Source organism: Ambystoma mexicanum, chromosome 1q (assembly GCF_040938575.1).
Source record: "Ambystoma mexicanum isolate Mex_15411 chromosome 1q, UKY_AmexF1_1, whole genome shotgun sequence".
Classification (NCBI taxonomy): Eukaryota; Metazoa; Chordata; class Amphibia; order Caudata; family Ambystomatidae; genus Ambystoma; species Ambystoma mexicanum.
The window spans coordinates 1,538,170,824-1,538,459,181 of NC_090922.1; the positions used below are offsets into that span (position 1 = coordinate 1,538,170,824).

The 288,358-nt window shown below is 53.5% G+C and overlaps 1 protein-coding gene across 2 annotated transcripts; it reads left to right on the plus strand.

The window, feature by feature from the left end:
- The first annotated feature begins 18,069 nt into the window (after positions 1–18,069).
- LOC138551204 (zinc finger protein 268-like) lies at positions 18,070–137,492 on the plus strand. 2 transcript variants are annotated; one of them, XM_069642468.1, is made up of 3 exons: positions 18,070–18,272; positions 29,850–29,927; positions 132,732–137,492. In XM_069642468.1, exon 3 carries the CDS (start codon positions 133,302–133,304, stop codon positions 135,465–135,467), a length of 2,166 nt encoding a protein of 721 aa, XP_069498569.1. In that variant the 5' UTR covers positions 18,070–18,272; positions 29,850–29,927; positions 132,732–133,301; the 3' UTR covers positions 135,468–137,492. The 2 variants fall into 2 exon arrangements, with proteins under 2 accessions (XP_069498569.1, XP_069498570.1); XM_069642469.1 differs by having other exon boundaries at positions 18,083–18,286.
- Positions 137,493–288,358: the final 150,866 nt, after the last annotated feature.

Below are 288,358 nucleotides of genomic sequence, written 5' to 3' on the forward strand. Positions count from 1 at the left end.
CCCTGGGTGATGATCAGTGATGGTCTTCAACTTGAAATAGCAGAAGGTACGTTCTTGGATGGGATGCCGGCAGGAAAGTAGCATACGATAAGAGTGGAATGGAGTGGAATGGAGAGCCTAGAGAGGAAACCGGGGGCAAGCCTCAGAGACAGACCGCGAAACACTGCAGCAAGAGGGGGAAAGCTGGAGGAAAAATGAAGGGAAAAAGAAATAAGCTCCCTGTGAAAACCTGGCCAGAGCCTGCAAGTCCCAGGAGGGAGGACACAAGAAAGACAGGAGGAAGGGCGCCAGCGGAAGAGAAGAGGAGCCGGCGCCGAGAAACAGCTCAAGGCAGCACACAAAGGGAGAAAACTTACGAGCGCTCCAACCCGAAAGCCTGACGCAAGTAGGTTGCAACGCGCAGACTTCCGGGTTGGAGCGGCTAAAAAGCGGTCCCTCCCGGCGGCCGGCCGAAAGACTAGACCGCAACTGCGCGTTGCATGGGGACGTGGTGGAACGGCTAATGGCCGCTCCAACGCCATCGGCTCCATGCACGCCAGTCGCGGCGGTGTGTGACACTACCCGACAATTGCGCTCAGCAGATCAAACTCTGCTTCATATACACCACACCAGGTATATGAGCAAAGGGGACCGCAGATTCGGCGTCTACGGTCCAAGAGAAAAGAAATAAACTACCCAGAGAAATCTGTGAGATTATAACCTTTCCGGCATTCCGGAAGGCCGTGAAGCCCTATCTGTTTTGTTAGAACTCTCCTAGTCCTTAACTGGTGTATTTCCATCTCATATGATTACGTGGATTAAGACATGGGGCTCATTACGAGAATGGAGGTAGCCATGCCACTTTCCTGGAATGGGGAAATACCGGGCCATTCCGACCTTGGAGGGCCCAGTATTCCCCCATTCCAGGAACCCGGACCCAGTACATCCCGATTCCCATTTGAGCCCCCATAGGGCTCAATGGGAATAGGGAGTATGCTAACCACGGGCCCGTTAATGACGGGCCTGTTGTAAGCATCCTGGTCTGCTAGTGGGTCCCACTAAGGACGCCTGGTTTTACCAGACGTCCTTAGCGGGACTCACGAGCAGACCTTGTAATGAGGCGGTAGAGGGTTAACAGCGCCGGCAGCTCTACCAGCGCCGTTAACCTGATCCGACTCTGCAGGTTGCGGATAGGACCCCTTCAGGAATTCCTGGACGCTTGGTGGATCCAGGTGTCTGGAAGCTTTTCAGACAAGATTGTTCTCGACGAGGAGTTCCATCGAGCGTTAAGGTGATGGGGCGTGTGCTCCAGCATTGCCGGAGCACGTATTTCCAGAGCCCCCATACCAAGAGACAGTCACCACAGACGCGTCCCTGGAGGGCTGGAGACCCCACATCGGACGTCTCCACGCCAGAGGCCTGTGGCTACCATAGGAGAGGGCTCTCCACATCAAAGTCCTGGAGCTGCGGGCAGTGTTCTGGGTCCTCAAGTCTTTCCTTCTGTCACTCAAGGGCAAGGTGGTGAGGGTCTTCACGCACAATACCACCATGATGTTGTACATCAGGAAGCAAGGAGGTACCAGATACCCGGCGCTCTCCAGAGAGGCGCAGGACTTGTGGCACTGGGCCGTCAGCCAAGAGATGTTCCTCATTCCTTTTCACCTGGCTGGAGTCAAGAACACCATCACCGACTCCCTCAGCAGGGAGCTCCGCTCTTGCCACGAGTGGGAACTTCAACATGATCAAGTGAACAGCCTCTTCCTCAAATGAGGCAGACCCCAGATCGATCTGTTTGCGACAGCGATGAATTCCAAATGCCAGAGATTCACCAGAAGGTTCCACCAGCCGAGGAGCATGGGGGACGCGTTTTCCTTTGTGTGGGAAGGCCTGTTCTGCCAGCATTCCCCTTCCCCATTGCTTCTCCTGCAGCGAGTCATCAATCAACTCAAACGGTGGCGATGCAAGATGATCCTCAACGCCCCTGTGTGGCCGAGTCAGATTTGGTAGCCGGATCTTCTCAGCCTGTCAGTGTTACCCCAGGTCAAGCTGCCGGTGGTTAGGATCTGCTTGCCAGAGAAGCAAGCGCAATTCTACATCACGAAACAGGATCGCTGAACCTGAAGGCTTGGCTCCTGCAGCCTTAGGGTTTGGAGTGTATGAGCTGCCGGCAGACAGCAGGGAGGTCCTTACCAGGGCCAGAGCGTTGTCGACTCTTCATTGCTACGGGCACAAGTGCAAACATTTTGCAACGTGGTGCCGGACGCAGAAGACCAACCCTCTGAATATCTCAGCTCCGCAGATTCTTCCGTAGTTGTACTTGGTCAAGGCAGGGCAGACGCACGCCTCTATCAAGGTGCTTCTGGCGGCTATCTCCCGCTACACTAGGTCTCCAGGACGGTCTTCTCTTTGGTCCCACCGTCTAGTCAAGGAGTTCCTCAAATGACTGTTTCGATCATTACCGTCGGTGAAGGCCCCTACCCCGGCATGTGAACTCAACGTGATGCTGACGAGGATCATAGGAGCTCCCTTCAAGCATATGCATCAGGCCCCTCTCAAGTTCCTTTCGTGGAAGACAGCTTTTCTCATGGCTATCACCTCTGCCAGGAGGGTAGGTGAGATTCAGGTCCTTTCCTGCGAACAGCCTTAGCTGACTTTTCACAACACAACGGTGGTGCTGCGGATACACCCCTCCTTCATGCCAAAGGTTCTGTCAGAATTCCACCTCAACAAGCCTTTGGTGTTGCCTGCGTTTTTTCCAAAACCTTTGTCACCGGCTGAAAGGACTTTGCACTGGCTGGATGTAGCTTGTGCGCTGAAGTTCTATGTGGCACGCACAAAGTGTTTCCGGAAGACATCTCAACCATTCATGAACTTTGGTCCTGTGAACCATGGGAAGGCCTTGTCCAAGGCTTCCATCTCCAGGTGTCTCTCCGGCTGCATCACACACTGTCACTGGTTGTCAAACCAACCGCTGCCTGGCCGTCCGAGAGCCCATTCTACCAGAGCGATCAATGCAACGACAGCGTTCCTGTCTGGTGTGCCCCTGCTGGACATCTGCAGGGCTGCTACATGGAGTTCCACGCACACCTTCACAAGATTCTACTGCGTCCACAGGGATTCCAGAGAGGAGTCCAGGGTTGGCCAAGCAGTGCTACGCAACCTGTTCGCTTGAAGGTGAGCCTGTTCTGGAGGGAAGAGTATTTGCTTCTGTTGAGCCTTGCCACCTCCTGTGGTTGTGTAATGTTGTACTGCTATGTATTCTTTATTCATGAGCATGTAAATCCATGCCAGACCCCATGCTGGAGAAGGAACAAGTTGCTTACCTGCAACTATTGTTCTCCAGCATGGGTCTGGCATAGATTCACATGCAAATCCTCCCTCCTGCCCCTCTGTGGCTCTTCTTGGTCATACTGCCACTTTATGGGCTATTAAATCTGAAGATGGCTGCCAGAGGAGGGGCTTAGGGAGAAGGGCAGTCATTGGCTGGGGGCCGTATTATCCAGAGCTCAGTGATTGGTTTATCGGAGAAAGACAGTTTGTAAGTGAAAGTGAAACTGTTTTTTCTTTTTGATTCCCGGCCTGATGACGGGGAACATTCATGAGCATGTGAATCCATGCCAGAACCATTCTGGAGAACAATAGTTCCAGGTAAGTGACTTGTTCCTTCTGATTCTGTTTGTATCAGAGGTACTCATTGCTACCCATGTACTCTCAGATCATGCAGCAGTTGAGTGTACACTTTCAGTTGATAGGTTGTTCCCCGTTAGCAGGTCCCCATGAAAGCTGCACAACCCGGCCCTCTCAGATTTGGTGTTGAAAGGACTCCATAACTAAGGCAATAACTGATTTCTTTAGGGAAAATAGCACTGATACCGTTCCGACTGCCAAGGTATGCGACCCTATGAAGGCAGTGATTAGATGGGAACTGATTGCTCACACGACTGCTTGCACTTATAGGAATAGAACCCTAAGGTAGGCACTTTAGGGGGAGATGCGCGCTTCAGAAATGGTTCATAAGCATTTAAATTCTGTCATGGCCAGGAAGGGCCTACGGGTAGCGCAAAATAAACTAGAAGCACACTTGGCAGGACATACGGCCAAATCGATTATTCGTGCTAAGCAATCTTATTATGCCATGGGTAATATGGTGAATACATTTCTGGTTCATAAATTGAAGGTCATACATACAACGAATACTATAGCAGTGCTGGTAGACTCGGACATAAATATTCAGTACAGGGAATCGGCGAAAAGGAAGGTTTCTGAATGATATTTACTCACAGAATCTGCAGCAGGCCCGCCCCCCCCCCCCATCTCTGCGACTTACGCCAGACTACCAAATCAGGCTCTCGTCTACTGGTCAGGAGACCTTAGACACTCCCGTAACCACGGAAGAGGTGGCAATAGCAATAGTTTCTCTTAAACACAGGACCCCTAGTCCGGATAGTTTCTCAGCATCGTTTATACGATTTTTCAACCACAACTACTCAAACCTTTGACTAACTTATTCAACTTGTTCCCGGAATTTAGGGAGGGTTACTCCTTCAATGGAGTCAACTACAATTTTAATACTTAAGCTGGGGAATCCCACACATGATTGTCACCCGTACAGGCCAATTTCTTTGAACCTGGATGCCAAGTTGTACTCTAAGCACTGGCGTAACAGGGGCCCCCGCAGCCCCCGCGGGGCGGGGGGCCTGCGGTGTGGGGGGCCCCACCAGCACATGGCTGGGAGGGGGCCCCAGTTAAAAAAAAAAAAAAAATAATAATAATTATTTTTTCTAAAAAAATAATGTTTCTTTTGAAATTCACTCTGCATTCATAAAGAACATTTCTGTAACAGAAATAATTTCTTTATGAAGGCAGAGTGACTACAAAAAGAAACTTTCTTTTTGAAGTCTGAGGGCCCCGTACCCCATGACATGGAAGACCCTAGGCTGGAGGCCTCCATGTCATGGGGTGGGGGGGGGCTATGCCTTCAAAAAGAAATTGCTTGTTTTTGAAGCCACTCAGCCATCATAAAGAAATTATTTTGATTATGGTTCGGTCCTTAACTGAAATAATTTCTTAATGAAGTTATAGTGACTTAAAAAAGAAACAATGGGGCTCATTCTGACCATGCCGGTCCGGAAACAACGGTGCTGGTAAGCTTACAGGCACTGTTGTTTCCGGACCGGCATATTACGGGTCTGCCTGGTGGGGCTGCCGTGCCCGACAGGTCTGACCCTGCCAGGCACAGCAGCCACGGTATGCAGATCTGTCACGGAAGCACCGGCGCCGTTAACAATGGTGCAGGTGCTTCTGTGTCCCCATTCCCGTGGAGTCTGGGGTTTAACGAAATTACCGGCACCTGATTTCCCAGCCGCCGAACTTGAAATAGCACGGTGGCACTGGGAAGTCAGGCCATAGTAATTTTTTATGGGTCCGGCGGCAACCCGCCGGTAGCACCGGCACGGTTACCGCTGGACCGGTAATGAGCCCCAATTTCTTTTTGAAGTAATAGGGCCCCCCCTCAACTCCATGAGGTGTGCGTGTATGAGTCTATGGTGAAAGGGTGCACACTCAAATGAATAGCTGGCTGCCTGTGTGTGTATGGTGAAAGGGTGCACACTTAATGTATGGGTGGCTGTGTAGGTGTGCCTGCATGGTGAAAGGGTGCACACTTAAATGTGGGGATGACTGGGTGTGTATAAGGTGAATGGTGTGTGTGCTTGTGTACAGGGGCACAACAAAACCTTCATTTCGGGGGGGCTAACCCTTCAAATGTTGGGAGAGGCGCTAACTTCACATGCGGTGGGGAGGGGGAAACTTATTTGTGTGGGCACATCCAAATTATTTACGCATTTTAATGAGACTATTCTAGTGCAGATTCAATGTTACAAGCAGTTAACTCTCTCCTATAAGTCTCCTGTTCCCTCTCTACCCTTCCAATCACTCCCCTGGCATGCAAGTACTAAACCTACATCACGATTTCAATTGCCTAAACAATGTGGCATTTGAATGCAGGTACTAACAGTGCAATGCTTTACGTTGGTAATTGCTGGGTTCTTGTTAACAGCAAAAACCAGGTGCCGTTTAAAATCTGTGTCCTGTTCGGTCTGGCAACTGCTCTAAAGGTTAGCCAAGTTGAGTCAATATAGCCCAAAATGTCGGGGGGGTAGTGCTGAAGCCCAGTCAACTCAATGGTGTTGCGCTACTACTTGTGTTTAATGCCTTGCTTACTCCTAGCCCTATTCTTCCTCGTCCCAGTACTTATATATGAGGCAGTACGTGTGTTTGAGGCACTCTTCCTCATACACAAGTACTGGGAAGAGGTAGAGGTACATGGAGGTAATGCCTGATCTAGCTACCTGTAATCTTCATCACTCCTAGTCCCACTGTTCCTCATCCCAGTACTTACCTATGAGACAAGGAGCCTCATACGTAAACTCTGGGACAAGGAAGAGGGACGCAGAGGTAATTCTGGGCCAAGGAGCTGACTGTGGAGGTTGGGGTAGTGGGTGGGAGGGAGAGTGGATGTGTGGGGGGGCAGGATTGTGTGATAAATCATAATGGTTGTCCATGTCCAGGCTAAGCAGGCATGATATGTGGAATTAGTGGCTAGAGAGGCATTTTGATGCAGCCAGTCTAGTCATTGCTCAGTTTGGTATGACTTTCTTTTAACTGGACATTTCTGATAAAGTAGTCCTGCTAACTTTAATTACTTGGCTAGATTGGCATTTGGGTGCTGCTAGTCTAGCCATTTCTTACTGCGGCATTGTATATTTTTCTGGGCATCTGTGATAAAATGATATGATGTGATTCAAGTCATTTATAACGCGCCTGTACACAAGTGTACACAAGGGAGGGATGATAGAGGGAGGACAAGACAAACGATCTCACTAGGCCTTGTGTCATTGCGAGAACGAGAAGTGGAAGGGAAAAGGGAGCAGGGAAGTGCAAGTGAGAGGGGAGGGGAAAACAGGGCAGCAATGCTCTCAGTAAGTGCAGCCAGGGCAGAGCAGCTATCGGTTGTGCAAGGAGAACAATGGACTGCAGGGTTACAGTTACAGCCCCTAAGTGCATGGTAGGCCCGGAGGCAGTGCAAGGGTGACCAATCAAGAAAGAGCCTGGACTCAGAGAGACTCTGAGGGTAGCCAAGCAGCCAGTCAGTACAGCAGACAGGTAGGTCAGGTAGGTCAGCAGGGGGGGAGAGAGAGCGAAAGCAGCAGAGAAGAGGAAAGCTTTTAGCTGCTTCCGAAACTTCAGGTTGTCCGCCTCAAGTTTGAGAGGGGCAGGGAGGCCATTCCAGTTGGAGGCACCAGCAGAGGAGAGAGGTCTACCCCCACTCTCTGCCTGGAGAAGTGTCTAAGCCTTAGAGAGTTGGAGGTAGCTGAGTGAAGGGTTAGAGAAAGAAGGTATTTTGGAAGAGAGCATTGGATTTAGTGTGGGCACTGGCCCCAGAAAGCCTTGTGGGCAATGCAAAGGTTCTTGAACTTGATCCTTGCAGCCAGTGAAGAGATTTCAGGGCTGGAGAAATACAATCCCAGGGCTTGAGGCCAAGGCTAAGTCTTGCAGTCCTGTTCTGGATTATTTGCAGATGACGGAGACTAGAGGAAGACAGATTGAGAAAGTGGCTGTTGGAGTAGTCCAGCCTAGAGACAGTGAGCTTCTGGTGGAGAGTGAGAAAGGGAAGAGTCCCTTTGAGGAGGAGCAGCTTGTAGTGGGACTTCTTGGTTATGTCCGAGATGTTAGGAGAGAAAGAGAGTGTGGCGTTGAAGATGACAGCAAGGTTTTTTGCCTCACAGGAAGGCAAAGGAAGAGGGCCCAAGGTGGTTTGCTATAGTGAGAGAGGAAACGCAGTGGCAAGGGTCCCAATGAGAAGGATCTCTGTCTTACTGGCATTAAGGCAGAGATCGTTGGAGGTGCACCAATCCTGAATCGTGGATAGACAGTCAGGAATGAGCAAGAGAGGAGAGGAGGATGAGGGGAGCCTGAAGGAAAGCTGAGTCATCCGCACAACAATGAAAGTTAGAGGAGAAGGTAGAGATCAGGGAGGCCAAAGTGGCCAAGTAGAGGTTGAAAAACCAGCGTGAGAGGATAGAGCCCTGGGGAATGCCACAGGTAGAGAGAGGTGGCGGAGAGAATGGGACCACGATCGACCTGGGAGCGGAGTGGCGGTCCAAGTGGAAGTAGGTCAGTCACTCTAGGGTTTGATCTGGATGCCCAGGTTCTCACAGAGTCGATTGATCAGGATGGCGATGTTGACCCTGTCGAAAGCAGAGGAAAGATGAAGGATGAGAATAGAAGGAATGCTGGAATCAGGAATCAAGGTTAGAGAGCAGCACGGGTGTTAAGGAGAGCATTTTCCATGCCTCTGGCAGCTCTGAAGCCAGACTGATGGTCATGGAGACAACCAACAGATTCAGTGTGGAGAGTAAGCTGGGAGATGGCAAGCTTTTCCAAGAGTTTGCTCAGGAAAGGTGGAGATCGAGCGATAGTTTTCCGGGCAGGTAGGATCAGCAGACTGCTTCTTGAGGAGTGGGTGCACAAGGGAGTGCTCAAAGGGAGAGGGGAACATTGCAGTGGCAAAAGAGTCATTACAGAAATCTGCCAAGGCTGGAGCGAGGGTGTCAATATGGGCTTTGATGGTTCTGGAGGAGCAGCGGAGCACCTGTTTGGACAACACTTTCATAGATCGGACTTGTCTAGAAACCTCGTCAGGTGTTGTCAGAGAGAAAGAGGAAAAAGGAGGAGGAGAGAAGAGATGGCCAAAATGGGCTGAGAGAGGAAGAGGACATAGAGGACAGGATGTCCTGAGATTTAGGAGAGAAATGAGAGGCCAGAGCTGTACAGAGGGCATGGGAGGGAACAGAAGAGGTATAGACCACAACAGGATTGACCAGTTCCTTGCAGATTTTAAAGAGTTTGGCCATGTTGTTCGAGGCCATGGAGACACATGCTTTATTGTGTGCTCTCTTCTTGATGAGTGTTATTGCTTTGACTGGCATTTTGCTGAAAACAGTCTAGGTATGTCTAAATGTGGCCTTGCATTCTGTACTATAATGTTATTACGTGTTTACACTGGTCTACATTGTGCAGCCAGATGGAAGCATTAATGTTCCTGTGCACTGTTGGTGACTTGCATGTATTGGATTGTGTTACCCTACAAAACAATTGCAAACACTCTTTATCTCAGAAAGTGTGCTGTATATTGCATTAAAACACATATTTATATCTTTTTCCCAGTGCAGTGTGCGGCATACCCCTTCAGCAGCACGTTCATGCGTATTGTGCAAGCGTGACAGTCTAGGCCGGCCCAGAGTGTGGCGCAACCCGTGATTTGTTGCCGAGTTGAGGGGCCCCCTCAGCATGGCTCGCAGGGGGGCCCCCACATTTTGTGTTACGCCACTGATTCTAAGGTGTTGGCCTTGAGGTTGGGGACGGTTCTACCCCAACTGATAAATCCGGATCAGGCTGGGTTTATTCCAAAGCGAAGCACACAAGACAACATCAGATGAGTCTTGGATATCCTTGACCTAGCCAGGAGGGGATAGTCTTGCCCTGGGAGTACTCACACTGGATGCTACTAAAGCATTTGACAGCGCACTGGCCCTACCTTTGTGAGGTTCTGCTTGCTTTTGGATTTGGCCCGTTAGCTTACTACCATTGACCTTTTACTCAAATAAGGGTTAATTGCCCCTGTCCCTATCGCTCATGGAACTAAGCAGGGTTGTCCACTGTCTCCTTTGATTTTTGCTCTTGTAATGAAGCCATTTGCGCAAAGGATCAGAGACAACTCGGAGATCACAGGGACTGAGGTAGCTTGGGTGCAACACAAAATGCCTCTTTATGCCGATGATGTCCTGCTCATGTTAACTAATATATCAACCTCCCTTGAGGCTGTCATGTCTGAATTAAGATGATTTGAACTGGCTTCTCTGTCAATTAATAGAAATCCTTGCCATAAGTGTGCAATTGCCCAAGCAAGTCATTGCCGCTGCGAGATCCACCTGTCGAATTCCGTGGACATCTGACACTGTTGAGTACCTGAGGGTGAGGATTCCTGTTTCCCCGCAGGATGTATATTGGGTCAACTTCCCAGGGTTGCTTAAGGATCTTGCTGAAGATCTTAAATGTTGGAGTAAGCAGGAAATATCACTGATGGGACAAATTGCTGCAGTAAAAATGAATCTTTTACCCAGATTCTTGTATCTTTGTCAAGCCTTGCTAGTTAAGATACCCAACCTTGAAGTACGTATGCTGAAGCGTAGCGTCCTACAATTTATCTGGGTGGGCAAAAAGCCTAGAGTTCCAAAAGCTGAGGTTTTAAGCGATGCCCGGAGGGGAGCAATGGCGGCTCTTGGACCTTCTCAGGTATTATGTGGCTGCTCGGGTTACGCACATTTTGGCTTGGAGGTCCCCTCCCAGATGGGTATCTCTTGAGCAAGCCAACTCCTCCTGCCGGTTATCTTTCTTACCCTTTATCGACAATACTAAACTCCCCGATCTGACACACACTTGAGCTCGACAAAGATCTTGCTGTATTACTGGCACGTGGCTTTTATGAAGAAGTGGGTGAATCGGGTTTCAGACCGTGCTCTCCAGTCTTTGGTAATGCAGAATTCTCCCCAGGATTCTTAGGGAATAGTTTTTCAAATTGGCATAATGGGGGTCTGCATAGCTTGCATCAGCTGTACCAGGAGGGCTCTCCTGTCTCGTGTCTGAATGTAAGGCTCAATTCTCACTAACCGAAGGCGAACGATTTAGATAAGGTCATATTCGGCACTGGATTTCACAACTGTGAGGAGCCAGGTGACCCGCGAAGGTGAGAGTATCGGAATGTACCCAACAGTATGGCATAGATGGGGGTAGAATCTCGTGCTTTTATAAACTTTTGGGAGGCAACTTGCTAACCGTCAGATCCTCCTACATTGCCATTTGGAAAGTGTATGTGGGACCTCCTGTCGAGGATTTATGGGAAGAGATCTGGGCTAGAATCCACGCCTCCTCTAGATGTGTAACCAATCGAGAATGTATGTATAAACTTTGCTACAGATGGTACCGGCCTCTGCTAACTTTACATAAAATGATTGCTGCTTTGAATTCGGCTTGCTGGAGGGGGTGCGGCCTCGGGAAGCTACTTTCATATGTCGTGGTACTGTCATGTGATCCACACTTTTTGGGTTGCTGTACTGTCTCACATTAAGGAGAGAACTGCAGTGGTCTTTCCCCTGACTCCACTAGTTGGCCTATCGCGTCGCTCAGTGGAAGATGTGTACCCTAAATCGGGTTGCAGAGCACAATTGGCGACACACCAATTTTTAGCAACTAAAATATCAATAGCACGATCGTGGAAGGCTCCTATGGGGCCAGTATTGGCACAATGGTGGATGGAGGTATGGGACATCTCTGTTGACGAAAATATTACAGCACGTGTAAAACAATGCGCTGGCTTGGTATCTAGATTTCTGTCTCCCATTTGTTGACTGTTACCAGAATTTTCCCTCCCTAACTTTTAAACCGTCTCTACTTTCAAACTATTCCCTGATGTGATGTCCTTGGTGTGGTACTTTGTTATTTTAACAGGGTTATGCATTTTCGCATTAGCGCCTCTGTGGTGGGATGGCTTGTTGGACCCGGGAATGTTGTGCATTATGCATTCAGCCATATTTTACTGTCTATGTATGTCTTGTTTGAATAAAAGGTTTGGGAAAAAAGTTATAGAATTTTTATTTCAACTTAACAGATACTTCATTGTTCTGATATTGTGAAATGTGTAGGCTAATGGAGCTGCAACAAGAATGCTGTGTGACTTGACTAGTTTATATTTGTGTATGATTTTGTATTATCTGGGGAGATGGTTTATATTTATGGCCTGTACTGTTTGTCTAATTGTGCATAGGAGACTTTTAAATATTCATGTTCGTGTGCAAGGTTTGTTGGAAACCAAAGCACAAATAGAAAAATAAATAAAAAAGAATGCTAATCCATGCACTGGGAGAAATTGTTAACCCTGAGGTGCAGGCCCGTTTCTTGGCCCGGTCGAGGCGGGCAGCTGCCCGGGGCACAACCGCCAGGGGAGTTCGCAATTACCCCGCTACCCTGGAGTCTCTGGAGGGGATAAAATTCCCCAGTTTGTGGGGCGGCACATTGCCGTGGGGAAGGTTCTGTGGGTCAGGTACTGGCGCTGCCCCTTCCGACTGTAATGTCACAAGCACTACGTAACATTACAGAAGTCAGAGGCTTCCTCTGACCACTTTTGCGCCACTTGGGGTGGGGGCATAAGCACAACAATTAAAAACACTGCAGCTAAAACCAGCCCCTCCCATCACAATGCAGGCAGGAAACTGCTAATGGTGGGCCATTAGTCACTGAATGGTTTCGTGCTGACATTGTGTTGGGAGGGGAGGTAGTGTGGGGCGTGGGCGTGCACTGTAGGCAGCTTTGCCTCTCCCAAAATAATAGTTTAAAGCGGCGCTATTTCTTTCATGCTGCTTCTTTTCCAAACTTGATATCAATTCCACTTTAAACCACTTCCATGGCACTGGTGATGAGTTACTTCATTATGCTGATAATAGTTTTGATCAGTGTTGCTGAGTAAATATTCTTTAAGCCATGACCTGGTTCATTTATTTATTTATGCAATGTTTGTCGGGTACATGGACACAGATTATTTATTTATGCAATGTTTGTCGGATACCGGTATCCGACAAACATTGCATAAATAAATAGGTACCCGACAAACATTGCATGAATAAATAAATAATCCGGTTCCATGTCTCCTTATAACAAGTCAACAGTCAGACTTTACTGTATCAAAGCATACACTTGATTCCCATTGAAAGAATTTTAAAGTGATTGTTTATTGTGTTCGGGTGTCTCCTTGTCATTGCCCTTTTGGCTTAGGTTGCCTCCAAACCCCCTTCAGCATCTTGTGTTCTTTGTTGGTTGCATATACTGCATCCTGTGCCATATTCATGTTCTCTTGGTGTGCCCAGTCCTCATTATCTGCAGCCTAAGTGGGACTAGAGCATACAATTGTCTTGGTCACCAATGAGAATGTGGCCCACTGTTGCAAATGGCAATTCATTCCTTGTGTAACGGACTGTTTGACTTTGGGTAGGAGTCCCTTAATGGTGTAGTTTGGGAGTGGGGTGGGGTGGGGTGCGGTGGGGCTGGCGCGCGGGGTGCGGTGGGGCTGGCACGGGGTGCGGTGGGGCTGGCGCACGGGTTGCGGTGGGGCTGGCGCACAGGTTGCGTTGGGGTTGGCGCACGGGATGGGATGTGGGGGGGTGTATTCCTAGTGTTTCGCTCTGGGCACCAAATGGATTAGAAACTGCCCTGCTGAAGTGCGTTATAATGGTTTTCAAACAGGCAACATAACTGTGGAAACCATGATGACCATTCTCCGTGATAAAGAGAGTGGAATTAACATGCAAGGAGGATTCATGACAAGTGGGAATATGGCATTAATCCTGCCACAAGACTGCAGCCTACCTTGTGTTTACTTATTTACAGGCACGCCTGATGCAGACAGGTGTGAAACCATTGTTCGCTAAACACTCCTTTTGCTTGGTATAATATTTCTTTACATTAATGTTTTGGCTATAGAACAGTGATAAAACACACACGTTATGAAATAGTTAAGTTGACATTCATCACACAATGTTGTCCATGCACGAAGCCCCCTAAACAGACCACCTTGAGTTAAGCATTTCCATAAAACATTCAGGTGCTTCGTTTCAGCAATATGGTGATTAGCCCTCTCTTAATATGACATTCTTCCGTGTTGATGTGTCTACGTACATGGGGGAGTAAACAATGTTACGTTGGTGTCACGAAACAGAAAAGTCAAAATGTTTTTCATTTATGTGATTTTTATTATTTTTTGATCCCAGCAATTAAACCACTGTACAGGGCTTTTGTAATCCTCGGTAGCCTTTCAAATACTGTGCTTTCGTTATGTGTCGGTGCAGAAGGGTCCCTCCTTTGTTCCTGCTCAGTCCCGTGTGTGCCTCGAGCTCCTGTATTCCCCCCACAGCCCCGCAGTGTAGAGATTGGTTCTACTCCATGCGACTTAATTTCTTCAAACCCCCTCTTTCGCAGTCTCCCCTTCCTCTCTCCACGGCCGCTCAGTGTTGCCAGGTCAGAAGGAAAGAATAAGCTGAATGTTCCTTCAAAACAAGCCCAAAACAAGCTGACTCCCAACCAAATAAGCTGCAAAAACAAGTGCATCTCTAAAATAAGGTGGAAAGGTCTCAGAAGTTGAAAAATAACTATAATGCAAAGAATACATACAGAGAGCTCAAACATATGTTAACAAAAAGCATTTATTAAAATTGTTATTTTCAAACAATTGGTGTCTATTTTCATTTTTTGTATGTGTGCGACTTATAAAAGCAACATTATTGGCTTTTTGGATCCTTGGCTGCTCTGGTCCTTGATTCGTTGCTCACCTCTGGTCCTTGGCTCCATTGCAGGTACCTGCCAAGTAGCCCCATGTACTTCATGACACTGAGCCAGTCCAGGCATTTCCTATTAAATGCTAGGACTGGTATTTTACTTCTTCCCATTATAAGTATGGACCTAGAAAGACCAGTATGCAAAGTGAAAATCCAGGACTAGCTCATGGTGATAAGTGTGACATGCCCCCCCTCCCACTGTCGTCCTTCTGGTATTGGTAAACCTGGTTGATTGCTCTCCTCTGGTCCTTGGTTCATATAGTCCATCACCCCTCTGGTCATTGGCTCCCTTATGACTTGCTCCTCTAGTAAATCACTAGCCCACCCATTGACTGTTCATTGCCATGCTAATCCTCAACCCTGTTCTTGCCGCTCCCCACACAAAAAACCTTGTCATGGGAACTCTTTCAGCTCTCTTTAATCAAGCCTTAACATTAAACTTTGCACTCAATGCTGACTTAATTTGAGCTGTAAATGCTACTGGTGTAATAGAAATGTCTTAACCTGGTCTGCGTTCAGCCAATCAAGTTAAAAGCACTGTGTGTGTCCTTCAGTGAAGTCATGTTAACAGTTTTTGGCTTTTGCAAACGTATCAGGCATTTGCCAGGCACTGCTATTAGATGCCCTGGTACTTGCACCATTTTGCACCTGATGCCGTTCATACAACTAAAGACAGCAGTGCCTACCAAGGGCCTTTCCCATGCCTACACAAAACCCTAAACTATTGTCATTGTCTATGCTTGTTTCCATCATGACTAAACTACATGTTGCTATAAATACCATGTGCTTACCTCTTGGCTAGGTAATGCGTCTTCAAAGGGTCTCATGTTGAAAGAGCCCATCAATGCAAAAGAAAGGAGTACTTGCAGGTCGTTAAGGGGCTGCAGACAGCCCCGTCCAGGAGGCTGCATGGGGCTTCACATCAGGAAGGCAATCAGCCCGAGCCTCACAGCGTGTGCATAACTGCTTAGGCAGGACGGCATGTTCGCCTTTCATATTCATTTTTCTTTTTTGTAAATGGGGCCAAGTCAGCCAGACTGGCAAACAAGTGGAACAATAAGCACACAATTAAGGAAAAACGTGGACAAAAACCGCGACAAGCAACCTGCTAATATTATAAGCGACTTTGGGCAAAAACAAGCCCAAAGTCACTTATAATAAGCGGACATGGCAACACTGCGGCTGCTACAAAAGAAGAACATATGAGCAGTGTTGCCAGGTCGGAAAGAAAAAATAAGCTGAATGCCCTTCCAAAAGAAGCCCAAAACAAGCTGCCTCCCATCAAAAGAAGCTGAAAAAACAAGCGCACACCTAAAATGCTGTAGAAAGGTCTCAAAAGTAAGAAACTTAACACAAAAGCATAAACATACATAGAGAGAATACAGCAATAGTGTTAAGTTGTGTTAAATAGAAACAGCACAGGTTACACAATATAATGTACACCACCAGAAGGCAGGTGTCCAAACTGAACATCCCTAGTACCCTAGCTCACCACAGATGCACAAACTCAATCCTCCACACTCCTCAAACACCAGTCCGGCCTGCACTACAATCAAACAATTTACGTTAACGCAAATTGAAACACTTGTGTATAGGCGCGTTACAAATGCCGTATCATATCATATTAAATTGTCTACTGCTCCAGACAGCTCACTAAATGAATACAGAGAGTCCCGTCTTCTCATATCTGCAGTCATAAAACAGTGCTACAAAGCAACCTTGCCTGCTCCTAAATTAGCCCCATACCACGCCTCCTGTAGATCCTGAAATTCCAAGAAACCGTGACAGTGATAGACTTTATGCTATACAAGACATAGCATAACAGGGCATAGCAAAGATTCACCCATTTCCTGCTGTGGCAGTACTCTGGAAGGCTCATTTGTGACTGGCACAAAAAGGGGGGGAAATTAATGTTAGCTTTGCTCAGGCCAGTGCTGTTTACTAGAAGGGTTTATTTGCCCAGGATCACACAGTTTAAACAGTGAAGCTGGAATGTTAACCCACTGTACAGTTTGGGCAATACAACACATATATTTCATGCTGAACCTTGTAAAAAATCATTACATTTTGTATTTCAAGGCCCAAATTAGAATTGCCATACAGAGCAGAGCCCTAAAAGTTTCCATTACCATTTGCGGGAAAGCCATCCAGTCCTGTTTTTGATTGGAATTCTGGGACTTGTAGTTTTCCTAAATTACATGTGGGGGAAAACGGTCAAATAGCAGAATCCTGGACTGGATGGCTCTCTCATGCATGGGATGGTAACTGAGCGCTCTGATAATTATATTTGCAATCTACCAAAGCAACCATGTAATATATCAATTCCGAGAAATAAAATGCTCAGTCAAAAGATTTTTGGTTCAGCTTTATTTTTTGCTGAATTAATGGAAAACTGGAAGTATGACAATGCGAAGTAATGCATGTCGGAACTACATTTTCTTTTTCCACTACTGTGTTATAATGGTTGTCAGAAACTTCTTGCTGGCTATTGTGAAAAATGCAGAACAATCCTTTTTCATGGCTTCCTTTCATAAGAGGCTTTCTGTTCTGCATATTTTCGGGCATTTGGCATTGATGGGGCACTGAGGTAACGATCCGTGAGGGGCCTTTCAGATGCGAATGCCCCATCAGTGCCAAATGCCTAAGCATGCGTTAAAGGAGAGAGAAGCCCTCGAGGAAGACAAAGGTGTAATTGCAGGCCATTAAGGACAATACGCTGCTCCAGGGGGGTTATTACTGAACCCGCTTCACATTCCCGTGCAGGACGCGATGTGGAGCTGCGACGTGTAATGGGTTTGGCTGCCTTGCAAACAAGCCCAATTACACGCGCACATCTGCTCAAACAAGCGGACAGAAACCACGACAAGCGACCTTCAAATATTATAAGCGACTTTAGGCAAAAAGAAGCCCAAAGTCGCTTATAATAAGCGCACCTGGCAACACTGCATATGAGAACTGCTTAAATGATAGACACGGGCACTTTAGGACACGGGTGGAGCTACGCAGATCACTGGCCAATCCCAGGAACAGAGATGTTGGAGGGCGGGCTGTAGGCGGGCTATGACATTAGCTTTTCTTTTCGTGCTGCATGTATGGCTGGAGCCATCAAGTGGGCGTGACTCCGAAGATTTCCGAACACTGCCTCCCACAATCTACCATGGGAGGCAGGATAGCATACAACACCGGCGGTAACCAGGCGGTTTTACCGCCGCGGTTACCGCCGGACTCGTAATGAGGCCCAATGTTATGACCCTGGCTGCCTCTTGATAGGGGTTTCTTCTCTGTGCATTTGGGGCGTGCCTCTGCCTCGTACGTTGACGCCTCTTCTCTGCGCATGCCTGTTTGAAAGGTCTCTTCTCCGTGCATTTATGTCACACAATCCTCCTTGGTAAGCGTCTCTTCTTTGCGCAAGTCTTTCTTTCACTCTTGCGGTTTTGCGATGTGTGGCTGTCTCGTTTTCAGTGCGCATGCTCACTGGAAGGTGTCACGGCAATGCGCATGCCCCTCTGATTCGTCTCTTGGCACAGCGCATGCTCCTGTGACATGTCTCTCGGTAATACGCATGCTCCTCCGATGTACTCGGGCAGCGCGCATGCTCGTGGAACCGCAACTCGGCACTGCGCATGCTCCTACGACTTACTCGGGCACTGCGCATGCGTCCTCTTCAGCAGCGGAGCGCGACTGTGCCCAGGGCCCCACTTTAGCGCTGCGAGGTTTTGTATCATAGCTGAGCGCTTGTTGTCTCCCTGCAAGACTCTTTTACTCATCCCCGTGCAAAGCAACGCCTTGACCTGGAAAGTACAGCACAAAGGCTGAAGCAGGACGGTAGCAGAGCTTGCTGAAGCTGAGGTGCGGGCGGCGGGGTGAGAGGGGCCTCTTTTTAGGGTGCAGATGGAATTGGCTCCGCATTTCCTTTATACACTTTAAGTGGTTCGTCCTGTCTCCTGTGCATGTGGGGGTGGTGAAGGGGGAGAAGAGCATACCTGCCTACATTTGAAAATCAAAAACCCTGAGATGTATGCCTCGCCCACAGCCACACTAGGCTCCGCCCACATGCCCCGCCCACCTGCCAAAAAGGTACACACAGTTGTTGTAGCTGCCATTAGAATGTCAACAGAAACTAAAACAACTGCATTGTATGCAACCAGTATTCAAATAAAAAAAATATTTAAATTAATGCACTCCAATAAAAAAAAAGTGTAAGGATTATTTTGAGGTTTTCGGAGATTATCTTTCAGGAGTTGTGAGAAGAGCTCAGGGCCTGAAACTTTGCTGACATGAATTGGCCTTTCAATGGGTCATAGAGGGCAGTGGGTGAAAGCTAACAGCAAGTATGGGCTCAAGTTGCACTGCATATAACAGCGGCAATAGCAACAAACTTATTAAAAGCTTTAAACTAAGCATGGCTTTCAGGTGTTTCCAAAGACTGGGCAGGCAAGCAGAGCATAGTGTTATTTTGTCTGGTGTCACCTTCAATGAAGGCTTAGAGGCTCCTGGCTGGGGCTGGCTCACATGACACACACGCTGCCAACAACAGCAGATCATCAGCCGAAGCCACGGCCGACTCCGAGGGAGAGGGGCTGGGTGATCGATGGGTCGCACATGCACAAACACACGCAGCCCGCAACGAGTCCACAGCAAGAGACTCACTCAGCAATTCGGCAAAAAATGACATTATACCGGCGTGGATGTCAGGCTGGCAACTAGCTGCAGGTGGTGGGTTTTCTCCCCCATGAAAAGCCCAGTGGCCTCTTGCTCTCCCTGCCCCTTACTGCATTTCCTCCCCTTGTACCTCTTCCTGCAAGTGGTGTCAATGCTCTTCTTGCACACCCTGCCCATGCCAGTATGTGCCTGTGCCCTGCATGCTCTTGCCCTCCGTGCCCCTTTCAGCATTTCCTCTCCTTGTACCTCTTCATGGAGGTTGTGCACATGCTCTACCTGCCCTCCCTGTCTATGCCCCTTGTGCCCTGTGTGCTTGTGCCCTGCACGCCTGTGTGCAGAGCCGGGCGTAGGGGAGGGCGGGCCGGACTACCGTCCGGGGTGCTATTAGCCCCCACCACACCAGCACGGGGGAGTCTTTCAAGGGCTCCCCCGAGCTTGCGTAGTAGGAGAAGGCGAGGCAGGCGGGCTTTTTCAAATAAATGCGCCCGCAGCGGCGGGCGCATTTAATGCCGATAGGGTGCTGTTGTCAGCACCCTATTATTATTAAATATGCCCCTTCGCCGAGGGCACTTTCAATAACAAAAGGTGCTATTAGCGCCCACCACGCCAGCGCGGGGGAGTCTTTCAAGGGCTCCCCCGAGCTGGCGTAGTGGCAGAAGGCATGGCAGGTGCCTCATTGTTATTAAGTGCGCCCCTGGCGGCGGATCACATTTAATAACTATACAGTGCTGATGCACCCTATTCAGATCATTATGTCCTCGCGTAGCGAGGAGGTTGGAAAAAAATAAAAAGTAGCACATCCTGGCACCGCCCCCCTCTGCCTGGCCCCTTGTTGACCAGGGGTGTGCGGGGAGCAAGGGGGTGCGCCAATTCGCCCAGGGCGCTGCTGCCCCTAGGGCCGGCCCTGCCTGTGTGTGCCTGTGCTGTTCCTGCTCTTGCCCTCCCTGTCCCTTTATGCATTTCCTCTCCTCATATCTCCACCTGGAAGTTGTGCCTTTGCTCCTCCTGCCCTCCATTTACATGCCTTCTGTGCCCTGCATGCCGGTGCCTGTCCCGTTCCCCTGTGTGGCTGTGCCGTTCCTGTTCGTGCCCTCCCTATCCCTTTCTGCATTTCTTCTCCTCGTACCTCTTCCTGGAATGGTGTCCATGTGCTGCAGATCCCTGTTCTGGGTCCTGGTCTGTGGCTCACTGGACTAATGTATCCACTAGCGGGCTCTTTGACCTCATGGTCCGCATTCAATTCCATGTAGGTCCACTCGGCCTTGGTTCTTCTGAGATTGACAGAATGAGTACCACTGAGTTGTGTAACAATTAATGTCTGTTATCTGTCCACAGCGCCAAGATAACAGAGTGGCAATGAAAGTCCACTGTACAAATACACCTATTGTATTATCTTAATATCTTCCTCTGTGCCTTCATCTTGGACGCAGTTGGCAATGTGCTCTGTTGGACCCAAACAACGTAGCCCTACCTGCAAGGTTTAGCCATTTATGTATTTTTAATTTTTATTGGCGGATCAACCTTCCATTTATTCTGCTCCTCTTTTCATCATGAAGAATCCACTGCAAGGTTGAAACATTACTCTAATACCGGAGGCCTGGTGTCGGGTAAAAACCTGGCAAGTTAGGGCTGCGTGGTGTCAGGTGAAGGAGTTCCTTTGCACTGTATGACAAGAGTTTGGGGCTTGTGGGAGACAAGAGAGTAGACCTCTGGAGGAAATGAGCTAATCCCTGCCTCAACCAATGGCTGACAGATGGGGGAAATGCGTTACCCAGCCTTGATGGACTCTTCCCTCGACGGGCAAGTCCCATCAGGCCACCAAGCCTGAGCCTGTTAGAGTAAGGCGTGCTAAAAAACATACAGAGGAAGGTGAAACGGGACACTGCAGTACTTAAATTCTAAGCTGCATTTCCACTGCACCATAAGAGGTTGCCTCCCAAAGACTAAGCTAGTTATGGCAAATTTGGAGTTTCTCTACCAACACTTTTCCTCATCAAATCGTTCTGGCTGATGATAAAGCACTTTTTGAACACAAACTACATTGGACATTCATCTCGTCTTTTTTGTCTGATCGTAATTAGTCATTGTATAGACAGTACTCTGAAATATACTGAGTCTAGCAGCGCAATATATCTAGTGGAGCTGAACCTTGGTGGGTTTTTGTTGTGACTTTTCCTCATCTCACAACTCTCAGATTTTTGTTTTGTTCTTTATGGGGTAAAATCTATCTATTTGGCTGAGTGAGAGAGAGCGATTATTCTATGGTGTTGGTGTTTTAAATACAAAGGTACAAACACTCAATTAATCAAATGACCTTTTGATTGATATTTAGCCAATGCAGTGCACGAAAGCCAGGAGAGAAGTGATCATATTTCATAATCCCAAGCAGAAGCCCAACATTCGCTGAAATCTAGACGTGTTTGAGGATAGTGCAGGGTCGTGGCTTTATGATTGAAGGCTCAGAGCATCAAAGGACATTAATCAAAGTGTCCTTTCAAAAGTATTCGCCCTGTACCTAGATCTGTCCATGGAAATCGTGTCATCCCACCATCGGCACAATTGCGTGGACCGTGAGATCACAGGACAGCTGTACCCGTACTATTACTAAATTTAAAAAATCCATGTGTAGTGGCTCAGTGTGGCACAGGTCATGCAGAGTGACTTGACAAGGACGGGGATGTGCAAGTTTTAGAAACTGTCAAAAAAGAGAAGCCCCCAACTAAGAGCTGGCACTTAAAGCACTGCTCTCTGCGCTGCCCCTCCCCCACTGATACCCCGTGGCGCACCTGCTCCTTCTCCATAGGTACTGCTTCCTTCATTGCCTCCCAGATCTATCCCAGTCCCATGTCCACGTGTACAGTAACAACTTCCCAAATACGTGTGATGCTAGCACACCCAGTCACCTTCCCGCCCGGCCCTTCATTTGCTGCCACCAGTATATAGATACCTGCCCCATTCCATTCAGTGGATGCTGCTTCCAGTCATGTGTGATGCTAGCACTCCCCCTTTACCCCCACCCTTTATATGCTGCCACCAGTATATGCATACATGCACCATTCCATTCAATGCAAGCTGCTTCCCAGTCAAGTGTGATGCTAGCAATCCCCCTTCTCCTCCCCACCCCACCCTTCATTTGCTTCCCCCAATATATACATACACGCCCCAGAGGGTGCTAGAGGGCCAACCAAGATGGCCGCATCTTAGAGAGCTCCTGCATGGCCTATTATTAATCCTGCATCATCCTCTATAATTCAGAATTCTGTCGCCTTGACCATAGTTACATCCCTGCTGGCCGGACGTTTCCACACTGTCCTGCGAAGTTTGGGGCCAAACCGGTGATCCGGTGACCCTAAACGCAGTCACCCGAGCCTGGCGCCCAAGGTAATGGAGTGGGCCCTCCAGACTCCGGGGCAGAGGGTGACGGCCCATGCATGAGCGGGGGTCGGGCGAAGGAGAGCCACCTACCCCCACCACATCTCTAAGAGGCGGTGCCATGCTGATCATCCGCGGACAAGGGCTGGAGTGAGACCTCCCCCTCCCCCCATGGCAGCGGCCCCGCGACACGGCATCCACGGCCGCGACTGGAGCAGATAACTGTACGCCACGGCCCGAGTGTGGGGCCTCGAGAGGACCGAGCACGCTCCCGATTGCCCGAACGGAGGGGGCGTTAAGCAGAGCGCGGGTCCGCGCCTCCTCCCAGCTTCCCCCTACTCTCACTGCCGGCCCCGGTGTCTCCCTCCCGCTGCGCAGGACGGGAGTGCCAGGCTGGGAGGCGTGACCCAGAAGCTTGAGACGGCGCCCCACCCCCGAGCAGTGGCGGCCCTGCATAACACCGGAGAGACAGGCGGAGACCAGCGGAGGGTGCCCAGCAGCCAACCACTCTTCACACGTACACCGCACGCCGGGGGGCGAACTAACCAAACCTCTAGCGGTCCTGCTCATGCCCCCTCTTACGCACTCAGGCAGCATCTGATCCCAAGCCGCGCATCTCGACAAACCAGCGCAGCTTCCTCTAGAACTCATCATCCAGATAGAGGAGCTGTGTAACAGGTCTTCTCCCCTCGGCAGGGCAGGGTGGAGAAACGTCCACTGCTGACCTGCACTACCTGAAGAAGTGTACTCTATGCAAATACCGCCAGGTGGGCAACACCTTTCCTCTGCCACCCACTGCTGGACCCCCAGGCCCTCCTGTGAACTGCAAAATTAACGTACCGCACCAGAGCCGTGAGCCATTTCCTTGTTCCTCGCCCCCAGGGAGACGCATTGGTATCACCAATACTCTCCGCATAACATGCACCGCGCCCCATCACAGGGGGACAACTGGCACCTTGAAACTGCGCACAACGCAGGGATGCCCCCAACAGCGCGATTACAATGGGGAAGATGGACAAGTCGCAGAGAAAGTTAACCTTCAACACCGGAACAGTCCCCAAAAACCCCAGACTCCAAAAGGAGCCAGGGACCCCAACTGGCAGCGTGCACCAAATGGATGAGGGAGTCGCCTCTACTGACATTAAGGGACTCCTGCTGGACCTGAAAGCAGGCATAAGGAGTCTGAACAACAAGATGGATGGCCTCTCCTCTAAAGTAGATCTCCTTCAACACCGAATGGACACTCACACTGAGTGTCTCAACGAGGTTGAACAACGCGTGTCCAATCTGGACGATGGCACAGTGACCCTTGTGGCACGAGTCACCCAACTTGAGACCCAAATGAATGCAGCCACCACCAAGTGTGAAGCTTTAGAGGGTCGCTCCCGAAGGAATATTAGAATTATCTGGGTGAGGGATCACCAGCCCGAAGCGAAGATGGAAGACTTTGTCGAAGCGCTATGCACCACCCTCTACGGTCGGGAATCCCTCTCTCACCTATTTGTAGTGGAAAGAGCACACAGGATTCCATCCTCCAAACCCATCCCAGGTGCCCCCTCCAGGCCAATAATTGCAAAATTACTCAATTATAAAGACCGTGATACATCCTCCGATTAGCCAGGGAGAGGGGCGAGCTCCACCACGACGGAGACAGAATACGCTTTTATCCAGACTTCTCCCCGGCAGTCCAGTCTCAGAGGAGATCCTTCACCTCCACCAGGCAAAGGCTCAAAGACAACCAAATCACATTCTCAATGCTCTTCCCGCCACGTCTCAGAATCCAACAATGGGGAAAAATACATTTTTTCCAGACGCCAGAAGAGGCAAACGCATTCTTAGATCGGGCGGGATGTCCCGGGCTAAACATCAACCAGGCACGAGCACAGAGAGAAAGAATCCACAGAAACCCAACATAACTAACACAAGGTCATCAGCACTAAACCCTACGTACAAAACACAGCAACTTTACCGAAATAAACACAGGAGTTATGCACTCCGAGGCTGTGCAACCTGGGAAGCCCCTAGTACGCCTTGCACAGCAAAGTTAAGTCAACTGTTCATTGTTAATGGGTGGGAAATCAGGGGACGGACCTGCGCCGTTGCGGTTCATACCCCGACCAAAGGAGCAAACGGGTGAGTTGGGGGTTGCCCATGTAAGGAAGGAAGTTGGAGAATGGGGTTGAGAATGCGCCCCCAGACCGCCGGCCCCCACACCCCCCAAGCCACCACGCAGTGTGTACCCCCTCTTCCGCACACTCTGGAGACCACCAGCAATCAGATGTAAGCGCTGCCTGCGGTGCCTGGAGACCCCTCGAGTCAGATTCGACAACATCAGCATAAACCTGCACGCCAAACAAGCAATTCAAAGTCACCACATAGAACATTAGAGGGGGCAATCGCCCTTCTAAAACAAGGAAGATCCTTCAATACCTGAAGAGGCATGAAGTGGATGTGGCCATGATCCAAGAAACGCACCTCCTCCCTGAAAAAGAACGTCAATGGCCCCAAAACTGGGGCTGTCCTAGATATTTCTCCTCGTACTCAGCCTATGCCAGAGGTGTAGCGATCCTGATCAGTCGGAGGATTGGCTTTCAGCTGATAAACTCCGAGAAAGACACAGAAGGCAGATCTCTCTTGGTGAAAGGGATAGTAGAAGGCAAAGAAATCACCTTGGTCAACTACTACGGCCCCAATATAGATGGTGCAAACAACTTTGACTGGGTGCTCGCACATCTCTCAGTACAAGGCGCAGAGACGAGCGTCTGGGGAGGCAATCTGAACACTGCCCTAGACCCCGCGAAAGACAGGTTACGGAACACAACACTGCCGATCTCCAAAGCCAGCCTCCAGGTACAGGAAATATGCAAAGCATACGATCTAGTGGATGCATGGAGGCACAGTAACTGGGAGCAGCGTGACTACACGTTCCACTCAGCAGTGCACAACACCAGCTCTCGAATAGACTACCTGTTCATTTCTGCTAGAGGTCCGTTCCATTGGGGGCCCTGTCAAATCCTACCTAAAACTTTCTCCGATCACTCCCCGGTAACTCTCATCTGCAACCCAGGCGCCTACAAATCTCGCTTTCTGCATTGGCGCTTTAAACCAGGATCACTGAAAGACCAAATGTTCCCTTCAGAATTACGCAACAAAATCTTTACATTCTTGGAAACCAACATGGGCACGGTGGCTTCGATGAGCACGATTTGGGAAACGCTAAAATGTTTCATTAGAGGTGTTTGCCTGGCTAAGGAGAGCGGCATCCTTAAACTGATTCGACGGGAACTAACCTCCAGTGAGGAAAGATTAAAACTCCTCGAACTCAAATGTTCCACCACAAATGACTCGCGCTCCCAGGCTGCTCTTAACGAAGAACTGCAGATGTTCAGAGCCATAGCGGAACGTGAATTAAAATTCCTAGGCCGAAACAGACAGGTCCGTCAATACGGCGAAGGCCAAAAACCAGGAGCCCTTCTGGCAAAACTAGTAAATGCCAACCGGAAGCCTACGACGGTCTAAAGGATACACTCCAGACAAAGCACGATCATGCACACAGACAAGGAAATAGCAGATGCATTCCAATCCTTCTACCAAGTCCTTTACACATCAAAATACAACTCAGACACTGATGCCCTACGTAGGTACCTTGAAGACACTTAACCCTATTGGGTAGAGAGAGAGCTGCGAGAACCCCTCAACTAACCCATCACGTCAGAAGAGATAAGTGAAGCCATCAAAACCCTCCCAAACACCAAATCCACAGGGTCCGATGGCCTAACGGGGGAATTTTACAAAGCTTTTGCAAATACCCTAGCTCCCCTTCTTGCCGATGTGTACTGCGAGGCGCTAGAATCCAGTTCCCTCCCACAGTCGTCTTGTGAGGCCAATATAATTCTACTACATAAGACCAGCAAACCCCCAGAAGAATGTGCGTCATATAGACCCATTTCTCTACTCAATCTCGATAACAAGATACTGGCGAAAATACTTACAAAGAGGTTACTACCATTGATGCCCGGTCTCGTGCTCGCAGACCAGGCCGGCTTTGTGCCCGGTCGCAATACGACATTCGGCATCAGAAGGCTGTTTGGATTTATCGAGGCTCTGGACCCCACTCATCAAGCCGTCGCAGTTCTACTCAATGCCGAAAAGGCTTTCGATTCGGTAGAGTGGCCCTTCCTATTTGCAGTACTCACCCGGATGGGCCTAGGTGCCCCCTTCATTAAACCTATATCCTTATTATACAACAACCCCCAAGCTACCATTCTAGTGGGATCAGTGAGATCGGTCCCCATCAAACCACAACGGGGTACTAGGCAAGGGTGCCCGCTATCAGCGTTAATATTCGCATTAATAATGGAACCTCTGGCGTCGTCCCTGCGATCCCGTCAACTCCACCGGGGGCTTAACATAGGTCCACACAGTTTGATCATATCCCTATGTGCGGACGATGTAGTGCTATTAATTCGAGAACCTGTTGAAAACCTGAACCCAGTGATGAGGGAAGTAGTCAAATTTGGGGCAATTTCTTGCCTAAAAATTAACCACACTAAATCAATCATATTCCCGCTCACTCCTGCCACCAGACCATTCACTGATGACTATCACTTTGCATGGGAGACCTCACGGGTACGCTATCTAGGGATAGTGATGTCACTAAACTACCACAAAGTATTCCGTGACTACTACGAGGCAGTAGTAAAAACACAACAGGAGAAAGTAAACCGTTGGAAATCTATCCCGCTAACCCTGTGGGGAAGAGCTGCACTAGTCAAAATGGTGGTCTTACCGAAACTGCTGTACCTTCTTTCCAAAATCCCCATTTCAATCCCACAACCCTTTCTGAAGAAAATTAAAAGTCTAGTCCTACAGCTGCTATGGGCGGGTAAACCAGCCAGAGTCGCTTACTCAACGCTGACACTCCCGGTATGAAGCGGGGGATTAGCTCTCCCTGACTTGGAAAGATATTTATGGGCGGTGCAGGCGCAGTTCCTCAGCTACTGGTACGCCACACACTTCGTCAGGCCGTACAAATAGAGCGTGCCCTTGCGACTCTCAACTTACTGAGCAGTCGTCATTAGTCATCTCCCAGTACCCAACAATACCATGAATGTTGTCCTCGCAACCTATGGGATCTGGAAGAGACTCTCCCAAAAATACAATGTTCCGGTGAGGTACCCGCCCCTCCTCCCGATCAAATTCATACCAGGGGTCCCTCTGACCTCCGAAAAGGTCTTTCATCAATGGGTAGAAAAGCTGCAGATAAACACTCTGGGAGACCTGTTCAATGAGGCAGTTTTTATAATACCTCAACAAGCAACGAAGAGAGGGGGCATCACCTCCCTAGACAAGTTTCTCTACTTCAGAACCAGATACACCCTCCAGGCACTCTTCCCCACCTTCATGCGACAACCCTCAACTTGGCAGCTATTGCATAATGTGATCCAAGCGCAAGGCGAGGGCAGATTGGTCTCAACCATCTACAGATCCATCTTAACAGTCACAGTGCCCATCAACACACGCACGAAAACAAGATGGGAGAACTCCCTTCAGTTAGTAATACCAGAGGAGGAATGGACATTTATATTTCAACACACTTCTTACACCAGATGTACTTCACCCCTGCCATAAAGAGTAAACAACAACCAGATTTGCCAGCAAAATGTGAGAGGTGTGGAAACTTAACAGCCAACTTTGTCCACCTCGCATGGGACTGCCCCAAGCTGACACCTTTCTGGACCCAGCTCCTTCAGATCACATCAACAATAATAGGAGAGGAGGCACAACCCGTCCCGACAGTGGCACTGCTGGGGATGACGAAACAACACTCATCAGCAGTGAGGAAACTGGCGGAGGTGCTGCTGACCCTAGCCCGCAGGAGAGTCGCCATAGCCTGGGGTCGAGGACCAGTCCCGATGGTAGCAAACTGGCATAAAGACATTCTCTACTGCCAAGACGTAGAGTCAGATTTCATCAAGACATTGCCTCAACACGCATGCCCCCCGATATCTGGGGCCCACTCGTGACATTCCTAATCAACGAAGCAGACGAGGACACATCATCCTCAACAGGAGAACACAACACCCAAAACAGAGACACTTAACTTGCCCAAACACGAGAACCAGCATACTTACTGATTCGCGCAGAAGAGGAAACAAACTATCACAAACTTCAGCAGGCTGGATGGAGGGGGGGAGAGTGGGGGGTGTGGGTCCTTTGACGGGTTGGCGCATGGGTAACACGCCCTAGTGTGGGTGTGACAGTTATGAAACAGTTTTAAAATTCTAAAATAAAGTTTAAAAAAAAAATACATACACGCCCCATTCAATGCAGTGGATGCTGCTTCCCAGGCATGTGTGATGCTAGCACTCCCCCTTCAGCCCCACACCCTTCATTTGCTGCCCCAGTATATACATACCTGCCCCATTCTATTCAGTGGATGCTGCTTCCCAGTCATGTGTGATGCTAGCACTCCCCCTCCCCCGCCTTTCATTTGCTGCCCCCAGTATATACATGCCCCATTCCATTCATTGGATGCTGCTTCCCAGCCATGTGTGATGCTAGCACTCGCCCTTCATTTGCTGCCCCCAGTATATACATACATGCCCCATTCCATTCATTGGATGCTGCTTCCCAGTCATGTGTGATGCTAGCACTCCCCACCAGTATATACATACATGCCCCATTCCATTCATTGGATGCTGCTTCCCAGTCATGTGTGATGCTAGCACTCCCCCTTCAGCCCCCACCAGTATATGCATACATGCACCATTCCATTCAATGCAAGCTGCTTCCCAGTCAAGTGTGATGCTAGCACTCCCCGCCCTTCATTTGCTGCCCCCAGTATATACATACACGCCCCATTCCATGCAGTGGATGCTGCTTCCCAGCCATGTCTGATGCTAGCACTCCCCTTCACCTTCTCCCCCGCCGTTCATTTGCTGCCCCCATTACATACATACCTGCCCCATTCTATTCAGTGGATGCTGCTTCCCAGTCATATGTGATGTAAGCACACACCCTTCCCCGCCCTTCATTTGCTGCCCCCAGTATATACATACATGCCCCATTCCATTTAGTCAAAGCTACTTCACTTGTGCTTTTTCTTTGCATTTTGGGAGGTGTCATCCTGGATTGATAATGGTGAAATCCAGGTCTACACGCCCACAATGCAGAGAAAAAACAGGACTGGACCAGTATCTCCAATTGGAATGGAAAATATTTTTCATATTCCCCATGCGTCATCCCCACCACTAAGAATGCCGAGGATCAGTGGGGAATCCTTCTGTGCACCGCTTTAAGAGGTCAGCACAGTGCCTGAGGACGATGCTCCAGGTGCCAGCTTTCAGTATGTGCACTCCACTAACATATGATATTTGCTTCTTTCTATAGGTGACTCTCGTAGCGCTGCATGCCACTTTACTGCGGTTTTGGAGAGAACTGAGACACTAGAAGCATGTAGAAATGCAGGTATGTATCTCTTCACTGGAACCCGAGCAATGGCAAATAGCCCCTTCTATGTTCGAGCTCGCGACTAAGGCAGACCTTATGCAGCACCTCCTGTAATAATCTTGAAATGTGCCTAATTGAATATATCATCACTTTTCAGCATGTTCTTTTAATAGCAAAACGAAATATCTGCAGAATACGATTGTGTTGTAAATAATGAGAGTTCAGTATCTAACTTTATTTGACATCGAACACATTTACGCATGTACTGCACATTCTCACCCATTTATAAATGGCTAAATTATACAACTGCATGGGTCTGTATTCTCCATAATATTCTGCCAAAGCACAGGCTGCACTCCACACCATTCACTGAATGCCAGGGACCCTCCCTGCATGTGGCACAGGCTGCACTCCACACCATTCACTGGATGCCAGGGATCTTCCCTGCATGTGGCACAGGCTGCGCTCCACACCATTCACTGAAGGCCAGGGATCTTCCCTGCATGTGGCGCAGGCTGCACTCCACACCATTCACTGAATGCCAGGGATCTTCCCTGCATGTGGCGCAGGCTGCACTCCACACCATTCACTGAATGCCAGCGATCTTCCCTGCATGTGGCACAGGCTGCACTGAATGCCAGGGATCTTCCCTGCATGTGGCACAGGCTGCACTCCACACCATTCACTGAATGCCAGGGATCTTCCCTGCATGTGGCGCAGGCTGCACTCCACACCATTCACTGAATGCCAGGGATCTTCCCTGCATGTGGCACAGGCTGCGCTCCACACCATTCACTGAATGCCAGGGACCTTCCCTGCATGTGGCGCAGGCTGCGCTCCACACCATTCACTGAATGCCAGGGACCTTCCCTGCATGTTGCACAGGCTGCACTCTACACCATTCACTGAATGCCAGGGACCTTCCCTGCCATTCACTGAATGCCAGGGATCTTCCCTGCATGTGGCACAGGCTGCACTCCACCCCTTCCCTGCCATTCACTGAATGCCAGGGATCTTCCCTGCATGTAGCGCAGGCTGCACTGAATGCTAGGGATCTTCCCTGCATGTGGCGCAGGCTGCACTCCACACCATTCACTGAATGCCAGGGATCTTCCCTGCATGTGGCGCAGGCTGCACTCCACACCATTCACTGAATGCCAAGGACCTTCCCTGCATGTGGCGCAGGCTGCACTCCACACCATTCACTGAATGCCAGGGATCTTCCCTGCATGTGGCGCAGGCTGCACTCCACACCATTCACTGAATGCCAGGGATCTTCCCTGCATGTGTCGCAGGCTGCACTCCACACCATTCACTGAATGCCAGGGATCTTCCCTGCATGTGTCGCAGGCTGCACTCCACACCATTCACTGAATGCCAGGGACCTTCCCTGCATGTGTCGCAGGCTGCACTCCACACCATTCACTGAATGCCAGGGACCTTCCCTGCATGTGGCACAGGCTGCACTCCACACCATTCACTGAATGCCAGGGATCTTCCCTGCATGTGGCACAGGCTGCACTCCACCCCTTCCCTGCCATTCACTGAATGCCAGGGATCTTCCCTGCATGTAGCGCAGGCTGCACTGAATGCCAGGGATCTTCCCTGCATGTGGCGCAGGCTGCACTCCACACCATTCACTGAATGCCAGGGATCTTCCCTGCATGTGGCGCAGGCTGCACTCCACACCATTCACTGAATGCCAGGGACCTTCCCTGCATGTGGCGCAGGCTGCACTCCACACCATTCACTGAATGCCAGGGACCTTCCCTGCATGTGGCGCAGGCTGCACTCCACACCATTCACTGAATGCCAGGGATCTTCCCTGCATGTGTCGCAGGCTGCACTCCACACCATTTACTGAATGCCAGGGATCTTCCTTGCATGTGGCGCAGGCTGCACTCCACACCATTCACTGAATGCCAGGGACCTTCCCTGCCATTCACTGAATGCCAGGGATCTTCCCTGCATGTGGCACAGGCTGCACTCCACCCCTTCCCTGCCATTCACTGAATGCCAGGGATCTTCCCTGCATGTAGCGCAGGCTGCACTGAATGCTAGGGATCTTCCCTGCATGTGGCGCAGGCTGCACTCCACACCATTCACTGAATGCCAGGGATCTTCCCTGCATGTGGCGCAGGCTGCACTCCACACCATTCACTGAATGCCAAGGACCTTCCCTGCATGTGGCGCAGGCTGCACTCCACACCATTCACTGAATGCCAGGGATCTTCCCTGCATGTGGCGCAGGCTGCACTCCACACCATTCACTGAATGCCAGGGATCTTCCCTGCATGTGTCGCAGGCTGCACTCCACACCATTCACTGAATGCCAGGGATCTTCCCTGCATGTGTCGCAGGCTGCACTCCACACCATTCACTGAATGCCAGGGACCTTCCCTGCATGTGGCACAGGCTGCACTCCACACCATTCACTGAATGCCAGGGACCTTCCCTGCATGTGGCACAGGCTGCACTCCACACCATTCACTGAATGCCAGGGATCTTCCCTGCATGTGGCACAGGCTGCACTCCACCCCTTCCCTGCCATTCACTGAATGCCAGGGATCTTCCCTGCATGTGGCGCAGGCTGCACTGAATGCCAGGGATCTTCCCTGCATGTGGCGCAGGCTGCACTCCACACCATTCACTGAATGCCAGGGATCTTCCCTGCATGTGGCGCAGGCTGCACTCCACACCATTCACTGAATGCCAGGGACCTTCCCTGCATGTGGCGCAGGCTGCACTCCACACCATTCACTGAATGCCAGGGACCTTCCCTGCATGTGGCGCAGGCTGCACTCCACACCATTCACTGAATGCCAGGGATCTTCCCTGCATGTGTCGCAGGCTGCACTCCACACCATTTACTGAATGCCAGGGATCTTCCTTGCATGTGGCGCAGGCTGCACTCCACACCATTCACTGAATGCCAGGGACCTTCCCTGCATGTGGCGCAGGCTGCACTCCACCCATTCACTGAATGCCAGGGACCTTCCCTGCATGTGGCGCAGGCTGCACTCCACACCATTCACTGAATGCCAAGGACCTTCCCTGCATGTGGCGCAGGCTGCACTCCACACCATTCACTGAACTTCCCTGCATGTTGCACGAGTTATGCTATATACTTTGTTATGCTACACACTTTGTTATGTTATACACTCTGTTATGCTCTACCACTGACCAGGAAGAGGTTTAACTGATAAAACATCACCATTTGCCAGGCGTCCCATTGGAGCAAAACACAAAAGGGGTTTTGCTAGAAAGCGTCTTTATTTGCAGAGGAACAAAATCCTAGAGTTTCTTTGTAGGAGCGTGTCAAGACTGGATGGGGGGGGGCTCTGTACTCCTGCTCTCTGTATGGCAGAGGAGAGGCACAGAAGACCCCAGCCAAGATTGTCTATTATTGGTATCGTCGTCGAGCAATCAAGGCCTAGCTTCTCAGGAGGTGATGTGGGCTGGTTCTTAAGTACAGTGTAGTCCCTAAGCCCACAAAGGAATGTCCACACACTGTATTAGTTAAAACACAGTCTTTATATAATTAATGTTCAAGGTTATATACAATGAGCCTCATTAAAAGTAGGGCGCAAAGGGATACCGGGAACCCGTAATGACACCGGTGCCGGTAATCCCTTTGCGCCCTACTACGAGTTCCCTTTGCAGGTCCTTCCTTAACGCCTGCTTTTAGCAGGCGTTAAGGACGGGACCCGCAAAGGGACACCGGGGTCAATAACGGTACCGCAATTTGCGGTACTGTTATTGCCGCCTTCCCATTGAGCCCTATGGGGGCTCAAATGGGAATGGGGAATGGCCCTGGTGAATGGGGAATTACCGGTCCCGCCGACCTCGGAATGGACTGGTAATTACTACATTCACCAGGCCGGAGTTGGAACGATTTCGTAGGTCTGTCTACCAGGGAGCTTAAGCAAAGATCAGCAGGTGCACGATGGTCCCTCATAGCTTGGGACGAGGGCGATTTACCAGGTCCTCTCTGGGTCAGTCCTTGGAGACACAACAGCTTTCAGATCGATGAAGTAGAGCAACAGCAATACTTCTCTTCCAGCAGGGCTTCAAGGTCAAGCTTCAGTTTCACCTCCAGTTACTCTTCAGCTTCTGAACGATTTCTATCAGTGAGAGACCCCCAGATATACTAGTTGATCTCCCATTCATTCTGCGGGGTCACACTCAGGCAACCAATCACTCAGAAGGGCATTCAGCAGTCAGTCAGCCAATCAGGCGCACAGTGCATTCATGCCTTTCTTCTCCATCCAGACACTCATAACACAGAATGTGGATTCGGACAAGTACCAAGCCATTCAACACTACACATTGCATTCATACCGGTTTCGGGCAGGGCTGTCTCAGTCATTGGGCCTCATTACAAATCGCCCGGTATGGAAACAACAGTGGCGGGTAAACCCGCTGCCACCGTTGTTTCCATGCCGGGCGATCACAACTCCTGCAGGCGGGAGGTGATGTTCTCGCCAGGTCTGACCTGGAGGGTTTAACACCGCCCGCCTGCAGGCGGACGAGGAAACACCGGCAGCATTACGAGATGCTGCCGGTGTTTCCATGATCCCCATTCCCATTGAATCCGATAGGACTCAATGGGAATGAGGATTAACACCATTCCGCCTCCGTGATTCCCGGGAAACCAGGGTTATAATGCCCCGGTAATTCCGGGAATCACGGAGGCGGAATGGTAATACGAGTCCGGTGCTAACCAGGCGGTTTTACCGCTGCGGTTACCGCCAGACTCATAATGAGGCCCATTGTGTCAAGCACCAGATACCAGACATCCCCAACAAGAATTGTATATATTTGTCACAAACTCCATACACCCAGGTCCCACCCACAGGTGTACCCACAACAAACGGTCGGTGGGAAGGCTCCAGCCAGTCTGTTCCCCACACTACCATATATGGAACTTCCACCCAACAGCCAGTCAGGGGGAAGGGACAGAGTCAGGGCTCCCCGGGGACTTCGGGAAGATCAAGGTAACAGGCGATGGAAGGCAAGAGGCCACGGGGGCCTTCTTGTCTCTATCAGGAATCTACCAATTCCAATCACAGGGCCTGGGCATCCCAAAATGGAGGACACTCAGGGCACCAGTCATTTCAGCACAGAGTTGCCACCAAAAACATACACTAGGGCACAGGGCTGCACCCCCACCCATGGGTGCAATAAGAGTATCCCATGGGTCTGTACACCAAAAGAGAGATCTGCAACGCCAGGAGTCCCACATACACTCCTGCGCAGAAATCACGACAGAACACATGATAAAAACAGTAAATGACAAGGATACGGAGGCCCTGTCCCTCCGATGCATTTCCAGCATCACAGAGCATCCCTGCCGTACCTGTCTTTCTTGACCTATCACTGGCCTTTAACATTGCGTATCACTGCATGTTCATAAGCAAGATATGAGCCTGCTTCAGTATTAAAGGCAATGCCCTCAAATGGTGACCATTTTACCTGCCTTGATCAAGCACTGCACGTCAAACTTTTTCAGCTCATGCTTAATTGTTTGTTTCATAATTAAGATAGATACAGAACTGCAAGTGTTTGCAGTACAATCTTCCTCCACAAAAACGTTCACAATTTAATGTACATGCTCAAAGCACAGAACGTTTCTTTTTAGAAATAAACTTGCTTAAGCCATTTGCTTGTGAGCCTGGACTTGTATATCCCGCCTCTTGACAAAAATACACATCTCTTAAAACCATTGCCTGAGCGCTTAGCGCTTGAGTCTGCACTTGATGTGCTTGCACTGTTGCCCCTCACACTCATTGCTTGCACTGTAGGTTCTCACTTGTGCTTATTGTGCTGAATCTCGAGATCTCGTCACTTCTCCCCAAGGGGGAGCCCCTTACCATGAGGCCGCTACCCGATAGTCCACCTGGGGGTGATGCTCAGCTAGAGGCTCTCATGGGGTGAGACTCCAGCTCGGGGGACAAGGACTACCATCTGGGAAGAGTGCGGTATAACACCCCTCTTTTAGGTAAGAATTGGTGCAGTCACACTGTGAGTCTACACAACATTTATCTGCTTGGTATTAGGTAACCCACCTTTTGGTCTAGGTCTGTACTACACACGTTGGTAGTGTGACTGAGCAGCCAGGCCTATCTCGAGTGGGGTAAATGTGAGCTGTAGAGCTGTACAAATGAAATTTGTCAATACAAGTAACTAAGTAACAGTTATACTCAAGGTTTCAGTTATAAATAGTTAATTAGCATACATTTTTAAATAAGCATTCTTTAAAAAGACAATGGGCCTCGTTACAAGGGTGGCGCTCCCGTAATGAAGGGTGCCGGTACGGGACCGCCACCCTTCATTACAGGAGCGCTGATTACGAGGTTCCCTTTGCAGTACCCGGACCAGACGTCTGGTAAAACCAGACGTCTTTTCCGGGTCCCGCGAGGGGAAGAGGGAGGTAATAACAGGCCATTCGTAATGTGCCCGTTATTACCTCCCTCCCCATTCCCATTGTGCCCTATGGGGGCTCAAATGGGAATGGGGAATGGTTCCTTCAAGGAGGAATTACCGGGTCCTCCAATGTTGGAATGACCCGGTTATTCCTCATTGAAGGAACCCTGTAATGGATCCAGGTTTGGAAGCAGCCATGGTGCTTGTAGCACCATGGCTGCCTCCAAACTCGTAATGAGGCCCAATGTGTTGTAACAATGTAAATAGGCTTTACAATTACTTTTCAGAATCAATACATGTTAGTGGATAATCTTTGGATATGCTTCTTACACAATTCCTACAACCTGCAGTGACTTCAATCACAAGAACAGTAAATGTATTTATATATCTCACTAGTAAACTTTGCAGATTCTGAGGTTTGTAAAAAGGAAAGGATTAGGGAAGTAAAAAGGTTAGAACAGTTTCTCTGTAAATGTGAGGACAACTAAATCCTCCTATGAAGTCTAGATAAGCCTTTCCCAGCAGCACCAGTACACAACAGGGTACAACCTATGAGGGACAAACAGTATCAAAGTCAATGGAGTTAGAAGTGTCTTCAGGGATCCAGGACAGCCAAAGTCAATGCAGTTAGAAGAGTCTTCAGGGAGCGAGGGCAGCCAAAGTCAATGGAGCTAGAAGAGTGTTCAGGGATCCAGGACAGCCAAAGTCAATGGAGTTAGAAGTGTCTTCAGGGATCCAGGACAGCCAAAGTCAATGCAGTTAGAAGAGTCTTCAGGGAGCGAGGGCAGCCAAAGTCAATGGAGCTAGAAGAGTGTTCAGGGATCCAGGACAGCCAAAGTCAATGGAGTTAGAAGAGTCTTCAGGGATCCAGGACAGCCAAAGTCAATGCAGTTAGAAGAGTCTTCAGGGAGCAGGACAGCCAAAGTCAATGGAGATAGAAGAGTCTTCAGGGTGCTAGGACAGCCAAAGTCAATGGAGTTAGAAGAGTCTACAGGGAACCAGGACAGCCAAAGTCAATGGAGTTAGAATAGTCTTCAGGGAGCCAGGACAGCCAAGGTCAATGGAGTTAGAATAGTCTTCAGGGAGCCAGGACAGCCAAGGTCAATGGAGTTAGAATAGTCTTCAGGGAGCCAGGACAGCCAAGGTCAATGGAGTTAGAATAGTCTTCATTGAGCCAGGACAGCCAAGGTCAATGGAGTTAGAATAGTCTTCATTGAGCTAGGACCGCCAAAGTCAATGGAGTAAAAAGAGTCTTCAGGGAGCAGGACAGCCAAAGTCAGTGGAGATAGAAGAGTCTTCAGGGAGCAGGACAGTCAGTCAAAGGAGTTAGAAGAGTCTTCAGGGAGCAGGACAGCCAAAGTCAATGGAGTTAGAAGAGTCTTCAGGGAGAAGGACAGCCAAAGTCAATGGAGTTAGAAGAGTTGGATCTGATGCCGTTCTTAGATCAAAGTCTTGCACAAGGTTAGAGAGGTTCAATAAAATCACTGCAGGGTCACAGGCTGTAAACTTGTGGGAAGGGAGTTGGAATCAACTCGAAAAGAAGGTAAGCCAATGCAATTCCCAAGTGAGGAAAGCGCGGCTACAGGCAGTGAGTTAAGTATCGCACGCCTAAACAGTACCTCTGGTTAGAAGAAGAGTGGGCCAGCTGGATTCTATCTTGCAACAGTGGTGCAGAACCTTGTTCCTGAGCCTCAGTTGTGGGGACAAGAGGGAGGACATCTGGAGGGCTACTGCAGTGGTGATCGGGAGGTCGTCGTCAGCTATGAGCTCTTTTCGGTTCAGTGGTACTTCGCAGTTTCAGCTCTTAGCGGACAGCACCGATGCGGATTCTAGTTGGACTTCCGTCACTCCCTCGGTCCTGCACTCTGGTTAGGGGACTCTGGATCTAGAGGTCCTGCTTCTGGAGGGTCCTTATTAGGCTCCTGGAGCTTCTAGCCGGATTCGGTACCGCTGCAGATGTTTCACTCTACTATGGACACTCCTGGCATTCGGCTTCCGAGGCAACAACGAGGCACTGCAAGTTGGGGATAGTGGCCCAGTGGAGTTGGTCTCAGGGTTAGTTGGTCCCACTAACCCAATCGGAGAAGTTGTTGAGCTTCTCTGGCGAGGTAAAAAAGGAGTTTCAGCACAGCAGCAGGACTTCACTGGGCCATTCAAAGGTCCAGGAGGTTGCAGCAAGCGTCGTTCATGGTTTCTTCGTCGGGTGTTTCTCCCAGTGGTCGACTCTGCCTGTAGTCCCAAAACCCTCGCCTTTTAAACAGGTTTCTTCCATTTATGCACAGCCTAGGCTGTCAATCACACAGCAGGGTGCCTGTCCTGAAAGGAGAGCCAGCCAGCCAATCAGGACTAGTTGCATTCAGGCATTCGTAGAGATGAAGGACATGGGAATCTTGGGAACCTCCCTCACATCCTGTCCTTCCAGACACACTGGAGCCAAGGGCGGGCTTCAGGGCTGAAGCCTGCCAAAGGCCAAACAAACAAAGGGCTCAAACCTCTCTCAACGCACAGAGTAAAACCCAAGAAAGACCTCACAAACAGAAAATGGCAAAAAAAGAAGACGGGGGCCATTTTGACAAAATGGTCACCCATGGGTGCTGTATTGCAGCTGAGGGTTCAGCAAAGCACAGTGGTAGGAAAAAGTAAACCACTGTCACCAGACATTTAACGTAGTGAGAGTAACATAAACATGTTATATGGGAATGTAGGATAAGGGGCTACTAGGTAACCCTCCAGCACTCTACATAAAATGGTGTGTGCAGGACCTTTAAAGAGAAAAGGTAAGTAAAGTCAATTTTACTTTAATGTTCTTAGGAACTGTAGTTCACCCAAGAAAAGGTTTTTAAACCTTATGAGAAATCTAAAGGATGTCTCAGTGACACTGCACTGAAGGTGATGTGTGTCACCATACAAAAAGCAGATGCCTATGGAGTTTGTCAGACTCCAAAAACAGTGAAAACACAAAATCCAAATTAGGTAAAAACACATGAGAGAGTGGGAAAAGGGTGTCACTCACTCCAGGGTTACAATTAAAAAGTCCTAATCCCAGCAAAATTGTTGGGGGTCTCTAAGATTGAAGGGAATTAGCACAGACATGAGAATTCCCCCTGACACGCTTACCCAACACCCTACATATCTCCACACCCCATAGATGCTAGCATCTTACCTTGTACTCCCATGTACCTTTGTAACTCTGTGACTCTTAGAACTACTGAGACATGGGGCCTCATTACGAGTCCGGCGGTAACCGAGGCGGTAAAACCGCCTGGTTACCGCCGGACTCGTATTACCATTCCGCCTCCGTGATTCCTGGAATTACCGGGGCATTACAACCCCGGTTTTCCAGGAATCACGCAGGCGGAATGGTGTTAATCCCCATTCCCATTGAGTCCTATGGGACTCGATGGGAATGGGGATCATGGAAACACCGGCAGCATCTCGTAATGCTGCCGGTGTTTCCTCGGCCGCCTGCAGGCGGGCGGTGTTAAACCCACCAGGTCAGACCTGGCGGGAACATCACCTCCCGCCTGCAGGAGTCGGGATCAGGCGGTCCGGAAACAACGGTGGCGGCAGGTTTACCGCCACTGTTATTTCCGGACTGCCTGAGTTATAATGAGGCCCATTGACTGAGCTGCAACCATCATCTTGCATTTCAGGCTTGGGTACGCTGTGGGTGTAAAAAAAAAACAGAGGGTCAAATCAACCCTTAATTTATTGAAACTTGAGACAGTATAAATCTGTCAAGCACCAGATGCAGAACACATTATTTAACTTGTGTGCGAGTGTAGGAGGAAGATCTTGAAAGGATCCTGGAGTAGACTATTCTTCCAGTTCCCCTGTCATCCCAAAATAAATTGGCACAGTCATCTGTAAAAATACATGGATTTGATATCAGACTGCACTCTCCAAACCAACTACTATAGACCGCAAGACAACTATGGGCAAAACCTTTCATTGACCCCACTTGTGGGGTACTTTTTAGCACCATGAAATCATTTTGATCTATTGTGGTCACTAGACTGGATACCTCGGAAACTTCCATGGTCAGGTATTCCCCATTCAATCTAGGAAAATCTAGCCCTGTTCAGCTTGGGACAGGCTCTGTTCTTAAACAACTCTACACTATGTGAAACTCACTTCTCGATTGATGTGGAGGATATATCTATCCTGGACATAACTGCTATTCGTAATGAGATCATGAGATTTAGGTTCACCGTTTGTCATACAGGAGAAATTCTTGAGATATGCTCTGGGAAAAGACGGAGAGAACCATATAGCCTGGAATTTCTATGTAGGTTCTGACATCATTCTAAGGAAAAAGAAACATTATGTCACCTTTTGTTAGACTGTAAGGGCCTCATTATAAGGGTGGCGCTCACGGAATGAAGGGGGCCAGTACGGGACCGACCCCCTTCATTCCGTCAGGGCTGATCATCAGGTTTCTTTTGGGGGACCCGGATCGGACGCCTGATAAAACCAGGTGTCCTTTCCGGGTCCCGTGAGGGGAAGAGGGAGGTAACAACGGGACACTCATAATGTGCCCGTTGTTACCTCCCTCCCCATTCCCATTCCCATTGAGCCCTATGGGGGCTGAAATGGGGAATGGTTCCTTCAAGGAGGACTTACCGGGTCCTCCTATGTTGGAGTAACCCGGTAAGTCCCCACTGCAGGAACCCGGTAAAGGAGGCCGGTTTGGAGGCAGTCATGGAGCTAATAGCTCCATGGCTGCCTCCAAACTCGTAATGAGGACCTAAGTCTCTTATGGCAGAACGGATTGGATACTTTTGCAAATTTTGTAAATAATATTGAGTGGGTTCTTTCTGCTAGCCTTTGGTGGGAGATGTTGCATGGGTCCGGATTATCTTTGAAGATAGCTGTGAGACGGTTTCTGAATGTGATGCTGGAAATGCATCAGAGGGACAGGGCCTCTGAATCCTTGTCCTTTTCTGCCTTTTATCGTGTGTTCTGTTATGTTTTCTGCCCAGGAATCCATTTGGGACTCCTGGCAGTGCAGCTCTCTCTTTTGGTTTGGTGAACAGACCCATGGGATACCCTTATGGCACCCCTGGGTAGGGGTACAACCCTGTGCCCCTAGTGTATGTTTTTGGGCACCTGTGGGTGGCCCACAGAGCAGGGTATGGGCTGGTGGCAGCTCCATGCTGAATTAGACAGGTGCTCTGGGTGTCCTCCATTTTGGGATACCCAGGCCCTGCCATTGGGATCAGTTGATTCCTGATAGAAAACAAGATGGCCCCTGTGGCCTCTTGCTTTCTATTGCCTGTTGTCTTGTTTTTCCCAAAGTCCTGGGAAGCCCTGACTCTGTCCCTTCCCCCTGACTGGCTGTTGGGTGGAAGTTCCATATATGGTGTTGTTGTGAAGGCCCAGCTAGACTGACTGGAGCCTTCCCTTTGACTGTATGTTGTGGGTACCTCCTGTGGGTGGGACCTGGGTGAATGGAGTGTGTGACCAATATACACTTCTTGTTGTGGTTGTCTGGTTTCTGGCCTGTGAGACAAAGACTGAGACAGCCCTGCCCGAAACTGGCCTGAATGCAGTGTGTAGTGTTGAATGGCTGGGTACTTGTCCCAATCCACATTCCTTGTTGTGAGTGTCTGAAAGGGAGGAGTGTGGCCTGAATGCACTGTGTGCCTGATTGGCTGACTGACTGCATGAATGCCCTTCTGTGTGATTGGCTGCTGTGTGTGTGCCAGCAGTGTGGATGAGAGACAGAATAGTATATCTGGGGACCTCTCACCACTGGAAATTGTTCAGAAGCATTCAGAAGCTGAGTCTCCACTCAAGAGTAACTGGATTTGCTGATCCTCGACGTCCAGCTGGAAGAAGAAGACTTGCTGTGGCATTTGCTTCGACAGAAACTGAAGGTTGTCGAAATCGTCGAGGACTGACCCGAGAGAGGACCTGGCTAGGCGCCCTCTTCCCGTGCTCCGAGGGACCATCGAGCACCGCTGAATCTTCGCCGAAGCGCCCTGGAAGTCAGACCCTCGAAAGGCTGCCGACCCGAGACGGGACCGCCGAGGAGATCGAAGTGAAGCACCCGGACATCGACGCCGTCGAAGTCCATTGCCGTCGACCAGGGTTCGCAGGTCTGTGTAACCGCTGGAGGCCCGTCGAAGTTGTGTTGCCCAGCCGTGGGAACCACTTGACGCCGTGCCGCCGACGACCGGAGCCGTCCGCTCCTTGCCTAAGAACATTTGCCTTGAAGGACTCCCTCGTTCGCATCGTCGACCGCTTTGTCCCGCCGGAGAAAGTCGAGGACGACCAACGCGCCGAGGAGAATCCGCCGGTGGGTTTCCCGCCACCTCACGACCCCAAAGACTCGAGCGACTCGACGCCCTTGCTGGGCCACCGTCATTCACAATCTTTGCGGTCCAGAACTAGTGTCGCCGAGGTGCCCCGCACGCCTCTTCCTCGCAGGACGCCGACGTCTCGACGCCGACGAGCACCGCTCGGATCGAAGCCTGCCGCCTCATCGACGCCGTTCTACCTCGTTTGTTGTCGGACGTTCGACGCCCCGTGTCTCCCTCTTGAAAGGGGAGGCATTCAAGAAGGGCCGTCGATTCCCCGACACCGAACAACGAGTTCCTCAACGCTTCTCGACGCCTCTCGACGATCCGTGACTCCTGCTTTAAAGGGGGTCATTCAAGAAGGATCTGTCGACGCCTCTTCGAAGAACTCGACTCCACCAGGTACATTGGGGGGGTAAAAACATTATAGGAGAGAAATAGACTATTGGACAATATATGGACTGGGCTGGTGTTATATCTCTTTATTTTACAGGTTGCCCAGGTGGGGGGATCTCCACACAGAACTGTGTCCAGTAGCAAGGGCCAATATTCTGCCTATTGTTTCAACCCTCTGTTATCTCTCCTCTCTCTATTGCTGGTTTCCTTCTTATTGATCTGTGTGCCATTTTAACAGTATTGTGAATGCACTTTAATGAGGTCTAATATTAGTGGTACCACTTTAGAATTGTAGATATTTACCATTATTGATTTTCCTGAGCACAAAGTGCGTTATTGTGATAAGTGTACATAACCCTTGAATATTAATTATATAAAGACTGTGTTTTCAGTAATACAGTGTGTGGACATTCCTTTGTGGGGGCTTGGGGATACACTGTACTTAAGAACCAGCCTGCATCACCTCCTGAGAAGCTAGGCCTTGATTGCTCGCCCATAGCTACCAAATTAGAGAATCTTGGCTGGGGTCCTCTGTGCCTCTCCTCTACCATATAGAGAGCAGAAGTACAGACCCCCCCACCGGTCTTGACAAGCTGGTGGCAGCGGTGGGATGCTTATGGTTTTAAGACTCAGTGTATAACCGTGCCACTTACAAAATATCCGCACTTTTGTTAGATTAAGGTTCGGGTGTGTTCCAAATAACTGCATTACAAGCAATGGAGTCCATTGCAAATGGTAAATTGACTCGGATGAGCTTAGAGGCTCTCCAGAGTGCTTGTGAAGCCAGGGAGTTAGACTTTGTGGATAAGTCTAGGGCTGAGCTGATAGCTGCCCTGGTGGATTACCAGACTGATGGTGAAACTCTTGATGAAGGGGGGGATGCAACCAGTGAGGACTCTGCCCCTGGGGTTGTCGCTGAATCTGTTTCTGGGAATGCCACCATTCCTGCTGCCTCTGTTCCAAACCCCAGCAATTCCATGGAACTTGAGTTATTAAGGATGAAGTTAGCCTTTGAATATCGCAAGTTGGAAATAGAAGCTGAGCTTAAGAAAGAGGAGCTGGCACAGCAAGTGGAACTCAAGAATAGGGATCTTGCCCTCAAAGAAAAGGACACTGAATGTCAGAGAATCCAGTTAGAGAAAGCTCGAGTGGAGACTTCAGCTAGACCAATTGAGAGTGGCAGGTCCCCAGCCACCAAGTTTATGAAAGATTTGGTTGGTGTGTTTGTGGAGGGTTCAGATATCCTCCAATGGATTGAAGCGTTTGAAATGGCTTGTGCAATTCATGATGTAGATAAAAGAGATTGGGCTAAGTGTTTGTTAAGCAGAGTGCCTCAAACTGGATATGACTGTATTCTGAAGCTGAGTGTGGAAGAAAGGGGTCAGTATGAGTGTATGAAGTCTGCTTTGATTGCCAAGTTTGGCAAGACACCTGCCCAATACCTTAAAAGGTTCAGGGAATTTAAGAAAAGAGAGAATGTGTCTTGGGTTGACTGGGTGAGTACTGCGCACATGAACATGATGGGGTGGATTGATGGATAAAAGGTGAAAACTTTTGTTGAGTTGTCCCACCTCTTGTTTTTTGAGCATTTTTCTGAAGCCTGTTCACCAGAGCTGCGTCAGTATGTGGCTGACCAGAACATTTTGGACCCCTTTAAGCTGGCTAGGTTGGCTGACAAGTGGGTCTCCCATCGGGTGTCCCCTAAGGACTCCAGTGGGAAGGACAAGGACAAAGAAAAGGGGGCCTCTCAGAAAGCTGAGGAGTCCCAAAAGCAGTCACAGTCGGGTAAACCAAAACCTTCCTCTCCTAAGACCCAAAAATCTAGTGGGGATAAGTCCTCTGTGGGTGGGAATAAGAGTAGTGGTCCACCTGCTGCAAAGCAGGTTCCCAGTGGTTCCAGTACCGTACCCCGCACTCCTGGCACTTGTTGGGATTGTGGGGCTCTGGATCACAAAAGGGGTGACCCCAAGTGTAAAGGTAAGGCACTTGGAGTACAGGCTGTCAGCCTGACCTACCCTTACCCCGTGTCTGAGGTGGAGGCCACTGTCCTCCCCTCCTCTACAGGAATCACATTTGGTGCTCCGGTAGAGATTTCCTTAGTGTCCCTTGGGGCCTGGGACCAGTACGCAGAAGTACTGGCGACTATCCCACAGAACACCCGTAGGTTTTTGAGAAGTGTCCTCTTGAATGGCCAGCCTTCTACTGGTTTGAGAGACACTGGGGCAAGCATGACAGTGGTGGACAGGACCCTGCTCAAGCCAGAGGACTATGAAGGTGCTCCTCTGCAAACCACCAGATTAGCTGGTGGGCCTCCCAAATTATCCCCTGTAGCCTTAGTCACACTCATGATTGGCGACAAGACAGCAAAGCTTCCTGTCCTGGTTCAGGACAATGTCCCTGCTAACATTCTGTTAGGAAATGATCTAGTAGAGTTGGGGTTGATCTCGGATGGTCTTCCCATGACTGCTGCTGCAGTCACTAGGTCACAGGTGACACCGGGTCTGGCTGTGAGTCAGGTACCCGAGCCAAAGGCGGGGCCTAAGGCAAGAAGAAGGAAGACCAAGAAGGCCACCTCTGTGGAGGGAACACCTTCTCTTCCTGCTGTTCCGACAGCACCCATTGGGATCCATGCTCCGGACGGGCTGGGTCCAGTGGAAAACCCAAACTCAACTCCTGTGGGAGAAGAGGCAGAAGACTCTCCTGTGGGAGAGGTTCTCAACCCGGAGGAGCACCCCGACCTTCAATGCTTGTTAGCTGAAGGGGGACCCTCCCGGGCAGACTTCTGTAAAGGACAGAGAGAGTGCCACTCTCTCGAGGGTCTGAGGAAACAGGCCCTGTCCCAGGCACAAGGTGAAGTGCCTAGGACATTCAAGATTTATTGGGAGGGTGAGCTCCTTGTTAGTGAGCCCACTAAGCCTGAACCTGGTGCCCGCAAGAGGTTGGTGGTACCCCAGGTTTACAGGCCCTTCCTACTGCAGTTGGCGCATGAGGTGCCCTTGGCTGGTCATCTTGGGACCAAGAAGACTAAGCAGAGGCTCTCTGCCCATTTCTACTGGCCACGGATGGGAGTAGAAGTGGAGTCCCACTGCAGGACCTGCCCCACTTGTCAGTTGTCTGGCAAGACTGGAGGCAGGATCATTGCCCCACTGCAGCCATTACCAGTGGTTGGCACACCATTTGAGAGGGTGGGCATCGACATCGTCGGTCCCCTTGACCCTCCCACTTCAGGTGGACATCGGTTCATCCTGGTCTTGGTAGATCATGCCACCAGGTACCCTGAGGCAATACCCCTTCGGACTGTTACTGCCAAGGTGGTTGCCAGGGCTCTCCTGGGCATTTTCACCCGTGTTGGATTCCCCAAGGAGGTTGTCTCTGACAGAGGATCCAACTTCATGTCTAGTTACATGAAAACCATGTGGAAAGAGTGCGGGGTAACCTACAAGTTCTCCACCTCTTACCACCCCCAGACCAATGGTCTGGTTGAGAGATTTAATAAAACTCTCAAGGGCATGCTAGGTGCTTTGGAAGAGCCCCTAAGGAGGAAATGGGATCAACTCCTGCCATGCCTGCTGTTTGCTTACAGAGAGGTACCTCAAGAGGGTGTTGGTTTCAGCCCCTTTGAGTTACTCTTTGGACATCCCGTGAGGGGGCCCCTCGCCTTGATCCGAGAAGACTTGGAAGCCACCCCTCCAGGTCCCGCGAAGCAAGTGGGGGACTATGTGTTGGGCCTCAGGCGGAGGATGACACAAATGATGGGTCAGGCAACAGCAAATCTCAAGGCCAGCCAGGAATTGAATAAGTACTGGCATGACCTGAAAGCTTCGCAAGTGGATTGGACTCCGGGACAGGAAATCCTTGTGATGGAGCCTACCAAGCCTAGAGCTTTGGCAGACAAATGGACTGGACCCTTCAGGATCATCTCCAAGATGGGCGAAGTCAATTATCTGGTTGACATGGGAGCCTCTGGGGTAGCCCCCCAGGTATTCCATGTCAACAGGCTCAAGCCTTTCCACAGGCGAGCAGAGGTCTCATGTCTCTTGCTAGCTTCAGGGCAAGAAGAGGATGAGAGTGAGCCCCTTCCTGATTTGCTGCATAGCAACCCTCAGGATGGCTCAGTGGAGGGAGTACAACTCTCTCCCGATTTGACAACAGAGCAGCAGAGGGCCTGCAGGGCTTTGCTCCAGCAGTATGCCTCTCTGTTTTCACTGACACCGGGCCTTACACCGTGGTGTAAGCACGAAATTGACACTGGTGACAGCGTGCCTGTCAAGAGCAGGAGCTATCGTATGTCAGATACCGTCAAAAACCACATCCAGGCTGAGGTCGCCAAGATGTTGGATCTGGGTGTTATTGAACCCTCAACCAGTCCCTGGTCCAGTCCAGTGGTCCTTGTCCCCAAGGCAAGTTCCCAGGCGAGTACCAAGGATTGGAGGTTCTGTGTGGACTACCGAGGAGTCAATGCCGTCACCAAAACTGACGCGCACCCATTGCCCAGGGCTGATGAGCTCGTGGACACCATAGGTGCTGCCAAATTTGTGAGCACCTTTGACCTTACCTCAGGCTATTGGCAAATAGCTCTGACGGACCATGCCAAGGAAAAGACGGCGTTCTCCACACCTGAGGGACTCTACCAGTTTAGGGTCATGCCTTTTGGGTTGAAGAATGCCCCTGCCACCTTCCAGAGATTGGTCAACCATGCGCTCAGTGGGCTGGAAGCCTTTTGTGTGGCTTACTTAGACGACATTGCCGTCTACAGTTCCACCTGGGAAGAGCATTTGACACATCTGGATAGGGTGTTGCAGGCCTTGAAAAGGGCTAACCTCACTATCAAGGCCACCAAGTGCCAGATAGCTCAGGGGAAAGTTACCTATCTTGGTCATGAGGTAGGAGGGGGTCAAATCCAACCTCTCTCCAGTAAAGTACAGGACGTACAGAACTGGGAGACTCCCACTACTCAAACCCAGGTGAGAGCCTTTTTGGGCCTCACTGGGTACTATCGCAATTTCATGGCAGACTATGGAACCATAGCTGCACCCCTGACAGCTCTAACTTCGCCCAAACAGCCTAGGAAGGTTAATTGGACGGAAGACTGTCAGAGGGCCTTTGATGGCTTGAAAGAAAGTCTGTGTAGGGCACCTGTGTTGTGTGCGCCTGACTACAGCCGACCCTTTATCGTCCAGACGGATGCCTGCGACACCGGAATTGGAGCTGTCTTGTCCCAGTTAGATGACAAAGGGAGAGAACATCCTATCATATTCATCAGTAGACAACTCAAGGGTAGAGAACTTAGGTGGGCTACTGTTGAAAAGGAATGTTTTAGTATAGTTTGGAGCCTTAGGCGTTTTAGGCCCTACCTTACGGGGTCTACCTTCAAGGTCCAAACAGATCATAAGCCCCTGAAGTGGCTTATGCAGATGAAGGGTGAGAATCCGAAATTGCTCAGGTGGTCGATTAGCCTGCAAGGGCTAGACTTCACCATAGAGCACAGACCAGGGAAGAGTCATGATAATGCGGATGGCCTTTCCAGAAGGTATGTTGACCGTCTGGATGAGGGTGTCTATCCCGTGGGAGATTAGACACCCTCCACCTCAGTCTGGGGGGGGCGACTGTGATGCTGGAAATGCATCAGAGGGACAGGGCCTCTGAATCCTTGTCCTTTTCTGCCTTTTATCGTGTGTTCTGTTATGTTTCTGCCCAGGAATCCATTTGGGACTCCTGGCAGTGCAGCTCTCTCTTTTGGTTTGGTGAACAGACCCATGGGATACCCTTATGGCACCCCTGGGTAGGGGTACAACCCTGTGCCCCTAGTGTATGTTTTTGGGCACCTGTGGGTGGCCCACAGAGCAGGGTATGGGCTGGTGGCAGCTCCATGCTGAATTAGACAGGTGCTCTGGGTGTCCTCCATTTTGGGATACCCAGGCCCTGCCATTGGGATCAGTTGATTCCTGATAGAAAACAAGATGGCCCCTGTGGCCTCTTGCTTTCTATTGCCTGTTGTCTTGTTTTTCCCAAAGTCCTGGGAAGCCCTGACTCTGTCCCTTCCCCCTGACTGGCTGTTGGGTGGAAGTTCCATATATGGTGTTGTTGTGAAGGCCCAGCTAGACTGACTGGAGCCTTCCCTTTGACTGTATGTTGTGGGTACCTCCTGTGGGTGGGACCTGGGTGAATGGAGTGTGTGACCAATATACACTTCTTGTTGTGGTTGTCTGGTTTCTGGCCTGTGAGACAAAGACTGAGACAGCCCTGCCCGAAACTGGCCTGAATGCAGTGTGTAGTGTTGAATGGCTGGGTACTTGTCCCAATCCACATTCCTTGTTGTGAGTGTCTGAAAGGGAGGAGTGTGGCCTGAATGCACTGTGTGCCTGATTGGCTGACTGACTGCATGAATGCCCTTCTGTGTGATTGGCTGCTGTGTGTGTGCCAGCAGTGTGGATGAGAGACAGAATAGTATATCTGGGGACCTCTCACCACTGGAAATTGTTCAGAAGCATTCAGAAGCTGAGTCTCCACTCAAGAGTAACTGGATTTGCTGATCCTCGACGTCCAGCTGGAAGAAGAAGACTTGCTGTGGCATTTGCTTCGACAGAAACTGAAGGTTGTCGAAATCGTCGAGGACTGACCCGAGAGAGGACCTGGCTAGGCGCCCTCTTCCCGTGCTCCGAGGGACCATCGAGCACCGCTGAATCTTCGCCGAAGCGCCCTGGAAGTCAGACCCTCGAAAGGCTGCCGACCCGAGACGGGACCGCCGAGGAGATCGAAGTGAAGCACCCGGACATCGACGCCGTCGAAGTCCATTGCCGTCGACCAGGGTTCGCAGGTCTGTGTAACCGCTGGAGGCCCGTCGAAGTTGTGTTGCCCAGCCGTGGGAACCACTTGACGCCGTGCCGCAGACGACCGGAGCCGTCCGCTCCTTGCCTAAGAACATTTGCCTTGAAGGACTCCCTCGTTCGCATCGTCGACCGCTTTGTCCCGCCGGAGAAAGTCGAGGACGACCAACGCGCCGAGGAGAATCCGCCGGTGGGTTTCCCGCCACCTCACGACCCCAAAGACTCGAGCGACTCGACGCCCTTGCTGGGCCACCGTCATTCACAATCTTTGCGGTCCAGAACTAGTGTCGCCGAGGTGCCCCGCACGCCTCTTCCTCGCAGGACGCCGACGTCTCGACGCCGACGAGCACCGCTCGGATCGAAGCCTGCCGCCTCATCGACGCCGTTCTACCTCGTTTGTTGTCGGACGTTCGACGCCCCGTGTCTCCCGCTTGAAAGGGGAGGCATTCAAGAAGGGCCGTCGATTCCCCGACATCGAACAACGAGTTCCTCGACGCTTCTCGACGCCTCTCGACGATCCGTGACTCCTGCTTTAAAGGGGGTCATTCAAGAAGGATCTGTCGACGCCTCTTCGAAGAACTCGACTCCACCAGGTACATTGGGGGGGTAAAAACATTATAGGAGAGAAATAGACTATTGGACAATATATGGACTGGGCTGGTGTTATATCTCTTTATTTTACAGGTTGCCCAGGTGGGGGGATCTCCACACAGAACTGTGTCCAGTAGCAAGGGCCAATATTCTGCCTATTGTTTCAACCCTCTGTTATCTCTCCTCTCTCTATTGCTGGTTTCCTTCTTATTGATCTGTGTGCCATTTTAACAGTATTGTGAATGCACTTTAATGAGGTCTAATATTAGTGGTACCACTTTAGAATTGTAGATATTTACCATTATTGATTTTCCTGAGCACAAAGTGCGTTATTGTGATAAGTGTACATAACCCTTGAATATTAATTATATAAAGACTGTGTTTTCAGTAATACAGTGTGTGGACATTCCTTTGTGGGGGCTTGGGGATACACTGTACTTAAGAACCAGCCTGCATCACCTCCTGAGAAGCTAGGCCTTGATTGCTCGCCCATAGCTACCAAATTAGAGAATCTTGGCTGGGGTCCTCTGTGCCTCTCCTCTACCATATAGAGAGCAGAAGTACAGACCCCCCCACCGGTCTTGACACTGAAGAATATGTGTGACGTTCTATAATTTGCCACAACTTCTTTTACAAGAATTGGTAAATACTGAATTAAGGTCAAATAGGTAGATTCAGTGGCCCTCATTGCGACCTCGGCGGTAGCCATGCCGCTATTGGCGGCATGGCTGCCGCCGAAATCGAGTCCGGATTCGGGTCCACAGAATGAGGAATTACCGGGCCATTCCGAGTTCGGAAGGCCGGGAATTCTTCCCTCCAAGGACCCGGACCCGGTCCTTCTCCATTCCCATTTCAGCCCCCATAGGGCTGAATGGGAATGGGAGAGGGAGCAAACAACGGGCCATTACGAGTTGGCCCTTGTTTGGTCCCTCTTCCCCTCGCGGGACCCGGTAAGCACGCCTGTTTTGACCAGGCGTTGCTTCCTGGGTCCCGCGAGGGGACCTCGTAATGAGGCGGATTGGGGTAAACGGCGCGGCACCTTTTACAGCGCCGTTTACCCCGTACCGCCAGGGTCGTAATGAGGCCCCGTGACTATTCCTACATGAGGTATGTGGTAATTCCGTGGAACTGTAATAATGTTTACATTTTTCCTATGTGTGATGCTGTTGTTTTGAAATTGTTTGTAAATATGGACATTTATGTTTTTGAGGATTGTATTCCTGATCTGTTTTATGATTGTTTGATGTTTTATTGATTTTATGTTGGAATATTATTCTCTTAAATTTTGTAAAGGTTTGCTTCATACCAAAGACAAATAAAAATAAAATAAAAGTGCTTCAGCCACATAGACTTTTGCCCATTGACATTGGCTTAGCCTTGTTCTCTGAAGACTCTTCTCTCATCTGTTATATATTGGTGGTGCTGGGGGGAGGGGGTCCAAAAACATTTGCCTGCTTTCAGAATATTTCTGATCTCATGTTTGTTCTGATAACCTTTCCTTTGATACTCTCACTGGCTACTCAGAATACAACATTAATATATTAATGTCCACAGAGTCCTAGTTATTTAAGTCATCCGAGGGTGTAGGAATTGTCTGTGTGCCATCCCCAATGGTTCTTTACTGATTCTGAGAAACCTTAGAGTGTGTATTTCTGAAGTGCATTTTAATGTTACTTTCATATTGCTCCCTTCTGAAGAGGCTTATTTTAATGACTGGTAAATAAATTAATAATTATTTCATCTAGAAACCGTATCAGTGTTTATTTGAATACTTTTCACTGTGAATCTGTGTGTACTGCATTACTGCTCACATTGACCCCTCGAGGCCTGGCTGCTAGGCCACACTGCCAACCTGTGTAGTTCCGACTTATACCAAAGATTGGGTCCCTATTGCCAGGAGGCTAAGGTTTTTGTAGTGCACCTGAAGGGTACTACCCCAAATCTTTACCTAACAAGAACCAAAGGAACTATGTGATATTTTGTGAAGCCTTTGAGCAGGGGAAGGGAGTCATTCCCCCTGGTGAGAACTGGATGAACTTTGAGGCCAGGTTCTGGAAAAGCAAGCCATTTTCTGGGACCACCACCACTTTTCAACGTTTTTTAAAAAATGTGTAACGGACATAATAGTTAGTTTGACACACAGCGGTGGACCTTTTAATATTGGACATTCTAACAGAATCCCTAGTGTTTTAGTTGAGGCTGAAATAAGGATGGGTAGATTATAGCCCCAACTATGCTCCCCGAGTGCCGGTCTCTTCTTTCTGAACCCTTAAATTATGCCCTTATATGCCTCATAGCACTGTCTCTCATTCCTCCCTATTGCCTGAGCCCTTAGCCCTTGAGACTGCACTTGATGTACTTGCCCCTGTTGACTCTCACACTTACATGTCTCATAGCACGTTCCCTTATTCATCCCCATTGAATGAGCCCCGAGCCTGCACTTGATGTATTTATTCCATTGCTGCTTGCACTCTTTCCTCACACTATACGTTCTCACTAGTGCGTATGCTTGTATATGTCTCACAGCACTTTCCCTCATTCCTCCGTATCGCTTGAGCCCTGAGCCTGCATTTGATACATTTGCTCCATTGCTGCTTGCACTTTTTGCTTGCTCTGTAAGTTCTCACTTGTGTTTTTGCCCTTATATGCCTCAAAGGGTATTACCCAAATTGACCTTTTACAATTGACCTTTTGTCCTAATTGACCTAATTATAGTGGTCCTAATTGACCTTCTGCACAATTGACCTTTACATTATTTTAGTTATTTTATATATGTATTGGGTTGGTTTTGGATTATAAATAATATTATAGGCGGATTGGATGGGGTTTTTGGATTGGGTGAGGGGTTGCGGGGGTTGATTTCCCCCCCCATATATGTCCTAATTGACCTTCTAAATTAGGTCAATTCTCCTGAGGTCAATTCTCCCTAGGTCAGTTGTGAAAAGGTCAATTAGTATACAACCCCTCATAGCGCTTTTCCTCATTCATCCCCATTGCACGAGCCGCGAGCCTGCACTTGATGCATTTATTCCATTGCTGCTTGCACTCTTTCCTCACACTATACGTTCTCACTAGTGCGTATGCTTGTATATGTCTCATAGCACTTTCCCTCATTCCTCCTCATTGCTTTCGAGCCCCTTAAAGGCCATTAACCTCAGCAACATCAAGAAGATTCCATGTAGTCGCCAATCAATGAAAGTGTGTGTATCCTGTGGTACAATCACATCACATGACCAAGGCTCTTACCTTATCACAGTTACATAGACTCATTTATACATAACTTGCATCATATGAGGTGAATAATGACCTAAGTCGCCTGTACATATATCAATGTTTTCACCAAGTAGATGAAGAACTCCCCAAATAAAGTGCACATATGTAACAATGTGTTTACATGTCTTGGTCATAACACGTTGAACACCAACAGCCTCATTTTGCATGGGAAAAGCGATAAATGGGGGTTTGAAATTGTATGTGTGGTTCCATACACCACGTCGGTGCCCAGCATGCACTTTATGCATTACTAGCAAAAAGTACCCCTTCTCCAAATGGTTCTGTGCGCAGACATGACAACACTATTATCTATTGTTGAAAATCAATTATCCGGTAGGACGCTGTCCTATTCGCTTATCGCTTGATGTGCTCTGCACTCTGAAGTGAACTGCACTGATAATGGCAATGTGTGGGTGGCTGTCAGACCCCAGAGCAGTCTTTGGCGGGGGCTAGAGTTGGTGTGCAGGTGCATACTGGGACCTTCTGTGCTCTCCTCTCACCTGTCACCTCCCTCTGGCATGGTGCAGTTAGTTGCGGTGCAAATATCTCAGAAACCGGCATCCTAGGGACTTGAAACATAGTTTTCAAGGTCCTTATGGGACCTCGAGTTTTGCTCCTCATGAGGAGACCAGTACTTCTATGACCACATTGTTTTGCCGATTTCAGGCAACCATCTCATGTGGTAAGGTGCTGAAATATATCTCTGTGATAACCTAAGTATCACCGATCAGGCCCTGGCTTCGCTGGCCTCTTTCCTCTGAGATCGACCCGCCCAGGTCCGACTGGGGTCCTTCCACTCCTCTATCTCTACCTGTGGTGTTCCCCAGGGTCTAACCTCTCTCCCTGGCTTTTCAAACAATACCTGGCACTTCCTGCCCACTGCATTGCCGCTCTCTGCCCCAGCTTTCAGTGCTAAGCGGATGACACTCAGCTATTTTTCAGGCTCCCTTCTGCCACCTCTTCTCCTTCTCTCATCTTTGACTGACTGTCTGCTATCCAGGAGTGGTGAACTCAGGACTAAAACTGCACTGGTCACCTGGCTACCATCTGATCTTGGGCCCAGGTCCCTTCCCCCGCCAGTTGCACTCCTGCACTGCCTTCCAGGCAACCCCTGCACTTTGGGGCTGTTTCTGTATCCCTCCAGCCCCCAGCAGCTCTTGACACCTGATTTCTGCACTTACCCCTGCGCTTGCCACTAGCTGGCCGCACTTTTACCTACTGTTCTATTTATTTTATTTACGGTTGATCCTATGTATTGCACTGCCCCCCAACACCCGGACCTTCCCTTACCCCCCTCCCCTGCGCAATCTCAATGTCACCTGGCCTAGTAAGATTGTTGTCTCTGATCTTCCCTCTGTTCCCCCGCCCCCCCGCCTTTTCCCTCGTCACGCTTTGAAACTCTTGGATATAGGCGCGTTGTAAATGCCATATCATATCAAATCTGGGGAAAGGAGTGTGGTGCCCAAACTCTATGTAGCCAGTAATGTCCGGAGGGTCCTAACAGGTACCTATGCAAAATGTGGTGCAGATATAAAATAAGACTGTAAGTATACATGTGTTAGTTTGTTAATTCAGTGATAAAACATTTTGCATTATACTAGCTAGAAATAAAAATTCACTTGCCCTCAATTCTCCACATGCAATTAGCTCACCATACACCTTTTCTTACTCGCATATGCTGAATTATCACTCCCATCATTTGAAGCCTACTTAATTTTTCAGGAAATATGCTCTACTTCAATTTTCAGAGGTGTATTATCACAAAGATAGGCTGGGCTTGTGTGCTCTGGCTGTGAATATCTTATCTCATCTCCCTCCCCCCACACCTTCATCATCTACCTCCAATCGTGCACACATGCACTGTGAAGTGCTAATTGAAGACTAAAAGAAGTGCTGAAGCAGGCTGTTAGGGAGAATTCTCTGTTTAGGCTGAATTTCCTAACCTAGTGAGTCCCCCAGCAGCTTTGCTGGATTTCTGGAGTTTGTTTATTTCCATCCTGCCAAGAGTGAGACTCTTTTTCTCCCACTCTTGGACATGATTTGTGGTATTTCTTTGAATGTTAATGTGTTCTATGGGCTATGGGGTCTTTTACTCCATAGGGTCTCATGTGTTTTGCTAGGTGTGTTACACAGCACCCTCTGTGCCGTAACACTGGGGTGTCCTAGGTGACCCCCACCATAGACTCCATACCCTGGGACTGACTACTGTCTCCCAGGGCATGTAGTCACCATTGGCTTTACTAGACCTAAATTTACTAACAGAACCAGTACAAACCATCCTATTGTGGACGTACTGGTAAGGGTAATTCAATTACCCCTGGGTCTGTTGTTCGAGGGGGCACTGTCCCATCCCTCCTCGTCGAGTTTTGGCTGGTGGCAGTGGATACTACTTTTTATATTCGACCGCAAATATATTCCTATGGGATTTTCCCATTGTTCGAGGCTAATACTTTTCTATGTAGCCTCGGTCATACCGCCGGTTTATTAAATTAAAATGAATTCACCGGTTGGTATTTTCTGCCAGAACTCGGTTTTTAAATGGCGTGTGTGTTCGCCTCTGTAACTCCAAACCAAAGGTTGAGCCATTTGTTCCACTTTTGGCAGGCTTCTGCACAAAAGCCCTCCAGAGTGGTGCCATTCTGTCTGGGTACCACAGGGGGTGTGGGAGGTGGTTTAGGCACGCTGGACTGAGTTGCCTTGCCAACTCAATGCGCACTCTGGTGTGATTGGCCCAAGTGGTGAGCCGCCCCGCTCACCACTTAGCATGTTTGATTGACAGCTATGCTGAATGAATGGGGGTTTTCTGCATAAAAGCAGGGCTTTGGGGACTGGAACTTCAGAAGTCGCCACAGGACCTAAGAATCCGACGAGGGAGAAGCTGAGCCAACCTGCAATGACGATACCACCGGTGGAGCCCTGCTGAACCGACTCACCACTTCCCAACGACAGAGGAGATCTCCATGCTGGAGAGTCTTCTTCCCTTTGACTGGTGGGAACAACTAGTCCCTTGCTTTTTCTTCGCTTCCAGGACGTCTAGTGGTCGAATTGCCCGTGCTGAGCACCCCGGCAACCGGATAGCCACTAACCACTGTATTGCGACCAAAAGGTGGTGCCTTGTGACTGAGCACTCTGCGGCTGGTCTCTTCCCTGGTGGTGCAACGATCTTCAACCTTCCTCTATGACGAGATCATCTCTTCTTCTGGCAAAGCCCCGACTTGCATCCACCACCAAGAACAACTGCCCCCGCCGGAGCTGTCTCTTCACTTTCAAGGTACTGTGTCCGCCTGGCTTCCCTTGAACCGGTTAGCGTGAGGTGTCTTAAATCCTTACCTTTCCACTTGGTCGCGTCCAGACCTTCTTAACTTTCGTCCTAAAACTGGTCCAACCTTTCTGTGACATTTTGCTGCAAAGACTTAAAGTGCATTTCCACTGTGGTATTTTTGGGACATACCGCCGTGCCTCTCTCCGAGTGGGCCTGGCCTCTGAACTTTGTGATCTACAGTAGACCCTGCCTTGCTTGCCTTGCATTTTCTTCGTAAAAGTGTTGGTACTGAGTTGGTTTCATACCCTGCCTTTTTCTCTCCCTTTCTAACGAATAATAGAGTGCCATCTAGGTTAAGCACTCACCTCTCTCTGCAAATAAGTGGTGTCTTCGAACCTAGACTTGTCGAAATATTGTTATGGGATTGATATATACTTATAGTAACTGTGATTGAAGTTGTTTGCCATATTAGTGCCAGTGTGTTTTTCATAGATGTGTTTTTAAATAAATAATTATATATCTTTACACCCAAGCTTTGATCCGTGTCTTCTTGTTCTACTGTGTAAATTGCCCTATCTTGTATACTCTATATACTGCCTAACTCGTCTTGAGAGAAGTCTGACTGCTCAGCCACAGCTACCAGGTAAATCTGGGTGGTGCAGACTGCTACCAATTGGGTTTACTGCTAACTCCTGTAGTCTTAAACTTTTTGCAGGGGTCCCAGAGGGAACTGCACAGGTTTCTGCTTAACACTGGTGTACAACGGTGGGATTTGTATCGAGTATACAGTTTAGAGTGCTTTTCAACACTTTAGGATAACTAACCACAAAGCTTAGCACTAAAAAGCAACTTTCAAATAACATGTCTACTATGGAAGTTTACAGTCAAGAGTCCTTGTCAGGTGAAAATACTGAGAGTTTGAGAGCTGTCTGTAGACAAGAGAATCTTCCTGTAAGAGGCAAGAAAATAGAACTGATAGCAGGATTGCTGGAAAACCAAAGTCTGGGTACTGGTTCAGAGGAACCGACTTCTCCAGCAAATGGAGATAACAGTAATGGTGTTGATCTAAATCAAAGTTCTGATGATAGTGATGAAGAGGCTGAAGAGAAGGAGAGGCTAATGAAACTGTCTCCCCTACCCCTCTGTCTGCCTTACCAGCTGTACCTACTGGGCCTATAGCAGGTCCCACACTAAGTCCTCAAGTCCTTGAACTAGAAAAAATGAAAATAGACTTGGAATTCAGAAGGATTACTGCTCAAACTGAACAGAAACACCAAGAAATGCAACACATTCTTAGGCTCAGAGAAATGGAGCTCTAGCATGAGTTAGAAATGAAAAAGTTGTCTGTTGAAACTGCTTCTGTCTCTGGCTCCTCTAGAAGTTCCAGTCCCAAAAGACCCCGGATGCCTAAGGAATTAATTGGTATGTATGAACCAAAGTTGGATGTGTTGGATTGGCTGAGTTTGTTTGAGTATAATCATGGGCTCCAGACCATCACAGGTAATGAGCTACTTACCTGGTTGTTCTCTAGGCTTCCCCCTGTTGCAACTGATGCGGTAATGGAGTTGGGGGAGGAGGATAGGAAAGAGTATGAAAGTGTGAAACTAGCTCTGATAGCTAGATTTGGGAAGACCCCTTCCCAGTATCTTAAGAGGTTTAGATCCCTCAAAAAGCATGATGGTACCCCTTGGGCTACCTGGGTGAGTGAAGGGTTGAAAAATGTAGAGGGATGGATTAAGGGTTACAAGGTGAACACTTATGAGGGTATGAAGAATCTTTTTATGTTGGAGTCAATTTATGATGCCTGTTCTCCTGAGCTCAGACAGCACTTGGTTGATTCAAAAGAATTGGATTCCAGGAAGCTAGCTAAGGCTGCTGACTTGTGGGTTGCCAACAGGGCTACTCATAAGGATTCTGGGGCAACTCAGAAAAAGGATGAGGGAAAACAGCCTAAAAAAGACTCAAAAGAGAATTCTAATAACTCAAATTCCAAAGAGGGCCCCAAACAAAACCATAAGGGTAAGCCACAAGGAAAACCACAGCAGAATAGTGTACCTTCTGGTGCCAAACCACAGGGAGGCCAGAACAAGCCACCATTCCAGAAAGCATTTGGTAGATGCTTTGTTTGTGGCTCTACTGACCATGTGAAAGGAGATCCCAGATGTAAGGGTAAACCTTCAGGGGTCCAGCTTGTCTCCTTAGCCTTCGCTCCAGAGGAGGAAGTCCAAATGGCAAGTGGAAACTTTCTACTGCTGGCTGATGAACCCATTGGAGTCCCAGCCAGTGTTTCTTTAGTGTCTCTGGGTTTGTGGGAACAACAGAATTTAGATGTCTATAATTCTATCCCAGAGAATAGTAAATAGTATTATAAGGACAGTGTCCAGGTGAATGGTCAGGAGACTCCTGCCATTAGAGACACTGGGGCCAGCATAACTGTGGTGGATAAATCTTTTTTTCAGGCTGAGGATGTTGCTAAGGCACCCAAACGCCTCACCAAGTTAGCTGGAGGGCCTGTGCAGATGCTTCCCCAATTACCAGTTCTCATCCAGTGTAATGACATGACTGAGAAGATACCTGTCAGCACACAACGTGAGGTACCAGGACGAGTTCTGTTGGGTAACGATTTAAAAAGTCTTGGAGTTGTGTCTCATACCCCCAGACCTCTTAGGAAAGGGTTACAGGAGCTAACCAGACCTGCAAGGGAGAGAACCATGAGAGGTGTTCCCAAGGAGATGATGAAGAAGGATATCACTCCTGCTCCACTGGATTTGTCAGCTACTGTCTCAAGGAAATCAGAAGCAAAAGGGAAACCTAAAACTTCTAAACAGAAACCAGCAGCCAGCACTTCAGTGCAGCCAACAAGGACTTCCCCTCGGTTGTCCATAGTTACACCAGTAACTCCACCTCCAGCTGAGGCTGAGAGGGTGGTACAGCCCTGTGTGGTAGAATTAGACTCTGAGGAAGAGCTAATGGAAGGCCAGGAACTCATTGGAGATCTGGATCCTGTTGACCATCCTGAGCTGCAGTCTTTACTGGCAGAAGGTGGACCCAACAGGGCAGACTTCAGTAAGGGACAGAGAGAATGTCCAACTCTGGAAGGTCTTCGCCACAAGGCAGAAGCTCAGGCTGAAGGGAAAGAGCCTGGGAAATACAGGTCGCACTGGGAAGATGGCCTCTTCTACAGTGAACTGACAGAGTCTGAACCTGGAGACTACAAACGACTTGTAGTACTCCGAGAGAACAGACAACAGTTCTTGCAGTTAGCCCACGAGATTCATTTGGCTGGTCACTTGAGTTTCAAGAAGACTAAGGAAAGACTCTCTCTCTACTTTTATTGGCCAAAGATGGGGGCCGAAGTAGAAAAACACTGCAGGAGCTGCCACACCTGCCAGACCTCTGGTAAGGTTGGCTCCAAGAATGTGGCGCCTTTAGTGCCTCTCCCCGTTGTGGGAGTCCCATTTGAGAGAGTAGGGATTGACATTGTTGGTCCCCTTGATCCTCCAACCGCCTCAGGCAACAGGTTTATACTTGTAGTAGACCATGCTACTAGGTATCCTGAGGCCATTCCTATGAGGACTGTTACAGCTCCGGCTGTGGCTAAGGCCCTCCTTGGTATTTTTACCCGGGTTGGGTTTCCTAAGGAAGTAATCTCTGACAGGGGGTCAAACTTTATGTCCCACTACATGAAAGATTCATAAAATGGGCTCCTGGTTATGGGCCTATTCTACCCAGGAGGGTTACTTTAAGACAAAAATTACAATTGAATAGGTACAAAGAAGAGTGCTCTAATGAAAACACACTGTTTCACCCCTTATTACCCTCTGCATTAAAGGAGAAAAAGAAAGAAACTCACTTTTTTTGTTGTTTGGAAAAAATAATAGTTTGTTTATCTATGCAGTTGTAAAAATCAACATAGAGTGAACAGTTCTCCAAACAACATAACATCACACGGTTTAATGAAACCAACCGTACAGGCTTATGGGATATATTTACAAACACATGGGGTCAAATAGTTTGACACAACAGTCGTGTAAGTAACACAAACTCAATCAAAATACATAGTTTGTTATGGTGATTCATATACTTCAGTATAAAACAACACAATTAGACAAAGTAAGCAACAACAGACAAAAAAAAGGGGTTCGTGAATTGACAATTGGTAGTAAACAGTGACAATGCACTGTTGTTCGGGGTGCGTCTACACCAAGGTGTTTCGGCCGTTTAGGTGGACCAATTATGTCCCAGCATATGTACGGCCTTCATCAGGACGAAGTGCTGCACGGGGTGGAATGGGTGCTGCAGGGGAAAGGGAAAAACTCGTTAGGGGAGTGTGTTCGAGCATGTATCATTTAAACAAAGGAATAAATCCAATACTGTGAGGCCACAGCTTACCTGTGGATAATTATTTCCACTGGCACGAATTTCTAGTATTACGCCAGGCGTGGGAAGGATCTTAGTGTAATCCTGTTAAAAAGCAAAGAAGGGCACTCAATTGTGATCTGGTGTTTTACAGATAATTAAATAACAAATGAGTTATAGGTCAACCAATCTTACCTCACTTGTGAGGATCTTGGAGTGGGATGGACTCTGATTTAAATATGCGGTCCTCGCGCGGGAACCTGAACACATAAATGAATAAGGGGCATATTAGTGGGGGTTCCACTCAGGGAACAAAATGCCTGACCTAATGGTGGTGTGTCTACAAAGATCTTACCTTTGTGCATGAATCACGAATAGCGGGCCAGTGGAGAGCGCTGTAGGAATGTGCTGACTCACTCCGGGGCTCGAAAGGGGCCTGGCGGCATAGCGTTAGTAACGCTGTTGCTAGGGTCCTTTTCTATTTATACGGCGGCCATTTTGGATCGAGTGCGTCCGAAAATGACAGATAACTCCACCATCAGGGCTCGGACTGGAAAAATACACTATTATCAGTCTTGGCCATGGTGTGGCCAATCTAAAAACGTAATTTAGAATGTAAATTTGAAAAATGATATCTACGTCGGCCATGTTGGATCGAGTGCGTCCGAAAAAGACGAATAACTCCACCATTACCGCTCGGACTGGAAAAATACACTATTATCAGTCTTGGCTATGGTGTGGCCAATCTAAAAACGTAATTTAGAATGTAAATTTGAAAAATGATATCTACGTCGGCCATGTTGGATCGAGTGCGTCCGAAAAAGACGAATAACTCCACCATTACCGCTCGGACTGGAAAAATACACTATTATCAGTCTTGGCCATGGTGTGGCCAATCTAAAAACGTAATTTAGAATGTAAATTTGAAAAATGATATCTATGTCGGCCATGTTGGATCGAGTGCGTCCGAAAAAGACAAATAACTCCACCATTAATGCTCGGATTGAAAAAATAAACATTTATCAGTCTCAGCCATGGTGTGGCCTATCTAAAAAAGTAATTTAGAAGTGTAAACTTGAAAAATGGTTTCCAGGTAACCTCAGAAGCCTTGTTGAAGAACAGGGCGTATTAATGAAAATAAAGGGAAATTAAAATAAATTAGAACACTGAAAGCGCTGCTTGTGCTTGAAATGACTGGCAGGGTAGTGACATGACGTGATGTTGACATGCTTTTAGTAATGGAAAACAAATCCACATAGTAACATAGCACAATTTGTACACATGTTCGACAAGGGACAATTTGTACACAGGTTCGAGTGGCCCAGTCAATTCAGTGTTATGCATGCCATTCGACATTGTTAGAAATCTTTACAGCTGATAGACACTGATAGGCATCTTAATTCATTCATAGCCCTTTGGTAGAGATTTTTGGTAACGTATTACATTTCTTGACCGCAGGTCATATGCATTTTACAGGTGCATATACATGATGGCGCTGCCAATGTTTGGGATCTACAGAAAAGATTTCCATTCTACCGCAATATTTAAACCTGCGTGCACAGTGTTTAGTGTGTGGACCCAACGCTGTTCTAATTGTGTCAGTGTTTTATTTAAGTCTCCCCCCCGCTTTGCGGGTGTTACTTTTTGTAGAATGAACCATCGTAGATCTGTATCTTTGTGGTTTATGTTGGTAAAATGTTCTACTAGTGGCTTGTCGGCAACTTTGTTCCTGATACAGGACCGATGTTCCGATATTCGTATCTTGATGGCCCGTATGGTTTTGCCTACGTATATCAGGTTGCAAGGGCATTGTATCACGTAGATGACTCCCTTCGTGTTGCAGTTAGTGAAATCATTCATGGTCCATTTTACTCCGTGATGTTCAAAAGTTTTTTTCTGTAGAGTTAAAGGGCATGCTACACAGTGGCCACACTTGTGGTGGCCCACTAAGGGAGGCATATCCCATAATGTGGCTTGTATTGCTCGTGGTGGTTCTATGAACGTGTGAACCAATGCGTCACTTAAGTTTCTGTTCTTTTTGAATGCAAAACATGGGACCTTGTCCAGTGTCCCCGGATGTTTGATCAAATGCCAAATCTTTTTTATGGTTTTCTGAATCAATGGACTTAGTGGTCCAAAGGTTGTGACACATACCATCCTGTTCAACTCTATCTTGGGTTTATTTTCCAGACAGATATCTCTTGGTGTGTTTTTGGCTCTTTTTCGGGCCTGACTGATGGCCTTTCGTGGGTAACCCCTGTTGATTAGTCTTTTTCCTAAATCCTCTGCATGCAGTTGAAATTTTTCCATGTCTGTGCAGTTCCTCCGTATTCTTAAAAACTGCCCGTAAGGTAGGTTATATTTTAAGCCCATAGGATGGTAGCTTTGAAAATGGAGAAGACTGTTACGATCAGTGGGTTTCCGAAAAAGTTCTGTCTTGAGCCGGTCGCCTGTTTTGTAGATATGTAGGTCTAAAAAGTCGATTTGGTGGTGATCCCATTGTATTGTGAACTTTATGTTGGGATTTCTTGAGTTTATCCAGAGATGAAAGTTCTGTAATTCCAGAGGGGTCCCTTTCCATATGATGATAATATCATCGATGAATCGTTTCCATAAAGAGATGTTTCCTAGGAAAGGGTTCTCTTCACAGAATACATTTTTGCTTTCGTAGTGTGACATATATAAATTAGCAATGTCAGGGGCAAAAGTGGCCCCCATACTGACACCCTTAATCTGTTTGTAGATCTGGTTTTGGAAAAGGAAGAAATTCTCCGACATCGCAAGTCTGGCACACTCCAAAATGAAATTCGTCGGGGGGGACTCAGTATCATTTCTGGTGTTCAGGCATTCTCGTATGGCTTCTAGACCATCAAGTTGGGGGATCGATGTGTATAAAGCCTCTACGTCCATTGTGGCGAGTAGACTGTCGGTGCTCAATGTGAGATCGTTTAGCAGGTTGATAGTGCTCGTTGTATCCTTTAAATAGGAGGGCATCTTCAGAACGAAGGGCTTTAGAAAATGGTCTGTGTAAACAGATAGTGGTTCCAGAAGTGATTCACAGGCAGACACTATTGGTCTGCCAGGGTTTTTCTTAACATTCTTATGCATTTTGGGCAGAATGTAAAATGCCGGAACGCGTGGGTTTGTTTTATTTAAGAACCTTTTTTCTTCTTCGCATATCCAACCCTGCATTAGAGCATGCTGTGTCAGGCTGGCAATTTCTTCCTGAAGATCTTTTGTGGGATTATGATCCAGAGGTTGATAAGCAGCTCGATCGTCAAGGAGGCGTAGGCATTCGATGCTATAGTCAGCGGTATCCCAGACGACTATCCCTCCTCCCTTATCTGCTGGTTTTATTGTAATTGACTTATCGGTTTCCAAGTTCCTCATGGCTATTCTTTCTTCTTTATTGAGATTGTCTTTGTAGTAGTTGTCCTTTCTGAAACCAGCCATTATAGTTTTAGTGACCACTTTCTCAAAAGTTATTATTTCTCCAGGGGTACACTGGACAAGGTCCCATGTTTTGCATTCAAAAAGAACAGAAACATAAGAGACGCATTGGTTCACACGTTCATAGAACCACCACGAGCAATACAAGCCACATTATGGGATATGCCTCCCTTAGTGGGCCACCACAAGTGTGGCCACTGTGTAGCATGCCCTTTAACTCTACAGAAAAAAACGTTTAAACATCACGGAGTAAAATGGACCATGAATGATTTCACTAACTGCAACACGAAGGGAGTCATCTACGTGATACAATGCCCTTGCAACCTGATATACGTAGGCAAAACCATACGGGCCATCAAGATGCAAATATCGGAACATCGGTCCTGTATCAGGAACAAAGTTGCCGACAAGCCACTAGTAGAACATTTTACCAACAAAAACCACAAAGATACAGATCTACGATGGTTCATTCTACAAAAAGTAACACCCGCAAAGCGGGGGGGAGACTTAAATAAAACACTGACACAATTAGAACAGCGTTGGGTCCACAAACTAAACACTGTGCACGCAGGTTTAAATATTGCGGTAGAATGGAAATCTTTTCTGTAGATCCCAAACATTGGCAGCGCCATCATGTATATGCACCTGTAAAATGCATATGACCTGCGGTCAAGAAATGTAATATGATACCAAAAATCTCTACCAAAGGGCTATGAATAAATTAAGATGCCTATCAGCTGTAAAGATTTCTAACAATGTCCAATGGCATGCATAACACTGAATTGACTGGGCCACTCGAACCTGTGTACAAATTGTCCCTTGTCGAACATGTGTACAAATTGTGCTATGTTACTATGTGGATTTGTTTTCCATTACTAAAAGCATGTCAACATCACGTCATGTCACTACCCTGCCAGTCATTTCAAGCACAAGCAGCGCTTTCAGTGTTCTAATTTATTTTAATTTCCCTTTATTTTCATTAATACGCCCTGTTCTTCAACAAGGCTTCTGAGGTTACCATGGAAACCATTTTTCAAGTTTACACTTCTAAATTACTTTTTTAGATAGGCCACACCATGGCTAAGACTGATAAATGTTTATTTTTTCAGTCCGAGCATTAATGGTGGAGTTATTTGTCTTTTTCGGACGCACTCCATCCAACATGGCCGACATAGATATCATTTTTCAAATTTACATTCTAAATTACGTTTTTAGATTGGCCACACCATGGCCAAGACTGATAATAGTGTATTTTTCCAGTCCGAGCCCTGATGGTGGAGTTATCTGTCATTTTCAGACGCACTCGATCCAAAATGGCCGCCGTATAAATAGAAAAGGCTCCTAGCAACAGCGTTACTAACGCTATGCCGCCAGGCCCCTTTCGAGCCCCGGAGTGAGTCAGCACATTCCTACAGCGCTCTCCACTGGCCCGCTATTCGTGATTCATGCACAAAGGTAAGATCTTTGTAGACACACCACCATTAGGTCAGGCATTTTGTTCCCTGAGTGGAACCCCCACTAATATGCCCCTTATTCATTTATGTGTTCAGGTTCCCGCGCGAGGACCGCATATTTAAATCAGAGTCCATCCCACTCCAAGATCCTCACAAGTGAGGTAACATTGGTTGACCTATAACTCATTTGTTATTTAATTATCTGTAAGACACCAGATCACAATTGAGTGCCCTTCTTTGCTTTTTAACAGGATTACACTAAGATCCTTCCAACGCCTGGCGTAATACTAGAAATTCGTGCCAGTGGAAATAATTATCCACAGGTAAGCTGTGGCCTCACAGTATTGGATTTATTCCTTTGTTTAAATGATACATGCTCGAACACACTCCCCTGACGAGTTTTTCCCTTTCCCCTGCAGCACCCATTCCACCCCGTGCAGCACTTCGTCCTGATGAAGGCCGTACATATGCTGGGACATAATTGGTCCACCTAAACGGCCGAAACACATTGGTGTAGACGCACCCCGAACAACAGTGCATTGTCACTGTCCACTACCAATTGTCAATTCACAAACCCCTTTTTTTGTCTGTTGTTGCTTACTTTGTCTAATTGTGTTGTTTTATACTGAAGTATATGAATCACCATAACAAACTAGCAGGGCGATTCATGCAATAATTAGCGCGGCGCAAGTGGCCAAAAACGTGCGAATCGCAGTGTTATAGCGAAAATCGCAGTGCAAGTGCGAAAATCGCACGAAAAGCAGCGCACATCGGTTCATGGAAGGCCGTGCGCGAGAAGACCATCGGATGTGCGATAAGAAAGTGCGCGGCGCACGTTGGTGCACAGGCCATCTAACGGCGTGCGCCAGGTTACAGCGAAATTCGCACAGGCCACAGCGAAAATCGCACATAGCGCGGCGCACGCAACAAAAGTAGGCGTAACACGGGGCGTAACACTCGGAATGGGGAACAACTTGCCAAAAAGTGGGCGTCACGGGGGAAGCACAGGGTACAAGTGCGCGGAACGCCCACACGCTCGCCTCCAACACGTATTCATGGAATAGAACAGGGCAAAAAAGCGCACGCTCAAACCAGCGCACAAACACGACCGCCACAAGAAAGCAGGCGGTAGCGTCTCTGCGCCTGGAAGAAATGTGCGCCAAAAGGTGCGCCAACAAATAGCACCCATATACTGCCATGATGAATGTCCTATACTGTGGCCCTCCAGGACAAATGACATGCAAAGGGGTACCCACAAACACGGACACGCTGACAAAAAATACGTGTGCGTGTATACCGGGGTGCGCGGGAAGTCTCACACGCGATTTGGCCAGGTACGTGGATTTCAGGGGTGCGCGGGAAGGTCCACACGCGATTCCATCAGGGTAGGTGTATTTCGGGGTGCGCGGCAAGTTCCACACGCCATTCCATCAGGGTACGTGTATTTCAGGGGTGCGCGGGAAGTCCCACACGCGATTACAGCAGGGTACGTGTATTCCAGGGGTGCGCGGGAAGTTCCACACGCGAATAGCCTGGGCGCGTGTATTTCAGGGGTGCGCGGGAAGTTACACACGCGAATAGCCTGGGCGCGTGTATTTCAGAGGTGCGCGGGAAGTTCCACACGCGATTACAGCAGGGTACGTGTATTTCAGGGGTGCGCGGGAATTTCCACATGCGAATAGCCTGGGCGCGTGTATTTCAGAGGTGCGCGGGAAGTCCCACACGGGATTACAGCAGGGTACGTGTATTTCAGGGGTGCGCGGGAAGTTCCACACGCGAATAGCCTGGGCGCGTGTATTTCAGGGGTGCGCGGGAAGTTCCACACGCGAATAGCCTGGGCGCGTGTATTTCAGGGGTGCGTGGGTAGTCCCACACGCGATTACAGCAGGGTACGTGTATTTCAGGGGTGCGCGGGAAGTTACACACGCGATTAGGCTGGGTGGGTCCTCACAGGTGTTCCCTGTACACCCTCGACGGCCCCTGCAGGCAGCCCACAAAACAGGGGACTACCCTGCACACCTGCTCATGTCTCCCACCACCCCCACCCCCCTGCCACCATGGGCACCCTCCACCAGGCCCCCACTAATGTCTCCCACCACCCCCAGCCACCAGGGGCACCCTCCACCAGGCCCCCACTCATGTCTCCCAACACCCCCACCCCCCAGCCACCAGGGGCACCCTCCACCAGGCCCCCACTCATGTCTCCCACCACCCCCACTCCCCAGCAGTGCAGGGGCAGCCTCCACCAGGCCCCCACCCATGTCTCCCACCACCCCCACCCCCCACCATCCAGGGGCACCCTCCACCAGGCCCCCACTCATGTCTCCCACCACCCCCACCCCCCACCATCCAGGGTCAGCCACCACCAGGCCCCCACTCATGTCCCCTATCACCCCCACCCCCCCGCCACCAGGGGCAGCCTCCACCAGGCCCCCACTCATGTCTCCCACCACCCCCCACCCCCCTGCCACCATGGGCACCCTCCACCAGGCCCCCACTCATGTCTCCCACCACCCCCACCCCCCAGCAGTGCAGGGGCAGCCTCCACCAGGCCCCCACTCATGTCCCCTTGCACCCCCAGCCACCAGGGGCACCCTCCACCAGGCCCCCACTCATGTCCCCTTGCACCCCCACCCCCCCGCCACCAGGGGCAGCCTCCACCAGGCCCCCACTCATGTCTCCCACCACCCCCACCCCCCACCATCCAGGGGCACCCTCCACCAGGCCCCCACTCATGTCTCCCACCACCCCCACCCCCGTGCCACCATGGGCACCCTCCACCAGGCCCCCACTCATGTCTCCCACCACCCCCACCCCCAAGCAGTGCAAGGGCAGCCTCCACCAGGCCCCCACTCATGTCTCCCACCACCCCCACCGCCCAGCAGTGCAGGGGCAGCCTCCACCAGGCCCCCACCCATGTCTCCCACCACCCCCACCCCCCACCATCCAGGGGCAGCCTCCACCAGGCCCCCACTCATGTCCCCTTGCACCCCCACCCCCCAGCAGTGCAGGGGCAGCCTCCACCAGGCCCCCACTCATGTCTCCCACCCCCCCACCCCCCAGCAGTGCAGGGGCAGCCTCCACCAGGCCCCCACCCATGTCTCCCACCACCCCCACAGCAGTGCAGGGTCAGCCTCCACCAGGCCCCCACTCATGTCCCCTTGCACCCCACCCCCCAGCCACCAGGGGCACCCTCCACCAGGCCCCCACTCATGTCTCCCACCACCCCCAGCCACCAGGGGCACCCTCCACCAGGCCCCCACACATGTCTCCCACCCCCCAGCCACCAGGGGCACCCTCCACCAGGCCCCCACTCATGTCCCCTTGCACCCCCACCCCCCAGCCACCAGGGGCACCCTCCACCAGGCCCCCACTCATGTCTCCCACCACCCCCACCCCCCAGCAGTGCAGGGGCAGCCTCCACCAGGCCCCCACCCATGTCACCCACCACCCCCACTCCCCACCATCCAGGGGCACCCTCCACCAGGCCCTCACTCATGGCTCCCACCACCCCCATCCCCCACCATCCAGGGTCAGCCACCACCAGGCCCCCACTCATGTCCCCTATCACCCCCACCCCCCCGCCACCAGGGGCAGCCTCCACCAGGCCCCCACTCATGTCTCCCACCACCCCCACCCCCCAGCAGTGCAGGGGCAGCCTCCACCAGGCCCCCACTCGGCCCCCACTCATGTCTCCCACCACCCCCACCCCCCAGCAGTGCAGGGGCAGCCTCCACCAGGCCCCCACCCATGTCTCCCACCACCCCCACCCCCAGCAGTGCAGGGGCAGCCTCCACCAGGCCCTCACCCATGTCTCCCACCACCCCCACCCCCCACCATCCAGGGGCAGCCTCCACCAGGCCCCCACTCATGTCCCCTTGCACCCCCACCCCCCAGCAGTGCAGGGGCAGCCTCCACCAGGCCCCCACTCATGTCTCCCACCATCCCCACCCCCCAGCAGTGCAGGGGCAGCCTCCACCAGGCCCCCACCCATGTCTCCCACCACCCCCACCCCCCACCATCCAGGGGCACCCTCCACCAGGCCCCCACCCATGTCTCCCACCACCCCCACCCCCCAGCAGTGCAGGGGCAGCCTCCACCAGGCCCCCACTCATGTCCCCTTGCACCCCCACCCCCCAGCCACCAGGGGCACCCTCCACCAGGCCCCCACTCATGTCTCCCACCACCCCCACCCCCCAGCAGTGCAGGGGCAGCCTTCACCAGGCCCCCACCCATGTCTCCCACCACCCCCACCCCCCACCATCCAGGGGCACCCTCCACCAAGCCCCCACCCATGTCTCCCACCACCCCACCCCCCAGCAGTGCAGGGGCAGCCTCCACCAGGCCCCCACTCATGTCCCCTTACACCCCCACCCCCCAGCCACCAGGGGCACCCTCCACCAGGCCCCCACTCATTTCTCCCACCACCCACACCCCCCAGCCACCAGGGGCACCATCCACCAGGCCCCCACTCATGTCTCCCACCACCCCCACCCCCCAGCCACCAGGGGCACCCTCCACCAGGCCCTCACTCATGTCTCCCACCACCCCCACCCCCCAGCAGTGCAGGGGTAGCCTCCACCAGGCCCCCACCCATGTCTCCCACCACCCCCACCCCCCACCATCCAGGGGCACCCTCCACCAGGCCCCCACTCATGTCTCCCACCACCCCCACCCCCCAGCCACCAGGGGCACCCTCCACCAGGCCCCCACTCATGTCCCCTTGCACCCCCAGCCACCAGGGGCACCCTCCACCAGGCCCCCACTCATGTCTCCCACCACCCCCACCCCCCAGCAGTGCAGGGGCAGCCTCCACCAGGCCCGCACCCATGTCTCCCACCACCCCCACCCCCCACCATCCAGGGGCACCCTCCACCAGGCCCCCACCCATGTCTCCCACCACCCCCACCCCCCAGCAGTGCAGGGGCAGCCTCCACCAGGCCCCCACACATGTCCCCTTGCACCCCCACCCCCCAGCCACCAGGGGCACCCTCCACCAGGCCCCCACTCATGTCTCCCACCACCCCCACCCCCCAGCAGTGCAGGGGCAGCCTCCACCAGGCCCCCACCCATGTCTCCCACCACCCCCACCCCCCACCATCCAGGGGCACCCTCCACCAGGCCCCCACCCATACTCCCACCACCCCACCCCCCAGCAGTGCAGGGGCAGCCTCCACCAGGCCCCACTCATGTCCCCTTACACCCCCACCCCCCAGCCACCAGGGGCACCCTCCACCAGGCCCCCACTCATGTCTCCCACCACCCCCACCCCCCAGCCACCAGGGGCACCATCCACCAGGCCCCCACTCATGTCTCCCACCACCCCCACCCCCCAGCCACCAGGGGCACCCTCCACCAGGCCCCCACTCATGTCTCCCACCACCCCCACCCCCCAGCAGTGCAGGGGCAGCCTCCACCAGGCCCCCACCCATGTCTCCCACCACCCCCACCCCCCACCATCCAGGGGCACCCTCCACCAGGCCCCCACTCATGTCTCCCACCACCCCCACCCCCCACCATCCAGGGTCAGCCACCACCAGGCCCCCACTCATGTCCCCTATCACCCCCACCCCCCCGCCACCAGGGGCAGCCTCCACCAGGCCCCCACTCATGTCTCCCACCACCCCCAGCCCCCAGCAGTGCAGGGGCAGCCTCCACCAGGCCCCCACTCATGTCTCCCACCACCCCCACCCCCCAGCAGTGCAGGGGCAGCCTCCACCAGGCCCCCACCCATGTCTCCCACCACCCCCACCCCCCAGCAGTGCAGGGGCAGCCTCCACCAGGCCCCCACCCATGTCTCCCACCACCCCCACCCCCCACCATCCAGGGGCAGCCTCCACCAGGCCCCCACTCATGTCCCCTTGCACCCCCACCCCCAGCAGTGCAGGGGCAGCCTCCACCAGGCCCCCACTCATGTCTCCCACCACCCCCACCCCCCAGCAGTGCAGGGGCAGCCTCCACCAGGCCCCCACCCATGTCTCCCACCACCCCCACCCCCCAGCAGTGCAGGGGCAGCCTCCACCAGGCCCCCACTCATGTCCCCTTGCACCCGCACCCCCCAGCTACCAGGGGCACCCTCCACCAGGCCCCCACTCATGTCTCCCACCACCCCCACCCCCCAGCCACCAGGGGCACCCTCCACCAGGCCCCCACTCATGTCTCCCACCACCCCCAGCCACCAGGGGCACCCTCCACCAGGCCCCCACTCATGTCTCCCACCACCCCCACCCCCCAGCAGTGCAGGGGCAGCCTCCACCAGGCTCCCACCACCCCCACCCCCCACCATCCAGGGGCACCCTCCACCAGGCCCCCACTCATGTCTCCCACCACCCCCACACCCCACCATCCAGGGTCAGCCACCACCAGGCCCCCACTCATGTCCCCTATCACCCCCACCCCCCCGCCACCAGGGGCAGCCTCCACCAGGCCCCCACTCATGTCTCCCACCACCCCCACCCCCCTGCCACCATGGGCACCATCCACCAGGCCCCCACTCATGTCTCCCACCACCCCCACCCCCCAGCAGTGCAGGGGCAGCCTCCATCAGGCCCCCACCCATGTCTCCCACCACCCCCACCCCCCAGCAGTGCAGGGGCAGCCTCCACCAGGCCCCCACACATGTCTCCCACCCCCCCACCCCCCAGCCACCAGGGGCAACCTCCACAGGCCCCCACCCATTTCCCCCTGCCCCCAGGTCCTGACGATACACACTCATGGCAGTAATGGGCAGCATACCCAGCACAAACACCCAGGCAAGGATTGCATCCACCCACATAGTGAATGCAATTACATGACACAACCCCAATGGCAAGTATGTAAATGAACACATGTCCGTCACACACACATACACAATGGCTGCAAGTGAATGTCAAAACCCATATCATGATATATATGAAACCAATGAGAAAATAACACAAGTGGAAGTAAAAATAAAGAATGTATTAAAGATTAAAAATAAGTAAACAAATCAAACAAACTACTATGTGGATAACAAAATAAATGGTCCATGTCGGAGAACAAAAGTAAAAATAAAAAAAAAGAAAGGAATACATAAACAAATGTTGACCAAAGCAATATCAAGTAGAAGGAAAAGAATGAAAAACCATTTCCACATGGTGAACACAATAACGAAAAAAAGATAATGTTCCTTCAAAAAACAAACTATATACAGGAATGTACCAGGGTCCATGAGCCCAACACCATAAAGGAAACCTACTACTACCTAATGAATAAAATATATACAAAAAAGTGGCCATTGTCCGAGCGGTCCAAAATAAAAAAAAAAAATAAAGGAAACCTAACACTAACTAACTATATAACTATATACAAAGGCAGCGGGCAAGTCCTGCGGCTCACTTGTTGATGTTTCTGGCCAGGGCATCATCGAACTCCATGTCGATGTCCTGGAGGCGGGACTCTGTCCTGGCCCCAAGGTCTCGCAGGGATAACCCCATGTTCAGCTCAAACTCCCTGCGAGCTTCCTCGAGGCACTCAGCCCGCCTCAATGCCCGACGCATGGAGAACTCCGCCCTGACCATGGCGAGCCGCTCCTCTTCCGCCCGCTGCCGCTCCGCACCTATCCGCTGGACCAACTGCTCCCACACGGAAGACACCACCATCCCAGGGTTGCCCTGCCCTCCGGCCGATGCCTGCCCCTCTGATCTTGATGGCCCCGAGCCATGATGCCTCCCACGTCGAGCCCGCTGCTGCCTCCGACGCCACTGCCTCTGCCAGCACGACGGCATCCAGGCTGATGGAAACCACTGACGCCGTCGTGCACGTGCCCTGCCTGATGATGCTGTCACATCTTCCATCTGCTGGGGTCCAGTTGCTGTGTTGTCCACCCCTGCTGGACCTCCGACTCCCAACTGTGGCAGGGATGGGATCCCCACCGAGCTGGCTGCATTGGTCGGGGCAGGTCCACAGGGGGCCCTGGTGGCGTCTGGGCTGGAAGACGGCAAGGAGAACGACTGGTGTATAGCCTGCACAGAGGAGGAGAGGGCCGCCACATTGGCCAACACATGCAGGAAACCCCCGAACATGGCCGATCCCAATTGGGCCACGTCGGCACGGTGCACTTCGTGATGACGTGCGTGCTCCTCCCGGGAAGCATGCACGGCATCACGAATCACAGCCGTGCGCATCGCGACCCCAATCAGGACCTTCTCCACACGGCCAGGGGTTCCCACGTCCGCAGGTGGAGGGGAGTCAGGTGACATGGACATCCCCTCTACCTGCGGACGGGCCTGGGACGGGGCATCCCTGCTGGTGCATGGTGGTGCACTCACAGGGTCAGGGACAGCGACATGCACAGGCCCCTCCACGGTGACCTGTGCTGCCTCCTGTCCCTGGCCCTGGACTGCACCACTTGCACCAGCAGGGATGCCCCCACCAGGCCCCATGTGTGCCCCAGTGGCGGCCTCCTCCTCCTCTGTGCAAACCACCAACCTGGATGGCTCCTCACCGTCTCCCACCGTAGCAGTTCTTCACTAGCCGCTGCGTAGAGGGAGACAAAGAACACAAGCATCAGGGTACTGTACAATGGTCCCCTAGACAGGAAGCAATAGCAGATGACCACCACTGTCAAAGTACACTTCCATCATGTCCCTCCACAACACATTGGTCAGTCCAGGCAAAACACACACAGTAACAGGCATGCTGCATTCCATGGACATTTCCATGCATGTCCAATGGCCTCTTGAAACATTCAATGATATGGAACTCACATGCATCATGGCTCATGCCTTTCACATGCACACACTTCACCTCAGTCACATCCATCTGGCCCCAAACACACCAAACACAGCGGATACAAGGGTAATTTGGCTGCTTCACTGAATCTGTGCATTGTCACACACATGTGTCATGCATCCATGGCATGCACAAGTCACAGACACACAGGTCAGGCACACAGACATGGCTTACACATATGTACCTGGCATCAGCACCCATCCCTCACCCCCACCCATGTCCCGGTACAGAGACTGGCATGCTCTCATGTTCAAAATCTGCATAGGGCTCCCCATGTGGCATTTGAACACATGCAACAACCATGTGGGTCACACATCACTGGTTGCACATGCATTACCATGATGTCCCTGCACACATACATGCATACATGGCCTATGGCACACATACAGGCAAGTATCATAGACCCAGCACACAGCAACATGCCCTGTCTCACACAGTAATGCTTGGACACTTACCGCTCAACTCCAGACGGGCCTTCCTCTCAAGGATCTGGGCGTGGAGCGCTGGGCGTACGCGTTCCAGGACCCTCATCTGGATGGAACTCATGCGGCCCCGGCCCCCCTCCACGAGGCGCCGGGCCTTCACAAGGGTCCTGGACCTCAAGTCCTCCCAGCGTTTCTTGATCTTCTGGACGGTGCGGGTTGCCACCCCCTCCGCGTTGATGGCAACCACACAGTCGGCCCAGATCCTCTCCCGCCCATCCTTGCTGGCGCGGGACGATCCAAAGAGGGCATCATACTGCCCCAGGACATGCTCCACCAGGACACCAACTTCGGTGGCAGTGAAGCTGGTGCCCCTCTGCCCCTCTGGCCTGGGGTTGCCACTGGTGCCAGGTGTGGAAGTGCCCGACATGGCAACCCCAGAGGCAGGTGTGGGTGGGCAACTGGGTCCTGGGGCTGGGCTGTGGAGCGATGTAATCCCAGTCGGGAGTCTTCAGTTCTAGCAGGGGTGGACACAGCAACTGGACCCCTGCAGATGGCTGATGTGCAGGCACCAAATGGCAGGGCACGGTGGCAGCAGGCAGGCAGGCAGGCAGCAGCAGATGGCACGTGGGAGGCTGCTCGGGGCACTGGCGGGCAGTAACTCGGCCTTCTGGGCAGGAGCGTGGTCTTCCATGTGTTTTCGCGTGGCCAGCTTGATACGGAGTGATTTGGCACGTGAAAATCCTGCACGTCAGCGTGAAATCCGAGGAAAGGCCCTTAGCGCGTAAGCACGCATACGCGATTCTATTGGTCCAGAGTCCCTCAGCGCGTAAGCGCGTATGTGACGTGACCCGCGCGGGTGTTCCCCACCCAGCATGTGATGACGGAGCACACGTGTAAATACTGCACGTCAGAGTGTCATCGCGTGTAATTGGACAAAAGTGTGCGTACACGCGATTGGCCTATGTACGTGTATTTCAGGGGTGCGCGGGCACTTACACACGCAAGTACGTCAGCGCACCTGTATCCCGTTGTGCGTGGGAATTTCCACACGCTATTGGAATGGGAACTGGATTCCAGGGGTGCGCGGGTCACACGCTCGCCTAGAACACGCTCAAAGCATGAATTAGCGCACTTTTACAATAACAAGCCAGACGCCAGGATGAACATACCGTTCCTAGCAGCAGTGGCAGTGGGCTACCAAAGGAGGAGGAGGAGGATAGTCAGGGCCAGAATATTCACACCCAGAACCAGCCTTTTCGGGATGCCTGATGACCAGGTGTATGGAAGGTACAGGTTTCCACCACACATAATACTGGACCTGGTGAGTGAGTGGGAGGATGACCTCACATCACCCACCCTGTGCTCCCAAGCACTCAGCCCCCTGGAGAAGGTCCTCAATGTACTGCACTTCTTAGCCACTGGATCATTTCAGCGGACAAGTGCCATAGTGGGTGGGGTGTCACAGGCCACCCAGTCACGCTGCCTACACCAGGTCTTGAACATCATCACTGCACGCCCATCAGTCCGCAGGCACATATACCTGCCCAGAACACCTGCAGAAAGGCATGCTGCCGCACTGGATTTTTACGGTGTGGCACAATTCCCCAAAGTGCTAGGTGCCATCGACTGCACCCATGTGGCTCTACGTCCCCCCAGGGCATCTGAGCACATCTATAGGAACCGCAAGCACTGGCATTCCATCAACGTGCAGGTAGTATGTAATGCCAAGGGAATCATCACCTCAGTATATGCCAACAATCCCGGCTCCACCCACGACAGCTTCATTTACCGAATGTCCACCCTATGCCGGGACCTAGATGCTGGGCGGCATGGCGATACATGGCTGCTTGGTGAGTATGTATGCCACTGCACATGCATGCTTGTTGGATACTGAGCAAGGTCACAACCCCACCAATGATACCAATCACCACCTCCACAGGGGACAGTGCCTACCCTCTCAGCCCCCACATGATGACGCCAATTCGGAACCCCACCACGCCACCCGAGGTAAGATATAACACAGCTCACATTACAACCCGGGGCATAGTGGAGCGCACAATCGGAGTGCTAAAGTCACGCTTTCGCTCCCTTGACCGTTCTGGCGGGCAGCTGTTATACGCTCCCCCAGTAGTGTGCAGGATCATAGTGGCAGCATGTGTCCTGCACAACGTTGCAACACGCCGGGGCCTGGCCGTGGACATGGTGGCAGCCCCACATCCCCAACCACATGCACAGCCGCTGCGCATGGGAGGGGAAAGGGCACGGGGGGAGGCAGCCCGTACACAGCTAGTGGCTAATTACTTCACATAGTAATCACACCCCTGTGGACTGCACACTGGCCTGGCACATTCCATCTGACAGTCAATGATGACTCAACCTGACACTGATCCTGAATGTCTGGAGATTCAACCGTGAAAAGCATATCAGCCTGAGATTGTTCACCTGGAAGTGTTACAATGTGTGCATCCCTACCCACACACACCACCAATGCAGTGTTGTGAAGAAACACATTCAAGCAGCTAAAATGAATACCCACTTGCTAAATGCAACAAGAGGACAGTGCCATGTCACCCAACCCATCCCCAGCACCGCCACACAACACACCGTGCCATGTCATGCTATGTGCAGGTAAACAAAGTAATCCCCACAACATGACAAGTGTAGCGATGTACAGTGTCCCCAATTGAAACTTGCTACACCTGAAATGCTCACTGTAATGCAGGACCAACAACAAACTTGAGCAGGTACTACCATTGACATGACTTCACTAATGTGATAAATCAGTAGTCTCACCACCTGGAAATGCCTGCACTCCCACCACTTCCAACTGAACAGTGTTGGCGCCATGTAGAGTTGTAGGTGCACTGCTGCCAACAAGGACCCCATCTCCAGACTAGAGGGCCTTGTGTAGACATGAGGAAGGGACCTGCAAATTGGGAGGCAGACACAGATGATGAGTTACACATCAATGCAACATGCAGTGTACAACACAACAGCAATATGCACTAGGAATGTATACACAGTATTGACTAGACTACCCACACATGTAGTGGGAGTCCAATGTCACCATGTACTTCAATGTCACTTGGGCACACCCTTTGCAAGCCCATGGAAACGGGAAGCAGGAGGGGTGTGTGTGACTCAAACCCAGGCATCTGAACCTAATACATGACAAGCCTGCATGTTCCCAGCCACAATGCAGCGTATGCCGACAGGAACCACGGAAGCCAACAAATTGTCCCAAAAAATTGGGAAAAATATAAAAATAAAAATAAAAAAAAATAAAAAATGGCCATTAAAGGGCCCGGGGGGGTTGGGGAGGCCACCCAGGAGGTCCGAGGTCAGGGTGCACACCAAAACCCACCTGTGTGGATCCTGGGAAAAAAAAACACCTCCATGGGCTCATGGCCCACACGGCTACCCTATTGTGGGAGTATCACTGCTGTCGCTATTATCACCCTGTGCAGCTGCATCCGGAGGTGGTTGCACTATGGGAGGCAGCGCACGCAAGGCCCTACTCTGTTCCTCCATGGCTGCAAGCATGCGGGTGTGGTAGGTCTCGTTCTGGAGGATGAGGGTGCGGAGGTCCCCATGCAACAACTCACGGGATGCCCGGACCTCCGCCCTCGTTGCTTGCATCTCAGCTGAGAGCGTACGGGTGAGACGCTCCAGCTGCTGTTCTGTCCTTTGGTGTGTTGAAGCCTCAAGCTCAACAAGAGTCGTCCTGAGTTGATGTAGCTCCTGCCTCAGGGCTTCCTTGTGGCCCTGGGACTCTATGGAGATGGCCTCCTGCAGAGTCGCCAGTGCCGCCCGCCTGTCCCTGTTGGACGCCAACATGTCCTCCCTGTGTGACTGGCAGATGGAGTCGGTTGCCTGCTCTAGTAGCTCCATCAGCCTTTCAGGGGGGACAATGGAAGTGGCCACCCTATCCATGGCCTGAGCCATCATCTCGGATGATGCTGCCTGTTGGGTAGCCATACCGTAAATGGATTGCTCCCATACGGTATTGCCAGGTGGCGTACGGCCACCACGTCGGCGGGCACCACACCTGTCTGGGGCAAGGCGGACTGCGCCTTGCTGTGTCGGCACTGCCTGAGGCTGCAGGACTGCATTCCCCCTCTGATCTGCTGGCCCAGGAACAGGATCAGATGTCGCGGAGTGTGACCCTGCATCCGTAACCACCAAAGGCCTAGCTGCCAACACTGACATCCCCATTGAGGGTTCTGACCCTGGTGCAGGTGGGTGGGACAGAACAGAATCCCTCCCTGGAACACTCACCTGCGACGGCACGTAGGTCTCATCATCCGAGTCAACAGCTGAGTACAGCTCGGGGGAGGTGCAGCCAGAGACACCCCTTGAGAGCACGACCTGCAGCACTTGTGGGTTCTCACCCACCAGCACACCACGTCCCTCACTGGTGGTTGGTCAGCCCTCGGACCCCTCCTGGCTCTGCACCATCTCCACAACCCCAGCAGTATCAGGTGCGTCTTCCCCTGCAATGACATAATGACAAAGAAATGGAAACACGCATTAGCACCATGGCACATAATGAGGGCTGAGAAGCAAGAGAACCAGTACTTGATTGACACATGTCCCACATGACTAAGACCCTCCCATGCATGCACCCTCACTGCGTATGAAGGGCAGGCGAATGGCACACACTCATGACACAAAGATGGAAGATGAACACATTTTCTGCATGCTGCCTGGCAGTGGCATCACACATTGGCCTGTGATTGCCAGGTGACACACACATGCCATCACACAGCTGGCATGTACCATTGCTATTGAGTGTCGATGGAGAGGAGGGCAGCACTTATTCATTCAGTCCAGTTCCCGCATGCAATAGCTTTTCTAATTCAAACAGGTCTGATTTTTCACCTGGAGCTGCCAGTCCAATATGGTCCAATTGCACAGGGACATGTGTGAACATATGATAGCCAGGTAACAAAGTCACTCCACTTTACCATAGCCATGCCAGACATGTGACCAGAGGACTGAGGAATGCCTAGTATAAGTGGTATGATGCAAACAATCTGTCTGAACATAGAGAAATAAGCAACAATGTTGTGGCAAGGTGACACTACAAGGGCAACTGGGGTGCTGTTGGGCTAGATGTCTACTGTTGGCAGAAGGGATACTGCAATGGCCAAATGCAGCTGCGCAGGATGTATTGCATGAAGCACATGGCTGACCCATATGACTCAGGGGCACACACTCTCACCTGGCACACAAACAGATGCCCTCACACACACACCATGCACATGGATGACACACACATGCATGTGCACTCACCGGACAATGCCTCGTAATCAGGCAGATTTCCCACGCCTTGGATCTGTTCCTCCGTGACGTAGGTCCCAGCGACTGACTCATGTGGAGTGAGTTCCATGTCTAATACTGGAGACCCACCTCCAGTCACTAGAGTTGCGGCATGACTTGAGGCCAGCTTCTTCTTTGCCCTGCGCTTTAGGTCATTCCAGCGCTTATAGCAATCATTGGCTGTGCGCCTCACGATTCCAAGGGCACTTACGATGTCCGCAACGGTCTGCCAGTGTGCCTGGCGTTGTGCAGGTGTGGTCTTGGATCCTGCAACAATGACCATCTCGTTATCATGTCCGGACACATACTCGACAAGTGCATTCAGTTCGTCATCCGTGAAGCTGGGCTTCCTCGACGGGCCGGACTGTGTAGCCGTGTCTAGGGCATCAGCCTGTGCCGGGCGAGCACTCTTCCTCTTCCGCTTGGAAGGTGGTGGTGATCCTGAGTGTCTGTCAGGCTGAGAGGTCCTGTGTCCGCGGAAGCTGCTGAACCCCCGACAATCCCCCTGAAATGTAATTCCCAGAACTAGATTTAATTCAGCTCTGATAACTACACCCCAAAGGGAAAGGGGGAAGTGGATAACAAAACAACACCAGGCAGACTGCGTCAAAGCTAATCAGAGCTGAACCTGGTTCTTCTCTTGAAATTTCTTAGAGAAGTTTGTAAGAAGCTGAAAATCTCTCTTACTTGAGACTCATGAAGTTTATAGCAACTTCTTACTTGAGGCCATTCTGGAAAGCTTAGTTCATTGTCTCTTTTCCAAAATGCACTGATCTCCAGTTAGATTGTCTTATATAGATTCTTTCTTATTTTCTTTCAAAACTGTTCAAACTATTTACACTTCTGTTGAGTTTTTTAATCCTTGAAGAATACACGTGTGAGTTATATCCATACAGATGAGCTTCTCGTTGAAATCCTCCTGGATTGAAGAACGCGCGCAAAAAGTTCACCCACGAATACACGCGGAAAAAAGAGGACACGCGCTAAAAACCACACGCGCGACAATAATCTCACGCAGTTCTTAGATTATCGCATCAGAAAACACACGCGCTCTTTAGTTCACACGCGACAAAAAGTTTTCTCGCATAGAAGCACAAGCGCTATAGAAAACGCGCGCACATAAAACGCACGCGATTCCCTGATCCACGCGCTACAGAACTCCCGCGCTGGAAAAACACACGCGCACTTGAATACGCACGCGATTCTTAGATCCTCGCGCTACGGAACTCCCGCGCTGGAAAAACACACGCGCACTTGAATACGCACGCGCTTCTTAGATCCTCGCGCTACGGAACTCCCGCGCTGGAAAAACACACGCGCACTTGAAGTCGCACGCGACAGACAGATTCTCACGCTACCACGCTGGGAAACACACGCGCACATGAAGTCGCACGCGACAAACAGATTCTCTCGCTACCGCGCTGGAAAACACACGCGAACTTTAAGTTCAATAGTACTAGTACAAAAAATAACTTTTCTCAAATGTTTTCAAGGAAAATGTCATTGGGGAAGAACAGAGTTACTGTACAAATAAAGTCACTTATCTCCTGAGCGAATTCATAAAGATCTTCTGAGTCTCCTGTCTTCTAAAACGAATTCCTGTCAACTGATGTCTTCTCCCGGAACCCCCAAGAAAGTAGCCGCTCAACTGCTAACACCTGAAGGATAAAATCCACCAGGCCCAAGTCTAAAGCAGGAGCAGCCACTAAACACGTCCTCTCAGATGGGGTTTTGATGATGAAAGGCACAGACTGACAGTTTAGAATGTTCATTGTTGTTCTGCATTGTCTTCCAACCAATCAGAGCTGACACTGTGAGACTCCATTTTGCTTTGGGTCAGAACCAGGATTCTGAGTCAGCAAGTTAAGGCCAAACCAACTATAATAGAAAACTTCCCACCCACACAAGGCTAATCTGAAAAGGATAATTAAAGTGAAATAAGGAGAAGGAAACTTAAATGAGGAAAAAGATAGGCTGAATAGAGGAAGGAAACCTGACAGTGTCCTGCGCCGCTCTGGACACTAGGGGCAGGAGCCCTGGTGGGCTCTGTATCAGGTGTGTGGGATTGCACACTCAGCATGGGAGTTGGTGCAGGCATTGGCTCAAGTGTAATGGTGTCAGGGGGAATGTCAGCAGGATGGACTAGGACCGACACTGTCCTGGCTGGGTGTGTGAGAGCTGGGGTGGATGGAGCCGCAGCTGCCCCTGCAGCCTCTCCGCCCTGCCTACTTGGGGCAGCAGATGACCTTGCTGCCCCAGATCCACGTGGCATGATGGCATCAACGTGCACCAGCGCACGTGTCGTAGCCCTGCTGACCTGGAAGTCAGCCATGGAGTCAGCCAGGTCTGGTGCCACAATGGGCTGGTCCAACAAGGGCTGAGCATGGATGGTGTCAGCCACATCAGCCTCAACGGGAGGGGGGGGGATTATGGGTGCCCTTGACTGGTCCTCCACACATGGGGGGACAGGCTCACCCTGCAAGTTACGACCACGTCCCCTACCGGATCCACCACGGCCACCACTTGTGGCTCTTCCACCTTTGCCACCCTTACGGAATCCTCGCCTCCCAGCCATGGCACTGATATTAATGTGCGTATGGGAGTGGATGTAGACTATTGTCCTGGGCAATTGGGGGTCAAAGGGGTTGGGTACCAGATTGTAATTGTACCCTAGTGCTCTAGCAAGGCTGAATGTAACCCCTGGGGAAAGATGACGGGTCACGCAACGCACAGGAGGCCCAAAAAAGGGAGATGACGTGCACGCATCCCCTCCTAGACCACGTGTGCAGAAAGAAAAACCTGCACTACGCTGTGGCACCCAGTAACACAAGAATGAACGTATGCGTGTCACACGCAGCCTAGAATGACCTCTGAAAGGGTAGGCTACACAGGGGGCAAGCACAGAAGTTGGATACGTGCGTGACTCACCGTCTGCCAGGTAAAGGAGCGTGGCTGGCTAAACCCCCGCCAAAAGAAGATGTGTACGCTGTCTGAGAAGACAGGACAACAGTAGAAGGGGACACTGTTTGAGGGAACAGGCCCAGGTAAACCAGTACAAGAGGAATAATAGAGAAAAAGCTGTCAGAGGTAACAGGGAGTACGAACTGGAAACGCCGTGAAGTAAATCGCGTGTGAAACGACAAGAAGTACAGAATTCACCCACTCGCTCTCCACGAAAAGCACGTACAAGGAAATGGTGTTCTACATGTACCTTATATACAGGCCCACACGTACAGCGTCACTTACGCGGCGTGTACGTTCACCAATCACACGCTTTGTCACTCCTGCGTGTAGATCCATTTTCACCAATCACACGCTTTGTCACTTCTGCGTGTAGATCCATTTTCACCAATCACAGAAGTTAGATACGTGCGTGACTCACCGTCTGCCAGGTAAAGGAGCGTGAAAAATGAGCGCGTTTGGTTGGCAACACCCCCGCCAAAAGAAGATATGTACGCTGTCTGAGGAGACAGGACAACAGTAGAAGGGGACACTGTTTGAGGGAACAGGCCCAGGTAAACCAGTACAAGAGAAAAAAGAGAAAAAGCTGTCAGAGGTAACAGGGAGTACGAACTGGAAACGCTGTGAAGTAAATCGCGTGTGAAACGACAAGAAGTACAGAATTCACCCACTCGCTCTCCACGAAAAGCACGTACAAGGAAATGGTGTTCAACACGTACTTTATATACAGGGCCACACGTACAGCGTCACTTACGCGGCGTGTACGTGCTAGGCCCATTGCCACCAATCACACGCTTTGTCACTTCTGCGTGTAGGTCCTTTTTCACCAATAACACGCTTTGTCACTTCTGCGTGTAGGTCCTTTTTCACCAATCACACGCTTTGTCACTTCTGCGTGTAGGTCCATTTTCAACTATTACACGCTTTGACACTCGGACGTGTCACGCAACATTTTCCTACGCGTGCACGTCGATTTACACGCAGACGTGTTTGTTTTCGCGTGACAAATCACTCGTATCAAGCTGGCCACGCGTTCGCACACGGAAGACCACGCTCCTGCCCAGGCGGCCAAATTACTGCCCCCCAGAGCCCTGAGCACGCTCCCACCTGCCATCTGCTGCTGCCTGACTGCCTGCTGGCCACGTGCCCTGCCATTTGCTGCCTGCACATCAGCCAGGGGTGCTGTTGCTGTGACCACCCCTGCTGGAACCAAAGGCTCCCGACTGCTTTTCCGTCGCCCCACATCCCTGTCCCAGGACCCAGTTGCCCACCCACTCCTTCCTCTGGGGTTGCCATGTCGGCCACTACAACAGGTGGCACCAGTGCCAACCCCCGGCCAAGGAGGCAGAGGGGCACCAGCTTCAGTGCCAGGGAAGTTGGTGTCCTGGTGGAGGCTGCCCCTGCACTGCTGGGGGTGGGGGGGTGGGAGACATGGGTGGGGGCCTGGTGGAGGCTGCCCCTGCACTGCTGGGGGGTGGGGGTGGTGGGAAACATGGGTGGGGGCCTGGTGGGGGCTGCCCCTGCACAGCGGGGGGTGGGGGTGGTGGGAGACATGGGTGGGGGCCTGGTGGGGGCTGCCCCTGCACTGCTGGGGGTGGGGGTGGTGGGAGACATGGGTGGGGGCCTGGTGAAGGGTGCCCCTGGTGGCTGGGGGGTGGGGGTGGTGGGAGACATGGGTGGGGGCCTGGTGGAGGCTGCCCCTGCACTGCTGGGGGGTGGGGGTGGTGGGGGTGGTGGGGGTGGTGGGAGTGGTGGGAGACATGGGTGGGGGCCTGGTGGAGGGTGCCCCTGCACTGCTGGGGGGTGGGGGTGGTGGGAGACATGGGTGGGGGCCTGGTGGAGGGTGCCCCTGGTGGCTGGGGGGTGGGGGTGGTGGGAGACATGGGTGGGGGCCTGGTGGAGGCTGCCCCTGCACTGCTGGGGGGTGGGGGTGGTGGGAAACATGGGTGGGGGCCTGGTGGAGGCTGCCCCTGCACTGCTGGGGGGTGGGGGTGGTGGGAAACATGGGTGGGGGCCTGGTGGGGGCTGCCCCTGCACTGCTGGGGGTGGCGGTGCAAGGGGACATGAGTGGGGGCCTGGTGGAGGCTGCCCCTGCACTGCTGGGGGGTGGGGGTGGTGGGAGACATGGGTGGGGGCCTGGTGGAGGCTGCCCCTGGTGGCTGGGGGGTGGGGGTGCAAGGGGACATGAGTGGGGGCCTGGTGGAGGCTGCCCCTGGTGGCTGGGGGTGGGGGTGGTGGGAAACATGGGTGGGGGCCTGGTGGAGGCTGCCCCTGCACTGCTGGGGGGTGGGGGTGGTGGGAAACATGGGTGGGGGCCTGGTGGGGGCTGCCCCTGCACTGCTGGGGGGTGGGGGTGGTGGGAAACATGGGTGGGGGCCTGGTGGAGGCTGCCCCTGCACTGCTGGGGGGTGGGGGTGGTGGGAAACATGGGTGGGGGCCTGGTGGGGGCTGCCCCTGCACTGCTGGGGGGTGGGGGTGCAAGGGGACATGAGTGGGGGCCTGGTGGAGGCTGCCCCTGCACTGCTGGGGGGTGGGGGTGGTGGGAGACATGGGTGGGGGCCTGGTGGAGGCTGCCCCTGGTGGCTGGGGGGTGGGGGTGCAAGGGGACATGAGTGGGGGCCTGGTGGAGGCTGCCCCTGGTGGCTGGGGGGTGGGGGTGGTGGGAAACATGGGTGGGGGCCTGGTGGAGGCTGCCCCTGCACTGCTGGGGGGTGGGGCGGTGGGAAACATGGGTGGGGGCCTGGTGGGGGCTGCCCCTGCACTGCTGGGGGGTGGGGGTGGTGGGAGACATGGGTGGGGGCCTGGTGGAGGCTGCCCCTGCACTGCTGGGGGGTGGGGGTGGTGGGAGACATGGGTGGGGGCCTGGTGGAGGCTGCCCCTGGTGGCTGGGGGGTGGGGGTGCAAGGGGACATGAGTGGGGGCCTGGTGGAGGCTGCCCCTGGTGGCTGGGGGGTGGGGGTGCAAGGGGACATGAGTGGGGGCCTGGTGGAGGCTACCCCTGGTGGCTGGGGGGTGGGTTTGGTGGGAAACATGGGTGGGGGCCTGGTGGAGGCTGCCCCTGCACTGCTGGGGGGTGGGGGTGGTGGGAGACATGGGTGGGGGCCTGGTGGAGGCTGCCCCTGGTGGCTGGGGGGTGGGGGTGGTGGGAAACATGGGCGGGGGCCTGGTGGGGGCTGCCCCTGCACTGCTGGGGGGTGGGGGTGGTGGGAAACATGGGTGGGGGCCTGGTGGGGGCTGCCCCTGCACTGCTGGGGGGTGGGGGTGGTGGGAAACATGGGTGGGGGCCTGGTGGAGGCTGCCCCTGCACTGCTGGGGGGTGGGGGTGCAAGGGGACATGAGTGGGGGCCTGGTGGAGGCTGCCCCTGCACTGCTGGGGGGTGGGGGTGGTGGGAGACATGGGTGGGGGCCTGGTGGAGGCTGCCCCTGGTGGCTGGGGGGTGGAGGTGCAAGGGGACATGAGTGGGGGCCTGGTGGAGGCTGCCCCTGGTGGCTGGGGGGTGGGGGTGGTGGGAAACATGGGTGGGGGCCTGGTGGAGGCTGCCCCTGCACTGCTGGGGGGTGAGGGTGGTGGGAAACATGGGTGGGGGCCTGGTGGGGGCTGCCCCTGCACTGCTGGGGGGTGGGGGTGGTGGGAGACATGGGTGGGGGCCTGGTGGAGGCTGCCCCCGCACTGCTGGGGGGTGGGGGTGGTGGGAGACATGGGTGGGGGCCTGGTGGAGGCTGCCCCTGGTGGCTGGGGGGTGGGGGTGCAAGGGGACATGAGTGGGGGCCTGGTGGAGGCTGCCCCTGGTGGCTGGGGGGTGGGGGTGCAAGGGGACATGAGTGGGGGCCTGGTGGAGGCTGCCCCTGGTGGCTGGGGGGTGGGGGTGGTGGGAAACATGGGTGGGGGCCTGGTGGAGGCTGCCCCTGCACTGCTGGGGGGTGGGGGTGGTGGGAGACATGGGTGGGGGCCTGGTGGAGGCTGCCCCTGGTGGCTGGGGGGTGGGGGTGGTGGGAAACATGGGTGGGGGCCTGGTGGAGGCTGCCCCTGGTGGCTGGGGGTGGGGGTGGTGGGAAACATGGGTGGGGGCCTGGTGGGTGCTGCCCCTGCACTGCTGGGGTGTGGGGGTGGTGGGAGACATGGGTGGGGGCCTGGTGGAGGCTGCCCCTGGTGGCTGGGGGGTGGGGGTGGTGGGAAACATGGGTGGGGGCCTGGTGGAGGCTGCCCCTGGTGGCTGGGGGGTGGGGGTGGTGGGAGACATGAGTGGGGGCCTGGTGGAGGCTGCCCCTGCACTGCTGGGGGGTGGGGGTGGTGGGAAACCTGGGTGGGGGCCTGGTGGAGGCTGCCCCTGCACTGCTGGGGGGTGGGGGTGGTGGGAACATGGGTGGGGGCCTGGTGGGGGCTGCCCCTGCACTGCTGGGGGGTGGGGGTGCAAGGGGACATGAGTGGGGGCCTGGTGGAGGCTGCCCCTGCACTGCTGGGGGGTGGGGGTGGTGGGAGACATGGGTGGGGGCCTGGTGGAGGCTGCCCCTGGTGGCTGGGGGGTGGAGGTGCAAGGGGACATGAGTGGGGGCCTGGTGGAGGCTGCCCCTGGTGGCTGGGGGGTGGGGGTGGTGGGAACATGGGTGGGGGCCTGGTGGGGGCTGCCCCTGCACTGCTGGAGGGTGGGGGTGCAAGGGGACATGAGTGGGGGCCTGGTGGAGGCTGCCCCTGCACTGCTGGGGGGTGGGGGTGGTGGGAGACATGGGTGGGGGCCTGGTGGAGGCTGCCCCTGGTGGCTGGGGGGTGGAGGTGCAAGGGGACATGAGTGGGGGCCTGGTGGAGGCTGCCCCTGGTGGCTGGGGGGTGGGGGTGGTGGGAAACATGGGTGGGGGCCTGGTGGAGGCTGCCCCTGCACTGCTGGGGGGTGGGGGTGGTGGGAAACATGGGTGGGGGCCTGGTGGGGGCTGCCCCTGCACTGCTGGGGGGTGGGGGTGGTGGGAGACATGGGTGGGGGCCTGGTGGAGGCTGCCCCCGCACTGCTGGGGGGTGGGGGTGGTGGGAGACATGGGTGGGGGCCTGGTGGAGGCTGCCCCTGGTGGCTGGGGGGTGGGGGTGCAAGGGGACATGAGTGGGGGCCTGGTGGAGGCTGCCCCTGGTGGCTGGGGGGTGGGGGTGCAAGGGGACATGAGTGGGGGCCTGGTGGAGGCTGCCCCTGGTGGCTGGGGGGTGGGGGTGGTGGGAAACATGGGTGGGGGCCTGGTGGAGGCTGCCCCTGCACTGCTGGGGGGTGGGGGTGGTGGGAGACATGGGTGGGGGCCTGGTGGAGGCTGCCCCTGGTGGCTGGGGGGTGGGGGTGGTGGGAAACATGGGTGGGGGCCTGGTGGAGGCTGCCCCTGCACTGCTGGGGGGTGGGGGTGGTGGGAAACATGGGTGGGGGCCTGGTGGGGGCTGCCCCTGCACTGCTGGGGGGTGGGGGTGGTGGGAGACATGGGTGGGGGCCTGGTGGAGGCTGCCCCTGGTGGCTGGGGGGTGGGGGTGGTGGGAGACATGAGTGGGGGCCTGGTGGAGGTTGCCCCTGCACTGCTGGGGGGTGGGGGTGGTGGGAAACATGGGTGGGGGCCTGGTGGAGGCTGCCCCTGCACTGCTGGGGGGTGGGGGTGGTGGGAACATGGGTGGGGGCCTGGTGGGGGCTGCCCCTGCACTGCTGGGGGGTGGTGGTGCAAGGGGACATGAGTGGGGGCCTGGTGGAGGCTGCCCCTGCACTGCTGGGGGGTGGGGGTGGTGGGAGACATGGGTGGGGGCCTGGTGGAGGCTGCCCCTGGTGGCTGGGGGGTGGAGGTGCAAGGGGACATGAGTGGGGGCCTGGTGGAGGCTGCCCCTGGTGGCTGGGGGGTGGGGGTGGTGGGAAACATGGGTGGGGGCCTGGTGGAGGCTGCCCCTGCACTGCTGGGGGGTGGGGGTGGTGGGAAACATGGGTGGGGGCCTGGTGGGGGCTGCCCCTGCACTGCTGGGGGGTGGTGGTGCAAGGGGACATGAGTGGGGGCCTGGTGGAGGCTGCCCCTGCACTGCTGGGGGGTGGGGGTGGTGGGAGACATGGGTGGGGGCCTGGTGGAGGCTGCCCCTGGTGGCTGGGGGGTGGAGGTGCAAGGGGACATGAGTGGGGGCCTGGTGGAGGCTGCCCCTGGTGGCTGGGGTGTGGGGGTGGTGGGAAACATGGGTGGGGGCCTGGTGGAGGCTGCCCCTGCACTGCTGGGGGGTGGGGGTGGTGGGAAACATGGGTGGGGGCCTGGTGGAGGCTGCCCCTGGTGGCTGGGGGGTGGAGGTGCAAGGGGACATGGGTGGGGGCCTGGTGGAGGCTGCCCCTGGTGGCTGGGGGGTGGGGGTGGTGGGAAACATGGGTGGGGGCCTGGTGGAGGCTGCCCCTGGTGGCTGGGGGGTGGGGGTGGTGGGAAACATGGGTGGGGGCCTGGTGGGGGCTGCCCCTGCACTGCTGGGGGTGGTGGGAGACATGGGTGGGGGCCTGGTGGAGGCTGCCCTGGTGGCTGGGGGGTGGGGGTGGTGGGAAACATGGGTGGGGGCCTGGTGGAGGCTGCCCCTGCACTGCTGGGGGGTGGGGTGGTGGGAAACATGGGTGGGGGCCTGGTGGGGGCTGCCCCTGCACTGCTGGGGGGTGGGGGTGGTGGGAGACATGGGTGGGGGCCTGGTGGAGGCTGCCCCTGGTGGCTGGGGGGTGGGGGTGGTGGGAGACATGGGTGGGGGCCTGGTGGAGGGTGCCTCTGCACTGCTGGGGGTGGGGGGGTGGGAGACATGGGTGGGGGCCTGGTGGAGGGTGCCCCTGCACTGCTGGGGGGTGGGGGTGGTGGGAGACATGGGTGGTGGCCTGGTGGAGGGTGCCCCTGGTGGCTGGGGGGTGGGGGTGGTGGGAGACATGGGTGGGGGCCTGGTGGAGGCTGCCCCTGCACTTCTGGGGGGTGGGGGTGGTGGGAGACATGAGTGGGGGCCTGGTGGAGGCTGCCCCTGCACTGCGGGGGGGTGGGGGTGCAGGGGGACATGAGCAGGTGTGCAGGGTAGTCCCCTGTTTTGTGGGCTGCCTGCAGGGGCCGTGGAGGGTGTACAGGGAACACCTGTGAGGACCCACCCAGCCTAATCGCGTGTGTAACTTCCCACGCACCCCTGTAATACACGTACCCAGCCAAATCGCGTGTGATTATTCCCGCGCACCCCTGTAATACACGTACCTGGCCAAATCGTGTGTGATAATTCCCGCGCACCCCTGTTATACACGTACCCAGACAAATCGCGTGTAATACTTCCCGTTTACCCCTGTAATACACGTAGCCAGCCAAATCGCGTTTGATAATTCCCGCGTACCCCTGTAATACACGTGCCCTGGCTAATCGTGTGTGTAACTTCACGCGTACCCCTGTAATACACGTACCCTGGGCAATCGCGTGTAAAACTGCCCGCGTACCCCTGTAATACACGTACTCTGGCTAATCGCGTGTAAAACTTCCCCCGTACCTCTGATATGAACGTTACCCGCTTTGCGTTCCTCGTTTGGCAGCCCTGTAAACTGGTCCAGGGTTAGCGCAGCCCTTTGTGATGATTTAGCGATTTTGATGGCTTTTCCTTGCGCGAGGGCGTTCTTGGGGGCGTTACTGGCGCTGCTGCAGGGTCGCTGCGATACTCTGCGCCACGGCTGGTTTGGGAGCCTAAAATCCATGAATACGCTGTGCGCGGAAATCGGTTTTAGCGCACGTGCCTGGCGCAGACAATCGCACGCGGACACTCTGCGCCAGCCACTTGCGACACTTTTCTGCGAAATTCTATGAATTACCCTGTAAGTATTTTGATTGAGTTTGTGTTACTTACACGACTGTTGTGTCAAACTATTTGACCCCATGTGTTTGTAAATATATCCCATAAGCCTGTACGGTTGGTTTCATTAAACCGTGTGATGTTATGTTGTTTGGAGAACTGTTCACTCTATGTTGATTTTTACAACTGCATAGATAAACAAACTATTATTTTTTCCAAACAACAAAAAAAGTGAGTTTCTTTCTTTTTCTCCTTTAATGCAGAGGGTAATAAGGGGTGAAACAGTGTGTTTTCATTAGAGCCCACTACATGAAAGCCATGTGGAAAACCTGTGGAGTTACTTACAAGTTCTCAACAGCTTACCACCCACAAACCAATGGGTTGGTTGAAAGGTTCAACCGAACCATGAAGAGCATGATAGGTGCTTTAGAGGACCCCCTTAAACGAAAGTGGGATCTTCTACTGACATGCCTTCTCTTTGCTTATAGAGAAGTCCCTCAGGAGGGAGTAGGTTGTTCTCCCTTTGAGCTTCTCTATGGCCATCCTGTCAGAGGTCCATTGGCCCTGATTAAGGAGGGGTTGGAGAGTGCTCCTTCCGCCAAGCCAGTCAGAGTGACTGACTACGTGATAGGTCTCCGGAGGAGAATGTCACACATGATGGCAGAAGCAAGTGATAACTTGAAAGCTGGACAAGCATTGGTCAAGCACTGGCATGATCAAAAGGCTAACATGGTTGAGTTCACTCAAGACCAGCTAGTTCTCGTTATGATCCCAACAAGGCAGATGGCCTTGCAAGACAAATGGATGGGACCCTTCAGAGTTGTGGGTAAACTTGGAGAGGTCAACTATCTGGTGGACTTGGGCAATCCCAAGGAGGCTCCAACAGTCTTCCACACCAACAGACTCAAAGCGTATGTCTCAAGACCTGATGTAGGAGCGTTGCTTCTAGCATCATCAGAGATAGAAGAAGAGAGTGAAGCTCTTCCTGATCTCCTCAGAGGCTTACCTTTAGACGAAAAGATTGAAGGAGTAAATCTCTCTTCAAATCTGACACCTGAGCAACAAGAAGAGTGCAAATCTATGTTGAATCAGTTTGCCTCTCTGTTCTCACTTTCACGAGGCTTGACCCCTTGGGGCCAGCATGACATACTCACTGGTGACTGTCTGCCAGTCAAAAGCAGAGGATACAGAATGTCAGAAAATGTAAGAACCCACATCAAAGGTGAGGTCAGTAAGATGCTTGATCTCGGGGTAATAGAGCCCTCTACTAGTCCACGGTCTAGCCCAGTTGTGTTAGTACCAAAGGCAGGATCTAAAGAACTTAGGTTCTGTGTGGACTTTAGAGCTTTTAATGCAGTCACCAAGACTGATGCCCACCCTTTGCCAAGAACAGATGAGTTGGTGGATAGACTTGGTTCAGCCAAGTTCCTCAGCAAATTTGACTTGACGTCAGGCTATTGGCAAATAGCCCTGACAGACCATGCCAAGGAGAAAACTGCATTTTCTACCCCCGTTGGCTTATACCAGTTTAAGGTAATGCCTTTTGGATTGAAAAATGCACCTGCTACATTTCAACGGATGGTAAACCAGGTTCTGAATGGGATGGAGGACTTCTGCATGGCATACTTGGATGACATCGCAGTGTTCAGCAATTCCTGGGAAGAACATGTAGACCACCTAAAATATGTTTTGCAGGCTCTTGACGAGCCTATCTGACCATAAAGGCGAGTAAATGCCAAATTGGACAGAGTAAGGTAGTCTATCTTGGACATGAGTTAGGAGGTGGAGAAATAAGGCCTTTGCTCAGTAAGATTGAAGCTGTGCAAAATTGGACAACACCTACTACTCAGACCCAGGTGAGAGCCTTCTTAGGTCTCACCGGGTATTACAGGAATTTCATTGAGAACTATGGGACCATAGCTTCTCCTCTGAATGTCATCTCCTCTCCAAAATTCCCTAAGAAGGTTAGATGGAATGAGGAGTGCAATCAGGCCTTTGGAAACCTGAAAAAGGCTCTTTGCCAAGCCCCAGTACTCAGAGCTCCTGATTACCACCAAACTTTCATTGTGCAGACAGATGCTTCAAATGTAGGAATAGGTGCCGTACTCAGTCAACTGGATGGGAAAGGTAGGGAGCACCCCGTTTGCTTCATCAGCCGCAAGCTGAAGGATCCTGAAACAAGGTGGGCAACAATCAAAAGAGAGTGCTTTGCTATCGTCTGGGCTCTGAAGGAGTTTGGGCCATACTTGTATGGTTCTACTTTTGTCATTCAGACTGACCACCAACCCTTAAGATGGTTAATGCAAATGAAAGGGGAAAACCCAAAACTACTGAGATGGTCAATCTGCCTGCAAGGGTTTGATTTCACCATTGAGCACAGGTAAGGGTGTCACCACCAAAATGCTGATGGTCTCTCTAGGATGTATGTCATCGACTAGAGGTATGAGATTCATCCAGGAGTGGATTAAATCCTCCTGTCCCTTAGTCTGAGGGTGGGTGGGGGGGGCGAGTGTTAGGGAGAATTCTCTGTTTAGGCTGAATTTCCTAACCTAGCGAGTTCCCCAGCAGCTTTGCTGGATTTCTGGAGTTTGTTTTTTTCATCCTGCCAAGAGTGAGACTCTTTTTTTCCCACTCTTGGACATTATTTGTGGTATTTCTTTGAATGTTAATGTGTTCTATGGGCTGTGGGGTCTTTTACTCCATAGGGTCTCATGTGTTTTTCTATGTGTGTTACACCCTCTGTGCCGTAACACTGGGGTGTCCTAGGTGACCCCCACCATAGACTCCATACCCAGGGACTGACTACTGTCTCCCAGGGCATGTAAAGTCACCATTGGCTTTACTAGACCTAAATCTACTAACAGAACCAGTACAAACCATCCTATTGTGGACGTATTGGTAGGGGTAATTCAATTACCCCTGGTCTGTTGTTCAAGGGGGCACTGTCCCGTCCCCCCTCGTCGAGTTTTGGCTGGTGGCAGTGGATACTACTTTTTATATTTGACCGCAAATATATTCCTATGGGATTTTCCCATTGTTCGAGGCTAATACTTTTTCTATGTAGCCTCGGTTATACCGCCAGTTTATTAAATTAAAATGAATTCACCGGTTGGTATTTTCTGCCAGAACTCGGTTTTTAAATGGCGTATGTGTTCGCCTCTGTAACTCCAAACCAAAGGTTGAGCCCTTGTTCGACTTTTGGCGGGCTTCTGCACAAAAGCCCTCCAGAGTGGTGCCATTCTGTCTGGGTACCACAGGGGGTGTGGGAGGGGGTTTAGGCACCCTGGACTGAGTTGCCTTGCCAACTCAAGTCGCACTCTGGTGTGATTGGCCCAAGTGGTGAGCCGCCCCACTCACCACTTAGCATGTTTGATTGACAGCTAGGCTGAATGAATGGGGGTTTTCTGCATAAAAGCAGGGCTTTGGGGACTGGAACTTCAGAAGTCACCACAGGACCTAAGAATCCGACGAGGGAGAAGCTGAGCCGACCTGCAACGACGACACCACCGGTGGAGCCCTGCTGAACCGACTCACCACTTCCCAACGACAGAGGAGATCTCCCTGCTGGAGAGTCTTCTTCCCTTTGACTGGTGGGAACAACCAGTCCCTTGCTTTTTCTTTGCTTCCAGGACGTCTAGTGGTCAAATTGCCCGTGCTGAGCACCCCATCAACCGGATAGCCACTAACCACTATACCGCGACCAAAAGGTGGTGCCTTGTGACTGAGCACTCCGTGGCTGGTCTCTTCCCTGGTGGTGCAACGATCTTCAACTTTCCTCTACGACGAGATCATCTCTTCTTCTGGCAACGCCCCGACTTGCATCCACCACCAGGAACAACTGCCCCCGCCGGAGCTGTCTCTTCACTTTCAAGGTACCGTGTCCGCCTGGCTTCCCTTGAACCGGTTAGCGTGAGGTGTCTTAAATCCTTACCTTTCCACTGGGTCGCCTCCAGACCTTAACTTTTGTTCTAAAACTGGTCCAACCTTTCTGTGACATTTTGCTACAAAGACTTGAAGTGCATTTCCACTGTGGTATTTTTGGGACATACCGCCGTGCCTCTCTCTGAGTGGGATTGGCCTCTGAACTTTGTGATCTACAGTAGACCCTGCCTTGCTTGCCTTGCATCTGCTTCGTAAAAGTGTTGGTACTGAGTTGGTTTCATACCCTGCCTTTTTCTCTCCCTTTCTAACAAATACTAGAGTGCCATCTAGGTTAAGCACTCACCTCTGTCTGAAAATAAGTGGTGTCTTTGAACCTAGACTTGTCGAAATATTGTTATGGGATTGATATATACTTATAGTAACTGTGATTGAGGTTGTTTGCCATATTAGTGCAAGTGTGTTTTTCATAGATGTGTTTTTAAATAAATAATTATATATCTTTACACCCAAGCTCTGATCCGTGTATGCTTGTTCTACTGTGTAAATTGCCCTCTCTTGTATACTCTATATACTGCCTAACTCGTCTTGAGAGAAGTCTGACTGCTCAGCCACAGCTACCAGGTAAATCTGGGTGGTGCAGACTGCTACCAATTGGGTTTACTGCTAACTCCTATAGTCTTAAACTTTTTGCAGTGGTCCCAGAGGGAACTGCACAGGTTTCTGCCTAACACAGGCCATTGCCAGCCCAGAAGTCAAAGATGGCTTTAAAAAAAAAAAAATATCTATTTAGAATTTCTTTCTCTACTATTCTGTGCAGTGCGTCTGTCTAGCATAGCCCTTCTAGTGCCTTGGAAAATGGCCTGTTTTATTTCCAATAGGCCATTCTGTCTTTGCAAAAGAAACTTTTGCAGCAGCCATGTCATGGGGAAAAGAACGCATGGCTAAAGAGCACTTCAGAATTGAGAGGCACTTCTCCGAGCTGTTTTAACTGATAATAGACCCTTGAAGCTGAGGCCCCTAGAACGTGGTGGGGACTCGCCCTGCTGACTGCTGTGCTTTTTCATTTCTCTGTTTCTAATGTCAAAAACTAGAGTTGTGGTGAGTATATTATCTTGTTACTATTTTCTGGGAACTTTTCTTTCGTATGTAATTTCTTGATCTCGGGTAGGGGAGGAGGATCAAAGATGGAACCATAGTTAGAGCAAGAGGTTTGAGAGAAACATTGGCTCGATGCCGAACGTTCCCTGTCATAACATGGCACGTGGCTTCAACATGTAATGACTTATTTTCATGAATGAGTGGGTGGCGCTTTACCCCTACAGTCCTGTTCCTCCTGTAGGGAAGATGGGCCTCTCCAGGCCAGTAGAGGTTCTGCCCGATTCAGTGTTAGAATGGATTTCTGAACTCTGCTCTGGTGAACAGAGGTTTAGGAGGCCAACCGTGTTGGTGGAACAGAGATCACTTCTCAGAAGATAGCCAGAGCAATTCCCGGTATCTTGGACAGCAGCCATTGTTAAGTCACAGGAGGAGTGGGGAGTGATCTGAGGTCTTTGATGAGCACACAAAGTTAGGTTCCCTTAGACAGTAGTATATCAAAAATATATAATTTGTTAGGCCACAAAGAAACACCAGTGAATAATGGAAAACACAATAATACCACCACTCAAACATCGCACTATGTAAAATATATGAACAGTCACTTTTGGTCAATGCAGTAAAGTGTGGATTCCTTCTAAAACCTAGAAGACGAAAAGGCAGGTCAACTTTAACACAGATGGATATCCCTAACTTTAGAAGTCCAGCCCTATGAAGATTGGAGCCTTGTTGTCATTGTTAGATGTTCGTGTAAAATCGCTCAGGCGCACGTAAAGACACAAAGTACAATATACAGGGGGGAGACGAAGATAGAAGAAGGATCCTGGAGTGTAGGAAATGGATTCCGAGAGTCAGGGGGCATCTATGTAGGAGAACAAAGCTATTCCCAACTTTCGGATGGCTCTTTGAAACAAAGGATATCCAAGCCAAGGCAAGGACCACAAGGGATCCTTTGTGCGTTAAGATGCAATGGATGAACTAGGGCCACTGCTAAGTGAGTACAGTGCTCACCGCCCTTAGCTCACTCCACGTCCAAACTTAGCAGGTCTCGAGAAGGTCACCTGAAATATGAATTCCCTCCTTGATTAAGCTTCAAAGTGCACAGTTGCTGCGGTTCCAGATGCGGGTCCAGTTTACAACTGGAGCTGGATCTCTCGTCTCGATTGCAGGACAGAGAAAGCACCAATGCCGCTGGTCTCAGGGCAACAGAAGGAATGCAGGAAATCTCCCTTCAGTGACTGTCACTATCGCACAGTGATGCAGGGACACCCAGGTCTTGCGGTCTGACACACGCTTCTCTTGCACTGCCCAAATCAGCTGGGATGACGACATATGGCAATAAGATGCTTTGCAGTGAAAACTAGGATTCCCCCACATTCTCCAGGTAAAACTTGATAAGACAGTGCTCCTGCGCAGGTGCCAGGATATGAGCTGGTCAGTCCACTGGAGGGTGCAGGAACACTTCAGAGAAGGCTCTTGTAGAGCAACAAGAAGACACAGAGCAGAGTGATTGGTCCGACCATTCCAAGGGGTTGAAGCACCTTTACAGGTGTTCAGAGATCGAGCACAAAGCAGGGCTCAACCAGGACAGCAGCGGGCTCAAGGTGCCAACTTTCTTCTGTGTCGTTCCGGATAGTCCTTGGGGCTGCTCGGCTCTTCTGGATAGTTGGTTCCTTGTACAGGTCGATTCGGAACTGTTGCTGATCTGTGGATCTGCATTCAGGACCCTTCCTTGTATCCACAAGTCTAGTGAGTGCTCGCACTCAGCTGGCCATTGAGGAGATCTGCCCCACTCATACACGCCAGCAGTGGTTCAATCAGGGACCACTGCGGCTCTCATGCACACCAGACATCCTAACACTAGTAGTGTGGATTGGGACCAGGTAGTCCCAGCCCACTTCCTGGGTACCCACGCACGTGACCTGCAATAGCCCATGAAAGACACAGCTTTCAAAGTCAATAGCATGCCCAAATATTAGTCTCCGGACAGAGGGACCAGGGAGAAGGCCAATGGACAAAATGGCCAAAGGAGAAAACAATAGACCTAGTTGTACGACCATGCTGGACACTAGCCACAGTCATGAGGCAAACGCAGTAAGCGTGGTATGGCTTGGTAAAAAGTTATAAAAATACATGAAAATGCTACTGCTGCCACCAGTCTATACCTCAGCACTTTGTCCAGTTACCAAAGAATTCATCACCCTCCACCCTCCTCTGGTCCCCCATGATGCTCCTCTGTGACTCCACCCCTTTCTGGTCCCCTGTGATGTGATCCCTTCACCCCCCACCCCCATGTGATCCCCCATGACGCTCGTGTGCCCCCACCACCCCTCTGCTCCCCTGGTTGTTCCCTACCCCCCACCCCCTCTGGTCCTCTGTGATGTCCCCCCACTCCCCTCTGGTCACCTGTGATGTTCCCTTCACCTCCCACCCCGTCTGGTCCCCTCTGAGGCTTGTGTGTACCCCACTCTGTCCACTGGTCCCCTGTGATGTTCCCTTTACCCCCCCACCCCCATCTGGTTACCCATGATTTTCATGTGTGCTCCCCTCCCCCCCTCTGGTACCCCATGATTTTCATGTGTGCCCCCCACCCCCTCTGGTCCTCTGTGATGTTCATGTGTGCCCCTCTCTTTTTCCCCTGTGATGTTCCCTTCACCTCCACCCCCCTCTGGTTCCCTGTGATGTTCCCTTCACCCCCACATGCTCTCTGGTCTCCCGTGATGCTCTTGTGTGCCCCCCACACCCTCTCTGGTCTCCTATGATATCCTGTGCCCCCCACCCCCCTCCCTGGGCCCCCTTGATGTCGTTTTGCCCCCCGGGGCCCCCATGATGTCCTTTTGCCCACATAACACTCACCACGCCCTCTGGCCTCTCCTTTGTCCTCCCCCCATGCTTTCCAGCTCTCTTCTTCCACCACCCCCCCTCCATCTCCTATTCAATGCAGGAATTGTCTTGACTCACTATGGTTTTCACCATCTCCGACCTGTTGCAAACTCTTGGATTTGACTTTATGGACACATTGGGGGTCATTACGTCCCTGGCGTTAAGGGTTTAACGGAGCCGTAAAAGGTGTCGGCGCCGTTAAACTCTTAACGCCTGATTACGAGGTCCCTTTGCGGCTCCCGACCTTAAAGTAGGGACCTGCAAAGGGACTTTCGAGGTAATTGCGGTACCGTAATTATCGCCTTCCCCAGTCCCATTGAGCCCTATGGGGCAAAAATGGGAATGGGGAATTACCGCCCCGCCATCCTTGGAATGGGGCGGTATTTCCCCATTTACCATTGGCGGACTCGTTACAATACCGGCAGCAACCATGGTGCTAATAGCGCCATTGGTTACCGCCAGTGTTGTAATGAGGGCCATTGACACCAACTCTCATGCTGGATCTCCCTGGATGTCGTACTCATGTTGGCCCTGAATCATGCTGTGCCCATCGTCTTCTTGAATCCTTGCCTACTTTCTTCTTTGCACTTACTCTATCAGAGTTGTCCTTGGACCTAGTACGATAGCAACAATTGTTTGTCTTCCCCCCCTCCCATACTTGTCCCCCCCATCCAGCACTATCTGAATGTCGTCAGGCCTAGTACAATAGTTGCTTGTTTTGTTCTTCTCCCCCTTCTCTCTCCCCTCCCCCTCCCTTTTGTATTCTCTGACTCTACCAGAAATGTCGTCAAGCCTAGCACGGTAGTCACTTGTCCGTTTCCCATTTCCTTCCTATTTGTGTCAGAGCTCTTGCACTATCTGAAATGTCGCCAGGCCGAGTATGATAGTTAATTTCACATTCTTGTTGTTCATGGCCTGTAAGAATGTCATCGTATTTTCCCTTGCTCCCTCTCTTGCCTTGAAGCGGTTTGAAACACATTGGGCCTCCTTACGAGGCTGGTGCTCCCCTAATGAAGGGTGCCGGTACGGGGCCGGCACCATTCATTACGGGACGCCCTATTACGAGGTTCCCTTTGCGGGACCCGGCAAGGATGCCTGGTAAAACCAGGCGTCCTTAGCGGGTCCTGCGAGGGGACCAGGGAGCTAATAACGGGCCTGTTATCAACGGGCCCGTTATTAGCTCCCTCCCCATTCCTATTGAGCCCTATGGGGGCTCAAATGGGAATGGGGATGGGTTTTTTCAATGAGAATTTACCGGGTCCTCCAAGGTTGGAATGGCCCGTTAAGTCCTCATTGAAGGAACCCGGTACTGGAACCCGGTATGGAGGGCATGGCTACCTCCATACTCGTAATGAGGCCCATTGTGTATAGGCGCAATATAAATAAACGATCATATAATTAATAAAGTGTGCACACAAGCATGGAGGCAACATTGATTAGAAAAGGCTCTGGACAAGGACAGGGTACTAGCTTTGTCACATAAATAAAGTTATTTTAAATATCCAGATATCGATGAAGGAGCCCTGCTGGAGATTTAGGGCCTCATTACGACCCAGGCGGTAAGTTACCGCCTGGGTCGTACCTTTACCACCATGGCGTAAACTATGTTTACGCCATGGTGGTTGGCGGACTTACCGCCCCATTCCGAGGTGAGTGGGGCGGTAAGTCCCCATTAACCCATTTACCCTTCCCCATTCCCATTTTTGCCCCATAGGGCATAATGGGAGTGGGAAAGGCGTTAATTACGCCACCATAAATTACTGTGGCGTAATTAACAACAAGGTCCCTTAGCGCCATGGATTTTAACACCTGCTAAAAGCAGGTGTTAAAAACTCCATGGCGCTAAGGGACCTCGGAATCAGGCGGTAAGGGTCGGCGCTGTTTACGCCGCCGTAAACCCCTTACCGCCTGGGTCCTAATGAGGCCCTTAATGTCCTAAGTGCTAATACTCTTTTATGCTAACCCCTTGTTACCTTCCAATTTGATCAGGAGTGATGGTTTTCATGTATTTAAACCATAAGATATTTGGAGCCAAACGTCTCCACCAAATCTCCTTGGCCAGAATGTTTACAAGAGACTTTCTGTGGGCCAGGTTTCCACCCTTCTTTTGCGAGCACTGACCAGGGTCGGATTGTCAAAGGAAGGGACGTTTTCTTCAGCGTGCACAATCAAATTATTAGTTGATTTAGTTAGTCAATTAAGCATTTGATAAAGATGCTTTCAACTTGGCTTATATCTCCTGTGCCATGAAGGCCCCACACTTGAGTCCTAGGTAATTGCGATACAACGTTTGTATTATGTCCATTGAGGGCTATCTTATTTGAGGAGTAGAAGTGACAGTGGTAAAAAGCAAAAATGCCACTACGGTATGTACTAAATCCCTTTGGTTCTGGTTGCCCATTCATTACTCTGCACAAATCGCACTCCTAGACCGTCAAACATATGGACATTTTCAATGCTTTTGCTGTTTTATTAGAGCTCCATTTTAGTTTTTTTTCCTACCACCCACTAGTATGATTTTTGACTTAAGGGGCTAATGGTCAAATCGAAGTTGGCACAAAAGGATTCAAAGAACGCCAATTTTGTCTTTGCTGTGATGACTGCATGATCGGCAAAGAGAAGTAATAGAGTTGGTAGTGTTCCTATTTTTAGAAAATCTAGTGTTCACGGTTGTACCCAGTGCATTGATGTATAGTATGAATAACAATGGGGTCAAGATACAACCCTGCCTCATGACCCTAGTGATCTTGGGTCATGAGCCAGGATCAGTCATTTTTCTAAGAAACGAGCTGGGGGTAGATCTCTGTCTTCGGCTGGGACCTCCCTCTGGAACAGCCTCCCTGCCACTCTAAAACTAAAACAGCCTCCCTGCCCCTCTCTGGACCTGAAGCGCCCGCCGGAACAATATGCTGCCTGACCTTCATGATGCAGCAATCACAGAGACAGCAATATAGATAAGGCAAGTGAATGGCTAACTAGCCACCTTCACCCACTCTGCATCTGCCTTCTGAGCCCTGCTGCCCAACAGAGCCCCTCCTGTGCATTAGCACATCGCCGCTACGACGATCCTCCATTTTGTCCCAATTGTAGCCTGACCCCAAAATGGCGGTCGCAACGCGGCCTGAAAACGAGGCTGCCTGAATTCCTAAGCAACCAGCTGATATTTTATCCAATCCCCTACACCGGCAGGCGGAAGCCGGCTCCGGAAGAAGGCCAGAGGAAAAAGGCCCTGTTCTTCCCCTGTGAGCCCCGGGACGCTGCGGCTAGGCGACGCCATGATGCCTGGCACCTTCATCCTCAATAAACTAATTCAGATACAACTGGCAGTGCCTGTACTTTGATCCAGACCTGCAAAGCCATCCGCCTGGACCCCTGCACGTCTCCTATGCAGTGCTAGCACCGCCTTGCAGCACACCACAGGTACTATTTCTTCTGACCTATTCGCCACACTGGTGACAGACACTCTGTAGATTACCGCATTGCGCAGCCTCACTGGCCCCGGCGCCCTGACATTTGCTTGATCACACCGCTCGAAACGCAATTACCTCACATTTTTTATGCAAACTGCAAGCACTATCTGTGTTTGTGTGCCCCGTTAACCAGTTCACTTTGTATTTTGTATATAGCATGCTTTCACTATGACGGTGCTGCCCATGCTAGTTAACCTGAACTGCCTACTGAATAGCATGGTCACTGCGCTACTTTGGCCGGATGCCACTCTATGCATGCCACATTTGTGCCCTGCCAGCCATATTGAACTGTATTGACTGTGCCACTATTGGTCGCTTGCCATCCACTTGCCTGCTGCATATTGCCTATGCTAGTCAATTAGCATATCTGAATTGCCTCTTGTTTTGCCTGGTCTCCAAGACTCCTGTTCGGTCAATATTCTAGGCCTGTTGCCCATGTGCCCGCCCAACCAAACTGATCTGTATCTACTGTGACCTACGAATCATCTGATTCGGACACTGCATAGCCGACTAACTGCACATCTACTGGCCGCCTCTTTATGCTGGCACTTGTACCTACCTGACAGCCTATCTTACCTCTTACTGCTCTCCTGCCCAATTGGTACTGACCCACCGTCTAGGTAGATAACTTCGGTTCCTCCCCTACCTCACTTCACCTTGATCTAGCCCGTAAAATGCATTGCACCTTTGACACTCACCACTACCACTTACACTTGCTTGCTAATGCACCAAAGCATGCACCCCAGTCCACTCGACATCTGTTCACGTACTTATTGTTCACCTTTCAGATCCTTATCTGGTCACCCCTTCTCACCTGCACCACACAGCTCTACGCCTCGCCCACTTCCACAATCAGTATAACATCATCTCCTGAACTACCTCTCACTCTCATCATGACAGGTCCTAATGCCTATTTAAACGCGCCAGCCCTCTGGCTACTACATTTCGCCACCAAACCGACCCCTAATCAACCATGTCCCACTATCATTAGAAATTCCAGGCTCGGCTCGCGCCTGTGCCACCTACCTCACCACCATCCCACAACCATCAACAACCTGATTACATCCGCCAGACACCACACTAGGCCTGACATAGGCACAGTCAATCCGGTGGCGATTTCCTCTCTATCACAGGAACACACTGTTGCCAATTGTCCACCATTGCCTCATCATGCCATATCGACCTCTCCCAACCATTCCAGTCAACCATGTGCCTCATCAGTTAGAAACCAAAGATTAGCTTCCAGATGTCTCCACTGGTCCTACCACCTGAACAATCCCACGCTTGTCAATATCTCAAACTCCAGCGATAACAAAACCACGGCCCACTCGGCACCTAAAATTGACTCACCTCCTCCTGTTCACATTGCCATCACTGCCCCTAAACTCAAAGGCGCGCTCATTAACGCACGCTCCATCCCTGCACATGCCCTAGATATTGCAGATTTCATAGTCACAGAAAACCTTGACTTTCTCGCAATCACAGAAACTTGGCTGCATGCAGCATCCGGTCTTTCTCTGACCCTGGCCATCCCAGACAACTATTCCATTATCAGGTGTGACGGGGACACCAATCAAACTAAGGGGGGTGGACTAGCCTTCATATTTAAGAGTTCACTTAACCTCAGAGCTGCCAACAGCCTGCCGCTACCATCAGCAGAACTACTGTCTATTAAACTGCCGATCTCTCCTAATCACACAGCCACTATACATCTCATTTACAGGCCCCCTGGCCCGACCTCTTCATTCGCAGAGGACATTTCATCTATCCTAGCTACTAGTACTAAGCCCAACTCGCAAATCATTATATTGGGAGACTTCAATCTAGGCTACCAAGATACGAATGACACCAAAGCCTTTGACCTAGAAAGAGTCCTGGCCGACGTCGGTCTCACCCAACATGTCAATGAGCCCACCCACATCAAGGGTCGCACTCTTGACTGGGTCTCTGACTTGAACTGTGCGCTTACCGTCACCTCTGTGTCGCCATGTGCATGGTCAGATCACCACAAAATATCATTCTCCATTAATTCCACTCCACCCACAGATGAACCCAACCTTGCCCCTCCCACTTCCACACGCAACAAAAAGGATATTACGGTTGAGAAATTACTCCCACTTATCCTTCCTCTTTTGAACTCGACGTCCACCATGTGCTCGGACCCCACAGTGCTAGTAGACGCCTACAACCGCGTCATGCTAAAAGCCCTCAACACCATTGCCCCCCTCAAACTGCGCAAACAAAAACCGCGGCTCCACCTTAATTCCTGGTTTACCCCGCACTTACGTGACCTGCGCAAAGAAAAAAGAAAAGCTGAGGCCCTTTGGAAAAGTTCACCTTCCCTAGTCAACAAAAAAAGCCTCACCACAGCCTCCCTTACCTACAAAGAAGCCATCCTAGCTGCTAAAAAGGAAGTATATAACAAAAGGATCACTCAAGCCCAATCAAATACCAAGGAACTCTTCAAGATCCTTAAGGAATTGGAGTCCCCTGTTGCCCCGCTTGATACATGCACCCCGGACACTGAATGGTGCTCCAATATTCAAAAGGCACTGCTTGATAAAATTGCCTTGCTCCAAGACAAGATTAACACTAAAAAAAGCCACCTCGCTGACTCAACGGGTAACCCCCCCATCATACAAAACCCTTTCTCCCAAACATTCCGTCCAACCTTTCAGCTTCTCACCCCTCACCATTAAGGAAGTCGAAAATATCATAACGAAGCTTAAGCCTTCCAACTGCCAAGGTGACGCCTGCCCTGCACCAGTCATAAAGGAAGCTGCACATGATCTCGCCCCTTTCATTACCTCTTTCATTAATGCCTCTTTCAAATCGGGCATTGTACCTGACAACCTTAAGGATGCTTGGGTCATCCCATTAATCAAAAAACCTAATCGTGATCCCAGTAATCCTTCTAACTACAGGCCCATCACCACGGTGCCTTACCTTCTCAAAATTCTGGACCGCGCAGCCTATCTCCAAATCCAAGACTATCTTGAAACCAACAATCTTCTAGGGCTTAGACAATCTGGCTTCCGTCCTAGACACGGTACTGAGACAGCCTTAATCGACTTGAAAACCCAAATTGAGGAGCTGAAAGACAAGGGCAAACTGGCACTCCTGCTCCTCCTTGATCTTTCAGCTGCCTTTGATTTGGTCGATCACCAAATCCTCTGCCACCACCTCAAAATTGCGGCCCACTTCTCCGACTCAGCCACATCTTGGATTAGCTCTTTTCTGGCAAACAGAACCATGAGGGTTTTCTCTTCCATAGCCGCAGCTGATTCAGCCCACGTCCCGTGCGGAGTTCCACAAGGATCTTGTGTATCTCCCACACTTTCCAACGTGTTTACTAAACCGCTCTTTGATATACTTGACTATCTGGGTGTCTCCTACACTAATTATGCGGATGACACCCAGATACTCATCCCTATCACTGGCGATTATGTAACAGATGCCAAAGCTCTCAATACAGTCTACACTGTCATTCAAGCCTGGATGGCTCATCATGGGCTTTGCCTTAATGATGGAAAGACGGAATTAATCATTCTTGGATCTCAATACAAACTCTCTAAACTTGACCCCAAGTTCAATTCCTTCATTATTGATGGGAACGATATTAAAGTCTCCAACGTCACTAAAACACTTGGAATATATCTTGACTCGACTCTATCCCTCAATCGACAAACCAACGCAGTTGTCTCAGCATCATCCTATACTTGCAAATTGATTACAGCATGTCGCCCATTCTTGACTACGGAGAACTGTCTGATTCTCGCCAGAACCCTCATCATGTCCAAAATCGATTACTGCAACGCCCTCTACCTAGGAACTAGTCAAAGAAACATTGATAAACTCCAGGTCATGCAGAACAACGCCATAAGGGCAGCTCTCAACGTTCCTAGGCGTTCCCACATATCTAACACGAGACGCAACTTGCACTGGCTACCCATTACTCACCGCATATCCCTCAAAGCACTTGTTCTAACACACAAGGCCCAGAACAGCGCAGCCCCGGCTTACCTTTCCTCGCGCTTCATACAACACACAGCAACTAGACCACTAAGATCATCTCAGGCTCATACGCTGACTTTTCCCAGCTTCAAGCTACAGACAGCCGGAGGCTCTAGCTTCCCTGTCCTCGCGGCTAAGCTCTGGAACACTCTTCCCAATGCTCTCAGAAGCGTTCCTCACATCTATGCCTTCAAAGCTAAAACTAAACTGTGGTTACATGAACGGGACGCCATAGCCGCCTCTTTATAAGCCTTACACCTATCAATTCCATTACCGACTGCTCATTGTACATAGACTGTTTTTTACTGCATTCTTAGATTCGCTCCTCTCCTCTCTGTTGATGCTCTGAACTCTATGTAAATATGTGTAAAAATGTTTAGTGTATCTATTTGCTGTAACTTGTAACCGCCTCCTTAAACATGCGCCCAGATGCCCCGGGGCAAGGTGCGCACTATAAATAAACAAAATACAAATACAAATACTTGAGGAGAACCATCTCCGGTTCCAGAAGCACCTCAAGACCTTCCTCTTTTCTTCTGTCTTTGCTCCTCCTCTCCCCTGCTGATCTGTTCTCTCTTGGCACCGTGCACCTGGCCACCCTCTGTCTTTTGGGCCCAGGTACCTGCTCATCCTGTCACCCTCCCGCACTGCCCCCGGGCCACCCCTTGCACTGGGGTCTGTATCTGTACCCATACAGCCCCCCCTTTTTCTTCCTGCACTTATCAGACCTACCCTGTCTGCTGCCTTAAACCTAGCACTTGCAAATTGCTGGCTGCTTTACCACTGGTTGTTGCCTTTATTATTTATTTATTGTTATTTATCTGTTTCTACTCTGCTTCGCACTTTCCAGCTCTCCCCGCCTTCCATGCACCTTTTCTGTTCTCAATGTCACTGGGCCTAGTAAGATCGCTGTTTTGTTCTCCCCTGTTCCCCTCCCTTGCCTTGTCGCGCTCTGAAACACTTGTGTACGAGCGCAATGGAAATAAAATATCTAGCAATCAATCAATCAATCAATCTTGAAAGAATTAGTTCTCTAATCCATACCTTCTTGTTAATGCATACTGGGAGATCTCGGTCTGTCTTCATTTGGACAAGTATTTTCTAGAACTTTTTCCGATTGACCAGGCCAAAAGCTGTACTAAGATCTGAAATAGCTAGATATGGTTCCCCTTTGTTGACATCTTTCCTCCTCTTGGAGGTTATAAGGTGATGGGTCAGGCACTGATCCATGGTACTTGTCTTTTCTTGAAATCCTCCTTGTTGATATCTTTACTCCTCTTGGAGACTATAAGGTGATGGGTCAGGCATTGATCAATGCTACTTGTCTTTTCTTTAAAGCCTCTGTTATCTTTATTCCTCTTGGAGGTTATAAGGTGATGGGTCAGGCATTGATCAATGCTACTTGTCTTTTCTTGAAATCCTTTCTGTTGATATCGTTACTCCTCTTTGAGGTTATAAGGTGATGGATCAGGCACTGACCAATGGTACTTGTCTTTTCTTGAAATCCTCCTTGTTAATATCTTTACTCCTCTTGGAGGTTATAAGGTGATGGGTCACGCACTGATCAATGGTACTTGTCTTTTCTTGAAAGCCTCTCTGTTATCTTTACTTCTCTTGGCGGTTATAAGGTGATGGGTCAGGCACTGATCCATGGTACTTGTCTTTTCTTGAAATCCTCCTTGTTAATATCTTTACTCCTCTTGGAGGTTATAAGGTTATGGGTCACGCACTGATCAATGGTACTTGTCTTTTCTTGAAAGCCTCTCTGTTATCTTTACTTCTCTTGGCGGTTATAAGGTGATGGGTCAGGCACTGATCCATGGTACTTGTTTTTTCTTGAAATCCTCTTTGTTGATATCTTTACTCCTCTTGGAGGTTATAAGGTGATGGGTCAGGCACTGATCATTTATACTTGTCTTTTCTTGAAAGCCTCCTTGTTCATATCTTTACTCCTCTTGGAAGGGTGATGGGTCATGCACTGATCAATGCTACTTGTCTTAAAGCCTCTTTGTTGGTATATTTACTCCCCTTGCTTCAGGCACAGGCTTCGTCTGGCCAAAGTCTCTGTAATATCTCTGGAGATATTGTTCTCAGTCTCTGTTTAAATTCACCAAACTAAACACTTCAACTCCCCTTTAAGTTCCTTAGGAAAAGTTGCAACTCTTGATACAAATCCTGCATCTTAGCCTCTTCAAAAGGAATGATGCTTCCTTTATCCCTTCTCCACAAGCACGGAAACTGCTGTTCTAAACACCCGTGAAGAACTGCTTGCATCACTGGACTTCACTTCCCCAGCTGTCCTTATCCTTCGCCATCTCTCCTTTGCCTTTGACAGTGTCAACCATTCCATCCTTCTACAAAGTCTCCACGTTACCCTTGTTATCCCGGAATGGACACTGGACTGTTTGACATCTTTCCTTACTGACTGCTCTTCCCAAGTTATTCTCAGCACTTTCTCCTCTCCTACTTCCCTCTCCACCTGTGATATCTCTCATGGTTCTATCCCTCCCCTGGCTCTTTAACATCTACCTTGCTCTGCTTGCACACCTCATCTCCTTCTCTTCAAACTTCCAGTGTTACGCAAATGACACAGCTCTTTTTCAAACTCCCTGCCAACCCTCTTTCACCCTCCATCATCCCTGACTGCCTATCTGCCACCCAGTTCAGGTGCACCACTAATGATTTCTGCGTCAACACCTGTAAAACTGAGATCCTTCCCATTGGGACCCCTGCTCCCTCCGTCTTCCCTTCACTCTGGCCTTCCTCTTTGGGCTCCACCCAGCGCTCACTTCTGAAGCCAGAAATTTGGAGTCATCTTCGACTCCTCTCTCTCTTTCTCCTTCCTCCATCACACTCGGGACATTGCCAAGAAGTTCCACTTTCAGCTCGTCCTTCTCAAAGGAATTCTCCCTTTTCTCACTTTCCCCCCAGAGGCTGAATGTGACCCAAGCCCTGGTTCTCTCTAAGCTTGACAATTGCTGTCACAACTGTGGTTTCCAGGCTCAGGAGTGACGCAAACCACCCCCCTCCGAGGTCTTGGCGCTTGCAAGACGATGCTTACACAAGCCTCCGAGACCCCAGAGGGGAAAGGAGATTAGGGACTCGTTGGTTGGATGGGTATAGTCTTGCAGCATAACCGGTAAGAGGGTTGGGAGAGTGGAAGTGGATAGGAAAGGGAAAACACAGGGAGACACAAGGGGCCTCATTACAACCTTGGCGGAGGACCATGGTGCTTTTAGCACCATGGTCCATGCCGCTAAGGTTGCAATTCCGCCATGGTGGATGGCGGAATTACCGCCCCATTCCAAGGTGAGTGGGGCGGTAATTCCCCATTAACCAATGGCCCCTTCCCCATTCCCATTTTTGCCCCATAGGGTATAATGGGAATGGGGAAAGGCGATAATTACGGCACCGTAAATTACGGTGCCGTAATTATCGCCAAGGTCCCTTTGCGGCATGGCTTTTAACGCCTGCAAAAAGCAGGCGTTAAACAGCCATCCCGCAAAGGGAACCTTGTAATCAGGCGTTAAGGGTCGGCGCCGTTTACGGCACCGTAAACCCCTTAACGCCTGAGTCGGAATGAGGCCCAATGTATACAGTTTTACATACAGAGCATATACTACAGACGCAACTAGGCTAAAAGCCAGAAAGAGACTTATCTCTGGGGTGAGTTATGTCTCCTGCCTGCTCACTCTCAGGTCCGGTATCTGGAGCAGTAGCAGTGCTGCAAAGAGAGTGAGAGTTACTGATCTGTGTGTTTCCTCACACACATTGGTTAACATACAGGCTCTGCTCATGCAATGGGGTTAGTTTCACCCTTCTATGATTGCTATGGGCCCCCAGTCTGTCCCGGTGTTAATACGCATGCAATAACCGGATTATGACCATGCACATGCAGATCTAATGCCGCGCATGGCTCCGCGCTGCAATTCGTGCTGTTCACTGTGAGTTGCAGCATCTGGCGCTACCCGCCACCTGTGGCAAGTGTTGTGTGCCTTTGATCACCAGTGACAAGTTGCGGCTGTGTTAAGAGCCGCACATGGCTAATCGCGTCTGCACAGTGAGCCGCTACATGTGGCTAATTAACATGCACAGTATATGCACTGCTTGAGCTCTAATGCTCAAACTAGTGTCTGCGTATGAATCGGGCTCACCACCCGAAGCGTAATGGCAAAGGCGCTATGCACTTAGCTTTCTAGGAGCAGGGGGACTTGGAGCCCTGGCCAATGCCCCCTGCGCGTGCCCCTTGCTGCCGGCTATGAATCTGCCTTTCTTCCACTGCGCTGCAGCATTATGCTGCTCCCCCCCATGCAGCGTTGACTCCCCTGGCAGGCGGTACTTAGCTTTTGCAGGCGAGGGGCCTGTGTGGAGATCCTTTGGGGCATGGCCCCTCATGCTGATCCCCGTGCTTGGAGCTCCCTGAAACACGTCCTCTCAGGTCGAGCGTCTAAGCACAAGCCCTGTGCTTTTGGACATGTGCGCACGTGCGTGTGTGCCTCACCCAACGTGGGCTTGAGAAAGTAGTTCTTGGCTCGGCGGTGCCTGGGTAAAGTAGTTTGTAGGTTGTTCTTTTTGTAATAAGGACACAGAAGCCTTTTATAAGGCTGGATTATTTTGCTTTTAGTTAGGTTCTGTTTGTTGTAGATGGACACTAGTCTGTGCGCCCTAATAGGGTCCTGTACACAGAGTCCCAAGCTCTGCCTCATGACAGTTGCAATAGCCTTCTCCTGAATCTACCATCTTCCACTCTGCGATCCATCCAGCTAATCCAGAATATGGCAGCAATAATGATCCTCGGCCTTAAGCCCAGGGACAGCATTTCTCCTGCACTAAACAGTCTTCACTGTCTCCTGGTTGCTGCACAGATTACAATGAAATCCCTCTGCATCATCCACTAGGTGGTCTGGGGACTACACTATCTTTAACTTTACCTTACTAAATACTGCCCCTCTAGACCACTATGCTCCTCTGGCTCTAACTCTCTGTGTGTGAAGCATTTTCCTAAACAGAGGACAGGTGGTTGTTTGCTTTCCGCAACTGGCTCCCTCCTATGGAACAGCCTCGCCCTCCCTCTGCACCTTGAGCAGGATCTTCTTAAATTCCAGTAGCTCCTTAAGACTCTCCTCTTTACCTCCTCCTTCCCTTCCTCTCTCCCCGGCTAATCCCACAGTTGCTGCGATTGGTGTCCTGGGCCCTTGTGCATCCTCAGGTCCCTGACCTCCCGCACCCAATCGCCCAGCTCCTGTCTATCTGCACCTGCACTTACACCCTCCCCCCTGGTGGCTTGCACTTACACCCTCCATGGCTCCTGGTCGTGTAGCACTCAACATTCCTAGCACTTCATCTGTGGCCCACCCGTTGGCTCAGACTCCACAGCACTAACCCCTGCCTTCCTCTTTGCTGCACTTGCACGTTCTGAATACTCACAAGGCATAGTAGGTTCGTCCTGTTTTCCTCTTCCCCCACCAATGCTCTTATATTTTTTGTTTTGTAATGTATGTCAATGCATTTTCCACTCCTGCTCCTTCCATGCCCTTTGGGCTCTTTGAAACAGTATTTCTTATTGTATAAACACCTTACAAGCAAACAGTAAAATAAATAAATAAATACATTGGTCGTTCCCCTTTTAACTTGTGGTTAACTCATTTGAACCCCCCATGTTCGTCCACTATAAAATGTCACTGTTTCTATAGGGCTCTCCAGACCCCTCGGATTCTATAGCTCGCCACTAACCCCACTATTGCCTCATTAGGGGAACAGCATAGAACAGGAAACGAGAAAACCTAGAACCTTGCCTTTACTAGCAAAGCCCACTAAAGCAGCATTAACGTTGCACATGTAAGGGGCAGAAAGTAAATATCGGTGCCTCATTCAATACTAGCTATCTCCACTGAAGCCTCATTGTGCCACCATCTTAGACCAGGCAGCAAGACTATCTAGAGCCTTGCCACTGCTTGCCAACTTCACTGTAGCATCATGAAGGACACAGCTTGGAACAGGAACCAAGAAGACCTGGAACCTTTGCCAATACAAGCCAACACCACTGGAGCATCATTGAGGGACCATCTTGGACCAGGCAGCAAGAACATTTAGAGCCTTGCAGCTGCTTGCCAAATTCACTGTAGCATCATAAAGGGCACAGCTTGGAACAGAAACCAAAAAGACCTGGAACCTTTGCCAATACAAGCCAACACCACCGGAGCTTCATTGAGGGACCATCTTGGACCAGGCAGCAAGAAGATCTAGAGCCTTGCAGCTGCTTGCCAACTTCACTGTAGCATCATGAAGGTCACAACCTGGAAGACGCAGAACGTTAGCCAATACTAGCCAACTCCACTGCCTACATCCAGCTCAACAGTTGTGCAACAGAACTTCCAGAGTAGGCAGCATTGCTGCAGGAACCAATCTGTGAAATGCAGAGAGAGATATGTTCCATGTCTATATGCCATTTATATATTTCGTAATGCTGTTAAGGTAGCTCAGCATGTTACGTGCACTCCAGCGATCTCTGTGCAACATGCAGTGACTGGTTCTAATCCTGACAGGGCTAAGACTGCCCTGCATTCTTGTGAGGTTGATTGAATGAGCACCTTTAAATTGTGTCTTATAACCCTATTTGCAATGCACAGAGCAAGGGGAGTTTTGCCACGAGCCAAGGCATAAATAAGTGATATTGCTATAGACAAGTTGTCTTTAAACCTTTGTATGCCAGGCCCTACCGGTTGTCCATGAAAAGATTGAATAGACGTAGAAAATTCAGAATGTATTTTTTTGAAATATTTTACTTGAAATGTGAGGGGACACCCACTGCGCCCCCTCACCATTCCTTCTACCCTAATCTATCCCTTTACCCCACTCCCAAAACATTTGAATAAAACAATTAATCTTTTTCTGCCTAGTATTTTTTTTACATTTGAATTATTTTGTGGAGACCAGACCTACCACCTAAGAAAATATCTGGGGTGTTATTCACTCCACTGCCCATTTTAATATTAGTCATTTTTATTTTGCACTTGCTACCACAGTCTTTGCTCTGTGTAGCATAGTGCAAAGTACAAAGTGCAAAGAGTATAATTTCCTCTGGATTGACCTAATTCTCCCAAGCCTACCTAACCTCACTAGATACGAGGGTAATCTGCCCTTCAGTCTCCATCCCAGATTGGTCCCGGCATATCCCTCGCTCTAGCCAATCACTCTCACTTTCTATTGATGGTATCTCTTTATATCCCCTCCCAACAAAGTCTGACTCGATGGTATCCGTTCTCCTTAGCACATGTGTGCCCATTGATCTAACCTTTTTGTCAAGGTCCCTTGGTGAGTTGCTTTCCTTGCACTCTCTCTTCCACTCAGATCTCAGTATCTGCCTTTGGGCCTCATTACACGGTAGGCGGTAAGGGTTTACCGGTACCGGTATTTTACCGGTACCGGTAAATCCTTACCGCCTTACTACGAGGTCCCTTTGCGGGTTGGGGATTTTAACGCCTGCTTTTTGCAGGCGTTAAAAACCAACCCGCAAAGGGACCCAGGGAGCTAATTTACGGTACCGCAATTTGCGGTGCCGTAATTAGCGCCTTCCCCATTACCATTATGCCCTGTGGGGCAAAAATGGAATGGGGAAGGGCAATAGTGGAAGGTGGAATTACCGCCCCACCAACCTTGGAATGCAGCGGTAATTCCCCTTTCCACCAAGGCGGTGCCGGTATTTTACCGGCATGAAGCATGGTGCTAATAGCGCCATGGTTCTCCGCCTACCGTGTAATGAGGCCCTATGTCTCAGCATCTCTCTGTGTCTCTGGATCTGCCTATGTCTCAGGATCTCTCTGCATCTCAGTATCTATCTGAGTCTTAGGGCCTCATTACACGGAAGGCGGTAAGGGTTAATGGTCACCTGTAATGGTACCGGTGACCCTTAACCCTTACCGCCTTACTATGAGGTCCCTTTGCGGGTAGGTACTTTAATGCCTGCTGTTAAGCAGGCGTTAAAAACCAATCCGCAAAGGGTCCAGTGTGCTAATTACGGTACCGCAATTTGCGGTACCGTAATCAGCACCTTCCCCATTCCCATTATGCCCTATGGGGCAAAAATAAGAATGGGGAAGAGCAAACGGGGAAGGGGGAATTACCACCCCGCCAACCTTGGAATAGGGCGGTAATTCCCCTTTCCACCAAGGCGGTGCCGGCATTTTACCGGCATGGACCAAGGTGCTAATAGCAACTTGGTCCTCCGCCCACCGTGTAATGAGGTCCTTAGTATCTCTCTTCCACTCAGATCTCAGTATCTGCCTATGCCTCAGGATCTCTCTGCATCTCAGGATCTGCCTATGCCTCAGGATCTCTCTGCATCTCAGGATCTGCCTATGCCTCAGGATCTCTCTGCGTCTCAGGATCTGCCTATGCCTCAGGATCGCTCTGCGTCTCAGGATCTCTCTGCGTCTCGGTATCTCTCTTCCACTCAGATCTCTGCATCTCAGTATCTGCCTATGTCTCAGGATCGCTCTGCGTCTCTGGATCTGCATATGCCTCAGGATCTCTCTGCGTCTCAGGATTTCTCTGAGTCTTAGTATCTCTCTTCCACTCAGGTCTCTGCATCTCAGTATCTGCCTAAGTCTCAGGATCTCTCTGCGTCTCAGGATCTTCTTATGTCTCAGGATCTCTCTGAGTCTTAGTATCTCTCTTCCACTCAGATCTCTGCATCTCAGTATCTGCCTATGCCTCAGGATCTCTCTGCATCTCAGGATTTCTCTGAGTCTTAGTATCGCTCTTCCACTCAGATCTCTGCATCTGAGTATCTGCCTAAGTCTCAGGATTGCTCTGCGTCTCAGGATCTCTCTGCGTCTCAGGATTTCTCTGAGTCTTAGTATCTCTCTTCCACTCAGATCTCTGCATCTCAGTATCTGCATATGCCTCAGGATCTCTCTGCATCTCAGGATTTCTCTGAGTCTTAGTATCGCTCTTCCACTCAGATCTCTGCATTTCAGTATCTGCCTATGCCTCAGGATCTCTCTGCGTCTCAGGATTTCTCTGAGTCTTAGTATCTCTCTTCCACTCAGATCTCTGCATCTCAGTATCTGCCTATGTCTCAGGATCGCTCTGCGTCTCTGGATCTGCCTATGCCTCAGGATCTCTCTGCGTTGTTGGGTGTCCTGACCCACGTTTAAGCTATCATGCTACAACATTTGGTGCTGTGGGCTTAGAGAATTCAAGATGGCGGAAAACCCACATGTGCGCCGAAATCCAGGAAAGCTGCGCAGTTTGTGCGCACACCAAAATGGTTGCCTCACTTGCCACCCACCAGTGCGAGAATGAAAGGCCGGGTTGCCATGAGGGAAATGGGTTGCCAAAGGAAAAACAGTAGCGCCGGTTAGCTTCAAAGCGCTTTAAAACCACCATTGGACTACCCGCACAGTAGTCTGAAACCATTGGGAATGGAAATGCTGATTGTCAAATGCAACCTAGAATGGTGGGGAATTCATTTCTTAAATCCCAAAAATGGGTGCAGTACCAGTACTCACCACTATCCAAAAGCCGGCGTTTTAAAACCACCCTGTGTTTCTCTGAAGGCAGGCTCAAAATGCCTATTTTCAAACATTGCAATATGTGCAAAATATTCACTGAACACCAGCAGACATTTGGCGGAATGGAGTTTTGTGTGCCTACAAAATCTGGGAAATGAAGAGCCCAGAACAATGCTTATAACAAAACTGCTATGCAGTCAGCAGTTTAAGTTGCACTGGATTTAAAGACACTAAAATCGAAAATGTTTAGATTAAATGAGTGACCTATGTTTGGTGTCACATGCCTTTGTAACTGTTGAAATGTCATAGTTTTGCACTTAGAATCAGCATTCTAGCTGCATGTGTAAAATTGCAAGTTAATTTAAAAAGCAACAAAAAACATGACAGTTAGCTGAAAGTCTGGCTTAAGGAACTTGATTCTGCCTGGCAACTACCCCCATCAGGAGTGAAACTTGAGTCACAGCTGTGTTCCCAGGCCTATCTGCCTTTTGCTGGCCACACTAAGGATATGCCATCTCTCTGATAATTGAATTAAGGAGAGCCCCACAGAATACAGGAGCTCTGAACAAAGCCCTCTCCTGACTCAGGCAAAGGTTTTATTACAGCAGTCGTAAAATGTAGCTTCCTCTTGGCAGAAGCTGGGAGGGGCACTGCCTGTGAGAGCAAGCTGGCTTGGCAGAACTGGATAAACCAGTATTTCCACCATGTGACCTGGGAAACCACACCCCTTTGGAGCCAGAACATAACTTTAAAAAGATGGATCATTCATAGAGCGGACATGTGAAAATTTTATAAATGATACCATAATTCTTGTGATTTTTCTGCCCACAGTTTAAGAGGTTTTTAGAACCGGTGGTATGTTCAGGGGGGTGTCAGCGGAAAAGTGGATATTACTCTAAATGTATGCATGTTAAAAATCTGAAACTTCATCAGTTAATGTCCATACTCCCTGCGCACATGTATGTAAAGTTGGGTCAATGTCAGAAATTGAAAAATCAGTTAAAAAGTCAATTATGTGCCATTTCTGAATGCAAGCTCTTAGAAACAACAGATTTGGACAGAGACATGGCTAAATTCAGCCACACCATGTATATGTAATTTCAAGCAACTGTGTAACTGTGAAATATGTCTTTTGTTATCAAATATAGAATGTGTGCAATCTGACAGAGGAGTGTCCTATCTGCAAGCCATAAAATGACATCACTCTGACTCACAGTTCCTTCCCCAATCAAGTGAGGAATGGAAATTTGACCAATGACAAGTGAGAGGGGCAAGTTTAGTTATGACCAACACACACACCCACTTGCAGAACATATAAATGGACCACTGAAACTTAGGTAGGGACCTTCAATTCCATTTGCTGCAACGCACTCTGCCGGACCATACAACATCCAGAGATCCAGATTTCAAATCCATCAATCTCCAGAATCCAGAAAGCAGTGCTGTACCCAGAGAGAAAGCAGTGCTGTACCCAGAGAGAAAGCAGTGCTGTACCCAGAGAGAGAGCAGTTCCAAAGACCAGACCGCTGTGCCCAGAGACCGTCCGTGGCGAGTGCAGAAAACCTGACCAGATCCGTGACGAGGCCCATTTAATTCAAGAATATAGTGTGAGTACATAGTAAAACTGTGTAGAACCCATCTCTTAGTTAAAATAATATAATTCAATCCATTTTTAATCTAAGTAGAACTGCAGCTTAGCAATTGTGTTATTCTGCCATCATTTTTAAAGCTGAAAAATTGTGCGTTTTAAAATTTGCAAAACCAAAAACGACCTCTATTAAATCGCTCATATCTCCGCGACCTTTTGTCTTAGAGACTTGCAGTAACTTTCATATGAAAGCTTAGAATTGTGGCTTTCCTACGAACCTAGAACCGCATTCCTACCCCCTATAGTCTTACCGCAATCGCGGAACACGCATTCGCGAATTTTACCGCGATTTGCAAATTTCTTCACGTGTAAAAACTGCTGCTGCTTGCCTTCCATTTGCCAGAAATTCGTTTAACCTGCTAATCATTCCTGAATCATTGCAAGAGTGAGCCTGAGCTAATATTAACTAGATACCACTCACCCTGAACCTCTGAAAGGGAATTAAAAGCATTTTAGCATATTTTTTAATTCATTGCCAGCACATATCAAAGCAATTTGGGGCTGTGTTTTTAAACTTCTGTAGTCTAAGCTTGCTGGGGTGAACTGAATTACAGTTGATTGCATTTCTGAGAACTGTGTGCTTCCTTCCATTTCCTTGCATTGCATCAAGGGGGGGAGGGGATTGCCAGAGAAAAGTGATTACATTGTTTTGTTGAAATCATATTGAGTATTTTCTATACTGCATTTCATTCATTCAACCTTGCATTTCCTTGAACTCTATAAAGCATTCTCTACCACATTATACTTCTGTACCTATTTACCAGTGTGCTATCTTATCCATTTCATGTCAACTCATTAGTGATTATAAAGAAGTGTGCTAGTGCCAGATTCTCCATTGTTAATCTTTATCATATCAGATTAAGTGTGATATTCAATTATTAATTTATTATAAGGTGTGATATATATATCTATTGTTTAAATTATCAAATAAACCTTTTAAACTTGCAAAACAGAACTACTTCTTGGCTCAGTGGGGTCAGGAGGATTCCAAGAGAGGGGTGTTATATAGGGGTAGTCATCCAGAACGCATGAACTGGACATAAAGATATATCAATAAGGGTTTTCATTCAGTATTATAGACTAGGCGTTGACTTAGCTGTAGTGTTGAATTGAATCCTCTTACAAATTGGGGGCTCGTGCCGAGACGTTTGGGTTAGATTTACCATTTGTGCAGCTTAATACAGTGTGCTAACTGACGGGATACATACATCCAGTCGGATCACCACGCTGCATTACGCTGTGAAGCATTCCTCAAAAGGGACACTCCAAGAAAAGTTCTGTTCTGCAAAAATAAAATACTAACTTCTGTAAGTCAGGACAGAGACCAATCTCTAGAATGACGACCTTGGTAGATATGAAAATAGCCAGAGAGCACCTCTTGCATAAGCTATTTGTGAGAGGTGAATGGACTGAACAGGGCCAGGATGCCTGGTTGCAGGCCATCACGCGACAGGTCACTGAAACAGGGTCAGACCTATGGAGAGATCAGGGTCCATTACATGTGGCCCTGAGTGAACTATATATGGCTCCTAAAGCCAAAGAGGAACACAATAAGATTGCCAGGATAGCAGCATACCTGTACCTATATATGGGAGCCATACAGAATAAATGTGCTGAAGGCCATGATCTGGCAAAAAGGCAACAGATGGCGTTAGAGAAGGCCCGATCTGATCTGGACTCTTCTGAGCAAAGGCTGCACAGAAGCCAGGAGTCAGAAAATGAGACCAGACAGTACATCACTAAAATAAAGGAGGATATGGATGTGCTGCAAAAGGAAAAGTCAGAACAGGATACCAGATTTCTGGCCCTGCAGAAGGAGCACCAAGGCAGTTTGGACTCCTTACTGCAGAACCAGAAAAAGTTGGAGCAACAGATCAATTTCAACAGGGCATGCGCGGAGCAGGTAGTCACCCTGCAAAGCCAGCTAGATAGAGAGAAAGAGGAGAGCAATAAACTGATTCTGAAAGACCTGGATACCCAGGCAGAGTTTGATGAGGAGCGCCAAAAAGCTGGTGCCTTTCAACGGCAAAGGGACGACCTGGCGGCACAAATGCAGGCTCTTAGTCAGGAAAGAGACGCCTTAGGCCAGGAAGTCTGCCATTTAAAAAGAAAAATGGAAGAAAATCACCTGGCCCACCAGGGACTGGGTGACCTCCAAAAAGAACACCAGAACTTGTTAGAGCACACCAGGAGGGTGGAGGATGCTCTAGCAAGAAAGGAGCAGGCCAACAGGGACACCGCTCAGGAGGTAAACCTCCTGCAGCAAAGACTGGCCCAGTTCTCCAGGACCAACCAGGAAGCACAGAGGGAAAATGAGGCCCTCTGTCAACACAATGATAGGCTCCAACAACAGGTAGCGATGCAGGAGAGACTGATAGTCTAGTAAGGCCTTGACCGAGGAACTGAAAGCACAAATGCAGGCTCTTGCATTGCAACAGGGAGCAGGGGCGGATAGAGATGAGGTCCGCTGGGAAAGAGAGACTCCTGACCATAACCGCAGGAGCCCTAACACCAGGGGCCTTCATCTCCCCCAGTCCCTGGACTCTACCACCCCCATGTCCCCTGGCGCACATGAGCACAAGGCCACAGGGATGGCAGATTACTATCCAGCTAAGAGTATTGGGCTCATAGGCCAGTACCACTCAGGGATGGAGGGGTGGGCATCCGGGTATGGGCACCCAAGTACAGTACAGTTCAGTGGGGAACCCCAGGAGAGTAGGCCCTTTAAGGGCATCCTGAAAACCTCTGCCCAGTTAGGTCAGTGGAGGGGGTACCCATCAAATCCTGGCAGCAAGGAGGTATCTGAAGACTCCTCTCAACTGCGCAGGACACAGGAGACCAGGTCCCCACATTCTGCCAGCCATTCCCAGGCTCGCAGAATCCGGGAAAACCTGGAAGAACAGACAGGAACCTCTGGGAGCAGTGCCTCTGAGTCCGAGGACGAATGGACAAGGGTTACCCGAACCAAAAAGGCCAATAAGGCAAAAAGGGCCTTGCTTAAGGACCCCTTAAAGCAGATTAAGGCGATCAGGAGCGTCATCACGCCTTACCATAAGAACGCTAAGTATTCTGTTTGGGAGCACTTAGAGTTGTTTGAACAAATGATGGAGACTTTCCATTTGAAGGACAGCCAAAGCTGTATTCAATATGTAAAGTGGACCTTCTCCCCGGAATACTCCAGTTTCTTTGCGGGGCTGGAGGACCAAAATCATTTAAGATGGTCCACCTATAAGGCGGCCATCCTGAAACATTTTTCTGTTCACAGAAATCCTCAAGAGGCTCGCAAGGCAGCCTACAATTTGCAATGTGGGGAGGATCAGGCCCCACAAGAATTTGTGCAAGAACTGAAACGTGCTTTTGCGCAAACCACCAGAAGGGTGCGCACAGATAGTAGAGAGTTCATTAATACGTTTTTTCATGCCTTGCCCAAATACATAATGACCAAGCTCGTGAGGGATTTTCACGAGAAAAGATCTTTAGACTGGGTCATTGAACAGGCTACCCGGATCTATGAGGTGCAGAAACCGGTAGATAGCAAAAGTAATGACCAGAAAAACCCCAAAGCCAACAGCACCCCTGCTGCTGCAAAGGTGGCAGAGGTAAAGGTCACCCCAGTTTTGGATTTGGAGATGGAGGGGCCTAAAAACCTACCTGCACCTAATAATGCTAGGCCCAGAAGGTCCTCGGGCCAGTCACAGACAGGGAGCCAGGGAGGCAGCCCCACAAATGGGGTCCCTCGCTTTCCTGATTATGTAAGTCCCCGTTACAAGGGAAATCGACCCATCCTGGGTTATGTGTGGACTCCTCCAGCCAAGGGGGGGGGATCCAGCCAAGCACCTAACCCAGGGAACTTCCCTCCAAACTTCCCACAGGAGGGCAGAAATTTACCAAACCCTGGGCAGAACTTTTTCCCCAGATATCCTCCCGACTTTCAGCCCCAAAACCATCCATCCTTCTTTCCCCAATTCCCTTAGCCCAGACCACTGAATCCGGGAGAGGGGAGGCCAAGGGTGGAGGGGTACCCAAATCTTCCCAACCCGGGGTATTACCAGAGGAGGGACAGCTACCCTTCCCGGGATCAGCCCAGGGGAGAAAACAGGGCCCCGTATCAGCCTGAGCGGGTTTCCCGGTTAGAGCGCCAGGTTCAAAACATGGCGCGGGATATGGGTCATATACTGAGGGCGCAGCAGAACCCTCAGATCAGCATGCCGGCGCAGAACGCACCCAACTCTGGACCTGGTGCTCCAGAACAATGACGGGGGCAGCACCCCGATAACTCACCGGTTCCCAGGGAGGAGGCACAAGGGGAAGGGGGGTGTAAAGCCTTGGAGGAAGCTTCCTTCCTCACTTGTAAACAGCCCATGGAAACCCAGGAACCGGAAACGAAATCTCTTGCCCCTGAAAGTCTGCCTCCTAAGGAGCAGAGGGGGGGTAGGAGAAACAAAAGACCCAAACAGACTCAGTTTGAGGAGGAGGTACAGATCTTCCAATTTGAGGGAGAGGGATCCTCAGAGGATCCTGGGAAAAGGATCTTCTCCTTCAGAGAGGGGGGAACTCCTCCCAAAGAAAAATGGGTCCCTAGGGATGCAAATCCAGACTGGGGAGATGTGGAGACTGAGCTACCACCGCCCACCATCTCATCCCAGAACCAACAGCAAGAAAATCCCCTGGTTCGAACCCATCCTGGTGACTGCCTCCAAAAAGGGGGGGGCGGCCCAGAACCAGAGCCAGGGGAACCCACAATGGCTCTGATCTCCAGTTGCCAAATTTTTCTTTCAGATTCCCAAGACTCTCCACATAATTCTGCCCAAATCTCTTCTCTCGCGATGTCCAAAACCAGAAAATTAGCCCACCAGTTGTCCAAAAATGTACATTATCTGTGCCCCCTTGAGGAGAAGGAGGGAAGATATTATGCCCCGGTACAAGTACAGGGGCAGGGTACAATCTCGGCATTGGTGGACACTGGATCTCAAGCTACCCTTCTGTCCAGAAGGGCCTTTGACGAACTGAATGCAGGAAGGGGAGAGAATTACCAAATTCCTCTCACCTCTCTTCCTGGACAACTGCAGAACTTTGACGGGAAGGAAATTCCCGTTGAGGGGACTGCAGACTTGGACATTAAGATCGGGCGACACAAGTTGAAACACCCGGTCATAGTTGTGACCCCAGAGGGCACCCCTCGTTTACTAGGGAATGACCTCCTGAGAAGGTTGTCACCTCTAATAGATTGCGTAAACAAGGTCCTCTGGACCCAGACTAGCCGACCAATAAAATTAAAACAGAGTGTCAACCATGTTAGTTTAAACGGCACCTGCCACATGGTTGAACAAAAATCTGACCAAGTAGAATTTCACTTCCAGAACAACCAAATTCCAGACGTGACAGTAATAGCAGTAGGACAACAGACTGGTGATGGGGGGGTCCTCTCTATTTCTGAAAATCAACCTTCCTTCCAGTTTAAGGTGGTATTCCACGCTGGAAGGAAACACTCTGAAATTCTATACTAATCCACAATCAGAAACTCCCACTCCTATAGTCCAGAAAGATGTGAAATCAGCTCAAAGCCTGGCTGATATTCAGCCAATTGGAGAGCAGTTGTTCATCCCTGTTCAGTTAAATGATGGGAAGGACTCTGTTCTCGCTCGAGTGTGTGTGAACAACGGTAAGAGCTTCATCAGCGAAGCCATGTTTCGCCAACTCCCAAAGGATCCAGCCATTCCCACCTTCAAACTGATAGACAAATGGGAAATGGACCTGGAAGCACCTAATTCCAAACATCTCCTGCCAAGCAGGTGTCTGCTCAAAATCTCCATTGGCAACAAGAGCATAGTCCACAATTGTTGGGTCGTGCGAGACGTCACTGCCGCCTTTTACTTAGGCAGTGACATTCTCAATCGCTTTGCCATTAGTTTGGACCTAATAAACTTCAAAGCTTGGTCCCGATTAGCGGATAATTCCATGGGCTTTGATGATCCAGAAAAAGCATTTAGGTCAGCTCAATTGCTACCTTATGCAGTTGAAATTCAGGTTAAAGAGGAAGTCACCATCCCAGAAAGGACCCGACAATTCTCCCTGGAAGTGAAAGTTAAAAGGGGACAAGAGTTGAAAAACCCTGATGCCTACATACATCTAAATGCTTCTCTCCAACAGCAAGGGTTGGGGGTAAACCCAACTCCATTAGTCAACATAGAACATGACACCATTCTAATAGAGGTGGATAACAGCGACTTAAAGAGTATTACTCTAGCCGCAGGCACCATTATTGGAATGGCGTTTGATGACCGACATTTTTCCATTGATTTAGGTAATGAACTGTTAGGACTAATCCCCAAGGACTGTGTTGACAGTGACAGTGAGGACAATACAACACCAGACAGGATTTTTACCCGGCATGGGGGGAACTTCCTGGTGTACACTTCCTGCCCCTATGGTAAGGAAGATGTGACTTGTGACTTCAGGAGGGATGAGGTGATTTTCCAGGTCCATGAGGGCTGCCTTTCCCACCTGAAGCCTCCGGTCCAAATCAGCACTCTGACCAGGGACTTCTCCACCCAGCTGGAAGAGGCCGCGGAGATAGCCAAACCAGAAGTCTTTCCAGGCTTCAGGCAGATGGTGGAAGAGAGAGTCAACCTAGCTGATGCCTGTGTGACTCTGGAACAAAAGCAAAAGTTGAAACAATTTTTCTTGGATTTCCAAGATCTCTTTGCGGTAGACTCATATGACTGTGGTCGCACTGACATCCACACAACAACAATCCCCACGGACCCTGGCATGACTCCTGTGTTTGTGAAGCAATATCGCTTGCCTCTCGCATCAATGGAGTCCCTTACTGAAATAATTAAGAACCTTGAGTCCCGGGGAATAATCCGTCCAGTCCACAGCACCTTCAATAATCCGGTGCTGGGAATATTGAAGCCGAACGGCCAGTGGAGACTCTGCGCCGACCTCAGGGAGCTCAACAAACGGGTCCATACTTCCCGATGGCCTCTTCCCTACATTGACCAAGCACTGGCCCAGATTCAGGGGTCACAGGTATTCACTGCAATAGACCTGACCAATGGATACTGGACCGTGCCTGTCAGCAGGGAGGACCAATACAAGCTGGCTTTTACCTTTGGGGGCCAGCAGTACACATGGACCCGGACTCCCTTCGGATACCTCAACTCCGGCAATGAATTCAACATTTTCCTACACAAGGCCATGCCCGATCTGGGTGCGAGGGGTAACCTGGCTTATGTAGATGATGTCCTCATCAAAAGTTCATCTGTGGAGGAACATATAGCGGAGATCCGTTATGTTCTGACACAGTTGAGGGCCGCCGGAGCAAAACTTTCCTTTCAGAAAGCACAGTGGTGTAGAACCCATGTTAATTTCTTGGGGCATGAGATTACTCCTCAGGGTCTCTGTCCCCAGGAAAAGAAAGTGGAAGCTCTTCAGAAACTGAAAGACCCCACAACTCTGCGGGAACTAAGGAGCCTCCTTGGACTGACTAATTACAGCAGAAAGTTCATTGAGGGATATGCAGAGATCACCAGCCCCTGATTCATCTCCTGAAGGGGGGGGTCAAGTGGGAATGGGGTCCAGAACAAGCTGAGGCAGTAAGACAACTCAAAAGAAGCCTCTCACAAGCGCCTTGCCTAGCTTACCCTGTCAGAAACAAGGAGTTCTTCCTGGAGACGGGGTTCTCTAATACGTGCTTGACGGCAGTATTATACCAAAAGCATGACAAGGTCAATAAAGTAATCTCCTATGCGAGCAAAACTTTATCCTCTGTGGAGGAAAAATTCAACGATTGTGAGAAGGCACTTCTGGCAACGGTGTGGGCATTGAAGAATTACTGCCCGTTTATCCAGGGGGAACACATCATAGTGGAGACTCCACACCAGCCTCTGCAATATCTCCAAAGTGACAGAATCCGGGCCGGAAATGTGAGTAATTCCCGAATTACTTCCTGGATTCTGTCAATGCAAGGCTTTCCTGTGGAGGTCAGATATGGCCAAAACAAGAAGAGTCCCCTCGCGCAGGGTCTGGCTGACTTGCATGATTGTGCCAGAGAAAACTGTCTCGAGGACGAAAGTCTAAAAATAAAGGACAACATGGAGGCATACCTTAATTCCCCCCACAAAGTCTTTGAAGAAGACAAGTGTGAGGGAATGCCCACTGTGTATGTGGATGGATGCTCTTACCATGTTGACAACGACGGGGAGAAAGAACTGGTGGCCGGCGTAGGGAATGCATGGGTGAATGAGTCCCCAGAACCCTCCGCTGGATACAAAATTGGTCCCCGAAGTAGTCAGGTGGCAGAATTGATGGCTGTGCATCAGGCCATCCTCACTGCTGTCCAGCATCAACTCCACGAACTGGTCATAATCACAGATTCGGATTATGTACGGAACGGGTTCGTGAAGCACCTGGTTAATTGGAAAACCAGAGGCATGTTATGTGCTAACAACAAACCCTTGAAACATGGGAAGTTGATCCAAAACATTGATGATTTGGTCACCTCGAATGAGATGACCATCTATTGGAAAAAGATCAAGGGTCATTCCAAAGTAGAGGGACCAGACAAAACTGGAAATGACTTAGCTGATCAGCTGGCCAAAACCGGGGCCATCCAAGGGGATCTAATTGAGATTGAGTCCCTGTTGGTGGAAATCCAGGTCACTGCCATCACTAGGTCCCAGACAAATGCTCACAACGGCCTTTCAATTGCACAATGGAGTAAGGAGACCCCTGATGCTGATTTGATTACTGCTCAGAAGGGGGATCCAATAATTGGTAAATTTTACCAGCACCTTGAGGACCCTGAGAACTTTCCCCTGACGGATACCGATTATATTGGGAAAGAGGACCTAAGAGTGTTGATGAAATGTCCAAAAATGTTCCGGATCCAAGACGGTTTGTTGGTAAGGAAATCCAAAGCTGGCCACGATCAGTGGGTGGTTCCTACCTCATTCCGAAGCCTGATGTTAAGTCACGCCCATGATGCGGCCACTGCCGGTCATAGGGGGTTTCACACAACATTGGAAATCTTAAGAGAGGTTGCATACTGGCCACACATGGGGCAGGACCTCGACCAATACTTGAAGGGGTGTCTTGTGTGTGCTCAATTTCAGCCGACATCCCTCACACACCGGACGCCTTTACAAAAGAGGGGAATGACACTGCCATGGTCAGATTTACAAATCGACTTTGTAGGCCCTGTGATTTGCTCGGCTAGGGGGAATAAGTACATGTTGACTGTGACATGCTTTTTTACCAAGTGGGTGGAATGTCTCCCAGCCCCAAATTGCAAGGCAGAAACTGCAGCTGCCTTGATGATTAACCACATCTTTTCCCGTTTTGGTCTACCTCAAAGGATTGAGTCAGACAGAGGTAGCCACTTCACCAGTGAAGTAATGACAAAGATGTGGGAGATACTGGGGGTCAAGAGAAAGCTGCATATTGCTTATAGACCAGCTTCTTCTGGGGCAGTAGAGAGATATAACCGGACAATTGTGAGCATATTAAAGAAGGTTGTGGCAGATTCTGGGCCAAATTGGGATATCCGATTACCTCTGGTCCTAATGGCTATCAGATCTACCCCTTCATCTGCAACCAAAATGTCACCATTTGAGTTGATGACTGGGCGCAAGATGGTGCTTCCTCAGCATTTGCTCTACAGGACCCAAGAGCAGACACTGATAAATGCCTCCACTACTCATGAGTATGTAGAGAATTTAAGGAAACACCTCCAACATGCTTTTGCTTATGCTCAGCGGAATCTAGAAAGATCAGCTGATAGCATGAAGACCCATTATGACCTGAAAACTTCCAGGAAGGAATATCAGGTGGGAGACCGGGTCTATCTATGCAACTTCCAAAGGAACCAGGCCAAGCAGCGCAAATTTTTGCCTACATGGAAGGGACCCTTTGAGATTATCGACAAGATCTCCCTGTGGCCTACAAGATCCGCATCCCCAAAGGCGGTTCGGCAGAGGGGGAAGACAAGTGGGTCCACATAAACCAGTTGAAGTGTTGCCATCCCAGGCACACTCTGCAACAACTGGAGGAATCCTCTGGAATCCTAGCGGGTACTGTATCAGACTAATTCAGTTCCAATCATAAAACATACCACATCTAGTCTCTAACATACTGTGATTTGTATGAAACTGTCTCTTAGTTATACTGTTTTTTTAAAAAAAAATAAGAATGTAATGTTTCATTATGATGAAATGCATATGCTGCCCCACTATCTCAACAGTGGTGGAAAAACGTCTATGAGTAGGTATTGCCGCTCTTCCTTTGTCGTCCTAGGAGAAAGAAAACCTGAAGACGGGCCAAGGAGGGCGATCCGGAGACCGGGAACGAAGATCCAATGGGCCCAGTGGACCGCCCAATATTCACATCAGGACCGGCGAGGAGAACCCATCGATCAGTACCGGATGGAGAAGAAGATGCTGAACTGTGCCATCTACAGAAGAGGAAGAAGGTTATGCGGACAGACCGGTGCGTGGGTCAAAACCCTGGTGCACGCGACTCCCCATCGACTCAAATTCAAGGGGCAGTCACGTGGGGGGGGCTTGTTGGGTGTCCTGACCCACGTTTAAGCTATCATGCTACAACATTTGGTGCTGTGGGCTTAGAGAATTCAAGATGGCGGAAAACCCACATGTGCGCCGAAATCCAGGAAAGCTGCGCAGTTTGTGCGCACACCAAAATGGTTGCCTCACTTGCCACCCACCAGTGCGAGAATGAAAGGCCGGGTTGCCATGAGGGAAATGGGTTGCCAAAGGAAAAACAGTAGCGCCGGTTAGCTTCAAAGCGCTTTAAAACCACCATTGGACTACCCGCACAGTAGTCTGAAACCATTGGGAATGGAAATGCTGATTGTCAAATGCAACCTAGAATGGTGGGGAATTCATTTCTTAAATCCCAAAAATGGGTGCAGTACCAGTACTCACCACTATCCAAAAGCCGGCGTTTTAAAACCACCCTGTGTTTCTCTGAAGGCAGGCTCAAAATGCCTATTTTCAAACATTGCAATATGTGCAAAATATTCACTGAACACCAGCAGACATTTGGCGGAATGGAGTTTTGTGTGCCTACAAAATCTGGGAAATGAAGAGCCCAGAACAATGCTTATAACAAAACTGCTATGCAGTCAGCAGTTTAAGTTGCACTGGATTTAAAGACACTAAAATCGAAAATGTTTAGATTAAATGAGTGACCTATGTTTGGTGTCACATGCCTTTGTAACTGTTGAAATGTCATAGTTTTGCACTTAGAATCAGCATTCTAGCTGCATGTGTAAAATTGCAAGTTAATTTAAAAAGCAACAAAAAACATGACAGTTAGCTGAAAGTCTGGCTTAAGGAACTTGATTCTGCCTGGCAACTACCCCCATCAGGAGTGAAACTTGAGTCACAGCTGTGTTCCCAGGCCTATCTGCCTTTTGCTGGCCACACTAAGGATATGCCATCTCTCTGATAATTGAATTAAGGAGAGCCCCACAGAATACAGGAGCTCTGAACAAAGCCCTCTCCTGACTCAGGCAAAGGTTTTATTACAGCAGTCGTAAAATGTAGCTTCCTCTTGGCAGAAGCTGGGAGGGGCACTGCCTGTGAGAGCAAGCTGGCTTGGCAGAACTGGATAAACCAGTATTTCCACCATGTGACCTGGGAAACCACACCCCTTTGGAGCCAGAACATAACTTTAAAAAGATGGATCATTCATAGAGCGGACATGTGAAAATTTTATAAATGATACCATAATTCTTGTGATTTTTTTTCTGCCCACAGTTTAAGAGGTTTTTAGAACCGGTGGTATGTTCAGGGGGGTGTCAGCGGAAAAGTGGATATTACTCTAAATGTATGCATGTTAAAAATCTGAAACTTCATCAGTTAATGTCCATACTCCCTGCGCACATGTATGTAAAGTTGGGTCAATGTCAGAAATTGAAAAATCAGTTAAAAAGTAAATTATGTGCCATTTCTGAATGCAAGCTCTTAGAAACAACAGATTTGGACAGAGACATGGCTAAATTCAGCCACACCATGTATATGTAATTTCAAGCAACTGTGTAACTGTGAAATATGTCTTTTGTTATCAAATATAGAATGTGTGCAATCTGACAGAGGAGTGTCCTATCTGCAAGCCATAAAATGACATCACTCTGACTCACAGTTCCTTCCCCAATCAAGTGAGGAATGGAAATTTGACCAATGACAAGTGAGAGGGGCAAGTTTAGTTATGACCAACACACACACCCACTTGCAGAACATATAAATGGACCACTGAAACTTAGGTAGGGACCTTCAATTCCATTTGCTGCAACGCACTCTGCCGGACCATACAACATCCAAAGATCCAGATTTCAAATCCATCAATCTCCAGAATCCAGAAAGCAGTGCTGTACCCAGAGAGAAAGCAGTGCTGTACCCAGAGAGAAAGCAGTGCTGTACCCAGAGAGAGAGCAGTTCCAAAGACCAGACCGCTGTGCCCAGAGACCGTCCGTGGCGAGTGCAGAAAACCTGACCAGATCCGTGACGAGGCCCATTTAATTCAAGAATATAGTGTGAGTACATAGTAAAACTGTGTAGAACCCATCTCTTAGTTAAAATAATATAATTCAATCCATTTTTAATCTAAGTAGAACTGCAGCTTAGCAATTGTGTTATTCTGCCATCATTTTTAAAGCTGAAAAAGTGTGCGTTTTAAAATTTGCAAAACCAAAAACGACCTCTATTAAATCGGTCATATCTCCGCGACCGTTTGTCTTAGAGACTTGCAGTAACTTTCATATGAAAGCCTAGTCGTGGCTTTCCTACGAACCTAGAACCGCATACCCCCTATAGTTTTACCGCAATCGCGGAACACGCATTCGCGAATTTTACCGCGATTTGCAAATTTCTTCACGTGTAAAAACTGCTGCTGCTTGCCTTCCATTTGCCAGAAATTCGTTTAACCTGCTAATCATTCCTGAATCATTGCAAGAGTGAGCCTGAGCTAATATTAACTAGATACCACTCACCCTGAACCTCTGAAAGGGAATTAAAAGCATTTTAGCATATTTTTTAATTCATTGCCAGCACATATCAAAGCAATTTGGGGCTGTGTTTTTAAACTTCTGTAGTCTAAGCTTGCTGGGGTGAACTGAATTACAGTTGATTGCATTTCTGAGAACTGTGTGATTCCTTCCATTTCCTTGCATTGCATCAAGGGGGGGAGGGGATTGCCAGAGAAAAGTGATTACATTGTTTTGTTGAAATCATATTGAGTATTTTCTATACTGCATTTCATTCATTCAACCTTGCATTTCCTTGAACTCTATAAAGCATTCTCTACCACATTATACTTCTGTACCTATTTACCAGTGTGCTATCTTATCCATTTCATGTCAACTCATTAGTGATTATAAAGAAGTGTGCTAGTGCCAGATTCTCCATTGTTAATCTTTATCATATCAGATTAAGTGTGATATTCAATTATTAATTTATTATAAGGTGTGATATATATATATCTATTGTTTAAATTATCAAATAAACCTTTTAAACTTGCAAAACAGAACTACTTCTTGGCTCAGTGGGGTCAGGAGGATTCCAAGAGAGGGGTGTTATATAGGGGTAGTCATCCAGAACGCATGAACTGGACATAAAGATATATCAATAAGGGTTTTCATTCAGTATTATAGACTAGGCGTTGACTTAGCTGTAGTGTTGAATTGAATCCTCTTACAGCGTCTCAGGATTTCTCAGAGTCTTAGTATCTCTCTTCCACTCAGATCTCTGCATCTCAGCATCTGCCTATGTCTCAGGATCTCTCTGCGTCTCAGGATTTCTCTGAGTCTTAGTATCTCTCTTCCACTCAGGTCTCTGCGTCTCAGTATCTGCCTAAGTCTCAGGATCTCTCTGCGTCTCAAGATCTGCCTATGTCTCAGGATCTCTCTGAGTCTTAGTATCTCTCTGCATCTAAGTAGCTCTTGATGTTTCAATGTATGTCTCTTTGTCTCAATATCACTCTTTGCAGCTGAATATTTCTCTCTGTGCCACACTATCCTTGTCTCAATATCTGTGTGTGTCTCTGTCTCTCTGTTGCAGCCCCGCTCTGTCTTTTTCAACCTCACACTGTCTCTATATCGCCCTCTGGCTCAATATGTATGTACTCTGTCACTCCTCTTACACTTCAAAAGAGTATCTTCTTCCTCTAACACTAATATCAATATACACACTCTCGGTATCTCTCTTTTGCACTACAGTGTTTGCACCCTCCTCTGTACTCCATGCTTTGCCAGCTTTACTGCTCACTGGCTTTTCTGTCCAGGTCTTCACACCTGAAGTCTCCATACGCCAGCTCTCACAGGGTCTCCCACTTTCCTCCTGCCAGCTCTCCCAGGGAATGCCACTTCCAGGCTGGGCTGGCTGGGTTTTAAAGGATGTTTGCTCCTCCCCCTGGGTAGTGCTTTAGTGAATAGATTTAAAATGTGTGATATATGCTGAGTTGGCCTGTTATTGTGGCATTGTGTCTGTGGCCATGTGGCTAGCAAAGGGTTCGGCCTGAGGCTATGTCAAGGTCTGCCACTACCTTAGGTTGCAGTGTGTAAATCCAAAGTCAAGGGAACCTTTGGTAAGTCTGGTTGGTGGTCCTAATTCTTTGATAGTAACACTACAAACAATACATCCTGACCAGTTACTAAGCGGTACAATGTCATATGTGTGAGCACACAGTAATAACGAGTACCTCCTTTTATTTCAACAGGTGACTGATGCCCAGGAAGATGCAACAATAGTGATTAGGTGAAGTACGCCGAAGGACTGATGCAGTGACGGGAAGACATCCTTTCTACACATCTTAGTAGCCTACAAGTCCAGGAATCATTGCCTTTTCAGAATAATATGGTACTAGAATGTGAGAAGCATGATGCATTCTAGAGGGTATCGTGCACATGGTAACCGAGTATTCTACAACATATAGAGTTGCAATCAACATATAGAATAGTAGGTTGATCACAGGATCACTGTGTATTATGTTCTTTATGACATGTTTATACCAATAGTTATGAGAGAAAGCCTGCGACATGTTATATATTCACTGAATATAAGTTTAGCTTATTTAAAGGATTTTCTAATCAAAAGTTGAATACAAATGGATGAGCACAGAGTATGCTAATGCCGTGGGTACACACAAAAGGTGTATTAATCACCAGAGAAGTCCTGCAGATGAGAAATGTGTGTAGGAAACACTTGTGTATAGGCCTGTTATAAATGCCATATCAAATTGTATTTGTGCTTTGAATGCAGGGGAAGGTTCAATGGGAATGAACTTATAATGCACTTGACTAATCATACGAGTAAGAAACCTCATCAGTGCACTGAATGCAGGAAGCACTTTATTCAAAAGGGAGGACTTATTAGGCACCTAAGAACCCATACAGGGGAGAAACCTCATCAGTGCACTGAATGTGGGAAATGCTTCATTGAGAAGAGAAAACTGATTAACCACACGAGAACACATACAGGGGAGAAACCCCATCAATGCACTGAATGTGTAAAATGCTTCAGTGAGAAGGGATCTCTTATTACACACCTGAGAACACACACAGGCGAGAAACCTCATCAATGTACTGAATGTGGGAAATGCTTCTGTGTGAAGGGGTCGCTTATTACACACCTGAGAACACACACAGGTGAGAAACCTCATCAGTGCACTGAATGTGGAAAGTGCTTCAGCGTGAAGGGATCGCTTATTACACACCTGAGAACACACACAGGTGAGAAACCTCATCAGTGCACTGAATGTGGAAAATGCTTCAGCGTGAAGGGAGGACTTATTACACACCTGAGAACACACTCAGGGGCGAAACCTCATCAGTGTACTGAATGCAGGAAGCACTTCGCCAAGAAGGAAACTCTTATTAAGCACCTGTCAACACATACAGGGGAGGCAGCTCATCAATGCACTGAATGTGAGAGGAGCTTCTTTTTGAAAGGAGATCTTACTCTCCACCAGAGAACACATACAGGGGAGAAAACTCCAAAGTGCGCTGAATGTGGGAAATGCTTCATTCATAAGGGATCTCTTATTACACACCTGAGAATACACACAGGTGAGAAACCTCATCAGTGCACTGAATGTGGAAAGCGCTTCTGTGTGAAGGGGTCTCTTATTTTACACCTGAGAACCCATACAGGTGAGAAACCTCATCAGTGCACTGAATGTGGAAAGCGCTTCTGTGTGAAGGGGTCTCTTATTATACACTTGAGAAACCATACAGGTGAGAAACCTCATCAGTGCACTGAATGTGGAAAATGTTTCGGTGCAAATAGAGAACTTATTACACACCTGAGAACACATACAGGGGAGAAGCCTCATCAATGCACTGAATGTGGAAAATGCTTCAGTGTGAAGGGATCTCTTAATACACACCTGAGAACCCATACAGGGGAGAAACCTTATCCATGCACCGAATGTGGGAGACATTTCAGTGGGAAGTCAGGTCTTATTCAGCACCAGAAAACACATACAGGTGAGAAACCATATGAGTGCACTGAATGCAGGAAAAACTTCATCAAGAAGAGATCTCTTATTAATCACCTGCTAACACATGCAGTGGAGAAATCGCATCAGTGCGCTGAATGTGGGAAACGCTTCATTGAGGAGAGACATCTGACTAACCACATGAGAACACATACAGGGCAGAACCCCCATCAATGCACTGAATGTGGAAAATGCTTCAGTGAGAAAAGACGACTTATTAGTCACCTGAGAATCCATACTTGGGAGAAACCTTATCAATGCGCTGTTTGTGGAAGACATTTCAGTGAGAAGTCAGGTCTTCATGACCACGAGAGAACCCATACATGTGAGAAACCTCATGAGTGCATTGAATGTGGAAAACGGTTCAGTGTGAAGGCATCCCTTATCACACACCTGAGAACCCATACAGGTAAGAAACCTCATGAGTGCACTGAATGTGGAAAACGCTTCAGTGTGAAGGCATCCCTTATCACACACCTCAGAACACATACAGGTGAGAAACCTCATCAATGCACTGAATGTGGGAGACATTTCAGTGGGAGGTCAGGTCTTATTTACCACCAGAAAACACATACAGGTGAGAAACCATATGAGTGCCCTGAATGCAGGAAACAATTCATTAAGAAGGGAACTCTTGTTAGGCACCTGCTAACACATACAGGGGAGAAATCTCATCAGTGTGCTGAATGTGGGAAACGCTTCATTCAGAAGGGAGCTCTTATTACACACCTCAGAACCCATACAAGGGGGAAACCTTATCAGTGCACTGAATGTGGGGAATGCTTAATTGACAAGAGAGCACTGATTAACCACACGAGAACCCATTCAAGGGAGAAACCTCATCCATGCACTGAATGTGGAAAATGCTTCATTGAGAATAGAGGACTTCCTAGGCACCTGGGAACCCATAGAGGTGAGAAATGTTTGGTGCAACAAATGAGGGAAATGCTTTATTGAGAAGAGACGTCTGATTGACCAACACGAGAACACATACATGGGAGAAACCTCATCAGTGCACTGAATGTAGGGAACGCTTAATTGAGAAGAGAGGACTTATTACACACCTCAGAACCCATAGAGGGGAGAAACGTTCAGTGCAGTGAATGAGGGAAATGCTTTGAGAAGAGACGTCTGATTGACCAACACGAGAACACATACATGGGGGAAACCTCATTGGTGCACTGAATGTGAAAAGCGCTCCATTGTGAAAGAATCTCTTGTTACGCATCTCAGGACACATGCAGGTAAGAAGCCCTTTCAATGCTTTGAATGTGGGAAAAGCTTCAGCCAAAAAGCAGGTCTTATTTACCATCAGGTGACGCCTGCAGTTGAGAAACCTCATCAGTAATAATGAATATCTATATTTGCTGTGGGGTGACTCGTACATTTGAGGCAGTTCATTGGGACAGAGAACCTTTAAAACAGAATGCTGATTGTAACTGAAAGAAGCATTGGTGCTTTAAATGCACTCCTCCTGAAATATTGGAATGGGAGACTTCCTTCTGTGTTATGGACCTGACATATAAAAAACACTGAGGGTTTAAGGCACATTAATGATTAGAATCCCTGGAAACGCTGATCGAAATGGATTTTAAATCAATAGCCACAAACCAACTATCATAATAATTTAGTACAAATCAGCCATATTTTGCTTCATTTGCCATCACTTATTTATGTTTTACCAGAAGCATATACAGTGGAGTTATATTAGTGCAGTGAATGTGGGAGAAGCTTTAAAGTTATGAGATGTTTCTGCCACCTGTGACCATTGGGCCCTTCTACATAAGCTAAGAGGCAGACATTGGGGATACAGCCTATGCCTTGTTACATGTCTCCCTGGTTGATAGAACCTATGCAGTTCTGCCTACTTTTGTATCAAACTCTTTCCCCTCTGACCTCTGTGTCCATGCCACTATCCTAGTTATTAACATTGACAGCAAACTCTCAGCCATCAAGTAAATACAGTTGTTAGCAGCTGCCTTTTGTTCTTAGGGTGTTGCAGAAAAAGCCTCCCTTTCATATGCTTTCCAATACTCAGATGCCATTGGTTGCAGGCTACATGTGTCACAGGCTCGACTATTGTGATGCCGTTTATATTAGTTATCAAATTTATGTCACAAAAACCCGTAAGGCTAAGCCAACCATGGCTGCCCTCCTTTCGGGTGTTAGGACATGTGACCACATCACTACAGTTCATCACCATTTGCCAAGTTGTTTTTATGATCAAGTTTCTGCAGTCCAAACCTCAGCCCTGTTGCTCTCCCTGTGCTTTTAGATCTAGCTCCTCATTCCAGGGTGGGGGTTTCATGTTCCAGAAGGCTTTTCTAGGAGGGTGCTATTCGGTGTATCTAAAATTACCTCCCTCTGAGACTACACCTTATGACAGACTGTCTGGCGAGAATCTGTTCTCAATGTCCTTTCCTTTGCTTAATGGTTTCTTGTATATTTTCATGTCCATCTGCTGTTTGCACTAAGAAACCTTCGGGTGACCAAGCGCCCTAAGACAAAATAAATGAGAAACAAAGGGAACGTTTAACACCATTTCACAGAGAGGTGGCGTACAAGCCCCTTTTACTTCCTAAAAGCAAAGGAATGGAAACATTAGAAGCCTGCCTCCCCCTTACACCCGCAGAGTTCCACATGTATGGTTAGTCAGAGTTACCAGCATCACAGTGCTATAGGAAGGAGATTTACAATTGTCGTTGTCTGATTTGGAGAAGAACTTTAAGTTAAAAATGCTGCATTTAGTATTCATACATTTCAAGGTACATTTCAAAGTGTTTTTGGTATTTACTGTTACATAATATGAAATGTGTTTAATACATACCCTTTGTGACTACATTAGGAGCAGAGGAAGGAATAGGAATAGAAATATTCATAAACTGAATTCAATATCTAATATGCTGATGCAAATCATGTTGAAATGTATCCATTGTCTGTCACTCTGTCGTAACATTAAAAATCACAATTGACTACTGCTTACATGTTAATGTCCTGTCTATTTCTCTTGTTGGGCTGTTGCAAACCGCTTCCTGGAACAGAAGCACTACTTATGTTTTCAAGGGGAAGTAGTCTAAAAATGTGATGATTTAAAAGTATTACCCTTAATTAAAATATATCTAAAAAGATGTATTTTTAAAACAGAATTCCTATGAAAAATATGTTGTAAATGTGGTTCCAAGCCCTGCTTTTAAAGGACTTAGAGGCATCCATTTTGCAGACAGAAACAGTTTAATCTTTTTCTTTAATTATCTGCTCTTACTAGGAGATTAAGGGCCTCATTACACGAATGGCGGTAAGGATTTACAGGTACCGGTATTTTACTGGTACCAGTAAATCCTTACCGCCTTACTACGAGGTCCCTTTGCGGGTTGCAGAATTTAACGCCTGCTTTTTGCAGGCGTTAAAAACCAACCCGCAAAGGGACCCAGGGAGCTAATTACGGTACCGCAATTTGCGGTACCGTAATTAGCGCCTTCCCCATTCCCATTATGCCCTATGGGGCAAAAATGGGAATGGGGAAAGGGGGAATTACCGCCCGCCAACCTTGGAATGGGGCGGTAATTCCCTTTTCTGCCAAGGCGGTGCCGGTATTTTACCGGCATGAACCATGGCGCTATTAGCACCATGGTTCTCCGCCATCCGTGTAATGAGGCCCTAAGTGTGTTACTGCTGGGGAGGAATCAAACAACACTTTCACAGAACAGGCAGTCCTGTGAATGCCAGTCTTGAAACGTCAAACACTTTTCAAATCTGCAAAAAAAAGTGTTTTCTGTAGTAGGATGGCATTCATAGGACTGCCTGTCCTGTGAGTGAGGCAAGCACGCATGTTTATTTTATAGGGCGTGCTTGCCTTGCTCTTTCAAAATGACATGTGTGGTGTGAGTTAGACATGATATCAAGAGACAACACAGATAATGACTTATAAATTCAATAGTAGGTTCTTTATTAATTATCAGGGTGGGTCCGGTGGGGTTTGTCCCTACCTAAAGAAACTAAGGAGAGTCTAGATCCGTGAGCCAAATCAAAATCTGTCTGTGTCAAGACCTATGCTTGCCCTCACATCTAATACTAAAATGTAGTAGAGGGTTATTCTTAACTCAAAAAGTGTTCAAAACAACGTCTGGAGCAATCACTGGCCCCCTTCCCCAAGTTCAGGATACAGTTCCAACCATGTTCCTTCAGCACTTGGGTTTCTCTTCCCCAAGATTTCAGCACACCTGGTTTCAGTATACAATGCTCAGAAGGAGCTCAGGTTCCCCCCCACCCCCCAAGCGTAAAGTACTGTTTCCCAAAACAATGTTTAAAAGAAGCTCAGGGCCCCCTTCCCCAGCTTCGGGCACTGGTTCACAAAACAATGTTCCAAAGGAGCCTGGGGTTCCCTTCCCCCAAGCTTTAAGCACTGGTTCACAAGGGCGTGTTCCCAAAGGAGCTCAGGGGTCCATTCCCCAAGCTTCAAACACTGATTCACAAAGCAATGTTCCCAAAGGCACAAAGCAATGTTCCAAACAACCTCGGGGTTTCCTTCCCCATGGTTTAAGCACATATACACAAAACAGTGTTCCAAAGGTGCTTGGGGTTTGCTTTCCCAAGCTTCAAGCACTCTTGTTGGGATGCCTGGTCTAGGCGCTGTTGACAGGGCTGCATGGCTCACCCTCTACAGGTTGCCCAACCAGTTGCCCTTGCCCAGCTTTCTGCCACCTGGATGTTGGTTGGAGTCAGCGCTTCACAACCAATGCAGAACCCTCAAAAGTTCATTCCGTGACTATCCTTCTCGACACCATTCTGGTTCTTTGTTTACGAAATTCACCTTGTTGGGCATCCTTTTACAAGCTTGCTTTGCATTCACAATCTTTGGACATATTTAACTTGGTTTTGATGGCGTAGTATTTTGCTCGCACTTCACAAGCACCCCTCAAAAGCTTGTCCGCAGCTTTTGTTCTCTTTTTTCAATTGTACAATTAAATGTACTAGTTCAGCGTCCTCAATTGATCAGAGCCTTTAAACACGTATAACTTCCACTCGTGTGCCCTCTGTTTCCTCTACTTAAACCTTCAATTCAATTCAGTTTGTTCTTCAGAGATGTTCGCACATGGCCACTTCGATACAGTGTAACTCAGCAAGTTTAATATGCATATTGTGAGCAAACTGAGGGTATTCTTCTGAGTAGACCTCAGGAAACCCTTATTCAGGCTGCCAGGGGAGGGCTGGCGCTCTCAGATCCCAACCATGGGGTTGGACGAGCGAGGGAGGATCCCCTGGGTAAGGGAGCTTGGGGTTATGTTCAGGGGAATGCCCAATGGTAGACGAAGGTATTATACCGAGGAGGAGAGTGAGGGGGAGGACTTCCCCAAAGTTTTGTTGGTTATTCCACATCTGCCTCCCTTCCATCTAAATAAGTTCACTTAACAACATCCTACCACCCCGTTACCTTCGAAACCCATAACTCCCAGAATCCTTGTTTACCCGGTCTCCACTCGAATACTCCCCATCTTTTGGCTCCACGACCCTCTGAATATTCTTTTCTGAACACCCAATCTATTATGACAGAAAACTACTGTTCCCCCAGTTCATTTCACAATCCCAGTTATTCCCGTTTGTTCCACAAACCCTCCTACAAACCCTCCTATTCAGGTCACAAAACCTACCGTTCCGAGATCACCAATACGAGGGTTATAATTCCCTGTAACACATCTTTCCCTTCCTACTCTGCAAAACACTCCGAAACTCTACTCCTTCCCTTTTTGGATACAAGCACTTTCTCCTGACATAAACCACAAAGGACTAATTCGAAAACTGTTTACCTGACATGTCCTAACGCAAGGGTCAGGCAAAATCAGGCAATTCACCAAAATCACACACATCTGATGGCCCTTTCCACACAGGGATAAAAGGTGGCGCAAAAGAGCACAGTACAAGCAAGGCAGACCCCATGACGAGACAGCTATCCAGGCCCGGTAGTTAAAGAGGAGCAGAAAGGTGGCGAATATCAAGAGGCTGTCAAGGAGAGACACTACCTTGCCCTTTTCGATGCAGACCCTCAATGCAGACCCGCAAAACCGCTGCAGAGGGAATCGTAAAACCAAGGACAAAGTGTGCTGCAGCAGATGTCAATGGTACACAGAGCCTGCCAACTCTGATAAGTGGGAGTGAGGGAAACTCCTGCTACCATGGTACTGATCTTGACTCCAGTTATAAGAAAAGCCAAGCGGTTCATCACAGATGGTGAGTCGAAGGGAGAACCGATAAGAACTGGGCTGTATTGAATGAAGGTGGCAAAGTGGGATAGTGAAGGAAAGTTCAAACTGTAAAATAGTTAAGGGAGACCAGCTGCAGAGGGGACCAGCACCAAGTGGGTGAGGACTCAGGAATCTCTGGTCGCTCTCATATCGAGTGAAACTGCTGATGAAGGCCAGAGGTGAGCCGCCAAAATAGGTCAAAGTGGTCATACAGGAGGGCAAGCAAAATCCCTCTGCAGTCGAAAGCCTTTGACCTAAGTACTATAGAGAAAACGAGGGAAGTGAATCACACAATCAATGAAAGTAAAGCAGAGGTGAAGTGGCAGGCGTGAACACGGCAGAGGGATTCCTGTAAAGAGGGGAAAGTATATAGTCTCAAGAAACTGTGTGTTGACAAACATGAACTCGGCAGAGGGATGGTCTAGGCGGAATGTAGGCTCTGCATTTCAACATCCACATTTTAGAGAGGGTTTGCATTTTAACTAGGGCCAAGGGTGTGAGACTAATAGATAGACTCAGGGGTATGAGAATCTGGGTGAATCTAAATAGATGCCAATGCACAGAACACATGCTAGAAAATGATCACTTTGCTCCATGATGCTATTGTAATGGGCTGAGTAGCACTAAAATAGAAACTAACCTGAAACTAATATACTCATTTACCCTACCCATATAACATGAAACAGATTCCCATAATAGCATTTAGTGCAAATTGGTCCATTATATATACTGGTTGCAGGTTGATGGTAATGCATGATGGTCTGGAAAGAAAAATAAACTTTAAACGTGCAGGCTGAATCTGCGCTGTGTTGTAAGATGTGGAAAGTGAGATCCATTCTCCTAAAGACATTGGGCCTCATTACACGGAAGGCGGTGAGCCATGGCGCTATTAGCGCCATGGCTCATGCCGGTAAAATACCGGCACCGCCTTGGCGGAAAGGGGATTTACCGCCCCACTCCAAGGTTGGAGGGGCGGTTAATCCCCCTTCCACCATTGCCCTTCCCCATTCCCATTTCTGCCCCATAGGGCTCTATGGGAATGGGGAAGGCGCTAATTACAGCACCGCAATTTTGCGGTGCCGTAATTAGCTCCGAGGTCCCTTAGCGGGTTGGTTTTAACGCCTGCAAAAAGCAGGCGTTAAAGCACCAACCCACTAAGGGACCTCGTAGTAAGGCGGTAATGGTTAACGGTCACCGTTACCATTAACGGTGGCCGTTAACCATTACCGCCTTCCGTGTAATGAGGCCCATTGCATTGTCTTGGGTCAGGAAGCGCAGGAGAGATGTATCATTTTCGAATGGATTGTGTCCTCCCACGTATTCCTCATCTTGTGATAATTCGTTATCTCCAGCTTCGCTGCTTCGGAAAAAAAATTCACGGCAGAGGGTGCTGTGCTCAAGGTCGTGGCATCGATTGTCCCTCGATGTACTCCGTACTCTGTCGACGTCACCGATGGTATAAAATAGATCAAGCCGCGCCCGTTGCTTCAGTTCCGTTTTTCCGATCGCTTCGCTATCGAGAACAGCGCGCTTCTATTTTCTGTGAAGAAAATGTCATCATCTTCAACACCTTCGACACCCAGGACTGGGTTCAAGAAGTGTGCAGATTGTGGATCTAAGATGTCGATCACCGATCCACACCGGATTTGTCTCTGGTGTCTCGGTTCTAGTCATCAAACCGACGACTGCGGCTCCTGCCAATCTATGACCGAAAAAGCTCTTCGTGAGGGGAGAGGTAAACTGTCGGTGGGGAGGGAGGCCTCAAAAAAGGTTTTGTCAAAAAAACACAAGAAAGCGACAGATTCTAAGGAATCAGATCGCCATAGGCACTCAAAGAGATCTCGATCTAGGAGTAGACATAGATCTCCCTCATCATCATCTTCTTCTTCAGAGTTGACCGAAGAAATTCGTTGTCCGACTAAATCGGATTCTCCCAGTAAGTGGGAAGAATTCCGCAAAAAGATGATGGAGGTTTTCGAGAATGCGGCCCAACCCCCCTCGAAAGACCCTCGAAAAAGCCATACCCCTAAAGTCGCTCCATTGGACGACAAAGGGAAGTCCAAGGCTACCATGGCAAAGACCGGTAGCGTTGAAGAATCCAAAAAACCTTGAGTCAACGTAAAACCATCGAAGACTCTTCGAGAGTCGAGCACTTCTCCAGTGCCATACAAGAAACACAAGTCGTCGAAGACTTCGACAACTTCGTCGATGCCCTCAACGTCGATAATTCCTACTCCAAAGCCAAAAACATCCTCAATGCCATTATCAAAGTCATCTTCAAAGACTTCAAAGACCCCTTCGACAACTTCGAAGGATTTGCCAATTCCTTCGAAGCAGATGGAAGAGGAAGAAAGGAGATTCACTCCTTTGCCCAGGTCAGACTTTTTCAAATCTATGTCAGCAATCTATGAAGAGTCTGCTTCAGAAGAAGAGGAGGTTACTCCTTTGGGAGTTACTTATGGTACAAGACAAGTTCCTGAGGAACGTATTGACCAGGAATCTAGAATGAGAGACCTGAGTGATACTCTACATTCTGCCAGTGGAGTTGACACATCCCCAGAATTAGAGGTCACCAAACCTGATCCTGCAGAGCATGCAGATGCTGGGTACAGGGGTATTATGACCAGGGTAGTTGAATTATATGGGTTGCGGTAATACTTCACCCATTTTTTAACAAGATGACATGACGGATATAATCATCAAGGGACCTCAGAAAGATCCTGTTCTCGCTTTCCACAGAGCCCTCCAAAGGACTGTGGAGAAAAACTGGGAGAAGCCAGAAACTATTGCTGCTGCAGATAGCACTTTTCCAAGAAAATGTAGACCGGCTGGAACGGATCCTGAATATTTGAATAAACATCCGACTCCAGAGAGTTTAGTCATTCAGGCAGCATCTACTTCAAAACAAACTGCTTATCCAACTATCCCTCCAGATAGAGAGGATAAATAAATTGATGCCTGGGCACGTAAAAGTTTCACGTCAGGCAGTATGGCACTTAAGTCGGCAAATGTCACCTGTACCCTAGCCAGGTTTACCCATACCCTGTGGGACTGTATTTCGGCAGCGTCTGATCATATTCCGGAAGGCGAGGAAAGGGAAGGCTTCCTGAATATAGTCAAAGACGGGAAGGAGGCAATGGGGGAATGTCTCCAGTCTGGACTGGATACTGCTGATAGTATCAGCAGATCCATGGCTGCAAGCGTTGTGCTGCACAGATTTGCGTGGTTGAGGAAGTCGAGGTTTGCACCAGACGTACAAGCTAGACTTTTCAACATGCCCTTTGATGGCTCGAGGCTCTTTGGCAGAAATGCTGATGAAAGCTTAGAAAAACTTCAGACCTCGAAAGCGGCAGCTAAATCACTTAGCGCCTCTTTGCGCCAGCCTCTAAAACCCTATTCCGGCTCATCTTCCTGGAGGGGTCGTTCTTTTCGATACTACTCCTCTTTTGGTAGAGGAAGAGGACAGGCTTCTCAAAGGGGCAAAAGAAACCTCCCTCGTGGAGCACGAGGAAGAGGTGCAAAATCAGCCTCAGGAGCGGCATCTGTACACTCAGCCACTCCTGCAGCCGCCTCCAAATCCCTCTGAGACCTTGTGCACAAAACACCAGTGGGAGGCAGGATCTCTCAGCATCTGAAGGAATGGCGGGGCATTACCTCAGATGCTTGGGCACTGGAAACAGTATCCCAAGGTTACTGTCTCCCCTTCCTAAAAAGGCCTCAGGATCATCCCCCGGGAACCAACTCCACCAAATTTCCAGATCCGCTCCTGTTGCAGTAGATGTAAACCCTGCTAGAGAAAGGTGCCATAGAACCGGTACCTGTAGCGGAGATGAACAGGGGTTGGTACTCCCCATATTTTCTCATCCCAAAAAAAAGACGGAGGACTGAGACCCATCTTGGACTTGAGAAACTTGAACAAGTTCCTCAGGAAGGACAAGTTCAAGATGGTGACTCTTTCTCAGATCCTTCAGGCTCTCCAACTCCAAGATTGGTTGGTATCTTTGGACCTTCAGGATGCTTACTTTCATGTGCCAATTCATCCAAAACACAGAAAGTACCTGAGGTTCGCGATTGGCAATTCTCATTATCAGTTTCGAGTTCTGCCATTCGGGTTGACCTCCGCCCTGAGGGTTTTCACCAAACTGTTGGCGGTTGTGGCAGCGAGTCTCAGGGGAGGGGGGGATTCACATCTACCCCTACCTGGACGATTGGTTGATCAGAGCAAGTTCTCCAGAACAAGCTCAGGAACATCTTTCGATCACCTGCCACTTCCTCCACAAATTGGTCTTCTCCCTCAATTTCAATAAGTCCCACATGATACCATCCCAGAATCTCCAATTTATCGGAGCAGTCTTGGACACTTCATCGGGAAAAGCCTCGCCTCCCGAAGTAAGAGCTCTCCACATCCAGCAGAGGGTAACGAAGTTTCAGAATGCCCAACGTCTACGGGCCTTCGATTTTCTCAGGTTGCTCGGCCTCATGGCATCCTGCATTTTCCTAGTACCAGAGGCCAGGTTAAGAATGAGATCCCTTCAATGGGCACTCAGAACTCAGTGGTCCCAGTTCTCAGGGAATAGGTTGGATCTTCTGCAAGTCCCGAGCGCAGTTGCTCAGGATCTTCTATGGTGGTGACCACATTCTCAAGGAAGAGTCTTTTTGGCAACCATGGCCGGAGATAACGGTAGTGACGGACGCCTCACTCACGGGGTGGGGAGCACACACCAACGATCTGACAATCAGCGGTCATTGGTCTCCATCGGAGTCCAAACTACACATCAACCTGTTGGAGCTGAGGGCAATCAGACTAGCTCTGGAGGCCTTTCTGCCCTCTCTACAGGGAAAGAATGTCCTGATAATGACGGACAACATGGTGGCCATGTACTACCTCAACAAAAGAGGAGGAGTAGAGTCACTGCCACTGTGCAGAGAGGCAATGCAGCTCTGGTTCTGGGCAATACGAGAAGGAATCTCTCTATCGGCAATTCACCTAGCTGGAGAGAAGAACACGGTGGCAGATGCTCTGAGCAGGCAGAGCACGGTCTCTCATGAGTGGGAGCTGGCTCAGGAAGTCCTTCTGGAGATCTTCGCCCTTTGGGGAACCCCTCAAGTGGATCGGTTTGCCACCACGATCAACCGGAAGTGCGATCAGTACTGCTCAAGGGAATTTCCTCAAAGCGGAGCTCTGGGAGACGCATTCATAGTGGAGTGGAAGTTTCCACTGCTGTACGCGTTTCCCCGGGTCCCCGTGATTCCTCAAGTAATCAGGGGGTTGAGAAAGTTCTGGAAAACCATGATCCTAATTGCCCCGGATTGGGCCAGGAGGATGTGGTACCCGGACCTTCTGGACATGTCCATCTGCCCTCCAATACATCTTCCGCAAAGAGAGGATCTTCTCTCGCAAGAGGAAGGTCGGGTTCTCCATCCAGAGGTCAAGACACTCAACCTTCACGCATGGTTTCTGAAAGGTTGAGATACAAGGATTGGGATCTTCCGGATGATGTAATGGAAATCTTGCTTTCGGCCAGAAGACCAGCAACAAAATCTTTGTACCAATGTCGCTGGAACAGGTTTAGTAACTGGTGCAAAGACAAGGATGTGGACCCTTTTCAGTGTGGCACCCCAATGGTGCTTTCTTTTCTACTACATCTAGCTAATCTGGGGCTCCAGATAGGAAAAATCAAAGGATACCTTGCTGCGCTGTCCATTTTCAAGCGCTCCTCGGAAGAGGTTTCATATTTCAAAATACCGTTAATAATTCAATTCTTAAAAGGGCTTGCTAATGTATACCCTCCAGTACCTTTTCATGTACCAAATTCGGACTTAAATTTAGTATTAAAATTCTTGAATTGCATACCTTTTGAGCCTCTGCACTCATGTCCATTGAGGCTTTTGACTCTAAAAACTGTCCTTCTTGTGGCCCTATCATCAGCCCGCAGGGTAAGCGAACTTCAGGCTCTCTCATGCAAACCACCATATACAGGATAAGGTTGTCCTTAAAGTTAAACCTTCGTTCTTGCCAAAAGTAGTCTCGGACTTCCATTTGTCACAAAAAATAGTACTACCAACCTTTTATCCTCCTCCTCATCTGAGCAAAGAAGAGGAGAGATTACACAGATTAGATCCCAAGAGAGCTCTTAGTTTTACATCCCAAGGATGGCTAAATTGAGACAAGGGGGGTCATTACGACCCTGGCGTTAAGGGTTTAACGGCGCCGTAAAAGGTGTCGGCGCCGTTAAACCCTTAACGCCTGATTACGAGGTCCCTTTGCGGGACCCGACCTTAACGGCTGGTTTTACCAGCCATTAAAGTAGAGTGCCGCAAAGGGACCTTGCTTCTAATTACTGTACTGCAATTTGCGGTACCGTACTTAGCGCCTTCCTTCCCCAGTCCCATTGAGCCCTATGGGGCGAAAATGGGAATGGGGAAGGGCCATGGTGAAATGGGGAAATACCGCCCCGCCAACCTTGAAATGGGGCGGTATTTCCCCATTCCACCATGGCAGACTCGTTACAACACCGGCACCAACCATGGTGCTAATAGCGCCATGGTTTAGTGCCGGGGTTGTAATGAGGGCCAAGATGACCAACTATTTGTGGGTTATACTGGTCATAAATTAGGCTTATCTGTAACAAAACAGACCATTTCCCGCTGGATCATATTAGCCATAGTTGAATGCTACAGATTAGCGGGAAAAGAACCACCAGATGGGCTTCGTGCCCATTCTACAAGGGGAATGGCTACTTCTGCGGCTCTAAACAGGGGAGTCCCAGCAGCAGATATTTGTGCAGCTGCAACCTGGAAAACAGTGCATACTTTTGTTAAACATTATTGTTTGGATACTGCCTCCTCTAACAAGGGTTTATTTGCGAAGGCAGTTCTGCATTCTGTCCACGAAAACTGAAATTAGTACTCCCGCCTCCAAAAATTGTTACTGCTATGGGAGCCTATCTCAAGATGAGGAATACGTGGGAGGACACAATCAATTCGAAGAACAAGTTACTTACCAACTGTAACATGCTTTCGACTGGATACCCCAATAAGTTTACCACAAAAATACACCATTGCAAAAATACCATGAAATACAAAATATAACCCCAAAAATCTCCTACAGATTTGGTGTGTTACATTTAGAATAATTACCGGGTGTGGCCTTGCATCCTAAAGCATAACAATATTGTGCACTCATTAATTGAATTAGTGCTGTGAGGTAGTGCAGTACTGTGTGCTCACTTGACTCGTGTTATAGTGTGTTAGGCAGAAACCTGTGCAGTTCCCTTAGGGACCACTGCAAAAGATTTAGGACTACAGGTGGTTGGCAGTAAACTCAATTGGTAGCAGTCTGTACCACCCAGATTTACCTGGTAGCTGTGGCTGAGCAGTCAGACTTCTCTGAAGAAGAGTTAGGCAGTATATAGAGTATACCCAATAGGTACAGAGACACAGTAGCACAAGCAAACACTGACCAGAGCTTTGGTGTAAAAGTATATAATTATTTATTTAAAGTCACACTTGTAAATTACACTAGCACAAAGAGGTAAGTAAATTTAACACACAGTCACTATTATATATATATATATATATATATACACAACCCTAATTAGACAAGTCTGAATGAGAAACACCACTTATTTTCAGACAGAGGTGAGCGCTTAGCATAAGATGGCACTCTAATAAGTTATTAAAAAGTGAGGGAAAAAGGCAGAGTTATGAAGCACACACATTTCAATACTTTTCAAAGAACCACAGTGAGGCAGGTTAGGCAAAGTCTACTAGAGAGCAAGGAAGTTCAAATGCCAGGCCCACTCTTAGAGAGAGCAAGCAAAATGTGTCCAGGATCACACAGTGGGGTTATGCCCAAAGAGTCTTTGTAGAAAGTTCACAAATGATTGAGATCAAGTCAGGAAAAGTTAGTTAACAGGTCCCAGGCTAACCCAGGTTAGAAAGTCAAGGATTTACTGTCACCCCGAACGATCTGTCGCAAGGGAAGCCAGGCGGGAGACAGTATCTGAAAGTGGGAAGAACGCTCCAGCGGGGGCAGTTGTTCCTGGCAGCGGGTGCAAGTCAGTGTTTCGTCCAGAGGAAGAGGAGGTCTCGACGTGGAGGAAAGCTGAAGGTCGTTGCACTGCCAGGGAAGAAACCAGCCGTGGAGTTTCCCGGTTACAAGGTACCACCCTTTTCTTCGCGGTAGTGGTAGACCGTGGTATTCCGGTTGCCGGGGTGCTTGGCACGGGCAAGGCGGCCACGAGATGGTCCAGGAAGGTGAAAAGACGGGCAAACTGGTTATCCCCACCAGTCAAAGGAAGAAGACTCTCCGGACTGGATATCTCCTCTGTCGTCGGGAAAAGTGGTGAGACGGTTCCGCAGAGCTCCACCGGTGGTGTCGTCGTTGCAGGTTGGCTCGGCTTCTCCCTCCTCAGATTCTTTAGGTCCTGTGGCAACTTCTGAAGTTCCAGTCCCCAAAGCCCTGCTTTTATGCAGAAAACCCTCATTCATCCAGCCTAGCTGTCACTCAAACATGCTAAGTGGTGAGCCGGACGGCTCACCACTTGGGCCAATCACACAAGAGTGCGACTTGAGTTGCCGAGGCAACTCAGTCCAGGGTGCCTAAACCCCCTCCCACACCCCCTGTGGTACCCAGACAGAGTGGCACCACTTTTGGAGCCTTCTGTGGAGAAGCCCGCCAAAAAGGGGAACAAAGGGCTTGACTTGGGTTGGAGTCACAGAAGCGAACACAAATGCCATTTTGGAACCAAGTTTCGGCAAAAAATACCAACCGGTGAATTTATATTAATTTAATAAACCGGCGGTATGTTTGAGGCTATTTTAAAAAGTGGTAGCCTCGAACAATGGGAAAATCCCATAAGAATATATTCGCGGTCGAATATAAAAAGTAGTATCCACTGCCACCAGCCAAAACTCGGTAGGGGGGGACTGGACAGTGCCCCCTCGAACAACAGACCCCGGGGCAATCGAATTGCCCCGACCAGTACGTTCACAATATGATGGTTTGTACTGGTTCTGTTCACAATTTGAGACTAGTAAAGCCAATGGTGACTTTACATGCCCTGAGAGACAGTAGTCAGTCCCAGGGTCTGGAATCTAGGTTTGGGGGTCGCTACGAGACCCCTGGGTTACAGCACGGAGGGTGCTGTGTAACCCACATATCAAAAACACATGAAGCCCTATGGGGTAAAGGAACCCATAGCCCATAAAACACATATGGCCTCATTACGACCCAGGCGTTAAGGGTTAACGCTGTCGTTAACCCTTAACGCCTATTCTGATTTTAACGGCTGCTTTTAGCAGCCGTTAAAATCCATGGCGCTAACCTGCCATGATGCTAATTACGCCACCGTAATTTACGGTGGCGTAATTAGCGCCTTCCCCACTCCCATTATGCCCTATGGGGCAAAAATGGGAATGGGGAAGGGAAAATGGGAAATGGGGATTTACCTCCCCACTCACCTTGGAATGGGGCGGTAAATCCGCCATCCACCATGGTGTAAACGTAGTTTACACCATGGTGGTAAAGTTGGCGCAATTAGCGTCTGGGTCGTAATGACCCCCATACAAAGTCAAAGGAACACCTAAAATCATAGGGCTTCATTATGACCCAGGCGTTGGACCATGGTGCTAATAGCACCATGGTCCATGCCGGTAACTTACCGACTCCGCCATGGCGGAATGGGGAATTACCACCCCATTCCGAGGTTGGCAGGGCGGTAATTCCCCATGCCGCCATGGCCCTTCCCCATTCCCATTTTTGCCCCATAGGGCTCAATGGGAATGGGGAAGGCGCTAATTACGGCACCGTAAATTACAGTGCCGTAATTAGCTCCTAGGTCCCTTTGCGGGTTGGTTTTTAAACACCTGCTAAAAGCAGGCGTTAAAGTGCAACCCGCAAAGGGACCTCGTAATCAGGCGTTAAGGGTTTAACGGCACCAACACCTTTTACGGCGCCGTTAACCCCTTAACGCCTGGGTTGTAATGAGGCCCTAAGAGTGGAAGGAAAAGAGTCTCACTCTTAGCAGGAGAAAAAAATAAAACCCAAAAATCCAGCAAAGCTGCTGGGGGACTCACTAGGTTTGGGAAATTAGCCTAACAGAGAATTCTCCCTAACACTCGCCCCCCCCCAGACTAAGGGACAGGAGGATTTAATCCATTCCTGGATGAATCTCATACCTCTAGTCGATGACATACATCCTAGAGAGACCATCAGCATTTTGGTGGTGACACCCTGACTTATGTTCAGTGGTAGAGTCAAAGGTTTTCCTTTGTAAGATATATGACCTACAAACCCTTTGAGGAACATCAGTCTTTTTAAAGTTATAGGGGATCTGGTTGAACAGTCCCTCAGAAGTTGTTACAACTTCTGAACCTGTGTTAGGCTTTTTCAAGGGGTCCTTATAAAGGATTCCCTTAGATCTAGAGGGGCCTCCAGAGGTCCTCACCACCTCTCTGTTGAGAGAAGGTTGGGGTTTAAGCCTCTTGGTTGGAGGGGATGCAGATAAGCAAGGTACATGCTTCTCCTTCCTCTTAGATCTACCCTTACCAACTTTAGGAGTTTCCCCCTTAAGACTAGGAATTGGGTTGGAGTCTTCTGTGGAAGGTCCAACAGGCTGAAGGTTTTTGGCCTTAGACTTTTCTTTTCTGGTTTTCCACCAGCACTGAGAATTACCAGTTCTCTTAGGCCTAGTTAGGGTTCCAGTAGGTCTATCCACCTCTTCCTCAGAAGCAGGGGGAGTCACAGACTCTATAACTGGAGGAACAATGATGGAGCTTGGTTGCGGCTCCCATTTCCCTAACATTTTAGCCTGAAATTTGCCTGGGTCAGAGGTCAACTTACCAACACCAGAGCTTGTAGTGGGGTTCTCAGTAGAGGTTCCCACAGGCTTAGAGCGGTTCCTTAAGGTGGCCTCTCTAGCCAATTTGGTTTGGTTCTTGGTCTCCATACTGGGAGGCCTGGGGGTACTGGATACTACTAGAGTTCTTAGATCATTCCCCAACAGGACTCTCCCAGGCACCTCAGTCTAAACACTGACAGGAATCAACACTGTCATGTCATTACACTGAATGAGGGCTGTAGAATTGGAACCATTAGGACAGGGCCTCCAGACATCTTAGTGGTACCTTTGGGTGCCTTAGCAACATCCTCAGGACTGAAAAAGCTTTCATCCACTACTGTTCTGCTGGCCCCAGAGTCTCGCCTGGCAGGAGTATCCTGGCCATTGACAAGAACACTGTCCATATGATAAACTTTAGAGTTTTCTGGTATGGAGTTGTACACACTCCTATTCTGATCACTAACCAGACCCATGGACTCTACTGTTACACTTGCTTGAAGACCCAAAGGTTCTTCAGCAAAGACTTCAAAGTGAGCACTAGCCATTTGGACTTCCTCCTCAGGAGTGAAGGCTAAGGAGACCGTGCTGATCCCTGTAGGTTTAACCTTACATCTGGGATCTCCTTTGATGTGGTCAGTTGCCCCACAGAGATAGCATGTTCCAAATGCTCTCTGGAAGGGTGGCTTGGCCTGACCTCCTTCTGGTTTGTGACCAGAAGGTACACTAGCCTGTTGTGCTTTACCCTGGCACTTACCCTGGTTATTTTGTTGTTTGGGGCCCTCTTTGGTTTGGGAGGTATTAGAAATCTCTTGGTTCCCTTTTGGTGGCTGCTTTCCCTCATCCTTTTTCTGAGTGACCCCTGAATCCTTGTGAGTAGCCCTGTTGGCAACCCACAAGTCAGCAGCCTTAGCTAGCTTTCTAGGATCTAATTCCTTTGAATCAGCCAAGTGCTGTCTGAGCTCAGGAGAGCAGACATCATAAATTGACTCCAACATTACAAGATTTCTCATTCCCTCATAAGTGTTCACCTGGTAACCCTTAATCCATCCCTCTAAGTTTTTCAAACACTCACTCACCCAGGTAGCCCAAGGGGTACCATCATTCTCTTTGAGGGTCCTAAACCTCTTAAGGTACTGGGAAGGGGTCTTCCCAAATCTAGCTATCAAAGCTAGCTTCACACATTCATAATCCTTCTTATCCTCCTCCCCCAACTCCATTACCACATCAGTTGCAACAGGGGGGAGCCTAGAGAACAACCAGGAAAGTAACTCATTTCCTGTAATGTTCTGGAGCCCATGATTATATTCAAACAAACTCAACCAATCCAACACATTCAATTTAGGCTCATACATACCCACAAACTCCTTAGGCATCCGGGATCTTTTGGGACTGGAACTCCTAGAGGATTCGGAGAGAGAAGCACTTTCCACAGACAATTTTTTCATTTTTAGCTCATGGTTGAGCTCCATTTCTCTGAGCCTTAGTTCTTGGTGCCGTTGTTCTGTTTAAGCATTAATTCTTTTGAATTCTAATTCAAGCTTTTTCGGAAAGCGCTGTTCGTTAAGGGCTGTCAGCGGCTGTCCCGAATCTTGGTTGGACCTGTGTTGGAGCTCGGATTACGTTTGTTGGAGAAAAAAAAAAGATCGCTAGTCCCGCACCCATCTACCCACAAGCCCTATATTTTCGGGAAACCCGTGCTTTTGCGGAAAGCGCTGTTCGTTAAGGGCTGTCAGCGGCTGTCTGAGGGCTGCTGGGGTAGCGGGAGAGTATTAGAGTTTCAGGAAGCTTATTGCTCTATCCCACACAAAGGTGTGAGTACCAAGCTCTGACAGTAAGCATTTAAATCACAGCAGAAGATAATATCACAGTTAAAAATTTTATTTTAGTAACTTACGTTGTGTAAAGCCACTCACATTTTCTAGAGTTGTTTATTTGGTGGTAAATTATTGCATCTGTTAGTATTCTTGTAATTGTTTTTATTGCTTCATTCTGCTTATCTTTAACACTTGGTTTTACGTATGACGCCTAAGAAGTATACATTAAAAACAGGCATGCCTGAAATAACGGCCATCGCTCTCCCCCAGTCAAAAGCACAAACTGCAGCAATGAAACGCCTCTTGGCGAAAATAGCCTTCCCACATGCGGGGATGGCGTCGCTTCGTCGTAATGCGTCTTCATCAGCTGACATTCGCTCCTTTTACACAGTGGAGCCCCAAACAAGTGAACGGACATATATCGATCCAGCTCAAAACATCAACGCAGCGGAATTAGCTAGGACAGAACGGCAAGCAGGTGATCCATTAACCAAAATATTGAAACAACCCGTAGGATCTGCGTTGCCTGATACTAATGTACATCTGCTTAAGGAAGGCTACAACAATCATTTAAATAACAATCCATGTAGCGGCCTGACTAAAGATAGCAATCAAGTGCTATCTACTAAAAGGTCATCATTAAACACATTGTCGACCCAGCTAACTGGGAATTCCACCGACCCAATTACCACATTGGAAGTACGGGAGACTCTAGCAAAACCAAGTATGCCCCCTACTATCCAAATTGTCGATTTAACTCATGGAAGCATGACAGGACAAGAAACCACTTCTAACATGGAAGAAAATCAATGCATAAAGTCTACTCGACCACCTATTCCGCAATCACATGAGGAACTTACGGATATTACATTAGAATTGGCTGTAACATCAGGTGATTTGCCAATGAAAGACACAGAGCAGAGTGCTCCCTCGACAAAACAGTTTGTAAATGGACTGCCAAACAAAGAATTGCAGCATAGAAAGGAGAACGCTATTGAGTCTATTCTTCCACTTCCCCATATGTTGGAACCGGTATCCTGTTCCGTAGAAGCACAAATAAAGTTACGGAAAGCCTACAGCATTTAACTTTAATGGGTGAAATTGACCAGGAAGCGCTTGATTTCATGGATGCTTCGTCAAGCTCAAAAAATATAGAACTTGATGTTCAATATATCTGCTCAAATACGGGAGATTTAATACAGCTGCATAAAGATTGCACTAGAAGTATAACAGATGAACCAGATAAATTGACATCAACTGCACAAGAAAATGCACAGAGTGACCCCAATGAGAACAGCAAATCGCACCTATCAGAATCTCCACAACAAGATGCACAAATAGAAGACGAATCCCCTTCATTCATCACTCCCACCCCACGCGTACAAGATTTCAGGACGAAGCACGAGACTCAGATTACTTCACCCAAAGAGCGCAAGCAAATCGCTTTTCGTTTCCTGAAGCTCCGGCGCTCAATAACACTCTGAGCGCCATGAACACTGCATTACTGGCTATTGCAAAACTATATGAATCACTGGAAAGCAAAGTTGCTCATCAAACAACACTACTGGATAAATTGATAGACAATAGCTGCATAATAAAGAGGAAATCACAAGATCAAGAAGCTGTAAGAACATCATTAGATCCTGCCAACAAGCACCTGGTCAATAGGGAACCACCAAAGTGCATGCCTTGTGAAATTAATTTGGTTTCAGTTAAAGCAGTAGACATAGTGTTATGCGACTCTGCATCACTGGCCAAAAAAGAAATATCGAAATCTGAAATATCGGACTCCTGTCCAGCGCTTTTGTCGATAAATAACAGAGAACCAATCATACAATCGCCCTCACTTCAGCAAGTGAATAATGAAATTCAAATAAGCGTCAAATCAAACGTGATGACAGAAGAATTTGATCAATCAAAGCCAAAGAAAAACATATTTGATGCATTTGAATCAAATGACACAGTCCACTTAAGAAATCTCAACAATTCAAATCAGGATAAGAACAAGGAGCAACCGCAAGACAAATCTAATGTACAATGCTTCCCAACAAAAAATCGGAAACTAAAAAAACGCAAATATGTGAAGATACCACACAAAAAACAAGAACAAACGAAGATAGCACAGGGATCAAGTACCTCAGTTCAACAAATAATTCCATATGAGCCGCTAAACAAATTAATAGCATTGGCTGATCAGATAAGCAAGGATTTGCCTTACCGAGATGTGCACAAAACAATTGCTCCAGCAATCAATACAACTATGTTTAAAGACATTACCGCAATTAAATCAATAGATACACATCCCCCCGCAAATAATAATCTGCCACAGCAAGTGATAACTATAGAAACGTTGCGAGATGAAATCAGAGAATCAATAAAAGCTTACCAGTTTCATCAATCTGAAAGCATCCAGCAGGACAAAACTAATGTAAATTCTGAAACCAAGATTGATACTCTGACCCAAGCTGCAGCAGATACCAACGTCATGAAGTTATCTACTCTAGAGAGTCGGAAAACAGAAGAAGCAAAAGAATGCAGTTCAACTGTTTTAAAAAGTATCTTGGAGAACGTAAGTCCGTCATCTGATTTATGTTTACAATTTCAACCTCTGTGTGAAACAACCAAATCACAAGTATCTACTGCAGGAGATTTTGCTCGAAACATGGCAACACAGCAAGATCTCCGTGATTTAATCAAAGCCTCCATTGAATCTTACATAAACGACACACGACCTCAACTTATTACCACGCCTCAACAGCAAAGTGGATCGTTCCCAGAAGTTGGGCGATTATTACAAGGACCAAGGTTCGAGAATAAACCCAATAATGATCAGACAAATGCATATCCAGAGTCTTTTACTCAGACTCAACAGGCTCTACAAGCTTTGGCCAATTCCAACTGGCCGAATTCAAATAAACGTATAAGTTTACCTTGTTTGAATTTGAAATGCCGGGATCACCCCTTTGAAACATATGTGCTCAATCGCACAAGCATATTAAATATATGCACAGAAATACCAATGCTGAAAGAACTCACATCAGCAGATCTTGATCAGATCGAATTTGTCAGTTATGACGATACATCGGAAGTTAATATCTATCTCCAATCTGCCCTAATATACAACCTAATATGGCAGGCGAGAATGACCCTATTTGATATGGGATTTATGCTAACACAAGTTAACTTGACTCCTGATAATCAGGCTGACAAACCATATGTGAATATTTATCAACCGAACAATAGAAAACAAAATGAAGCAGCTCAATACATAAACAATGGAAAAAGATCATAACAATTCAATGCTCAATCCATCATCAAATTAATATCATGGAATACAAGAGGCAATAGCCATTTTATTAACTCAAAACAAAGCACTTTGGAGGAATATGACATTGTAGCGTTGCAAGAAACGTGGCTGATAAATTCTCCAACATGGGATTCGCTCATCATCTTTGATACCTTAGCCACGAAAACAGCAACAGGTAGTCCTTCAGGAGGTCTCTTATTAGCAATCAAAAAATCGAGTGGAATCATGGGCAGAATGCACCAATCTCCATCCCCATATTTTCAAGTAGTAACTCTATCAGCGGTGAATATCCAGCTAACCATCATAAACAAATACTGGAGCAGACTTAACCTCACGTCTGAAGACTTCTTTGCCACCCTTTTATGGCACTTAGAGAATATCGCATCAAACAAACACTCTGGATACACTCTTATAATGGGTGACTTAAACCTGCATCTATTATCAACTCAGAAGTCATCATTCACGAGCGATGAAAATATGTGGAATACTATCATGGAGGAAAGAGGCCTAATAATGCTGAATGATGCCTGCAATCAAGGTACCACGTTGTCTAATACATGGCAAAGAGGTTCATCGGGAGCTATTTTGGACTATATATATGTAAATAAGGAATTTCTGCCACAAGTAGACTCTCTAATAATTATACCTGCACATACAAGTGATCATAACCAGTTAGTATTACAGTTTTATCTCGCCACTTCAAAGCATGCACAAGAAATTAATCAAAACATCACAGATGTCACCATTAACAATCAGGGTAATCGTCTGAAATGGACCACCCATAGTTTAAGCACCTTGAGGGCTTGCTCCATGAAATGTATAGTGGAAAATTGGTTAATAATGATGACTGTTATGTGACCAAAATGCAATTGTTTAAAAAACCTAATTCTATTGAATTGTATACTACAACCAGCCATCGTTACCCTTTTAATGCCCAGATCAGTCTAAGGAAAGCTATACGAGACCTAATACACCACCCTATTAGTCTTAGAAATGCAATGAAAAAACATCTCAAAAAATCATATTCCCAATGGTTAAAAGGCTTAAAGATTAATCAATATCAGCAAAATAGTGAACGTATATTGAAACAAATGGTGGAAAAATCAACTAGTGGCATTTGGACTTGTATGAATAGCATATCTGTGAGACCGCAACTTGCGGCTATGAATAACTCTGTGCAAAAAGAAACTTGGCAAATCTATCTTGAAAACTTGTATCGATCACCATTCCAGAATTTAGAGAGTTGGTTTCAGTTACACATCACAGATTGTTCTTTTCCAATTAATTCATTTGACATCCTTAATTGCATTAAAACTTTGAGTAATTCCAGAGCCAGTGGACCTGATGGTATTCATAATGGAATGCTAAAAGCACATCCCTACGAATGGGCTGCCATTCTCATGCAAATCTATCAAAATATATTCTCCACTATGCAAATTCCATCTATATGGAAACAATCTGTAATAGTGCCCATTTTTAAAAAAGGAAACAGAACAGACCCTAAAGCTTACAGGCCAATAGCTCTTTTAGACTGTCCGGGCAAAATCTTTGGACGACTTATTCTCAAGAATTTCAATGCATGGCTAGATAGGTACACCCTACGTGATCCTTTTCAAACAGGTTTTATTCCTGAAGTAGGAACTGGAATCAACATCATTACCCTGAACAGCATTATTTATAGATCTCAAGAGAAGCATGAACCACTCTATATTGCCTTCATTGACTTTCACACGGCATTTGACGCCGTGCCTAGAGAATTGTTATATCTAAAGTTAATGAACAGAGGTTGCCCTTGGCACATTCTTAAATGGGATATTGAATTCCATTCTAATACCTCCATCCAGATTAGGCTGGATAGCAAGGGTCTCCTGTCTGACCCAGTTAAAACAACCCGTGGGCTGAAACAGGGGTGCCTATTAGCTTCGGCTCTGTTTAATTTTTTCATCGCAGATATCCATGACAGATTTAGTCCGCTTATATCAGATTCACCAAAAATAAATAACGGTGCCATTAAGCATTTACTATATGCAGATGACATGGTCCTACTTTCTAAAACACCGAATGGGCTGCGTGTCTTACTCAAGACCCTGGGGTCATATTGTGAACAAAATTACATTTCCATAAATCCAGCGAAAACCAAAGTGATCCAGTGATCCAGCAAAAATTCAAACACCACCATTGGCCTCTACAATTGAAAAATCTAGAGTCAGTCCATTCTTATGTATACCTAGGAATCCTAATAACCCATCAGTTCAGCTCCCTGGATCAAGATAATCAAGTTAAAAAAAGGCAATGATGACCCTGTCCCAAGCTAAATTGATCAAGGTCAAATTTTGCAAATTTTTGCTAAAACCAATCATAATATACTACAAGCAAAAATTTGTGCCAGTTGTCACATATGGCAGCGAAACTCTAAAAATAAAATCTTATGGATACTGGACCATTTTAGAGGGTAGCTTTTGGAAGCGACTCTTGAATTTACCTTTGTCAACTCCTATGCTGATGCTGAGACATGAATTGGGCCTACTATCTTTGTACGCAATTTACAACTGGAAACTTTGTACATTATACAGGAAATGTTTAATAGCGAGTGCTCGGGCCTATAAAGGGATGATGTATTCCATATCCATCTATTTGTTAAAATCAGATCATTCTTTTCCAACATTATGGCGAAAGAAAGCGCAGAAAGTCCTAACTCACCTAAATATCTCTGATGCTACCTTGATTGCAAATCCAAATTTGGTTAAAAAACAACTTAACTGGAAATTAGATTGGATAAGATCAAGAGAAGCGTGCCTTAAGTACAAATCTTTTGAAATAAATCCTTTCAGATTAAAGCGATATGGCATGACTGAACCTTACCTGATTCTCTTTCCAAATGCGCGACAAAGAGATGACTTTTTGCGTTTTCGATTAAACATATGGCCCACCCACGAGATTCTATGTAAAAGAAAAATGTTACCACCTGAGGCTGTGAATTGTCGATTTTGCTCCTCCGGGACAGAAACTCTACTTCACCTATGTACTGAATGTATTCATTTGCTACCTCGAAGAATTGTATATTTCAAACATTTATTTGAAGGGTCAACTATTGAATCATCAGTAGAATTGTGGAATTTATTATTTCACACAACCAGGAAATCAGTTAGATATGCTATTCTAAATTTCTTATATAGCTTAAAACTGTCAGGCCGATTCATGGAATAATAAGCGCGGCGCAAGTGGCCAAAAACGTGCGAATCGCAGTGGAATAGCGAAAATCGCACGAAAAGCAGCGCACATCGATTCATGGAAGGCCGTGCGCGAGAAAACCATTGGATGTGCGCTAAAAAAGTGCGCGGCGCACGTTGGCGCACAGGCCATCTAACGGCGTGCGCCAGGTCACAGCGAAAATCGCACAGGCCACAGCGAAAATCGCACATAGCGCGGCGCACACAACAAAAGTAGGCGGAACACGGGGCGTAACACTCGGAATGGGGAACAACTTGCCAAAATGTGGGCGTCACGGGGGAAGTACAGGGTGCAAGTGCGCGGAACGCCCACACGCTCGCCTACAACATGTATTCATGGAATCGAATAGGGCAAAAAATCACACGGTCAAACCAGCGCACAGGCACAAACACGACCGCCACAAGAAAGCAGGCGGTAGCGTCTCTGCGCCTGTAAGAAATGTGCGCCAAAAGGTGCGCCAACAAATAGCACCTATATACAGCCATGATGAATGTCCTATACTGTGGCCCTCCAGGACAAATGACGTGCAAAGGGGTACCCACAAACACGGACACCCGCTGACAGAAAAATAACGTGTGCGTGTATTCCGGGGTGTGCGGGAAGTCTCACACGCGATTTGGCAGGGTACATGGATTTCAGGGGTGCGCGGGAAGTTCCACACGCGATTTGGCAGGGTATGTGAATTTCAGGGGTGCGCGGGAAGTTCCACACGCGATTTGGCAGGGTACGTGGATTTCAGGGGTGCGCGGGAAGTTCCATACGCGATTTGGCCGGGTACATGAGCGGGAATTTCCACACGCGATTTGGCTGGGTACCTGGATCTCAGGGTTGCGCGGGAAGTCACACACGCGATTTTGCAGGGTACGTGGATTTCAGGGGTGCGCGGGAAGTTACACACGCGATTTGGCAGGGTACGTGCAAGGGAATTTCCACACGCGATTTGTCTGGGTACGTGGATTTCAGGGGTGCGCGGGAAGTTCCACACGCGATTTGGCAGGGTATGTGAATCTCAGGGGTGCGCGGGAAGTTCCACACGCGATTCGGCAGGGTACGTGGATTTCAGGGGTGCGCAGGAAGTTCCACACGCGAGTTGGCCGGGTACGTGCGCGGGAATTTCCACACACGATTTGGCTGGGTACCTGGATCTCAGGGGTGCGCGGGAAGTCACACACGTGATTTTGCAGGGTACGTGGATTTCAGGGGTGCACGGGAAGTTACACACGCGATTTGGCAGGGTACGTGCGCGGGAATTTCCACACGCGATTTGTCTGGGTACCTGGATCTCAGGGGTGCGCGGGAAGTCACACACGCGATTTTGCAGGGCACGTGGAGTTCAGGGGCGCGGGAAGTTCCACACGCGATTTGGCTGGGTACGTGCGCGGGAATTTCCACACGCGATTTGGCAGGGTCCCTGGATCTCAGGGGTGCGCGGGAAGTTCCACACGCGATTTGGCCGGGTATGTGCACGGGAATTTCCACACGCGATTTGGCTGGGCACGTGTATGACAGGGGTACGCGGGAAATTCTACACGCGATTTGGCTGTGTGCTCCGAGGTATTCCCTGTACACCCTCCACGGCCCCTGCAGGCAGCCGACACCACAGGGGACTACCCTGCACACCTGCTCATGTCACCCAGCACCCCCACCCCCCAGCCACCATGGGCAGCCCCCACCAGGCCCCCACTCATGTCCCCTATCATCCCCACCCCCCAGCAGTGCAGGGGCACCCTCCACCAGGCCCCCACCCATGTCTCCCACCACCCCCACCCCCCAGCAGTGCAGGGGCAGCCTCCACCAGGCCCCCACTCATGTCTCCCACCACCCCCACCCCCCAGCAGTGCAGGGGCACCCTCCACCAGTCCCCCACCCATGTCTCCCACCACCCCCACCCCCCAGCATCCAGGGGCACCCTCCACCAGGCCCCCATTCATGTCTCCCACCACCCCCACCCCCCAGCATCCAGGGACACCCTCCACCAGGCCCCCACTCATGTCCAACTCATGTCCCCCTTCACCCCCACCCCCCAGCATCCAGGGGCACCCTCCACCAGGCCCCCACTCATGTCTCCCACCACCCCCACCCCCCAGAATCCAGGGGCACCCTCCACCAGGCCCCCACTCATGTCCAACTCATGTCCCCCTGCACCCCCACGCCCCAGCCACCAGGGGAAGCCTCACCAGGCCCCCACTCATGTCTCCCACCACCCCCACCCCCCAGCAGTGCAGGGGCACCCTCCACCAGGCCCCCACCCATGTCTCTCACCACTCCCACCCCCCAGCAGTGCAGGGGCACCCTCCACCAGGCCCCCACTCATGTCTCCCACCACCCCCACCCCCCAGCATCCAGCGGCACCCTCCACCAGGCCCCCACTCATGTCCCCTATCACCCCCACCCCCCAGCAGTGCAGTGGCACCCTCCACCAGGCCCCCACCCATGTCTCCCACCACCCCCACCCCCCAGCAGTGCAGGGGCACCCTCCACCAGGCCCCCAATCATGTCTCCCACCCCCCCACCCCCCAGCATCCAGGGGCACCCTCCACCAGGCCCCCACTCATGTCCAACTCATGTCTCCCACCACCCCCACCCCCCAGCATCCAGGGGCACCCTCCACCAGGCACCCACTCATGTCTCCCACCACCCCCACCCCCCAGCATCCAGGGGCACCCTCCACCAGGCCCCCACTCATGTCCCCTATCACCCCCACCCCCAGCAGTGCAGTGGCACCATCCACCAGGCCCCAACCCATGTCTCCCACCACCCCCACCTCCCAGCCACCAAGGGCAGCCTCCACCAGGCCCCCACTCATGTCTCCCACCACCCCCACCCCCCAGCATCCAGGGACACCCTCCACCAGGCCCCCACTCATGTCCAACTCATGTCCCCCTGCACCCCCACCCCCCAGCATCCAGGGGCACCCTCCACCAGGCACCCACTCATGTCTACCACCACCCCCACCCCCCAGCAGTGCAGGGGCACCCTCCACCCGGCCCCCACCCATGTCTCCCACCACCCGCACCCCCCAGCCACCAGGGGCAGCCCCCACCAGGCTCCCACTCATGTCTCCCACCACCCCCACCCCCCAACTGTGCAGGGGCACCCTCCACCAGGCCCCCACCCATGTCTCCCACCACCCCCACCCCCCAGCATCCAGGGGCACCCTCCACCAGGCCCCCACTCATGTCTCCCACCACCCCCACCCCCCAGCATCCAGGGGCACCCTCCACCAGGCCCCCACTCATGTCCAACTCATGTCCCCCTGCACCCCCACCCCCCAGCCACCAGGGGCAGCCTCCACCAGGCCCCCACTCATGTCTCCCACCACCCCCACCCCCCAGCAGTGCAGGGGCACCTTCCATCAGGCCCCCACTCATGTCCAACTCATGTCCCCCTGCACCCCCACCCCCCAGCATCCAGGGGCACCCTCCACCAGGCCCCCACTCATGTCCAACTCATGTCCCCCTGCACCCCCACCCCCCAGCATCCAGGGGCACCCTCCACCAGGCCCCACTCATGTCTCCCACCACCCCCACCCCCCAGCAGTGCAGTGGCACCCTCCACCAGGCCCCCACCCATGTCTCCCACCACCCCCACCCCCCAGCATCCAGGGGCACCCTCCACCAGGCCCCCACTCATGTCCAACTCATGTCCCCCTGCACCCCCAACCCCCAGCATCCAGGGGCACCCTCCACCAGGCCCCCACTCATGTCTCCCACCACCCCCACCCCCCAGCAGTGCAGTGGCACCCTCCACCAGGCCCCCACCCATGTCTCCCACCACCCCCACCCCCCAGCATCCAGGGGCACCCTCCACCAGGCCCCCACTCATGTCTCCCACCACCCCCACCCCCCAGCAGTGCAGTGGCACCCTCCACCAGGCCCCCACTCATGTCTCCCACCACCCCCACCCCCCAGCATCCAGGGGCACCCTCCACCAGGCCCCCACTCATGTCCAACTCATGTCCCCCTGCACCCCCACCCCCCAGCAGTGCAGGGGCACCCTCCACCAGGCCCCCACCCATGTCTCCCACCACCCCCACCCCTTCAGCAGTGCAGGGGCAGCCTCCACCAGGCCCCCACTCATGTCTCCCACCACCCCCACCCCCCAGCCACCAGGGGCAGCCTCCACCAGGCCCCCACTCATGTCTCCCACCACCCCCACCACCCTGCAGTGCAGGGGCACCCTCCACCAGGCCCCCACCCATGTCTCCCACCACCCCCACCCCCCAGCATCCAGGGGTACCCTCCACCAGGCCCCCACTCATGTCTCCCACCACCCCCACCCCCCAGCAGTGCAGGGGCACCCTCCACCAGGCCCCCACCCATGTCTCCCACCACCCCCAGCATCCAGGGGCACCCTCCACCAGGCCCCCACTCATGTCTCCCACCACCCCCACCCCCAGCATCCAGGGGCACCCTCCACCAGGCCCCCACTCATGTCCAACTCATGTCCCCCTGCACCCCCACCCCCCAGCATCCAGTGGCACCCTCCACTAGGCCTCCACTCATGTCTCCCACCACCCCCACCCCCCAGCAGTGCAGGGGCACCCTCCACCAGGCCCCCACCCATGTCTCCCACCACCCCCACCCCCCCAGCAGTGCAGGGGCAGCCTCCACCAGGCCCCCACTCATGTCTCCCACCACCCCCACCCCCGAGCCACCAGGGGCAGCCTCCACCAGGCCCCCACTCATGTCTCCCACCACCCCCACCCCCCAGCAGTGCAGGGGCACCCTCCACCAGGCCCCCACCCATGTCTCCCACCACCCACAGCCCCCAGCATCCAGGGGCACCCTCCACCAGGCCCCCACTCATGTCTCCCACCACCCCCACCCCCACCCCCCAGCATCCAGGGGCACCCTCCACGAGGCCCCCACTCATGTCTCCCACCACCCTCACCCCCCAGCAGTGCAGGGGCACGCTCCACCAGGCCCCCACCCATGTCTCCCACCACCCCCACCCCCCAGCATCCAGGGGCACCCTCCACCAGGCCCCCACTCATGTCTCCCACCACCCCCACCCCCCAGCATCCAGGGGCACCCTCCACCAGGCCCCCACTCATGTCCAACTCATGTCCCCCTGCACCCCCACCCCCCAGCAGTGCAGGGGCACCCTCCACCAGGCCCCCACCCATGTCTCCCACCACCCCCACCCCTTCAGCAGTGCAGGGGCAGCCTCCACCAGGCCCCCACTCATGTCTCCCACCACCCCCACCCCCCAGCCACCAGGGGCAGCCTCCACCAGGCCCCCACTCATGTCTCCCACCACCCCCACCACCCTGCAGTGCAGGGGCACCCTCCACCAGGCCCCCACCCATGTCTCCCACCACCCCCACCCCCCAGCATCCAGGGGTACCCTCCACCAGGCCCCCACTCATGTCTCCCACCACCCCCACCCCCCAGCAGTGCAGGGGCACCCTCCACCAGGCCCCCACCCATGTCTCCCACCACCCCCAGCCCCCAGCATCCAGGGGCACCCTCCACCAGGCCCCCACTCATGTCTCCCACCACCCCCACCCCCAGCATCCAGGGGCACCCTCCACCATGCCCCCACTCATGTCCAACTCATGTCCCCCTGCACCCCCACCCCCCAGCATCCAGGGGCACCCTCCACTAGGCCTCCACTCATGTCTCCCACCACCCCCACCCCCCAGCAGTGCAGGGGCACCCTCCACCAGGCCCCCACCCATGTCTCCCACCACCCCCACCCCCCCAGCAGTGCAGGGGCAGCCTCCACCAGGCCCCCACTCATGTCTCCCACCACCCCCACCCCCGAGCCACCAGGGGCAGCCTCCACCAGGCCCCCACTCATGTCTCCCACCACCCCCACCCCCCAGCAGTGCAGGGGCACCCTCCACCAGGCCCCCACCCATGTCTCCCACCACCCACAGCCCCCAGCATCCAGGGGCAGCCTCCACCAGGCCCCCACTCATGTCTCCCACCACCCCCACCCCCCAGACACCAGGGGCACCCTCCACCAGGCCCCCACTCATGTCTCCCACCACCCTCACCCCCCAGCAGTGCAGGGGCACGCTCCACCAGGCCCCCACCCATGTCTCCCACCACCCCCACCCCCAAGCATCCAGGGGCACCCTCCACCAGGCCCCCACTCATGTCTCCCACCACCCCCACCCCCCAGCATCCAGGGGCACCCTCCACCAGGCCCCCACTCATGTCCAACTCATGTCCCCCTGCACCCCCACCCCCCAGAATCCAGGGGCACCCTCCACCAGGCACCCACTCATGTCTCCCACCACCCCCACCCCCCAGCATCCAGGGGAACCCTCCACCAGGCCCCCCCCATGTCTCCCACCACCCCCAGCCCCCAGCAGTGCAGAGGCACCCTCCACCAGGCCCCCACTCATGTCTCCCACCACCCCCACCCCCCAGCATCCAGGGGCACCCTCCACCAGGCCCCCACTCATGTCCAACTCATGTCCCCCTGCACCCCCACCCCCCAGAATCCAGGGGCACCCTCCACCAGGCACCCACTCATGTCTCCCACCACCCCCACCCCCCAGCATCCAGGGGCACCCTCCACCAGGCCCCCACCCATGTCTCCCACCACCCCCAGCCCCCAGCAGTGCAGAGGCACCCTCCACCAGGCCCCCACCCATGTCTCCCACCACCCCCACCCCCCAGTATCCAGGGGCAGCCTCCACCAGGCCCCCACTCATGTCTCCCACCATCCCCACCCCCCAGACACCAGGGGCACCCTCCACCAGGCCCCCACTCATGTCTCCCACCACCCCCACCCCCCAGCAGTGCAGGGGCACGTTACACCAGGACCCCACCCATGTCTCCCACCACCCCCACCCCCCAGCATCCAGGGGCACCCTCCACCAGGCCCCCACTCATGTCTCCCACCACCCCCACCCCCCAGCATCCAGGGGCAGCCTCCACCAGGCCCCCACTCATGTCCAACTCATGTCCCCCTGCACCCCCACCCCCCAGCATCCAGGGGCACCCTCCACCAGGCACCCACTCATGTCTCCCACCACCCCCACCCCCCAGCATCCAGGGGCACCCTCCACCAGGCCCCCACCCATGTCTCCCACCACCCCCACCCTCCAGCAGTGCAGGGGCACCCTCCACCAGGCCCCCAACCATGTCTCCCACCACCCCCACCCCCCAGCATCCAGGGGCAGCCTCCACCAGGCCCCCACTCATGTCTCCCACCACCCCCACCCCCCAGACACCAGGGGCACCCTCCACCAGGCCCCCACTCATGTCTCCCACCACCCCCACCCCGCAGCAGTGCAGGGGCACCCTCCACCAGGCCCCCACTCATGTCCAACTCATGTGCCCCTGCACCCCCACCCCCAAGCATCCAGGGGCACCCTCCACCAGGCCCCCACCCATGTCTCCCACCACCCCCACCCCCACCCCCACCCCCCAGCAGTGCAGGGGCACCCTCCACCAGGCCCCCACTCATGTCCCCCTGCACCCAGGTCCTCACAATCACCAACCATGTGCGTAATGGTCAGCCTCCACAGCCAAAAGGCCCTACCAAGTAACCCATTCACCCACATGGAAATGGAAATTACATGTTACACCCCCAACTTTCATAAAGCAAATGAACCCATGTCTGTCACACACAATGGTTGCAAATGAATGGGAAAACACCCAACATGACATGCATGAAACCAATGAGATGATACCACACAGTGAAGTATGAAAACAAAATTGTATTAAAAAAAAATGAATGCAAATGAAATGAAACAAACTACAATGCCAATGAAAAAAAGAAAAGCTGCATGTCCGTCCTAAAAAACAAAAACTCCAAATCCCAAAAAATGTAGTTCAAAGTCACATTAAAAATGAAATCAATCCGACAGAAGAAAAAAAATCCAAACACCATTGCTCCATGGAGAAGAAATAAAAAATAAAAAAATAAAAAAATCCAATGAAGAACTATGTACAAAACATCCAAGGGTCCATGAGCCCAACTGAACAAAGGAAACCTACAAAAAACCCTAACAAAAATGCAACTATATACAAAAAGTGGAGCTGTGTCCGTCGACTCCAAATCATAAGAAGAATCAAATGAAACCTAAAACTAAATAACTATATACAAAGGCGGCGGGCAAGTCCAGCGGCTCACTCCGTAGTGTTCCGGGCCAGGGCATCATCAAACTCCTCGTCTATGTCCCGGAGGCGGTCCTGTTCCATGGCCCCGAGGGTCCGCAGGGACGACGCCATCTGCTCCTCCAACCCCCTGCGGATTGCCTCGAGGCACTCGGCCCGCCTCAGGGCCCTCCGCATGGAGTTCTCCGCCCTGACCATCGTGAGCCGCTCCTCTTCCGCCCGCCGCCACTCCGCACCTATCTGCTGGCCCCACCGCAGCCACACGGAAGACACTTCCTGTCCTGGGTCCTACTGCACTCCGGCCGATGCCTGCCCCTCCGATGTAGATGGCCCCGAGCCATGATGCCTCCCACGTTGACTCTGCTGCTGCCTCCGATGCAACTGCCTCTGCCAGCATGACGGCATCCAGGCTGATGGAATCCACCGACGCCGTCGTGCACGTGCCCTGCCTGATGATGCCAGCACATCCTCCATCTGCTGGGGTACAATTGCTGTGGTGTCCACCCCTGCTTGACCTCCGACTCCCGACTGTTGCAGGGATGGGATCCCCACCGAGCTGGCTGCATAGGTCAGGGCAGGTCCACAGGGGGCTCTGGTGGCATCTGGGTCGGAAGACGGCAAGGAGAACGACCGGCGTATAGCCTCCACAGAGGAGGAGAGGGCCGCCAGATTGGCCGACACATGCAGGAAACCCCCGAACATGGAAGATCCCAATTGGGCCACGTCGGCACGGTGCTCTTAGTGATGATGTGCGTGCTCCTCCCGGGAAGCACGCACGTCATCACGAATTGCACCCTCGCGCATCGCAACCCCAATCAGGACCTTCTCCATACGTACACGGGTCCCCTCGTCCGCAGGTGGAGGGGAGTCAGGTGACATGGACATCCCCTCTACCTGCGGACGGGCCTGGGACGGGGCATCCCTGCTGGTGCATGGTGGTGCACTCACAGGGTCAGGGACAGCGACATGCACAGGCCCCTCCACTGTGACCTGTGCTGCCTCCTGCCCCTGGCCCTGGACTGCACCACTTGCACCAGCAGGGATGCCCCCACCAGGCCCCATGTGTGCCCCAGTGGCGGCCTCCTCCTCCTCTGTGGAAACCACCAACCTGGATGGCTCCTCACCGTCTTCCACCGTAGCAGGCCCCTGTGGGGGCTCACCCACCCCTTCCGCTGCAGCCGTGGGGGCATCCCCGCCGCCTTGCTCCACAGCGCCGTCTCCGCCCTCTTCTTCACTAGCCGCTGCGTAGAGGGAGACATAGAACACAAGCATCAGGGTACTGTACAATGGTCCCCTAGACAGGAAGCAATAGCAGATGAGTACCACTGTCAAAGTACACTTCCATCATGTCGCTCCACAACACATGGGTCAACCAGGCAAAACACACACAGTAACAGGCATGGTGCATGCCATGGACATTTCCATACATGTCCAATGGACTCTTGAAACATACAGTGATATGGAACTCACATGCATCATGGGTCATGCCTATCACATGCACACACTTCACCTCAGTCACATCCATCTGGCCTCATACACCCCAAACACAGCGGATACATGGGTAACTAGGCTGCATCAGTGAATCTGTGCATTGTCACACACATGTGTCATGCATCCATGGCATTCACAAGTCACAGACACGCAGGTCAGGCACACAGACATGGCTACCATATATGTACCTGGCATCAGCACCCATCCCTCACCCCCACCCATGTCCAGGAACAGAGACTGGCATGCTCTCATGTTTAAAATCTGCATAGGGCTCCCCATGTGGCATTTAAACACATGCAACAACCATGTGGTTCACACATCACTGGTCGCACATGCATTACCATGATGTCCCTGCACACATACATGCATACATGGCCTATGTCACACATACAGGCAAGTATCAGACAACCAGCACACCGCAATATGCCCTGTCTCACACAGCAATGCTTGGACACTTACCGCTCAACTCCAGACGGGTCTCCCTCTCAAGGATCTGGGCGTGGAGCGCTGGGCGTACGCGTTCCAGGACCCTCATCTGGATGGAACTCATGCGGCCCCGGCCCCCCTCCACGAGGCGCCGGGCCTTCACGAGGGTCCTGGACCTCAAGTCCTCCCAGTGCTTCTTGATCTTCTGGACGTCGCGGGTTGCCACCCCCTCCGCGTTGATGGCAACCACACAGTCGGCCCAGATCCTCTCCCGTCCTTCCTTGCTGGCGCGGGACGATCCAAAGAGGGCATCATACTGCCCCAGGACATGCTCCACCAGGACTCCAACTTCGGTGGCAGTGAAGCTGGTGCCCCTCTGCCCCTTTGGCCTGGGGTTGCCACTGGTGCCAGATGTGGAAGTGCCCGACATGGCAACCCCAGAGGCAGGAGTGGGTGGGCAACTGGGTCCTGGGGCTGGGCTGTGGAGCGACGTTATCCCAGTCGGGAGTCTTCAGTTCCAGCAGGGGTGGACACAGCAACTGGACCCCTGCAGATGGCTGATGTGCAGGCACCAAATGGCAGGGCACGGTGGCAGCAGGCAGGCAGGCAGGCAGCAGCAGCAGCAGATGGCACGTGGGAGGCTGCTCGGGGCACTGGGGGGGCAGTAATTCAGCCTTCTGGGCAGGAGCGTGGTCTTCCGTGTGTTTTCGCGTGGCCAGCTTGATACGGAGTGATTTGGCACGTGAAAATCCTGCACGTCAGCGTGAAATTCTATTGGACCAAAGGCCCTCAGCGCGTAAGCGCGTCTGTGACGTGACCCGCACGGGTGTTTCCCACATAGCACGTGATGACGGAGCACACGTGGAAAGACTGCACGTCAGAGTGTAATCGCGTGTAATTGGACAAAAGTGCACGTACACGCGATTGGCCTATGTACGTGTATTTCAGGGGTGCGCGGGCACTTACACACGCAAGTACGTCAGCGCACCTGATCCCGGGGTGCGCGGGAATTTCCACACGCTATTGGACTGGGTACTGGATTTCAGGGGTGCGCGGGTCACACGCTCGCCTACAACACGCGCAAAGAAACACGTACGCCAGTAGGAAGCAGGCATACGTCGACCCGCGACGCATAAATTTGCGCGCAAACAAAATAACAAGCTCAGACGCAAGGATGAATATACCGTTCCTAGCAGCAGTGGCCGTGGGCTACCAAAGGAGGAGGAGGAGTATAGTCAGGGCCAGAATATTCACACCCAGAATCAGCCTTTTCGGGATGCCTGATGACCAGGTGTATGGGAGGTACAGATTTCCACCACACATAATACTGGACCTGGTGAGTGATGGGGAGGATGACCTCACATCACCCACCCTGTGCTCCCAAGCACTCAACCCCCTGGAGAAGGTCCTCAATGTACTGCACTTCTTAGCCACTGGATCATTTCAGCGGACAAGTGCCATAGTGGGTGGGGTGTCACAGGCCACGCAGTCACGCTGCCTACACCAGGTCTTGAACATCATCACTGCACGCCCATCAGTCCGCAGGCACATATACCTGCCCAGAACACCTGCAGAAAGGCATGCTGCCACCCTGGATTTTTACGGTGTGGCACGATTCCCCAAAGTGCTAGGTGCCATCAACTGCACCCATGTGGCTCTACGTCCCCCCAGGGCATCTGAGCACATCTATAGGAACCGCAAGCACTGGCATTCCATCAACGTGCAGGTAGTATGTAATGCCAAGGGAATCATCACCTCAGTATATGCCAACTATCCCGGGTCCACCCACGACAGCTTCATTTACCGAATGTCTACCCTAAGCCGGGACCTAGAAGCTGGCCGGCATGGCGATACATGGCTGCTTGGTGAGTATGAATGCCACTGCACATGCATGCATGTCAGATACTGAGCAAGGTCACAACCCCACCAATGATACCAATCACCACCTCCACAGGGGACAGTGCCTACCCTCTCAGCCCCCACATGATGACGCCAATTCGTAACCCCACCCCGCCACCCGAGGTAAGATATAACACAGCCCACATTACAACCCGGGGCATAGTGGAGCGCACATTCGGAGTGCTTAAGTCACGCTTACGCTCCCTTGACCGTTCTGGCGGGCAGCTGTTATACGCTCCCCCAGTAGTGTGCAGGATCATAGTGGCAGCATGTGTCCTGCACAACGTTGCAACACGCCGGGGCCTGGCCGTGGACATGGTGGTGGCCCCACATCCCCAACCACATGCACAGCCGCTGCGCATGGGAGGGGAAAGGGCACGGGGGGAGGCAGCCCGTACACAGCTAGTGGCTAATTACTTCACCTAGAAATCACACCCCTGTGGAGTGCACACTGCCCTGGCACATACCATCTGACAATCAATGATGACTCAACCTGACACTGATCCTGAATGTCTGGAGAATCAACCGTGAAAACCATATCAGCCTGAGATTGTTCACCTGGAAGTGTTACAATGTGTGCATCCCTACCTACACAGACACCACCAATGCAGTTTTGTGAAAAAACACATTCAAGCAGCTAAAATGAATACCCACTTGCAAAATGCAACAAGAGGACAGTGCCATGTCACCCAACCCATCCCCAGCACCGCCACACGACACACCGTGCCATGTCATGCTATGTGCAGGTAAACAAAGTAATCCCCACAACATGACACAAGTGTCACAATGTACAGTGTGCCTAATTGAAACTTGCGACACCTGAAATGCTCACAGTAATGCAGGACCAACAACAAACTTGAGCAGGTACTACCATTAACATGACATCACGAATGTAAGAAATTAGTAGTCTCACCACCTGGAAATGCCTGCACTCCCACCACTTCCAACTGTACAGTGTTGGCGCCATGTAGAGTTGTAGGTGCACTGCTGCCAACATGGACCCCATCTCCAAACTAGAGGGCCTTGTGTAGACATGAGGAAGGGACCTGCAAATTAGGAGGTAGACACAGATGATGAGTTACACATCAATGCAACATGCAGTGTACAACACAACAGCAATATGCACTAGGAATGTATACACAGTATTGACTAGACTACCCACACATGTAGTGGGAGTCCAATGTCACCATGTACGTCAATGTCACTTGGGCACACCCTTTGCAAGCCCATGGAAACGGGAAGCAGGAGGGGTGTGTGTGACTCAAACCCAAGCATCTGAACCAAATACATGACAAGCCTGCATGTGCCCAGCCACAATGCAGCGTATGCCCACAGGAACCACGGAAGGCAACAAATTGTCCCAAAAAAAATGGGAAAAATAAAAATAATAAAAAATTAAAAAAAAAAAAATAAATAAAAGAAAAAATGGCCATTAATGGGCCCGGGGGGGTTGGGGAGGTCCGAGGACAGGGTGCACACCAAAACCCACCTGTGTGGATCTTGGGAAAAAAAAACACCTCCATGGGCTCATGGCCCACACGGCTACCCTATTGTGGGAGTATCACTGCTGTCGCTATTATCACCCTGTGCAGCTGCATCCGGAGGTGGTTGCACTATGGGAGGCAGCCCACGCAAAGCCCTAGTCTGTTCCTCCATGGCTGCAAGCATGCGGGTGTGGTAGGTCTCGTTCTGGAGGATGAGTGTGCGGAGGTCCCCATGCAACAACTCACGGGATGCCCGGACCTCCGCCCTCGTTGCCTGCATCTCAGCTGAGAGCGTACGGGTGAGACGCTCCAGCTGCTGTTCTGTCCTTTGGTGTGTTGAAGCCTCAAGCTCAACAAGAGTCGTCCTGAGGTGAAGGAGCTCCTGCCTCAGGGCTTCCCTGTGGCTCTGGGACTCTATGGAGATGGCTTCCTGCAGAGTCGCCAGTGCCGCCCGCCTGTCCCTGTTGGACGCAAACATATCCTCCCTGTGTGACTGGCAGATGGAGTCGGTTGCCTGCTGTAGTCGCTCCATCAGCCTTTCAGGGGGGACAATGGAAGTGGCCACCCTATCCATGGCCTGAGCCATCATCTCTGATGATGCTGCCTGTTGGGTTGCCATACCGTAAATGGATTGCTCCCATGCGGTATTGCCAGGTGGCGTACGGCCACCACGTCGGCGGGCACCACACCTGTCTGGGGCAAGGCGAACTGCGCCTTGCTGTGCCGGCACTGCCTGAGGCTGCAGGACTGCATTCCCCCTCTGATCAGCTGGCCCAGGAACAGGATCAGATGTCGCGGAGTGTGACCCTGCATCCGTAACCACCAAAGGCGTAGCTGCCAACACTGACATCCCCATTGAGGGCTCTGACCTTGGTGCAGGTGGGTGGGACAGAACAGAATCCCTCCCTGGAACACTCACCTGCGACGGCACGTAGGTCTCATCATCCGAATCAACACCTGAGTACAGCTCGGGGGAGGTGCAGCCAGAGACACCCCTTGAGAGCACGACCTGCAGCACTTGTGGGTTCTCACCCACCACCACACCACGTCCCTCACTGGTGGTTGGTCGGCCCTCGGACCCCTCGTGGGTCTGCACCATCTCCACAACCCCAGCAGTATCAGGTGCGTCTTCCCCTGCAAAGACATAAAAACAAAGAAATGGAAATAGGCATTAGCACCATGGCACACAATGAGGGCTGAGAAGCAAGAGAACAAGTACTTGATTGACACATGTCCCACATGACTAAAACCCTCCCATGCATGCACCCTCACTGCGTATGAAGGGCAGGCAAATGGCACACACTGATGACACCAAGATGGAAGATGAACACATTTTCTGCATGCTGCCTGGCAGTGGCATCACACATTGGCCTGTGATTGCCAGGTGAAACACACATGCCATCACACAGATGGCATGTACCATTGCTATTGAGTGAAGATGGAGAGGAGGGCAGCACTTATTCATTCAGTCCAGTTCCTGCATGTAATAGCTTTTCTAATTCAAACAGGTCTGATTTTTCACCTGGAGCTGCCAGTCCAAAATGGTCACATTGCACAGGGACATGTGTGAACAAATGATATCCAGGTAACAAAGTCACTCCACTTTACCATAGCTATGTCAGACATGTGACTAGAGGACTGAGAAATGCCTAGTAAAAGTGGTGGAATGCAAACAATCTGCCTGAATGAACAGAGAAAAATAAGCAACAATGTTGTGGCAAGGTGACACTTCAAGGGCAACCGCCGTGCTGTTGGCCTAGATGTCTACTGTTGGCAGAAGGGATACTGCTATGGCCAAATGCTGCTGCGCAGGATGTATTGCATGAAGCACATGGGTGACCCATACGACTCAGGCGCACACACCCTCACCTGGCACACAAACAGAAGCCCTCACACACACACCACGCACATGGATGACACACACATGCATGTGCACTCACCGGACAATGCCTCGTAATCAGGCAGATCTCCCACGCCTTGGATCTGTTCCTCCGTGACGTAGGTCCCAGCGACTGACTCATGTGGAGTGAGTTCCATGTCTACTACTGGAGACCCACCTCCAGTCACTAGAGTTGCGGCATGACTTGAGGCCAGCTTATTCTTTGCCCTGCGCTTTAGGTCATTCCAGCACTTATAGCAATCATTGGCTGTGCGCCTCACGATTCCAAGGGCACTTACGATGTCCGCAACGGTCTGCCAGTGTGCCTGGCATTGTGCAGGTTTGGTCTTGGATCCTGCAACAATGACCATCTCGTTATCATGTCCGGACACATACTCGACAAGTGCATTCAGTTCGTCATCCGTGAAGCCGGGCTTCCTCGACGGGCCGGACTGTGTAGCCGTGTCTGGGGCATCAGCCTGTGCCGGACGAGCACTCTTCCTCTTCCGCTTGGAAGGTGGTGGTGATCCTGAGTGTCCTGCGCCGCTCTGGACACTAGGGGCAGGAGCCCTGGTGGACTCTGTATCAGGAGTGTGGGATTGCACACTCAGCATGGGAGTTGGTGCAGGCATTGGCTCAAGTGTAATGGTGTCAGGGGGAATGTCAGCAGAATGGATGAGGACTGACACTGTCCTGGCTGGGTGTGTGAGAGCTGGGGTGGATGGAGCCGCAGCTGCCCCTGCAGCCTCTCCGCCCTGCCTACTTGGGGCAGCAGATGACCTTGCTGCCCCAGATCCACGTGGCCTGATGACATCAACGTGCACCAGCGCACGTGTCATAGGCCTGCTGACCTGGAAGTCAGCCATGGAGTCAGCCAGGTCTGGTGCCACAATGGGCTGGTCCAACAAGGGCTGAGCATGGATGGTGTCAGCCACATCAGCCTCAACGGGAGGGGGGGGGGATTATGGGTGCCCTTGACTGGTCCTCCACACATGGGGGGACAGGGTCACCCTGCAAGTAACGACCACGTCCCCTACCCGATCCACCACGGCCACCACTTGTGGCTCTTCCACCTTTGCCACCCTTATGGAATCCTCGCCTCCCAGCCATGGCACTGATGTTAATGTGCGTATGGGTGTGGCTGTAAACTATTGTCCTGGGCAATTGGGGGTCAAAGGGGTTGGGTACCAGATGGTAATTGTACCCTAGTGCTCTAGCAAGGCTGAATGTAACCCCTGGGGAAAGATGACGGGTCACGCAACGCACAGGAGGCCCAAAAAAGGGAGATGACGTGCACGCAACCCCTCCTAGACCACGTGTGCAGAAAGAAAAACCTGCACTACGCTGTGGCACCCAGTAGCACAAGAATGAACGTATGCATGTCACACGCAGCCTAGAATGACCTCTGAAGGGGTAGGCTACACACGGGGCAAGCACAGATGTTAGATACGTGCGTGACTCACCGTCTGCCAGGTAAAAGAGCGTGAAAAAGGAGCGCGTTTGGTTGGCAACACCCCCGCCAAAAGAAGATTTGTACGCTGTCTGAGGAGACAGGACAACAGTAGAAGGGAACACTGTTTGAGGGAACAGGCCCAGGAAAACCAGTAAAAGAAAAAAAAGAGAAAAAGCTGTCAGAGGTAACAGGGAGTACGAACTTGAAACGCTGTGAAGTAAATCGCGTGTGAAACGACAAGAAGTACAGAATTCACCCACTCGCTCTCCACGAAAAGCACGTACAAGGAAATGGTGTTCTACATGTACCTTTTATGCAGGCCCACACGTCCAGCGTCACTTACGCGGCTTGTACGCGCTAGGGCCATTTCCACCAATTACACGCTTTGTCACTTCTGCGTGTAGGGCCATTTCCACCAATTACACGCTTTGTCACTTCTGCATGTAGGGCCATTTTCACCAATTACACGCTTTGTCACTGCCGCGTGTACACGCTAAGCCCATTCCCACCAATTACACGCTTTGTCACTTCTGCGTGTAGGGCCATTTTCACCAATTACACGCTTTGACACTCGGACGTGTCTTTCATTTTTTTCACACGCAACATTTTCCAACGTGTGCCCAATTCAACGTGCACGTGACTTCATAGACGCGCATACGCTGGTGACGCGTTTACGCGCTAAGGGCCTTTCCTCGAATTACACCCAGACGTGTTGGATTTTCACGTGCCAAATCACTCCGTATCAAACTGGCCACGCGTTCACACACGGAAGACCACGCTCCTGCCCAGAAGGCCAAATTACTGCCCCCCAGAGCCCTGAGCACGCTCCCACCTGCCATCTGCTGCTGCCTGACTGCCTGCTGCCCACGTGCCCTGCCATTTGCTGCCTGCACATCAGCCAGGGGTGCTGTTGCTGTGACCACCCCTGCTGGAACCAAAGACTCCCGACTGCTTTTCCATCGCCCCACAGCCCAGCCCCAGGACCCAGTTGCCCACCCACTCCTGCCTCTGGGGTTGCCATGTCGGGCACTGCAACATCTGGCACCAGTGGCAACCCCCGGCCAAGGAGGCAGAGGGGCACCAGCTTCACTGCCACCGAAGTTGGTGTCCTGGTGGAGCATGTCCTGGGGCAGTATGATGCCCTCTTCGGAAGGTTGCGCGCCGACGAGGAAGGACGGACTCGGATCTGGATGGACATCGTGACTGCCATCAACGCGGAGGAGGTGGCAGTCCGCGACTACGAACGTGTCAGGAAGCGCTGGGAGGACTTCAGGTCCAGGACCCTCAACAAGGCCTGGCGCCTCCTGAAGGCAGCGGATACTAAGGGGCGCCGGGGCCACTTGTCGGAAGATCAGAGGAGGGTCCTGGAACGCATATCCCCAGCGCTCCACGTCCAGGTCCTTGAGAAGCAGACCCGTCTGGAGTCGAGCGGTAAGTGTACATGCATACTGATTGTAAGCTGTGCGTGTGGTGGTGTGCCAGGAGTGTGCAGGTTGAACATGTATTTTTATGTGGCCAAGTAGGGTGGGTGTACAGGGCCGTGAGGGTGACACATGCGAGGGGTCTCATGTGTGACACATGGATGGTGCTTGTGTGTGTGGGCTTGCATGGCACAGGATGTGGAGGAATGATTGTCAGGTGTGAAATGGATGTCGATCAAAACACTGCGACAGTTGGCAGAGGTGTACACATGCATGCAAGTTTGGTGTTGTGTGTGCATGTGTAGTGTCCTCCCTATGTTGCATGTGATGTGTGGATGACCTTTGGCTGCTCATGCTGTTGTATGTGAATGGATGGTGCTGGCTGTTGCAATATGGCTGTGGTATGGCTCATGTGTGCAAGTTGAAATGACATGTGTGTTGGGGATTGTGATGCCATGTCTGAGGTTTACCAATGCCACTCATGTATAACTGTCATGTGTGTATGAGTCCATTGTACAGTGCCCTGATGCCTGTGTTTTCTTTCTCCCTGTCTGCAGCGTCAACTGATGAAGAGGGCGGAGAAGGTGCTGTGGATCACAGCGGCAGGGGTCGCACCACCAGCCGGAGACGCAAGGTCCGGATCCCCTCCCAGGTTGTGATCTCGTTGGGGAGTGGGGAGTCTGGTGACGCGTCCCAGGCCGCAGCTGCCGAGGGGAGGTCCAAGAGGCGGAGGTTGGAGTTGGACTCCTCGGCAGCAGAAGGGGCAGCTGGGACCCCACAGGGGCCAACGGAGGAAGATGGCACGGAGTCATCCAGGTTGGTGGGGGGTTTGGTGGAGGAGGAGGCCGTGCAAGCGACAGTGGCGAGGTCTGGAGGTGGGGATTCCACTGGTGCTAGTGGTGCAGTGCAGGATCAGGGACAGGAGGCAGCACAGGCCGCCGCGGAGGTGCCTGTGTGCAATACTGTCCCTGCTCCTGTCACTGCATCATCTTGCACCAGGGGGGATGCCCACCTCCAGACCCGTTCTCAGGGAGAGGATTGGCTTACGACACCTGGCCTTCCTCTCCCTGCGGATGTGGCTATCCTGCACCAGGTTGTGCCTGTCCAGGGTGGGGTGGCGTTGCGTCAACGGGCCATGCAAGCTGACCTGCAGTCTTTTCATGATGAGTCTGCACGTCTTCTCGCATGGCTCGTTGACCGCGTTGACCCACTGGGACAGCTCACCAGGGCTGGATTCCTCCATTTCCTGGACCTTGTTCCGACCCCCTTCTCCACAGAAACCCCTATGCCCCAGTCGTCCTCCATGCCATCTTCCCACCCATGTGTCACCTGGGTGCCCTGTGGAGCTGCCTCCGACCGTGCGGCCAGGCTGGTGGACAACAGATCCCTGCCACAGTCGGGAGTCGGACGTCCAGCAGGGGTGGCCACATCATCGACTGCACCCCAGCTGGAGGAGGATGTGCAGGCACCATCGGACAGGGCACATGGACAGCAGCAGCTGCAGCAGCAGGAGGCTGTAGGTGGGAGCCACGATAGCTCGGGGCCTTCAACATCGGAGGGGCAGGCATCGGCCGGAGGGCAGGAGGACCCTGGACGGGAAGTGTCTTCCGTGTGGCAGCGGTTGGGCCACGCCATAGATGCGGAGCGGCGGCAGGCAGAAGAGGCGCGGCTCACGATGGTCAGGTCGGAGAACTCCATGCGGAGGGCCCTGAGGTACATCCACAATATGATGGTTTGTACTGGTTTCTGTTCATAATTTGATACTAGCAAAGCCAATGGTGACTTTACATGCCCTGGGAGACAGTAGTCAGTCCCAGGGTATGGAGTTTATGTTGGGGGGTCGCTACAACACCCCTGTGTTGTGGCACGGAGGGTGCTGTGTAACCCACATCAAAAAAATACATGAGACCCTATGGAGTAAAAGACCCCATAGCCCATAAAACACATGGGGCCTCATTACGACCCAGGCGGTAAGTTACCGCCTGGGTCGTACCTTTACCACCATGGCGTAAACTATGTTTACGCCATGGTGGTTGGCGGACTTACCGCCCCATTCCGAGGTTGGCAGGGCGGTAAGTCCCCAATCCCCATTTACCCTTCCCCATTCCCATTTTTGCCCCATAGGGCATAATGGAGTGGGGAAGGCGTTAATTACGCCACCGTAAATTACGGTGGCGTAATTAACAACAAGGTCCCTTAGCGCCATGGATTTTAACACCTGCTAAAAGCAGGTGTTAAATCCTCCATGGCGCTAAGGGACCTCGGAATCAGGCGGTAAGGGTCGGCGCTGTTTACGCCGCCGTAAACCCCTTACCGCCTGGGTCGTAATGAGGCCCATGGAAAGTTAAAGGAACACCTCAAATCATGTCTAAGAGTGGGAGCAAAAGAATCTCACTCTTGGCAGGAGAGAAAAAAATAAACCCCAAAAATCCAGCAAAGCTGCTGGGGGACTCACTAGGTTTGGGAAATTAGCCTTACAGAGAATTCCCCCTAACACTCACCCCCACCACCACCACACTAAGGGACAGGAGGATTTAATCCACTCCTGGATGAACCTCATACCTCTAGTCGATTACATACATCCTAGAGAGTCCATCAGCATTTTGATGGTGACACCTTGACCTGTGCTCAATGGTGAAATCAAACCCTTGCAGGCAGATAGACCATCTCAATAGTTTTGGATTTTCTCCCTTCATTTGCATTAACCATCTCAAGGGTTGGTGGTCAGTCTAAATGACAAAAGTAGAACCATAGAAGTATGGCCTAAACTTCTTCAGTGCCCACACAATAGCAAAGTATTCTCTTTCGATTGTTGCCCACCTTGTCTCAGGATCCTTCAGTTTTCTACTGATGAAGCAAATGGGGTGCTCCCTACCCTTCTCATCCAGTTGACTGAGGACTGCACCTATGCCTACATTAGAAGCATCTGTCTGCACAATGAAAGTTTGGGGATAGTCAGGAGCTCTCAGTACTGGTGCTTGACAAAGAGCTTTCTTCAGGTTTTCAAAGGCCTGATTGCATTCCTCATTCCATTTGACCTTCTTAGGGAATTTTGGAGAGGAGATCACATTCACTGGAGAAGCTATGGTCCCATAGTTCTCAATGAAATTCCTGTAATACCGAGTGAGTCCTAGGAAGGCTCTCACCTGGGTTTGAGTAGTAGGTGTTGTCCAATTTTGCACAGCTTCAATCTTACTGAGCAAAGGCCTTATTTCTCCACCTCCTACCTCATGCCCAAGGTAGACCACCTTACTCTGACCAATTTGGCATTTACTTGCCTTTATGGTCAGATTGGCCTGTCCAAGAGCCTGCAAAACATATCCTACGTGGTTCACATGTTCTTCCCAGGATTGGCGGAACACTGCAATGTCATCCAAGTATGCCATGCAGAAGTCTTCCATCCCATTCAGAACCTGATTCACCATCCTTTAGAATGTAGCAGGTGCATTCTTCAATCCTAAAGGCATCACCTTAAATTGGTATAAGCCAACTGGGGTAGACAATGCAGTCTTTTCCTTGGCATGGTCTGTCAGGGCTATTTGTCAATAGCCTGACGTAAGGTGAAATGTGCTGAGGAACTTGGCTGAACCAAGTCTATCCACCAACTCACCTGTCCTTGGCAAAGGGTGGGCATCAGTCTTGGTGACTGCATTAAGAGCTCTATAATCTCAATTCGTTGGATCCTGCCTTTGGTACTAACACAACTGGGCTAGACCATGGACTAGTAGAGGGCTCTATTACCCCGAGATCAAGCATCTTCTTGACCTCCCCTTTGATGTGGGTCCTTACATTTTCTGACATTCTATATCCTCTGCTTTTGACTGGTAGACAGTCACCAGAGAGTATATCATGCTGTCCCCAAGGGGTCAAGCCTGGTGAAAGTGAGAACAGAGAGGCAAACTGATTTAACATGGCTTTGCATTCTTCTTGTTGCTCAGGTGTCAGATTTGAAGAGAGATTTACTCCTTCAATCTTTTCGTCCAAGGGTAAGCCTCTGAGGAGATCAGGTAGAGCTTTGCTCTCTTCTTCCTCTTCCGTTGAATCCAGAAGCAAGGCTCCTACTTCAGGTCTGGAGACATACACCTTTAGTCGGTTGGTGTGGAAGACTCTGGGAGCCTCCTTGGGATTGCCCAAGTCCACCAGATAGTTCACCTCTCCAAGTTTAGCCACAACCTTGAAGGGTCCCATTCATTTATCTTGCAAGACCCTCTGCCTTGTTGGGATCATAACTAGAACTAGCTGGTCTTGAGTGAACTCAACCATGTTAGCCTTCTGGTCATGCCAATGCTTGACCAGGGCTTGTCCAGCTTTCAGGTTATCACTAGCTTCTGCCATCATTTGCGACATTCTCCTGCGGAGACCTATCACATAGTCAGTCACTCTGCCACTAAGCCACCAAGCAAATCACCAACAAAATTCAGACGCTACAAAACAACGCTCTTAGAGCAGCGCTCCACATTCCCAGGAGGGAACACATTTCCAATATCAGGAATTCCCATAACTGGCTCAGACAAAATCCTGCTTAAAGTAGCATCACTCACCCACAAATGCCTGAATAACGCTGCCCCACGCTATCTGGCAGACAGATTATGCAAACACACCCCCATCAGACCCACCAGATCCTCCAATGCTAATCTGCTCACTGTCCCCAGGTTTAAACGCACCAAAAGGGGTGGCAACAGCTTCCAGGTGAAAGCACCTCAACACTGGAACTCCTTACCACCATCACTCAGAACTCCCCAATCTTACTCACTTTTTAGGCGCAACTACATCCATTGGTTAAAGAACACGAACCATTAATACCTCTAACAGCACTCGGTTGCTCTCCGCATTGCATGCCTTAAGTAAATCTGTAAATTTGTAATTTTAAACTTGTAAATTTTTGTAATTCTTTAATTATATGTATTGCATTATCTCCTGCCAAACTGCATACATGTTCCTCATTGCCACACCGTAATTATGTAATGTAAACTATAAACAACCTGTAACCAGGCTTTGAATAACCTTGCTGCTCATGCGCCCTCATACCCTCGGGTCTGGTGCGCAATACAAATGAATAAACAAACAAACAAACTCTCCAACCCCTCCTTGATCAGGGCCAATGGACCTCTGACTGGATGGCCATAGAGAAGTTCAAAGGGAGAATAACCTACTCCCTCCTGAGGGACTTCTCTATAAGCAAAGAGAAGACATGGCAATAGACGGTCCCACTTTCTTTTAAGGGGATCCTATAAAGCACCTATCATGCTCTTCATGGTTCTGTTGAACCTTTCTACCAATCCATTTGTCTGAGGGTGGTAGGCGGTAGAGAACTTGTAAGTAACTCCACAGGTTTTCCACATGGCTTTCATGTAGTGGGACATAAAATTTGACCCCCTGTCAGAGATTACTTCCTTAGGAAACCCAACCCTGGTAAAAATACCAAGGACGGCCTTAGCCACAGCCTGAGCTATAACAGTCCTCATAGGAATTGCCTCAGGGTACCTAGTAGCATGGTCTACTACAACAAGGATAACCTGTTGCCTGATGAGGTTGGGGATCAAGGGGACCAACAATGTCAATCCCTACCCTCTCAAATGGGACTCCCACTACTGGGAGAGGCACTAAAGGTGCCACATTCTTGGCCCCAACCTTACCAGAAGTCTGGCAGGTATGGCAGCTCTTGCAAAACTTATCTACCTCAGCCCCCATTTTTGGCCAATAAAAGTAGAGTGAGAGCCTTTCCTTGGTCTTCTTGAAACTCAAGTGACCAGCCAAAGGAATCTCGTGGGCTAGTTGCAAGAACTGTTGTCTGTTTTCTTGAGGTACTACAAGCCACTTGTAGTCTCCAGGTGCAGACTCCGTTGGTTCACTGTAGAAGAGGCCATCTTCCCAGTGCAACCTATACTTCCCAGGCTCTTGCCCATCAGCCTGAGAAGGTGCCTGTTGGCGAAGACCTTCCAGAGTTGGACATTCTCTCTGTCCCTTACTGAAGTCTGCCCTGTTGGGTCCACCTTCTGCCAGTAAAGACTGCAGCTCAGGATGGTCAACAGGATCCAGATCTCCAATGAGTTCCTGGCCTTCCACTAGCTCTTCTTCAGAGTCTCGTTCAACCATACAGGGTTGTACCTCCCTCTCAGCCTCAGCTGGAGGTGGAGTTACAGGTGTAACTTTGGACAACCTCGGGGAAGTCCTTGTTGGAAGCACTGGAGTGCTTGCTGTTGGCTGTTTCTTGGAAGTCTTGGGTTTCCCCTTTTCTTCTTTTTGTTCAGTGATAGCAAGTGGTAACTCCAGTGGAGTAGGAGTGATAACTTTCTTCATCGTCTCCTTGGGAGTACCTCTCATGGTTCTCTCCCTTGCAGGTCTGGTGAGCTCCTGTAACCTTTTACTAGGAGGTCTGGGGGTATGTGACACAACTCCAAGAGTTTTCAGGTCATTACCCAACAGAACTCTCCCTGGTACCTCACTTTGTATGCCGACAGGTATCTTCACAGTCATGTCATTACACTGGATGAGAACTGGTAATTGGGAAAGCATCTGCACAGGCCCTCCAGCTAACTTGGTGAGGCGTTTGGGTGCCTTAGCAACATCCTCAGCCTGAAAAAAAGATGTATCCACCACAGTTATGCTGGCCCCATGTTAGGGAGAATTCTCTGTTTAGGCTGAATTTCCTAACCTAGTGAGTCCCCCAGCAGCTTTGCTGGATTTCTGGAGTTTGTTTTTTCCATCCTGCCAAGAGTGAGACTATTTTTCTCCCACTCTTGGACATGAATGTGTGTAATTCCTGTGAATGTCAATGTGCTCTATGGGCTATGGGGTTTTTTACTCCATAGGGTCTCATATGTTTTTCTACGTGTGTTACACCGCACCCTATGTGCCGTAACACTGGGGCGTCCTAGCGGACCTCCATCATAGACTCCATACCCGGGGACTGGCTACTGTCTCCCCGGGCATGTAAAGTCACCATTGGCTTTACTAGACCTAAATTTACTAACAGAACTAGTACAAACCATCCTATTGTGGACGTGCTAGTAGGGGTAATTCGATTACTCCTGGGTCTGTTACTCGAGGGGGCACTGTCCCGTCCCCCCTTGTCGAGTTTTGGCTGGTGGCAGTGGAAACTACTTGTTATATTCGACCCCGAATATAACCCTATGGGATTCTTCCCGTTGTTGGAGATTAATACCTTTTTCCCATTAATCTCTAACATACCACCGGTTTACTTATCTTAAATAAGTCTATCGGATGGTATTTTCTGCCAGGACTCGGTTTTTAAAATGGCGTCTGTGTTCGTCTGTGTGACTCCTAAAGCAAAGGTTGAGCCCTTTGTTCCACTTTTGGCGGGCTTCTGTACAGAGACCCTCCAAAGTGGTGCCATTCTGTCTGGGTTAGCACAGGGGTGTGGGAGGGGGTTTAGGCACCCTGGACTGAGTTGCCTTACCAACTCCGGTCGCACTCTGGTGTGATTGGCCCAAGTGGTGAGCCTCCCCGCTCACCACTTAGCATGTTTTGATTGACAGCTAGGCTGAATGAATGGGGGTTTTCTGCATAAAAGCAGGGCTTTTGGGACTGGATCTTCAGAAGTCGCCACAGGACCTAATAATCCGACGAGGGTAAAGCTGAGCCGACTTGCAACAACGACACCTCCGGTGGAGCCCTGCTGAACCGACTCACCACTTCCCGACGACAGAGGAGATCTCCCTGCCGGAGAGTCTCTTCCCCTGACTGGTGGGAACAACCAGTCACCTTTGCTTTTTCTTCGCTCCAGGACGCAGTGGTCGAATTGCCCGTGCAGAGCACCTCGGCAACCGGATAGCCACTACCCCTGTACCGCGACCAAAAGGTGGTGCCTTGTGACGGAGCACTCCGCGGCTGGTCTCTTCCCTGGTGGTGCAACGATCTTCAACTTTCCTTCGACGACGAGATCATCTCTTCTCTTGGCAAAGACCGACGTGCATCCACCACCAGGAACAACTGCCCCCGCCGGAGCTGTCTCTCCACAAACAAGGTACCGTGTCCGCCTGGCTTCCCTTTCTGCCGGATAGAGTGAGGTGTCTGAATGCTCGCCTTTCCGTTGGGTCGCCTCCAAGCGGTCTTTAACTTTCTGTTCTGAACTGGTCCAAACTTTCCATAACAATTTGCTATAAAGACTCGAAGCGCATTTCCACTGAGACACTTTTTGGGACATATCGCCTTGCCTCTCTCCGAGTGGGCCTGGCCTCTGAACTTTGTGATCTGCAGTTACCCTGCCTTACTTGCCTTGCATTTGTCCGTAAAGTATTGGTACCGAGTTGATTTCATAACCTGCCTTATTTTTCTCTCCCGACCTAACGAATACTAGAGTGCCATCTAGGTTAAAGCATACACCTCTGTCTGCAAATAAGTGATGCCAGTGAACCTAGACTTGTCGAACTATTATTAAGGGGATTGATCTTTTTCTTCGTATAGTAATTGCGATTGAAGTTGTTTGCTGTATTAGTGCCAGAGTGTTTTCTATAGATGTGTTGTTACAAATAAATACCTTTATATCTTTACACCGAAGCGTTGTTCCGTGTTTGCTTGTTCTACTGTGTAAATTGCCCTATATTGTATACTCCCCATACTGCCTAACTCTTCTTGAGGGAAGTCTGACTGCTCAGCCACAGCTACCAAGTGAATCTGTGTGGTACAGACTGCTACCAAGTGGGTTTACTGCCAAACACCTGTAGTCCTAAATCGTTTGCAGTGGTCCCAGAGGGAACTGCACAGGTTTCTGCCTAACACTGGTGTACAGTGGTGGGATTTGTATCGAGTATACAGTTTAGAGTGCTTTTCGACACTTTAGGATAACTAACCACAAAGCTTAGCACTAAAAAGCAACTTTCAAAAACATGTCTGCTATGGAAGCTTACAGTCAAGAATCCTTGTCAGGTGAAAATACTGAGAGTTTACAAGCTCTCTGTAGGCAAGAGAATCTTTCTGTAAGAGGCAAGAAGTTAGAACTGATAGCGAGATTGCTGGAAAACCAAAGTCCTGGTACTGGTTCAGAGGAATCAACTTCTCCAGCAAATGTAGATAACAGTGATGGTGTTGATCTAAATCATAATTCTGATGATAGTGATGAAGAGGCTGAAGAGGAAGGAGAGGATAACAAAACTGTCTCCCCTGCTCCTCTACCTGCCTTACCAGCAGTACCTACGGGGCCCATACCAGTTCCCACATGTAACCCTGCTTATTTTTAACTTGAAAAAATGAAGCTCGAATTAGAATACAAACGGTTCTTGGCTCAATCTGAAAGAAACCAAGAGCTGGAGTTCAGACGGATGAATGCCCAGGCTGAGCAGAAGCAAACTGAGTTAAGGCTCAGGGAAATAGAACTTAATCACGAGTTAGAGATGAAAAAGTTTTCTGTGGAAAGTGCTTCTCTCTCCTCTGGTTCCTCTAGGAGCTCCAGTCCCAAAAGACCCCGGATGCCGAAGGAATTAGTGGGTATGTATGAACCGAGATTGGATGTGTTGGATTGGTTAAAACTGTTTGAGTACAATCATGGGCTCCAGGACATCACCGGGAATGATTTACTTCCCTGGTTGTTCTCTAGGCTCCCCCCTGTTGCGACTGATGTGGTAATGGATTTGGGGGAGGCGGATAAGATGGATTACAAAAGTGTGAAACTAGCTTTGATAGCTAGATTTGGGAAGACCCCTTCGATTTAGTCGATTTATGATGCCTGTTCTCCTGAGCTCAGACAGCACTTGGCTGATTCGAAGGAATTGGATTCCCGGAAGCTGGCTAAGGCTGCTGACTTGTGGGTTGCCAACAGGGCTACTCATAAGGATTCTGGGGCAACTCAGAAAAAGGATGAGGTAAAACAGCCAAAAAAAGAATCAAAATAGAATTCGAATAACACAAATTCCAAAGAGGGCCCCAAACAAAACCAGAAGGGTAAGCCACAAGGAAAACCGCAACAGAACAGTGTGTCTTCTGGTGCCAAACTGGAAGGAGGCCAGAACAAGCCACCATTCCAGAAAGCATTCAGTAAATGCTTTGTTTGTGGCTCGACTGACCACGTGAAAGGAGATTCCAGATGTAAGGGTAAACTTTCAGGGGACCAGCTTGTCTCCTTAGCCTTCGCTCCAGAGGAGGAAGTCCAAATGGCAAGTGGAAACTTTCTACTGCTAGCTGATGAACCCATTGGAGTCTCAGCCAGCGTTTCTTTAGTATCTCTGGGGTTGTGGGAACAACAGAATTTAGATGTCTATAATTCTATCCCCGATAATACTAAAGAGTATTATAAGGACAGTGTCCAGGTGAATGGTCAGGAGACTCCTGCCATTAGGAACACTGGGGCCAGCATAACTGTGGTGGATAAATCGTTTTTTCAGGCTGAGGATGTTGCTAAGGCACCCAAACGCCTCACCAAGTTAGCTGGAGGGCCTGTGCAGATGCTTCCCCAATTACCAGTTCTCATCCAGTGTAACGACATGACTGTGAAGATACCTGTCAGCATACAGAGTGAGGTACCAGGACGCGTACTGTTGGGTAACGATTTGAAAACTCTCGGAGTTGTATCGCATACTCCCAGACCTCCTAGTAAACGGTTACAGGAGCTAACCAGACCTGCAAGAGAGAGGACCATGCGCGGTACTCTCCAGGAGATGATGAAGAAAGAGATCACTTCCCATTGTTGGAGATTAATACCTTTTTCCCGTTAATCTCTAACATATCACCGGTTTACTTATCTTAAATAAGTCTATCGGATGGTATTTTCTGCCAGAACTCGGTTTTTAAAATGGCGTCTGTGTTCGTCTCTGCGACTCCTAAACCAACGGTTGAGCCCTTTGTTCCACTTTTGGCGGGCTTCTGTACAGAGACCCTCCAAAGTGGTGCCATTCTGTCTGGGTTACCACAGGGGTGTGGGAGGGGGTTTAGGCAACCTGAACTGAGTTGCCTTGTCAACTCCGGTCGCACTCTGGTGTGATTGGCCCAAGTGGTGAGCCTCCCCGCTCACCACTTAGCGTGTTTTGATTGACAGCTAGGCTGAATGAATGGGGGTTTTCTGCATAAAAGCAGGGCTTTTGGGACTGGATCTTCAGAAGTCGCCACAGGACCTAAGAATCTGACGGTACCCCTTGGGCTACCTGGGTGAGTGAAAGTTTGAAGAACTTAGAGGGATGGATTAAGGGTTACAAGGTGAACACTTATGAGGGAATGAAGAATCTTGTAATGTTGGAGTCAATTTATGATGCCTGCTCTCCTGAGCTCAGACAGGACTTGGCTGATTCAAAGGAATTAGATTCCAGGAAATTAGCTAAGGCTGCTGACTTGTGGGTTGCCAACAGGGCTACTCACAAGGACTCTGGGGTAACTCAGAAAAAGGATGAGGGAAAGCAGCCAAAAAAGCACTCCAAGGAGAATTCTAATAATTCCAATCCCAAAGAGGGCACCAAACAGAACAATAAGGGTAAACCACAAGGGAAACCAAATCAGAGTAGTGTACCATCTGGTGGTAAACCAGAAGGAGGTCAGAGCAAGCCACCATTCCAGAAAGCATTTGGTAAATGCTTTGTTTGTGGCTCACCTGACCATGTGAAAGGAGATCCCAGATGTAAGGGTAAACCTTCAGGGGTCCAGCTTGTCTCCTTAGCCTTTGCTCCAGAGGAGGAAGTACAAACGGCAAGTGGAAATTTTCTACTGCTGGCTGATGAACCCATTAGAGTCTCAGCCAGTGTTTCTTTAGTGTCTCTGGGTCTGTGGGAACAACAGAATTTAGATGTCTATAACTCTATCCCAGATAATACTAAAGAGTATTATAAGGACAGTGTCCAGGTGGATGGTCAGGAGACTCCTGCCATTAGGGACACTGGGGTGTTAGGCGGAAACCTGTGCAGTTCCCTCTGGGACCACTGCAAAAGATTTAGGACTACAGGTGTTTGGCAGTAAACCCACTTTGTAGCAGTCTGTACCACACAGATTCACTTGGTAGCTGTGGCTGAGCAGTCAGACTTCCCTCAAGAAGAGTTAGGCAGTATGTGGAGTATACAATATATGGCAATTTACACAGTAGAACAAACAAACACTGACCAGAGCTTTGGTGTAAAAGTATATAATTATTTATTTAAAAACACACTTGTAATTTACACTAGCAAAAACGAGGTGAGTAAATTCAGCACACAGTCACTATCATATATATATATACAACCCTATTCACTTATTAGACAAGTCTTAGTGAGAAACACCACTTATTTTCAGACAGAGGTGAGCGCTTAACATAAGATGACACTCTAATAAATTGTAAAGAAAGGGAGGAAAAAGGCAGAGTTAAGGAAGCACACAAGTTTCAATACTTTTACAAAGAACCACAGTAAGGCAGGATAGGCAGAGTGTTAGGGAGAATTCTCTGTTTAGGCTGAATTTCCCTCCCTAGTGAGTCCCCCAGCAGCTTTGCTGGATTTCTGGGGTTTAATTTTTTCTCCTGCCAAGAGTGAGACTCTTTTACCCTCACTCTTGGACATGTTGAACTGTGTTATCTTGGACAAACCTTGTGTTGAATGGGCTATGGGGTCTTTTACTCCATAGGGCCTCATGTATTTTTGTGATGTGGGTTACACAGCACCCTCTGTGCCGTGACCCAGGGGTGTCCTAGGGACTCCCCAACCTAGACTCCATACCCTGGGACTGACTACTGTCTCCCAGGGCATGTAAAGTCACCAAAGACTTTGCTAGTCTTGAATCCTGAACAGAACCAGTACAAACCATCATATTGTGGACGTACTGGCTGGGGCAATTCGATTGCCCCAGGGTCTGTTAGTCGAGGGGGCACGTCTCCGTCCCCCCTGATCGAGTTTTGGCTGGTGGCAGTGGAAACTACGTTTTATATTCGACCGCGAATATTTTCCTATGGGATTTCCCATTGTTTTAGGCTAACACATTTAATTATTTATTTACGGTAGCCTTAAACATACCGCCGGTTTATATATTTATTTTTATAACTCCGGTTGGGACTTTTTTGCCAAAACTTGATTCTAAAATGGCGTTGGTGTTCGCCTCTGTAACTCTGACCCAAAGTGGAGCCCTTTGTTCCACTTTTGGCGGGCTTCTCCACAGAAGCCCTCCAAAGTGGTGCCACTCTGTCTGGGGTACTTAGGAGGGGTGGAGGGGGATTTAGGCACCCTGGACTGAGTTACCTTGGTAACTCAAGTCGCACTCCGTCCTGATTGGCCCAAGTGGTGAGCCGCCCGGCTCACCACTTAGCATGTTTGAGTGACAGCTAGGCTGGGTGAATGGGGGTTTGCTGCATAAAAGCAGGGCTTTGGGGACTGGGACTTCAGAAGTCGCCACAGGACCAAGAATCCGACGAGGGAAGAGCTGAGCCGACCTGCTTCGACGACACCACCCGGTGGAGCCCTGCTGAACCGTCTCACCACTTTTCCCGACGACCGAGGAGAACTCCTAACAGAGTGGCTCCTTCCCTTGACTGGTGGGGACAACCAGTTTTCGCCTTCTTTTCGCTTCTCGAGGTATCTCGTGGCCGCCTTGCCAGTGCCAAGCACCCCGGCAACCGGAACCCCACCACTTTTACCCCAACCACGGAAGTCGGTACAACCCTTTTACCGGAGGACTCCGCGGCTGGCTTCTTCCCGGGCAGTGCAACGACCTTCTTCTTCTGCTCTTCAGCGAGAACTTCTTCTCCCCTGACCGACGTCGAGCCTTGCTGCCACTGCCTGGAACAACTGCCACCGCTGGAGGATCCTTTCCACTTAAGGTACCGTGTTCCGCCTGGCTTCCCTTGCCACCGACTGTACGGGGTAGATTTAGCCCCCGGCTTTCGAACCTGGGAGTGCCTGGGACACCCTGGCTAAACTTTCTAAGCCACTCTAAACTCTTTCTAACTCTTTGCAAGACTTTGAATCCCTAATAACAGTGTGATCTTGGGCACATTTTCGCTCCGGCTACTCTAAGAGTGGGCCCTGCCCAGTGACTTTTGCTCACCTGTGACTTTGTGCTTCTTTGAGCCTATTGCAAGTGTTCTGGACCTTAGAGTGGTGTGTTTAACCCATTTCTGCTTTTTCTCTCCCTTTCTTGGAAACTACTAGAGTGTCATCTAACGTTAAGCACTCACCTCTGTTTTAATTAAGTGGTGTTAACCTAGAGTTGTCTAGATAGGAGAAAGGATTGAATCTACTTTCGTTATAACTGTGTTTGAAGTGTTTACTATATTTTGCTAGAGTGTTTTTAACTTATGTGTATTTTAAATAAATAACTATATACTTTTGAAACCAAGCTCTGGTCAGTGTTTGCTTGTGCTATTGTATTTTGGTACATATTGTGTATACTTTGCATACTGCCTAACTCTTCTTGAGAGAAGTCTGACTGCTCAGCCACAGCTACCAGGTAAATCTGGGTGGTACAGACTGCTACCAAAGGGGTTTACTGCTCTACCTGTAGTCTTAAATCTTTTGCAGTGTTCCCCAAGGGAACTGCACAGGTTTCTGCCTAACACTGGTGTACAGCGGTGGGATTTGTATTGAGTATACATTTTATTGTGCTTTAGATACCTTAGTGCAACTAACCACAAAGCTTAGCACTGAAAAAAGTAATCCTCTAACATGTCAGTTATAGAAAGCTATAGTCAAGAGTCCCTTGCAGCCAAAACTGCTGATTGTTTAAGAGTGCTCTGTAAACATAAGGATCTCCTGACTAAGGGCAAGAAAATGGAGCTGATTGAAAGATTGTTGGCTAACCAAAGTCTGGGTGATGGTTCAGAGGAACCTACCACTCCAGCAACTGTAGATGACAGTATTGAAGTTAACATGGAGCAAAATGTTGATGATTCTGAGGAAGAGTCAGAAGAGGAGGGTGAGGCTGTTGTAACTGTCCCCCCTAGGCCTCTGCCTGCTCTACCTGCTGTACCTACTGGACCTTTACCAGGTCCCACATTTAGTCCTCAGTACTTTGAACTGGAGAAAATGAAGCTAGAATTGGAGTATAAGAAACTTAATGCTCAAACTGACAAAGAATTAAGGCTAAGGGAAATGGAGCTCAAGTATGACTTAGAAATGAAGAAATTATCTGTTGAGAATGCTTCTCTCTCTGGCTCCTCTAGAAGTTCCAGTCCTAAAAGACCCCGGATGCCTAAAGAATTGGTTGGTATGTATGAGCCTAAGTTGGATGTGTTGGATTGGTTGTCTCTGTTTGAATATAATCATGGGCTCCAGAACATCACAGGAAATGACTTGCTCACCTGGTTGTTCTCTAGGCTTCCCCCTGTTGCAACTGATGTGGTAATGGAGATGGGGGAGGAGGATAGGAAGGACTATGAATGTGTGAAACTAGCTTTGATAGCTAGGTTTGGGAAGACCCCTTCCCAGTATCTTAAGAGGTTTAGGAGCCTCAAAAAGCATGATGGTACCCCTTGGGCTACCTGGGTGAGTGAATGTTTGAAAAACTTAGAGGGATGGATTAAGGGTTACAAGGTGAACACTTATGAAGGTATGAAGAATTTGTTTATGTTGGAGACTATTTATGATGCCTGCTCTCCTGAGCTCAGACAACACTTGGCTGATTCCAAGGAATTAGATTCCCGGAAACTGGCTAGGGCTGCTGACTTGTGGGTTGCCAACAGGGCCACTCACAAGGATTCTGGGGTAACTCAGAAGAAGGATGGGGAGAAACAGCCAAAAAAAGACTCCAAAGAGAATTCTAATAATTCCTATCCCAAAGAGGGCCCCAAACCACAAAATAACCAGGGTAAGCCACATGGGAAACCTAGTCAGGCTACTGTACCTTCTGGCCACAAGCCAGAAGGAGGTCAGAACAAGCCACCCTTCCAGAGAGCATTTGGACAATGCTATGTCTGTCAGGGTACTGACCATATCAAAGGAGATCCCAAGTGCAAGGGTAAACCTGCAGGGATCAGCACAGTCTCCTTAGCCTTCACTCCTGAGGATGAAGTACAGATGGCTAGTGCCCACTTTGAACTCTTTGCTGAAGAACCCTTGGGTCTTCAAGCAACTGTAAACTTAGAGCCTATGGGTCTGGTTAGTCCCCAGAATAGGGTTGTGTATAACTCCCTACCTGTTAACTCTAAGGTGTATTATGTGGACAGTGTTCTTGTCAATGGCCAGGATACTCCTGCCAGGAGAGACACTGGGGCCAGCAGAACAGTAGTGGATGAAAGCTTCTTTCAACCTGAGGATGTGGCCAAAGCACCCAAAGGTCCCACTAAGATGTCTGGAGGCCCTGTCCAAATGGTTCCTATTCTACCAGCCCTCATTCAATGTAACAACATGACAGTAAGGATCCCTGTCAGTGTTCAGGCTGAGGTACCTGGGAAGGTCCTGTTAGGGAATGACCTAAGAACTCTAGGAGTAGTGTCACATACCCCCAGGCCTCCCAGTATGGAGAAGCAGAACTTAACCAAATTGGCTAGAAAGGCTACCTTGAAGGACCCTTCTAAGCCTGTGGGACCCTCTACTGAGAACCCCACTACAAGCCCTGGGTTTAGTAAGTTGACCTCTGACCCAGGCACCTTTCAGGATAGTATGCTAGGAACATGGGAGCCCCAACCAAGCTCCATCATTGTTCCCCTAGTCTCAGAGTCTCTGACTCCCCCTGCTTCTGAGGAAGAGGTGGATAGACCAACTAGGCCCCTATCTGGACCTGAGAGAACTGGTAATTCTCAGTGCTGGTGGAAAACCAGAAAAGAAAAGTCTAAGGCCAAAAACCTTCAGACTGTTGGACCTTCTACTGAAGACCCCAACTCAAATCCTAATATTAGGGGGGAAACTCCTAAAATAGGTAAGGGTAGATCTAAGAGGAAGGGGAAGCAGGTGCATTGCCTAACCCCAACCCCTCCAACCAAGAGGCCTAAGACCCAACCTGCTCCCACAAGAGAGGTGGTGAGGAACCTTGGAGGCCCCTCTAGATCTAAGGGAATCCTTTATAAGGACCCCTTGAAAAAGCCTAACATAGGTTCAGAAGTTGTACCAACTTCTGAGGGACTGGTCAACCAGATCCCCTATAACAAAAAGACTGATGTTCCTCAAAGGGTCTGTAGGTCCGTTAGCTTGCAAAAGAAAACCTTTGAGTTCTCCATTGAACATAGGTCAAGGTGTCACCATCAAAATGCTGATGGACTCTCTAGGATGTATATCATCGACTAGAGGTATGAGGTTCATCCAGGAGTGGATTAAATCCTCCTGTCCCTTAGTCTGGGGGGGGCGAGTGTTAGGGAGAATTCTCTGTTTAGGCTGAATTTCCCTCCCTAGTGAGTCCCCCAGCAGCTTTGCTGGATTTCTGGGGTTTAATTTTTTCTCCTGCCAAGAGTGAGACTCTTTTACCCTCACTCTTGGACATGTTGAACTGTGTTATCTTGGACAAACCTTGTGTTGAATGGGCTATGGGGTCTTTTACTCCATAGGGCCTCATGTATTTTTGTGATGTGGGTTACACAGCACCCTCTGTGCCGTGACCCAGGGGTGTCCTAGGGACTCCCCAACCTAGACTCCATACCCTGGGACTGACTACTGTCTCCCAGGGCATGTAAAGTCACCAAAGACTTTGCTAGTCTTGAATCCTGAACAGAACCAGTACAAACCATCATATTGTGGACGTACTGGCTGGGGCAATTCGATTGCCCCAGGGTCTGTTAGTCGAGGGGGCACGTCTCCGTCCCCCCTGATCGAGTTTTGGCTGGTGGCAGTGGAAACTACGTTTTATATTCGACCGCGAATATTTTCCTATGGGATTTCCCATTGTTTTAGGCTAACACATTTAATTATTTATTTACGGTAGCCTTAAACATACCGCCGGTTTATATATTTATTTTTATAACTCCGGTTGGGACTTTTTTGCCAAAACTTGATTCTAAAATGGCGTTGGTGTTCGCCTCTGTAACTCTGACCCAAAGTGGAGCCCTTTGTTCCACTTTTGGCGGGCTTCTCCACAGAAGCCCTCCAAAGTGGTGCCACTCTGTCTGGGGTACTTAGGAGGGGTGGAGGGGGATTTAGGCACCCTGGACTGAGTTACCTTGGTAACTCAAGTCGCACTCCGTCCTGATTGGCCCAAGTGGTGAGCCGCCCGGCTCACCACTTAGCATGTTTGAGTGACAGCTAGGCTGGGTGAATGGGGGTTTGCTGCATAAAAGCAGGGCTTTGGGGACTGGGACTTCAGAAGTCGCCACAGGACCAAGAATCCGACGAGGGAAGAGCTGAGCCGACCTGCTTCGACGACACCACCCGGTGGAGCCCTGCTGAACCGTCTCACCACTTTTCCCGACGACCGAGGAGAACTCCTAACAGAGTGGCCCCTTCCCTTGACTGGTGGGGACAACCAGTTTTCGCCTTCTTTTCGCTTCTCGAGGTATCTCGTGGCCGCCTTGCCAGTGCCAAGCACCCCGGCAACCGGAACCCCACCACTTTTACCCCAACCACGGAAGTCGGTACAACCCTTTTACCGGAGGACTCCGCGGCTGGCTTCTTCCCGGGCAGTGCAACGACCTTCTTCTTCTGCTCTTCAGCGAGAACTTCTTCTCCCCTGACCGACGTCGAGCCTTGCTGCCACTGCCTGGAACAACTGCCACCGCTGGAGGATCCTTTCCACTTAAGGTACCGTGTTCCGCCTGGCTTCCCTTGCCACCGACTGTACGGGGTAGATTTAGCCCCCGGCTTTCGAACCTGGGAGTGCCTGGGACACCCTGGCTAAACTTTCTAAGCCACTCTAAACTCTTTCTAACTCTTTGCAAGACTTTGAATCCCTAATAACAGTGTGATCTTGGGCACATTTTCGCTCCGGCTACTCTAAGAGTGGGCCCTGCCCAGTGACTTTTGCTCACCTGTGACTTTGTGCTTCTTTGAGCCTATTGCAAGTGTTCTGGACCTTAGAGTGGTGTGTTTAACCCATTTCTGCTTTTTCTCTCCCTTTCTTGGAAACTACTAGAGTGTCATCTAACGTTAAGCACTCACCTCTGTTTTAATTAAGTGGTGTTAACCTAGAGTTGTCTAGATAGGAGAAAGGATTGAATCTACTTTCGTTATAACTGTGTTTGAAGTGTTTACTATATTTTGCTAGAGTGTTTTTAACTTATGTGTATTTTAAATAAATAACTATATACTTTTGAAACCAAGCTCTGGTCAGTGTTTGCTTGTGCTATTGTATTTTGGTACATATTGTGTATACTTTGCATACTGCCTAACTCTTCTTGAGAGAAGTCTGACTGCTCAGCCACAGCTACCAGGTAAATCTGGGTGGTACAGACTGCTACCAAAGGGGTTTACTGCTCTACCTGTAGTCTTAAATCTTTTGCAGTGTTCCCCAAGGGAACTGCACAGGTTTCTGCCTAACACAGAGTTCTACTGGAGAGCAAGGAAGTCAATTGCAGGGCCCACTCTCGGAGAGAGCACACAGAAGGGGTCCAGGTTCACACAGTGGGGTTATGCCAAAGAGTCTTGTAGATAGTTTGTGCAAAAAGGATGAAATTAAAGTCAGGCAAAGTTAGCTAGGTTGTCCCAGGCCATCCAGGTTAGAAAGTCGAGGCTTTACTGTCACCCCGAACGATCTGTCGCAAGGGAAGTCAGGCGGGTAACAGTACCTTAAGCATGAAGGAAGCTCCAGCGGGGCAGTTGTTCCTGGCAGCAGGTGCAAGTCGCTGTTTCGTCCAGAGGAAGAAGAGGTCTCGCCGTGGAGGAAAGAAGAAGGTTGTTGCACTGCCAGGAAAGAAACCAGCCGCAGAGTTCTCCGGTTAAAAGGTACTACCCTTCTCTTTGCGGTAGTGGTAAACCGTGGTATTCCGGTTGCCGGGGTGCTTGGCACGGGCAAGGCGGCCACGAGATGCTCCAGGAAGGTGAAAAGAAGGCAAAACTGGTTATCCCCACCAGTCAAAGGAAGAAGACTCTCCGGGCTGGAGATCTCCTCTGTCGTCGGGAATAGTGGCTCACCACTTGGGCCAATCACACAAGAGTGCGACTTGAGTTACCAAGGTAACTCAGTCCAGGGTGCCTAAACCCCCTCCCACGCCCCCTGTGTTACCCAGACGGAGTGGCACCACTTTTGGAGGCTTCTGTGGAGAAGCCCGCCAAAAAGTGGAACAAAGGGCTCGACTTGAGTTGGAGTCACAGAAGAGAACACAAATGCCATTTTAGAATCGAGTTCTGGCAAAAAATACCAACCGGTGAATTAATATTAAATAAATAAACCAGCGGTATGTTCGAGGCTAGAAGAATTAAATAATTCAAGTTGGTAGCCTCGAACAATGGGAAAATCCCATAGAGATATATTCGCGGTCTAATATAAAAAGTAGTGTCCGCTGCCACCAGCCAAAACTCGATCAGGGAGGGACAGAGATGTGCCCCCTCGAACAACAGACGCTGGGGCAATCGAATTGCCCCGACCAGTACGTCCACAATATGATGGTTTGTACTGGTTTCTGTTCATAATTTGGGACTAGTAAAGCCAATGGTGACTTTACATGCCCTGGGGGACAGTAGTCAGTCCCAGGGTATGGAGTCTATGTTGGGGGGTCGCTACGACACCCCTGGGTTACTGCACGGAGGGTGCTGTGTAACCCACATCAAAAAAACACGAGACCCTATGGAGTAAAAGACCCCATAGCAAATAAAACACATGGAAAGTTAAAGGAACACCTCAAATCAGAGTGGGAGCAAAAGAATCTCACTCTTAGCAGGAGAGAAAAAAATAAACCCCAAAAATGCAGCAACGCTGCTGGGGGACACACTAGGTTTGGGAAATTAGCCTTACAGAGAATTCTCCCTAACGCCCCTCCCTTGCCTTGAAGCGCTTTGAAACACATTGGGCCTCGTTACACGGAAGGCGGTAGGAGTTAACGGTCACCGGTAATGGTACCGGTGACCGTTAACCCTTACCGCCTTACTACGAGGTCCCTTTGTGGGTTGGTACTTTAACGCCTGCTTTTTAGCAGGCATTAAAAACAACCCGCAAAGGGACCAGGGTGCTAATTACGGTACCACAATTTGCGGTACCGTAATTAGCACCTTCCCCATTCCCATTATGCCCTATGGGGCAAAAATGGGAATGGGGAAGGGCAATGTGGGAAGGGGGAATTACCGCCCCACCAACCTTGGAATAGGGCGGTAATTCCCCTTTCCTCCAAGGCGGTGCCGGTATTTAAGTCACAAAGAACGGACGGCAGCAAGATGCACAACCGCAGGACGTGGAGAGTAGCCATAGAACATTTCTTGAGATTTTGCTATTCCCTTTGAAACACACCTGCTTTATTGCATACGCAAACCAAGGGCTACTCAAGAACAACAGGACATACAACGCATAGCATTTGTAATGAAAACCCTGCATATTTGTTTTCATGCATTGGTACAACTCTAAACCTTACTAACCCTGAAGATCCGTCACCAACCAGACGGTAAAACACGTGTTGGGCAGCAGAACAAACAATGAAAAACATGAATAACACATGGTTAACAGATTTAATGAAACTGTGATAAAAACTCTGAACTATAAGAGGGCCTAGACTCTGATCAATTACCTCTGAATATTCGAGACTCAAAACTTAGTTAACCTCCAACTGTGAAGTAAAAGTGATTTAAAGCATCCAACTCCATTCAAACTGTGAAGTAACAGTGATTGAAAGCACTCAACCCCAGAATTGGTAATTTAATATATCCGTGATACAACAGGTATCACTAAATCTCAAAATCAAAGTGTGTAATCAAGACTTAAAACCCAGTCAACCTTGAACTGTGAAGTAACAGTGACTTAATATATCCATTCCATTAACTGGTAACTGAATCCATCTGTGAACTAACAGGAGCTATTGAACTTACAAACCAACAAGTGCAACCAAATCCTTCTGTAAAGAATAGGGAACTATTGCTATTTTTTGTTTCATCTACATCAGGATATTTGGATTATATGTATTTTATTTTCTAAGTTTTGGTCTTCAATGTATAAACATTTGGAAATGCACTAATTAAATCATACCAATTTGGGAAAAAGTACTTACTGTGATGTAACAGCTTTCAGAAATGTATTATTTTTTGATTACATAACTTTTTTTAGCCTGGGCAAAGTACCAGAGGACACACCTTTACAGAGTACATTAGACTCACAATCTAGTTATTAGTGGAGCGCGAAACACTCACAGGTCTATATAGATAGTTAGTTAGCTATTAGCACCTTGGTCCACCGCCAACCGTGTAATGAGGCCCATTGTGTGTAGGCGCTATACAAATAAACTATCATGTCATATCATAACCCACAGCCTCTGCCCCAATAACGAAAAGACGGAACTACTTCTAGTTGGACCACACTCAATCGTAAACAAACTGGACGCAGGTTACATTGACTTCAACATAGATGGCAAGATGATCACAGTATCACCAGCTGTGAAGACCCTTGGGGTTTATTTAGATGCCACCCTCTCCCATCAAGTAAATGCCATATCCTTATCTGCAGCATAGGCCACCAAACTCCTCATCGCAGCCAGACGTTATCTAGCTGAAGATTGTTAAACGGTAATTATATAGTGCCTCCTTAATATTTATATTGGCCTAAGCTTAGTCACGCTACACGGAAAACCGCGTTGCAAAGTTCCGATTTTTGGGTTAACTTCACCGCCATTTTAAGATTCATCCGCCATTTTGATTTCTATTCGTGAGCTCTTCATTCTAAAATGGTGGACTGTGTTTTCAACTTGCAACCAAGCCTTCCGACCTTTGAGATAATGTTGTGTTAATGTTTAGGCTGCCCGAGAGCCGACTTTTTTGACTAGGCAATGAGACCTTGTGCTGCATACGAACTGTTGTTTAAGTGTTGTCTGCACTCACAAGACTTATCCTTGTATACAAATGGGGACAATGAAGAACAAACCACGAGCATATACATAGGCCGAACAGTATTATAACGAGACGTTGCACAACGCTTACCACGGGATCCGAGAACATACATCACCATTGTGCCTCCATGGAAATGCAAACCTATGTAATCCTTATTGTATAATCTGTATGTGAACTAGGCACAAACTCTAGACCACAAATTATTAACATGAAGAGAGGCTGGACAATATTACACAAAATTGTATAAAAGCACGAATGATTACACGTCCTGCACTCTCTCACTTCTCTCTGTCGGCTGGTACACATTGTGAGGTGTTGGGAGCCAGATAGCTATCTGTTTTGATTTGTAAACTGTACAGTAATAAAGATCTGTGAATCTTTATAGCTCGTGATTGGTGTATTTCCTTTGTGTTACTCAGCCTCGATATTTCCTTGTTCTTTCAGATGGCGCCCCCAAGATTGATGCCACCTCGTTGAAGGACACGGCTATCGGACCGGGACCGGACGGTGAGAAAAGGGGTCCCTTCTTGAATGAGACACGACAACTCAACTGTACTGCACAATCCGATTCCTGGACGGTGAGCTTGTGGTCCGAGACGGCATATTGATGAGGGTCCATATATCGAGGCGGGCAGTTTTGCTGAAATCACCAACCACGAGGGTCCTTTGTTGTACTTTGTAATCCAATCGGACCTCCCTTAGTCCTTTGAATCAGGTGAGTCGTGCCCCGATCCCTAAGTATCCTGATATTTGGTTGTAGTATTATTCTCGCGAGCGCAACGGTGCCAGGTAACACCAGTAATCTGGTATGCCTGGGAAATTGCCTGTTTCAGGGTGTTATTCCGCAGAGACAGACAATCTTTAGAATTAGGCCATCCGGCACCACAGGAGGGGTCGCCGGCATGCACTATGTAGTGTAAGTACGGCATTGGTAGTATAGTATTCAATGATATTTGGCACAGACAAACTAGACATGCTTCCGAACTTCAGTGGCCAATCAAAGGTAGTTTTGAGATTTCCCGAATAGAGTATTTAGAATCCATATTATTAAAGAAAAAAGCTAGACCTGAAGCATTCGATGTAATACAAAACTGGAAAAAGGAAGCTATACAGCAACTTAAGAGTAAAGAGAAGCATGCACGTCGGCATATGGCAAACTCCGAAAAGGCATTATTGTATGATCAACAAAAACAGTCAGAGTCTGTTAGAAACATGGATAGAGCTTTTCAACTTGGTATACAGAAAATATATCCGTCTAAAGATTTTCATGCATCAGATGAACTAATTGATAAACTCTTAAATGAACGTAGGCCTGGTGCCACTGCACCACCTCCCTATGTACCTATTCCTGCTGTCTTACCTCTTCCTGCTGTCGTTCCTCCTCCCATACCAATTCCTGTTGTTCCTGTTGCTCCTCCAGCGCCAGTTATTGTTCCACTTCCTGTTGTTGTTCCTCCGTCTGTACCTTCACCTTTACCGACTGTTATGGTTCCAATAGATCCGTCTTTGGTGCCAGTGATAGTGTCTCCACTACCTGTTGAACAGGATTTGTCAACTCTTTCTTTCCCAAGAGGTTCTGCTCTGCCTGTAGCTAATAAAGGAGCAAGTGTTGAATCAAAAATTGTAACTCAAAATACAGTTTCCAAAGCGAGGAAGAGAGATTTGAATTCATGGGCTATACAATGTATAGAGAAAGGTGAACGATCTGCTGCCTTAGCTACACTGTCTAATTTAGAAAGCATTCCCGATTAGAATGTCTTTATCGAAGGGATGGGGATACATTTGGCTGTAATGTGGAAAAGATTGACGGACACAGACGTCCCACAAGGGTTGAGGGATTTGAATGTTTTAGCTTATTCAAGAGATACTGTGGGGAAAGTACATGAGCATGTCGAGAGGGTTTTTGAGTTCAGAAGGGAGTTAGAATGGTTGCAGAATGATGAAGTTGATGGTGATAGTTTGGATGCTTTTTACGTACAGAAACAGTTCCTTCCTCTTTGTAAGTCGATGAGTGAAGAAATGCGAATTTGCACAGGAGATGCACTTAGATGGATTTCAGATATATCGATATCTCCCGTAGAAGTATATTATCCGTACAGTCAGTATACTCCAGAAATGCAGAGGAAAGTGATACAGGTAATGGTAGAATACCTGCAGGATGAATGTATAAAGAAAAAGATTTGTTGTCCCACAGAATTATTGAATATCTTTAAGAGAGCTTTTGCGTCAGACACTACTTCCACCATTTTAGCGCTCGACTTGGCCCTGTTGCTTAGTAAACGTTCGGAGTTGCCTACTTCTCAGTTACCTATGAGAGAGGTTCCTCCGACATTTGTTCCCAAAGTTGAGGTTCCAGCTAATGCTACAACGGGTGCAGCAGCCTACGATATTGAAGCTCATTATGTATCACAGTTTGTTCACGTCCCGTTCTCAAGACAGGAAGTGAATACTATTAGACAGTCGATTCCAGACATTAGGAAAAATCCATCCGACAGCGTTTTACAAAGAAATAGAATCTGTCTTGCATTCGTCAGTTTTTACTCTGAGTGATATAGACTTGTTATTTCCTGTGCTCCTACCTGCTGATTTATGGAAACAGATAAGGACTGTAGATGATGCAGTGGGGTTAAGTGACACATGGGTTAACTTGGTTAGGCTAGATGGAGAAAGGACAGCTGGTGAAAGACCACCACATACTGCCAGATAGAATAGTTGGGAAATTGAAGACTTTAATTCCTGAGAGAAGGATTGTTTGGGACACAGGGCCTCATTACGACCCAGGCGCTAAGGGGTTAACGGTGCCGTAAAAGGCTGCTGCGCCGTTAACCCCTTAGCGCCTAATTATGAGGTCCCTTTGCGGGTCCCTACCTTAACGGCTGGTTTTACCAGCCGTTAAGGCAGGAACCCGCAAAGGGACTTTCGAGGTAATTACGGTACTGCATATTGCGGTACTGTAATTACCGCCTTCCCCATTCCCATTGAGCCCTATGGGGGTAAAAATGGGAATGGGGAAGGGCCATTGCTGAATGGGGATTTACCGCCCCGCCAACCTCGGAATGGGGCGGTAATACTGCCATCCACCATGGCGGAATTGGTAAAATACCGGCGTTAACCATGGCGCTAACGGCACCATGGTTAACACCTGGGTCGTAATGAGGCTCAAACTCACTGCTTGTACCCAAGGAAAATCTGAAGGTGCTACCGAATTCTTTAATCGGTTCGAACAAGTATTCTCAGATTTTAGCGGACAAGATTTAAGCACTGAGTCAGGAAAAAGATTATTTGTGGATAAATTTGTGTGTGGATTTTTGCCTGATATCCAGTCACAAATTATGACTTCTGAGAGTGCTTGGCAAGCTAAATCACAGTCCGAAGTATTACATCTGGCTCAGTATTATGAGAATAGAGTCAAGAATGAGAAAGAAAGGATTGAAAAGAAAAGGGGAGATCTGAAAACTAAGGTATTATTGCAACAGATAGTTAGAGGGCCTAGAGGGGGTAGTAGGTCAGGTCAGTTTGTTCCACAAAGTAATTTGCCGTTGGGTCCTGTACACGCGAACAATATGCTTATTGCAGACAAGAGGGTAATTGGAGAGCACAATGCCCGATCATCCAGCAAAGGTCGAATAACACATATGGTGTCATGGGTAGACGATCCAGAGGCCGCCCTGGGGTGGAGGGTCCCGGAAGAAGCCAGTTCGCTCAAAATTCTCTGTCTTTTTCACAAGATAATCAGCAACCTAGTGTAGATAGCAGAAATATCTTTGATAATCCTTCCACTGCCTATCCTTTTGAAGATCTTGTCTTTGACAATATATTGTTTCATTAGGACAGCCCGAAGCAGGGTCTGGAACCAACACATATTCCCGTTAATCAGAAAGGTCCCTACATTGAGATGATGGTGGGGAATAGGAAGCATCTATTTTTGATAGACACAGGAGCACAGAAGTGTACCATTGATCATTCACGGGTTACAAACATTCCACTGTCAGGGCAGAATAACGTTTCTGTAGGGTTTTATGGTACGCCACTGGTTAGTCCGGTTTCTTTGCCGGTACCGATTTCACTGGGTCCATTTATGGATCACTGTCCCTTTCTTTTGACAACGAACTGTGGAGAGAATTTGTTGGGGTTGAATCTGTTGAAGGAATTACATGCGGTAATTCATTGTTCTTCGGATGGAGTGCGTTTGACGATTTCACCACAACAATTTTCTGCCTCACAGTTTCTGACTAGACCTTTGCCGCCAGAATTTAGTGAAGTTCCAGTGTGTTTATGGACGATTGATGACAATGATGTTGGTATTTTGCAAATTGAGCCTGTTAAAATCGTTTTGAAACCAGGATTTAAGTTGCCACGAATTCTACAATATAAGATTTCAGTTGATAGTGAGCAAGCTTTAAAGTGTATAGTTTCTGACTTTGTACATCGTGGAGTAATTGAAGAAATTGCAGAAAGTTTGTGTAATAGCACAATTTTACCGGTGTATAAGAAAGTGGATAATGCAATTCCTTTCTGTTTCATTATTGATTTACACGCTATCAATAAGATTGTTGCGCCACAATTTCCAATTGTGCCTGATGTAACAACAATATTAACAATGATTCCAGCATCTGCTACTCATTTCAGTGTTGTGGATCTTAAGAATGCCTTCTTTAGTATTCCTATACACATGGATAGTAGATATTTGTTCGCGTTCACCCTAGGGGGGTGCTCGTTTACATTCACCTGTGCACCACAAGGGTACACGGAGAGTCCAAGCATTAATAGTAGCGCTTTCAAAGAGAAGCTCAATACACTTGAGTTGCCTTCTACTTGTACATTGCTGCAATATGTCGATTACCTTCTTTTAGCTGCAGACTCAGAAAGTGCTTGCAAGGAAGGCACTGTGTTATTGCTTATTCATCTAGTAAAGCATGGGCATAAAGCTTCATTGAAAAAGTTTCAGTATTGTCGACAGTAGGTCGCCTATTTAGGCTATCTCCTGTCAAAGGAGGGAAGAAGATTGACACCTGAACAAATTAAAAGCATTTCTGGCATCTCTGTCCCAAATTCACAGAAGGAAGTCAGAGCCTTGATAGGAATGGCTTCTTACTGTAGACAGTGGATCCCGAATGTTTCATTAGTGATCAAACCAATGTTGGCATTAAGAAAGAAGGGCATTTCCTTGCCACTACCGTGGAACTTGGAACACCAGAAAGCTTTTGATCTGCTCAAGACTGCACTGTGTTCAGCACCAGTTTTGGGCACACCAAATTATGATAAGGCCTTCGAGTTGTATGTGCAGAACGTGCTGGATGTGCTTTGGCTGTGTTAACGCAGGAACATGGGGGGAAGAATAGACCATGCAGTTACTTTTCCTCCACCCTTGATCCTGTTGCATGCGCTTTGCCGAGATGTTTGAGAGCTGTCGCTGCTGCTGCGTCTGTAAAGCAGAGCGAGGGTATGGTCCTAGGCCATACTTAACCTTGTTGTTGGTACCTCACTCTGTAGACGCTCCATTAAATAGAATGCAAACACAACACCTTACTTCCGCACAATTAACAAGATATGAATTGACCTTGTTTGCACTGCGTATTCAAATTAAAAGGTGTTGTGTACTGAATCCGGCTGAACTGTTACCTCTTCCGCAAGATATTGCTTGCAGTGACAAAATGTCACACGCCTGCCTTTATATCACAGAACAAGAAACTAAAAGCAGAATTGATTTGAAAGATACACCTTTGAATGATCCACAAGGGGAGCTGTTTTGCTCCTGCTTCAAACTTCCGGATGGTACATCCACTGCTGCTTATGTGATCACTACATTAAGCACGATTGTGGAAACCAAGAGAATTTCGCATAACTCCGCGCAGGCCGCAGAGATTATTGCACTCGAGCTTGTGAACTTTCCAAAGGACTTAGAGTGAATATATTTACTGACGGTCAGTATGCTTTTGGGGTGGTTCACAACTTCGGTAGACTATGGGCAGAACAAGGTTTCTTGACCTCACACGGAACAAAAATCCAACATGGCACCTTGATAGTTCAGCTACTCTCAGCACTTGCCACTCAACTAGCAATTTTGAAGTGCGCGGCACATCAGAAAGTAGTAGATGATGTAGGAAAAGGGATCGCTTTTGCTGACAGTATAGCTAAACAGGCTGCTACTGATTTATACTCGGATATGTATTCTACAAAGGAAGCCACAAACACTTGTATTATAGATGAAGGGATTGACTCGATAAAGAACATTCAAGCAGATGCCACTCTAGAAGAACTTAAACAATAGGCTGAGGGTTTGGCAAGGTTGGATGAGGAAGGGTGTTGGGTAGATAATTCAAAAGAAAGATGGATGTTACCCGATGCATATGTCACTGGCATGATCACAATGGCCCATGGTCACACTCATATATGTGCTAAGAAAATCTGCAAAATGTTTGAATCTGTCTGGGAAAATGTTAACATCTCAAAAACTGCTAAGCGTTTTGTCCAGAATGATATGGTTTGCCTACAGCATTATGCGGGGAAGGGTACGACGACACAGAGGGGTAGTTTTGGTCCACCCTCTGTGCCTTTTGAAGTGATTCATTTCAATTTCATCGAGATGGAGCACTGTAACAACTACAAGTATGTTCTGGTAGTCATTTGTGCATTTAGCAAGTGGGTTGAAGCCTTCCCTGTGAAAGATGCCACAGCAATAACAACGGCAAAAACCATGCTTAAGGAATATTTTCCTTGGTTTGGTTTGCGAAGGGTCATCTGGTCGGATAATGGCCCACATTTTATCGCCGCTGTTATTCTGCAAGTATGCACGGGATTACAGATCGATAAACAGTTCCATTCAGCTAGACACGATCAAAGTGCTGGACTTGTAGAAAGCCATAATGGTATCTTGAAGAATAAAATCACTAAGGTCTGAGCTAGCAGTACTTTGAAATGGCCGGATGCTTTACCTATAGCACTACTGTCCATGCGGACAACCCCAGAGACTAGAACTGGGCTCTCTCCATATTAGATTATCATGGGGAGGCCAGCTAACATTTGGAACCTGCCTAAACCCAAGCAATTAAAGGATGTAGAGCATTTGTTTCTTTCTGAATACTGTGACCAGTTAACTTGTATTTGATTTATCAACAGGTGTGAGAAGCCCTCCCAGTTAAATACGAGGGGCCAGGTCACAGAATTCGACCCGGCGACTGGCTGCTCACGAAATCATTTGAGAGAGCATCCAGCCTCGCACCGCGTTGGAGAGGACCGTTTCTGGTCCGGTTGGCTACGCAGACTGCCGTACGAGTGTCAGTCTGAGAAACCCAAACCCCTAACCACTGTGTTAACCCCACTCTTGGGCAAGCACGCTCCAGTCTATGTGCACTGTGTTTACTCCTAAATTACTTCTAACAACAGAATAACAAATAACATGAGACACAACACAAAAATAACACATGAATCGATTCAATTATAAAAACTGGATACATTTATTTATGATCACACAGCTAAGCATAATGCATAACAATGCAGGCAGTTCTAATGCTATGGGCCTCATTGCGACCCAGGCGTTGGACCATGGTGCTGATAGCACCATGGTCCATGCCGGTAACTTACGGAATCCGCCATGGCGGAATGGGGAATTACCACCCCATTCCGAGGTTGGCGGGGCGGTAATTCCCCATGCCGCCATACCCTTCCCCATTCCCATTTTTGCCCCATAGGGCTCAATGGGAATGGGGAAGGCGCTAAGTACGGTGCTGCAAATTGCGGCACCATACTTAGCACCAAGGTCCCTTTGAGGGTCCCTAGTTTAACGGCTGGTAAAACCAGCCGTTAAGGTCGGGTCCCGCAAAGGGACCTCGTAATTAGGCGCTAATAGGTTAACGGCGCCACAGCCTTTTGCAGCGCTGTTAACCCATTAGCGCCAGGGTCGCAATGAGGCCCTATGTCTAATTTGCACTCTACACAATCCCTGTCTTGTTTCCCCTTCTTCCCTTATGTGAGTGTCTGTCCTAATTAATCATTTAGTGTAGGCCAAAACCATACTTCCCATTCTGTTTCCAGCTCTGTCTTTGCCAGGCCTCTCTGCAATCAGTCAGTCACTGCCAGGCCTCAAGAACTGCCAACGGCCGAGCTCTCGATCTCATCAGAGCCAACGGATCCTGCTGCACCAAGACACCTCTCTCTCTCTCATCTCTTCTTGCACCATCACCAGCCAACTGTCTCCAACTCCCTCGAACTCTGTAGCTCTCCTTAGCTCTCTCCAACAACTCTCTAACTCCTTTCTCTCCAGCCCTCCTGGATATAGTCCCCAATGACGAACAGATCTCTATGGTTACTCTAAGAATGTCTCTCTCTCAGCGTTTAGCAAAATGCCTGCCAGACTGTGTTATGTGTTCTTGTCTCGTGTACTTTCCCGGCATGTCCTGTAACTGCATGTACTGTCAGCATGACATCTGAACATCATATCCTTCTTTCATGTCCATTCTGTGTGTGGTGCAAAATACCATCTAATTCCCTATATTTCTCCTCTCCTGCACTGTTGGCATCCTCTGCATTACAAAATGCTCTTTTAGGGCCCGTTCTTAAAACACCTCTTCTGTGTGAAAAGGCTTCCCTCTCTCCTCTCTACCCACTCAATGTCGCGCCCCCTCCCACCTTTGCAGTCTCCGCAAAGCACACAAGCCAAGCTGATAAGCTTCCCTTCTCGGACAAGGGTGCGTTATCTATGTCTCTCTGCCAATGTTTACGAATACTTTCTCAGTGTAATTCATAACAATGCTCTGAACTGAGCCCAGTGCGCTTCTGTCTCTCTCCATCAGAAAATGGCTCTCAAATGCCAGCCTAATGCTTTCTACTGTTTACAATTTCTCTCACAATGCAAACACTAACTACATACAAACTCATTCTAGGTGACTCAACATACATACATGTCTTCTAAATGTGTCTCTACAAAGCCTACATGTGTACTCAATGGCTCTACGTGCGTTCCAAATATGACACTGTGTGTCATTCCAGGCCTCATTCGTTCTGCTCTAGTGCAAACAATAAGCAAACTCATTCTAAGCGCTACATTCTAAGGCAAACATAAATGCATAGCATATCATGGTGCAAATATACTGTGTCTCTAAAACATAATCATGGCACTTGAAATATGGTACAAGTGTCATTCTATTTGCAAATGGCAAAATGTATAGCATGTTTCTCTATTATTCTAAAAACAAATTGCAAATGCATACAAAGGTGACAGTCTAATATTGGATAGCGTCTACTTCAGCAATGTACTAATCAGAACTAAACAGAATGCAATAATGGGATGATTCCATAGCAAAGAATAATGATTGGGTAATGCTGATTCTAATGATTGTCTAACAGCGAGTCTAATAATGGGTAATAGTTCTCTACACAGAGGGCCTCATCAAGACTTTGGCGGTAACCCTTAAATCCGGCGGTAGCGCTATTACCGCCGGATTTAAGGGTCCGCCAAAGCAGGACTTTGGCGGATTTCTCCCCAGCTCTGAGCTGGGGGGAAATCCGCCGAAAATTCGCGCTATTACCGCCGGCGGGAAATCTGCCGGCGGTATTAGCGCAAAATTTCCCCATTGAGCCCAATGCGGAATGGGGCATTCCCGAATGGGCTCAATGGGGCATGGGGATTGACATTATCGCCGAACTCGTGATCCGGCGCTATTAGCGCCAGGGAGTTTGGCGGTAGGGCTAATACCGCCCGCGCTAATAGTGTTACCGTTACCGCCCAAGTCGTGATGAGGCCCAGAGTCTTATGATTTCTTCTAATGATAACAATTCCAGGATCCTCATTTTATCAATTCCACACGAGTAGTTGGGAAACAACACTGGATACACGCTATGCACATCAAGAGGATACCTTTCCCTTTTCCACACAACGGAGAAGAAAAGAAGAAAACTACTTCCTCTGTTTCTGATGATCAATCGGTCTTGAACAACACCAAGGGTATTTCAGAGACTCTTCCTGAGCCCGCAGGGCTTGGGAGACTGATGCTTTATCTCTGAATTCTTCTTCGAACCTTTGTGCACCCTTGCACAATTCTGTCGCTATTTCATCACTTCCGTAAGGAAACAACAACACGCTGTTCACAGATCACGCAGTACCTGGAGTCTTGAGGTACGATCTCCGTCCACGGCACTAGACGTACTGCATAGCACGGCTGTGCCCACAGGAAATGACTGTTGAGCTCGTCCGTTGCCGCTTTTGCGCTGAAACATAAGTGAGTGGCTGGGGACGGAAAAAAATCACTTGATCAGGAGATCACCAGCAAACGGACTACAGTTTTTTTTGCAGGAACTTTTCGGGAAAGAGCTTTTGAGGAAAAATGCCTGTCGCTACTCGTATGGAGCAACCAACCGATTGTGTGGCTGACAAAGACATTGGACAGACAAATACATGGTCCTTGAGGACGTATTGTTTTCTTGTAATTATGTTAACCGGTCTAACAGTAGTGATTGCTCTTGGGTTTTGGTATATTGAAGGATTGCGTCCACTTGAAACATTTTTACCTACTGAGAGTGTTCCCACTATGTCTACACCTTTCGGGCACCTGCACACTCTATCTCCTAGGGACTCCCAACACAGACCGAGCTATCATAACAACACACTTCTGTTAATAATGAATGCGACTCATGTGTTCTTGAATAGAACAAATTGTTGGATTTGTTCGCATTTGCCACAACACGGGGAAAAAGGGTTGGGCTGGTATATTCATCCTTTGCTTCTCACTACTGCATGTTATGCCTCTCCAAGGGCACTATTCTTTGGTCATTGCAATGATAGCATCTCAGGGAACTTTGATGGGACTAATTTAAATGAGTTTGAAAGCCGAGTCTTGACGCCTCTGGGATGCTGACATTGCTTCTATTAGGCCTTCCGATAGACTGTCTAGACCTTTTCAATCGTTAATTTCTTTCAAGATGGCTCCCATAGGTAACCGGGATGCCACGCCACCTTCCTATACTATCAACCATAGCCCCAACTCTGTTTCCTTCTGCATACAAAGGAATGGTTCTCAGTCGATGGGTACTTTTGACGGTTGTACCAATGTTGCGAACTCGACTAGTGAGGACAGACCTTTGTATAGGTGATCCTGTTTATTTCATTTGCGGTAATGAAGCTTATCCATGGCTACCTAGGGATTTGCAGGGTACTTGTTATTTAGGTATCTTGCTATCAGGGGTATACGTAGCTTGTACCACTGAGGTCTCTAGGGCTCATCCAAGGCGGGGCGAGAATGGTGATACTCCTTCACAATGTCATGATGCCTACCTCCAAGGAGCCAGGTCCGACCCAGCGACCCCAGAGGCAGGCATCATTTCCCCCAGGGGAGTGCCAGCGGGCCTAAGCTGGGGCCCTTTGGACGCAGTCCTGGCGCCTTAGGCGCCAGGCTCATAAAGCTAGACATGTGTTCAAGTGTTTTCATGTGCACTTACCTGAAGCAGACCATGCTGCCACATCCAGGCCCTCTTGAGGCCTGAATGGAACTATTTTACCTGTGGGACTACTTTCCACCCGGGTGCGGTCGGGGAAGGATACATACCTGATCGGAGGAAGGATACACACTTGGGACTTCTTCCAAAGCTATTTAAACCACACCCGATCAGCAACTCACGCTTCGCGTTGTTCTGCTCCTCGCAGCTGGACGCTCACCATGTCAGCTCCTGCATCTGGACTTCAGCCACGCCTGTCAGCATCCTGGGTCACCTGCAAAGGGAGACAAGAGACCTTACCAGCTAAATCTGCACCACGGAGACATCACCGACGATCCTGAAAGGGAAGACATTATTTTTAAAAGCATTTCGTTACGATCGCTGCAGCACTGCATTTCACTCACCTTTCCTGGGTTCCTCCATCTTCAGCAGCGATCATCCGGATACACAGCCACTTCCCAGAGCCTAGAGAAAAAGACAAGAATAAGAGGTGAGAGAAGGAAGGGAATAATACTTACCTCATTTCATTTCGGGTCTTGCCGCTTCCAGGCATTTTCCGGACCCCGGCCCCTATGGGGAAAAAGACAAAGGGCCTCATTACACGGAAGGCGGTAATCCAGGGTGCTATTAGCACCCTGGACCATGCCGGTAAATTACCGGCACCGCCTTGGCGGAAAGGGGATTTACCGCCCCATTCCAAGGTTGGAGGGGCGGTAAATCCCCCTTCCGCCATTGCCCTTCCCCATTCCCATTTCTGCCCCATAGGGCTCTATGGGAATGGGGAAGGCGCTAATTACGGCACCGCAATTTTGCGGTGCCGTAATTAGCTCTGAGGTCCCTTAGCGGGTTGGTACTTAACGCCTGCAAGAAGCAGGCGTTAATTCCTCCAACCCGCAAAGGGACCTCGTAGTACGGCGGTAAGGGTTAACGGTCACCGTTGCCATTAACGGTGACCGTTAACCCTTACCGCCGTCCGTGTAATGAGGCCCAAAGACATTGAATGAGCGTATGCAAAGTCAGTTCCCGAGCGCTCATCCAGAACTAACCTGCCATTTACCCGAACTGGAACTGCACGTTTCACTTCGGGTCGGTGCCATATCTCCGGCATTCCGAACCCCGGCCCCTAAGGGGAAAAAAGACATAAACATTAGCGCTTGCTGCAAAAAGACAATGAACATTATTATTAAGCTTGGACATTTGAACTTGCTACAGAACTCTTACAGCGCCTTACCTGAATAGCCAAGCTTACCTGAACTCCCATCAATCCTCAATCCAGTGAAGTAACTGGGTTTCAACGCGCCCCTGCATCAGAAGCAGGATGGAGAGCTCACCCTTCCTGACCCAAAGGTGAGACTTCACGGGGAATCGTGGAAGGGTATCGTGGAGGGTTGGAAGAGAGTGGGAGGCTTGATCATAACTCAGTCAGTAGGTAATACTCCCTTTTCACGCACAGGGGAATATTCCTGCGAGCCGGAGAAGTCAGAGTAGAGGGCCCTTCCTGTCCATCTTCAGAGTCCTGTGCTTCACCATTGAAGAAGCATCAGCACTCGAAGCCAGTCCTGCGCCTCCGTGGGAATCAGGTGAGCGTTACACACAAGTCATGCGTGATGTAGCGAAATCCTTTGTACCATTTTGGGGACAGATCATGAATTCCGAGGATATTAGGAGACTGGCAAGAGTATTGGAGAGAACCATCAACCGGACCACCGATATACTCTACAACATGGCCCTCATTAGGACCCTGGCGTTAAGGGGTTAACGGCGCCGTAAAAGGTTGCAGCGCTGTTAACGCCTTACTATGAGGTCCCTTCGCGGCTCCCGACCTTAACGGCTGGTCTGGTACCGTAATTGCCGCCTTCCCCATTCCCATTGAGCCCTATGGGGCAAAAATGGGAATTGGGAAGGGCCATGGTGACATGGGTAATTACCGCCCCGCCAACCTTGGAATGGGGTGGTAATTCCCCATTTCACCATGGTGGACTCCGGCATCGACCATGGTTTAGCGCCGGGGTCCTAATGAGGGCCCATGACTCTAGAACAGAAAGCAATTAGATTAGTAGCTCTACAGAACCGGTTGGTGTTAGATGTCATCCTGGCTGAGCGTGGTGGAGTATGTAAATTGGTAGGATCTGCTTGTTATGTTTTCGTACCCGACTCCTCCCCGACCATATTCAAAGCAATACATAATCTGCACGTCCTAAGCTCAGAAGTGCATGTTCCCGAGGGAACCTGGGATCTTAGTACTTGGTTCTGGGACTTTTTACGGTCTTGGGGATGGAAACTTCTTTCAGTCTTAATGGTAATCCTTGGTATTCTGTTGTTGTTGCATACAATGTCTTCCTGCCATATGTTCGATGTTAGGGGGATGTGGTGCGCAAACTTTAGGAACATTAGGACCGAAAATACACACACCTGAGAAGATGGCTAATGTTTTTGTAATGAATGATATTACTGTCAAAGATTTAATGGCAATTGATCTATCTGATGAATGTGATTCAGGATGTACGGACACTGAAACGTGGAGTTCAAAGCGACTATTTTTAGTAAAGCTCTTGGCTTAGGCCAAAAGGAGGGTTTGTTAAACGGTAATTATATAGTGCCTCCTTAATATTTATATTGGCCTAAGACTAGTCGCGCTACACGGAAAACCGCGGTGCAAAGTTCCGATTTGGGTTAACTTCGCCGCCATTTTAAGATTCATCCGCCATTTTGATTTCTATTCGTGAGCTCTTCGTACTAAAATGGTGGACTATATTTTCAACTTGCAACCAAGCCTTCCGACCTTTGAGTTCTGTTAATGTTTAGGCTGTCCAAGAGCCGACTGTTTAGACTAGGCAATGAGACCTTGTGCTGCATATGAACTGTTGTTTAAGTGTTGTCTGCGCTCACAAGACTCATCCTTGTATACACATTGGGACAATGAAGAACAAACCGCGAGCGTATACATAGGCCGACCAGTATTGTAAAGAGGTTGCACGAGGCTTACCGCGGGATCCGAGAACATACATCACCATTGTGCCTCCATGGAAATGCAAACCTATGTAATCATTTGCATAATATTGTATAATCTATATGTGAACTAGGCATGAACTCTAGACCACAAATTATTAACGTGAAGAGAGGCTGGACAATATTACACGAAATTGTATAAAAGTATGAATGTTTAGACGTCCAGCACTCTCTCACTTATCTCTGTCGGCTGGTACACATTGCGAGGTGTTGGGAGCCAGATAGCTATCTGTTTTGCTTTGTAAACTGTACAGTAATAAAAGATCTGTGAATCTTTTTAGCCCGTGATTGGTGTATTTCCTTTGTGGTACTCAGCCTCGATATTTCCTTGTTCTTTCAAGATAACTGCTTAACTATTGCACAATCGGTGGTAGGCGCAAAATTGGATTACAGCAACGTCCATTTCTCCGGCACATCCTCGCACAATATACACAAGCTCCAGACGATTTGAAATAATACTTTACAAGCAGTATTAAACCTACCCAGACATCACCATATATCTGAAGCCAGGAAAGCACTACACTGGCTACTCATACGGCAAAGAATACTCTTCAAGACACTCACCATTACACACAGGTGCATATAAAAAGTGGCCCCACCATACCTAGCCCACCCTACAACCACAGACTGATTCAACCAAAATTCAAGCGAACCAGAGTGGGAGGCTCATTTTTGCCCATCCTGGCTACAAAACGCTGGCACGCCCTCCCGCAGCCCCTAAGAGCAGAGAAATCGTACTGGGCCTTTCGAAAAGCCCTAAAAACCTGACTATTCACCTGAATCAACTGGCTATCATTCTGCCAGCACTGCTCAAATCAGCAGTCTGGGCATTGAAACTGTACCTGTCTCTGTAACCTATGAATGAACACTGCTATGATTGTACCTGCATGTTTACCTAGTCATACCTACAACTGTCTAATGTTACCTATTCATATGTACCACTGTCTAATCCTGAACTAAGCACTTTCCCAGCTGCAGTCTCTGTGTAACTGTGTAATTGGTTATTTATAACACGCTTAATACCTAGAGGTTTCTAAGTGCGGACACAGGGATCGAACTTGTGCTGCTCTGCGTCGTCTTGCTTCCAAGGCTAGCGTGTTGCCCCGGAGCTATCCTCCCAGCTATCACAATGGGTAAGGCTCCTCCCCTCACAAAGAAGGCGTACACACAGAGAAGTGAGATGGGAAGGAGGTACCAAGAATGGTAAAGATAGAAAGGCCTGTGGGTCAACAGGGAACATAGTCATATCCTTGGTGCCCCAATCACGTCATGCTTGGCACCTGGGTTCTCAGACTGATAAGGACGGGGAGTCCAGCAGGCAGGTCCTGGGATTTGGGACGGGAAGAGCCAAAGAGCGATGCCAATACTTTAAGGCAAAGGGCGAATGGGTAATATGTGGTGCCACAGTGTCTGGTATTATGAGAAGGGCAATTGTCCAGATCGAGCAGGGTTGCCCTTATTGTCCTCACTTTGATCATGCTGGGTCGGGTGGGTGCTCATCACATGACAGGATAGAGAATTGAATTATATCCTTTTTAACAAGTTATGCAATCAGAGCTTGAGTTTCGATGGTGATGCTTTAACCAGTCACATGTGTAGGGGAATGTGTTTAGATAATGCCTGCCCATATATAGGGGAACATTAACATTGTATATAGGTGATATCCAATGAGTTTGGTGGTATGATGGTGTGAGCTTAATTATGTTAATGAGAGCTTTTCTCTCCATAAAAGATGTGACACACTGGTTTTTCGAGGAGCTCTGTGTCAGTCGGTCCTATGGGATCATTTGAGAATTGTTGCATGTAATACATCTTTGTTTTCGTCGCATCTGTTGCCCAAGCATTTTTATGGAATGGAGTTGTTTTTATTTTTTTGGTTTTGGGAAACCACCCTACATAGTGTGAATTCCTATGAGAATTCTGGAACCAAAGAACTATAGGAAGACATACAGAGGGCAGGGGTCTTAGATGGGGCAGACAGATGCAATACTGGGGCATTCTTATGTTAAATGGCCAGGTAAAGGGGGAAATTCCAGCTTTCCCAACTTGGAGAATGGGAATTCTTAGATCTTGTATAGATTTTATATGAACCTCACATGTATTCGTGAGGCTGGTAGAGTCGTTAGAGGTGTTTCAAACTAGAAAGAATGACCGTACATGTTTGAAATGGACCCCCCACACATCCTGGGGTGACCCAAGATTGGCAAAATTGAAATTAATCAAAAGGGAAATAGGTTTAGGAGATTGCTGTTGTCTAGAGAGATTGTACATTTCTGTATTGATGCGCTGTTACAGCTCGGCCTTGAGAAAGGCTGCAGTATAGAGAGGTGTGATGCTATTATGAATCATGTGTTGTTTACATCCAGAAATAGAGAGTTGCCGACTCCTAAATGTTTTAGTTAAAAAAACGCATTCCTTCAATGAAGAGGTAATGTGGCAGAAGAACCTTCTGAGGCGGGTCATTGGGTCTCAGGAAAACAAATACGGCCCATGGTAAGGAGGCAATGGGGTGGCTTAGACAAAAGTTCAAGAATTGGATTAAAGTGGTATCTAGCACAAATGTATATGGCAGATGGTCAAAACATGTTGTTTATTTTGAATTTCAACAATTCTAAAACATTTTGGGAATATATTAACTTTAATGATTTGTTCCAGAGAAAGCCTCAGGCAAATCTAATCTCAGAGCAGGTTTGGATCAAAAATGTTTTAAAGGTGAAATTTGGATTTATGCTGCTACTAAACCTATTTATGAAACTAGGGGTCCTTTCCAATTGGGATGGTTGTGTCTCCATTGAAGAGGTTGAAAGGCGTATAAAGTTATGCAAGCATTCCTGAGCTAGTGGCCCAGATGGTTTGCCAATTTCATGTCAAAAGGAAACCCCTCCCTTTGGTCTAAACTGTTGTATTCGCTTTTTGAACAGATTATGACAGAAAATAGACTCTCTGACAGTATCAGAGCTATATGGTTCTTATGTATAAGAACAAGGGAGAGAGTGTTTCAAACATGAAAGGGCACAAATTTGAATGGATTTTTACTGACATTAGAACAATCTAGGTCACAGCAGGGGGCTCCTCTCCATGCAGCTTTTTTAGATACTCATGCTTCTTTTAATAACCTCAATAGATGTTTGCTGTGGAATATATTATTTAGGTGGGGAATCCCAGAGGGTCTCCTGAAAATGATCATCATTTTTCTTTCCGACACACGAATGCAGATGAGGTTGAACATGGAAGGGAACTTATATAAAAAAAAAAAAGACAAAATCAACACTAAAGTTGGGTGAAGGCAGGGTTGCGTTCACAGATGACAATCCTTATGGATATTACAGATATTGGTCTCCAGCACCTCAAATATGACCCGTACTTATTTGGGGAATAACAATTGGACTATAAATATGGCCAAAACAGCCATCTTGTCTCTTAAAAAGGGGAAGAGAAGTGTGGGGTATAACTGGCATATTGACACTAATACACTTGTGACTTGACACCATGACATACCTCGGGCTCCCTATAGTCAACACCTTCAAGAGAAGTGAGGTTGCAAAAAGTCTTCATACAACGTTTAGCCCATTATTGGCTGAAGTGAAAAAAATCTATTCTAGGGTTTTCAAATTCTCTCTGATTCCATTGGTATAGCTTTATAGGCAAACAAAGTGTTACCCTCCTTACTCTATGGAATAGAGAGAGTAGATACACCAAATGATAAGGATCTCGATATTTTAGAAGGTTTGTTTGTTTGTTTGTTCATTTATATTGCGCGCCAGACCCGAAGGTATGAGGGCGCAGGAGCAGAAAGGTTATTCTCAGCTTAGTTACAGTGCTGTACATTAGTTACAGTGCTGTACATTAGTTTACAGTGTGTACATAGGTTAATACAGTTGTGATGGATACAGTGAAATACAGTTTACAATTTATACATATTTACAGCATTTGCAAGGGCGATGTCAGTTATTGGTCCTTGTTCTTTAACCAGTGAATGTAATTACGTCTAAAGTGTGGGTAGGTTTGCGGTGTCCTTAAGGAGGGTGGTAAAGAGTTCCAATGTTGGGCTGCTTTCACCTGTAAGCTGATGGTGCCCATTTTGATTAGTTTGAACTTGGGAACGGTGAGCAGGTTAGCATTGCTAGTCCTAGTGGGTCTATTGGCGGTGTGTCTTATTATTCTGTCGGCTAGGTAGCGGGGGGCTGCATTACTGAGGCATTTGTGTGTTAAGGAGGCTACTTTGAGCAGGATTTTATCAGTGGTAGTGAGCCAGTAATGGGATCTCCTGATGTTAGAGATGTGCTCTCTCTTAGGGAAGCTAAGCGCTGCTCTGAGAGCATTATTTTGTAGGGTCTGGATTTTATTGGTAACCTGTTTGTTGGCTCCTACATAGAGGGTGTTGCAATATTCCAGTTTGGACACTACAAGGGCTCTGGCTAGAGTAATGCAGTTCTGAGTGGATAGGAAGGATTTAGCTGCTCTTATAAGCTTACATGTGTAGGCTGTGGTGGAGGCCAAGGAGCTAACCTGTTTATGGAAGGAGAGGGTGAAGTCAAGGTAGATACCAAGGGTTTTCACTTCCTTGGCTACCTTTATGGGATTGCCGACTATAATGAAGCTGATGTAGTTGTGGTCCAGTTTGTTTAGATTTGGGGTTGATCCAAGGATGATGAGTTCAGTCTTGTCATCATTCAGGCATAGACTGTGGGAGGCAATCCATGCCTGGATGATGAGGTACACCTTGTTCACCAAGGCCAAATCCGTGTTGTAGTCTCCCGTCAACGGGATGAGGATCTGGGTATCGGCATGATTAGTGTAGGTGATACCCAGACCACCAAGATCATCAAACAGGGGCTTCGTGAACACGTTGTACAGTGTGGGGGCGACGCATGACCCCTGAGGGACCCCACATGTGATGGGGATGGGGTCAGCAGAGGCCGAAGTAGAAAAGACACGTATAGATCTGTTGCTCAGGAACGACTCAATCCAACCGATGGCTTCTTGGGAGAAGTGGGCAGCCAAGTCTAGGTGGTTGCATAGAATTTTGTGATCAACAAGATCGAACACTGCCAAGAGGTCTAGGAGAAGCAGTAAGGCAGTTTTCCCATTATCTCTCAGAGGGTCGATTTGGGCCTTGAGATCGATGAGAGCAGTTTCTGTCCCATATTGGGGTCTGAAGCTTGATTGCCGGATTCCTAGGGGATGGTTTTGTTCAAGGTATTTTTGTATTTGTTGACAGGCTGTCTTATCTAGTATTTTGAGCAGGAAGGGGACGGTGGTGATGGGTATGTAGTTTGTGGGTATAAAAGGGTCTAGGGTTTTTTGAGTAGAGGGAGGACCCAGGATTCTTTGAGGTTGTTGGGGATGATACCTGACGAGAAGGAGGCGTTAATGAGTTTGGTAATGAATGGAGAGAGGTCTCTAGCTGCATCTTTGATGATTTGTGAAGGGCAAGGGTCGCCCTGGCAATTTGACGGTTTAAGGCTGAGTATGATCTTTTCCACTTCTAGCGTAGAGACTTTGGAGAAGCTGAAGCGGGTGAGTGGGTTGGGTATAGGGTTCTGATGAATAGGGCATACGGGGGTGTTGGTGGAATTGGAGGAGTTGGTTAGTGAATTTTCCTTGTTGTTGATTTTGATTTGAAGGCCTGCAACTTTTTTGGAGAGGGCATTTTGGACACTGGTGCCCCATTGTTTATCTTTCACACAAGTGTCTGGGACTAAGACAGTTGTTTCCAGCTCTTGAATGATAGTTAACAGTTCTTTAGTGCTGGGTTTGGCTTGTAATATTCTCTGGTTATAAGATTCTTGTTTAGTGATAATTATTTCTTTTTAATATGTAAAAATTATTCTGTTGAGGAACAACTTGTTGATGTCTGTGGGGGATTTTCTCCAGGCTTGTTCCTTTTTGCGTTTCTCTAGTCTGAGAGCTTTAGGTGGGCAGAGAACCAGGTGTTCAAGTGTTTTTTCGGCTTACATTTTCTCAGTTTTAGCAGTGCGATAGCGTCTAAGGCTGAGCGCATACTATTGTTGTAGCTTTCTATAAGATAGTGGGGGTTGGAGTTCGCTGAGAGTTGATTCAAGGTAGGGAGAATGAGGGGGATGAGTTTTTCCACTGTAATGTTTTTCTAGCTTCGCGTAGAGATAGCGGTGGCTACTAAGTTATTGGTGATGGGGCTTGAGGCTTCAAGTGTGAAGGTGAGGAGGTGGTGGTAGCGATAGCGGTAATGGAGGCCACACAGTTGTGGTCTGCTATCCAGTCAAGGGTTCTCCTTTTGTTATGGGTGGGGGTGGACACTCTTTGGGAGAATCCTAATTCTAACAGGGTATTGTTGATGACGGTCGCCTGGGGGTCTTTGGGGTCTTTAAGGCCAAGGTTAAAATCTCCTACGAGTAGGCTCTGCGAGGTATTTGTTAAGTTGTTGGAAAGGATGGAAGTGAGGTCTTCCTCGAAGGAACCTAAGGGTCCAGGAGGTCTGTAGACTAAGTGGAAGGTAATGGTTTGGGAGTTGGCGGTGGGAAGCTTAGCTGTGAGTGATTTGCATGATGAGTTGTGGTTAGCGGTGTCAAGTCTGAAGTTGAGGTTTGTTTTGGCAATTATGGCGAGGCCTCCGCCTCTGGATTCTGTTCTTTCCGCTCGGAGGATAGTGTAGTCATCAGGGATGGCTAGCGAGAGAGCTGGGCCAGCGGCTGCATGGAGCCAGAACTCAGGGATGGCTAGGAAGTCTAATTCTTCTGTCAGAATGAGGTCTGCTATGTCTGTAGCATGAGCTACTACAGATCGCGCATTAATTAACGCGCCTCTTATAGGCGAGGTAATAGTTTTGGTGCCAGTAGGTATGGTGGTTGAGTTGTGAACCTTATGCTTAGTTGTAGTATTAGTTAGGCTATGCTTGGGAATGTCTGTGGGGCGGTTGGTAGGGGTCACCATGTGCGAAGGCGGGGTCCGGTTGGTCAGTTTAGACTGGATGGTGTCCCTGGCTCGAGGCTCATATAGTTTGGGTAGTCTGGCATGTAATTTGGCGTTTCTGGCGGAGAGGCTGCATGGCGTAGAGAGGTGCATGATGATTGGGGAAGTGGTGCCTATGGGGGCAGAGCTGGAGGTAGGGCTGAGATAGCTGGATGAGTGGATGAGGTGGAGAATGACCCTCAGCAGTGCTGAGTAGATGCCTGGTAGGTACATTCTGTAGGGTGTGGATGAGGTGGAGAATGACCCTCAGCAGTGCTGAGTAGATGCCTGGTAGGTACATTCTGTAGGGTGTGGATGGGGTGGAGAATGACTCTCAGCAGTGCTGAGTAGAAGCCTGGTAGGTACATTCTGTAGGGTGTGGGTGAGGTGGAGAATGACCCTCAGCAGTGCAGAGTAGATGCCTGGTAGGTACATTCTGTAGGGTGTGGGTGAGGTGGAGAATGACTCCCAGCAGTGCTGAGTAGATGCCTGGTAGGTACATTCTGTAGGGTGTGGATGAGGTGGAGAATGACCCTCAGCAGTGCTGAGTAGATGCCTGGTAGGTACATTCTGTAGGGTGTGGATGAGGTGGAGAATGACCCTCAGCAGTGCGGAGTAGATGCCTGGTAGGTACATTCTGTAGGGTGTGGATGAGGTGGAGAATGACCCTCAGCAGTGCAGAGTAGATGCCTGGTAGGTACATTCTGTAGGGTGTGGGTGAGGTGGAGAATGACTCCCAGCAGTGCTGAGTAGATGCCTGGTAGGTACATTCTGTAGGGTGTGGATGAGGTGGAGAATGACCCTCAGCAGTGCTGAGTAGATGCCTGGTAGGTACATTCTGTAGGGTGTGGATGAGGTGGAGAATGACCCTCAGCAGTGCGTAGTAGATGCCTGGTAGGTACATTCTGTAGGGTGTGGATGTGGTGGAGAATGACGCTCAGCAGTGCAGAGTAGATGCCTGGTAGGTACATTCTGTAGGGTGTGGGTGAGGTGGAGAATGACCCTCAGCAGTGCTGAGTAGATGCCTGGTAGGTACATTCTGTAGGGTGTGGGTGAGGTGGCGAATGCCTCTCAGCAGTGTTAGGCGGAATCCTGTGCAGTTCCCTCTGGGACCACTGCAAAAGATTTAGGACTACAGGTGTTTGGCAGTAAACCCACTTGGTAGCAGTCTGCACCACACAGATTCACTGTTGGTAGCTGTGGCTGAGCAGTCACACCTCTCTCAAGATGAGTCAAGCAGTATGTGGAGTATACAAGATAGGGCAAATTCTTCACAGTACGACAAGCAAACGCAACAAGGCTCAGTGTAAAGATATTAAGGTATTTATTCATAACGAAACATCTATCCAAAACACTATGGCACTATCACGGCAAACAAATCAAACACAATTACTCTACGAAGAAGAAACGATCAATCCCCCAGCAATATTTCAACAAGTCTAGGTTTTACCAGCACCACTTATTTACAGACAGAGGTGTATGCCTCAACCTAGATGGCACTCTAATATTAGTTAGGACGGGAGAGAAAAATAGGCAGGTTATGAAAGCAACACAGTTCAATTCTTCACGGGAAAAATGCAAGGCAAGAAGGCAAGAATTACAATAGATCATAAAGTTCAGAGGCCAGGCCCACTCGGAGAGAGGCAAGGCGATATGTCCCAAAAGTCTCTAGTGGAAATGCGTTCGAGTCTTTGTGGCAAATTGTTATCAACAGATTGAACCAGTTCAGAACAATACGTGAGAAAGCTTGGAGGCAACCCAACGGAAAGGAGAGGATTTAAGACACCTCACTCTAACCGATCGAAAGGGAAGCCAGGTGACACGTTACCTTGTTTGTGGAGAGACAGCTCCGGCGGGGGTAGTTGTTCCTGGTGGTGGATGCACGTCGGGTCTTTGCCAAGAGTAGAGATGATCTTGTCGTCGAAGAAAAGTGAAGTCCGGTGCACCACCAGGGAAGAGACCAGCCGTGGAGTGCTCCGTCACAAGGCACCACCTTATGGTCGCGGTACAGGGGTAGTGGCTATCCGGTTGCCGAGGTGCTCTGCACGGGCAATTCGACCACTGCATCCTGAGGCGAATAAAAAGCAAAGGGGACTGGTTGTTCCCACCAGTCAGGGGAAGAGACTCTCCAGCAGGGAGATCTCCTCTGTCGTCGGGAAGTGGTGAGTCGGTTCCGCAGGGCTCCACCGGAGGTGTCGTCGTGCAGGTCAGCTCAGCTTTACCCTCTTCAGATTCTTAGGTCTTGTGGCGACTTCTGAAGATCCAGTCCCAAAAGCCCTGCTTTTATGCAGAAAACCCCCATTCATTCAGCCTAGCTGTCAATCAACACATGCTAAGTGGTGAGCGGGGAGGCTCACCACTTGGGCCAATCACTCCAGAGTGTGACCGGAGTTGGCAAGGCAACTCGGTCCAGGGTGCCTAAACCCCCTCCCACACCCCTGTGGTAACCCAGACAGAATGGCACCACTTTGTAGGGTCTCTGTACAGAGCCCGCCAAAAGTAGAACAAAGGGCTCGACCTTTGGTTTAGGAGTCACAGAGACGAACACAGACGCCATTCTAAAAACCGAGTTCTGGCAGAAAATACCATCCAATAAACCTATTTAAGATAAGTAGACCGGTGGTACGTTAGAGATTAACGAGAAAAAGTATCAATCTCTAACAATGGGACGAATCCCATAGGGTTATGTACGGGGTCGAACATAACAAGTAGTTTCCACTGCCACCAGCCAAAACTCGACGAGGGGGGATGGGACAGTGCCCCCTCGAGTAACAGATCCAGGAGTAATCGAATTACCCCTACTAGTACGTCCACAATAAGATGGTTTGTACTAGTTCTGTTAGTAGATTTAGGTCTAGTAAAGCCAATGGTGACTTTACATGCCCGGGGAGACAGTAGTCAGTCCCCAGGTATGGAGTCTATGGTGGGTGTCAGCTAAGACGCCCCGGTGCTACGGCACGTAGGGTGCGGTGTAACACGCATAGAAAAACATATGAGACCCTATGGAGTAAAATACCTCATAGCCCATAGAACAGATTGACATTCAAAGGAATTACACACATACATGTCCAAGAGCGGGAGAAAAGAGTCTCACTCTTGGCAGGATGGAAAAAACAAACTCCAGAAATCCAGCAAAGCTGCTGGGGGACTCACTAGGTTAGGAAATTCAGCCTAAACAGAGAATTCTCCCTAACAAGCAGTGCTGAGTACATGTCTGGTAGGTACATTCTGTAGGGTGTGGGTGAGGTGGAGAATAACTCTCAGAAGTGCTGAGTAGATGCCTGGTAGGTACATTCTGTAGGGTGTGGATGAGGTGGAGAATGACTCTCAGCAGTGCTGAGTAGATGCCTGGTAGGTACATTCTGTTGGGTGTAGGTGGGGTGCGGCAGTCAGATGGCAGGTGGCTGCTAGGTACTAGCTACTAGCTACTAGATGCATCTTAGATGACCTGAGTGGAATTCAGAAGCAGGGCAGCTAGGTGCACATGGCAGTGATCAAATGCAGTAGTTAGATAGAGGGTAGGTGGCTACTGGTCTACTGTACAACATTCTGGCAGCAATTATGGCATCGAGGTCTGTCTAGATTTGAGATTCCCAAAAACAGCATAAATCACAGTAAAGAGGCAGTGTTTCACCTAGATTCGAAATTCCCAAAAACAGAATAAATCACAGTAGATTACACAACACTTTGTTACCCATGGAGAGCAAGTTTGAGAGGTCTCTTTTTGAGGGGTTTACTGAGCCTGAACAAGTGTACCCCAATGGGGCCCAATCTCTTGGAATTGGGGCTGCAGTCATTATCACTCATATGTACTAGGAAAGTGATGCTGCATTATGAAATACTAGACCTACCAACGGGTTCCCTTTATGTATCCCTGAAAGATATTCTCCAAAGAGAACCCTCTGGTGTACTAAGGTGTCGATTCATGGAATTAATGTGCGCCGAAAATTCCCGCGCAGAGGTGCCAAAACGTGCGATTCGCAGTAAAAGTGTGAAAATCGCAGTGCAAGTGCGAAAATCGCAGGGAAACCAGCGCACATCGATTCATGGAAGGCCGTGCGCGAGAAAAATATCGGATGTGCGCTGAAAAAGTGCGCAGCGCACGCCGGTGCACAGGATATCTAACGCCGTGCGCCACGGCCACAGCGAAATCGCACATAGCGCGGCGCACACAACAAAAGTAGGCGGAACACGGGGCGTAACACTCAGAATGGGGAACAACTCGTCCAAATGTGGGCGTCACGGGGGAAGTACAGGAGGCAAGTGCGCGGAACGCCCACACGCTCGCCTACAACACGTATTCATGGAATCCAATAGAGCAAACCAGCGCACAGTCAAACCAGCGCACAAACCCAAACACGTCCGCCACAAGAAAGCAGGCTGTAGTGTCCCTGCCCCTGAAATAAATGTGCGCCAAAATGTGCGCCAACAAAAAGCACCTATATACAGCTATGATGAATGTCACATACTGTGGCCCTCTAAGACAAATGACGTGCAAAGGGGTACGAGACAAACACGGACACCCGCTGTGTGAAAAATAGCGTGTGCGTGTATTCTGTGCTGCGCGGAAAGTCCCACATGTGATTTGCCTGGGTACGTGTATTCCGGGGTGCGCGGGAAGTCCCACACGCGATTGGCCTGGGCACGTGTATTCTGGGGTGCGCAGGAAGTTCCACACGCGATTCGCCAGGGTACGTGTATTTCGGGGTGTGCGGGAAGTCCCACACGCGATTGGCCTGGGTCCGTGTATTCCGGGGTGCGCGGGAAGTCCCACACACGATTGGCTGGGCACGTGTATTCCGGGGTGCGCGGGAAGTTCGACACGTGAATTGCCTGGGTCTGTGTATTCTGGGGTGCGCGGGAAGTCCCTCACGCGATAGGCATGGGTACGTGTATTCCGGGGTGCGCGGGAAGCTCCACATGCAAATTGCCTGGGTCCGTGTATTTCGGGGTGCGCGGGAAGTGCCACACGCGATTGGCCTGGGTATCTGTATTCCAGGGTGCGTGGGAAGTTCCACACGCAGATTGCCTGGGTCCGTGTATTCCGGGGTGCGCGGGAAGTCCCACACGCGATTGGCCTGGGTACGTGTATTCTGGGGTGCGCGGGAAGTTCCACAAGTGAATTGCTTGGGTCCGTGTATTCCGGGGTGCGCAGGAAGTCCCACACGCGATTGGCCTGGGAACCTGTATTCTGGGGTGCGCAAGAAGTTCCACACGCGATTTCAGCAGGGTACGTGGATTCCGGGGTGTGCAGGAAGTTCCACACGCGATTTCAGCAGGGTACGTGTATTTCGAGGGTGCCGGGTAGTACTACACGTGAATTGGCCATGTGGGTCCTCCCAGGTGTTCCCTCTACACCCTCCATGGCCCCTGCAGGCAGCCCACACCACAGGGGACTACCCTGCACCCCTGCTCATGTCCCACAGGCAGCCCATCCACCATGGCCATGCCCCCAAGCCAACCCCCATGTCACCTTGCACTACTGATCACCAATGCATGTCTCCCAGCACCCCCACCCACCAGCATCCAGGGGCAGCCTCCACCAGGCCCCCACACATGTCTCCCACCACCCCCACCCACCAGCAGCCAGGGGCACCTGCCAGCTGGCCCCCACACGTCTCCCACCACCCCCACCCCCCAGCAGTCAGGTGCACCCTCCACCAGGCCCCCACTCATGTCCCGCTGCACCCCAACCCCCCAGCAGTGTGGGGCACCTGCCAGCAGGCCCCCACACATGTCCCCCTGCACCCCCACCCCCCCAGCAGTCAGGTGCACTCTCCACCAGGCCCCCACTCATGTCCCCTGCACCCACAACCCCCAGCAGTGCGGGGCACCTGCCAGCAGGCCCCCACACATGTCCCCCTGCACCCCCACCCCCCAGCAGTCAGGTGCACCCTCCACCAGGCCCCACTCATGTCCCCCTGCACCCACAGCCCCCAGCAGTCAGGGGCACCCTCCACCAGGCCCCCACTCATGTCCCCCTGCACCCCTACCCCCCAGCAGTCAGGGGCACCCTCCACCAGGCCCCCACTCATGTCCCCCTGCACCCCCATCCCCCAGCAGTCAGGGGAACCCTCCACCAGGCCCCCACTCATGTCCCCCTGCACCCCCACCCCCCAGCACTGTGAGGCACCTGCCAGCAGGCCCCCACTCATGTCTCCCAGCACCCCCACCCCCCAGCAGTGCAGGGCACCCTCCACCAGGCCCCCACTCATGTCCCCCTGCACCCCCACCCCCCAGCACTGTGGGGCACCCTCCACCAGGCCCCCACTCATGTCTCCCAGCACCTCCACCCCCCAGCACTGTGGGGCACCTGCCAGCAGGCCCACACTCATGTCCCACTCATGTCTCCCAGCACCCCCACCCCCCAGCAGCCAGGGGCACCCTCCACCAGGCCCACACTCATGTCCCATGCACCCCCAACCCCCAGCAGTCAGGGGCACCCTCCACCAGGCCCCCACTCATGTCCCCCTGCACCCCACCCCCCCAGCAGTCAGGGGCACCCTCCACCCACCAGGCCCCCACTCATGTCCCCCTCCACCCCCACCCACCAGCAGTCAGGGGCACCCTCCACCAGGACCCCACTCATGTCCCCCTGAACCCCCACCCCCCAGCACTGTGGGGCACCTGCCAGCAGGCCCCCACATGTCCCACCCATGTCCCCCTGCACTCCCACCCCCCAGCACTGTGGGGCACCCTCCACCAGGCCCCCACTCATGTCTCCCAGGACCCCCACCCCCCAGCACTGTGGGGCACCTGCCAGCAGGCCCACACTCATGTCCCCCTGCACCCCCAACCCCCAGCAGTCAGGGGCACCCTCCACCAGGCCCCCACTCATGCCCCCCTGCACCCCCACCCCCCAGCAGTCAGGGGCAACCTCCACCAGGCCCCCACTCATGTCCCCCTGCACCCCTACCCCCTCAGCAGTCAGGGGCTCCCTCCACCAGGCCCCCACTCATGTCCCCCTGCACCCCCACCCCCCAGCAGTCAGGGGCACCCTCCACCAGGCCTCCACTCATGTCCCCCTGCACCCCCACCCCCCAGCACTGTGGGGCACCTGCCAGCAGGCCCCCACATGTCCCACTCATGTCTCCCAGCACCCCCACCCCCCAGCAGTGCAGGGCAACCTCCACCAGGCCCCCACTCATGTCCCCCTGCACCCCCACCCCCCAGCAGCCAGGGGCACCCTCCACCAGGCCGCCACTCATGTCCCCCTGCATCCCCCACCCCCCAGCAGTGCGGGGCACCTGCCAGCAGGCCCCCACACATGTCCCCCTGCACCCCCACCCCCCAGCAGTGCGGGGCACCTGCCAGCAGGCCCCCACACATGTCCCCCAGCCAACACGTCATCACAATCTAGATCCCAGACTCCTATGCCCACCCAAATCCCGCCCCACGCCACCCCAGTCCAAACACCCAACCAAACTTTACATCTATTCTAAATTGAAATACCCATTACATGATAGATAACAAATAAGCAATATGTGCATGAGTACAAGTCCGTCAGACCCACACAATGGCAACACATGACTGTGAAAACCCACACTGTGACAGGCATGAAACCAATGAGAGAAGTCCACACACTGAAGTAAGAAACAAAAATGTATTACAGTGTAAATGAAGTGAATGAAATGTAAACAAACAATAATGGCAACAAATATCAAAATGCAGCATGTCCACAAAAATAATAAATAATGAAAATGGGAATCCAAAATAACCGTAAAGAAATTGGGCATCATTACACGGACGGCGGTAAGGGTTAACGGTCACCGTTAATGGCAACGGTGACCGTTAACCCTTACCGCCGTACTACGAGGTCCCTTTGCGGGTTGGAGGATTTAACGCCTGCTTCTTGCAGGCGTTAAAAACCAACCCGCTAAGGGACCCCGGAGCTAATTACGGCACCGCAAAATTGCGGTGCCGTAATTAGCGCCTTCCCCATTCCCATAGAGCCCTATGGGACAGAAATGGGAATGGGGAAGGGCAATGGCGGAAGGGGGATTTACCGCCCCTCCAACCTTGGAATGGGGCGGTAAATCCCCTTTCCGCCAAGGCGGTGCCGGTAATTTACCGGCATGGTCCAGGGTGCTAATAGCACCATGGCTCACCGCCTTCCGTGTAATGAGGCCCATTGTGTCCAAAGTCATCGTCCAACAAAGAAAATCCAAAGGGAAAGTAAAGTCAAAATCCATTGCTCCATGGTGAAAAAAATAATAAAAGATAAAGGCCACAAATCCACTGTCAAACTATGTACAAAGAGCAAATCCAGGGTCCATGATCCCAACGATGTAAATGAAACCTACAATAAAACCCACCTAACTAATAACTATATACAAAAAAGTGGGGCATAGTCCAAGCGCCCCAAATTTAAAAAAAGAAATAAAACCTAACACTAATTAACTATATACAAAGGCGGCGGGCTAGCCCAGCGGCTCACTCCGTGGTGTCCCGGGCCAGGGCATCATCGAACTCCTGTTCGATGTCCCGGAGGCGGTCCTGTTCCATGGACCTGAGGGTCCGCAGGAACGCCGACATGTCCTCCTCCAACTCCCTGCGGATTGCCTCGAGGCACTCGGCCCGCCTCAGGGCCCTCTGCATGGAGTTCTCCGCCCTAACCATCGTGAGCCCCGCCTCTTCCGCCCGCCGCTGCTCCGCACCTATTTTATGGCCCAACCGCTGCCACACGGAAGACACTTCCCGTCCTGGGTCCTCCTGCCCTCCGATGCCTGCCCCTCCGATGTAGATTGCCACGAGCCATGATGCCTCCCACGTTGACTCTGCTGCTGCCTCCGATGCAACTGCCTCTGCCAGCACGACGGCATCCAGGTTGATGGAATCCACCGACGCCGTCGTGCACATGCCCTGCCCAATGATGCCGGCACATCCTCCATCAGCTGGAGTCCAGTTGCTGTGGTGTCCACCCCTGCTGGACCTCCGACTCCGGACTGTGGCAGGGATGGGATCCCCACCAAGCTGGCTGCGTTGGTCAGGGCAGGTCCACAGGGGGCCCTGGTGGCATCTGGGCGGGAAGACGGCATGGAGAACGACTGGCATATAGTCTCCACAGAGGAGGAGAGGGCCGCCAGATTGGCCGACACACGTATGAAACCCCCGACCGCGGCCGATCCCAACTGGGCCACGTCGGAACGGTGCTCTTTGTGATGACGTGCAAGCTCCTCCTGGGAAGCATGCACGTCATCACGAATGACACCCATGTGCAACGCGACACCAATCAGGACCTTCTCCATACGGCCACGGGTCCCCTCGTCCGCAGGTGGAAGGGAGTCAGATGACATGGACATCCCCCCTACCTGCGGATGGGCCTGGGATGGGGCATCCCTGCTGGTGCATGGTGGTGCAGTCACAGTGTCAGGGACAGTGACATGCACAGGCACCTCCACGGCGACCTGTGCTGCCTCCTGCCCCTGCCCCTGGACTGCATCACTTGCACCAGCAGGGATGCCCCCACCAGGCCCCATGTGCGCCTCAGTAGCGGCCTCCTCCTCCTCTGTGGAAACCACCAACCTGGATGGCTCCACACCGTCTTCCACCGTTGCAAGCCCCTGTGGGGGCTCACTCACTCCTTCCGCTGCAGCTGTGGGGGCATCCCCGCCGCTTTGCTCCACAGCGCCGTCTCCGCCCTCTTCTTCACTTGCCGCTGTGTAGAGGGAGACATAGAACACAAGCATCAGGGTACTGTACAATGGTCCCCTAGACAGGAAGCAATAGCAGATGAGTGGCACTGTCAAAGATCACTTCCATCATTCCCTCCACAACACATGGGTCAGTGCAGGCAAAACACACGCAGTAACAGGCATGGCACATGCTATGGACATTTGCATACATGTCCAAGGGACTCTCCAAACATACAATGTTGTTATGGAACTCACATGCATCATGGGTCATGCCTATCACATGCACACACATCAACGTAATTTCATCCACCTGGCCTTGTACACCCCAGACACAGTGGATACAAGGATAACTAGGCAGCATCTGTGAATCTATTGTCACAGACATGTGTCATGCATCCATGGCATTCACAAGTCACAGACATGCAGGTCAGACACACAGACATGGATACCATACATGTACATGGCATCAGCACCCATCCCTCACCCCAACCAATGTCCAGGAACAGAGACTGGCATGCTCTCATGTTCAAAATCTGCATAGGGGTCCCCATGCGGCATTTAAACACATACACCAACCGTGTGCTTCACACATTACTGTTCTCAAATGCATGACCATGATGTCCCTGCACACACACACGTGTACATGGCCTATGTCACACATACAAGCAAGTATCAGGCAACCAGCACACTGCAACATGCCCTGTCTCACACAGCAATGCTTGCCCACTTACCGCTCAACTCCAGACGGGTCTGCCTCGCAAGAATCTGGGCGTGAAGCGCTGGGTCTACACGTTCCAGGACCCTCAGCTGGATGGTACTCATGCGGCCCCGGCCCCCTCCATGAGGCGCCGGGCCTTCAAGAGGGTCCTGGACCTCAAGTCCTCCCAGCGCTTCTTGACTTTCTGGATGTTGCGGGTTGCCACCCCCTCCGCGTTGATGGCAACCACCAAGTCGTCCCAGATCCTGTCCCATCCTTCCTTGTTGGCGCATGACGATCCGAAGAGGGCATCATACTGCCCCAGAACTTGCTCCACCGGGACACCAACTTCGGTGGCAGTGAAGCTGGTGTCCCTCTGCCTCTCTGGCCGGGGATTGCCACTGGTGCCAGATGTTGCAGTGCCTGACATGGCAACCCCAGAGGCAGGAGTGGGTGGGCAACTGGGTCCTGGGGCTGGGCTGTGGAGCGATGGTATACCAGTCGGGAGTCTTCCGTTCCAGCAGGGGTGGACACAGCAACTGGACCCCTGCAGATGGCAGATGTGCAGGCACAAAATGGCAGGGCGCGGTGTTAGGCGGAAACCTGTGCAGTTCCCTCTGGGACCACTGCAAAAGATTTAGGACTACAGGTGTTTGGCAGTAAACCCACTTGGTAGCAGTCTGTACCACACAGATTCACTTGGTAGCTGTGGCTGAGCAGTCAGACTTCCCTCAAGAAGAGTTAAGCAGTATGTGGAGTATACAAAATAGGGCAATTCTTCACAGTAAGACAAGCAAACACGCAACAAGGCTCAGTGTAAAGATATTAAGGTATTTATTTATAACGGAACATCTATAGAAAACACTATGGCACTATCACGGCAAACACTTCAAATTCAATTACTCTACGGAGAAGAAACGACCAATCCCCCTAACAATATTTCGACAAGTCTAGGTTCTACCGGCGCCACTTATTTGCAAACAGAGGTGTATGCCTCAACCTAGATGGCACTCTAATATTAGTTAGGACGGGAGAGAAAAATAAGCAGGTTACGAAATCAACAAAGTTCAACACTTCACGGGAAAAATGCACGGCAAGAAGGCAAGAACCACAATAGATCATAAAGTTCAGAGGCCAGGCCCACTCGGAGAGAGGCAAGGCGATATGTCCCAAAAGTCTCTAGTGGAAATGCGTTCGAGTCTTTGTAGCAAATTGTTATCGGCAGATTGAACCAGTTCAGAACAATACGTGAGAAAGTTTGGAGGCGACCCAACGGAAAATAGAGGATTAAGACACCTCACTCGAACCGATCGAAAGGGAAGCCAGGCGGGCACGGTACCTTGTTGTGGAGGGCAGCTCCAGCGGGGGCAGTTGTTCCTGTTATTTGATCTGTTATTTGAGGGGGCACTGTCCCGTCCCCCCTCGTCGAGTTTTGGCTGGTGGCAGTGGAAACTACTTGTTATATTCGACCCCGAATATAACCCCATGGGATTCTTCCCATTGTTAGAGATTGATATTGTTTCTCGTTAATCTCCAACATACTACCGGTCTACTTATCTTAAATAAGTCTATCGGATGGTATTTTCTGCCAGAACTCGGTTTTTAAAATGGCGTCTGTGTTCGTCTCTGTGACTCCTAAACCATAGGTCGACCTTTGGTTTAGGAGTCACAGAGACAAACACAGACGCCATTTTACAAACCGAGTTCTGGCAGAAAATACCATCCGATAGACTTCTTTAAGATAAGTAGACCGGTGGTACGTTAGAGATTAACGAGAAAAAGTATCAATCTCTAACAATGGGAAGAATCCCATAGGGTTATATTCGGGGTCGAACATAACAAGTAGTTTCCACTGCCACCAGCCAAAACTCGACGAAGGGGGACAGGACAGTGCCCCCTCGAATAACAGACCCAGGAGTAATCGAATTACCCCTACTAGCATGTCCACAATAAGATGATGTGTACTAGTTCTGTTAGTAAATTTAGATCTAGTAAAGCCTTTGTTCCACTTTTGGCGGGCTTCTGTACAGAGACCCTCCATAGTGGTGCCATTCTGTCTGGGTTACCACAGGGATGTAGGAGGGGGTTTAGGCACCCTGAACCGAGTTGCCTTGCCAACTTCGGTCGCAATCTGGTGTGATTGGCCCAAGTGGTGAGCCTCCCCGCTCACCACTTAGCATGTGTTGATTGACAGCTAGGCTGAATGAATGGGGGTTTTCTGCATAAAAGCAGGGCTTTTGGGACTGGATCTTCGGAAGTCGCCACAGGACCTAAGAATCAGACGAGGGTAAAGCTGAGCCGACCTGCAACGATGACACCTCCGGTGGAGCCCTGCTGAATCGACTCACCACTTCCCAACGACAGAGGAGATCTCCCTGCCGGAGAGCCTCTTCCCCTGACTGGTGGGAACAACCAGTCCCCTTTGCTTTTTCTTCGCCTCAGGACGCAGTGGTCGAATTGCCCGTGCAGAGCACATCGGCAACCGGATAGCCACTACCCCTGTACCGCGACCAAAAGGTGGTGCCTTGTGAAAGAGCACTCCGCGGCTGGTCTCTTCCCTGGTGGTGCACCGGACTTCACTTTTCTTCGACAACGAGATCATCTCTACTCTTGGCAAAGACCCGACGTGCATCCACCACCAGGAACAACTGCCCCCGCCGGAGCTGCCCTCCACAACAAGGTACCGTGTCCGCCTGGCTTCCCTTTCGATCGGTTCGAGTGAGGTTTCTTAATCCTCTCCTTTCCGTTGGGTCGCCTCCAAGCTTTCTCACATATTGTTCTGAACTGGTTCAATCTGCCGATAACAATTTGCTACAAAGACTCGAACGCATTTCCACCAGAGACTTTTTAGGACATATGGCCTTGCCTCTCGCCGAGTGGGCCTGGCCTCTGAACTTTATGATCTATCGTGGTTCTTGCCTTCTTGCCTTGCATTTTTCCCGTGAAGTATTGAACTGTGTTGAATTCGTAACCTGCTTATTTTTCTCTCCCGTCCTAAACTAATATTAGAGTGCCATCTAGGTTGAGGCATACACCTCTGTCTGCAAATAAGTGATGCTGGTAGAACCTAGACTTGTCGAACTATTGTTAGGGGGATTGATCTGTTCTCTTCGTAGAGTAATTGTAATTGAAGTGTTTGCTGTGATAGTGCCAAAGTGTTTTCGATAGATGTGCCGTTATAAATAAATACCTTTATATCTTTACACTGAAGCCTTGTTGCGTGTTTGCTTGTCTTACTGTGAAGAATTGCCCTATCTTGTATACTCCACATACTGCTTAACTCTTCTTGAGGGAAGTCTGACTGCTCAGCCACAGCTACCAAGTGAATCTGTGTGGTACAGACTGCTACCAAGTGGGTTTACTGCCAAACACCTGTAGTCCTAAATCTTTTGCAGTGGTCCCAGAGGGAACTGCACAGGTTTCCGCCTAACAATGCCCTCTTCGAAAGGTTGCGCGCCGACAAGGAAGGACGGACTCGGATCTGGACGGACATCGTGACTGCCATCAACGCGGAGGGGGTGGCAGTCCGACTATTCCATCATGTGAAGAAGCGCTGGGAGGACTTCAGGTCCAGGACCCTCAAGAAGGCCCGGCGCCTCCTGAAAGCAGCGGATGCTAAGGGGCGCCGGGGCCACTTGTCGGAAGATCAGATGAGGGTCCTGGAACGCATATCCCCAGCGCTCCACGTCCAGGTCCTTGAGAGGCAGACCCGTCTGGAGTCGAGCGGTAAGTGTACATGCATACTGATTGTAAGCTGTGCGTGTGGTGGTGTGGCAGGAGTGTGCAGGTTGCACATGTGGTTTTATGTGGCCAAGTACAGGGCCGTGAGGCTGACACATGCAAGGGCTCTCATGTGTGACACATGGATGGTGCTTGTGTGTTTAGGCTTGCTTGGCAAAGGATGTGGAAGAATGATTGGCAGGTGTGACATGGATGCCGATCTGAACACTGCGACAGTTGGCGGAGGTGTACACATGCATGCAAGTGTGGTGGTGTGTGTGCATGTGTAGTGCACTCCCTGTGTTGCATGTGATGTCTGGCTCACCTTTGCTTGCTCATGCTGTTGTATGTGTATGGATGGTGCTGGCTGTTGCGATATGGCTGTGGTATAGCTCATGTGTGCAAGTTGAAATGACATGTGTGTTGGGGATTGTGATGCCATGTCTGAGGTTTGCCAATGCCACTCATGTACAACTGTCATGTGTGTATGTGTCCATTGTACAGTGCCCTGATGCCTGCATTTTATTTCTCCCTGTCTGCAGCGTCAACTGATGAAGAGGGCGGAGAAGGTGCTGTGGAGCACAGCGGCAGGAGTCGCACCACGAGCCGGAGACACAAGGCCCGGCTCCCCTCCCAGATTGTGATCTCGTTGGGGAGTGAGGAGTCCGGTGCCGCATCCGAGGCCGCAGCTGCCGAGGGGAGGTCCAGGAGGCGGAGGTTGGAGTTGGACTCCTCGGCAGCAGAAGGGGCAGCTGGGACCCCAAAGGGCCCAACGGAGGAAGATGGCACGGAGTCATCCAGGTTGGTGGGGGGTTTGGTGGAGGAGGAGGCCGTGCAAGCAACAGAGGCGGGATCTGGAGGTGGGGATTCCACTGGTGCTAGTGGTGCAGTGCAGGACCAGGGACAGGTAGCAGCACAGGCCGCCGCGGAGGTGCCTGTGTGCAATCCTGTCCCTGCTCCTGTCACTGCATCATCTTGCACCAGCGGGGATGCCTACCTCCAGACCCGTTGTCAGGGAGGGGATTGGCTTACACCAACTTGCCTTCCTCTCCCTGCGGATGTGGCTATCCTGCAACAGGTTGAGCCTGTCCAGGGTGGGGTGGCGTTGCGTCAACGGGCCATGCGAGCTGACCTGCAGTATTTTCATGATGAGACTGCACGTCTTCTCGAATGGCTCGTTGACCGCGTTGACCCACTGGGACAGCTCACCATGGCCGGATTCCTCCGTTTCCTGGACCTTGTTCCGACCCCTCCTCAACGGAACCCCCTATGCCCCAGTCATCCTCCATGCCACACATGTATCACCTGGGTGCCCTGTGGAGCTGCCTCTGACCGTGCGGCCAGGCTGGTGGACAACAGATCCCTGCCACAGTTGGGAGTCGGACGTCCAGCAGGGGTGGCCACATCAACAACTGCACCCCAGCTGGAGGAGGATGTGCAGGCACCATCGGACAGGGCACATAGACAGCAGCAGCAGGAGGCTGTAGGTGGGAGCCACGATGGCTCGGGGCCTTCGACATCCGAGGGGCGGGCATCGGCCAGAGGGCAGGAGGACCCAGGACGGGAAGTGTCTTCCGTGTGGCAGCGGGCAGAAGAGTCACGGCTCACGATGGTCAAGGCGGAGAACTCCATGCGGAGGGCCCTGAGGCGGGCCTAGTGCCTCGAGGCAATCCGCAGGGAGTTGGAGGAGAACATGTCGTCGTCCCTGCGGACCCTCAGGGCCATGGAACAGGACCGCCTCCGGGACATTGAGCAGGAGTTCGGTGATGCCCTGGCCCGCAACATCCAGAAGTGAGCCGTTGGACTAGCCCGCTGCCATTGTATATAGTTAATTAGTGTTAGGTTTTTTTTATTTATTTTTTTTTATTTGGGGCGCTTGGACTATGCCCCACTTTTTTGTATATAGTTATTAGTTAGGTGGGTTTTATTGTAGGTTTCATTTACATCGTTGGGATCATGGACCCTGGATTTGCTCTTTGTACATAGTTTGACAGTGGATTTGTGGCCTTCATCTTTTATTATTTTTTCACCATGGAGCAATGGATTTACACTTTACTTTCCCTTTGGATTTGCTTTGTTGGACGATGACTTTGGACACAATTTCATTACGGTTATTTTGGATTCCCAATTTCATTATTTATTATTTTTGTGGACATGCTGCATTTTGATTTTTGTTGCTATTATTGTTTGTTTTGATTTCATTCACTTCATTTACACTGTAATACATTTTTGTTTCTTACTTCAGTGTGTGGACTTCTTTCATTGGTTTCATGCCTGTCACAGTGTGGGTTTTCACAGTCATGTGTTGCCATTGTGTGGGTCTGACGGACTTGTACTCATGCACATACTGCTTATTTGTTATCTATCATGTAATGGGTATTTCAATTTTGAATAGATGTAAAGCTTGGTTGGGGGTTTGGACTGGGGTGGCGTGGGATGCGATTTGGGTGGGCATAGGAGCCTGGGATCTGGATTGTGATGACGTGTTGGCTGGGGGACATGTGTGGCGGCCTGCTGGCAGGTGCCCCACAGTGCTGGGGGGTAGGGGTGCTGGGAGACATGAGTGGGGGCCTGGTGGAGGGTGCACCACAGTGCTGGGGGTGGGGGTGCAGGGGGACATGAGTGGGGGGTGGGGGTACAGGGGGACATGAGTGGGGGCCTGGTGGAGGGTGCACCACAGTACTGGGGGGTGGGGGTGCTGGAGGACATGAGTGGGGGACTGGTGGAGGGTGCACCACAGTGCTGGGAGTGGGGGTGCTGGGAGACATGAGTGGGGGCCTGGTGGAGGGTGCCCCACAGTGCTGAGGGGTGGGGGTGCTGGGAGACATGAGTGGGGGCCTGGTGGAGGGTGCCCTGCACTGCTGAGGGGTGGGGGTGCTGGGAGACATGAGTTGGGGCCTGGTGGAGGGTGCCCTGCACTGCTGGGGGGTGGGGGCGCTGGGAGACATGAGTGGGGCCTGGTGGAGGGTGCACCACAGTGCTGAGGGGTGGGGGTGCTGGGAGACATGAGTGGGGGCCTGGTGGAGGGTGCTCTGCACTGCTGGGGGGTGGGGGTGCTGGGAGACATGAGTGGGACATAAGTGGGGGCCTGCTGGCATTTGCCCCACAGTGCTAGGTGGGGGGGGTGCAGGGAGACATGAGTGGGGGCCTGGTGGAGGGTGCACCACAGTGCTGGGGGGTGGGGGTGCAGGGGGTCATGGGTGGGGGCCTGGTGGAGGGTGCCCCTGACTGGTGGGGGGTGGGGGTGCTGTGAGACATGAGTTCGGGCCTGGTGGAGGGTGCACCACAGTGCTGGGGCGTGGGGATGCAGGGGGACATGAGTGGGGGCCTGGTGGAGGGTGCCCCTGACTGGTGGGGGGTGGGGGTGCAGGGGGACATGTGGGGGCCTGGTGGAGGGTGCCCCTGACTGGTGGTGGGTGGGGGTGCAGGGAGACATGAGTGGGGGCCTGGTGGAGGGTGCCCCACAGTGCTGGGGGGTGGGGGTGCAGGGGGACATGAGTGGGGGCCTGGTGGATGGTGCCCCACAGTGCTGGGGGGGTGGGGGTGCTGGGAGACATGAGTGGGGGCCTGGTGGAGGGTGCCCCAGAGTGCTGGAGGGTGGGGGTGCTGGGAGACATGAGTGGGACATGAGTGGGGGCCTGCTGGCAGGTGCCCCACAGTGCTGGGGTGCTGGGAGACATGAGTGGGGGCCTGGTGGAGGGTGCACCACAGTGCTGGGGGTGGGGGTGCAGGGGGACATGAGTGGGGGCCTGGTGGAGGGTGGCCTGGTGGAGGGTTCCCCTGACTGTTGGGGGGTGGGGGTGCTGGGCGACATGCGTGGGGGCCTGGTGGAGGGTGCCCTGCACTGCTGGGGGGTGGGGGTGCAGGGGGACATGAGTGGGGGCCTGGTGGAGGGTGCCCCACAGTGATGGGGGGTGGGGGTGCTGGGAGACATGAGTGGGACATGAGTGGGGGCCTGCTGCCCCCACCCCCGAGCCCACAGTGCTCGGGGGTGGGGGTGCTGGGAGACATGAGTTTGGGCCTGGTGGAGGGTGCCCCACAGTGCTGGGGGGTGGGGGTGCAGGGGGACATGAGTGGGGGCCTGGTGGAGGGTGCCCTGCACTGCTGGGGGGTGGGGGTGCTGGGAGACATGAGTTGGACATGAGTTCGGGCCTGGTGGAGGGTGCACCACAGTGCTGGGGCGTGGGGATGCAGGGGGACATGAGTGGGGGCCTGGTGGAGGGTGCCCCTGACTGGTGGGGGGTGGGGGTGCAGGGGGACATGTGGGGGCCTGGTGGAGGGTGCCCCTGACTGGTGGTGGGTGGGGGTGCAGGGAGACATGAGTGGGGGCCTGGTGGAGGGTGCCCCACAGTGCTGGGGGGTGGGGGTGCAGGGGGACATGAGTGGGGGCCTGGTGGATGGTGCCCCACAGTGCTGGGGGGGTGGGGGTGCTGGGAGACATGAGTGTGGGCCTGGTGGAGGGTGCCCCACAGTGCTGGGGGGTGGGGGTGCAGGGGGACATGAGTGGGGGCCTGGTAGAGGGTGCACCACAGTGCTGGGGGGTGGGGGCCCTGGGAGACATGAGTGGGGGCCTGGTGGAGGGTGCCCCTGACTGCTGGGGGGTAGGGGTCCTGGGAGACATGAGTGGGGGCCTGGTGGAGGGTGTCCTGCACTGCTCGGGGGTGGGGGTTCAGGGGGACATGAGTGGGGGCCTGGTGGAGGGTGCCCCTGCACTGCTGGGGGGTGGGGGTGCTGGGAGACATGGGTGGGGGCCTGGTGGAGGGTGCCCCACAGTGCTGGGGGGGTGGGCGTGCAGGGGGACATGAGTGGGGGCCTGGTGGAGGGTGCCCTGCACTGCTGGGGGGTGGGGGTGCTGGGAGACATGAGTTGGACATGAGTTTGGGCCTGGTGGAGGGTGCACCACAGTGCTGGGGCGTGGGGATGCAGGGGGACATGAGTGGGGGCCTGGTGGAGGGTGCCCCTGACTGCTGGGGGGTGGGGTGCAGGGGGACATGAGTGGGGGCCTGGTGGATGGTGCCCCACAGTGGTGGGGGGTGGGGGTGCTGGAAGACATGAGTGTGGGCCTGGTGGAGGGTGCCCCACAGTGCTGGGGGGTGGGGGTGCAGGGGGACATGAGTGGGGGCCTGGTAGAGGGTGCACCACAGTGCTGGGGGGTGGGGGCGCTGGGAGACATGTGTGGGGGCCTGGTGGAGGGTGCCCCACAGTGCTTGGCGGTGGGGGTCCTGGGAGACATGAGTGGGGGCCTGGTGGAGGGTGCCCCACAGTGCTGGGGGGTGGGGGTGCTGGGAGACATGAGTGTGGGCCTGGTGGAGGGTGCCCCACAGTGCTGGGGGGTGGGGGTGCAGGGGGACATGAGTGGGGGCCTGGTAGAGGGTGCACCACAGTGCTGGGGGGGTGGGGGCGCTGGGAGACATGTGTGGGGGCCTGGTGGAGGGTGCCCCACAGTGCTTGGGGGTGGGGGTCCTGGGAGACATGAGTGGGGGCCTGGTGGAGGGTGCCCCTGACTGCTGGGGGGTAGGGGTCCTGGGAGACATGAGTGGGGGCCTGGTGGAGGGTGTCCTGCACTGCTCGGGGGTGGGGGTTCAGGGGGACATGAGTGGGGGCCTGGTGGAGGGTGCCCCTGCACTGCTGGGGGGTGGGGGTGCTGGGAGACATGGGTGGGGGCCTGGCGGAGGGTGCCCCACAGTGCTGGGGGGTGGGGGTGCTGGGAGACATGAGTTTGGGCCTGGTGGAGGGTGCCCCACAGTGCTGGGGGGTGGGCGTGCAGGGGGACATGAGTGGGGGCCTGGTGGAGGGTGCCCTGCACTGCTGGGGGGTGGGGGTGCTGGGAGACATGAGTTGGACATGAGTTTGGGCCTGGTGGAGGGTGCACCACAGTGCTGGGGCGTGGGGATGCAGGGGGACATGAGTGGGGGCCTGGTGGAGGGTGCCCCTGACTGCTGGGGGGTGGGGGTGCAGGGGGGACATGAGTGGGGGCCTGGTGGATGGTGCCCCACAGTGGTGGGGGGTTGGGGTGCTGGAAGACATGAGTGTGGGCCTGGTGGAGGGTGCCCCACAGTGCGGGGGTGGGGTGCAGGGGGACATGAGTGGGGGCCTGGTGGAGGGTGCCCCACAGTGCTGGGGGGTGGGGGTGCTGGGAGACATGAGTGGGGGCCTGGTGGAGGGTGCCCCACAGTGCTGGGGGTGGGGGTGCTGGGAGACATGAGTGGGGGCCTGGTGGAGGGTGCCCCACAGTGCTGGGGGTGGGGGTGCTGGGAGACATGAGTGGGGGCCTGGTGGAGGGTATCCTGCACTGCTGGGGGGTGGGGGTGCAGGGGGACATGAGTGGGGGCCTGGTGGAGGGTGCCCCTGCACTGCTGGGGGGTTGGGGTGCTGGTAGACATGAGTGGGGGGCCTGGCGGAGGGTGCCCCACAGTGCTGGGGGGTGGGGGTGGGGGTGCTGGGAGACATGAGTGGGGGCCTGGTGGAGGGTGCCCCACAGTGATGGGGTGGGGGTGCTGGGAGACATGAGTGGGACATGAGTGGGGGCCTGCTGGCATGTCCCCCACAGTGCTGGGGGGTGGGGGTGCAGGGAGACATGAGTTTGGGCCTGGTGGAGGGTGCCCCACAGTGCTGGGGGGTGGGGGTGCAGGGGGACATGAGTGGGGGCCTGGTGGAGGGTGCCCTGCACTGCTGGGGGGTGGGGGTGCTGGGAGAGATGAGTTGGACATGAGTTCTGGCCTGGTGGAGGGTGCACCACAGTGCTGGGGTGTGGGGATGCAGGGGGACATGAGTGGGGGCCTGGTGGACGGTGCCCCTGACTTGTGGGGGGTGGGGGTGCAGGGGGACATGAGTGGGGGCCTGGTGGAGGGTGCCCCTGACTGGTGGGGGGTGGGGGTGCAGGGAGACATGAATGGGGGCCTGGTGGAGGGTGCCCCACAGTGCTGGGGGGTGGGGGTGCTGGGAGACATGAGTGTGGGCCTGGTGGAGGGTGCCCCACAGTGCTGGGGGGTGGGGGTGCAGGGGGACATGAGTGGGGGCCTGGTGGAGGGTGCCCCACAGTGCTTGGGGGTGGGGGTCCTGGGAGACATGAGTTGGACATGAGTTCGGGCCTGGTGGAGGGTGCACCACAGTGCTGGGGTGTGGGGATGCAGGGGGACATGAGTGGGGGCCTGGTGGAGGGTGCCCCTGACTTGTGGGGGGTGGGGGTGCAGGGGGACATGAGTGGGGGCCTGGTGGAGGGTGCCCCTGACTGGTGGGGGGTGGGGGTGCAGGGAGACATGAATGGGGGCCTGGTGGAGGGTGCCCCACAGTGCTGGGGGGTGGGGGTGCTGGGAGACATGAGTGTGGGCCTGGTGGAGGGTGCCCCACAGTGCTGGGGGGTGGGGGTGCAGGGGGACATGAGTGGGGGCCTGGTGGAGGGTGCCCCTGACTGGTGGGGGTTGGGGGTGCAGGGGGACATGAGTGGGGCTTGGTGGAGGGTGCCCTGCACTGCTGGGTGGTGGTGGTGCAGGGGGACATGAGTGGGGGCCTGGTGGAGGGTGCCCCTGACTGCTGGGGGGTGGGGTGCAGGGGGACATGAGTGGGGGCCTGGTGGAGGGTGCCCCTGACTGCTGGGGGGCGGGGGTGCAGGGGGACATGAGTGGGGGCCTGGTGGAGGGTGCCCCTGACTGCTGGGGGGTGGGGGTGAGGGGGACATGAGTGGGGGCCTGCTGGAGGATGCTCCTGACTGCTGGGGGGTGGGTGTGCAGGGGGACATGAGGGGGGGCGTGGTGGAGGGTGCCCCTGACTGCTGGAGGGTGGGGGTGCAGGGGGACATGAGTGGGGGCCTGGTGGAGGGTGCCCCTGACTGCTGGGGGGTGGGGGTGCAGGGGGACATGAGTGGGGGCCTGCTGGCAGGTGCCCCACAGTGCTGGGGGGTGGGGGTACTGGGAGACATGAGTGGGGGCCTGGTGGAGGGTGCCCCACAGTGCTGGGGGGTGGGGGTGCTGGGAGACATGAGTGGGGGCCTGGTGGAGGGTGCCCCACAGTGCTGGGGGGTGGGGGAGCAGGGGGACATGAGTGGGGGCCTGGTGGAGGGAGCCCCTGACTGCTGGGGGGTAGGGGTGCTGGGAGACATGAGTGGGGGCCTGGTGGAGGGTGCCCCACAGTGCTGGGGGTGGGAGTGATGGGAGACATGAGTTGGGCCTGGTGGAGGGTGCCCCACAGTGCTGGGGTTGGGGTTGCAGGGGGACATGAGTGGGGGCCTGGTGGAAGGTGCCCCTGACTGCTGGGGGGTGTGGGTGCAGGGGGACATGTGTGGGGGCCTGGTGGAGGGTGCACCTGACTGCTGGGGGGTGGGGGTGCAGGGGGAAATGTGTGGGGGCCTGCTGGCAGGTGCCCCGCACTGCTGGGGGGTGTGGGTGCAGGGTGACATGAGTGGGGGCCTGGTGGAGGGTGCACCTGACTGCTGGGGGGTGGGGGTGCAGGGGGACATGTGTGGGTGCCTGCTGGCAGGTGCCCCACACTGCTGGGGGTGGGGGTGCAGGGGGACATGAGTGGGGGCCTGGTGGAGGGTGCCATGCACTGCTGGGGGGTGGGGGTGCTGGGAGACATGAGTGGGGGCCTGGTGGAGGGAGCCCCACAGTACTGGGGGTGCTGGGAGACATGAGTGGGGGCCTGGTGGAGGGTGCCCCACAGTGCTGGGGGTGGGGTGCAGGGGGACATGAGTGGGGGCCTGGTGGAGGGTGCCTCTGACTGGTGGTGGGTGGGGGTGCAGGGAGACATGAGTGGGGGCCTGGTTGAGGGTGCCCCTGCACTGCTGGGGGGTGGGGGTGCTGGGAGACATGAGTGGGGTCCAGGTGGAGGGTGAGGTGCTGGGGGATATGAGTGGGGGCCTGGTGGAGGGTGCCCCACAGTGCTGGGGGATGGGGGTGTTGGGAGACATGAGTGGGGGCCTGGTGGAGGGTGCCCCACAGTGCTGGCGGGTGGGGGTGCTGGGAGACATGAGTGGGGGCCTGGTGGATGGTGCCCTGCCCTGCTGGGGGGTGGGGGTGCAGGGGGACCTGAGTGGGGGCCTGGTGGAGGGTGCCCTGCACTGCTGGGGGGTGGGGGTGCTGGGAGACATGAGTAGGGGCCTGGTGGAGGGTGCCCCGCACTGCTGGGGGGTGGGGGTGCTGGGAGACATGAGTGGGGGCCTGGTGGAGGGTGCCCCAGAGTGCTGGGGGGTGGAGGTGCTGGGAGACATGAGTGGGACATGAGTGGGGGCCTGGCGGAGGGTGCCCCACAGTGCTGGGGGGTGGGGGTGCTGTGAGACATGAGTTTGGGCCTGGTGGAGGGTGCCCCACAGTGCTGGGGGGTGGGCGTGCAGGGGGACATGAGTGGGGGCCTGGTGGAGGGTGCCCTGCACTGCTGGGGGGTGGGGGTGCTGGGAGACATGAGTTGGACATGAGTTTGGGCCTGGTGGAGGGTGCACCACAGTGCTGGGGCGTGGGGATGCAGGGGGACATGAGTGGGGGCCTGGTGGAGGGTGCCCCACAGTGCTGGGGGGTGGGGGTGCTGGGAGACATGAGTGGGGGCCTGGTGGAGGGTGCCCCACAGTGCTGGGGGTGGGGGTGCTGGGAGATATGAGTGGGGGCCTGGTGGAGGGTGCCCCACAGTGCTGGGGGTGGGGGTGCTGGGAGACATGAGTGGGGGCCTGGTGGAGGGTGCCCCTGACTGCTGGGGGGTAGGGGTGCTGGGAGACATGAGTGGGGGCCTGGTGGAGGGTGCACCTGACTGCTGGGGGGTGGGGGTGCAGGGGGACATGTGTGGGTGCCTGCTGGCAGGTGCCCCACACTGCTGGGGGTGGGGGTGCAGGGGGACATGAGTGGGGGCCTGGTGGAGGGTGCCATGCACTGCTGGGGGGTGGGGGTGCTGGGAGACATGAGTGGGGGCCTGGTGGAGGGAGCCCCACAGTACTGGGGGTGCTGGGAGACATGAGTGGGGGCCTGGTGGAGGGTGCCCCACAGTGCTGGGGGTGGGGGTGCAGGGGGACATGAGTGGGGGCCTGGTTGAGGGTGCCCCTGCACTGCTGGGGGGTGGGGGTGCTGGGAGACATGAGTGGGGTCCTGGTGGAGGGTGAGGTGCTGGGGGACATGAGTGGGGGCCTGGTGGAGGGTGCCCCACAGTGCTGGGGGATGGGGGTGTTGGGAGACATGAGTGGGGGCCTGGTGGAGGGTGCCCCACAGTGCTGGGGGGTGGGGGTGCTGGGAGACATGAGTGGGGGCCTGGTGGAGGGTGCAGCACAGTGCTGGGGGGTGGGGGTGCAGGGGGTCATGGGTGGGTGCCTGGTGGAGGGTGCCCCTGACTGCTGGGGGGTGGGGGTGCTGGGAGACATGAGTGGGGGCCTGGTGGATGGTGCACTGCCCTGCTGGGGGGTGGGGGTGCAGGGGGACCTGAGTGGGGGCCTGGTGGAGGGTGCCCTGCACTGCTGGGGGGTGGGGGTGCTGGGAGATATGAGTAGGGGCCTGGTGGAGGGTGCCCCGCACTGCTGGGGGGTGGGGGTGCTGGGAGACATGAGTGGGGGCCTGGTGGAGGGTGCCCCAGAGTGCTGGGGGGTGGAGGTGCTGGGAGACATGAGTGGGACATGAGTGGGGGCCTGGCGGAGGGTGCCCCACAGTGCTGGGGGGTGGGGGTGCTGGGAGACATGAGTTTGGGCCTGGTGGAGGGTGCCCCACAGTGCTGGGGGGTGGGCGTGCAGGGGGACATGAGTGGGGGCCTGGTGGAGGGTGCCCCTGTCTGCTGGGGGGTGGGGGTGCAGGGGGGACATGAGTGGGGGCATGGTGGATGGTGCCCCACAGTGGTGGGGGGATGGGGTGCTGGAAGACATGAGTGTGGGCCTGGTGGAGGGTGCCCCACAGTGCGGGGGGTGGGGTGCAGGGGGACATGAGTGGGGGCCTGGTGGAGGGTGCCCCACAGTGCTGGGGGGTGGGGGTGCTGGGAGACATGAGTGGGGGCCTGGTGGAGGGTGCCCCACAGTGCTGGGGGTGGGGGTGCTGGGAGATATGAGTGGGGGCCTGGTGGAGGGTGCCCCACAGTGCTGGGGGTGGGGGTGCTGGGAGACATGAGTGGGGGCCTGGTGGAGGGTGCCCCTGACTGCTGGGGGGTAGGGGTGCTGGGAGACATGAGTGGGGGCCTGGTGGAGGGTGCCCCACAGTGCTGGGGTGGGGGTGCAGGGAGACATGAGTGGGGGCCTGGTGGAGGGTATCCTGCACTGCTGGGGGGTGGGGGTGCAGGGGGACATGAGTGGGGGCCTGGTGGAGGGTGCCCCTGCACTGCTGGGGGGTGGGGGTGCTGGGAGACATGAGTGGGGGGCCTGGCGGAGGGTGCCCCACAGTGCTGGGGGGTGGGGGTGGGGGTGCTGGGAGACATGAGTGGGGGCCTGGTGGAGGGTGCCCCACAGTGATGGGGGTGGGGGTGCTGGGAGACATGAGTGGGACATGAGTGGGGGCCTGCTGGCATGTCCCCCACAGTGCTGGGGGGTGGGGGTGCAGGGAGACATGAGTTTGGGCCTGGTGGAGGGTGCCCCACAGTGCTGGGGGTTGGGGGTGCAGGGGGACATGAGTGGGGGCCTGGTGGAGGGTGCCCTGCACTGCTGGGGGGTGGGGGTGCTGGGAGAGATGAGTTGGACATGAGTTCGGGCCTGGTGGAGGGTGCACCACAGTGCTGGGGTGTGGGGATGCAGGGGGACATGAGTGGGGGCCTGGTGGAGGGTGCCCCTGACTTGTGGGGGGTGGGGGTGCAGGGGGACATGAGTGGGGGCCTGGTGGAGGGTGCCCCTGACTGGTGGGGCGTGGGGGTGCAGGGAGACATGAATGGGGGCCTGGTGGAGGGTGCCCCACAGTGCTGGGGGGTGGGGGTGCTGGGAGACATGAGTGTGGGTCTGGTGGAGGGTGCCCCACAGTGCTGGGGGTGGGGGTGCAGGGGGACATGAGTGGGGGCCTGGTAGAGGGTGCACCACAGTGCTGGGGGACATGAGTGGCGGCCTGGTGGAGGGTGCCCCACAGTGCTTGGGGGTGGGGGTCCTGGGAGACATGAGTGGGGGCCTGGTGGAGGGTGCCCCACAGTGCTGGGGGTGGGGGTGCTGGGAGACATGAGTGGGGGCCTGGTGGAGGGTGCCCCACAATGCTGGGGGTGGGGGTGCTGGGAGACATGAGTGGGGGCCTGGTGGAGGGTGCCCTACAATGCTGGGGGTGGGGGTGCTGGGAGACATGAGTGGTGGCCTGGTGGAGGGTGCCCCACAGTGCTGGGGGACATGAGTGGCGGCCTGGTGGAGGGTGCCCCTGACTGCTGGGGGGTAGGGGTGCTGGGAGACATGAGTGGGGGCCTGGTGGAGGGTGCCCCACAGTGCTGGGGGGTGGGGGTGCAGGGGGACATGAGTGGGGGCCTGGTGGAGGGTGCCCCTGACTGGTGGGGGTTGGGGGTGCAGGGGGACATGAGTGGGGCTTGGTGGAGGGTGCCCTGCACTGCTGGGCGGTGGGGGTGCAGGGGGACATGAGTGGGGGTCTGGTGGAGGGTGCACCTGACTGCTGGGGGGTGGGGGTGCAGGGGGACATGAATGGGGGCCTGGTGGAGGGTGCCCCTGACTGCTGGGGGGCGGGGGTGCAGGGGGACATGAGTGGGGGCCTGGTGGAGGGTGCCCCTGACTGCTGGGGGCTGGGGGTGCAGGGGGACATGAGTGGGGGCCTGCTGGAGGATGCTCCTGACTGCTGGGGGGTGGGTGTGCAGGGGGACATGAGGGGGGGGGCGTGGTGGAGGGTGCCCCTGACTGCTGGAGGGTGGGGGTGCAGGGGGACATGAGTGGGGGCCTGGTGGAGGGTGCCCCTGACTGCTGGGGGGTGGGGGTGCAGGGGACATGAGAGGGGGCCTGGTGGAGGGTGCCCCTGGCTGCCTGGGGGGTGGGGGTGCTGGGAGACATGAGTGGGACATGAGTGGAACATGAGTGGGGGCCTGCTGGCAGGTGCCCCACAGTGCTGGGGGGTGGGGGTGCTGGGAGACATGAGTGGGGGCCTGGTGGAGGGTGCCCCCCAGTGCTGGGGGGTGGGGGTGCTGGGAGACATGAGTGGGGGCCTGGTGGAGGGTGCCCCACAGTGCTGGGGGGTGGGTGTGCAGGGGGACATGAGTGGGGGCCTGGTGGAGGGAGCCCCTGACTGCTGGGGGGTAGGGGTGCTGGGAGACATGAGTGGGGGCCTGGTGGAGGGTGCCCCACAGTGCTGGGGGTGGGAGTGATGGGAGACATGAGTTGGGCCTGGTGGAGGGTGCCCCACAGTGCTGGGGTTGGGGTTGCAGGGGGACATGAGTGGGGGCCTGGTGGAAGGTGCCCCTGACTGCTGGGGGGTGTGGGTGCAGGGGGACATGTGTGGGGGCCTGGTGGAGGGTGCACCTGACTGCTGTGGGGTGGGGGTGCAGGGGGAAATGTGTGGGGGCCTGCTGGCAGGTGCCCCGCACTGCTGGGGCGTGTGGGTGCAGGGTGACATGAGTGGGGGCCTGGTGGAGGGTGCACCTGACTGCTGGGGGGTGGGGGTGCAGGGGGACATGTGTGGGTGCCTGCTGGCAGGTGCCCCACACTGCTGGGGGTGGGGGTGCAGGGGGACATGAGTGGGGGCCTGGTGGAGGGTGCCATGCACTGCTGGGGGGTGGGGGTGCTTGGAGACATGAGTGGGGGCCTGGTGGAGGGAGCCCCACAGTACTGGGGGTGCTGGGAGACATGAGTGGGGGCCTGGTGGAGGGTGCCCCACAGTGCTGGTGGGTGGGGGTGCTGGGAGACATGAGTGGAGGCCTGGTGGAGGGTGCCCCACAGGGCTGGGGGGTGGGGGTACAGGGGGACATGAGTGGGGGCCTGGTGGAGGGTGCCCTGCACTGCTAGGGGGGTGGGGGTGCTGGGAGACATGAGTGGGGGCCTGGTGGAGGGTGCACCACAGTGCTGGGGGGTGGGGGTGCAGGGGGACATGAGTGGGGGCCTGGTGGAGGGTGCCCCTGACTGGTGGTGGGTGGGGGTGCAGGGAGACATGAGTGGGGGCCTGGTTGAGGGTGCCCCTGCACTGCTGGGGGGTGGGGGTGCTGGGAGACATGAGTGGGGTCCTGGTGGAGGGTGAGGTGCTGGGGGACATGAGTGGGGGCCTGGTGGAGGGTGCCCCACAGTGCTGGGGGATGGGGGTGTTGGGAGACATGAGTGGGGGCCTGGTGGAGGGTGCCCCACAGTGCTGGGGGGTGGGGGTGCTGGGAGACATGAGTGGGGGCCTGGTGGAGGGTGCAGCACAGTGCTGGGGGGTGGGGGTGCAGGGGGTCATGGGTGGGTGCCTGGTGGAGGGTGCCCCTGACTGCTGGGGGGTGGGGGTGCTGGGAGACATGAGTGGGGGCCTGGTGGATGGTGCCCTGCACTGCTGGGGGGTGGGGGTGCAGGGGGACATGAGTGGGGGCCTGGTGGAGGGTGCCCTGCACTGCTGGGGGGTGGGGTGCTGGGAGACATGAGTAGGGGCCTGGTGGAGGGTGCCCCGCACTGCTGGGGGGTGGGGGTGCTGGGAGACATGAGTGGGGGCCTGGTGGAGGGTGCCCCAGAGTGCTGGGGGGTGGAGGTGCTGGGAGACATGAGTGGGACATGAGTGGGGGCCTGCTGGCAGGTGCCCCACAGTGCTGGGGGGTAGGGGTGCTGGGAGACATGAGTGGGGGCCTGGTGGAGGGTGCACCACAGTGCTGGGGGTGGGGGTGCAGGGGGACATGAGTGGGGGCCTGGTGGAGGGTGCCCTGCACTGCTGATGGGTGGGGGTGCTGGGAGACATGAGTGGAGGCCTGGTGGAGGGTGACCCTGACTGGTGGGGGTTGGGGGTGCTGGGAGACATGAGTAGGAACTTGGTGAAGGGTGACCCTGACTGGTGGGGGTGCTGGGAGACATGAGTGAGGGCCTGGTGGAGGGTGCCCTGCACTGCTGGGGGGTGCGGGTGCAGGGGGACATGAGTGGGGGCCTGGTGGAGGGTGCCCTGCACTGCTGTGGGGTGGGGGTGCAGGGGGACATGAGTGGGGGCCTGGTGGAGGGTGCCCTGCACTGCTGATGGGTGGGGGTGCTGGGAGACATGAGTGGAGGCCTGGTGGAGGGTGACCCTGACTGGTGGGGGGTAGGGGTGCTGGGAGACATGAGTAGGGACTTGGTGAAGGGTGGGGGTGCTGGGAGACATGAGTGAGGGCCTGGTGGAGGGTGCCCTGCACTGCTGGGGGGTGGGGGTGCTGGGGGACATGAGTGGGGGCCTGGTGGAGGGTGCCCCACAGTGATGGGGGGTGGGGGTGCTGGGAGACATGAGTGGGACATGAGTGGGGGCCTGCTGGCAGGTGCCCCACAGTGCTCGGGGGTGGGGGTGTTGGGAGACATGAGTGTGGGCCTGGTGGAGGGTGCCCCACAGTGATGGGGGGTGGGGGTGCAGGGGGACATGAGTGGGGGCCTAGTGGAGGGTGCACCCCAGTGCTGGGGCGTGGGGATGCAGGGGGACAGGAGTGGGGGCCTGGTGGAGGGTACCCCTGACTGGTGGGGGGTGGGGGTGCAGGGGGACATGTGGGGGCCTGGTGGAGGGTGCCCCACAGTGCTGGGGGGTGGGGGTGCAGGGGGACATGAGTGGGGGCCTGGTGGAGGGTGCCCCACAGTGCTGGGGGGTGGGGGTCCTGGGAGACATGTGTGGGGGCCTGGTGGAGGGTGCCCCACAGTGCTTGGGGGTGGGGGTCCTGGGAGACATGAGTGGGGGCCTGGTGGAGGGTGCCCCTGACTGCTGCGGGGTAGGGGTCCTGGGAGACATGAGTGGGGGCCTGGTGGAGGGTGTCCTGCACTGCTCAGGGGTGGGGGTTCAGGGGGACATGAGTGGGGGCCTAGTGGAGGGTGCCCCTGCACTGCTGGGGGGTGGGGGTGCTGGGAGACATGGGTGGGGGCCTGGCGGAGTGTGCCCCACAGTGCTGGGGGGTGGGGGTGCTGGGAGACATGAGTGGGGGCCTGGTGGAGGGTGCCCCACAGTGATGAGGGGTGGGGTTGCTGGGAGACATGAGTGGGACATGAGTGGGGGCCTGCTGGCAGGTGCCCCACAGTGCTGGGGGGTGGGGGTGCTGTGAGACATGAGTGGGGGCCTGGTGGAGGGTGCACCACAGTGCTGGGGGGTGGGGGTGCAGGGGGACATGAGTGGGGGCCTGGTGGAGGGTGCCCCTGACTGGTGGTGGGTGGGGGTGCAGGGAGACATGAATGGGGGCCTGGTGGAGGGTGCCCTGCACTGCTGGGGGGTGGGGGTGCAGGGGGACATGAGTGGGGGCCTGGTGGAGGGTGCCCCTGCACTGCTGGGGGGTGGGGGTGCTGGGAGCCATGAGTGGGAGCCTGGTGGAGGGTGAGGTGCTGGGGGACATGAGTGGGGGCCTGGTGGAGGGTGCCCCACAGTGCTGGGGGTGCTGGGAGACATGAGTGGGGGCCTGGTGGAGGGTGCACCACAGTGCTGGGGCGTGGGGATGCAGGGGGACATGAGTGGGGGCCTGGTGGAGGGTGCCCTGCACTGCTAGGGGGGTGGGGGTGCTGTGAGACATGAGTGGGGGCCTGGTGGAGGGTGCACCACAGTGCTGGGGGGTGGGGGTGCAGGGGGACATGAGTGGGGGCCTGGTGGAGGGTGCCCCTGACTGGTGGTGGGTGGGGGTGCAGGGAGACATGAATGGGGGCCTGGTGGAGGGTGCCCTGCACTGCTGGGGGGTGGGGGTGCAGGGGGACATGAGTGGGGGCCTGGTGGAGGGTGCCCCTGCACTGCTGGGGGGTGGGGGTGCTGGGAGCCATGAGTGGGAGCCTGGTGGAGGGTGAGGTGCTGGGGGACATGAGTGGGGGCCTGGTGGAGGGTGCCCCACAGTGCTGGGGGTGCTGGGAGACATGAGTGGGGGCCTGGTGGAGGGTGCAGCACAGTGCTGGGGGGTGGGGGTGCTGGGAGACATGAGTGGGGGCCGGGGGGAGGGTGCCCCACAGTGCTGGAGGATGGGGGTGCTGGGAGACATGTGTGGGGGCCTGGTGGATGGTGCCCCACAGTGCTGGGGGTGGGGTACTGGGAGACATGAGTGGGGGCCTGGTGGAGGGTGCCCCACAGTGCTGGGGGGTGGGGGTGCAGGGGGACATGAGTGGGGGCCTGGTGGAGGGTGCACCACAGTGCTGGGGGTGGGGGTGCTGGGAGACATGAGTGGGGGCCTGGTGGAGGGTGCCCCACAGTGCTGGGGTTGGGGTTGCAGGGGGACATGAGTGGGGGCCTGGTGGAAGGTGCCCCTGACTGCTGGGGGGTGTGGGTGCAGGGGGACATGTGTGGGGGCCTGGTGGAGGGTGCACCTGACTGCTGGGGGGTGGGGGTGCAGGGGGAAATGTGTGGGGGCCTGCTGGCAGGTGCCCCGCACTGCTGGGGCGTGTGGGTGCAGGGTGACATGAGTGGGGGCCTGGTGGAGGGTGCACCTGACTGCTGGGGGGTGGGGGTGCAGGGGGACATGTGTGGGTGCCTGCTGGCAGGTGCCCCACACTGCTGGGGCTGGGGGTGCAGGGGGACATGAGTGGGGGCCTGGTGGAGGGTGCCATGCACTGCTGGGGGGTGGGGGTGCTGGGAGACATGAGTGGGGGCCTGGTGGAGGGAGCCCCACAGTACTGGGGGTGCTGGCAGACATGAGTGGGGGCCTGGTGGAGGGTGCCCCACAGTGCTGGTGGGTGGGGGTGCTGGGAGACATGAGTGGAGGCCTGGTGGAGGGTGCCCCACAGGGCTGGGGGGTGGGGGTGCAGGGGGACATGAGTGGGGGCCTGGTGGAGGGTGCCCTGCACTGCTAGGGGGGTGGGGGTTCTGGGAGACATGAGTGGGGGCCTGGTGGAGGGTGCACCACAGTGCTGGGGGGTGGGGGTGCAGGGGGACATGAGTGGGGGCCTGGTGGAGGGTGCCCCTGACTGGTGGTGGGTGGGGGTGCAGGGAGACATGAGTGGGGGCCTGGTTGAGGGTGCCCCTGCACTGCTGGGGGGTGGGGGTGCTGGGAGACATGAGTGGGGTCCTGGTGGAGGGTGAGGTGCTGGGGGACATGAGTGGGGGCCTGGTGGAGGGTGCCCCACAGTGCTGAGGGATGGGGGTGTTGGGAGACATGAGTGGGGGCCTGGTGGAGGGTGCCCCACAGTGCTGGGGGGTGGGGGTGCTGGGAGACATGAGTGGGGGCCTGGTGGAGGGTGCAGCACAGTGCTGGGGGGTGGGGGTGCAGGGGGTCATGGGTGGGTGCCTGGTGGAGGGTGCCCCTGACTGCTGGGGGGTGGGGGTGCTGGGAGACATGAGTGGGGGCCTGGTGGATGGTGCCCTGCACTGCTGGGGGGTGGGGGTGCAGGGGGACATGAGTGGGGGCCTGGTGGAGGGTGCCCTGCACTGCTGGGGGGTGGGGGTGCTGGGAGACATGAGTAGGGGCCTGGTGGAGGGTGCCCCGCACTGCTGGGGGGTGGGGGTGCTGGGAGACATGAGTGGGGGCCTGGTGGAGGGTGCCCCAGAGTGCTGGGGGGTGGAGGTGCTGGGAGACATGAGTGGGACATGAGTGGGGGCCTGCTGGCAGGTGCCCCACAGTGCTGGGGGATAGGGGTGCTGGGAGACATGAGTGGGGCCTGGTGGAGGGTGCACCACAGTGCTGGGGGTGGGGGTGCAGGGGGACATGAGTGGGGGCCTGGTGGAGGGTGCCCTGCACTGCTGATGGGTGGGGGTGCTGGGAGACATGAGTGGAGGCCTGGTGGAGGGTGACCCTGACTGGTGGGGGTTGGGGGTGCTGGGAGACATGAGTAGGAACTTGGTGAAGGGTGACCCTGACTGGTGGGGGTGCTGGGAGACATGAGTGAGGGCCTGGTGGAGGGTGCCCTGCACTGCTGGGGGGTGCAGGTGCAGGGGGACATGAGTGGGGGCCTGGTGGAGGGTGCCCTGCACTGCTGTGGGGTGGGGGTGCAGGGGGACATGAGTGGGGGCCTGGTGGAGGGTGCCCTGCACTGCTGATGGGTGGGGGTGCTGGGAGACATGAGTGGAGGCCTGGTGGAGGGTGACCCTGACTGGTGGGGGGTGGGGGTGCTGGGAGACATGAGTAGGGACTTGGTGAAGGGTGACCCTGACTGGTGGGGGCTGGGGGTGCTGGGAGACATGAGTGAGGGCCTGGTGGAGGGTGCCCTGCACTGCTGGGGGGTGGGGGTGCTGGGGGACATGAGTGGGGGCCTGGTGGAGGGTGCCCCACAGTGATGGGGGGTGGGGGTGCTGGGAGACATGAGTGGGACATGAGTGGGGGCCTGCTGGCAGGTGCCCCACAGTGCTCGGGGGTGGGGGTGCTGGGAGACATGAGTGTGGGCCTGGTGGAGGGTGCCCCACAGTGCTGGGGGGTGGGGGTGCAGGGGGACATGAGTGGGGGCCTGGTGGAGGGTGCACCCCAGTGCTGGGGCGTGGGGATGCAGGGGGACATGAGTGGGGGCCTGGTGGAGGGTGCCCCTGACTGGTGGGGGGTGGGGGTGCAGGGGGACATGTGGGGGCCTGGTGGAGGGTGCCCCTGACTGGTGGGGGGTGGGGGTGCAGGGAGACATGAGTGGGGGCCTGGTGGAGGGTGCCCCACAGTGCTGGGGGGTGGGGGTGCAGGGGGACATGAGTGGGGGCCTGGTGGATGGTGCCCCACAGTGCTGGGGGGGTGGGGGTGCTGGGAGACATGAGTGTGGGCCTGGTGGAGGGTGCCCCACAGTGCTGGGGGGTGGGGGTGCAGGGGGACATGAGTGGGGGCCTGGTAGAGGGTGCACCACAGTGCTGGGGGGGTGGGGGCGCTGGGAGACATGTGTGGGGGCCTGGTGGAGGGTGCCCCACAGTGCTTGGGGGTGGGGGTCCTGGGAGACATGAGTGGGGGCCTGGTGGAGGGTGCCCCTGACTGCTGGGGGGTGGGGGTGCTGGGAGACATGAATGGGACATGAGTGGGGGCCTGGTGGAGGGTGTCCTGCACTGCTCGGGGGTGGGGGTTCAGGGGGACATGAGTGGGGGCCTAGTGGAGGGTGCCCCTGCACTGCTGGGGGGTGGGGGTGCTGGGAGACATGGGTGGGGGCCTGGCGGAGGGTGCCCCACAGTGCTGGGGGGTGGGGGTGCTGGGAGACATGAGTGGGGGCCTGGTGGAGGGTGCCCCACAGTGATGAGGGGTGGGGTTGCTGGGAGACATGAGTGGGACATGAGTGGGGGCCTGCTGGCAGGTGCCCCACAGTGCTGGGGGTTGGGGGTGCTGGGAGACATGAGTTTGGGCCTGGTGGAGGGTGCCCCACAGTGCTGGGGGGTGGGGGTGCAGGGGGACATGAGTGGGGGCCTGGTGGAGGGAGCCCCTGACTGGTGGGGGTTGGGGGTGCAGGGGGACATGAGTGGGGCTTGGTGGAGGGTGCCCTGCACTGCTGGGGGGTGGGGGTGCTGGGAGACATGAATGTGACATGAGTGGGGGCCTGCTGGCAGGTGCCCCACAGTGCTGGGGGGTGGGGGTGCAGGGGGACATGAGTGGGCGCCTGGTGGAGGGTGCCCCTGACTGCTGGGGGGCGGGGGTGCAGGGGGACATGAGTGGGGGCCTGCTGGAGGGTGCTCCTGACTGCTGGGGGGTGGGTGTGCAGGGGGACATGAGGGGGGGGGCGTGGTGGAGGGTGCCCCTGACTGCTGGAGGGTGGGGGTGCAGGGGGACATGAGTGGGGGCCTGGTGGAGGGTGCCCCTGACTGCTGGGGGGTGGGGGTGCAGGGGACATGAGAGGGGGCCTGGTGGAGGGTGCCCCTGGCTGCTGGGGGGTGGGGGTGCTGGGAGACATGAGTGGGACATGAGTGGGGGCCTGCTGGCAGGTGCCCCACAGTGCTGGGGGATGGGGGTGCTGGGAGACATGAGTGGGGGCCTGGTGGAGGGTGCCCCACAGTGCTGGGGGGTGGGGGTGCAGGGGGACATAAGTGGGGGCCTGGTGGAGGGAGCCCCTGACTGCTGGGGGGTAGGGGTGCTGGGAGACATGAGTGGGGGCCTGGTGGAGGGTGCCCCACAGTGCTGGGGTTGGGGTTGCAGGGGGACATGAGTGGGGGCCTGGTGGAGGGTGCACCTGACTGCTGGGGGGTGGGGGTGCAGGGGGACATGTGTGGGGGCCTGCTGGCAGGTGCCCCGCACTGCTGGGGGGTGTGGGTGCAGGGGGACATGAGTGGGGGCCTGGTGGAGGGTGCACCTGACTGCTGGGGGGTGGGGGTGCAGGGGGACATGTGTGGGTGCCTGCTGGCAGGTGCCCCACACTGCTGGGGGGTGGGGGTGCAGGGGGACATGAGTGGGGGCCTGGTGGAGGGTGCCCTGCACTGCTGGGGGGTGGTGGTGCTGGGAGACATGAGTGGGGGCCTGGTGGAGGGAGCCCCACAGTACTGGGGGTGCTGGGAGACATGAGTGGGGGCCTGGTGGAGGGTGCCCCACAGTGCTGGGGGTGGGGTGCTCGGAGACATGAGTGGGACATGAGTGGGGGCCTGCTGGCAGGTGCCCCACAGTGCTGGGGGGTGGGGGTGCTGGGAGACATGAGTGGAGGCCTGGTGGAGGGTGCCCCACAGGGCTGGGGGGTGGGGGTGCAGGGGGACATGAGTGGGGGCCTGGTGGAGGGTGCCCTGCACTGCTAGGGGGCTGGGGGTGCTGTGAGACATGAGTGGGGGCCTGGTGGAGGGTGCACCACAGTGCTGGGGGGTGGGGGTGCAGGGGGACATGAGTGGGGGCCTGGTGGAGGGTGCCCCTGACTGGTGGTGGGTGGGGGTGCAGGGAGACATGAATGGGGGCCTGGTGGAGGGTGCCCTGCACTGCTGGGGGGTGGGGGTGCAGGGGGACATGAGTGGGGGCCTGGTGGAGGGTGCCCCTGCACTGCTGGGGGGTGGGGGTGCTGGGAGCCATGAGTGGGAGCCTGGTGGAGGGTGAGGTGCTGGGGGACATGAGTGGGGGCCTGGTGGAGGGTGCCCCACAGTGCTGGGGGTGCTGGGAGACATGAGTGGGGGCCTGGTGGAGGGTGCAGCACAGTGCTGGGGGTGGGGGTGCTGGGAGACATGAGTGGGGGCCTGGGGGAGGGTGCCCCACAGTGCTGGAGGATGGGGGTGCTGGGAGACGTGTGGGGGCCTGGTGGATGGTGCCCCACAGTGCTGGGGGGTGGGGTACTGGGAGACATGAGTGGGGGCCTGGTGGAGGGTGCACCACAGTGCTGGGGGTGGGGGTGCTGGGAGACATGAGTGGGGGCCTGGTGGAGGGTGCCCCACAGTGCTTGGAGACATGAGTGGGGGCCTGGTGGAGGGTGCCCCACAGTTCTGGGGGTGTGGGTGCTGGGGGACATGAGTGGGGGCCTGGTGGAGGGTGCCCTGCACTGCTGGGGGGTGGGGGTGCTGGGAGACATGAGTTGGACATGAGTTTGGGCCTGGTGGAGGGTGCACCACAGTGCTGGGGTGTGGGGATGCAGGGGGACATGAGTGGGGGCCTGGTGGAGGTTGCCCCTGACTGGTGGGGGGTGGGGGTGCAGGGAGACATGAGTGGGGGCCTGGTGGAGGGTGCCCCACAGTGCTGGGGGTGGGGGTGCAGGGGGACATGAGTGGGGGCCTGGTAGATGGTGCCCCACAGTGCTTGGGGGTGGGGGTGCTGGGAGACATGTGTGGGCCTGGTGGAGGGTGCCCCACAGTGCTGGGGGGTGGGGGTGCAGGGGGACATGAGTGGGGGCCTGGTAGAGGGTGCACCACAGTGCTGGGGGGATGGGGCGCTGGGAGACATGTGTGGGGGCCTGGTGGAGGGTGCCCCACAGTGCTTGGGGGTGGGGGTCCTGGGAGACATGAGTGGGGGCCTGGTGGACGGTGCCCCTGACTGCTGGGGGGTAGGGGTGCTGGGAGACATGAGTGGGGGCCTGGTGGAGGGTGCCCCACAGTGCTGGGGTGGGGGTGCTGGGAGACATGAGTGGGACATGAGTGGGGGCCTGGTGGAGGGTGTCCTGCACTGCTGGGGGGTGGGGGTGCAGGGGGACATGAGTGGGGGCCTGGTGGAGGGTGTCCCATAGTGATGGGGGTGGGGGTGCTGGGAGACATGAGTGGGGGCCTGCTGGCAGGTGCCCCACAGTGCTGGGGGGTGTGGGTGCTGGGAGACATGAGTTTGGGCCTGATGGAGGGTGCCCCAGAGTGCTGGGGGGTGGGGATGCAGGGGTACATGAGTGGGGGCTGGTGGAGGGTGCCCTGCACTGCTGGGGGGTGGGGGTGCTGGGAGACATGAGTTGGACATGAGTTCGGGCCTGGTGGAGGGTGCACCACAGTGCTGGGGCGTGGGGATGCAGGGGGACATGAGTGGGGGCCTGGTGGAGGGTGCAGGGGGACATGAGTGGAGGCCTGGTGGAGGGTGCCCCTGACTGCTGGGGGTGGGGGTGCTGGGAGACATGAGTGGGGGCCTGGTGGAGGGTGCCCCACAATGCTGGGGGTGGGGGTGCTGGGAGACATGAGTGGGGGCCTGGTGGAGGGTGCCCCACAGTGCTGGGGGACATGAGTGGCGGCCTGGTGGAGGGTGCCCCTGACTGCTGGGGGGTAGGGGTGCTGGGAGACATGAGTGGGGGCCTGGTGGAGGGTGCCCCACAGTGCTGGGGGGTGGGGGTGCAGGGGGACATGAGTGGGGGCCTGGTGGAGGGTGCCCCTGACTGGTGGGGGTTGGGGGTGCAGGGGGACATGAGTGGGGCTTGGTGGAGGGTGCCCTGCACTGCTGGGGGGTGGGGGTGCAGGGGGACATGAGTGGGGGCCTGGTGGAGGGTGCCCCTGACTGCTGGGGGGTGGGGTGCAGGGGGACATGAGTGGGGGCCTGGTGGAGGGTGCCCCTGACTGCTGGGGGGCGGGGGTGCAGGGGGACATGAGTGGGGGCCTGGTGGAGGGTGCCCCTGACTGCTGGGGGGTGGGGGTGAGGGGGACATGAGTGGGGGCCTGCTGGAGGGTGCCCCTGACTGCTGGGGGGTGGGGTGCAGGGGGACATGAGTGGGGGCCTGGTGGAGGGTGCCCCTGACTGCTGGGGGGCGGGGGTGCAGGGGGACATGAGTGGGGGCCTGGTGGAGGGTGCCCCTGACTGCTGGGGGGTGGGGGTGAGGGGGACATGAGTGGGGGCCTGCTGGAGGATGCTCCTGACTGCTGGGGGGTGGGTGTGCAGGGGGACATGAGGGGGGGGCGTGGTGGAGGGTGCCCCTGACTGCTGGAGGGTGGGGGTGCAGGGGGACATGAGTGGGGGCCTGGTGGAGGGTGCCCCTGACTGCTGGGGGGTGGGGGTGCAGGGGGACATGAGTGGGGGCCTGCTGGCAGGTGCCCCACAGTGCTGGGGGGTGGGGGTACTGGGAGACATGAGTGGGGGCCTGGTGGAGGGTGCCCCACAGTGCTGGGGGGTGGGGGTGCTGGGAGACATGAGTGGGGGCCTGGTGGAGGGTGCCCCACAGTGCTGGGGGGTGGGGGAGCAGGGGGACATGAGTGGGGGCCTGGTGGAGGGAGCCCCTGACTGCTGGGGGGTATGGGTGCTGGGAGACATGAGTGGGGGCCTGGTGGAGGGTGCCCCACAGTGCTGGGGGTGGGAGTGATGGGAGACATGAGTTGGGCCTGGTGGAGGGTGCCCCACAGTGCTGGGGTTGGGGTTGCAGGGGGACATGAGTGGGGGCCTGGTGGAAGGTGCCCCTGACTGCTGGGGGGTGTGGGTGCAGGGGGACATGTGTGGGGGCCTGGTGGAGGGTGCACCTGACTGCTGGGGGGTGGGGGTGCAGGGGGAAATGTGTGGGGGCCTGCTGGCAGGTGCCCCGCACTGCTGGGGGGTGTGGGTGCAGGGTGACATGAGTGGGGGCCTGGTGGAGGGTGCACCTGACTGCTGGGGGGTGGGGGTGCAGGGGGACATGTGTGGGTGCCTGCTGGCAGGTGCCCCACACTGCTGGGGGTGGGGGTGCAGGGGGACATGAGTGGGGGCCTGGTGGAGGGTGCCATGCACTGCTGGGGGGTGGGGGTGCTGGGAGACATGAGTGGGGGCCTGGTGGAGGGAGCCCCACAGTACTGGGGGTGCTGGGAGACATGAGTGGGGGCCTGGTGGAGGGTGCCCCTGACTGGTGGTGGGTGGGGGTGCAGGGAGACATGAGTGGGGGCCTGGTTGAGGGTGCCCCTGCACTGCTGGGGGGTGGGGGTGCTGGGAGACATGAGTGGGGTCCAGGTGGAGGGTGAGGTGCTGGGGGATATGAGTGGGGGCCTGGTGGAGGGTGCCCCACAGTGCTGGGGGATGGGGGTGTTGGGAGACATGAGTGGGGGCCTGGTGGAGGGTGCCCCACAGTGCTGGCGGGTGGGGGTGCTGGGAGACATGAGTGGGGGCCTGGTGGATGGTGCCCTGCCCTGCTGGGGGGTGGGGGTGCAGGGGGACCTGAGTGGGGGCCTGGTGGAGGGTGCCCTGCACTGCTGGGGGGTGGGGGTGCTGGGAGACATGAGTAGGGGCCTGGTGGAGGGTGCCCCGCACTGTTGGGGGGTGGGGGTGCTGGGAGACATGAGTGGGGGCCTGGTGGAGGGTGCCCCAGAGTGCTGGGGGGTGGAGGTGCTGGGAGACATGAGTGGGACATGAGTGGGGGCCTGGCGGAGGGTGCCCCACAGTGCTGGGGGTGGGGGTGCTGTGAGACATGAGTTTGGGCCTGGTGGAGGGTGCCCCACAGTGCTGGGGGGTGGGCGTGCAGGGGGACATGAGTGGGGGCCTGGTAGAGGGTGCACCACAGTGCTGGGGGGTGGGGGTGCAGGGGGACATGAGTGGGGGCCTGGTAGAGGGTGCACCACAGTGCTGGGGGGTGGGGGCGCTGGGAGACACGAGTGGGGGCCTGGTGGAGGGTGCCCCACAGTGCTGGGGGGTGGGGGTACTGGGAGACATGAGTGGGGGCCTGGTGGAGGGTGCCCCACAGTGCTGGGGGTGGGGGCCTGGTGGAGGGTGCCCCACAGTGCTGGGGAGTGGGGGTGCAGGGGGACATGAGTGGGGGCCTGGTGGAGGGTGCCCCTGACTGCTGGGGGGTAGGGGTGCTGGGAGACATGAGTGGGGGCCTGGTGGAGGGTGCCCCACAGTGCTGGGGTGGGGGTGCTGGGAGACATGAGTGGGGGCCTGGTGGAGGGTGTCCTCTACTGCTGGGGGGTGGGGGTGCAGGGGGACATGCGTGGGGGCCTGGTGGAGGGTGCCCCTGCACTGCTGGGGGGTGGGGGTGCTGGGAGACATGAGTGGGGGGCCTGGCGGAGGGTGCCCCACAGTGCTGGGGGGTGGGGGTGCTGGGAGACATGAGTGGGGGCCTGGTGGAGGGTGCCCCACAGTGATGGGGGGTGGGGGTGCTGGGAGACATGAGTGGGACATGAGTGGGGGCCTGCTGGCAGGTGCCCCACAGTGCTGGGGGGGTGGAGGTGCTGGGAGACATGAGTTTGGGCCTGGTGGAGGGTGCCCCACAGTGCTGGGGAGTGGGGGTGCAGAGGGACATGAGTGGGGGCCTGGTGGAGGGTACACCACAGTGCTGGGGTGTGGGGATGCAGGGGGACATGAGTGGGGGCCTGGTGGAGGGTGACCCTGACTTGTGGGGGGTGGGGGTGCAGGGGGACATGAGTGGGGGCCTGGTATAGGGTGCCCCTGACTGCTGGGGGGTGGGGGTGCAGGGGAACATGAGTGGGGGCCTGCTGGAGGGTGCTCCTGACTGCTGGGGGGTGGGTGTGCAGGGGGACATGAGTGGGGGCCTGGTGGAGGGTGCCCCTGACTGGTGGGGGTGCAGGGAGACATGAGTGGGGGCCTGGTGGAGGGTGCCCCACAGTGCTGGGGGTGCAGGGGGACATGAGTGGGGGCCTGGTGGATGGTGCCCCACAGTGCTGGGGGGTGGGGGTGCTGGGAGACATGATTGTGGGCCTGGTGGAGGGTGCCCCACAGTGCTGGGGGGTGGGGGTGCAGGGGGACATGAGTGGGGGCCTGGTAGAGGGTGCACCACAGTGCTGGGGGGTGGGGGCGCTGGGAGACATGTGTGGGGCCCTGGTGGAGGGTGCCCCACAGTGCTTGGGGGTGGGGGTCCTGGAAGACATGAGTGGGGGCCTGGTGGAGGGTGCCCCACAGTGCTGGGGGTGGGGGTGCTGGGAGACATGAGTGGGGGCCTGGTGGAGGGTGCCCCACAATGCTGGGGGTGCTAGGAGACATGAGTGGGGGCCTGGTGGAGGGTGCCCCACAGTGCTGGGGAACATGAGTGGGGGCCTGGTGGAGGGTGCCCCACAGTGCTGGGGTGGGGGTGCTGGGAGACATGAGTGGGGGCCTGGTGAAGGGTGCCCCACAGTGCTGGGGGGTGTGGGTGCAGGGGGACATGAGTGGGGGCCTGGTGGAGGGTGCCCCTGACTGGTGGGGGTTGGGGGTGCAGGGGGACATGAATGGGGCCTGGTGGAGGGTGCCCTGCACTGCTGGGGGGTGGGGGCGCTGGGAGACATGAGTGGGGGCCTACTGGCAGGTGCCCCACAGTACTGGGGGGTGGGGGTGCAGGGGGAAATGAGTGGGGGACTGGTGGAGGGTGCCCCTGACTGCTGGGGGGTGGGGGTGCAGGGGGACATGAGTGGGGGCCTGGTGGAGGGTGCCCCTGACTGCTGGGGGGCAGGGGTGCAGGGGGACATGAGTGGGGGCCTGGTGGAGGGTGCCCCTGACTGCTGGGGGGGGGGTGCAGGGGGACATGAGTGGGGGCCTGGTGGAGGGTGCCCCTGACTGCTGGGGGGTGGGGGTGCAGGGGGACATGAGGGGGGGCGTGGTGGAGGGTGCCCCTGACTGCTGGAGGGTGGGGGTGCAGGGGGACATGAGTGGGGGCCTGGTGGAGGGTGCCCCTTGCTGCTGGGGGGTGGGGGTGCTGGGAGACATGAGTGGGACATGAGTGGGACATGAGTGGGGGCCTGCTGGCAGGTGCCCCAAAGTGCTGGGGGGTGGGGGTGTTGGGAGACATGAGTGGGGGCCTGGTGGAGGGTGCCCCACAGTGCTGGGGGGTGGGGGTGCTGGGAGACATGAGTGGGGGCCTGGTGGGGGGAGCCCCTGACTGCTGGGGGGTAGGGGTGCAGGGGGACATGAGTGGGGGCCTGGTGGAGGGAGCCCCTGACTGCTGGGGGGTAGGGGTGCTGGGAGACATGAGTGGGGGCCTGGTTGAGGGTGCCCACAGTGCTGGGGGTGGGGGTGCTGGGAGACATGAGTGGGGGGCCTGGCGGAGGGTGCCCCACAGTGCTGGGGTTGGGGGTGCAGGGGGACATGTGTGGGGGCCTGGAGGAGGGTGCCCCACAGTGATGGGGGGTGGGGGTGCTGGGAGACATGAGTGGGACATGAGTGGGGGCCTGCTGGCAGGTGCCCCACAGTGCTGGGGGGGTGGAGGTGCTGGGAGACATGAGTTTGGGCCTGGTGGAGGGTGCCCCACAGTGCTGGGGAGTGGGGGTGCAGAGGGACATGAGTGGGGGCCTGGTGGAGGGTACACCACAGTGCTGGGGTGTGGGGATGCAGGGGGACATGAGTGGGGGCCTGGTGGAGGGTGACCCTGACATGTGGGGGGTGGGGGTGCAGGGGGACATGAGTGGGGGCCTGCTGGAGGGTGCTCCTGACTGCTGGGGGGTGGGTGTGCAGGGGGACATGAGTGGGGACCTGGTGGGGGGTGCCCCTGACTGGTGGGGGTGCAGGGAGACATGAGTGGGGGCCTGGTAGAGGGTGCCCCACAGTGCTGGGGGTGCAGGGGGACATGAGTGGGGGCCTGGTGGATGGTGCCCCACAGTGCTGGGGGGTGGGGGTGCTGGGAGACATGAGTGTGGGCCTGGTGGAGGGTGCCCCACAGTGCTGGGGGTGGGGGTGCAGGGGGACATGAGTGGGGGCCTGGTAGAGGGTGCACCACAGTGCTGGGGGGTGGGGGCGCTGGGAGACATGTGTGGGGGCCTGGTGGAGGGTGCCCCACAGTGCTTGGGGGTGGGGGTCCTGGGAGACATGAGTGGGGGCCTGGTGGAGGGTGCCCCACAGTGCTGGGGGTGGGGGTGCTGGGAGACATGAGTGGGGGCCTGGTGGAGGGTGCCCCACAGTGCTGGGGAACATGAGTGGGGGCCTGGTGGAGGGTGCCCCACAGTGCTGGGGTGGGGGTGCTGGGAGACATGAGTGGGGGCCTGGTGAAGGGTGCCCCACAGTGCTGGGGGGTGTGGGTGCAGGGGGACATGAGTGGGGGAATGGTGGAGGGTGCCCCTGACTGGTGGGGGTTGGGGGTGCAGGGGGACATGAATGGGGCCTGGTGGAGGGTGCCCTGCACTGCTGGGGGGTGGGGGTGCTGGGAGACATGAGTGGGGGCCTACTGGCAGGTTCCCCACAGTACTGGGGGGTGGGGGTGCAGGGGGAAATGAGTGGGGGCCTGGTGGAGGGTGCCCCTGACTGCTGGGGGGTGGGGGTGCAGGGGGACATGAGTGGGGGCCTGGTGGAGGGTGCCCCTGACTGCTGGGGGGCAGGGGTGCAGGGGGACATGAGTGGGGGCCTGGTGGAGGGTGCCCCTGACTGCTGGGGGGGGGGGTGCAGGGGGACATGAGTGGGGGCCTGGTGGAGGGTGCCCCTGACTGCTGGGGGGTGGGGGTGCAGGGGGACATGAGGGGGGGCGTGGTGGAGGGTGCCCCTGACTGCTGGAGGGTGGGGGTGCAGGGGGACATGAGTGGGGGCCTGGTGGAGGGTGCCCCTTGCTGCTGGGGGGTGGGGGTGCTGGGAGACATGAGTGGGACATGAGTGGGACATGAGTGGGGGCCTGCTGGCAGGTGCCCCAAAGTGCTGGGGGGTGGGGGTGTTGGGAGACATGAGTGGGGGCCTGGTGGAGGGTGCCCCACAGTGCTGGGGGGTGGGGGTGCAGGGGGTCATGGGTGGGGGCCTGGTGGAGGGTGCCCCTGACTGGTGGGGGGTGGGGGTGCTGTGAGACATGAGTGGGGGCCTGGTGGAGGGTGCCCTGCACTGCTGGGGGGTGGGGGTGCAGGGGGACATGAGTGGGGGCCTGGTGGAGGGTGCCCCAGAGTGCTGGGGGGTGGAGGTGCTGGGAGACATGAGTGGGACATGAGTGGGGGCCTGGCGGAGGGTGCCCCACAGTGCTGGGGGGTGGGGGTGCTGGGAGACATGAGTTTGGGCCTGGTGGAGGGTGCCCCACAGTGCTGGGGGGTGGGCGTGCAGGGGGACATGAGTGGGGGCCTGGTGGAGGGTTCCCCTGTCTGCTGGGGGGTGAGGGTGCAGGGGGGACATGAGTGGGGGCATGGTGGATGGTGCCCCACAGTGGTGGGGAGATGGGGTGCTGGAAGACATGAGTGTGGGCCTGGTGGAGGGTGCCCCACAGTGCGGGGGGTGGGGAGCAGGGGGACATGAGTGGGGGCCTGGTGGAGGGTGCCCCACAGTGCTGGGGGGTGGGGGTGCTGGGAGACATGAGTGGGGGCCTGGTGGAGGGTGCCCCACAGTGCTGGGGGTGGGGGTGCTGGGAGATATGAGTGGGGGCCTGGTGGAGGGTGCCCCACAGTGCTGGGGGTGGGGGTGCTGGGAGACATGAGTGGGGGCCTGGTGGAGGGTGCCCCTGACTGCTGGGGGGTAGGGGTGCTGGGAGACATGAGTGGGGGCCTGGTGGAGGGTGCCCCACAGTGCTGGGGTGGGGGTGCAGGGAGACATGAGTGGGGGCCTGGTGGAGGGTGCCCCAGAGTGCTGGGGGGTGGAGGTGCTGGGAGACATGAGTGGGACATGAGTGGGGGCCTGGCGGAGGGTGCCCCACAGTGCTGGGGGGTGGGGGTGCAGGGGGACATGAGTGGGGGCCTGGTGGAGGGTGCCCCTGCACTGCTGGGGGGTGGGGGTGCTGGGAGACATGAGTGGGGGGCCTGGCGGAGGGTGCCCCACAGTGCTGGGGGGTGGGGGTGGGGGTGCTGGGAGACATGAGTGGGGGCCTGGTGGAGGGTGCCCCACAGTGATGGGGGTGGGGGTGCTGGGAGACATGAGTGGGACATGAGTGGGGGCCTGCTGGCATGTCCCCCACAGTGCTGGGGGGTGGGGGTGCAGGGAGACATGAGTTTGGGCCTGGTGGAGGGTGCCCCACAGTGCTGGGGGTTGGGGGTGCAGGGGGACATGAGTGGGGGCCTGGTGGAGGGTGCCCTGCACTGCTGGGGGGTGGGGGTGCTGGGAGAGATGAGTTGGACATGAGTTCGGGCCTGGTGGAGGGTGCACCACAGTGCTGGGGTGTGGGGATGCAGGGGGACATGAGTGGGGGCCTGGTGGAGGGTGCCCCTGACTTGTGGGGGGTGGGGGTGCAGGGGGACATGAGTGGGGGCCTGGTGGAGGGTGCCCCTGACTGGTGGGGCGTGGGGGTGCAGGGAGACATGAATGGGGGCCTGGTGGAGGGTGCCCCACAGTGCTGGGGGGTGGGGGTGCTGGGAGACATGAGTGTGGGTCTGGTGGAGGGTGCCCCACAGTGCTGGGGGGTGTGGGGTGCAGGGGAACATGAGTGGGGGCCTGGTAGAGGGTGCACCACAGTGCTGGGGGACATGAGTGGCGGCCTGGTGGAGGGTGCCCCACAGTGCTTGGGGGTGGGGGTCCTGGGAGACATGAGTGGGGGCCTGGTGGAGGGTGCCCCACAGTGCTGGGGGTGGGGGTGCTGGGAGACATGAGTGGGGGCCTGGTGGAGGGTGCCCCACAATGCTGGGGGTGGGGGTGCTGGGAGACATGAGTGGGGGCCTGGTGGAGCGGGCCATACAATGCTGGGGGTGGGGGTGCTGGGAGACATGAGTGGTGGCCTGGTGGAGGGTGCCCCACAGTGCTGGGGGACATGAGTGGCAGCCTGGTGGAGGGTGCCCCTGACTGCTGGGGGGTAGGGGTGCTGGGAGACATGAGTGGGGGCCTGGTGGAGGGTGCCCCACAGTGCTGGGGGGTGGGGGTGCAGGGGGACATGAGTGGGGGCCTGGTGGAGGGTGCCCCTGACTGGTGGGGGTTGGGGGTGCAGGGGGACATGAGTGGGGCTTGGTGGAGGGTGCCCTGCACTGCTGGGGGGTGGGGGTGCAGGGGGACATGAGTGGGGGTCTGGTGGAGGGTGCACCTGACTGCTGGGGGGTGGGGGTGCAGGGGGACATGAGTGGGGGCCTGGTGGAGGGTGCCCCTGACTGCTGGGGGGCGGGGGTGCAGGGGGACATGAGTGGGGGCCTGGTGGAGGGTGCCCCTGACTGCTGGGGGGTGGGGGTGCAGGGGGACATGAGTGGGGGCCTGCTGGAGGATGCTCCTGACTGCTGGGGGGTGGGTGTGCAGGGGGACATGAGGGGGGGGGGGCGTGGTGGAGGGTGCCCCTGACTGCTGGAGGGTGGGGGTGCAGGGGGACATGAGTGGGGGCCTGGTGGAGGGTGCCCCTGACTGCTGGGGGGTGGGGGTGCAGGGGACATGAGAGGGGGCCTGGTGGAGGGTGCCCCTGGCTGCTGGGGGGTGGGGGTGCTGGGAGACATGAGTGGGACATGAGTGGAACATGAGTGGGGGCCTGCTGGCAGGTGCCCCACAGTGCTGGGGGGTGGGGGTGCTGGGAGACATGAGTGGGGGCCTGGTGGAGGGTGCCCCCCAGTGCTGTGGGGTGGGGGTGCTGGGAGACATGAGTGGGGGCCTGGTGGAGGGTGCCCCACAGTGCTGGGGGGTGGGTGTGCAGGGGGACATGAGTGGGGGCCTGGTGGAGGGAGCCCCTGACTGCTGGGGGGTAGGGGTGCTGGGAGACATGAGTGGGGGCCTGGTGGAGGGTGCCCCACAGTGCTGGGGGTGGGAGTGATGGGAGACATGAGTTGGGCCTGGTGGAGGGTGCCCCACAGTGCTGGGGTTGGGGTTGCAGGGGGACATGAGTGGGGGCCTGGTGGAAGGTGCCCCTGACTGCTGGGGGGTGTGGGTGCAGGGGGACATGTGTGGGGGCCTGGTGGAGGGTGCACCTGACTGCTGTGGGGTGGGGGTGCAGGGGGAAATGTGTGGGGGCCTGCTGGCAGGTGCCCCGCACTGCTGGGGCGTGTGGGTGCAGGGTGACATGAGTGGGGGCCTGGTGGAGGGTGCACCTGACTGCTGGGGGGTGGGGGTGCAGGGGGACATGTGTGGGTGCCTGCTGGCAGGTGCCCCACACTGCTGGGGGTGGGGGTGCAGGGGGACATGAGTGGGGGCCTGGTGGAGGGTGCCATGCACTGCTGGGGGGTGGGGGTGCTGGGAGACATGAGTGGGGGCCTGGTGGAGGGAGCCCCACAGTACTGGGGGTGCTGGGAGACATGAGTGGGGGCCTGGTGGAGGGTGCCCCACAGTGCTGGTGGGTGGGGGTGCTGGGAGACATGAGTGGAGGCCTGGTGGAGGGTGCCCCACAGGGCTGGGGGGTGGGGGTGCAGGGGGACATGAGTGGGGGCCTGGTGGAGGGTGCCCTGCACTGCTAGGGGGGTGGGGGTGCAGGGGGACATGAGTGGGGGCCTGGTGGAGGGTGCCCCTGACTGGTGGTGGGTGGGGGTGCAGGGAGACATGAGTGGGGGCCTGGTTGAGGGTGCCCCTGCACTGCTGGGGGGTGGGGGTGCTGGGAGACATGAGTGGGGTCCTGGTGGAGGGTGAGGTGCTGGGGGACATGAGTGGGGGCCTGGTGGAGGGTGCCCCACAGTGCTGGGGGATGGGGGTGTTGGGAGACATGAGTGGGGGCCTGGTGGAGGGTGCCCCACAGTGCTGGGGGGTGGGGGTGCTGGGAGACATGAGTGGGGGCCTGGTGGAGGGTGCAGCACAGTGCTGGGGGGTGGGGGTGCAGGGGGTCATGGGTGGGTGCCTGGTGGAGGGTGCCCCTGACTGCTGGGGGGTGGGGGTGCTGGGAGACATGAGTGGGGGCCTGGTGGATGGTGCCCTGCACTGCTGGGGGGTGGGGGTGCAGGGGGACATGAGTGGGGGCCTGGTGGAGGGTGCCCTGCACTGCTGGGGGGTGGGGTGCTGGGAGACATGAGTAGGGGCCTGGTGGAGGGTGCCCCGCACTGCTGGGGGGTGGGGGTGCTGGGAGACATGAGTGGGGGCCTGGTGGAGGGTGCCCCAGAGTGCTGGGGGGTGGAGGTGCTGGGAGACATGAGTGGGACATGAGTGGGGGCCTGCTGGCAGGTGCCCCACAGTGCTGGGGGGTAGGGGTGCTGGGAGACATGAGTGGGGGCCTGGTGGAGGGTGCACCACAGTGCTGGGGGTGGGGGTGCAGGGGGACATGAGTGGGGGCCTGGTGGATGGTGCCCTGCACTGCTGGGGGGTGGGGGTGCAGGGGGACATGAGTGGGGGCCTGGTGGAGGGTGCCCTGCACTGCTGGGGGGTGGGGTGCTGGGAGACATGAGTAGGGGCCTGGTGGAGGGTGCCCCGCACTACTGGGGGGTGGGGGTGCTGGGAGACATGAGTGGGGGCCTGGTGGAGGGTGCACCACAGTACTGGGGGGTGGGGGTGCAGGGGGACATGAGTGGGGGCCTGGTGGAGGGTGCCCCTGACTGGTGGTGGGTGGGGGTGCAGGGAGACATGAGTGGGGGCCTGGTTGAGGGTGCCCCTGCACTGCTGGGGGGTGGGGGTGCTGGGAGACATGAGTGGGGTCCTGGTGGAGGGTGAGGTGCTGGGGGACATGAGTGGGGGCCTGGTGGAGGGTGCCCCACAGTGCTGGGGGATGGGGGTGTTGGGAGACATGAGTGGGGGCCTGGTGGAGGGTGCCCCACAGTGCTGGGGGGTGGGGGTGCTGGGAGACATGAGTGGGGGCCTGGTGGAGGGTGCAGCACAGTGCTGGGGGGTGGGGGTGCAGGGGGTCATGGGTGGGTGCCTGGTGGAGGGTGCCCCTGACTGCTGGGGGGTGGGGGTGCTGGGAGACATGAGTGGGGGCCTGGTGGATGGTGCCCTGCACTGCTGGGGGGTGGGGGTGCAGGGGGACATGAGTGGGGGCCTGGTGGAGGGTGCCCTGCACTGCTGGGGGGTGGGGTGCTGGGAGACATGAGTAGGGGCCTGGTGGAGGGTGCCCCGCACTGCTGGGGGGTGGGGGTGCTGGGAGACATGAGTGGGGGCCTGGTGGAGGGTGCCCCAGAGTGCTGGGGGGTGGAGGTGCTGGGAGACATGAGTGGGACATGAGTGGGGGCCTGCTGGCAGGTGCCCCACAGTGCTGGGGGGTAGGGGTGCTGGGAGACATGAGTGGGGGCCTGGTGGAGGGTGCACCACAGTGCTGGGGGTGGGGGTGCAGGGGGACATGAGTGGGGGCCTGGTGGATGGTGCCCTGCACTGCTGGGGGGTGGGGGTGCAGGGGGACATGAGTGGGGGCCTGGTGGAGGGTGCCCTGCACTGCTGGGGGGTGGGGTGCTGGGAGACATGAGTAGGGGCCTGGTGGAGGGTGCCCCGCACTGCTGGGGGGTGGGGGTGCTGGGAGACATGAGTGGGGGCCTGGTGGAGGGTGCCCCAGAGTGCTGGGGGGTGGAGGTGCTGGGAGACATGAGTGGGACATGAGTGGGGGCCTGCTGGCAGGTGCCCCACAGTGCTGGGGGGTAGGGGTGCTGGGAGACATGAGTGGGGGCCTGGTGGAGGGTGCACCACAGTGCTGGGGGTGGGGGTGCAGGGGGACATGAGTGGGGGCCTGGTGGAGGGTGCCCTGCACTGCTGATGGGTGGGGGTGCTGGGAGACATGAGTGGAGGCCTGGTGGAGGGTGACCCTGACTGGTGGGGGTTGGGGGTGCTGGGAGACATGAGTAGGAACTTGGTGAAGGGTGACCCTGACTGGTGGGGGTGCTGGGAGACATGAGTGAGGGCCTGGTGGAGGGTGCCCTGCACTGCTGGGGGGTGCGGGTGCAGGGGGACATGAGTGGGGGCCTGGTGGAGGGTGCCCTGCACTGCTGTGGGGTGGGGGTGCAGGGGGACATGAGTGGGGGCCTGGTGGAGGGTGCCCTGCACTGCTGATGGGTGGGGGTGCTGGGAGACATGAGTGGAGGCCTGGTGGAGGGTGACCCTGACTGGTGGGGGGTAGGGGTGCTGGGAGACATGAGTAGGGACTTGGTGAAGGGTGGGGGTGCTGGGAGACATGAGTGAGGGCCTGGTGGAGGGTGCCCTGCACTGCTGGGGGGTGGGGGTGCTGGGGGACATGAGTGGGGGCCTGGTGGAGGGTGCCCCACAGTGATGGGGGGTGGGGGTGCTGGGAGACATGAGTGGGGGCCTGCTGGCAGGTGCCCCACAGTGCTCGGGGGTGGGGGTGTTGGGAGACATGAGTGTGGGCCTGGTGGAGGGTGCCCCACAGTGCTGGGGGGTGGGGGTGCAGGGGGACATGAGTGGGGGCCTAGTGGAGGGTGCACCCCAGTGCTGGGGCGTGGGGATGCAGGGGGACAGGAGTGGGGGCCTGGTGGAGGGTGCCCCTGACTGGTGGGGGGTGGGGGTGCAGGGGGACATGTGGGGGCCTGGTGGAGGGTGCCCCTGACTGGTGGGGGGTGGGGGTGCAGGGAGACATGAGTGGGGGCCTGGTGGAGGGTGCCCCACAGTGCTGGGGGGTGGGGGTGCAGGGGGACATGAGTGGGGGCCTGGTGGATGGTGCCCCACAGTGCTGGGGGGGTGGGGGTGCTGGGAGACATGAGTGTGGGCCTGGTGGAGGGTGCCCCACAGTGCTGGGGGGTGGGGGTCCTGGGAGACATGTGTGGGGGCCTGGTGGAGGGTGCCCCACAGTGCTTGGGGGTGGGGGTCCTGGGAGACATGAGGGCGGGCCTGGTGGAGGGTGCCCCTGACTGCTGCGGGGTAGGGGTCCTGGGAGACATGAGTGGGGGCCTGGTGGAGGGTGTCCTGCACTGCTCGGGGGTGGGGGTTCAGGGGGACATGAGTGGGGGCCTAGTGGAGGGTGCCCCTGCACTGCTGGGGGGTGGGGGTGCTGGGAGACATGGGTGGGGGCCTGGCGGAGTGTGCCCCACAGTGCTGGGGGGTGGGGGTGCTGGGAGACATGAGTGGGGGCCTGGTGGAGGGTGCCCCACAGTGATGAGGGGTGGGGTTGCTGGGAGACATGAGTGGGACATGAGTGGGGGCCTGCTGGCAGGTGCCCCACAGTGCTGGGGGTTGGGGGTGCTGGGAGACATGCGTTTGGGCCTGGTGGAGGGTGCCCCACAGTGCTGGGGGGTGGGGGTGCAGGGGGACATGAGTGGGGGCCTGGTGGAGGGAGCCCCTGACTGGTGGGGGTTGGGGGTGCAGGGGGACATGAGTGGGGCTTGGTGGAGGGTGCCCTGCACTGCTGGGGGGTGGGGGTGCTGGGAGACATGAATGGGACATGAGTGGGGGCCTGCTGGCAGGTGCCCCACAGTGCTGGGGGGTGGGGGTGCAGGGGGACATGAGTGGGGGCCTGGTGGAGGGTGCCCCTGACTGCTGGGGGGCGGGGGTGCAGGGGGACATGTGTGGGGGCCTGCTGGAGGGTGCTCCTAACTGCTGGGGGGTGGGTGTGCAGGGGGACATGAGGGGGGGCGTGGTGGAGGGTGCCCCTGACTGCTGGAGGGTGGGGGTGCAGGGGGACATGAGTGGGGGCCTGGTGGAGGGTGCCCCTGACTGCTGGGGGGTGGGGGTGCAGGGGGACATGAGTGGGGGCCTGGTGGAGGGTGCCCCTGACTGCTGGGGGGTGGGGGTGCAGGGGACATGAGGGGGCCTGGTGGAGGGTGCCCCTGGCTGCTGGGGGGTGGGGGTGCTGGGAGACATGAGTGGGACATGAGTGGGGGCCTGCTGGCAGGTGCCCCACAGTGCTGGGGGGTGGGGGTGCTGGGAGATATGAGTGGGGGCCTGGTGGAGGGTGCCCCACAGTGCTGGGGGATGGGGGTGCTGGGAGACATGAGTGGGGGCCTGGTGGAGGGTGCCCCACAGTGCTGGGGGGTGGGGGTGCAGGGGGACATAAGTGGGGGCCTGGTGGAGGGAGTCCCTGACTGCTGGGGGGTAGGGGTGCTGGGAGACATGAGTGGGGGCCTGGTGGAGGGTGCCCCACAGTGCTGGGGGGTGGGGGTGCAGGGGGACATGAGTGGGGGCCTGGTGGATGGTGCCCCACAGTGCTGGGGGGGTGGGGGTGCTGGGAGACATGAGTGTGGGCCTGGTGGAGGGTGCCCCACAGTGCTGGGGGGTGGGGGTCCTGGGAGACATGTGTGGGGGCCTGGTGGAGGGTGCCCCACAGTGCTTGGGGGTGGGGGTCCTGGGAGACATGAGTGGGGGCCTGGTGGAGGGTGCCCCTGACTGCTGCGGGGTAGGGGTCCTGGGAGACATGAGTGGGGGCCTGGTGGAGGGTGTCCTGCACTGCTCGGGGGTGGGGGTTCAGGGGGACATGAGTGGGGGCCTAGTGGAGGGTGCCCCTGCACTGCTGGGGGTGGGGGTGCTGGGAGACATGGGTGGGGGCCTGGCGGAGTGTGCCCCACAGTGCTGGGGGGTGGGGGTGCTGGGAGACATGAGTGGGGGCCTGGTGGAGGGTGCCCCACAGTGATGAGGGGTGGGGTTGCTGGGAGACATGAGTGGGGGCCTGGTGGAGGGTGCCCCTGACTGCTGGGGGGTGGGGGTGCAGGGGGACATGAGTGGGGGCCTGGTGGAGGGTGCCCCTGACTGCTGGGGGGTGGGGGTGCAGGGGACATGAGAGGGGGCCTGGTGGAGGGTGCCCCTGGCTGCTGGGGGGTGGGGGTGCTGGGAGACATGAGTGGGACATGAGTGGGGGCCTGCTGGCAGGTGCCCCACAGTGCTGGGGGGTGGGGGTGCTGGGAGATATGAGTGGGGGCCTGGTGGAGGGTGCCCCACAGTGCTGGGGGATGGGGGTGCTGGGAGACATGAGTGGGGGCCTGGTGGAGGGTGCCCCACAGTGCTGGGGGGTGGGGGTGCAGGGGGACATAAGTGGGGGCCTGGTGGAGGGAGTCCCTGACTGCTGGGGGGTAGGGGTGCTGGGAGACATGAGTGGGGGCCTGGTGGAGGGTGCCCCACAGTGCTGGGGGGTGGGGGTGCAGGGGGACATGAGTGGGGGCCTGGTGGATGGTGCCCCACAGTGCTGGGGGGGTGGGGGTGCTGGGAGACATGAGTGTGGGCCTGGTGGAGGGTGCCCCACAGTGCTGGGGGGTGGGGGTCCTGGGAGACATGTGTGGGGGCCTGGTGGAGGGTGCCCCACAGTGCTTGGGGGTGGGGGTCCTGGGAGACATGAGTGGGGGCCTGGTGGAGGGTGCCCCTGACTGCTGCGGGGTAGGGGTCCTGGGAGACATGAGTGGGGGCCTGGTGGAGGGTGTCCTGCACTGCTCGGGGGTGGGGGTTCAGGGGGACATGAGTGGGGGCCTAGTGGAGGGTGCCCCTGCACTGCTGGGGGTGGGGGTGCTGGGAGACATGGGTGGGGGCCTGGCGGAGTGTGCCCCACAGTGCTGGGGGGTGGGGGTGCTGGGAGACATGAGTGGGGGCCTGGTGGAGGGTGCCCCACAGTGATGAGGGGTGGGGTTGCTGGGAGACATGAGTGGGACATGAGTGGGGGCCTGCTGGCAGGTGCCCCACAGTGCTGGGGGTTGGGGGTGCTGGGAGACATGAGTTTGGGCCTGGTGGAGGGTGCCCCACAGTGCTGGGGGGTGGGGGTGCAGGGGGACATGAGTGGGGGCCTGGTGGAGGGAGCCCCTGACTGGTGGGGGTTGGGGGTGCAGGGGGACATGAGTGGGGCTTGGTGGAGGGTGCTCTGCACTGCTGGGGGTTGGGGGTGCTGGGAGACATGAATGGGACATGAGTGGGGGCCTGCTGGCAGGTGCCCCACAGTGCTGGGGGGTGGGGGTGCATGGGGACATGAGTGGGGGCCTGGTGGAGGGTGCCCCTGACTGCTGGGGGGCGGGGGTGCAGGGGGACATGAGTGGGGGCCTGCTGGAGGGTGCTCCTGACTGCTGGGGGGTGGGTGTGCAGGGGGACATGAGGGGGGGGGCGTGGTGGAGGGTGCCCCTGACTGCTGGAGGGTGGGGGTGCAGGGGGACATGAGTGGGGGCCTGGTGGAGGGTGCCCCTGACTGCTGGGGGGTGGGGGTGCAGGGGGATATGAGTGGGGGCCTGGTGGAGGGTGCCCCTGACTGCTGGGGGGTGGGGGTGCAGGGGACATGAGAGGGGGCCTGGTGGAGGGTGCCCCTGGCTGCTGGGGGGTGGGGGTGCTGGGAGACATGAGTGGGACATGAGTGGGGGCCTGCTGGCAGGTGCCCCACAGTGCTGGGGGGTGGGGGTGCTGGGAGATATGAGTGGGGGCCTGGTGGAGGGTGCCCCACAGTGCTGGGGGATGGGGGTGCTGGGAGACATGAGTGGGGGCCTGGTGGAGGGTGCCCCACAGTGCTGGGGGGTGGGGGTGCAGGGGGACATAAGTGGGGGCCTGGTGGAGGGAGTCCCTGACTGCTGGGGGGTAGGGGTGCTGGGAGACATGAGTGGGGGCCTGGGGTTGGGGTTGCAGGGGGACATGAGTGGGGGCCTGGTGGAGGGTGCACCTGACTGCTGGGGGGTGGGGGTGCAGGGGGACATGTGTGGGGGCCTGCTGGCAGGTGCCCCGCACTGCTGGGGGGTGTGGGTGCAGGGGGACATGAGTGGGGGCCTGGTGGAGGGTGCACCTGACTGCTGGGGGGTGGGGGTGCAGGGGGACATGTGTGGGTGCCTGCTGGCAGGTGCCCCACACTGCTGGGGGGTGGGGGTGCAGGGGGACATGAGTGGGGGCCTGGTGGAGGGTGCCCTGCACTGCTGGGGGGTGGGGGTGCTGGGAGACATGAGTGGGGGCCTGGTGGAGGGAGCCCCACAGTACTGGGGGTGCTGGGAGACATGAGTGGGGGCCTGGTGGAGGGTGCCCCACAGTGCTGGGGGGTGGGGGTGCAGGGGGACATAAGTGGGGGCCTGGTGGAGGGAGTCCCTGACTGCTGGGGGGTAGGGGTGCTGGGAGACATGAGTGGGGGCCTGGTGGAGGGTGCCCCACAGTGCTGGGGGGTGGGGGTGCAGGGGGACATGAGTGGGGGCCTGGTGGATGGTGCCCCACAGTGCTGGGGGGGTGGGGGTGCTGGGAGACATGAGTGTGGGCCTGGTGGAGGGTGCCCCACAGTGCTGGGGGGTGGGGGTCCTGGGAGACATGTGTGGGGGCCTGGTGGAGGGTGCCCCACAGTGCTTGGGGGTGGGGGTCCTGGGAGACATGAGTGGGGGCCTGGTGGAGGGTGCCCCTGACTGCTGCGGGGTAGGGGTCCTGGGAGACATGAGTGGGGGCCTGGTGGAGGGTGTCCTGCACTGCTCGGGGGTGGGGGTTCAGGGGGACATGAGTGGGGGCCTAGTGGAGGGTGCCCCTGCACTGCTGGGGGTGGGGGTGCTGGGAGACATGGGTGGGGGCCTGGCGGAGTGTGCCCCACAGTGCTGGGGGGTGGGGGTGCTGGGAGACATGAGTGGGGGCCTGGTGGAGGGTGCCCCACAGTGATGAGGGGTGGGGTTGCTGGGAGACATGAGTGGGACATGAGTGGGGGCCTGCTGGCAGGTGCCCCACAGTGCTGGGGGTTGGGGGTGCTGGGAGACATGAGTTTGGGCCTGGTGGAGGGTGCCCCACAGTGCTGGGGGGTGGGGGTGCAGGGGGACATGAGTGGGGGCCTGGTGGAGGGAGCCCCTGACTGGTGGGGGTTGGGGGTGCAGGGGGACATGAGTGGGGCTTGGTGGAGGGTGCCCTGCACTGCTGGGGGTTGGGGGTGCTGGGAGACATGAATGGGACATGAGTGGGGGCCTGCTGGCAGGTGCCCCACAGTGCTGGGGGGTGGGGGTGCATGGGGACATGAGTGGGGGCCTGGTGGAGGGTGCCCCTGACTGCTGGGGGGCGGGGGTGCAGGGGGACATGAGTGGGGGCCTGCTGGAGGGTGCTCCTGACTGCTGGGGGGTGGGTGTGCAGGGGGACATGAGGGGGGGGGGCGTGGTGGAGGGTGCCCCTGACTGCTGGAGGGTGGGGGTGCAGGGGGACATGAGTGGGGGCCTGGTGGAGGGTGCCCCTGACTGCTGGGGGGTGGGGGTGCAGGGGGATATGAGTGGGGGCCTGGTGGAGGGTGCCCCTGACTGCTGGGGGGTGGGGGTGCAGGGGACATGAGAGGGGGCCTGGTGGAGGGTGCCCCTGGCTGCTGGGGGGTGGGGGTGCTGGGAGACATGAGTGGGACATGAGTGGGGGCCTGCTGGCAGGTGCCCCACAGTGCTGGGGGGTGGGGGTGCTGGGAGATATGAGTGGGGGCCTGGTGGAGGGTGCCCCACAGTGCTGGGGGATGGGGGTGCTGGGAGACATGAGTGGGGGCCTGGTGGAGGGTGCCCCACAGTGCTGGGGGGTGGGGGTGCAGGGGGACATAAGTGGGGGCCTGGTGGAGGGAGTCCCTGACTGCTGGGGGGTAGGGGTGCTGGGAGACATGAGTGGGGGCCTGGGGTTGGGGTTGCAGGGGGACATGAGTGGGGGCCTGGTGGAGGGTGCACCTGACTGCTGGGGGGTGGGGGTGCAGGGGGACATGTGTGGGGGCCTGCTGGCAGGTGCCCCGCACTGCTGGGGGGTGTGGGTGCAGGGGGACATGAGTGGGGGCCTGGTGGAGGGTGCACCTGACTGCTGGGGGGTGGGGGTGCAGGGGGACATGTGTGGGTGCCTGCTGGCAGGTGCCCCACACTGCTGGGGGGTGGGGGTGCAGGGGGACATGAGTGGGGGCCTGGTGGAGGGTGCCCTGCACTGCTGGGGGGTGGGGGTGCTGGGAGACATGAGTGGGGGCCTGGTGGAGGGAGCCCCACAGTACTGGGGGTGCTGGGAGACATGAGTGGGGGCCTGGTGGAGGGTGCCCCACAGTGCTGGGGGTGGGGTGCTCGGAGACATGAGTGGGGGCCTGCTGGCAGGTGCCCCACAGTGCTGGGGGGTGGGGGTGCTGGGAGACATGAGTGGAGGCCTGGTGGAGGGTGCCCCACAGGGCTGGGGGGTGGGGGTGCAGGGGGACATGAGTGGGGGCCTGGTGGAGGGTGCCCTGCACTGCTAGGGGGGTGGGGGTGCTGTGAGATATGAGTGGGGGCCTGGTGGAGGGTGCACCACAGTGCTGGGGGGTGGGGGTGCAGGGGGACATGAGTGGGGGCCTGGTGGAGGGTGCCCCTGACTGGTGGTGGGTGGGGGTGCAGGGAGACATGAATGGGGGCCTGGTGGAGGGTGCCCTGCACTGCTGGGGGGTGGGGGTGCAGGGGGACATGAGTGGGGGCCTGGTGGAGGGTGCCCCTGCACTGCTGGGGGGTGGGGGTGCTGGGAGCCATGAGTGGGAGCCTGGTGGAGGGTGAGGTGCTGGGGGACATGAGTGGGGGCCTGGTGGAGGGTGCCCCACAGTGCTGGGGGTGCTGGGAGACATGAGTGGGGGCCTGGTGGAGGGTGCAGCACAGTGCTGGGGGGTGGGGGTGCTGGGAGACATGAGTGGGGGCCTGGGGGAGGGTGCCCCACAGTGCTGGAGGATGGGGGTGCTGGGAGACATGTGTGGGGGCCTGGTGGATGGTGCCCCACAGTGCTGGGGGTGGGGTACTGGGAGACATGAGTGGGGGCCTGGTGGAGGGTGCCCCACAGTGCTGGGGGGTGGGGGTGCAGGGGGACATGAGTGGGGGCCTGGTGGAGGGTGCACCACAGTGCTGGGGGTGGTGGTGCTGGGAGACATGAGTGGGGGCCTGGTGGAGGGTGCCCCACAGTGCTGGGGTTGGGGTTGCAGGGGGACATGAGTGGGGGCCTGGTGGAAGGTGCCCCTGACTGCTGGGGGGTGTGGGTGCAGGGGGACATGTGTGGGGGCCTGGTGGAGGGTGCACCTGACTGCTGGGGGGTGGGGGTGCAGGGGGAAATGTGTGGGGGCCTGCTGGCAGGTGCCCCGCACTGCTGGGGCGTGTGGGTGCAGGGTGACATGAGTGGGGGCCTGGTGGAGGGTGCACCTGACTGCTGGGGGGTGGGGGTGCAGGGGGACATGTGTGGGTGCCTGCTGGCAGGTGCCCCACACTGCTGGGGCTGGGGGTGCAGGGGGACATGAGTGGGGGCCTGGTGGAGGGTGCCATGCACTGCTGGGGGGTGGGGGTGCTGGGAGACATGAGTGGGGGCCTGGTGGAGGGAGCCCCACAGTACTGGGGGTGCTGGCAGACATGAGTGGGGGCCTGGTGGAGGGTGCCCCACAGTGCTGGTGGGTGGGGGTGCTGGGAGACATGAGTGGAGGCCTGGTGGAGGGTGCCCCACAGGGCTGGGGGGTGGGGGTGCAGGGGGACATGAGTGGGGGCCTGGTGGAGGGTGCCCTGCACTGCTAGGGGGGTGGGGGTGCTGGGAGACATGAGTGGGGGCCTGGTGGAGGGTGCACCACAGTGCTGGGGGGTGGGGGTTCAGGGGGACATGAGTGGGGGCCTGGTGGAGGGTGCCCCTGACTGGTGGTGGGTGGGGGTGCAGGGAGACATGAGTGGGGGCCTGGTTGAGGGTGCCCCTGCACTGCTGGGGGGTGGGGGTGCTGGGAGACATGAGTGGGGTCCTGGTGGAGGGTGAGGTGCTGGGGGACATGCGTGGGGGCCTGGTGGAGGGTGCCCCACAGTGCTGAGGGATGGGGGTGTTGGGAGACATGAGTGGGGGCCTGGTGGAGGGTGCCCCACAGTGCTGGGGGGTGGGGGTGCTGGGAGACATGAGTGGGGGCCTGGTGGAGGGTGCAGCACAGTGCTGGGGGGTGGGGGTGCAGGGGGTCATGGGTGGGTGCCTGGTGGAGGGTGCCCCTGACTGCTGGGGGGTAGGGGTGCTGGGAGACATGAGTGGGGGCCTGGTGGATGGTGCCCTGCACTGCTGGGGGGTGGGGGTGCAGGGGGACATGAGTGGGGGCCTGGTGGAGGGTGCCCTGCACTGCTGGGGGGTGGGGGTGCTGGGAGACATGAGTAGGGGCCTGGTGGAGGGTGCCCCGCACTGCTGGGGGGTGGGGGTGCTGGGAGACATGAGTGGGGGCCTGGTGGAGGGTGCCCCAGAGTGCTGGGGGGTGGAGGTGCTGGGAGACATGAGTGGGACATGAGTGGGGGCCTGCTGGCAGGTGCCCCACAGTGCTGGGGGATAGGGGTGCTGGGAGACATGAGTGGGGGCCTGGTGGAGGGTGCACCACAGTGCTGGGGGTGGGGGTGCAGGGGGACATGAGTGGGGGCCTGGTGGAGGGTGCCCTGCACTGCTGATGGGTGGGGGTGCTGGGAGACATGAGTGGAGGCCTGGTGGAGGGTGACCCTGACTGGTGGGGGTTGGGGGTGCTGGGAGACATGAGTAGGAACTTGGTGAAGGGTGACCCTGACTGGTGGGGGTGCTGGGAGACATGAGTGAGGGCCTGGTGGAGGGTGCCCTGCACTGCTGGGGGGTGCAGGTGCAGGGGGACATGAGTGGGGGCCTGGTGGAGGGTGCCCTGCACTGCTGTGGGGTGGGGGTGCAGGGGGACATGAGTGGGGGCCTGGTGGAGGGTGCCCTGCACTGCTGATGGGTGGGGGTGCTGGGAGACATGAGTGGAGGCCTGGTGGAGGGTGACCCTGACTGGTGGGGGGTGGGGGTGCTGGGAGACATGAGTAGGGACTTGGTGAAGGGTGACCCTGACTGGTGGGGGGTGGGGGTGCTGGGAGACATGAGTGAGGGCCTGGTGGAGGGTGCCCTGCACTGCTGGGGGGTGGGGGTGCTGGGGGACATGAGTGGGGGCCTGGTGGAGGGTGCCCCACAGTGATGGGGGGTGGGGGTGCTGGGAGACATGAGTGGGACATGAGTGGGGGCCTGCTGGCAGGTGCCCCACAGTGCTCGGGGGTGGGGGTGCTGGGAGACATGAGTGTGGGCCTGGTGGAGGGTGCCCCACAGTGCTGGGGGGTGGGGGTGCAGGGGGACATGAGTGGGGGCCTGGTGGAGGGTGCACCCCAGTGCTGGGGCGTGGGGATGCAGGGGGACATGAGTGGGGGCCTGGTGGAGGGTGCCCCTGACTGGTGGGGGGTGGGGGTGCAGGGGGACATGTGGGGGCCTGGTGGAGGGTGCCCCTGACTGGTGGGGGGTGGGGGTGCAGGGAGACATGAGTGGGGGCCTGGTGGAGGGTGCCCCACAGTGCTGGGGGGTGGGGGTGCAGGGGGACATGAGTGGGGGCCTGGTGGATGGTGCCCCACAGTGCTGGGGGGGTGGGGGTGCTGGGAGACATGAGTGTGGGCCTGGTGGAGGGTGCCCCACAGTGCTGGGGGGTGGGGGTGCAGGGGGACATGAGTGGGGGCCTGGTAGAGGGTGCACCACAGTGCTGGGGGGGTGGGGGCGCTGGGAGACATGTGTGGGGGCCTGGTGGAGGGTGCCCCACAGTGCTTGGGGGTGGGGGTCCTGGGAGACATGAGTGGGGGCCTGGTGGAGGGTGCCCCTGACTGCTGGGGGGTGGGGGTGCTGGGAGACATGAATGGGACATGAGTGGGGGCCTGGTGGAGGGTGTCCTGCACTGCTCGGGGGTGGGGGTTCAGGGGGACATGAGTGGGGGCCTAGTGGAGGGTGCCCCTGCACTGCTGGGGGGTGGGGGTGCTGGGAGACATGGGTGGGGGCCTGGCGGAGGGTGCCCCACAGTGCTGGGGGGTGGGGGTGCTGGGAGACATGAGTGGGGGCCTGGTGGAGGGTGCCCCACAGTGATGAGGGGTGGGGTTGCTGGGAGACATGAGTGGGACATGAGTGGGGGCCTGCTGGCAGGTGCCCCACAGTGCTGGGGGTTGGGGGTGCTGGGAGACATGAGTTTGGGCCTGGTGGAGGGTGCCCCACAGTGCTGGGGGGTGGGGGTGCAGGGGGACATGAGTGGGGGCCTGGTGGAGGGAGCCCCTGACTGGTGGGGGTTGGGGGTGCAGGGGGACATGAGTGGGGCTTGGTGGAGGGTGCCCTGCACTGCTGGGGGGTGGGGGTGCTGGGAGACATGAATGGGACATGAGTGGGGGCCTGCTGGCAGGTGCCCCACAGTGCTGGGGGGTGGGGGTGCAGGGGGACATGAGTGGGGGCCTGGTGGAGGGTGCCCCTGACTGCTGGGGGGCGGGGGTGCAGGGGGACATGAGTGGGGGCCTGCTAGAGGGTGCTCCTGACTGCTGGGGGGTGGGTGTGCAGGGGGACATGAGGGGGGGGGGCGTGGTGGAGGGTGCCCCTGACTGCTGGAGGGTGGGGGTGCAGGGGGACATGAATGGGGGCCTGGTGGAGGGTGCCCCTGACTGCTGGGGGGTGGGGGTGCAGGGGGACATGAGTGGGGGCCTGGTGGAGGGTGCCCCTGACTGCTGGGGGGTGGGGGTGCAGGGGACATGAGAGGGGGCCTGGTGGAGGGTGCCCCTGGCTGCTGGGGGGTGGGGGTGCTGGGAGACATGAGTGGGAAATGAGTGGGGGCCTGCTGGCAGGTGCCCCACAGTGCTGGGGGATGGGGGTGCTGGGAGACATGAGTGGGGGCCTGGTGGAGGGTGCCCCACTGTGCTGGGGGGTGGGGGTGCAGGGGGACATAAGTGGGGGCCTGGTGGAGGGAGCCCCTGACTGCTGGGGGGTAGGGGTGCTGCGAGACATGAGTGGGGGCCTGGTGGAGGGTGCCCCACAGTGCTGGGGTTGGGGTTGCAGGGGGACATGAGTGGGGGCCTGGTGGAGGGTGCACCTGACTGCTGGGGGTGGGGGTGCAGGGGGACATGTGTGGGGGCCTGCTGGCAGGTGCCCCGCACTGCTGGGGGGTGTGGGTGCAGGGGGACATGAGTGGGGGCCTGGTGGAGGGTGCACCTGACTGCTGGGGGGTGGGGGTGCAGGGGGACATGTGTGGGTGCCTGCTGGCAGGTGCCCCACACTGCTGGGGGGTGGGGGTGCAGGGGGACATGAGTGGGGGCCTGGTGGAGGGTGCCCTGCACTGCTGGGGGGTGGGGGTGCTGGGAGACATGAGTGGGGGCCTGGTGGAGGGAGCCCCACAGTACTGGGGGTGCTGGGAGACATGAGTGGGGGCCTGGTGGAGGGTGCCCCACAGTGCTGGGGGTGGGGTGCTCGGAGACATGAGTGGGACATGAGTGGGGGCCTGCTGGCAGGTGCCCCACAGTGCTGGGGGGTGGGGGTGCTGGGAGACATGAGTGGAGGCCTGGTGGAGGGTGCCCCACAGGGCTGGGGGGTGGGGGTGCAGGGGGACATGGGTGGGGGCCTGGTGGAGGGTGCCCTGCACTGCTAGGGGGCTGGGGGTGCTGTGAGACATGAGTGGGGGCCTGGTGGAGGGTGCACCACAGTGCTGGGGGGTGGGGGTGCAGGGGGACATGAGTGGGGGCCTGGTGGAGGGTGCCCCTGACTGGTGGTGGGTGGGGGTGCAGGGAGACATGAATGGGGGCCTGGTGGAGGGTGCCCTGCACTGCTGGGGGGTGGGGGTGCAGGGGGACATGAGTGGGGGCCTGGTGGAGGGTGCCCCTGCACTGCTGGGGGGTGGGGGTGCTGGGAGCCATGAGTGGGAGCCTGGTGGAGGGTGAGGTGCTGGGGGACATGAGTGGGGGCCTGGTGGAGGGTGCCCCACAGTGCTGGGGGTGCTGGGAGACATGAGTGGGGGCCTGGTGGAGGGTGCAGCACAGTGCTGGGGGTGGGGGTGCTGGGAGACATGAGTGGGGGCCTGGGGGAGGGTGCCCCACAGTGCTGGAGGATGGGGTGCTGGGAGACATGTGTGGGGGCCTGGTGGATGGTGCCCCACAGTGCTGGGGGGTGGGGTACTGGGAGACATGAGTGGGGGCCTGGTGGAGGGTGCACCACAGTGCTGGGGGTGGGGGTGCTGGGAGACATGAGTGGGGGCCTGGTGGAGGGTGCCCCACAGTGCTGGGGGGGTGGGGGTGCTGGGAGACATGAGTGGGGGCCTGGTGGAGGGTGCCCCACAGTGCTTGGAGACATGAGTGGGGGCCTGGTGGAGGGTGCCCCACAGTTCTGGGGGTGTGGGTGCTGGGGGACATGAGTGGGGGCCTGGTGGAGGGTGCCCTGCACTGCTGGGGGGTGGGGGTGCTGGGAGACATGAGTTGGACATGAGTTTGGGCCTGGTGGAGGGTGCACCACAGTGCTGGGGTGTGGGGATGCAGGGGGACATGAGTGGGGGCCTGGTGGAGGTTGCCCCTGACTGGTGGGGGGTGGGGGTGCAGGGAGACATGAGTGGGGGCCTGGTGGAGGGTGCCCCACAGTGCTGGGGGTGGGGGTGCAGGGGGACATGAGTGGGGGCCTGGTAGATGGTGCCCCACAGTGCTTGGGGGTGGGGGTGCTGGGAGACATGTGTGGGCCTGGTGGAGGGTGCCCCACAGTGCTGGGGGGTGGGGGTGCAGGGGGACATGAGTGGGGGCCTGGTAGAGGGTGCACCACAGTGCTGGGGGGATGGGGCGCTGGGAGACATGTGTGGGGGCCTGGTGGAGGGTGCCCCACAGTGCTTGGGGGTGGGGGTCCTGGGAGACATGAGTGGGGGCCTGGTGGACGGTGCCCCTGACTGCTGGGGGGTAGGGGTGCTGGGAGACATGAGTGGGGGCCTGGTGGAGGGTGCCCCACAGTGCTGGGGTGGGGGTGCTGGGAGACATGAGTGGGACATGAGTGGGGGCCTGGTGGAGGGTGTCCTGCACTGCTGGGGGGTGGGGGTGCAGGGGGACATGAGTGGGGGCCTGGTGGAGGGTGCCCCATAGTGATGGGGGTGGGGGTGCTGGGAGACATGAGTGGGGGCCTGCTGGCAGGTGCCCCACAGTGCTGGGGGGTGTGGGTGCTGGGAGACATGAGTTTGGGCCTGATGGAGGTTGCCCCAGAGTGCTGGGGGGTGGGGGTGCAGGGGGACATGAGTGGGGGCCTGGTGGAGGGTGCCCCTGACTGGTGGTGGGTGGGGGTGCAGGGAGACATGAATGGGGGCCTGGTGGAGGGTGCCCTGCACTGCTGGGGGGTGGGGGTGCAGGGGGACATGAGTGGGGGCCTGGTGGAGGGTGCCCCTGCACTGCTGGGGGGTGGGGGTGCTGGGAGCCATGAGTGGGAGCCTGGTGGAGGGTGAGGTGCTGGGGGACATGAGTGGGGGCCTGGTGGAGGGTGCCCCACAGTGCTGGGGGTGCTGGGAGACATGAGTGGGGGCCTGGTGGAGGGTGCAGCACAGTGCTGGGGGGTGGGGGTGCTGGGAGACATGAGTGGGGGCCTGGGGGAGGGTGCCCCACAGTGCTGGAGGATGGGGGTGCTGGGAGACATGTGTGGGGGCCTGGTGGATGGTGCCCCACAGTGCTGGGGGTGGGGTACTGGGAGACATGAGTGGGGGCCTGGTGGAGGGTGCCCCACAGTGCTGGGGGGTGGGGGTGCAGGGGGACATGAGTGGGGGCCTGGTGGAGGGTGCACCACAGTGCTGGGGGTGGGGGTGCTGGGAGACATGAGTGGGGGGCTGGTGGAGGGTGCCCCACAGTGCTGGGGTTGGGGTTGCAGGGGGACATGAGTGGGGGCCTGGTGGAAGGTGCCCCTGACTGCTGGGGGGTGTGGGTGCAGGGGGACATGTGTGGGGGCCTGGTGGAGGGTGCACCTGACTGCTGGGGGGTGGGGGTGCAGGGGGAAATGTGTGGGGGCCTGCTGGCAGGTGCCCCACACTGCTGGGGCGTGTGGGTGCAGGGTGACATGAGTGGGGGCCTGGTGGAGGGTGCACCTGACTGCTGGGGGGTGGGGGTGCAGGGGGACATGTGTGGGTGCCTGCTGGCAGGTGCCCCACACTGCTGGGGCTGGGGGTGCAGGGGGACATGAGTGGGGGCCTGGTGGAGGGTGCCATGCTCTGCTGGGGGGTGGGGGTGCTGGGAGACATGAGTGGGGGCCTGGTGGAGGGAGCCCCACAGTACTGGGGGTGCTGGCAGACATGAGTGGGGGCCTGGTGGAGGGTGCCCCACAGTGCTGGTGGGTGGGGGTGCTGGGAGACATGAGTGGAGGCCTGGTGGAGGGTGCCCCACAGGGCTGGGGGGTGGGGGTGCAGGGGGACATGAGTGGGGGCCTGGTGGAGGGTGCCCTGCACTGCTAGGGGGGTGGGGGTGCTGGGAGACATGAGTGGGGGCCTGGTGGAGGGTGCACCACAGTGCTGGGGGGTGGGGGTGCAGGGGGACATGAGTGGGGGCCTGGTGGAGGGTGCCCCTGACTGGTGGTGGGTGGGGGTGCAGGGAGACATGAGTGGGGGCCTGGTTGAGGGTGCCCCTGCACTGCTGGGGGGTGGGGGTGCTGGGAGACATGAGTGGGGTCCTGGTGGAGGGTGAGGTGCTGGGGGACATGAGTGGGGGCCTGGTGGAGGGTGCCCCACAGTGCTGAGGGATGGGGGTGTTGGGAGACATGAGTGGGGGCCTGGTGGAGGGTGCCCCACAGTGCTGGGGGGTGGGGGTGCTGGGAGACATGAGTGGGGGCCTGGTGGAGGGTGCAGCACAGTGCTGGGGGGTGGGGGTGCAGGGGGTCATGGGTGGGTGCCTGGTGGAGGGTGCCCCTGACTGCTGGGGGGTGGGGGTGCTGGGAGACATGAGTGGGGGCCTGGTGGATGGTGCCCTGCACTGCTGGGGGGTGGGGGTGCAGGGGGACATGAGTGGGGGCCTGGTGGAGGGTGCCCTGCACTGCTGGGGGGTGGGGGTGCTGGGAGACATGAGTAGGGGCCTGGTGGAGGGTGCCCCGCACTGCTGGGGGGTGGGGGTGCTGGGAGACATGAGTGGGGGCCTGGTGGAGGGTGCCCCAGAGTGCTGGGGGGTGGAGGTGCTGGGAGACATGAGTGGGACATGAGTGGGGGCCTGCTGGCAGGTGCCCCACAGTGCTGGGGGATAGGGGTGCTGGGAGACATGAGTGGGGGCCTGGTGGAGGGTGCACCACAGTGCTGGGGGTGGGGGTGCAGGGGGACATGAGTGGGGGCCTGGTGGAGGGTGCCCTGCACTGCTGATGGGTGGGGGTGCTGGGAGACATGAGTGGAGGCCTGGTGGAGGATGACCCTGACTGGTGGGGGTTGGGGGTGCTGGGAGACATGAGTAGGAACTTGGTGAAGGGTGACCCTGACTGGTGGGGGTGCTGTGAGACATGAGTGAGGGCCTGGTGGAGGGTGCCCTGCACTGCTGGGGGGTGCAGGTGCAGGGGGACATGAGTGGGGGCCTGGTGGAGGGTGCCCTGCACTGCTGTGGGGTGGGGGTGCAGGGGGACATGAGTGGG

Excerpts from the sequence above, each read along its gene's own strand:
- LOC138551204 (XM_069642468.1), top strand. The coding sequence starts at position 133,302 with ATGCACTTGACTAATCATACGAGTAAGAAACCTCATCAGTGCACTGAA.